Source organism: Pinus tabuliformis, chromosome 3_1, assembly GCF_031772625.1.
Source record: "Pinus tabuliformis cultivar Carrire ecotype Pingquan chromosome 3_1, CPIR1, whole genome shotgun sequence".
Lineage (NCBI taxonomy): Eukaryota > Viridiplantae > Streptophyta > Pinopsida > Pinales > Pinaceae > Pinus > Pinus tabuliformis.
Window position 1 is genome coordinate 132,720,533 of NC_142301.1, and position 288,358 is coordinate 133,008,890.

At 38.5% G+C, this 288,358-nt stretch overlaps 1 protein-coding gene and 1 pseudogene across 1 annotated transcript; one reads left to right on the plus strand and one right to left on the minus strand.

The window, feature by feature from the left end:
- Nucleotides 1-52,536: 52,536 nt before the first annotated feature.
- On the minus strand, nt 52,537-168,178 carry LOC149186122 (Tmem18). The gene is made up of 4 exons (XM_089410906.1): nt 167,787-168,178; nt 105,804-105,909; nt 53,071-53,219; nt 52,537-52,953 (listed from the first exon to the last, which is right to left on the minus strand). The coding sequence occupies exons 1-4, from the start codon at nt 167,940-167,942 to the stop codon at nt 52,858-52,860; spliced, it is 507 nt and encodes a 168-aa protein (XP_089267032.1). The 5' UTR covers nt 167,943-168,178; the 3' UTR covers nt 52,537-52,857.
- A 117,574-nt stretch (nt 168,179-285,752) lies between these two features.
- On the plus strand, nt 285,753-286,406 carry LOC149186123 (DNA mismatch repair protein MLH1 pseudogene; annotated as a pseudogene).
- The last annotated feature ends 1,952 nt before the right edge of the window (nt 286,407-288,358 follow it).

Consider the following 288,358-nt stretch of genomic DNA (forward strand, 5'->3'; position numbering starts at 1 on the left):
TCGAGACTGATAACGACTATGCCATGAGTGTTCATGCACAACTAGAGAAGAGGTGGGGAGACATCGAGCTATAGTCAAGAGGACTACAGAAGATGAGGGGTAGGATCCTTGAGGTACCCAAACTCTTGGATGATATCTAGCTACGGGAGCCCTAAACGATAGTAGAAGGATGATGGATGTCGGCAAAAGCAAGATGTGGATGGAGCAACAAGGTAGTGCTAGAGTGCAGAGGTCTGTAGCAGTGCAATGGAGGTTGCAGCAGTGCGAGATGCACATAGGTGTTTGTAGCAATGGAAAGGCAATAGAGAAAGCATTAGATAGTAGTAGAGGTAGCTTCAGCATCAGGAGGCTTCTAGGCTGACAAGGATTTTAGTACTTGGGTAGATCAGTTACTTACTTCTCGGTAACAGAGTTACAGTGTAGCAGTGGTTGTGGTAGTGCTATGGGAAACATGATGCAACATTTTGAGAGGGAGTTGCAGTACATACGTAGTAGTGGCAGTGGAACAGCCATGGGTAGCAATACAAGAGGCAACAATGCAATGGATGTTTAGCAGTAAGCCAAGCATCAGCACAGGTACCAGTGTGTTGGAAAATACTGAGAGGGGGGGTGAATTAATATTTCTTAGCAATTATCACTTTTAAATCTTTTCAGAGCATTAGTTAATCTTCAATTATCATTAATGTTTATGCAATAACAACAGTGAATAAAAGAACAGAGGAGGCACAAAAAATTTAGGTGGAAAACCCCCTCCAGGTCAAAAACCACCAAGCACTTTTCTAATAATTCTTTAATCTTCAACTCCTATTGAAAAGAAAGCTCCAACTTCCTAGAATCTAGAAAAGCATTCTACTCCATCTCCCACTAGATGGATGCTCTGATGCCCGAGATTCTTCAGTAGTCAACTGAATGGATGCCCCAACACCCAATGAGCTACAACTCACCCTAACACCACCCTACCACTTTGAATTTTTCATAGGCTTGGACCTGTTCGTGAGTTCATGCACCAGCCTAGCACCACCCTACCACCTTATAGAAGAATAAAAGAAGAACGGACTCTCGTATCAGGGAAAATGGTCCAATTTACAATGATATAGAATGATGTAGAATAAGACGACACACTATACCATAACCCCAACTATGACATAACCACCTAATGATGATCCTAGACCTCCCGACACTGCCTCTTCAACTCTTGGCAGATAGACACTTGTACAACTTTTACAAAGATGATTTTACAATGACTCTGTACAATAATACTTTTACAATGTCTGTATGTAGTGCTGCCCACTTGAAGACTTCATGTGGTGAACTTCTTGCTGCTATTCTGCACCTTGATTACTGCTCTTATCATGCTACCCTTTCTCATTCTTCAGAACATTAGATTATGCATCCAGTCTTCTCTTGATGAATATATAATACCTACAAAAAGTCTTCAAGGAAATACCCATGACATGATAACAGCAAAACTTACCTCATCCTGTAGAGCATATGTCATTGCTAAACAAAAACAACAAATTAGAATATAAAGAACCTAATGCAATTAAGAGATGAACATGCATATACAGAAGACACTTACCTGTAGCTTACCTCTTCTACATCATTTTTTTGCACCTTTCTCTTTGCTGCGCTAGAAAGTCTGGTCCTTTGCACCCCTTGACAACACTTGATCTAGTTTTTCTTGCCTTCTAGGAGCACGATATTTAATCTTATGTATATCTACGATTTCTGATCCTCAACATGTGATCTTCGGTCCTATAGAATCCCTCCGAGTCTTCTTTCCAATGGCACAGGTCTGCCCCGATTTGGACTCTTCAAAGAAAATTTATGCCCAATCACTCACAATGACCTAATTATGGACTAGTTCAGTAGAGAGAACTTGTATAACGTGCCACGTGTCACTGTTTCCTCCTTCAGTTCTGAAATTGATATACAGAAAACTACAGTCCGTGCAATATCCACCACTTTTTACAAAATTCCAATCCTCTTCTTAGAGAGAGAGTTATGACGATTTTCCCAAGGTCACTTCTTTGAGATTAAATTTGGAAGCCTGCAAAAACCCTAACTTCCACAGATCATATCTCTGAACATATATTGAACCAAGATCTAAAATTTGGTCACGACATTCATCAAGATTTCAAATGAAATGGGTTTTAATTTCAGAATCTAAGACTTCACATGAATGAAGTTATAGTGAAAATACCACGATCACTACATTTGTAGGATATATGAGATTTCCTTTTATAGAGTTGAGAGGGGCTTCTATAGAGTATGTTGGAGGGATTTTAGGAGCTTAAAAAATTATTAATTATTGACTATTCAATGAGATTAAATTAAAAAGCCTGCAAAAACCCTAACTTCCAAATTTATTCGCATGTTGTATAATCATGTTAAAGCATCCAAACTTTCAATTATCCATCACTGCAATTTTGTTATTTGAACTAGAAAACCTCCATGCATCTCTACACATTGTTGATCCCCACAAAAGATTGGAAACTATGGACCTAAGTGGGCTACTTTTACAAGTGTATCTAAGTGGACAGATGGACCACAACCCTTCTAAATTCTCTTCCATAAAAGAATTTGCATGGACTTCACTCATGGAAGAGCTTCTAGTCTCGCCTCGGCCCGTGCAGCAACCATCCCAACGAAGTGGCACAGAGGAGTTGGAAATACAAACAGTTCACCACTGTTGGATATTCTATGGGATCCATGAGCTACAAGATGACTCTACGTGAGTATGATAGTTGTAAAAACAAATACCAGAGACAAATTCCAAAGAGATAATGGACTATAGAGCATCAACCAGAAGAACAAAGTTTGTCATTCTCTCCTTTAACCCGGTCACAACTGGGGAATGAACCTTCGATCTCTCAGTCAGGACTCACATTACTTTGATTACCAATTGAGTTGCATCATAAAACAATTTTACAAAGTATATTTAATTCTTGCAAATAATTTATATTCCTTCACACCAACCCTAAACCCTAATGAATTAAGCATACAACATTATTTAATTTAATAACATTTTTTAAGTGTACAAAATTATTTAATTTAATAATAATTACATTAAGTTGTATTCAACCTATTTGTTAATGGAATTTTAACTGCACATTTAACATTTAAAACCTTTAAATCAATACAATATTCTTCTAAAACTTATAAGTTTAATAAAATATGATCGAAGACCAACATTAAAAAGGTTCATTTATCCTTTGACTTGTAGTGTAGCTATTGGTTGAAGGGTGAAGTTGATATTGCATGGTCCCGCTCTCAATCACTCCTCATTTCCTCCATTTTATTTATTCTTTCAGGCCAACTCAAACCAGATCAATGGTGACTATATCCCACTGATAGGAAAAAGTGCCAATTTAAAGTGATAAACAAGAAATTAGAAAAGAAAATGGTAATTATTTGCCTTGTACTTGGCATACACACTAATCCCACTTGGTAGAAACTGTAGAATGAAGCAAGACTCATTTGTGTTATGCTTATTTCTTGTATCACACATGGTGATTATGAGAGGTGGATTGCAATTGACATACATTCCCAACATTTTTTCTTTATAAACATTACTTTAATATACCTGATGGATTATTTTAATAATTATCTAAAGTAAATTAATTGCATAAGCACTTTAACATAATAATTCATAAATATTATTTTAATATTGCCTTAAGTGGATGGATTATTTTAATAATTACTTAAATTAATTAATTATCTAAACATTTTAACATAATAATGGGAAAGCATGTCAATATCTCTCTCGCCGCTCTTTGGAACTCTATCTCACTACTTCCCTTACTCGCTTGCCAGTGATGGCTAGCTCAGAGGGGACTCCTCCCCCTCTGATTGATGATGTAGTTTCCTTCTAGGCGTTGATCGCCTTTCTCCCACGGAAGCAACGATCCAAATAAAACGCTTTAAATTTTTTCAAGCGAAAGGAGGAGATTCCATAAGTTCGACCTTGGCATATTCTGATAGGTCCCTAGTGGGGAAGTTTACAGGCATATGGCCTTCCCCCAAGTCAATGGGGAATTGGACTGAGAAGAATTGGAAGGAAAAAATGAATAGAAATTTGGGTGTCTTTTTGTGGGACATGGATTCTTTGCCTTCCTATTTGATCTCAAGGAGGACAAAGAGTTCATCTTTAGAAATGACGCCTATTTCTTCGGAAACAGAGGAATGGATTTTGCACTTTGACCCAGCTGGGGATATCCCCAACAATGTGTTGGTGTGGGTTAAGATTTTGTGCCTCCCTATGTCTTGCTGGAGTGATGATTTCCTCCAATCCATCTGCAACGGAGTAGGGAAATACATAGATAGATTCAAACCAAAAGGAGGACAATTCTCCTGTGCTAATATTTGTGTCAAGGTTGACTCGAAGAAGGGGTTACCTACTGAAATATTTCTTACAGTGGGAGGATGGAAACACTTCTAGATCTTAGACTATAAACATATTCCCTTCAAATGCAGGGTTTGTCTTGAGAATGGGAATTTTTCCAGGGGATTGTAAAAAGTCTCAACCTGAAGTTCTTGAAGGGACAAGTTGGACAAGGAACCCAATATGAACAATGGAAGACTCAAAAAAAGGGAAGAAATAAGAAAGGGTTGGCAAACAACAGGAAGATAATGCAGTATAATAATGGCTCATATTCTTTTGCAAACACATTTGGGGCTTTTGAGTGCCCAAAATTCTCACAACTAGATGCACAAGATAATCAAGCAGAGAACGTCAAGGAGAACAATGTAGAGGATTCTCTAGAAGATGGAAAAATAAACAAGGCCAACAAGATGTCAATCCCCCCTGTGAATCATCCAAATTTAGAAAGGGGTCGTGTTCTTTGTCAGTTGGCTCAGTCGTCGTCCCCAGTAAAGGTGCAACCTGAGCCCCAGGAGGGCCTAAGGAAAATAATTACCAGGAATATGTTGCAGGCTCAAGGAGGCAATAAGGAAATCAACATCCAAGAAACAAGAATTAATGCTAAGAATAAAGTAATACACTTCAAAAAGAAATTAGAGAGTATGAAGCTAAACAAAACAAGAAGCTTGGGAGCCAACTTCAGATCCCCGATCTCCTAAAATCCTTCGGGTTCAAAGTCATAGTAGGAACATCAGAGGGTGGTCCATAATCACTTTCGACCCCCAATTGATGAAGGTACTCTCATGGAATATAAGGGGTATGGGAGGATCCTCTAAACCCCTCTCAGTAAAATATCTGATCAAAAAGGAACAACCATCATGTTTTCTCTTACGAAGATGGAAGAAGAAGATTTAATGAAGGTGTCTAAAATATTTTGGAAGGAAAGTGAAGGCATATGTCAAAGTTTAAGGGGAGCCTCAGGTGGATTAGGGATATTTTGGCACAGTGAAAAATTCTCCTTGGTCAGCAGTGCCAAAACCCCAAACTGGATAGCGGTGGAGCTAGGAAAAAAGGACACAAATGAGAGGTTCAAAGTAATAAATGTTTAGGTGCCCTCTATTTATGCAAAGAAGCTAGACTTTTGGGACAATATTTTGTCCCTGAAAAATAGTTGGAATCAAAATAGCATAGTGAGTGGAGATTTCAACACTACTCTGTTATATTTTGAGTGCAAGGGTGGAAGCATAATTTGGGTTTCATTCAGAGAGAATATGGAGGACCTCCTCTCTGTGTGGGATTTGGTAGATAGTAAGCCTCTTGACTTGACCAATTCCTCATTCATAGTTCATGGATCCTTTAGGGGTTGGAACCACACTCCATCTTGGCCTCTAGAGAGTAAGACCACAGACCAATCTTTTTGGTGTTGGAAGACAATGAGGACTTAGGGCCAATCCCCTTTCGATAAAACCCAGGATGGTTGGAAAAGGAAGGGGTCAGAGAGCTTATCTCTCAAGCTTGGTGAAAAAAATATGTCGGATCCCCCGCCTATGTATGGGAATAAAAAATCAAGTCAGTAAAACAAGCTTTAAGGAAATGGGCAAAGGATGTGTATGTCTCGTTTGAGAAGAGAAAGGAAGAATTGGTAAAATAATTGGAGCACCATCTTAACATAATGGAGGACCATGAGGTGGAGGAATGTAATATAGAAAAGGAGAAGAGTCTCAATAAACAAATCTTTCAAGATAACCGAAGAGAGGAAGAGTTGTGGAGGTTAAAATCCAGAAGCACCTAGTTGAAAGAAAGGGATCAAAATACCTCATTTTTCCATAAGAAGAATAAAGCAAGGGATATATGTAACAGGGTGAGGGAAATCATTCCAGAAGGTAAACCCCTGATCACCAACTTTTATGAGATAAAGGAGGAAGCTTTTAACCATTTTCAATCTTTGTTCTCTTTGGACAGGGATCTTAACTGTTGAGAAATGGCAACAATAAATTCCAATTTAATTTGTCCTTGAATTAAACTGAGAATTAAAATTGAATTCTATTCTCACAGAAACTTGTAAATATTTAATTAAGTTTAATTAACTTAATTAGATTAGGAATTTCGAGTTGGAATTCTTTCTGTATTCATGTATATGTTCTCCCTAAGTTTTAGGGGTCCAATATGAGTTAAAAATAAGTTGGAAATTAGATCACTCAGTTTACTGAGTTAAGTCCAGTTAAATTAGTTCTAAATTGTTTTTGGAACTAATAGAGGACTAACATTCAGTTTCTGCACTAATGCATCCACTAGTGCTACTCCAGTTAACTGAAGATTCCTTCCTGAGAAACTCATGCATGTCGATTCTGAGAAAGACCCAATTAATACTAGAGTGCAGGGACAATGTACTATCACTTGTATTATTTACTGGAGTGTAAATATCATGCATGCATCAGAGATTGATCCTATGTTTGGATTGCGCAGTTTTGGAAGCATGAATTCCCTTTAAATATTGGCTAGTCATCCTAGGAATAATGTAAGAGATTAGGAGCTTGGAGAGTTGTAGAACCGGCTAAGTGTCAGGCAAGAGCTTGCTTGTGAGCTAAGAGAGTTGGGCATACTTGTGCATAATTGTTCTAGTGATAACAAGCTTTGTATCTACATTCATGTTTTTTATATATGCAATACAGATAGTGAGGTTTTGAGCAGTGGCTTTCCCAAGATTCATCTTGTGCTATGTGCCATTGATTTATCTTCCTCTTGTTCATATTTTTTTCATCGGTCTATTGCCTTCCGCTAGTTGAACGTAGAAGTAGATTCTTTTCTTTTGCTTTAGTACATTGCATGAGCCTGTGAATCTATAGGATTTTCTACATGGTATCAAAGCTGAGAACAATATACTAGAGGAGATTTCAAAGTTTTGAGTTTTGGGTTACAGGTGAAATTCAAATTTGCAATACATACTTCAGGATCAGAAGATGGCATTCTACGGTTTCCAACTCGAGTATTCCTTGGAAGGCAGCTTGAATTTTATAGCCTGGAGGGACAGAATGGAGGTTGTTCTAGAGGATAATGGCTTGAAGGAATTTGTTGATCAAAAAATTCCTAATCCAGCAGTATCGAATGCACAAAATTTGGTCGAATGGAAGAATTGTGTGGCGAAGGGGAGGTGGATAATCCTTGAGGTAGTTCGAGACCACATTGTCTTGAGTCTCCATGGCAAGGAAACTCCATATGCTATGTGGAAAGAATTGACGAAATTGTATCAAAACAACAGTGACCAAAGGAAATTCGCATTGAAGGACAAACCTCGAAAAATAAAAATGGAGAAAGGAGAGACGATTCCAAAATACTTAACCAAGTTCACTCAATGTCATGATGAACTTGGAAGTGTTGGAATCACAGTTGCCGAGGATGATATGATGAGTCTTGCTCTTCTAGGACTCCCAGAGAATTGGCGTAGTTATCAGGACTCCGTCAATGGTCAGGAGAAGCTGCCAGAATGGGAACGACTATGGTCGGATTTGATGCAGGAGGAGATCGGGAGGAACACCAAGGATGGCTCTTCATTGAAGATTGTTGATGAAGAGAACTGTGCCTTAGTGATTAAGGTGAAGAATGGGAAAGGGAAATTGTCCCATTCCAAATAAGATTCTTATCATGGAGGTAAGAAGAAAGACATGATGAAAGTTAAGTTATTTCATTGTCATGAGCTGGGTCATTTTGCTACAAATTTTCCACTCAAGAAGTCCAAGAAGAAGTCCTCAGGAGGAGCGGTGGGTGAGGCTTTGACCTCTCAATTCGAATTGGACTTTTCCCTCATTTCATGCATGGTGTCATCAATGACGGGAAGTGTATGGTTCTTAGATAGTTGAGCTTCATTCCACATGACTGGCGAAAAAGAGTTATTCAACGACCTGGAGGAGAAATATCTGCAGATGCATATCAAGATGGGTGACTACGGTAGGTATAGTGTTACTGGATTGGGAACGATTACTTTTTAGAGAGAGCATGGGGCTCCGCTCACCTTGAAAAATGTTATGTATGTTCCCAGGTTGAAGAAGAACTTAGTATATGTTTCGATACTTGAGGATCGAGGCTATGATGTGATCTTCTCGAAAGGAAAGGCAGTCCTTCGACACATAGCCATAGGTCAAGTAAAGAAGATAGGGATACGAGTGAAGAATCTCTATAAGCTGGAGGTAGAGGAGTGTGCTACTTTGAGCAGAAAAGTAGAAAGGGTGCAGAGCTGAGACATTGGTGATTTTTGGCATAGGTGATTGGGCCACTTGCATCATGGGGCTTTGAAGATATTGGAGCAGATCTCTAACAGTCTTCCCAAAATCACGCTTGAGTAAGTTGATACATGCAAGGGGTGTACTTTGGGAAAATACACCAAGTCTTCTTTTCACAACAGAGATAGTCGAGCAGAGGCTATTCTAGAGCGAGTCCATTCAAATGTGTGTGAACCATTACTGACAACATCCATGGCCAAACACAATTATTATGTTATATTTGTTGATGACTATTCTCGTAAATGTTGGTTTCATGCAGAAAAAAGGATAAAACTTTCACAAAGTTTTGTGAGTTTAAAGCATTGGTGGAGAAAAAGTCGGGAAAGAAGGTTAAAGTTCTACGAAGTGATAACGTTGGTGATTATGTCCCAAATGATTTTAAGAACTTTTGTGCAGTGAAAGGGATTAAACATGAGTTGATGGCACCCCACAACCCTCAGCATAATGGGTTGGCTGAGAGGAATAACAGAAGCATAGTAGGGGCAGCGAGGGTGATGTTGCATGATCAAGGCCTACCACTACACCTGTGGGCTGAGGCATGCAACACAACACTTTATGTTCAGAACCGTAGCCCACATCAGATACTTGAGATGAAGACACTAGAGGAGGCTTATTCTAGTAAGAGGCCAGATGTTGGTCACTTCAGGATTTTTGGGTCATTGGTATATTTCCATGTGACCAAATATGCACGGAAGAAGCTTGACCATATAGCAGAGTTGGGGATATTTGTGGGGTACACTGATACACCTCACAACTATTAGGTGTATTTGTTGGCCAATAGGATGACAATGGTTCGCAGGATGTCAGATTCGATGAGGAGAAGGCCATGCAATTTTCCCTTGAGAGGGATCTTGAGCTACATGCGGATGAGGAGCTTTTATCTCCTAAGGTTGAGCAGCCTCATATTGATGTGGAGAAACCACATGATGAGGATCCAGGAGTGGACACATCCACTCAGGCCGATTCTTCTAGAGAGGGAAAAAATCGCACCGAAGAGGCTGACAAATTGTTGGATGATGCACGGGAGAATGTGGGAGAACCCATTTCTTAATGCAGGACCTGAGAGGTACACTGGATACATGGCTCTTATGGGCGATTGTGTTGTGATAGAGCCATCTTCCTTTAAGGAAGCAATGCAACATCCAGTTTGGGTTGATGCCATGGTGGAGGAGTATGACTCCATAGTTCGTAACATTGTTTGGGATGTGGTCCCGAGGCTGGAGGACAAGCCAGTGGTGAGATCTCGATGGCTTTACAAGGTAAAGAAAGCTACAAATGGTAGTGTGGAGAAGCATAAGGCTAGATTTGTGGCCCATGGCTTTTCACGGGTAGAGGGGATTGAATATGATGAGACCTTTGCTCCTGTTGCAAGGTACTTGTCGATCAGATCTATATTGGAACTACTATCACAATTGGGTTGGAAGATACATCAAATGGATGTGAAGACAACCTTCCTTAATGGCATGATTGAGGAAGAAGTGTACATAGAGCAACCTAAAGGTTTAGAAACCTTTGACCGTGAGTCGCATGTGTCAACTAAAGAGAGCGTTGTATGGACTGAAGTAAGCACCTTGTGCTTGGTACACTAGGATAGTTAGCGACTTCATCGAGTTAGGATTCACGAAGAGTGAAGCAGATGCAAACCTATACCACATAGTGGTGGAAGGTAAACTCTTGATAATTTTAATTTATGTTGATGATCCCATACTGACAAGTGATGATCAGATGATCAAATATTGCAAGGAGGACCTTGCAAGAGAATTTGAGATGAAAGACATGGGGCTCATGCATTACTTTCTTCGCATGGAGGCATTTCAAGGAGATGGGGAGTTTTTTTGTGCCTCAAGGCAAGTATGCCAACAAGATACTCAGGAGATTCTACATGGAGAGCACCAAACCCATGGAGACTCCTCTAGCAGGTAACTAGAGGAAGGAGGATGCTACTTCAGAGGAAGTAGTGGAAGCTACTATTTAAAGGCAGCTTGTGGGTTCACTCATGTACTTGGTGAACACATGACCAGATATGTGCTATGCAGTTAACCAACTCAATCAAGCGATGGCTAGGCCTACCAAGTTGTATTGGAAGGTGGCAAAGCATGTGTTGAGATACCTCAGGGGCACTACTCAGTACAGATTATGGTACAGATGGATAGAGGGAGTGAATATTCAAGGCTTCACTGATGCAGATTGGGCAGGGATTCCATCGACAAGAATAGCACATCAAGTGGGATCTTCAGTATTGGGTTAATGGCAGTTTATTGGTACAACAGGAAATAGGAAACATAGATCAGTTGCACTCAGTTCGGCAGAGGCATAGTACATGGTTGTGAATTATGAAAAATGTGAGGCCATATGGATGAGGAAGATCCTAGTTGGTTTGTTTGGTCAACAGATGGATCCAACTGTGATTTACTGCGATAATCAGAGTTGTATCAAACTCTTTGAAAATCTAGTTTTTCATGATCGGTCCAAGCATATTGATATCTGATATCATCATCTCAGAGATTGAGTATTGAGGCGGATTATGTTGTTACAATACATTCCCAAAGAGGAGCAAGATGTTGACATTTTTATAAAGGCATTATTAAGATGTAAATTCGAGTTTCATAGAGACAGGATCGGGGTAGTTGATAATCCATTTCTTATTGAGAGGGAGTGTTGATAAATGGCAACAAGAAATTCCATTTTAATTTGTCCTTGAATTAAACTCATAATTAAAATCGAATTATATTCTCATAGCAACTTGTAAATAGTTAATTAAGTTTAATTAACTTAATTAGCTTAGGAATTTCGAGTTGGAAATCTTTTTTAATCATGTATTGTTCTCCCTAAGTTTTAGGGGTCCAGTATGAGTTTAAATTAAGTTGGAAATTAGATCACTTAGTTTACTGAGTTAAGTTCAATTAAATTAGTTCTAAATTGTTTTTAGAACTAATAGAGGACTAATAGTTAGTTGGTGCACTAATGCATCCACTAGTGCTACTCTAGTTAACTGAATATTCCCTCATGAGAAACTCATGCATGTCGATTCTGAGAAAGACCCAGTTGAGACTAGAGTGCAGGGACAGTGTATTATCAGTTGTATTATTTACTGGAGTGTAAATATCATGCATGCATCAGAGATTGATCCTATGTTTGGATTACGTAGTTTTGGAAGCATGAATTCCCTTTAAATATAGGCTATTCATCCTAGGAATAATGAAAGAGATTAGGGGCTTGGAGAGCTGCATAATTGGCTAAGTGTTGGCCAAGAGCTTGCTTGTGAGCTGAGAGACTTGAGCATACTTGTGCGGAATTTTTCTAGTGAGAACAAGATTTGTATCTTAACTCATATTTATGATATATACAATACAGATAGAGGGGTTGTGAGCAGTGGTTTTCCCCATATACATCTTGTATTATGTTCCATTGATTTGTATTCTTCTTTTTCATATTGTTTTCATTGATCTATTAGCTTCCGCTAGTTGAAAGTAGAAGTAGATTCTTGTATTTTGCTTTAGTACATTGCGTGGGCTTATGAATCTACAGGATTTTCTACATTAACGATGAGAATGCAGAGGAATTATTGACTCCCTTCTCCTTAGAGATCCCAGAAGAAGAGAATCATCTTCTCATGCAAGAGATTAAGGAGGATGAGGTAATCAACACAATCTGGTCAATGGATCCAGACAAGGCCCCTAGACCTGATGGTTTCTCCATTAGCTTTTACTGATCCTTTTGGTATTTGATCAAGAAGGATCTGATAAGAATTCTCAATTGGACTAGGGTGAAAGGTAAGGTTTACAGGAGGAAAAACTCTGCATTTTTAGCGCTAATCGAATGTTACATCCTTCAACGGATTTCGTCCCATATCTTTATGCAACACATCCTACAAAACCCTGACAAAACGCATTGCGAGGAGATTAAAAAGGATCTTTCCAAGATTGATCTCATAAAATCAAGGTGGGTTTCTCAAGAATAGATATATATTGGACAATATCATTTTGTTTTAGGAAGCAATTCATTCGAGTCAAAAAAGCAGGGACTAGGTTTTTTCATAAAGTTGGATATGGGGAATATGTTTGATTGGGTAAGTCACTCCTTTCTTTTCCGCATTATGGAAAAAATTTCCTTCAAGAAGGACTTTGTTAATTAGATAAATTCATGTATTTCTCTCCCTTGTATCACCCCCTTTATTAATTGTAGGCCAACCCCCTTTTTTAAATCCTTGAGAGGCCTTCAGAGAGGTTGTCCACTCTCTCCCTTGTTTTACATTATAGTAGTCGAGAGCTTGAGTCGAAATCTTGAAGAAGCTCGAGAGTCTGGGGCCTTACTAGAACTCTCTATTGCCCAAAATGTTAAAGTTATCAAACACTCATTTTGCAGATGATACTATCATGTTATGGGGTGCTTAAAAAATCATTATGTTTAGGTTTAAAAGAATTTTAGACAATTATTTGGAACTTTTAGGGGGGCTAGTAAATAAGAGGAGTCGTCTCTATGGATGGCACTACTCAGCTCTTGTGCTTCAGGAAATTGCATCGAACCTAGGGTTCTCCAACTAGTAGGAGTGGAGATCATTCAAATATTTGGGAGTTCCCATCTCATCAACAAATCCTCACAAGGAAGACTAGGATGAAATTTTACAAAATTTCATGAAGAAGATTGAAGGGTGGCGAGAATTTTGGTTGAATTTTGCTAGCAAGGAAATATTGATCAAGTCTTTTATTTCCTCCCTCCCAGTTTATCTCTACTCTGGGCTTCTAGCTCCAAAAGGAACCCTAAATCAAATAAGTATCATGTCAAGAAATTTCTCTATAATTGGGGGTAAGAAAAATCATAAAAAATCCATTTGATCAAATTGGAATACAGTCTATCTTCCCAAAGAAGTGGGGGGTTTGGAGGTTTGAGATCCTCTTATGGTCAACATAGCCTTGGGAGCCAAATTGGTTTGGAAGCTAATCACCGACTCTAAGGACTAGTGGAAAGAAGCGTTTTAAAAAAAATACTTCCACAAGTATCGCCTTCTAAGAGATGAAAATGAACAATGGATGGGCAGTCGATCAAAAATTTGGAGACTATGAAAAAAGAGAGCCACCCTTAAAATTGAAAATTTTGGATGGAAAGTTGGGAACGAGGCTAGAATCAATTTGTGGAAGGACAAGTATCTTCTGGGTTCCCTTCTCTCTCCCTCTTGAGAATTCAAGCCCCTCATGGATTGGATGCAAGATAATGGGGTCAAAAGACTGAAAGATATTTTAACATGGGATGATTCGTGCACTTGGAGGGGATGGGAATGTCATGGTCTTCTCCATCATCTTCATTCAAAATGGGAAACAATGATCCCCTATATGAAAGATCTAGCTCTCGTTCATGAAGATGATAAATATTTCAGAACCTGGAGGCTTGGTAAGACATACAGGTACACAATAAAATAAGGATACAGTTTCCTATTGAGGAGGCTTCCCTTCCTTGCCCAATCAAAAATTTGGAAAGAAATTTGGAACAGAGAAGCCATTTCGAAAGTGAATGTTTTTTGTTGGAATTTGGTCCATGGAAGTATTCTCACAGCTGAAAATTTAAAACGAAGAAGTATTAAGGGTCCCTCTTGGTGCGTTCTCTGCAAAGGAGATGAAGAATCAATCTACCACCTATTTCATGAATTCCATTTCTCTTTGGCTATATGGAGATATGAATTTGTGAAGGTCCTGCACATTCATGCCATCCCTCCAAACTGGAAGGATATTTTTTTCAATTAGACATATCATAGTTCCTCCCAGGATACTATCATAAAGAAGGTGTGTAAATCTTTACCAAAATTTTTATGTTGGGTCATATGTATTACAAGGAACCAATCAATATTCGAAGTTGAATTTCCCTCGACCATCGAAGCGGCCAACAAGGCCATATCTCTGCTCTCTGAATCACTTTCTTCAAGAGTTATTAAGAAATATGATGTGGAAGGACTATCAAAGCCAAAGACGATTTGGTTAAGAATAAACACTTCCTCGGATCATGATGTTGGAAGCTTCATATTTCGACCCAAGGCAAGAAAATTTCAATGCTTAAGACTCAACCAAGAAGAATTTCATTCTTGGAAAGACAAGCAAAGGTTGGCAATGCTCTTCTTTGATGGAACTACAAAAGGGAACCCAAGGGCAACAGGAGTGGGAGGGGTGATCATTTTCCACGGCGAACAAGTGGAAATAAGATTTCTTTGGGGTTTAGGAACAACAACCAATAATGAGGCTGAGCTTCTCGTGCTTTGGAAGGGTTTGGACATTGCTCTATGTTTTAGAATCAAGAAATTAAATTTCATAGGGAACTCCCTCCTGGTAATTAGAATGTTTTCAAAACCCAATCAATCTTCCACATTTGGAGTCCTTCAATAGTGAAGAGGATCAATCAACACATAAAAAAGTTTGAAATTTTGATCCTATCCATGTCCTCCACCAACTAAATTAGGAAGTCGATGAAATGGTGAATCGTGGCTCAACCCTAGGGGCAAGTAATCTTGAATTAAATGGACGAGACCTGCGATTTAATCCCATACCTTAGCAACATTATGTTTAATATGGAGTGCATGATCATCAATGATGGCGCTGGAAGTCATATAATGAATGGAATGATTTCTCACATGGCGTATAGGTGTGCGATGGAACAAGAAGGGTACCGATTTGGTAGCATATTGGAGTACCGAGGTAATTTGCTAAGAGCCCTGCAGAGTTTCATATGTGAGCTAAGAAGATCTGTTGATAGTTGATTTAATTACCTTCTCGGGAGGATGGCATATCAACCCGATGTTTTAATGTTGAAGAGATTGAGGCAGATTTCACCTCGCACCAATGTGAATTCAATGCTTGGTTTGTTTAATTGGTCTCTTGGGCATGACATCTATTTAATGGGGATGAATATTGAAGATTTGCAGGCATTAATTACAAGGTATGAGGGTGATTGCAAGATTTGGGAGGATGTTTTGTATAAGGTGATCTTGCCTCCACCAGAGGCAACATTTCATTTCACCTCTAAGCGTATTCTAAGAAATTGCATCTAACTGGATGACTTGGTCATGGCATCTTCGGGAGGGCAGTGTTCGACGACCGTCATGGATCGGTGGAAGAAGGTGGTTGAATTTTTATTTAAGTTATTGATGGGTAGGCTCAACCTCCTCATGCAACGAGCGGAATTGTTAGAAAAGGATTGAACAGCCAATGTAGATCACATCTTGAATGCGAAAGTTGAGAGCATGGAGGTGAAACTAGACCATAAAATTATTCGAATGGAAAATGACCTTATTGCATCCAATTATGAGTTGATTAGAGATAATTTTTTTGCATAGTTGCAGGATATAATCACCAGGATACTTGACCCTACTCTCACTTAGTCGCAGAGAAATCTGGGCACTAGAGCTGACGGCGCGAGAATGAGAAAAGGGGACAAACACACCAACAAGGAAGTCGAGTCTTCAAATATTGGTTAATGATGTTTTTTTTATGTATTGCAAGAATGTCTTCATTTTGGGTTAGTTCTTTCGGTCATATGGAAATTATCAGTCTAATATTATAGTCCACAGGGCTCATGGGGGAAAGAAAGTCATTTTTTGGTTGAACTGAAATATAAAAGCAGTTAAAATCTCTAAAGCAAGTTAGGTTTTTTTTTTTTTTTTAAATATGTAAATGGCTCTGGCCGTGTAATCCATGTTTTATAATATAAGTATTTGTCCCATTAAAAATAATAATAATGGGAAAGCATGTCCATTGATTTAGGCCCCCATTATTTAGGAATTTCTCCAAAATGGATTGCACGATTCCCAAGGTTGATCATCAGACTGCGTGCAACACTTGTACACTCAGGACTAGTCTACAACTAATCTTACACTGCCTTGGAATATCCATCACAACTAGGGAACTCGAATTATCTGCACTCACTAGCTACTTTGGGTTGATTGTTTAGTTAATTGGATTATCACTAAGTTTGACTGAAGTCCCACTGCACAACTGACCTTCCATTAGCTCCTCCAATAGTTGGAACTAGTTTAACTGAAAACAACTTGAGATAACTGAACTTTATTGCTAAAAATTAGCAATCACACATGCTTAATTGAACTCTAACTCATCCAACTAGAATTTACTAATTAAACTGGGTGACACAGGCCATGTCACATAAGTTAACTTCATACAAGTTGTTTGTTGGAGTGGAAATTCAAATTTTCTCAATTTAATCAAGTCAAAATCAAATTGTGAATTTCTTGTTGCCTTTTTCAACACTCCCTCTCAGCAAGAAAGGGATTATCAACCACCCCTATCCTGCACCTGTGGAACTCGAACTTCCCTATGTTGAAGAAATTGTAACTAGGTTCGGTCTTCATAAATACGAAATGTACTTTTGATTCTTGTATTTTGTAGAAGAAAGAAAAATGATTATTATTATTATTGAGCTTGGGTCTCTTGCCCAAAAAAATTATTTTATAGGTCAAGCACTAATTGAAAGTGCTTCTAGAGTTGTCCTAGGTCAAGAAGTCAAATAGGGACATTGTCATATTACGAAGACCCTATCGGGCATCTTGTAAATTTTAAAAAGAATTATTTTTGTATTTCGCTGCGTGTCAATTTTATAGTTGATTTTTACATTTTTTTTGCAATGTATGATGTTGTCTTAGGCTAAGATTTTAAAATCGCTATACACTTAGCATTTTAAAAAAATTACTCTTGGTATAATAACTCTTTCATTCGCGTGTTCATTTTTAAAGTTTTTTTAGTCATAAAATTTGTCCATAATGTCATGCTTGAAATATTTTGAAAATTTAAGATTGTTTTGTAGTCATAACCTTTGGTTTTAATTCTATGGTTGAAAAATTGTCAAGATTTTAATGTTTTTCTAAGTCGTGATATTTTATCTTTAATGTTATGGTTGAAAATAGTTACAAATATTTTTTCTTAGCACCATGCTTAAAAATTGTTGGAATTTTAAGGTTTTTTAAAGCAGTGATATTCTAAATTTAATTTTATGCTTAAAAATTGTTGGAATTTTAAGGCTTTTCAAAGATGTGATATTTTACCGTTAATGTCATGCTTGAAAATCGTTGGAAATTTAAAGTTTTTCAAAGTCATGATATTTTATTTTTAACGTAATTATTAAAAAATGTTGAAAATGTACCCAAAAAAAAATAATAATAATAATAATAAATAAATAAAATAAAATAAAATAAATAAATAAATATGTTATTCCGGCATCACCACTTTTCGATTTCAAGGTGTTTTTTGCACCAAACAAAATGGTTTTTATTGTTTTTTACAGTTATTTTTAAAAAATATTGAAATTTTACTCTAAAAGAAAAAATGGTGATGCAGAATCAACACTTTTTTTATTTTTGGGTTGTTTATTCATGTTTTTTTGGGATTTTTGTGCTCAAGTACCCGTTTTAAGGTAATAGTTCACGTTTGATTGGTAACTATGTTTCCATCATCTAACCAAATAGTCCAACAAGTATATTTCACATCCAAATCGCCTCACATGGTGCTTGACTTGCAGTCATGCATTATGCTTTTGTCGAGCTAAGCGCCACAGATATTTTCTTCCTATTGTACCAGGAAACAACTATGGACCCAACTTTGAAAATTCCACCTAATGTACTCTTTCGGTCTAATGGACTCTCCGCCCAATTAGCATTTGTGATGCCACACAACTTCACTCCCTTTGTTCGTCTATACCATAATCCAAGCTAGGTAGTGCCTCTTAGGTACTGTAAGACATGCTTTGCTGCCTTCCAAAATAATTTAGTTGGCCAGGTCATAGATTAGCTTAGTTGATTAATTTCATAGCACATATTTGGTCGTGTGTTCAATAGATACATCAGTGAACCCACTAGCTGTCGATAAATGGTAGCATCCACTTCCTCACCTGAAGTGGCATCCTCCTTCCTCCAATTGGTCGCTAGAGGTGTCTCCATGGGTTTGCAACTCTCCATGCAGAACTTTTGTAGTATCTCATTTGCATACTTTCCTTGAGAGACAAACAGTTCCCCATCGCCTTGCCATACTTCCAACTCGAGGAAGTAGTGCATGAGACCCATGTCCTTCATTTCAAATTCCCTTGCAATTTCTGCCTTGCAAGATCTGATAAGTTTCTCATTACCAGTTAAAATCAAATCATTAACATATAAGACAATAATAAGAAATTTACCTTCTACCAAGATGTGATAGAGATTTGCATCTGCTTCACTTTTGGTGAAGCCCAAACTAATGAGATAACTATCGATCTTGGTGTATCAAGCACAGGATGCTTGTTTGAGACCGTACAATGCTCGCTTGAGTCTGCACACATGAGACTCCCGATTAGATGTCTCAAAACCTTTTGGTTGCTCGATGTACACCCCTCCTCAATAACTCCATTGATAAATGTTGTTTTTACATCCATTTGGTGGATCTTCCACCCCATCTACGTAGCCAGAGCAAGAATTGATCTAATGGATGAGTACCTTGCTACTGGAGCAAAGGTATCCTCATAGTCAATTCCCTCAACTTTAGAGTACTACTTCGCCACAAATTTGGCCTTATACTTCTCTATGATTTTGTCTACTACATGCTTAACCTTGAAGATCCATCTCGAACCTACAATTGATTTATCTGTCGGTATTAGGACCACTTCCCAAACACTATTCTTTACAATGGATTCATATTCCTCCACCATTAGATCAACCCATATAGGTTTCTCTACTGCTTCCTCGAAAGAGGATGACTCATTTTCTACAAGCTCAGTCATTAGAACCATGTAGCCAGTGTACCGATCAGGTGACCTTCTCTACCTGCACAAATTTGAAGGAGCTCCCACCTTCTCCCTCGCATCCTACACAAGTCTATTAGCTTCCGTGGTTCTTTTCCTACCTTCTCTTGATGGATTTTCTTAAGTGGATGTCTCCACTCTCTACTCCTCAACTTTTGGCTACTCCACAACTTCTTGAGGCTCCTCCTTTGGAGCTAAAAGATCCTCTTCTCGCGGGATTTGAAGCTCCCTCTCAAGAGTGCACTGCATCACTTTCTCCTCATCAAAATTTACATCCCTTCACACAAATTTCATTTTGAGGGATGGTAAGTACACACGGTAGTTGTGGATATTTTCTGTGTGACCCACAAATACCCCCAATTCTGTTGTCGGCTTAAGCTTCTTCCTTGATTCTTTGGATACATGGCAGAAAACAGAGGCTCCAAAAAACCTGAAGTACGACACCTTCTGCTTTCTCCCTGAGAAATCCCCCTCCGGTGTAATCATGCCCAAAATATGATGAGGACTCTCATTCTGCAAATATATTGTGTTGTTGCATGCTTCAACCCACAAATGCAGAGGTATGCCTTGGCCATGCAACATCGTCCTCGCTGCTCCCACAATGATACGGTTCTTTCTCTCAACTGCCCCATTCTACTGTGGGTTGTGGGGTGTTGTCAACTCTCATTGAATGCCTTCTTTTGCACAATTTTTTTTTAAATTCATTCGACACGTACTCACCTCCATTATCGCTCATGAGAGCCTTCACCTTCTTGTTGGTTTATTTCTCAACCAGTGCCATGAATTATGTTATGAAACCAGCTCACAAAAACATAGAAAAGAAATATCAACGCCTTAGAAATTAACCTCTTCGAGGGGGCAACCTCCTTTACATTACACAAATGAACAATTTTTGGATGATACAAATGACAAGACCTCCTTTCTATATATAGGAGTTTAAAGGGTCATAATATAATCAAAGCCGACACAACAATAATAATGTAAGGGCACAAAAATTACAATAGTGGGCTTTTATGGGGCATAATAATAACAACATGGGGACTACATGGGCACAACAATATAATAAGGGGGTTGCACTAATAACAATAAGGGGTTACACTAGTCGTATAGGGACCTAACATGCACCTCTCATTAAAAAAGTGTTGTCCTCAATGCTTGACTAGTTTTGGATGCTTCTATATAAAATCCTTATCCTCCCATGTGGAATCTTTAGCGAGTAAGTTCTTCCACTTAATGAGATACTCTAAAATTGATCGATTCCGTAGTGGTCAATTTCTTGTTTTTGTGACTGCTTCTAGTTCCAATATGATTTTTCCTTCCTCGTCAAGTTCTGGAAATATTGTTTGAACTAGGACCTTCTCACCTATAACCTTCTTTAAGCATGAAACATGGAAAATTGGGTGCACTCGGGAAGATGCAGGAGCCTCCAATTTGTATGCCATAGTACCAATATTTTGTAACACCTTGTACGGACCATAATACTTAGGTGATAATTTATTATACTTCTTAACTTGCTTGAGGGGAATTTGTTTGTATGGTTGTAGTCGTGAAATACCTAGTCAACTACAACAAAACTTCTTTCGCTGCGATGTTGATCTGCTTGTTGTTTCATTCTATTATTCGCCAAAGTGGGGTTACCCTTTAAAAGTTGGAGAACTTGTTGTTGATGCTCGATGTGATATTTCACTGTTTGAACCTTTTTCTTCTTGATATTTCCTTCTATCCTAAGAGTTTTAGGAGTGGTAATTCCTGTCAATGCTTTACAAGATATGGTCAGATTCATTTCTTGATGCTTGATGTGATCTTTCACTTCTTTAACCTTTTTCTTCTTGATATGTCCTTCTATATTGAGAGTTTGAGGAGTGGTAATTCTTACCAATGCTTTACAAGATATGATCGGATCCATTTCTTCTTTATATGGGGTTGGTTCCTGGTGTATATCCTCTTCTTTTGATGTTTCTTGATCATTTTCATCCTCATCTTCACAATCTATGTAAAATAATTTCTTCTCAGCACACTTATAAACTTTAGTGTATTTTCTATCACAAATGTAACAAAGCCCTTTTCTATTTTTTCTTCCAATTGTTGTGGTGTAAACCTTGTAGGTTGTGAAAGGCAAGGAGAAAAACCACTTCCATATTTATAGTTGTGAGTGGTAGGATTACTTGTTTCCACAATTCTGCTTTCAATTTTTCTTGCCAACCTAAATGCCTTCTCCAATGAATCAGGTTCCCAGAGACGAACCTCATTTTCAGTGTTATCCTTTAAACTCCCTATGAAGACATCAATCCTTTTCTTCTCTGGAATATCATTTACCCTTATATTCAATTTTCGGAAGTCCTCAATGTGCTCTGCCATTGAACCCTTTTGTTTGTGATTTATCAATTGGCTAAAGAAGGTGTTTCTCTTTGTATCCTCATAATGTGTTATCATTTCCTCCATGAAAATTGACCAGGTGACAAGTGGTTTATGAGAACAAAGCCCTCTATACCATACAAATTGATTTGGTTCTAAATATAAAGATGCAATATGTACCTTTTGTAACAGTTGTACATCGTGTAGATCAAAATATTGCTCCATCTGTAGTATCCAATTTACTGGATCCTTGCCATCAAACTTCCTCATATTGTTTTTTCTTGATTTTAGGAGCTCGATCTTGAATCTGTTGTATCTCTGAAATTTTAGATCTCCAAAATCTGAAATTGTGACTTGCGGTAGCCCTCTGCGTCCTCTTTCCAATGCCACCAATCTGATCGAAATTAGATCTCCAAGAAAGAGTTATGCCCAACCTCCCAAGATGACTTGATTATATACTCTTTTCAGTAGAGCGAACGTGTACGAAGTGCCACGTGTCACTTTTTCGACCTTTGGACCTACCACTGATACACAGAAAACTACAGGTCGTCCTATTTTTGCGACTTCTTACGAAATTTCAATCTGATGCTCAGAAAGAAAGTTATGACTATTTTCCCCGGGTCACCTATTTGGGATATAATTCGGGATCCTGCAAAAACCCTAAATTCCTTGGATCATATCTTGGAAAATATAGCAAGACAAGATCTAAAATTTAGACCCAAGGTTCAGAGAGATTTTGGCTCAAATGGGTTTTGTTTTTATCTTATGCAACGTCGCATAAATAATGTTATAGTGAAAATACCACGATGACATGTTTGGAGCAGCAAAACCCTAGAATCCAAAGCTTTGATACCAAATTTTATGAAACCAGCTCACAAAAAGATAGAAAAGAAAGATCAACACCTTAGGAATCAACCTCTTTGAAGATTCAACCTCCTTTACATTACACAAATGAACAATTTTTGGATGATACAAATGACAAGACCTCCTTTCTATATATAAGAGTCTAAGGGGTCATAATATAATCAAAGCCGACATAACAATAATAATGTAAGGGCACAACAATAACAATAGTGGGCTTCTATGGGGCACAATAATAAAAATATGGGGACTACATGGGCAAAAAAATATAATAAGGGGGTTGCACTAATAATAATAAGGGATTACACTAGTAGTATAGGGACCTAACAAATTCTACGAACTTGGAGAATGTCTCATCTTTCTTCCACATGAGAAGATCCAACACTTCCATGAGAAGTCATCAATAAAAATGACAAATATTTGTGTCTGGCAGTGGACGTTGTCGAGAAAGGTCTACAGACATTAAAGAAGATCCTTTGTAGGACTGCATGTGCTTTGTTGTGTCGATCATGGAATGTGTATTTTGTGTACTTCCCCAAAGTACATCCTTTTCATACATCATGTTGCTCAAGTGCTCTTTTGGGGAAGCCAATGGTTATTTGCTGCATAATCTTCAAGGCACCATGATGCAAATGGTTGAGTCTTTTGTGCCAAATTTCACCGACATCACGACCCTGCACTTTTTCCACCTTAGTGCTTAATGTAACACAGTCTTCCACATCTAGCTTATACAGATTCTTCACACGAACCTCGATCTGCTTCACCCGTCCTGTGGCTATGTGTCTCAGGAATGCTTTTCCTTTGTTGAAGCTCACATCATAACCACGATCTTCCAAAACTACAACAGATATGATATTTTCTTTAGGCCCGGAACAAACATGACATCCTTGATCCTGAGAGGGGATCCTAACTCCCTCTGAAAGGCGATTGTACCAATCTTGGTCGCGTTGTACCTTCCGTCGTCCCCTAGCTTGATGTACATCTACAAATATTTCTCCTCTAGGTCACTGAAAAAATCTCTACACCCTGTCATGTGGAACAAGGCACCTAAGTCAAAGCACCACATGCTCCCCATCACTGTATCGTCCATGCATGCGATAAGGGTAAATTCAAGCTTGAACTATGAAGTCAAGGCTTCACCTGCTGCTCCTCCTGAGGTCTTCTTGCTTTCCGTTTTGGGTGGACACTTCATGGCATAATGCCTGAATTCGTGACAATGGAAGCATTTAATTTTTGACAAATCTTTCTTCTTGCCCCCTTGGCTGGATTCTGGTTTTGTTTGAGATTTCTTCCCTTTTCCCTTCTTTCCCTTTCCAACCAATGCAAATTTTTCTTCTTTCTCTCCCTTGGATGAAGTTCCATCTTTGGTATTTCGCCATATTTCCTCCTGTACCAAATCGAACCATAAGTGTTCCAAATTTGGTAGTTTCTCCCTCTCATTCACCAAATCTTGGTAGCTATGGCAGCTCTTGGGAAGGCCTATAAGGGCTAGGCTTACCAAATCATCATCTGAAACAATGACACCAACTTCTGTAAGTGTCGTTCTTCTGCATCTTGATACTTCGAATTTTATCCTTGAGCACGAGCTTTCTGTGGTCACTACTATTCTGGAATAGATTTGTCTATGCCTGCTACATTGCATAAGGAGTTTCTTTCCCATGGACATTGGTGACAATGTGGTCTTGTACTCCTTCCAATATTATCCTCCTCGCTTTGGTTACATCTTTCTTCCACTAAGCATGGTTCTAGGCATCAGATTCTGGTGGTTTTGCAACATCTCTCTTGATGTATTCTAGCAATCCATTGTCATCCAATACCGCCTCCATGCGATGAAATTAGAGGTGCCTTCGAAGGCATACTCTAGCCTCAGCCCGTTGAAGGTCATCTTCTCAACTCTGAAGAGATTCTGCTACACTAAATTGAAAATTTGAACCTCCTGAGAATTTTTTTTGAAATACTTGCTCTAATGTGAATCCTACCTTGATAACATGTAGAAATTATGGTGTAGATTTGCAACTGCTCATGAATTTTTAATCAAAATCACAATACACAAACCTACTCTACTACTCTACGGAAGTTAATTCACAATTTAGAACAAAAATTTCAAACATGCAATAAGAAATAACACACATGCGCACAACACTTTTTCTGGGAAAAGAAAAATGCTAAAAACCCCAATGTTTGCTTGCATTAATCTGATGAATAGACAGGTATTACAATTGATTTTCTCAATTGAGCATAACCTGAAAGTGAATAACCTATCTCTCTGCTCAATGAGAAGATATGACCCAGACTTAGTAAATTTATGCATCTACTCGAGCCCCTATTTTCTTGCGTAATTCCTTAAGAAATTAGACCCCTATTATTTAGGATTTTCTCCAAAATGGATTGCATGATTCCTAAGGTTGATCATTAGACTGCATGCAACACCTGTACACTCAAGACTAGTCTACAATTGATGTTACACTGCCTTGGAATCTCCACCACGACTAGGGAACTCGAATTCTCTGCATTGAATAGCTATTTTGGGTTGATTGATCAGTTAACTGGATGATCACTGAGTTTGACTGAAGTCCCACTGCACAACTGGCCTTCCACTAGTTCCTTCAACAATTGGAACTAGTTTAACTAAAAACAACTTGAGATAATTGACCTTGATTGCTATAAATTAGCAATCACACATGCTTAACTGAACTATAACTCCTTCAACTCAAATTTACTGAGTAAACTAGGTGACAGAAGTCATGTCACACGAGTTAACTACATGCAAGTTGTCTGCTAATGTGAAAACTTGAATTTTCTCAATTTAGTAAGGCAAAATCAAATTGAGAATTTCTTGTTGCATTTTTCAACAATAATTATAAACTTAATTAGTTTTATATATAATTAACTAACAATCATCTATATTAAATACATTTATAGTTTAAGTTTTATAAATCTAAATTATATAGATTTATAATTTATCTTATATAAATCTATTTAAAATATATATAATATTAGAATATATATTAAATTAATAAGTAATTGTGTAAATTAACCTTGTATCACTTGAGTATGAGCCTCTATATATATATATATATAATTTTTTTATTATGGCAATAAAGGCTAGCTAAATTTCATTATCATCCCATTATAATGAGAAATTTAAGATTTTGAAAAATAAATGAACATATTTTAGGTTTGTATTTGGAATATTATAATCTCAATAAAGTGTTAATTAAGCACAAAAAGTTAAAAAACCTTTATCAATAATTATTAATGCATTATCTAGGAATCAAACTGGTGCTTGTATTGTGGTTTATATTTTTACTAAATTCAAGTATTATAAATATTTTCATAATGCAGGGTTATAAAGTATTTTCGAGACTAAATCATATAGAAATTTTTAAGTCAACGTGTGTTTGCTTTATGTGATTCATGATTAATATCAAGTATTTTCAGGACTAAATCACATAGAAATTTTTATAGAAATTTTTAAGTCAACTTGTTTGGAATCACTTACTTAAAAAAATACTTGATATACTTCCACTTTTATTAAATTTAAGAATTAAATATGTTTGTATTAAAAATATGTTTTGTGATTTTATTTTACAAATTGTAAAATTTTAAAAACAATTTTAAGTTTAGTACAAAGCAAAAACTTTTATTATACAATTGGTTAAAAATGAAATTATAAGTAGTATTAAAATTTCATAAATAAAATTGTAAGTAATATCAAAATTTCATGAAGTAATATCAAAATTTCATGAATTTATGATATCCCTATTGAAACTCATGTTTAAAAAAAAAAAAAAAAAAATTCTAACACCATCAAACATACTAATAAATATACATGTATATAATCATTCTGATGCAAACTCCTCAAGTATTTATATTACTAAAGATAATCTATTTTTTTAAATAATATTAAACTTCATCTTTAATATACCTTATTATACATGCAGGCATGGTATCACAGTTTGGCTTTACAGTTTGGCTTTGACTGTATATTAGTTTGTCTTTGACCAAAAAAAATTATCACTTATCCATAGCTTAACATTAGGAAATCAATTTTTGTTATTTTTATTATTATTTAAATTTATTTATTTGTAAGGTGATTGGTTGAAGTCTTATTATAGGCTCTTTAGTAACTTCCATTTATATTAGTTACTAATTTTTGTTTTTAGTTTTATTTCTTTTTTATTTAACTTTTGATTTTTGTTTTTAATCTTTTTTCTATTATTCTCATTTTCATGAATTATATTTTTTCTCCATATTTTCATATTTCTTAATTTTTTGTAATGGCATTTAACAATACAATATTTTGTTAGTTGTTCTATTTTTGTGATGAAATTTATCTTTATTATTTTTTAGTTTAATTAAATTATATTTAAGCTACGCTCCAGATACTAGCTACTATGTAGCCCTTGTATTAAAAACACATTTCAATAAATTTAATTATAAAAAATTATATACATTAATAAAAAACAAACACACATATATATATTAAAGTGTATGTATGTTACTATAAACAATATTAGTTAATAACATTTCTTAATTTTTAATGATGATATTCAACAATAGAATATTTAATTAATTGTTTTCATTTATATTATGAAATTTTTATTATTTATTAATTTTTAATTTAATTTAATTATATTTAAATAACAAATACTAGCTACTATATAATCTTTATTAAAATAATAAAATTATTATTTTATAATCTAATTAATAAACACTAAACCATCGCAAAAACACTACAAATAATATCATCACATAAAACTACCTCGCCAAAATAAAATACCAATGAAGATTATTTGATGTTCACAATATATCCATCCTTCATCAAAAACCACGGCTGCACTTTACTCGTCCAAAAAAACAACAAAAAAATGATAAACTTTCTATACTTTCACGCTTTATTCAAAGAAAAGACTAATCATTATGTGATTATCTTCATTGTTTTTCCTATTATATACAGACATCTTTTCCATTGCATGATTTTTGTTTTAACACATCCTTCATTTGCACATAAATTTTAACAAACATATCTTTAGTGTATAATTTAAATTTAAATTAGCATCAAACCAATGTTGATTAAAGAGGACCAGACAAACCCAACATATTTTTAGTGTATTTTATTTTTAAATTAGCATCAAACCAATGTTGAATAGCTCTTGAAAATTGGTATGCTCACCACATTATCTTCCCATCTTAAAACATGTTTAATTTCAATCAAATATTCCACTGGAATAATCTTCCAGTGCTACCAAATAGCTTGTTAGTTTTTATTTAACAATTTAATTGAAAGGTATAGTATTTTAAGAGACAAAAACAATGTTGAACCTTAATTTTAATGCATATTGTTATTAACAAATTTAACAGGTTTAATAATTTAATGGTAAGTTTAAAATGTTTTAATATAATAATAATTTAAGAATATTTTTGTATTTTATGGGAAAGTTACAAGTTTAATTTTCAAAAAGGATACTATAAAGTTATTCTTTGTGAATATTTATATGGTTTTATAAAAAGAGAAATTGAGAAAAATAACTGAAGTGGTTAAAGCTTATTTTCATCTCAACAAAGGTACTAAATCAAAAGGTCAGATTAAAGTGATGGCAAAAATAATTGGTGTTGCCTAGTAAGTCGCCAATTGTTGTGCCCAACAATTTCCCTCTCACAATTTTCTTCCTATAAAGTTAAGAACTACTATCAAACAATCTCTGGGAGAAACCATGAATAGGTTAAGATATGGAAAAAGGTTAGGTTAACTTTGACTCAATCATATAGAAGTTAGAATAACCTTGATGCAATCAATGATGGTTTTATCACTAATAGCTTATGGGGCCATGGCACTAGATATCTCATGGTATTTCATATGATGATGTTTATTTAATGGCATGGAATACTACATTGTAAGGGGTCTCATTGAATAGGACTTAAGAGTTGACATGTTGGCTCGTATATGCATGGGTAGTTGGTATGGTCTAGAGTGCACGATGTAGCATGATGTAGGATTAATTTGTTCTAGAGAGCTATGCAAGAAGAAGCCCACTCAATATTATTCTTGTTAAGAGAATAGCTCCTAAAGTGTATTGTAACCATTGTTCATTGTTGAAAAATGCATTAACTTTGCTTTGAAGTGCGGGGTTTTTCTCCTTGAGAATTTTTCCCAATAAATCATTGTCTAATGGTTGTAGGTTTCTACGTTTTTTATTATTGCAACTGTGTTTATTTAATTTCTACACAAACTCGTATGTATTATTGTAGGAAGTGTATTATATGTCTTTGTTTCCCTTCATTTAGTATCAAAGTCCAATCACATTGGATCCAAGGTGCTAGGGACAAGGTTTTCTCAGCTAATCTTGATTTGAGTGGGGAGTTTATTTAGAAAGAAATATTGTTGCAAGAAAATGGAAAACATAGCAAGAATTGAAATGGAGAGTGAGATTGAAGCATGTGGCTTTGACCTAACACATACTTAGGGAAGCATGGATTTGTGAGTAGGTGAATAGATCTACCACTTGGATGCTTGGACCTATTAGGATTAGGTAGATATTTGACTAATTTGTCATATTTAAAACCTGCATCTCTTAAGTTTGTGATAGATCATGTGCAATCTAATGATGTCAAGGCTTAGATCTCCAATGGATCTATTCATATCTACAATATTAGCATGATATTATTATTTGCAAGATTGGATCTATTAATCGTCTACTATTCGCATCCATGAACATACCAAACTGAATCTATCATATCATCATGGACAAATCCATGTGGAGGCCAAAAAGCTCTCTAAGATTCATAAAATATAGTTTTAAGATAAGCAGTTGGTATGTGTAATCGTATTTGGAGTAGAAGGGATGTTGGTAGTGAAATAAGTGAATATTTCATAGCATCACATGCTCATGCATACAATTATAATCATTTTCTATGGAGTTGGATTTTACTACATATGTAAATGGGCATATGGACATCACACTTATTTAGGCCTTTTATCCATGCTTTGGTGGTTCACTAGTGTAAAGGTGATAGTGAGCCTGTTATATTCTCGAATACCTTGTTAGTAGACTTTGTCGAATACCTTGTTAGTAGACTGTGGGATGTGGTAGGTGTTTATGCCAAAGTCAAGTTTAAAAGTGGGGAGTAAGCAATGGGAATGTCGGATTTGTTGATTTTACAAGAGAAATCTAATCTTCGAAATTGGTAATTACTTTCCAGTGATTTTTTAACCAAGTTCACTTATGTCATATACATCATTAAGCAATTATAAATAGAAAGTCCCAATAGTAATGCAATAATGATGGTAGGATAATAAAGAGACAAAGCACACACAGACACAAATTTTCACCTAGGAGACCAAAACTCGGGAGAAAACCCAATAATCTACTGTAGGAGAAATAGTTTAGTTCAGCAAAAGTACAATCTAATTTTTCCAAGTCAAGCTTGATCAAACAACCCATAAATGGGTTTGAATTCTACCCAAAATTTAGTCAACTCTACCCAGAAGAATTTCAATCAAATCTGCCCATATTCAATCAACTTTGCCTAGAACAAAGCTCAATCAACTACCCATAAAACTTGTTAAAATAGTCCAGTCAAACTTGTGGTCAAACTGCCCAGAAAGTTTCAATCAATTGCCCAAAATATCTTCGTCAAACCTTTTCACAGATTCGGTCAAACTGTAGCTCATAAATTTGGTCGCATAGATATGAAAGAGACTCAACCAACACTGGTCAAATAGACTTCAAAGGTTGGTCAAACTTCAAAGCTCCTCTCCCATTCAGACATGTGAACAAAAAAACTAGTAGAAGTGATGATCCGAATTGATTGCCAAATGGAGGTCGAATGTGAATATATAGTGGTCAAAGCAAGTGGGTTTTGACCAAGGGTCACACCCATTCAACCATTGATAAAGTGTATGATTGTTGTATGCTTTTGGAACAATGAGTTGATTCCCAACTTGCTTATAATCCAATATTTCCACTACTTCACTCTGCATTCTTGAAGTTGACTCATTTGGTTTATTTTTTATTATTTGAGAAGGGTCTTTGCAATTTTGGGCCCGATGAAGGATTTTGGTTCTCTGAAATCTTTCTGTCTTTCTGAATCTTTTATTTATCTTTGAGGTAAGTTGTTCAAGTGCTTTGGTCGCTTATTCACTTTAGTCTTGTCATCTTGGTGATTGTTTATGTCTTGTGAAATTTGGAGTCTTTTCGCTTAATATTTATCTTGAAGTGATTGATTTCTTTATTTTCTTGAAACTTTTGTCATAAGTTCTTAAAAACAAAAAGAGAAAAAAACATTTGTTTTTGCCTTTATTTTTTTTGGTTTTTCGGTTTTTCCCCTTTTTGGATTTTCAACAAGTGTGCAAATCTTTGCTTGAGGTTGAAATTGGCTTCATTTGGGAGATCTTTTCTTGAATATTTATTTCTCCTTGTTTGTCAAATATTGGCTTTTGGTCTTTGAAAGAACAAATTTGTTTGTTTTAGATGCATTATAAACATAATTTAGTTCTTTTTGTAGATTTGAGGCTTCTGCGATCTTCATTTTGTGTAGTGTTATTTTCCGGAGTCATCGCATTCATGATTTTATTGTATCGACGTTTCGAACCAACCTCTGTGGTTCATCATCAAGATCAGATGTGTGAAAAAGTCAGTGAATAATGGACCAATAAATAGAGGATAGGGTTGGGAAGATAATGAATGGAGCCGACAGGTTTGCTAATGCTCAGAAATAAATTTATTTTACTTAATTAATTAATTAATGTTTTTGATATTTGTATGTTTATATTTTCATGATATTTATTATTTATTTTATTAATTTTTTATTTTTATTTTATTTTATGTTGTTGGAACTAAAGTTTATATAAAAATTAAAATTATTTAAATGTAATTTTAATAAAAATTATTTGAATGTAATTTTTATAAAAACTTTATGAATTTAATTTAAATTTTTTTTTTTTTTCAACTATTATGATGTTATTTATACAAATATTGTGATGTTATTAACCCTTAATGTTATTTGTTCAAACATTATCTGATGTGATAATTATGATGCTATAATACTTCTAATATTATGATGTTTAACTAAAAGTTTCAATATTAATTAATTTGTTGAATTATTGATGTTGAATTTATTTAGTTTTAACATTAAACATCTAGATTTTATTGTTGAGGAAGTTCCTAGGTTCTAGTGTTAGATTAATATTATGTATTGAACCATAAAGGTTTAAAGGTTTCTGGTTAAATATTTATAATGTTTATTATATTAATAATGTTTTTTAGTGCTTGATTCGGTTAATTAGGTTTGAATAAACTAATTAAAATATTAATTTACTGATTTTAGGGATAGGTGAACCATTAAGAGATAAAGGGGCCAGGGGTACCTAGGGGACAGTAGAATCCCCTGTTAGTGTAGGAATCCAATTGTCACTAATTTTCCAACCGTCATCACGGTTGAGGTTATTGGGGTGTTTTCCTATTTCTATAGCTTCTCTAAATTTCCTATGGTGATACTAATCGATTTTGGCCAAAACACTGGAGTTTTTAATGCAAATGTGATGATTGGTTTTACTAGAGTGCTCGGCCAAGGCTGAGGTTTTGGAGCGGTTATGTTTGATGTCAGCGGCATGTTCTTGAATCCTAGTTAATATCGAACGACCAGTCTCACCAATATAGGATTTTCCACATGAACACAGAACCAAATAAACCCCTTTGTGGTGCCTAGGATCAATGGGATCTTTCATAGATTTCAGACATCTGCTAATTGTATTTAAGGGTTTGAAAGTGGCTTTTATATTATTCTTTTTTTAAATGTGTGAAATCTTATCAGTGGTTCCTCGAAAATAGGGAAGGTGAACTTTGCATGCACATTCATCCAATGGTTGTTTCCTTTTAGGATTCTTTGCTTTTTTTGAAAGTTTTAATTCCTAGGTGTCTTCTATATCCATTCTTTACAAAAACATCTAAGAGGTGGTTCTTCTCTTGATCAAAATGATCATGATCCAAAATACGAACCGCCCTAGTAGCTAGAGTGTTGAGCACCTCGAGTTTCTGAGCAGGATGATGGTGAGAGTTGGCATGCACATAGTGTTCTATGTGGGTTTTCTTGCGATAGACCTGGTGAGATATTGAACCATCTTGGTTTCTCTTGATTAGGATGTCAAGAAATGGAAGACATCCATTCTCTTCTATTTCCATTGTAAACTTGATATAATTTGATTGACTATTAAGGTGCTCTAGGAATTTGTCCAGGTTTTCTTTTCCATGAGGCCAAATGATGTAAGTGTCATCTACATATCTTTTCCAAAGCTTAGGTTTTAAAGGGGAAGACTCAATGGCTTTGGCTTCAAAATGTTCCATGAACAAATTGGCAATAATGGGGGATAGAGGTGATCCCATGGCCACACCACAAGTCTGTTCGTATATATCATCCCTGAAGCTGAAAAAGGTGGATTTCAGACAAATTTCTACTAATTTAGTTGTGTCAGGATCAATGATTTTGTGGACTATTTCCATTGCTTCATCTATAGGAATATTGGTATATAGCACCTTTACATCAAAACTTACCAAGATGTCATTTTGGTCTAGTTTTATGTGTTTGATCTCATTAATGAAGTGATGGGAGTCCTTGACAAAGGAGCTAGTGTTTCCTACCATAGGTTTAAGCTTCTTAGCAAGATGTTTCGCGAGATGGTAAGTGGGACCTCCAATTGTATTGACTATGGGTCTAATGGGGATACCTTCCTTGTGAATTTTAGGGGCTCCATAGATCCTAGGGGTGTAGGGATTGGTTTCAATAAGATTCTTGATATTGTGTTCATTGCTCATTTTTATTAAGTTATTTACGTTTTTGGAGATCTTCCTTATGGGATTCTTTTTTAATTTTATGTAACAGCCACTATTGGTTAAGTGGTCTGTCATTTTCTCATTGTAATCTTGTGTGTTCATTATAACAGTGGCACCACCTTTGTCTCCTTTTAAGACTACAATGTTAGGGTTTTGGTTTACGGTTTTGAGATAAAGGTATTCTTGTTTGGAGATGTTGCTTCTGGGGGGTTTAGTTTTTCTAAGGATGATGGAACAATCATGTCTAATGGTCTCTTTGATATTATCAGGTAAATTCTTGATCCCATACTCAATGTTGCATAAAATGTCTTCTTTGGGGATGGTGCATGGGAAAATAGCAAAATTCAATCCTCTTTCAAGCAGACCTAAAGTGACTTGGTCAATCTAGGTATTAGAGAGATTTATAATACTTACCTTCCCAGTATTGGATGTCACTGTCTCACTTCTTGTTTCAATTTCTTGAGTTGTGGATTTGGTGTTATTAGGGTTATTGTTTCCGTTGTTCGACATTATATCAGTCGTTGTTTCACCTGTTTCAATCCCTTCGATTTCTATATCAATGGATGTGAGCCTAGTGTCATCGGTCTCATCGCACTTCATAATAGTTTTTTAATGTGTGAATGCAAAAAAAGAAAAAATTACTTTATTAAGTTCCTCGTAGAACCTTTGTAGAAATCACTTTTCATTGAAGAAAATGAGTTTCATTTTCATGTAGCTAGGTTTTCTATTGATTTCTTTCACGTCAAAACACCATCAGTTGCACTTCCATTTCCCTATGTCCTAAATAACAACCACTTAAAATAAGCACTTAATTAAAATGAACTAGACTTTTGTTTTTGTCATAGATAAAACTAGTCTAGGACATTAGGGCCTTGGAATAGGTGTGTGGAGAGTAAACTCTCCAAGGCCACTTGATATGAAAGCATAGAAGTTTAATAAAGAGTGGCAATCTAGTCTCGTTAATATGTTTGGGAAAGCTCTTCTAACACATGAGTTAAGCATGAGGATGTGTGAAGATAAGGAAAGAAAGATACCCCCTCTCCTACTTGTTGGATCACGTGCCCATAGTTGTTCCGCCCCGACTTCTGATTATGAACTGGTGACCTTAGTTGTCTTTCCTAGGGACCACACAGGTCACTGCGGGGGAGAATGACTGTGTTACATGAGGCAGTCGTTGCATCACTTTCATAGTACCTTTGGAGGGTGCCCTTGCAAAGCTTGGGTAGTTGCACCGGCAAAGGCTATTGTCTGTAGGTCAGCATAACTATTTTTGATACCTTAGCTGGTAGGCTTGGGCCATAATTATCCCAAACTACCTTCCGGAGGTCCTTTACTTACTTTCCTGTATTTTGGTGTCCAGTCCTAACCACCCAAAGCGGAAATACTTGAAAGTTGCTTGTTGGTTGTATCTTTAGTACTTTATAGTGGAGTGATCTTTTCTCTTTGTATTTAGTTGACTTTAGGTGGACTTGTCTTATCACTTTTAAACCTTTGATTCTAAGTGATTGACCAACCACTCCACTAGTCTTGAAAAGATTTTGATCTTTCTTTTGAAATTATGGAGTTGTCTCCTTAAGGGAAAATGTTTGATTGTGCATCTCTCTTCCTTTAAAATTCATTGAACAAACTCGTAAGGGAAGGATCTGTGTATAAGTTGGGTATGGCCAATATTCATGTGGAGGCCAACTAAGGGATCCCTCCAAAAGGGGATCCTTGTGATTTTCCTTTCTTAGGAAACATTGGTACTCCCTTGATGGCCACTTTGAATATTCCTGGATTGAATGTTGGACTGCAAATTTGGTTGTGGTCCACTCCAAATATTCCAAATGTTCTTGAAGCTTCTCATATGAATGCTTTATTTCATGGGCATCAAATTGGTTTTAATTGTTCATATTCTTCACAAGAGAAATATAGACCTCTTTCTCTTTCATCTTGTAATAAGAAATCTAAAAAGAGGAAAAAGAGGGAGAAGAAGAAGAAGAATATTTCTCTCCATGAATCATCACCAGGCTCGCCAAGTCATGTTGGAGATGAGCCTTCAATTGCTACAAGTCATGTCAGGGGCATAAGTCTAGTCATTGCAAGTCATACTAGTAATGGGTAACCTACCTTTGTGAGTCATATTTATGTTGACTCACCTGCTTCTATGAGTCGGACTGGGGGCACAAGTCCTATCTCTCTGGGGAAAGAGTCACTAACCTCTACAAATCATGTTGGAGACTCTCCACCAACCACTACTAGTCATTTTGGGGGAATGGATGCTGATCAAAATCCTAGGCATAGAAGATTTAAACCTAAGTTACATTGTAAGATATGAAAGGGAGACCATATTACTCATTTGTGCCCTGGTATTTCAGTGGTACAAAGGTTATGGTCTGAGTCTGAAGGGTTTTCTACTTCTAAATCTGTTATGGTTTCTCAAAAATCTAGTCAGCCGTTGATTGATGAAGTGGTCGAGCTAGTGCAATCTTTGGCCGATTCCACTCCTCTTTTGGGGATGAAGTGCCTAACAACATAGTCTTATTGATTTCTAGTTCAGAGTCTTCTGGTCTAGGGGCATGACGATCTCTTCGAGTGTACTCCCTCCAAGTTCTAGGAGTGTCTCCTTTGATTAGGATAATCTTGTTGAGCCTAGTCTTCCTTTTGCTACATCTTTCCAAATGAGGATTAGGGTTAATTTCACAAATATCTATCGATTTATGGTGAATGGGGCAGAGCTATCTTTTTGGAGCCTACATGAACTCAAAATTTGTAATTTTAATTCTTTTAAAAGGTTGATTTGAATACTGACTGTAGCTACCAAAAATCGACAATGTTAGCCCTTCATTGTGCCCAACAACCTCCCTCTCACAATTAGTAAAGATCGAACGACCATTGGGGGAGGCGGGGGGCGGCTTCATAATTTTCGTCCTATAAAGTTAAGAATTGTTATCAAACGATCTCTAGGAGAAACCTCGAATAGCTTCTAAGTTTTCATCAAGATATCCTCTTGTTCCTTTGATATGCCCTATATTGGAAGTTGCAAAGTAATTTTCTATATCAATCGTTGAACCTTTTGTTTTTTCAACTCTCTGATATCAATGACGGGTAGAAGCATTCTCCCATCTCCTTGTTACACCTTATATCAGAAGTCAAAGATTGAAAGTCAAATTGTTATGGCACCATGACATCACTACTTTCCCTGACTTTTTGACGTTGATGTTATATTGGAAAAAGAAGGGGGTAATAGAAGAAAAAGTATACATTGAACAGCCAGAAGGCTTTGAGACACATGAGAAGAAGTCTCATGTATGCATATTGAAGAAAGCCTTATATGGGCTCAAGCAGGGACATAGAGCATGGTATGGTTGAATTGATGGCTACTTGCAGAAGAAGGGGTTCGTCAAGAGTGATGCAGATCCTAATCTCTATTATCTGGTTGTAGAGAATGAGTATTATATCTGGATGATCTCTTCCTGACAGGATCATCCAGGCTCATCGAGGACTGCAAGAAGAATTTAGCTACAAAGTTCGACATGAAGGATTTGGGACAGATGCATTATTTACTGGGGTTGGAAGTTTGGCAGCAGAAGGATAAAATCTTCCTAGAACAATAGAGATATGCTAAAAAGATCTTGAAGAGATTCAGGATGCAGGACTGCAGGCCTATGGCTACTCCAATGATCACCAACTGGAAGAAAATTGATGCATCAGAAGACAAAGATGTTGATCCCACCTTATACAGGCAACTCATAGGTTCCTTGATGTATCTGGTCAATACCAAGCCAGACATTTGTTACACTATCAACGCCCTCAGTCAGTTCATGGTGGAACCGAAGAGGTCGCACTGGGCAGCAGCCAAACATGTTCTCAGATATTTACAGGGAACAGTCAACTATGGACTCTTGTACACCAGGAGTAAGGATATCATATTGAGTGGATTTACTGATGCAGATTGGGCAGGAACTTCAGTGGATCAGAAAAGTACTTATGGGTATTGTTTCAACATTGGATCGGGAATGACCTCCTGGTGCAGTAGGAAACAGAAATTCGTAGCTCTCAGCTCAGCTGAAGCAGAATAGCACAGCTTTGTGCAAAGCCATATGACTTAGAAAACTGCTTGTGAACCTATTCAGAAGAAGGATGGAAGTGATCAAAATCATGTGTGATAATCAAAGTTGCATCAAGCTCTCTAAGAATCCAGTATTTCATGGTCGGTCAAAGCACATTGATATTCGGTGTCACTTTGTCAAAGGTTGTGTCCAACGAGGAGTTGTGCAGTTGAGCTACACTCCTACAGGAGAATAGGTGGAAGACATCCTTACCAAGTCCCTTGGAAGAACAAAGTTTTCTTATTTCAGGGAGAAGATGGGGATGATAAAGAATCCAATTCAGTAGCAGAAATGGATATGATGTAGTGCAGGTGCAGTGTTGGGAGGAAAGGACCGGCAACAATACGGATGCAGAGGGAGTTGCAGTGCAGATGCAGTGTCGGGAAGAGGGACCAGCAGCAACACGGATGCAGAGGGAGCTGCAGTATAGATGTAGCAGTGGCAGTGGTAGAGCCATGGGCAATAGTACACGATGCAACAGTGCAGAGGATGTTGGGCAGGAAGGCCAAACATCAGCACAGGTACAGGTAACGGATGATCAAGGTGATGCTTAGTTGTGGAGTATTACTAGAGCACATTCCTTGCTAAGAGGAAGTGTTGATTTGGGGTAGCATCGGATGTGATCTAGCCATGAAAATTGGTGGAGAGGTGCACATGAGATCTCCAAGACCCAAAAATCATTTTGGAAAATTTCATTCGGATGAAGAGTTATTAAAATAATTAATATTTTTAATGAGTTCCTAAGTCTAAACTTAGGAAAAGAAAAATATTAATGGGTATTAATAAAGATAAGGATGAGAAGCTTCCAAAAGATAAGGATCAAGTCTAGTTTAATCTTAGTCGTTGATTAGGCACTTAATCTCGGTCATTGATTCATTAACAGGAAAAGTATAAGAGGGGGCTTGAGGGTCAGTTGGAGACACACTTAGAGAGACCAGTCAGTTCAATTTCTAGAGCGGGGCTTGCTGAGAAATTCGAACTAGAAGACTAGATTGCAGCAAGAGGTAGTGAGTACGGAGCAGAGAGGCAGGGACAGTGCCGGAGGATCAGCGCAAAGGTCAGAGAGGCAGATGCAGAGCCACTCAGGAAGACGCAAAGGCAGCAGGACTGTGTAGCCACTTGAGGGTATGTGTGGGTGACGCAATGTTATGAAACCAGCTCACAAAAAGATAGAAAATAAAGTTGAATGCCTAGAATTCAGCTTCTTCAAGGGGGCAACCTCCTTTACATTGCACAAATGAACAATTCTTGGATGATTCAAATGACAAAACCTCCTTTCTATATATAGGAGTCTAAGGAGTCACAATATAACCCAACCAACCTAACAATAATAATATAAAGCCACAAAAATAATAATAGAGGGATGCTATGGGGCATAGTAATAAAAATATGGGGACAATAGGGGCACAACAATATTAATAAGGGATACAACTACAACAGTAATGGGGTAATCACTAGTATTATAGGGACCTAACATGCCCCTCTCCTTCAAAAAAGAGTTGTCCTCAACGTTTGAGTAGTTTTGGATGCTTTTGTATAAAATTCTCATCCTCCCATTTGGAATCTTCAGCGGAGAAGTTTTTCCACTTGATGAGATACTCCGAAATTGATCGATTTCATAGCTGTCGAGTTCTTATTTCTGTGACTGCTTCCGGTTCCAATATAATTTTTCCTTCCTCGTCAAGTTCTGGCAATATTGTTTGAACTAGGAGCTTGTCGCCTATAACCTTCTTTAAACATGAAACATGGAAAACTGGGTGCACTTGAGACGCTGCAGGAAGCTCCAATTTGTATGCCATAGTACCAATCTTTTGCAACACCTTTTACGGACCATAATACTTTGGTGATAATTTATTATCCTTCTTAGCTTACTTGAGGGACATTTGTTTATATGGTTGTAGCCGTAGGAATTCTCAATCACCTACATCAAAACTTCTTTCGCTGCGATGTTGATCTGCCTGTTGTTTCATTCTATTTTGTGCCAACACGAGGTTATCCTTTAAGAGTTGGAGGACTTGTTGTTGATGTTCGATGTGATGTTCCACTGCTTGAACCTTAGAATTTTCTCTTAAATATGATGTGATGGATGGCGCCTGATATCCATAAAGTGCCATAAATGGGGTCATTTTTGTTGTTGTATGGAAGGAGGTGTTATACCACCATTCAGCCAGAGGCAACCATTTAACCCATTGTGTATGTTTATCATATACAAAGCAACGAAGATATCCTTCCGAACATTTGTTTACTATCTCAGTTTTCCCATCAGATTGAAGATGATAAGATGCGTTATGAGCTAACTGAGTACCAAGACAAAAATAATTATGTCCAAAAATTTCCAGTGACAATGGGATCTCTGTCACTTACAATAATCTTTGGGTTTCCATGTAGCTTTTGAATTGTTTCCATAAATGCAGTAGAAACTGTACTAGCTTTAAATGGATGTGATAATGCACAAAAGAGTGCATACTTGGTAAGTCTGTCAACTACCACCATGATAACACTCTTTCCCTCATACTTGGGTAAACCTGTGATAAAATCCATTGAAACCTCCTCCCAACGTTGGCTTGGAATGGATAAAGGTGGTAATAGACTCGGGGTCTTAATTGTTTCAACTTTATTTTGTTGGAAAACCAAACATTCCGCCACAAACTTTTGAATATCCGATTTAAGGCCATCCCAAAAAATTCCTTCTTAACCTTGTGGTAAGTTTTTAAAAATCTTGAGTGCCCTCCTAAGGGAGAAGTGTGCAATTCCATAAGAATCTTTTGTTTGAGTTGCGAATTCTTACAAAGGTACAAGCGATCTTTGTACCATAACGAATCATTTTGTCAACTAAATATCAGATGTACTGGAATCTTGTTGTAACTTTCGAATAAGTGCCCACACTTCTTCATCATTCTTCCATTCCTCCCTTGCTTCGTTTATCCAATCTGGTTAGATAATAGAAATGGCGCACAACAATGCTTCTACATCCTCATCCTTTCTTGAGAGTGCATCTGCCACCACATTTTGCTTCCCTTTTTTATATATGATTTCAAAGTCATAACCCAACATATTTGTGACCCAATTTTGTTGCTCTTCAGAGGATAATCTTTGTTCTAAAAAGTATTTAAGGCTATCATGATCCGTTTTTACCTTGAAGTGTCTTCCCATTAGGTAGGGTCGTCATTTCTTAAGTGCATGTAGTATTGCCACCATTTCCTTCTCATAAATAGCTTTGTGTAAAAATTTTCCCTTGATTGGACGACTTTCAAAAGCAATGGGTCTTTCACCTTGCATAAAACAGCACAAATTCCATTTTATGAAGCATCACATTCCACAATAAAGGTTTTTGTGAAGTCCGTCGTAGCTAAGACCGGTGCTTGGCACATTACCTCTTTAAGATGTTCAAAGCCTTTGTTGCTTCTAGAGTCCATGAAAATGCATCTTTCTTTAATAATGTTGTTAGAGGTGTTGTTATTCTCCCATAATTCTTAACAAACTTGCAATAATACCCTGTCAACCCGAGAAATCCTCGCAGATGCTCTATGGATATGGGGATTTTCCATTCCTTAATGGCTTTAATTTTGCTATGGTCTACCTTAACTCCTTCATGAGATACAATATGACCCAGGTATTCCACCTCTTGCACTCCAAAGAAACATTTGGATCTTTTTGCATATAATTGTTTCTCCTCCAATAGTTGTAGCACCCTGTCAACATGTTCAACATGATCCTTCCAAGACTTGCTGTAGATTAGTATATCATCAAAAAATACTAACACAAATTTTCTAAGGAAGGGTTTGAAAATGGAATTCATCAAACTTTGAAATGTAAAAGGTGCATTGGTAAGGCCAAAAGGCATGACCAAAAATTCATAATGACCCTCATGAGTTCTAAATGTTGTTTTCGGAATGTCTTCAATCTTCATTTTGATTTGATGATATCCTGAACGAAGATCCAACTTGGTGAAGTAAATTGATCCATGCAATTCATCCAGTAATTCATCAATGACAAGAATGGGAAACTTATCTTTAATAGTGAGCTTGTTGAGCTCCCTATAATCCAAACACATGCGCCATGATCCATCCTTCTTGCGCACCAATACTACTAGAGCAGAGAAAGAACTTTGACTAGGTTGAATTATACCAGCCTCTAGCATTTCTGCAACCATACGTTCAATTTCACTCTTTTGGGCATAGGGATATCTGTACGGCCTATGTTTGGAGGAACACTTCCTGGAATCAGATGAATAGCATGATCATGACCACGAATAGGTGGGATACCTTTGGGAGTCTCAAATACCTTGGAATGATTGTCCAAGACATTTTGGAGATCTGGAGAAATAGATGATTCTGATGTGGAAACATCTAGCGAACATAATTGTGCAATTACACCTCTTTGTTCCTTTTTTAGAAGCTTTGTCATACCGTTAGAACTGATTATCTTTCTCGGTTTCCTTGCATTACCCCTTAATTCTATTTCCTTTCCTTCCGCAGAAAATTTCATGAAAAGTTCTTGAAAATTAAAAGCTATTGTACCCAAGGATTGTAGCCATTGGACTCTTAGTACAACATCAGCACCTCCAATTGGAATGGAAAGCATTGGGCTCGTCAATACATATTCTCCCATGGATAGCTTGATATTATGGCACTTTCTGGAGCAATTTATCGTTCCTCCATTTGCAACCATCATTTGACACTCTGGTGCTGGATATAGGAAGCAATGCAATTCTTTTGCTACCTTACAATGAATAGAATTTGTGGGCACTCCCTGAATCAATCATCACTATTACCTTTTTCTTCTTGATTTGTCATTCTATCTTGATGGTTTAAGGAGTGGTAATTCCAGCCAATGCATTACAAGATATGGTCGGATTCATTTCTTCTTTATCCAGGCTTTGTTCCTGGAATATATCCTCTTCTTTTGACCTTTCTTGCCATTTTCTTCTTCCTCTTCACAATCTATGTAGAATAATTTCTTCTCAGCACACTTATGACCTTTAGTGTATTCGCTATCACAACTGTAACAAAACCCTTTTGTTCTTTTATCTTCCAATTGTTGTGGTGTCAACCTTATAGGTTGTGGAAGGCTAGGGGTAACAACACTTCCATCTTTATAGTTGTGACTGGTATGCTTCCTGGTTGCCATAATTTTGCTTTCCATTTTTCTTGCTAACTTGAATGTCTTCTCTAATGAATCAGGTTCCCAAAGGCGAACATCATGTTGGATATTATCTTTTAAAGTCTCTATGAACACATCAATCATATGCTCTGAAATATTTTTTACTCTTATGTTCAATTTTTGGAACTCCTCAATGTGCTCCATTATTGAACCCTTTTGTTTGAGACATATCAATTGGCTAAAAAAAGTGTTACTTTTTGTGTCCTCATAATGTGTTGTCAATTCTTCCGTAAAAATTGCCCAAATGATAATTTGTTTACGAGAGCAAAGCCATTTATACCATACAAATTGATTTGGTTCCAAATATAAAGTTGCAATACGTACCTTTTGTGTGTTTTGGACATTATTGAGATCGAAAAATTGCTCCATCTGTAATATCCATGTTGCGAGGTCCTTGCCATCAAACTTCCTCATATTGATTTTTGGAATATGATGGGTCTTCGATCCAACATTAGAGTCTATGGAATCATGATTAACATTTCTTTTGTTCTCATCATGAGTTCCCTTTACTACCCTTTCACCATTAGTGACCATTTCTTGTAGCAACTTATTCATATTTATCTTCAATTCTTCCATGTCTGTCTTCAAATCGTCTATCTTAGCTTCCATGCCATTCATCTTAGCTTCCACACCCTTTATCTTAGATTCCACACCATTTATCTTAGCTTCTATTAGCTTTTGTGAGAGTGACATTTGTTGCACTTGGTCTTTTAATTTTGATATATCATGTAGCATTCTTCCTCTTTTTCATGAGTCATGCTAGCGCTTTCAGGTTGCTTACTAAGTGTTTGCATTTTCTTTCCTTGGGGCATCAGTTACCGATAATAATGCTCTACTATGCCTTTTGAATTCTTCAAAATAATTTTTTAAACCAAGCTTAAGAAAAAGTTTAAAAAAATCTACACACCATTTTTCACTTTGAAGGAGCTTGATATTGCCTCTGATGTATCTCTGTAATTTCGGATCATCCAGTTATGAAATTGTGACCTGCAGTAGCCCTCTGTGTCCTCTTTCCAATGCCACCAGTCTGATCCAAATTGAATTCTCCAAGGAAGAGTTATGCCAAATCTCCCACAGTGACCTAATTATAGACTACTTCAGTAGAGCGAACTTGTACGACATGCCACGCGTCCCTATTTCGACCTTTGGCTCTAAAAAATATATACAAGAAACTACAGCCCGTCCTCTTTCTGTAGCTTCTTACGAAACTTCAATCCGATGCTCTGAGAGAAAGTTAAGATGATTTTCCCTGGGTCACATGTTTGGAATGTAATTCAGGAGTCTGCAAAAAGACCAACTTCTGCAGATCATATCTCCGCAAATATAGCGCGAAAAGCTCTGAAATTTGGACCCGAGGTTCAGTGCGATTTCTTCTCAAATGGGTTTTTTTTTGCTTCTAAAACATCGTAGAAAAAAAAAAAGTTATAACAAAAATACCTCGATAACCTATTTGGAGCAGCAAAACTCTAGAATCCAAAGCTCTGATACTAAATGTTATGAAACTAGCTCACAAAAAGATAGAAAAGAAAGTTGAACGCCTTAGAATTCAGCCTCTTCGAGGGGGCAACCTCCTTTACATTACACAAATGAACAATTCTTGGATGATTCAAATGACAAAACTACCTTTCTATATATAGGAGTCTAAGGAGTCACAATATAACTTAGCCAACCTAACAATAATAACATAAAGCCACAAAAATAACAATAGAGGGATTCTATGGGGCACAGTAATAAAAATATGGGGACAATAAGGGCACAACAATATTAATAAGGAATACAACTAAAACAGTAATGGGGTAATCATTAGTATTATAGCGATCTAACATGCAAAAAGGCCCAGTGCTAACACAGAGAGGCAGAGGCTGACGCAGAATCAGAAAAGTACTTATGGGTATTGTTTCAACATTGGATCAGGAATAACCTCCTAGTGCAATAGGAAACAGAAATATGTAGCTCTGAGCTCAGCTGAAGCAGAATAACACAACTTCATGCGAAGCCATATGGCTTAGAAAACTGTTTGTGAACCTATTCAAAAGAAGGATGGAAGTGACCAGGATCATTTGTGATAATCAAAGTTGCATCAAGCTCTCTAAGAATCCAGTATTTCATGATCGGTCAAAGCACATTGATATTCAGTGTCACTTTGTCTAAGACTATGTCCAACGAGGAGTTGTACAGTTGAGCTACACTCCTACAAGAGAACAAGTGGAAGACATCCTTACTAAGGCCCTTGGAAGAAAAAGGTTTGCTTATTTCAAGGAGAAGATGGGGATGATAAAGAATCCATTTCAATAGCAAAAATGGGTATGATGTTGCAGTGCAGATGTAGTGTTGGGAGGAAAGGACCAACAACAACACGGATGCAGAGGGAGTTGCAATGTAGATGCAGTGTTCAAAAGAAGGAACAGCAACAGCACAGATGTTGAGGGCGCTGCAGTACAGGATGCAGCAGTGCAGAGGATGTTGGGCAGGAAGCCCAAGCATCAATACAAGTACCGGTGTCGGATGATCATGGTGATGCTAAGTTGTGGAGTATTACTAGAGCACATTCCTCACTAAGAGGGAGTGTTGATTTGGGGTAGCATTAGATGTGCTCTAACCATGAAAATTGGTGGAGAGGCGTACATGAAATCTCCATGAGCCAGAAATCGTTTTGGAAAATTCCATCCAGATGAAGAGTTATTAAAATAATTAATATTTTTAATTAGTTCCTAAGTCTAAAATTAGGAAAATAAAAATATTAATGGGCATTAATAAAAATAAGGATGAGAAGCTTCCCAAAGATAAGGATCAAGTCTATTTTAATCTTAGTCGTTAATTAGGGACTTAATCTCGGTCGTTGATTTATGAATAGCAAAAGTGTAAGAGGGGGCTCGAGGATCAATTGGAGACACACTGAGGGAGACTAGTCAGTTTGATTTCTAAAGCAGGACTTGCTGAGAAGTTCGAACTAGAAAGCTGGATTGCAACAAGAGGTAGTGAGTACGGAGCAGAGAGGCAAGGACAGTGTTGGAGGATCAACGCAGAGGTTAGAGAGGCAGACGCAAAACCACTCAGGAAGACGCGAGGTAGCAAGACTGCGCAGTCACTGGAGGGTTTGTGTGGGTGACGCAGAGAGGCAAAGGTTGACACAGAGGGTCTGGGAGTTGCACAGAGCCTAGTTGGTTTGACAATGAGCCTAGGGGAGGTGCTGGAGAATTTATCTCTGTTGGGTGAGCTAGTTTGGCACCCTGATTGTACTCAAGAAAAGTTGATTAATAAAATCCTCCTCTACTGCACCGATTTTCTCGCATTGGGTTTTTTCAAGGACAATTGTCCAAAAATAATTGTGTTGATGTGTTTGATTTTTATGCATGTATTTGTTTCTGTTTAATGGTGTGATATCTGCAGTAGAATTTATTTTAATATTTACTGAAGGGATTTCGTAAGTAACTTATTGAAAAATAAGTACGCAAAATAAATCAGTTGCTGCAGTAATAGAATTTCACACCATTAAGTACTATAAAGGAACACTTAAAACCCTACCTTCATTTTGAGTTGCGTATTTGCATAATTCCCCCCCTCAACTATGTGTCCTTGTAGCAATAATGCTACTCTCCCAGCCCAAATTTCATCAATCCCAAATCTGATTCGGGTATGGTAAGAAACTTTCTCTGCATATGGCTTTAATGAGAATAGGTTACATATTTCAAAACTCATTTATGGTTATTGCTTGCAAGCGCCAAAGGTGCAAAAAGTTAAAAAAATGTCAAAGACACACAAAGGCAAGGGGCAAAAGACAAATATCATGGAACCCATTATACTAGACACGTCGATGAGTGAAACCCAATTCATGGATACTGAAGTCTTTGATGGAGCCGACATGTACCAAAATTCGGGGGAAATTTACAAGACATGTGCCAACTCGCAATTTACTGCAGATGATGAGGATTTCAATGTGTGCAACATAAGTCCAAGATATATTGTATAGCTACGAGACCACCAATTATACCATATAATGACATGACGATATGGGCAGTGGCATATGTTGATTTACAAAAAGAAGCCATAGTCAACAACGTTGGGGAAGTTGTGGCCTCCCTGAAGGCCAAGGTTTTCTACCAGATTTATCATCTAAAGCCTTAGGAAATTAAGTTTAATAAGCAATCCCTAGACAATTTCTTTACCACTCATCCAAAATTCATCAAAATTTTGAAGGGATGTTGGTGGGTCAATGACTCATTCAAAGAGCATGCTAACAAGCAATATCCTACTCAGCATCTGCAAACACCATTTCACCATCTCACAATTATGATAAGTAGGTTATATGGTGAATCCAACACCTCTCACTTTAAAGTTGAATGGTTTCCTTTAGCAGTGGAAATAATTTCTACTGGGCCATAAACTTACTAAAGGCTCTTCTAAAGATAAAGGAAGCCCCAGCAAATCAGAGCCCCTCTTTTCATATGTCAACATATCTAATAGATGCTTTTTATGCTGCCAACGAGTTCTTAGGTTTGAATTTGAATTGGACACCCAAAATGCCACCTATCCATATCTATTGTCAATAGTTATGGGCAAACTACACCAATTTCTTATACGACATTTGTGACCATTTCCTGGCTCAAACACACCAAATTCTCTTTGATTTTCCAGCCCCTAGAATATTTGAAGAAGCCATAAAAGCCCTCAAAGGATTGGGGAATTGATATTGTGAAGAACATTACACATATTCGAGTGTATGGGTTTTTGGCAACCACTCACCTAATGCCACCACTAGTCCATAATCGATTGATGATTAGGGAGATTACTTATCAGACTGGCTGAACTAGAATAGTGTTGATTTTGGCCAACAACTTGAAGAGATCATTGCCAGAATCCCTTATCAAAATTGGCCAATATGTACTTGCCAAATTTCCACAGGCAAAGAAGGAGGCGAACAGTCTTAAGGAGCTTAAGCCCCTGGCTAGAATTTTCAGGAGACACGACCCTCATAGTATAATCAAAGAGCATTGCAAGTGAAACTTTTGCAAAACTATGAACATGAGTCCCTTCCTGACGACTCAATGTGTCAAGACGTTTTAACATATGAGGAGGCCAAGGAAAGGATGGAAGAAAGAGAACAAGTAGACTTGCCTCCTATCCAATATCCCAAAGAAGGGCATAGAGCAAAAGAGAGAAACACTCTTCAGAGATAAAGGCAATCTAAAAAAACCAAGGATTAGGAGGAAAAGGCTAAAGTTGAGTCCTTACAAAAAAAGTGGCTTGAAGTCGAAGCTAGAATGGAACAACAAATGTTGCCCCAAGCTAAAGCCGAAACACGAAAACAAGATGCTATTGTCGAAAAAGAACTGCAAGAAGAATTGGACATGGCGAAGGGGGAGGTTATAAAGGGAAGGGAGCCAAAGTATCCCCTTGAATCATCCCAACAAGTGAAGGCTCGCGAGGCAAATACCCCAATATAGAGCTTCATCATTTCTCAAAATCCTATTTCCTCTATTCCTTTGATCCCTAAGCAAATATGCATTGTACCTATTGTTGAAAAACCTAGGGATCTCAACGACGAAGTCACTGAACTAGGGTACTATTATTATAGCAAACCTAGAAAAGTCATAATACGCAATGTTCCCAAACGACGAAAAATAGGAATAACAAGGGGAAAAACAACTATTTTTGCAAGGCCCGAACAAAGGATAATATGGAGTGTCATTGGTCAAAGCAATCAAAAGGTCGTTGTAAACAGTCTATGTTTTAGGAGCCCTCACCATGACAAACAAGGCAACGACTCAAAGCTTATCCATGGATGTGGAACAGTCAACCCATATGATCACATCATTGCAAGAACAATTGAAAGAGAAAAAGCATTGGATTCCTTCAAGGCCCAATATGAGGAACAAATAGCATAACTAAAAGAAGCTCTCACCTCTAAGCTAAAGTTATTAAAGGAAAATAATAGGAAGTTAAGATTAAGGTTGAACAAGCCCAAAAGGCTCAAGCTAACCTTCAGATGCTTCAAGTGCATGCTCTCAAAATCAGGGAATTCCAAGACTACTTTGAACAATTGGAGCTAATAATCAGTGAGAAGAATGCCCAATCATAAGCCCAAAATACAACTAGCGAGACTTTAAATAAAATTATTGAATGACAAAAGAATCGTTGGGACACTCTAGATTTACTGCCCTGACTCTATAAGAAGCAAAAGGCAAAAGACATATCCCAGGTTGATGTTTGGAAATCGAAATGTGAAGTGGTTAGAAAAATTGTGGATGAGGCTACCGGTTTGGCCAAGCTAATGTGGGTTGCCACTACATAACTAATAGAGAAATGGAACCTCTAGCCCATAAAGGATTGGGCCGGCATCACCCCCATCAAACTAAAACTTTCAGACCGCTAGGACTCTAACAGGCATTGTTACGAAGATTGAATAGATTTCAAAGGTCGATGACGGGTCGATGGACAAACTCATCATTGTTCCCACCAAAGTGGTGGTCCAACTCAACTATTACACCACCATCATGAAGAAACACATTAAAAGGTTAATCGACCAAGCATCGAAAGGGAAACGATAGTTACAAAAAATGGAAAGTCCCCGAGCATCCAAAATCTTGAATACCCATATAGCCTGGAAGACATATCAGCAACAATTACCATCATAGTTGTAACGTCACATTGTTGTCGAAAGAGTTACCAACAAAGTAAATTTTGTAACTATAACTTAATGTATAAAGGGTAGAGCTCCTCATAGATTGGGGGGGCGGGGCTGGGGAAGGGTAGGAGAAGCTAAAAGGCTAGAATTTCCTTATATAGAATCATTTTTGCAATATTTTGTAGAAGAGGGCTCTGCCTTCTAATTAATGCAATTAAATATTTTTCCCAAAGACATATGTGTCTTTTTCACATGGTAATCGGTCATGTTAATGGTTTATGAATCTTGCATATTTGCACACATTTATAAAGATATCATGATTTTGTTATTATCGATTGATCAATCTTAATGTAAATACTCTTATAATGGTTGTAGAGCAAGTCAATATGTTGATAAATCTACAATTGTTAAATGCTTGTTGTTACTCTAAAAGAAATCCTTACATAACAATTCAACTTCATCTAGTTTAGTAGCCAACTCCCCTAACTCTAAAGAATTAATATTCACAGCAAATCAATTAGATAGGTAGATATATAAGGATAGAAATATTATTAACAATTAGAAGTGATTCATAGCCTGAAGAAGCGGATCCCTTACCCTAAAGTGGCAATCAAGCCCACATACCACTCGAAGACTACCATTCCAAACAAAAGCAAGTCTATTTGGGGCTTGCGATCGAGTTTTCTCCCTCCTTGATGATTTCTCCATCAGTGTCACCATTTTGGGCATCAACAAAAATGGTGCTAGGAGGGCCAACTTCTGATAGAGTTTGAAGTACTCTCCCGACTCTTGAAGTGAGGTGAAAGCCCAATCAGTTTTTGAAAGCACAAGCTTAAGATAGATGAATGGCCCATAAAGAAGTCGTAAACCCTGTAAGACCAATTCCATCTTCTTCTTTGTGTATGCAAACCCATTTCCTGTTTGAAATCTGAACTCAACACCCATTGAATCCTTTAGTGGTTGCCACTCAAACCTCGATTGGAGCCTTATATAAAAATTCTCATAGTCATGTTGCTGGACCTAGAAACCCCAAATTGCTAATTTACTCCATATCAATAGATAGTTCGCCCATGCCATCGCATGTGATAAGGGAATAGTACCGTAGAGTACATCATGTGAAGCTACTAGATTTTGTTGTAACATGCAAGGGGTGATAGAATGTACTGTACCTAAGGGGATAGTATGGAATGCCTACAAAGATAGCCAAGAGGTTTAATGAATAAAATGTGGCTATAATCATGGAAAAAGACCCACGCAATAGTTAGAAAGAATAACATAATAACGAGGGGAAGCTAACATAAACCCAAATGAATACTCATGAAAAAACATATATACACAACTATCATTGTAATGCATATGTTGAGTATTATATTAAGTATGGCTTCTAAAATGATTCCTTCCACAAGACCTTTTTCTATATCCTTGTCTATTTTTGTGTGAATGTATTTGGTTATTTTCAAACTTAAAAGGTTTTCGTCTTTTATCTATAAAGGTTAAATGTAGTGTCAACCTCATAATATAACTAAGATGTCAAACTAGACTCCCAAACTATATAGAAAGCAACTCAGAGTATAACGTATGTAATCCTCAAATCTCCTGCTAGGTTAAACAAATCCTCAAATCTCCTGCGAGGTTAAACACATTAAGATGTCAAATTTAAGAAATTTAGCTAATATATAAAGCACTGCATAAATTGAAAAATACAACAAAATGTAATTTCTACTATCGACTAAAATTACCACCAAATGGATGGCGTCAATAGTTTCATGAACATGACGCAATTCCATTGAGAATAGCCTGGATTTGCAACATCTAAGCAAAATAGTTAAGGCTTGAAAATAGTGATATTTAATGGTGTATTTTTACCACCTTGAATAATTTCTGAAATGTCAAATGGATTGCTTAAACAATCTTTAGGAACATGATGCATTTCGATCGAGGATACCTTATGCGAATCCAAGAAATATATTTGAAGGTTGCGATTAATGAAGAAGTTGTTTACTCACATTTAGGTATTTCTTAAATCTCTTTTAGAATATCAAATCTTCTAGCATAGAAAGAAATACAAGAAAATTCACAAAATCAAGTCAAGCACAAGAGAGTTCTTGCGTACGTAAGATGCATGCAGAGAGCTAAATATAAATGTAGTAAAAAAAACAGATAGTAATAAAGTAACAATGCAGATAACCTAATTCAACTTTAAGTATTAATGGAATTTCCAAGAGAAAATTGAGATCTCCAAAAGATATCCCCCAAACTGCAGAATCATCAATCAGGAAGATAACCATACTATGAAGATTCAGTGCATGCTCTACTCTTCACTGTTGGACTACATACACACGAGAAGAAAGATATGAAAAGCCAACCATACACGAGGGAGGTCCCCATGTATGTTTATTCATGAGGTGGCCTATAATACATGCCTCGCCTAACTAATCTTAACACTTATTATTAACATTTACTAACACATTGACTATAATACATTAAACCATAGTATTGTAGTGCTAACACTCCAACACTAATCACCGTAATCTCCGAAGTGTTCTAAAATGTCCATTAGTAAAGGGTTTAAGGAAATATTTTTGGTCACAGCCCCAGCTAGGATGCCAAAGTTAGCATATGAGAACCCCATTGCTGTGTCATCACCCACAATGCCCCCTTAGGTTTTAACCTCTTAATATTGACTTCAAACTGGGCTTTCCACTCTATATGATTATGGAGGGTAGCTCAGAGTATAGAGTATGCAATCTTCGAATCTCCTACTAGGTTCTCAATCAAGGAAATGCCAAATTTAATAATTGTAGCTGATAATATATATTATATATATGCATTCAGTTTAAAAGAAAAGTACCTCTAATGACCTGAATATGTAGTTACAAAAAACAAGTTTGCTTTTAAATTAGACTTCGTTTGAAAAACAAGCTGTCAACCCACTGTCTTCGAAATTCAATCCCTCCTGTTCACTATATGTATGAGATAAAAATATCCATACCAGCAAAATGCTGTCATCTTTCTCAATATGTAGATTGGGGTGTTATACCAAACAACCTAAATAAAATCTGCCTTACTGCAACATGGAAATTTTGGGCACCTAATCAATCTGCTAGATCTCAAAATATATCCAAGCAAAATTCTATAGACCCACTCTCCAAATGCTTGAAAATGAGAAATGCCTTCCTCTTTAATTTGAAGACGACTCAAAAAACAGTAAAAAAATATATCGGATTTTAATTTTCATATGAAAACGACAAATTTTTACAGAAAATGTCTAGTTTTACACACCCCAGCATGCACAAGAGCATGCATACAGTACTAATGCTGTGCAAACCTTCGAAAGAAGATGAAGCTTAAAGTAAAACAGAGCTTTCCAGAACTCATCATTTAATGGCTAGACAAAGAGAAATTACATGTTACGCTTAAATTTTCACCTCCTAGACAAACCTTCGGCAAAATGAAGAATCCAAAAATAACCTCCAAAGTACGCCATTAGTACTTTCCCCAAGGTTACTCTCAACGAATTTTTCAAAAATCATTCAGATTTTTCACGTGCCACACGTGCCCGGTGCCTAAGTTCTGCCTTTTTCCACTTTACAATGAGTTGAGATAATGTAATTAGCGTATTAGTCTGCAAAACAACAAAATGATTCAATCTCCATCATGACCTTCAAATATGAGTGCTTAGAAAAAGAGCACTTGATTTTGCATTTCTTTAAGACTAATCTGCCCATGAATTTCAACATACCAAAATTATTGTTGAAATGATTAGTAGGGGACCAGACCACAAATTTGACAAAAAAACTCCATGCTTGTCAAAGTAGTCCTGTGTAGCAAACTTTTCCCAATTCCGTCCAAGATAGTAATTGATTTTTTCAGCAAAATAAACACCCATAACTGCACACACATAATTTGAAAACAAAATCAGAGAAACCATAATGTTAATTGCAAATGATAATCAATCTTTTTATCACATCTTTCCTGGTAGAAGAAGGCTTTCAAATTAACCACCAACATATTTCCACTGAAAATTTTACACTAGAAAAATGTAATATAGACACTAATAAATAAACAAAGAGGTTATACTAATTTAAAAACAAAAAATGATAGAAAAGTTCTTTATATCACAATAGATCTCTGTAGCTAGAACTCAACAATCCAAGTGCTTTCAGGATTCGACAATGAAAGTGATATACATGGTATCAAAAGCAATGTTTTAAAATTCGGCAACCTTGACCGGGTTGACCCTCAAGGGCACTGACTCGGCCACCAAACCTGCTCAGTCCAACTCAGCTCAGTCCATACATTATTTTAAATTTTACCAAAAGTGAAGTTTCTTATCCCTTTTACTTAAAATTTTTATATTGGCATTAACTGTTTCAAGATGTTTGCGAGGGGTTCCAACATCATCAGATCTCATACTAGAGTGACATGCTGATCCATTATGATAAAGCTAGAAGAGTAGACACCCCCAAATGGGAATCCTCGGCTCTTGCTAAGTCCTAAGTTTCCTGCTAACCACTAGCATGCAAGTTGTTAGCACTAGACTAGGGATTATAGTGGCAGTCAGTTTTGAACCTGGGCCCAGCCCAGGTGAACCCATCAGTTATCGATTCTTCTAGATTCAAATAAAATTTTACATCTCGTCCAAAAAATTCAGCAAACGTAGCAATGTTAATAATTTCAACAAAACGGACGACACCCAACCAAATACAAGTCCACTAAACCATCAAAAGATGCCAAATGTCACCATGTCCCTCTGCTATGCTATTAAAGGTCACTGAGAACTCACTCAGCCAAAAGGAAGATATATAGGAAATGATATCATCTTCCAAGACTTATCGGTTGAGGTGTAAGTCATGTGAAAGTTTCTGAATCTTTACACACAGAAATCCTACTGCAGTAACTGGTTTATCATCTCCTACTTATTATTTCATTCAACAAGTTATTTAATTATAAACAATGATGAAAAACACTACTGCAGACTACATTGACATACAGATCATAAACTGAAACAATATATGAGGCAAACACACAGAGGACACCGTTATTTTTGGACAACACGTCCCCGAAAAAACCCAATGCGGGAAAACCGGTGCAGCAGATAGAGCGTTTGTATTATTAAGCAAGGAAAATCTGAGTACAAGAAGTTGCCTCTCACACTAGCTAACCTTTCAGAGAAATGACAGCAGCAAGAAATACATACAAGGGTTTACCTCGTTCTCCAAGTCACAATTGATCCATTGCGTGGCCTGACTCCGGCAAGCACTGCGAAATCCCAGCGCAATCCCTTCTTGGGCCAGCGTTTTGCCTCTAGGAGACTGCATCACCCCTTCTGCTAGATCGATTTACTGGAGGAATACTGTTATTCATCCCTCCCGGCTCAGAACTTCGCTTCTCCAGCAAAATCTCAAACTTCTGATGAATATCCTGCACTGCCACTGCACGAGACCCTCTTGGCCTGTGTGAGCCCCTTCTTGCACTGCGTAGGAGTCTATGCTACCTCTCTGATGCTATTGTTGCTTCTCTGCCCGGTACTCTTTGACTCAGAACTCCTTTCTGATCCAAATCTTTGTTTCTGCCCCTCTCACTGCAACTCGGATCACTAGTCCGATTTTCTCAGCAAACCACGCCCCAAAAAAATCGAATTGATTTGATCACTTGGTGTATCTCCAACTGACCCTCAAGCCTCCACTTATAATTTTCCTGTTGATGAATCAACGACCGAGATTAAGTCCCTAATCAACGGCTAAGATTAAAACAAACTTGATCCTCATCTCTTAGAAGCTTCTCACCCATATTTTTATTAATACCCATTAATATTTTTATTTTCCTAAGTTTAGACTTAGGAACCCCATTAGAAATAATAATTATTTTAATAACTCTCAATCCGGGTGGAATTTCTCCAAATGATTTCTGGGTCTTGGAGATCTCATTTATTCTAGCCCCTCCACATAATTTCAGAGCTAGAGCACATTCGATGCTACCTGAAAATCAACACCCCCTCTTAGTGAGGAATGTGCTCTAGCAATACTTCTCAGCAGAAGTATCACACTAATCCACGACATCGATCCTCTGTGTTGTTGATGCTCGGCCTGCTTCCTATCATACACTGTGCTGCTGCAATCTGTACTGCTACCCATGACACGTCCATTGTCACTGCTGCATCTGTACTGCAGCTCCCTCTCAATATGTTGCATCATGCTGCCCATAGCATTGCCACTACTAATTGTTGCATTGCAGCTCAGTTGCTGAGAAGTAAGCAACTGAAAAAACCACCCAAAAGTTGACATGTTGGTCAGTCTGGATGCCCCTAGACGTTGAAGCTACCTGTGCCGCTAACTTGTGCTGACCCTCTAATGCTACTGCGTTGTTGTTGTATCTGCTCTGTGCCTTCCGCACTACGGCAACACTCCACTGCACTACTTCAGACATTGGCACTCTAGCTCTGCCACTATTGCTCCATCATCCCTCGCTACAACTGACTCACGTCATTCTGCTACTATCATTGAGGGCTCCCATAGCCATATGTGATCCAAGAGTTTGGGAACGTCAAGGACCCTGTCCCTGTGTAGTCCTCCCGACTACAACTCAATATAGCCCCACCTTTCCTCCAGAGGTGCATGAGCACTCATGGCACAATCCTCATCATCATCCTCCTTGTCAGCGTTCGTTGGAGCAGTCTTCAAGTCAAACTTCTCTTCCTTGCCCTTCTTCCGAGGGCACTAAGTGGTGAAATGTCACAGTTCCCCACACCTGAAGCATCTGACTTTGGTTACGTCTTTCTTTTTGCTCTTCTGCTGCCCTAGCTGTCCCGCTGATGCGAGAGTTGCATCCTCCTATTCCTCCTTGACTCTGACTCCTTTTTTGCTACTACCTGCCTTGGTTAACCGCCTAATCTCTCCTTGTCGAAGAGCTACCCACATCTCTTCCCAACTGGGGAGAGAAGCCCTGCCCAAGATGCTCTGGACAAAGCTCTCCCAGTCTTCAGTGACTGCATTCAGGGCAGTCCTAACCATGAAATCAAGATCTGGTGTAGTCCCCACGGAAGTCAACTGGTCTCAAATCCCTTGCAACCTGAGAAGGAAGGGATCAATTTCTTCTCCCTTCTGCATCTGATACTGTCTCAATTGGTTCTTGTTGATTTTTGGTAGCATCAAATGTGCTCTAGCCATGAAAATTGGTGGACAGGCTAAGGCACATGAGATCTCCAAGACCTAGAAATCGCTTGGAGAAATTCGACCCAGATGAAGACATATTAAAATAATTAATATTTTTAATGGGGTTCCTAAGTCTAAACTTAGGAAAATTAAAATATTAATGTGTATTAATATAAAATGGGTGAGAAAGTTCTAAGAGATGAGGATCAAGCCAGATCTAATCTTAGTCGTTGATCAGGGACTTAATCATAATCGTTGGATCATCAACAAGAAAAGTATAAGAGGAGGCTTGAGGGTCAGTTGGAGATACACCAAGTTGATCAGTCAGTTCGATTTTCTGGGGCAAGGTTTGCTGAGGAAATCGAGCAAGTGATCTGTTGCAGCGAGGGGCAGTTCGGCAGGAGGCCGAGAATACATAGCAGAGAGGCAGTGAAAGTGTTGGAGAGAGAGCGCAGAGCCAAGAGGACTAACGCAAAGGCAGCCAGGATTGACGCAGAGGCCAACGAGGCCAGCATAGACGACGTAGAAGGCCGTAACGCTGACGCGAGCATCACAAAGGGTTGCAGGACTAACGCTGGGCTGAAGAGGCTGCGCTGAGGTGATTCTGTGGGGCAGACTAAGAGCTGATCAGCTGACACAGAGCCATAGGAGGGTGATACAGTTCCAAAAGATAGCTTGGAGCAGCTTTCGCTGTCCAGCTGAGGAACAGTCGAAGTTATTGTGGGGCCAATCATTCGGTTGCTGATTAGACCGAATATCTGTATCCGGAGAAAGGTACTACTGCTGAAGATAATCTTTGAAGGGTGAGCCATTTTTAGCACCCTAGTTGTATTCAAAAAATATGCATAATAATAAAACCCTCATATCTGTTGCACTTGTTTTCCCACATTGGTTTTTCCGGGGACAATTGTCCAAAAATAACGGGGTCCCTTGTGTTGTCTCAGTTTATTTCAGTTGTTGATCTATATATTTATGAACGTTGCAATTGTGTTTATTTCGATGTTTATATTATTAAATAACTTGTTAATGTAAAGAACAAGTAGGAGATAATAAACCAGATATTGCAGTAGGGGTTTCTGATGTGTTAGATTCAGAAATTTTCACATGGTATCAGAGCGATTGCAGATCAAGGAGGACTGAAGACACCAGCAGGAGAAATCTGAGGATTTGCAACAGTGAAGCAGTTGTCCTGAAAGACATTGTTGTTCCAAAGCTAAAGAGGCAAGAGGAGTGACACAGTGCTAAGAGGGTAACGCAGAGCCTCTGTCGGCATTCTGAGCCAAGAGGAGAGCCAACGCAAAGGCAGATGAGGGGTAAATCAGGCCTACGCAATGCCCAATCATCTTTCTCAGTCAGGAAGGATTGACGCTGAGGCTAGGAGGAGCTGATCCAACTCACTGTGATTGCGTAGAGCCAAGAGGGCTCAAATTCTTTAGTTGTCGAGGCTAAGGGAGCTACGCAGATTGTGATTTGAGGAGCTGGTGGGACGTTGTTTCTGTCTGAGCAGAACAGTGTCTAAGGAGACGGAACCAAGGTAGAGGGAAGCACTACCTCGACGGATTTCTAGCCATGAAATTCAGATCCGAGTTGCAGCGGCAAAGGGGGATTGGAGAGGAGTGATTCGACAGTTGGCCGATTTCCAGGAGAGAAATCGAGACTCGGAGGGAATCTAGAAGAGGAGCAAAGATGGCAGTGAATGGATTGAGGGATCAAGACAGATTGGAAGGGGCTTCCAATTTTGTCATCTGGAAGGCCAAGATCCTGGAAATCCTAGATAATCATCGCATCAAGGACTATGCCTTGAAAACCATAGTTGTCCCAATTGACCCGAATGCTAATGAGAAGTATGGGGAGGCCGAGGCGAAGGCGAAATACATGATCCTAGACGGTGTCAAAGATCATGTCATACCACATATTGCTAAGAAGAACACAGCAAGGGAGATGTGGGAGGCGATGACCACCTTATACCAGGGCTCTTCCGTGCAGCGGAAGATGTTATTGGAAAATAATCTAAGGTCATATCAGATGCAGAAAGGAGAGGAGATAGATCACTTCCTCCTCAGGTTGCAAGGAATTCGCGACCAACTTACTTCCATGGGGTCTACGCCAGATCCAGAGTTTATGGTCGGGACTCCTTTGAATGCAATCTCCGAGGACTAGGAGACGTTTGTCCAAAGCGTCTTGGGTAGAGCGACTCTCCCTAGTTGGGAGGAGATGTGGGCAGCTCTTCGACAAGAAGAGATCAAGAGGTTGACCAAGGCAAGGGAGTAGTGGTAAGGGAGTTCAAGTCAAGAAGGAGGAGGATGCGGCTCTAGCATCTGTGGGACAGCAAGGGAAGAGAAAGAAGAAGGACATCTCCAAGGTCAACTGCTTCAGTTGTGGAGAGATAGGACATTATGCATCTCATTGCGCCAAGAAGAAAGACAAGGGAGAATCTTCTGACTCAAAGGCAACTCCAGCAAAGGCAGAGAAGGATGTCGAGACTGATGACAATTGTGCCATGAGTGCTCATGCACCTCTAGAGAAGAGGTGGGGTGACATCGAGTTGTAGTCATGAGGACTACATGCAGGGGCAGGATCCTTGAGGTCCCCAAACTCTTGGATCACATCCGGCTACGGGAGCCCTTAATGAAAGTAGCATGATGACAGGTGTTAGGTGGAGCAAGGTGTGATGGAGTGACAAGGCAGCGCTAGAGTGCAGAAGTTTGTAGCAGCGCAGTGGAGGTTGCAACAGTGCGAGACGCACAAGGGTGTTTGCAGCAAGGCAGAGTGAGCATAGGATAGCAGCAAAGGTAGCTTCAACATCATGAGGCTTCCAGACTAACCAGGATGTCAGTGTTTGGGTGAAGTCAATTACTTACTTCTTGGTAACTAAGTTGCAGTGCAGTAGTTAGCAGTGGCAGTGCTATGGGCAACATGATGCAGCATGTTGAGAAGGAACTACAATATTGTGGCAGTGGCATTTGTCATGGGCAGCAGTACAGGAAGCAGTAGTGCAGTGGATGTGAGGCAATAAACCAAGCATCAGCACAGGTAGCAATGCGGAAGATCAGTGTGATGCTTCTATGGTGAAGCATTACTAGAACACATTCCTCGCTAAAAGGGAGTGTTGATTTTTGGTAACATCGGATGTGCTCTAGCCATGAAAATTAGTGGAGAGGCTAAGGCGCATGAAATCTCCAAGACCCAGAAATCGTTTGGAGAAATTCCACACGGATGAAGAGATATTAAAATAATTAATATTTTTAATGGGGTTCCTAAGTCTAAACTTAGGAAAATTATAATATTAATGTGTATTAATATAAAATGGGTGAGAAATTTCTAAGAGACGAGGATGTGAGGCAGTAGTGCAGTGGATGTTAGGCAGTAGGCCAAGCATCAACACAGATAGCGATGCGAAAGATCAATGTGATGTTTCTATGGTGAAGCATTACTAGAACACATTCCTCGCTAAGAGGGAGTGTTGATTTTTGGTAACATTAGATGTGCTCTAGCCATGAAAATTGGTGCAGAGGCTAAGGCGCATGAGATCTCCAAGACCCAGAAATCGTTTGGAGAAATTCCACATGGATGAAGGGATATTAAAATAATTAATATTTTTAATGGGGTTCCTAAGTCTAAACTTAGGAAAATTATAATATTAATGTGTATTAATATAAAATGGGTGAGAAATTTCTAAGAGACGAGGATCATGCCAAATCTAATCTTAGTCGTTGATCAGGGACTTAATCTTGACCGTTGAATCGTCAACAGGAAAAGTATAAGAGAAGGCTTGAGGGTCCGTTGGAGATACACCAAGCTGATCAGTCAGTTCGATTTTCTGAGGTGAGGTTTGCTGAGGAAATCAAGCAAGTGAGGTTTGTTGAGGAAATCAAGCAAGTGATCTATTGCAGCGAAGGGCAGTTTGGCAGGAGTCCGAGAATACATAGCAGAGAGGCAGTGAAAGTGTCGGAGAGACAGCGTAGAGCCAAGGAGGACTAATGCAGAGGATGCAGAAGGTCGTAAAGCTGACACAGAGGCTGAGGCAAGCAGCGCAGAGGGTTGTAGGACTGAGGCCGGGCTGAAGACGCTGTGCTGAGGTGATTTTGTGGGGCAGACTGGGAGTTGATTAGCTGACGCAGAGCCGTAGGAGGGTGACGCAGTTCCAAAAGATAGCTTGGAGCAGCATTCACTGTCCAGTTGAGGAATAGTCGAAGTTACTATGGGGCCAATCATTCGGTTGCTGATTACCCTGAATATCTGTCTCCGGAAGAAAGGTACTACTGCCGAGGATAATCTCTGAAGGGTAAGCCATTTCTGGCACCCTAGTTGTATTCAAAAATATGCATAATAATAAAACCCTCATATCTGTTGCACGGTTTTCCCACATTGGGCTTTTCTGGGGATGATTGTCCAAAAACAACGATGTCCCTTGTGTTGTCTTAGTTTATTTCAGTTGTTGATCTGTCTATTTGTGAAGGCTGCAATTGTGTTTATTTTGATGTTTATATTATTAAATAACTTGTTCATGTAAAGAACAAGTAGGAGATAATAACCCAGATATTGCAGTAGGGGTTTCTGATGTGTTAGATTCAGAAATTTTCACAGTTCTCACGCAGCATCTTCCATTGAACGTAAGTTCCCTCATATAAGGTGGTCAAGGCCTCCCACATTTCCCTTGTTGTTTCCTTTTCAGCAATATGTGAGATCACATGATCCTTGACCCCGTCCAAGATCATGCTCTTCGCCTTCGCTTGAGCCTCGTATTTCTTTAGAGGATCAGCATCGACCGGTATAGCCACCACTTTCAAGGCATAATCCTTGATGTGATTCTTGTCCAAGATTGTCAAGATCTTGGCCTTCCATATGACAAAGTTGGATGTTCCATACAATCTGTCCTGATCCCTCAATCCATTGACTACCATCTCACATTTCCCTTGTTGTTTCCTTTTCAGCAATATGTGGGATCACATGATCCTTGACCCCGTCCAAGATCATGCACTTCGCCTTCGCTTGAGGCTCCTCGTATTTCTTTAGAGGATCATCATCGACCGGTACAGCCACCACTTTCAAGGCATAATCCTTGACGTGATTCTTGTCCAAGACTGCCAAGATCTTGGCCTTCCAGATGACAAAGTTGGATGTTCCATTCAATCTGTCCTGATCCCTCAGTCCATTGACTACCATCTCTGCTCAAACAAGTATAGAATAGGTTCTCTTCTCCCTCTCCCGTCGTTGCCCCAGCGAGACTCGGATCTAGATTTCTTTGGCGCTAGAAATCCTCTAAGGAACCAGTTCCTTCTAGACTCCCTCTAAGTCCTAATTTCCTTCACGGAACTCCTCCCGCCAAATAATGTCGAATCACCCCTTCTCCAATCCTCCTTTGTTGCTGCGCAACAACCCAGACTTAGATTTCTTTTGGCAAGAAATCCGTCAAGGCAACGACTCCCTCTACCTTGGTTTTGTCTCCACAGACATTGTTTTGTAACAACAGTAACAACATCCCACCAGCACCACAGATCGAATCTGCATTGCTCCTACAGCCCTGGGAACTAAAGAATCTGGGCTCCTCCAGCTTTGCGCAGGCACTGCGTGAGCAAGATCAGCGCCTCCTAGCCACTACGTCACTCCTTCCTGGCTCGAAAAGATGGTGTGGCTCTGCGTGAGCTTGATCTGCCCCTCTTTGCTTCTGCAATGGCCTAGATAGCTTACGCAATGAATGCGTGGGCTCCTCCCAGCTATTGCGTCACCCTCTCCTGGTTCAGAATGTTGACGCAGGCACTACGTGAGGCTCTGTGTCACCTCTTATGCTCTGCGTCTCTGGCTTTGGAACAGCGTTGTCACTCGAGACAGCTGCCTCTCTGTAGCAAATTTGTTGGATCTCCCAGCTTGATGGCTTCAGTATCCTATGATCTGCAATGCTCCGATACCATGTGAAAATGTTTGAATAATTACACATAAAAATCCTACTGCAGTCACTGGTTTATCATCTCCTACTTGTTATTTCATTCAACAAGTTATTTAATAATAAACAATGATGAAAAACACTAATGCAAACTACAGTGACATACAGATCATAAACTGAAACAATATATGAGACAAACACACAAGGGACACCGTTATTTTTGGACAACACGTCCCCAGAAAAACCCAATGCATGAAAACCGGTGCAGCAGATAAAGGGTTTGTATTATTAAGCAAGCAAAATCTGAGTACAACAAGTTGCCTCTCACACTAGCTAACCTTTCAGAGAAATCACGGCAACAAGAAATACATACAAGGATTTACCTCATTCTCCAAGTCACAACTAATCCACTGAGTGGCCTGACTATGGCAAGCACAGCAAAATCCCAGCGTAATCCCTGCTTGGGCCAGCCTCTTGCCTCTAGGAAACTGTGTCACCCCTTCTGCTGGATCGATTAGCCAAAGGAACACTGTTGTTTAGCCCTCCCCGGCTCAAAACCTCACTTCTCCAACAAAATCTCGAACTTCTAACGAATATCGTGCACTGCCACTGCAAGAGACCCTCTTGGCACTGCGTGAGCCCCCTCCTGGGTTGTGTAGGCCTCTATGTTGCCTCTCTGATGCTGTTGTTGCTTCTTTGCCTGATACTCTTTGGCTCGGAACTCCTTTTACGATCCAAGTATCTGCTTTTGCCCCTCTCACTGCAACTCATATCACTAGTTTGATTTTCCCAGCAAACCACGCCCCAGAAAAATCGAACTGATTTGATCACTTGGTGTATCTCCAACTGACCCTCAAGCCTCCTCTTATACTTTTCTTGGTGATGAATCAACGGTCAAGATTAAGTCCCTAATCAATGGCTAAGATTAAAACGGACTTGATCCTCGTCTCTCGGAAGCTTCTTACCTAATTTGCAGGAAATGTTGGTGAAGGGTTCGTTTCCGGCCGGAAAGGAAACAGAAACAAGGAAACTCGTACCGTACGGCTTAGAAACGGGTTTCCGGCCATACTAGCCTGTTTTTCAAGGAGGAAACGTGGCCAATACAGCCGAAAACACGTTTCTGGGTCGTACGATGGAGTTTCCTCTTCTAAATTGACTTTTTCTTGTATTTTTTATTTATTTTTTCGCTTCTAATTTTTTATTGGGCGACTAAAATATCTTCTAGATGCCTCTCAAGTTATAAAAAAGAGGATTGTTTTGGGTGGGGCTACCTAATGTTCAAGCCTATGGCCTTATTGTTGATATGCAGTTCATGGTAATGTTAAATTCTTAAAGTAAAGTGACATTCTCCTTTATTTTTCATTTTCATTCTTTTACTTAAATTTTTAACATTACCATGAAATGGCTCAGGATGTTTGAGAGTGGTTTCGCCCTCATTGGATTTCATATGGAAAAAGTAGAATTTTAGATCTCACTCAAAATCCAGCAGACTTATCTGATTTTCAAGATTTTAGGATTGGGGGGATTGCAATGTTTCCATTGGATTTTGTCATATTCTAGGGTGTGGAACTTGTATTTAATAAAAAGAACCAAGCCCTCTATGCAGGGGAGGCTCCCAATAATCAAGAGCACGTAGGATACTAGCTTATGGAACTTGTATTTAATCAAGAGCACTAAGTTTGTTCGACTATGTAGGAGGAGGCTCCCAATCAAGCATGAGACAAGAAATTAGAAATTTCTCGTGGCTGATTTTGGATATTTCTATTTTCATTATGTGATCATTCATGAGTAAATGTGATGTAAATTTAGAGACTTATAGTTTATGATTTGACAATTTAATCATAATGTAATAAATTAGAAATGTATCATATATGCTTTATGATTGCACATATTTCTTAAATGTCCTATATATATATATATATATTGCGTTTCCTGTTTCCAAAATTTGGGGGGGTCACATTTCATATCCGTGCCCATTTCGGAAACTCGTACCCATTTCCCCGTTTCGTGCAACTTAGCTTCTCACCCATATTTTTATTAATACCCATTAATATTTTTATTTTTCTAAGTTTAGACTTAGGAACCCCGTTAAAAATAATAATTATTTTAATAACTCTCAATCCGGGTGGAATTTCTCCAAACGATTTCTGGGTCTTGGAGATCTCATGTATTCTAGCCCCTCCACAAAATTTTGGAGCTAGATCACATACGATGCTACCCAAAAATCAACAAGTCACAGAATACATTATCACTTACACATAACCATTAAGCATCAACCCTATCAATGCCCACACTACTACAAGATAGATGATAGTGATTGTAAACTAGTTATGGTTAAGGAATTGGGTGGTAATTTAATCCGAGTTAACAGAATAGGGTTTTGGATGTTATGGAACACCTAAATATTGTATTGTGAACAATGAAGCTAATACAACGAGATAGCAAGAGGTGTGGCTCTCAATTAGGCTAGATTTCTTGATCAAGGTTTTCCAAGGTAAATCTCATGTATATTGTGTGAATATGTCATTGTCATTCTTATGTTTTAGATTCTATTAGAGTTGTTTTTCAAGCACAATTTTATCAAACTCTTTGAGTACCTAGAGCTCTATCACCATATTCTAACATAATCAGCGATGTTAGAATATCCCACCAAAATGCGTAACCCTATATGAGAAAACTTTTCTCCTACATTTGACAGCCAGTCGAACAGCCAACCAACCAGCAAACCCTAACAGCCACTATTTGATGATGATATGCCATGTGCCTCCACCATTTGCACCAGCGATGTGCCTCTCACCATCCGACATTTATACTCGGATGAAGGTGGGTTGCTATCCAAGGTACTTTGATCATTTTGTAATCGGGTGCTTAAATTTGTTTGTTTTGGGCATTTAGTATGGATAGAGGGGTATCTGGAAGATTAACCAATCTGGAATATAATTTTGTTCTCTCACCTTACCAAGGGGTTCATCTTTAGCCCTAGTCTAGTGGGACCTCCCTTAATGCTTTAGGGTTATAGGAGGGGCACTACTTGGAAAACCATGATTAACATAGCATGTTCATTGTCCCATGTACCATACTTGACACTTTCCATCATACATTACAAGCCCCATATCTCACCTCCATTCTTCGAGTCATAACTTCTCATTGGTTCACTGAGATTTGGCACCCATATGTTCACATTCCTTATGTAAGGCAAGAAATTATTGCCTTGGAGGTTGATGCAACCAAAACAATAAAAGAGCATATCATGGCCACAATGAAAGAAAAATAAGAAAATCAAAACGAAAAAGATGGCCAAGGACATCAGTTAGCACATAGGCAAAAGCCTAGCATGAGCTCTACTCCCCTCATTAGCCATCACTCAGTTCCTATGCACATGATCCTCCTTTACATCAAAAGGAACCTTTGCATGTCCCAACCCTAATGAGTGATGAACTAACTCATCTTAAGGGGTAATAAAAATGCCACATCATATATAGCAAGCTCTAACCCTTGAGCTATATGCGATAATACAAAGAATTATCAAGAAGTAAAAAGCACACAAGAGGGGTGGAAAAAAACATGTCGAGCAAGGTAACTCATGCCTCCACGACTGCTCCCTCCTTTACATTCATACACTCAAGATATGGACACCCCCCAACAATTGGTCCCCTTGACCATGGCACTTGGCCATGAAGCCTTTCCCCTTCATTTTCACATATTTACACTAACACCTATTGATTGAGGGGTTGACTTAAAACTATCACTTCCCCTTAAGGGCTGGAAGCACCTAATAGGGTTGACTTTTAGCCACCTCTATCAAGGTAGGGAACACCTTTTGTATGATTTGGTCTAGTTAGATATAGGAAGGTGATCCTTGTTTGAAGTATTAGCATGCCCTTAACATTCAAGTTTGATCCACTTAGATGCATAATCTTAGTCTATGATGGATGGTTGCTTTCACTTGTGTTCATGTTGTTTTTGTCAGGTGGTCCACAATAGCCCAGGCCTTGAAGCACCCACTCCACAAGTACCCAGGCCTCTTCAGAGAAGTATATGGCTTGGCAAATGCAACGTTGAGAAAGTTGAGACTCTTGACAGCATGAGCAGATGTTACATATCCCAGAGTACCCTTAGGACCCAAGACGTTGGTCTACTTTGAACTAGCATTCAAGAGTCTTCATGATAACACCATTAGACCCAGTGTACCCCCAGGCTAGCCTTGACACAACTTGATGGGCAGAATCTAATTCAAAGCCCAAATGAGGATGACCTCCCATTGAGAGACTAGAGAGGGCTTGTTGCACCTGGAGAAATCCAAATGATGGAGAGAGGAGGCCTTATTTGGACAGTTGGAGACCCATGGAGACCACATGATGGCACCCTAGCTGCACTTGGGACCCCAGAGGAGGATTTGAGGTGGATTTAAGGTCATTTCCTCATATTTTGAATGATCCAGGCACTTTCACACTTTTTTACACCTCTTCATACATTGGTATGGCATTTGGAGCCCAAAAAGGGCATGTCATCAGCATTGATTGAGGTTGCGGCTCACAAGTGTGGGTATTTTGCTTATTTTGCCATTTAGCTAGTGGGTTGGCTTATAACTGAAGGCTTTCTTATGCCAAACTTCATACGGGCTTCATTAGCCAAAAATTAATAGAGGTAAACCTCATATAAATAGAGGTCTTAGTCTATGATGGATGGTTGCTTTCACTTGTGTTCATGTTGTTTTTGTCAGGTGGTCCACAATAGCCCAGGCCTTGAAGCACCCACTCCACAAGTACCCAGGCCTCTTCAGAGAAGTATATGGCTTGGCAAATGCAACGTTGAGAAAGTTGAGACTCTTGACAGCATGAGCAGATGTTACATATCCCAGAGTACCCTTAGGACCCAAGACGTTGGTCTACTTTGAACTAGCATTCAAGAGTCTTCATGATAACACCATTAGACCCAGTGTACCCCCAGGCTAGCCTTGACACAACTTGATGGGCAGAATCTAATTCAAAGCCCAAATGAGGATGGCCTCCCATTGAGAGACTAGAGAGGGCTTGTTGCACCTGGAGAAATCCAAATGATGGAGAGAGGAGGCCTTATTTGGACAGTTGGAGACCCATGGAGACCACATGATGGCACCCTAGCTGCACTTGGGACCCCAGAGGAGGATTTGAGGTGGATTTAAGGTCATTTCCTCATATTTTGAATGATCCAGGCACTTTCACACTTTTTTACACCTCTTCATACATTGGTATGGCATTTGGAGCCCAAAAAGGGCATGTCATCAGCATTGATTGAGGTTGCGGCTCACAAGTGTGGGTATTTTGCTTATTTTGCCATTTAGCTAGTGGGTTGGCTTATAACTGAAGGCTTTCTTATGCCAAACTTCATACGGGCTTCATTAGCCAAAAATTAATAGAGGTAAACCTCATATAAATAGAGGTCACGTTATTTGCATTTTCATCATCACTTGTGGATCAATTCGGTCTTCTTATAAATTTCAGCCTAGCTGAAATTGACTTGTATCTTGTGGAGATGTGACCTTTTGTGGATTTTTTGCTTATGGAGCTATTCTTTTGTTTTGGAGATGTCATTTTGGAACAATAAACGATTGGTTCATGCATTTTTCTTGTAAGTATTCTATGCATTTGAATAACTTTATGGCCATCGCATGGAATGGATATTGTTAGGGTTTCTATGTGCTAATTATTATTGAAATTTTTTCTATGAAATCTTCGCAATGGTATTGTGTGCATTACCATTTTTAAAATTGTGTGACAATCCCTTGAGTGATCCTTCATGTTAAACTCTCCTCAATGACTTTGTTCCCTCATAAAATGATAGCTAGGGTATGAAACTAGGGTTTTCATATTCCCTTACTCCATTCTAGGGTTTAGTCTTCTCCTAAGTAGATATCCCTCTAGACTCCATCACCCAAGATCAAGCACTAGCCTTTCCACATTGATGATCACAACATAAATCACCCATAAATTTATTTTCTCTCTTAAGGAAAAGCCGCTAAGCTAGGGTTAGGGTTGAAATTCAATTGGTGCATGTGTTGGATTGTCGAAGGGTTTTACATGTGGTTGGTAACACGTTGCGTCAAAATGATCTTTTTCCCAAAGCCAATTCTTCCATTTGAGGGCTAACGTTGTAAGCCTTAGACAATTTTTGCCCTAAGCAAACCCTAAGCTAGCCCTAGGCTTCAACTTGGAGCTTGTTGAAGGCATGTTGTTCCTAAAATTGATCATATTCATCTATTCAAGCATTTTCTTAGCCTTGTGTACCTAGGTAACCTTGTTAAGCTTGCCTACTCACAAACCCTAGGTCACTTGTGCCTTAGATAGGCCTTTCGGAGGGCACGCTTTGCCTTATCTAAGCTAGTTTGAACCTTCTTCTTAAGTTGAGTCCCTATCTTGAGCCTATCCTTGCCACCTTCAAGCCTTAAACTAGAATATCAATTAGGTGACCTATATAGGGAAGCCTCCCTAGTGGTGAATCCTCTAAAGAGCAAGAGGTGGTGGTTGTGGTGGTAGTGGGTTGTGTTGACCATTGGAGTGGCACCTAATGATTATATGAAGACTCCACGCCCAAGGATGATCCAGAGGACAATTGTACCATCATAAATCATCAGTCAACAGAGTTTTTTTTTAACTCTACTTCTATCTTTTCATCATCTTTCTTGTACCCAGATTCCACACCCTACGGGGAATTGTAATAAGTGATACTAGTAATGATGAGTTTTTGAGTCTGTAACAAGCCTAGGATGTTGGGACTCTATCAACAAACGAGTACACCTAGGAGTGTTTTTTTTATCTAGTTAATTATCCCTTCTTTTTCAGAGGCAGATAATTTTCTGGGTTTTTTCACTTACTTTTTACCCCAAATCCGGGGTAACGGTTTGAAGGTTGAGTCCCTAACACATCTTAGTGTCTAGAGTCGATGTATATTACCATACTAGATCACACAAAAAATTTCATGGAATTGGGTTAAGTCTAGGTAGTCATTTTTTTAATTTTTTAGATTTCCCGCAGGTTAAAATTTGCAAATAAAATTGTATTTAAATTGTAATTTGGTGGAATTTCGTGGAATTTGGTTAAGTCTACGTAGTCATTTTTTTAATTTTTTAGATTTCCCGCAGGTTAAAATTTGCAAATAAAATTGTATTTAAATTGTAATAAGTGTAGTCTAGAGAAATTGTATGGAATATGAGTAATCAAAATTACACCTCTCACTCTAAACTTTCTACTATGACACACTTTGAGGGGTTAATAATGTGTTTTGGACACTCAAAACCCACTTTTCCTAAGTTTAATGGGAAATCTGGCAATTAATTAAGCCATAAATTAAATAAATGGAGAAAAATAAATATCCACATGTGCTAAATGTTGTGGAAATGAGGTGGAAAATTATGGGGGAGTTAAAGTGAAGTCCCAAGGTGATATGGACACCTAAAATCAAAGAAATGACATGTACTCAAATGAAATCGAATTTTTGGCATTAAAGGAGAAAGGTGTTTACTTGGAAATTCGAATTTGTGAAGTCAATACACATTTAGGAGGATTTGGGAGAATATTTGGTGGAGATTTTTTTGGGAAATTGTCCCCACATGGATTACCACTGATATACACTTGTCATTCTATTACAAAATTCTAATTTCACACATAAGAGAAGAAGAAAATGATGTCCACTTGCCAGAATTCGAATTTTACGCTTGGCATTGGAGCTCCATTCAACAAATTCGAATTTCTCTTTGAGATTGTCACCTCATGCCACTTGTTTAATTACTTCTACATTGGGATTGGCTCCAATGCCATTTGTCATTGTCATTCTTCATTGGGATTTGCTCCCAACTTTCTATATAATAGAGCCATGGGCTCTCATATTGTATCATGTAATACGAGCTATTGTGCTTGAGAAGACTCTGCGGGATTGTATTCACTACTTGCAATATAATACAACAGTTTTTGGGGTAAAGCGTGATGGTGTTCTTCTCCTTGCATGTGTGGTAAATTCTTGATTTGTTGTTATGCTTCTATTTATTTCTTCATGTAATTATTTTTTTCATGCTTGTTTCAAGTTATGTTAGTATGCAGCTATCTCATATTAGCATAAGAATTAATTATTTGCTTTAGGAAAATAAATCTTCTAGTGGATAATAGATGTATCTCTAGGAATTCTTTCCACTGCACTTATTTAATTTCATGTCGATTTAATGATTTGTGGTGAAGTTTTGTAAATGAATCATTATTTGGTCAAGCTTTTCAAGCGTGAGGGGAAATTCTCAAAGGAATCAACCCATTCTTGAAAAATATTCAAGGAGAACCCGCATGTTTTGAATTCCAAAGTCTCATCTATATCTTATTTGTGTCTTGCAAGGATTCTTTCAAGTTTCTTAAAGCTTTTATTTCTTGCATCAAAATATCAAACTTGGAAAATTTTATTTTTTACATATTGTACTTCATTTATCAATATCTGGCTATTTCAAAGAGCTAAGTCATGGCTAGTCAAAGAGGAGAGCTTGCTCATACTCTTTGGCCTAGCCTCTTGTAGATTATTTTTGTAACATACTTTGTTGTCATCTTGGTCTAACATTTGAGTTATTTTCGTATCCTTTTGAGCAAGATAGTTTCCATGCTTTGATTTGTAGACTTATTCATCTTGAAAGCATTTATAATATCTTGTGCTAACAATTTAGTGTTTCACTTTTCAGGGTTATTTTGGCTTTCCATTTGAAAGCATTTCACTTCATTATAAGCAAAATACAATTTCATTTCTCAAAGAGCAAATAGTTGAAAGGCACTGGTTGTTAATGTATTTCATGCTTATCTTATGATGGTTATCGATCATATCAATTTTTTGCTTATAAATATTAAAGAGATAATCTATTTAACTCTAACAATTCTCCTAGAAACTCACATCCTTTTTAAATTAACTTTTCATTAGGGACCACCCTCTTAGCTAACCTAGGAGATAGCTCAAACGGAGAGAGTCGGGATTAATGTGACAGCCCCTTCTCTGAGTTCCCTGCCACCAAGCACACCTTATGGGGTTGAAGGCTTTTCTCACTGACTTGTAGGTAGGTGTAGGCAGCAAGGTCAACATCTTTGGCACCGTTGTCGAGTACAAGCTTTCTTGTACCTGGGAAATCGACTAACCTTTTGGTTTTAGCATTTGTGAACTTTAGATTTAGATTCTTGCTCAAGTGGCAACTCCACTCAATCCAAATTTTGCAAGAGTCTCTACTAGGAGAAATCCAAGTGGTCTAGTTATCCCCTCTCCTGATCCTGAAAGGGTTTTTAGAGAAAGGTTGAATAGACTTTTTCATAGTAGAGCTCTTGCTAGTCTTGGGCAAGAGGTTATTTCTGATATTCATTTGTTTTTTCAAGAACAAGTAGAGCCTAGCATCATGAATGATCTTTTTGTTCCTTGTGACTTCACTAACATAAATGGCTATCCTCACAATATCCCTGACAAGGCTATTGAAAAGTTTCCTTCCTTCCAAAGTAACAATGCCATTAGTGCTACATCACATGTGAAAAACTTTAATGTTTGTATCTTTAAATGGTGTAACACTGCCAATTATGAGGATGTGAAGATGAGGGTTTTTGTTTTATCTTTAGAAGAGGATGCTCTTGATTAGCTCACTGAGCAACCTGCTAACTCATATAACTCTTTACAATCCATTCTAATTGCATTTTTAGATAAGTTTGGAGAGAAGGAAAATAGGAATTTGATCAATGCCATTAGCAACATGAAGAAAAATAAGAATGAAACCATGGAGGAGTTTAACAAGAGATTCAATGAATTAGTAAAAAGCATGCCTGCTACTGTTAAACCTCCTAATGAATTTCTTTTATGCTCATATCTAGATGCTTTTGGGTTTGACACTGCCTATGAGTTGAGGAGGAAGGAGCCTATGAATATAAGTGTAGCTCAATCTGAAGCCTTGAAGATAGAAAGGGCTAGAAAGCAATCAGGGAAATCTGAAATTCCTGGTTTCAATAGAGGGCCATCAAAATCAAATGATTCCAAAGGCAAGGCCAAGAAAGAGACTACACATGATCCTATTAAATAATTAACTCAACTCATCAAGAGCATGGAAGCAAATCACATTAAAGAAATGCAAGCCATGCAAAATAGGTTGGTGGCCATGGAGAGATCACAAGTGCAAAGATTCCAACCTATGCAAGTGATAGATGGCAAAAGAATAAAGGCCCTCAACAGGAACATAGGGCTCCAAATCCATTGGAATCCACCAACATGGTAGATCAGAGTCCCCCTTTTTGGAGGCCATGTAACCAGTTCCATGAAGAAGCCACATGCCCATATGTGAAGAGAATCATGGAAAATGGCATGTTAGGAGATGAACATGTAGGGACAACTGGTCAAATCAACATGTTCCCCATGGTGGATCAGATATACACCATTGAGAGAAATCAAGAGATTGACCATAGGCCTAATAATCTTGGGGTTTACAATATGATTGCAAATTTTGATGGGGTCACTAAGATTTTTGGGGAAAAACCTACATCTGGTCAGATTCTTGCTATGGAAAAACACAAAGGGATGACTTATCAGAGAAGGGATATCCAAGCCTGGAATAATCATAGAAATTTTTCTCCTCCTACTTCAGAATTGAATTTTGACTTGGGCAATTGGTTGAATAATGCAAATGTTTCTATTCCAGTGACAGAATTTTTAAAGATACCATCTCAAAGGGCCAAGCTACTGAGTTTCAGTGAAGTTACTCAAAGGGAAGAAAAGCCTAGTGACGAACCAGAAGATAAGGAAATTGAATTGAAAAGTATGAACTGTTATGTGGGGAATGAAGATCATCTACCATTTTATGTTTCTTTGATAGTGAATGATCATCTTTTACACAACTGCATGCTTGATTCAGGGGCTTCATCAAATGTCATGACCAAGAAAGTCATGAAGCAACTAAATTTAAGGGTTTCTAGGCCCTATCACAATTAAAGATTTACATGTTTTCCTAGTTGCATGCACAAATAGAATAATGACTATGGATATTGTTGTAATAGATGTTGGAATTTCTAAGTCTATCTGTTAGAAATTCTTCCTGTACTATCTGATTTATTTCTTCCTACTTGTCCAATTGCTTAACAAGTTATTTACCATGTAAATACTGAAACTAAATAGAAGTACAGTATCAACATATACAGATCATAAACTGAAAGAAACAAGCACACAAGTGACACTGTTGTTTTTGGACTAATGTCCCCGGAAAAACCCAATGCAGGAAAACTGGTGCAGCTATTTAAAGGGTTTTATTATTATGTAGTTTCAGAATACAACCAAAGTGCCAGAAATGGCTCACCCAACAGAGAATGCCCTCGGCAATAGTACCTCTCAGTGGGAGACAGATATTCCGACTAAATCACCGAACGAATGATCCCACAACAACAATACAGCTTCTGTTGCTTTGAGTCACCCTAATAGGGACTGCGTCACCCTATCCAGCTCTCCAGCTCCAATCTGCCCCACGAAATCTCCCAGCGTTGCAACTTGGGTCTGCTTCAGCCTCTGACCCAACATCAGCCCAACGTCAGCCTATCTGGCCCAATGTCAGCCTCTCAGGGGTCTCCTTCAGCCTCTGGAGCCTCTGCGTCTCACGTTGGCCCTCCTCGGGCTCTGTGCAGCTCCTGGCTGTCTCTGCCTGGCCTCTGGTTGCCTCTGCGTGGCCTCTAGCTGGCTCTTCGTCAACCCTCTCATGGCTTCTGCGCTGATGCTTCTAGTACTAACTTTGCCTCTCTGCTACGTATTCATTGCCCCTCAGCTGCAACTCAGATCACTTCACTCAATTTCTTCAGCAAACCCTGCCCCAAAAAATCGAGTTCCTGATCTCTCCTGGTGTGTCCTCCAACTGACCCTCAAGCCTCCTCTTATACTTTTCTCGTTGGTTCATCAACAGCCGAGATTAAATCTCTAATCAACGGCTAAGATTAGATTTGGCATGATCCATGACTTTTGGACAATTATAACTCAGTGTTATATTAATTCACATTAATATTTTATTTTTCCTAAGTTTAGACTTAGGAACTCCATTAAAAATATTAATTATTTTAATATCTCCCAAACTGGTTAGATTCTGCCCAAACCATTTCTGGGTCTTGGAGATCTCATGTGCTATAGCCTCTCTACCAATTTCCATGGCTAGATCACATCCGATGCTACCCCAAATCAACACTCCCTATTAGTGAGGACTGTGCTCTAGTAATACTCCTCACTTGAGTATCACCCTGATCATCCAGTGTTGGTCCCTGCGTTGATATTAGACCTCCCCGACCAACATCCTCTGCACTGTTGCATCATCTACTGCTACCCATGGCCTTGCCACTGCCACTATTGCATCCGTACGGCATCTCCCTCTCATCATGTTGCATCGTGCTGCCTATAGCACTGCCACTGCTAACTACTGCACTGCAACTCAGTCACTGCAAAGTAAGTAATTGATCCTCCCAACTCTAACACCTCTGTTAGGCTAGAGACACTCGACGTTGAAGCTCCCTCTGTCGCTGACAAGTGCTCCCTCTCTGACCTTTGCGTTGTTGCAACAACTCCATGCATCTCGCATTGTTGCCTCACATTGTCCTGGGACTCCTGCACTATAGCACTCTCTGTCGCTCCATCCGCATCCATCTCTACTGACATTCGCCAGTCCTGCTACTCCTCTTCCGGGCTCCCGTAGCCAAGTATAATCCAAGAGATTTGGGTACCTTGAGGATCCTACCCCTCATCTCCTGTGGTCCGTCTGACTACAGCTCGATGTCTCTTTCTTCTCTCGAGGTGTATGAGCACTCATGGCACAGTCGTCATCAATCTCCACTTGCTTCTCCGCCTTAGCAGGGGCAGCCTTCGTCTCAGAAGCCTCTCCCTTGCTCTTCTTCCTAGGACACTAGTTCGCATAGTGACCTAGTTCCCCACAATGGAAGCACTTGACCTTGGAGAGGTCCTTCTTTCTTTTCTCCTGTTTTCCCACAAATGCGAGAGCCGCATCTTCTTCTTCCTCCTTGATTCTGACCCCTTTTCCGCTATTCCCCGCTTGGACACCCGTCTGATCTCTTCTTGACGAAGAGCTGCCCACAGTTCCTCCCAATCTGGAAGGCTCGTCCTGCCCAATATGCTCTGGACAAATACCTCCCAATCCTCTGAGACTGCGTTCAATGCGGTCCTCACCATCAGTTCCAGATCCGGTGTGGCCACTATGGAAGTTAGCTAATCGCAGATCTCCTTCAATCCTCCGAGGAAAACATCTATCTGCTCTCCCTTCTGCATCTGATATGACCGCAGCTGATTTTCAAGTAACATCCTCCTCTGCACAGAAGTAAGCTGGTACAATTTCTTCAGGGCTTCCCACATCTCACTTGTCGTTTCTTCTTGGCAATATGTGGCACCACATGATCCTTGACACCATCAAGGATGATGCACTTTGCCCTGGCCATTGTCTCCTCATATTTTGCATTTTCAGCTAGGACAACCGGGATCGCTATCGTTTTCAAGGCGAAGTATTTGAAGCAATACCTGTCTAGAATAGACAAGATCCTGGCCTTTCAAACTACGAAGTTTGAAGCTCCGTCTAGTCTATCCTGATTTATTAGCCCATCCACTGCCATTTCAATGCTCCTCTTTCGACTCTTTCAAGTCTCTCTACTTCTCGTCTGAAAGTTCTCGGTTTGACTCCCTCTGAGCCTTGATTTCCCTTCTAGAAATCCCTCTGCCAATGTCGAGATGCCCCACTCCAATAATTTGTGCAGCTACACCACTAATCTGGATTTGTGAGTAATTTTGTGTCTTTTTGTGTCTAGTTGTCTCTTTATGATCCTATGGTTATTATTGCATTATAGTTCAGATTTTCTCTGTATAGTTGCTTAATGATATAAGTGACATAAGACAACTTGAAAATACAAATAATTGGAAATAATTATCAAGATTAGAAAATCAGTTTCCATTGTAAGATAAACCAATATGGTTTCAAAGTGTAGGTAAAAGAGCAGCCACTATAGTACCTTGAAGAAGCCAAGCTTTGGAATAATTTGAAGTCCTAGAAGACAAGAGTTCACAAATACTTGATTCATTTATTATTTGACAAATGGCTCCAAACCTTAGAATTGAAGACAGGTTGGAAGGTGCAATCAACTATCAATCTTGGAAAACTAGAGTACTTCTCATCTTGGAGAAAATGACCTTCTAGAACATGTGGAGAAAGATATTCCAAAACCAGAGGGAGCTGAGGAAAAAGCAAAGTTCAAAAAGAGTGAGGCCAAAGCAAAGAGAATTCTTGTAGACTCCATAAAAGACCACTTGATTCCTCATGTTAAAGGACTAAAGACTGCCAAAGCAATGTACAATGCCCTAACAAAGTTATATGCAAGCAGCAATAATAACAAGAAATTAGCCTTGAAGAATCGTCTTCACAATATTAAAATGACTGAATCAGATTTTGTCACCTCTTATCTTATGAAAATAACTCAGGTCAAGGATGAACTTGTAGCCATTGAAGAGAAAATTGAAGATTTAAAATTAGTTACAGTTGCTCTAAGTGGCTTTCCTTCATCATGGGAACCATTTATTCAAGGAATCTGTGCATGTGGAAAACTGCCATCATTTGATGATCTATGGGATGATTGTATTCAAGAAGAAACCAGGTTGTTGGCTAAGAATGAACCTCAAAATGAAGAAACTCAAGCCCTTGCTGCTCACACAAAGAAAGGGAAAGAAGGAAGGAATCAGAAAATTCGATAAAAGGAACTTTGGAAAATTTGACAAGAGGAACTTTGGAAAATTTGATGAAAGAAATCTAAATAGATCAGATCAAAAGAAGAAAGACATCAAAAGTCAAATGCTTCATTTGTCATAATCTTGGTCACTATGCATCACAATGCCCTAAAAGAAAGAGGAAGGAAAAAGAGCATGCTTCTACTGCCAATGTCAATGAAGAAGAGAATGATGTAAAGCCACCTCTAAAGAAGTCAAAGGATTTCTTCATCTGAAGAAGTCAACAATTGAAAGGGATTGCAGAAGAATTTGAAGGATATCTACAAGTAGGCAAGGTTGAAGAAAAACAACTTCATACAACTCTCAAAAGATAAGTAATCTATATCCTTCTATCTTGATTTTATTTTATTCTCTTATATTCTTTTGCTCAACAATAATTGCTTCTTCTATGATAAGGTATGCCAAAACATTGTTGATATGATCTCTCATGTGAGGAGTAGCAATACAGCAAACTTGCCTACATGACAGAGGGAGTGAAGAAATTGCTTATGAAAGGAATAGTAAGGTTTTTTTTTCGTGACAAAGGGAGCAACCAAGATCACCACAAGGAAGACCTCAAGATGAAGGAATTTTTTTTAAAATACATTGTCTAGCTTTTTGATGAACTACAAATCCATATTCATGGTCCAAATCACTACGCCTATGGACTCTAAATGAATCCACCAAGGGGAGAGATGGGTTCTCGCCCACTCTCTCTAAATCAACCGAGGGTTTCCATCCTGGGGCTGCTGGGGTAGAGAACTAGCTTCTCAATCCTCTCACACAAAGATAATGCACAAATCCAAGATGTCCTCAGATGGTCTTCTCCTCCTCTATAGATATGATAGACCCCTCTAGAAGCCTTATTTTATTATTAATTTAATCACTTAGCACCTTTTCCCTCATTTTCTTTTAATTAAAATATATTTTTAATTTGGGAAAATGGTAAATCGGCCACCATTCCTCCTCATGACACTGAAAGTTACTTCCCACCACCTCATCCTGTAGATATTCTCGTTCTAGTTCCAACCAACTATTACGCTAAGGTGTTCCGTTAACTATTCCTCTCGGAATGCCACCCTGAGTGTAATTAATTAAGTTATGCCCAATAATAACCATGTTTTATGAAAGTTTTCGGTATGCAACAAAACGAAGGGCAAATTGTGCAGATGATGGAATAAGCCAAGCGAATGCCAGTGGATCCCATAAAAGCTCCTCAAAACTCCACCGAAACCCTTGATGACATAAACCTACTCCCGTGACCTGGCCACCCCATACCCTAGAAATCCATCCTGGTTGTACTACAGAGGAAAATAAAAATGTGATATCACACAAATGAACCCATAAAGACTGCCTCCATATCATTATCACAAGTAGCATATACCTTTGTCTCAAGTTGCTAAGCGAGAACATGTCACATTCATATCATCTCAAACATAAGATCAAGTATCACTGCGATATAAGAACAAGTATCACACTCAAGTATCTTTGTCATTACAAAATTGTCACAAGAGATATATATCATTGTCATACACCATTGTCACAAGAGCAATGTCACACATCACTGTCATAAGAGCATTGTTATACATCATTGTCATAAGAGTACTATCATACATAATTGTCCTTCAAAAGGAACTGTATTAAGGGCTATTCTAACCAATCCTACTAGCTACCAAATAAGTCTACCCAAGCTAGTCCAACAACACTTAACATCCATCAACATAAAAGAAGCAATTTCATACCTTATAGGACGACCAACCTGCTACCCTAAATCACCATGGTTCTAAGCACAACACAGAGGTATTCAGGCCTTTGATTAGAGGTCCTAGGAGGGATTCCAAAGGGGCAACTACTAAACCAAATGAAAACAATGGGACAGAGACCCATTGTCACCTCTGTCAATGTACCCTGCTCTTTAAGGACTTTCACCGATGGGAGAAGTCTCGGTGTATGGGAAATCACTAAGAATGACATATCAATGATTGAAATATTGTGATTTCAAGAGCCCATTCAGAGGAGACCTAGATAATAGAGCTTACTTGCTCAAGAAGCAAGGTATATGGTTCTCCAAAAAAGGCTTAAAGGGAAGCCTAGACCTAGGGATGAGTGATAACCCTTGCTAAGGAAGGCCCTAGACCTAAGATTCCTAAGAGAAGAGGGTTTCTAAGATGATCCTTGTGAAATTAGAGTGATAAAGGATGTGGGACCATAAAGAAGCCAAGTGGACCCAAACAAGGACAAGGGCTTAGGGTGAAATTTCAAACAAAATGTCTTTACCAAGTAATGGCGGAGAAGAGGATCAAAGAAATTAGATTTAGCTACTAGAGTTTTTGATGCAATAATCGTTAATGAAGCCACTAACCAAGGAAAACTAAAGTCGAAATTGGAGTTCAGGCTAAGGAATAGGATATCTCGAGATCTAGCCACGAGATTTCGTTGAAACCTGGAGGGCACCTAGAGAAAACCCTAGCGCAGTAGTGGACCAACTCGCACTTGAAAAGGAGCTCCCTAATGCAATTCGCACTTGGCCCTAGATCTTGGAAAAGAGGAGAGGAGGTGAAAAAGGTATTCGTTTTGGTGATCACCAAGGATTGATCATTCGCTAGTCTATTGGGAGAAAGTAGTCACCTGTACCTTCAAATTTTGGAGTGTTTTTACCCAATCAAGGAGTCCTAAAGTAACTTCGCATAACCCTAGAGGCAGCTTCAAGGTTACCAAAGAAATTTATACTTCTTATCCCAGCAATTTGATGACTTCTCAAGCTAATTATGAAGATAATATACCCCTAGGAATATTCATTCACTACACCAAAACATGTAATATATGCAATACCCTCACAAACCCAAAATTTGACAAATTCGCATTACATTAGTGCAGAATTTCAGATTTCATGAGCAAAAATTCCATACACTAGACATGTACACAAGAGAGAAAAATAAACCATGAAAAGAAGCACTTACAAGTATAGCGAGTATATCCAATCATCAAAGAGAGAGAAAATCGAAGCTCCAAGACCAAGAAAAATTATCCAAACATCGAAATGCATCAAGATCTATCCAATTCATCCATCAATAGTTAAAGCGAAATTCTCAAGAAAAGAAGGATACAAATCTAAGTGATGATGAGAATCAAATGATCCTCTCATCAATATATATCGTATTCTAAGGGTTCGATTTGCCTAATTAGGCCTAATGATGCCCCAACTAATAAAATAATGTACAAAATAACATTACTTGGTGACAAGCCCACCAAGATAGCTCCATAACATGAAAATAAGCCTCTTAAGAGGGCCAAAATGATAGATACAATAGGTCAAAGGGCCATTGAAAGGCCAAATGGAATCCAACATGTGCCAAAATGAGTGGAAGAGCTCCAACTATAGTGATAAACGTGGTGGCCCCTTGATCTCCAAACAAATGACCTGTGGTGCCCCCAAGTGGCTATGGGGGCACAACAACATCCTCATGGGTCTCCAAGTGGATCAAACAAACCTGTATCCCATCTGTAAGAGCTGGAACAATGATGCAAGCCTTCCCTTTGTCTCCCATGGTGAAACACAACCTCATCTGGGCCCTGGATGAGCTTCCAAGTGTGTGGTGCAAGTGTGTATCTCGTTGAGCAAAGTGGTCCAAGTGCATCATCATCATCAAATATGTGGACCACGAGCAAGCAATGGATAGTACTAAAGGATTCCATGGCGTGGCTATCTGCTCTCTGCTATAGTGGCTCTCTGCTATAGTGGGGGCCCATGGCTCTCAATGCGGCTCTCAACACACACTCTACAAATGCCAATATGACCCTCAGAGGGCATTGGACCCCATATAGGGAGACCCAACCCCATGATGAAGACCCACCTACAATCCTGTATAAGATTCAATGCATCTCGTCACCTTCCAGTACAACAAATCATCAATGTAATTGAGCAAATGAGCTTACAAACCATGGAATCAAGTGGACACTTCACAATGGCATGCCCTTCCATAATGGGCTTTAGAGTGTACAACCGTCTCCAAGTTCGAGGAGGTAAACCAAGGACCCTATTAGTTGGTTTCAACCTCTAAGGGAGTGAAAGGTCCATGATACATCCCTCTAAGTGGCAGGGGTCATGTGATATAATGATGGAACAGAATAGGGGCGTTAAAGGAAGGCTCCAAGCCACATGCCACAGTACAAGGGTAGCTATGAAAAGGGAAGGCCACACTTGGGTATATAGATGTAGGAGAGAGCAATCGTGGTACGAGTCACCAAGGACTTTGTTCTTCCACCCTTCTTCATAAGCCTTTTGCTTTTTATTGATTTTTCTTTTTATAACTGCTCGGGGCTCTAGGGGATGAGAGCATGATGTGAATGATATAGTAATGAATACCCCTTTAAGGTTGGGCAGTTCATCGCCCACCACGGGTTGGGACAATCATGGGTTCCTTAATGATGTAAGGAGGCAATATGAGGGTCCCTAGGAACTAGGGTGATGGCCAATGATGATAGAGGTAGAGCTCCTGATGCCTTTTGCCCACGTGCTAAATTTGTATGTCTTGGCCATCTTTTCCATTTTATGGTATGTTTCCTATTAAGGGTGGCCAAATTATGCTTTTTACTTTCCTTTTAACTACATCAATCCAGACCTGACCCAAATTGTGGACAAGGGGAGGGGAGTCTAACTCCTTGTGGACCCATTGGACAAATGTGTACCCGGATGGGAAATGTGTGAAAAGGGGTTATAATGAGCGGAGGGGAGTGATGTATGTGGTGTCAGGAAGCGGGACCACACAACCAAAATTGGGATTTCCCATGTAATGGCACTCATATGGCTAGTAGTCAATAAAGGAGATCCCACGGGATTAGGATACAAGGTTAACTACCAAATTGGACAAGGAGACAAAAGTACAAACCAAGCCCATTCTTTCCGTTGAATCCCCCGACTAATCCATGCCCAAAAGTGTCCATGATAAGTAAGCAAAAATACCCAACTACACAATGAAAGCCATACCTTTGGGGTTGGAAGGCCCACCTTCAAACATACGATCATATCAAATAGGCAAGGAATCATAATGGTTGGCTCCTGTGGCAGAGATGGTGGTACATCGAGCTATTTGGTGGCTGTAAGGACTCTCCATCAAGAGTTTCCAAATGATAGGAATTTAACCCAGCTATGTCAGTTATCCTGAGAGGGCCCACCTGCAGATTATCCCACTTCTTATGCATACCAAGTTTTCCCTTCTTTGATCCCATAAGAGGACTAGATCCCCGAGCTTAAATGCTTTATTTTAGATGTGTTTGTCAAAAGAAGCTTTCATCTTCTCATGACTACGAACACGTTGATCAAGGGCTTTCCTCCTATTTTCATTGACCTCAAAATTTGGTCAATACGAGTTTGAATGGCATCTTGTTGGTCAAGAAAAACCTTCAATCATTCAAGGGCAGGCAATTTGAGTTTGATAGTTAGTTTGGCTTCGGCACAATAAACTAGTTTGAAAGGGCTATCCAGTTGATGCTTTTACGGTTGTATAATCGTGTTGAAAAATGTGACTAGGTTCGGTCTTCATAAAATGTATTTATCAAAAGAATTTTTATTATTGTTACAATGACTTATTTGTAGGTTTTAACCCTGTACAGAAATTACCTGCATATGAATTCTAAAACACAGAAAATAAACAATACGAGAGCATAACACATAAAACACATATACACAGAGATTTTCCCGTGGATCCCAAAACCGAGACTACCAGCTTGATTTTTCATTATGTTCCTTTCAATGTTACAATAAATATTTATACATGCCGAAGCATCCAATACCATGGACCAAAAACCATCGCGTCCAAAACCATGTATGAAAATCATGCACAAAACCATAAGTAGGTCTGCCCAACCTAACATAGAGTCCAAGCTACGCAATCGGCGCAATGAACGGGGGGCTCCGCCCCCCTTCTAACCCCCTGGTTAACTACGTGGGCTAGTCGTGGAAAGAATATAACACAACCCAACATTATTAAAGCATGGGTTTCATGCTTGGATCATCATTTTATTAGTCAAAGTCCCCATTGTGGACTCCTAGGATTAATGTTGACTCATTAGATTCATTGTATATTTTATGAGACCCTTCTTGGGCTTTTGAACAATGTAAAAAGAATTTTTTTTGAGTCAAAGATGAATTATGTAACCTCCACACCAAGTCGGACTCAACTGGGTAATTCGACCTCACCAAATGCCTATATATTAGAGCAGATCGAATTCATTTGGACACACTCTATCTCACAAGTTCGATATTCAAGAAAGTGTTGGGAAAAGTGAGAAATTGAAGGAGGCTAAAAGGAGTACGAGTTTGGTCAATAAGGAAGGGAAGGACAAAATTTATGTTTTGGGATCTCTCTCTCTCTCTCTCTCTCTCTCTCGTGTGGGCTACTTTAGGAGATCAAAGTCTCTTTGTCAAAGTCGAAGATGTTGCTACTGCCAGTTGTTGCCAAGTCGAAGTTGTTGGGGTCGAAGTGTTGCTACTACTAGGTCGAAGGTTGGATCGAAGAAGAAAACGCTGACTTGGTGTGGAGGAGGTTTGTGTCCAGGTTTAAGAGTCTCGAGAAAAACTATTTAAGGAAGATATTTTTGACTGGGTTTTCCCCTAGATAGGGGTTTTTCCGTGGCAAAGTGCCTACATCTTGTGTCTTATGTTTTTGTTATCTTCATGCACATGCACACATAATTTGGTAATTGCTTGATGAAAGATAATATAACAAATAAGTAAAAGAAGAAATCCCTACTGCATTATCTGGTTTAATTTCTCCTACTTGTTTATTCCATTAACAAGTTATTTATAAATATAAATACTGAAATAAACACAAATGCAGCTATAACTCATATACAAATCAACAACTGAAATAACTCTGACAAACACACAAGAGACACCGTTATTTTTGGACAATCGTCCCCTAAAAAACCCAATGCAGGAAAACCGGTGCAGCGGTTCTGAGGGTTTTTATTATTAAGCAGCTTCTGAGTACAACGAGGGTACCAGAAATGGCTCACCCAACAAAGATTGTTACACGACAGTAATACCTCTTCTCGGAGACAGATATTCAGCTAGTCTACCCCATGAAAATCCTTTTGGCACTTCCTCTTGGCTCTATGTCAACCCCTGATAGCTTCAGCGCAGCTCCTGAAGCCCCTGTGTCAACCTTCTAGCTCTCTGCGTCAGCTCTCTGACCCTCTACATCACCCACGTAGGCCCCTCAGCCTCTGCGCAGTGCCCAGTTGCCTCTACGTAGCTTTTGCTGCCTCTATGTAGCTCTAACTACCTATGCGTCAGCCTCTTCGATCTTTGTGCTGACCCTCTGGCACTATCCTTGCCTCTCTTCTATGTACTCACTACCCCTCGCTGTAACAGATCACTTGTTCAAATTTTCTCAGCAAGCCCTGCTCCGGAAAAAATCTAACAGACTGATCAATCTTGGTGTATCTCCAACTAACCCTCAAGCCTCCTTTTATACTTTTCCTGTTGAGTCTTCAACGACCAAGATTAAGTCCCTAATCAACGGCTAAGATTAGATTTGGCTTGATCCATGTCATTTAGAACATTCTCACCCAGTTTTATATTAATACCCATTAATATTTTAATTTTCCTAAGTTTAGACTTAGGAACCACATTAAAAATATTAATTATTTTATTATCTCTCCAATCGGGTGGAATTTCCCCAAACCATTTTTGGGTCTTGGAAATCTTATGTGCCTTAGCTTCTCCACCAATTTTCATGGATAGAGCACATCCGATGCTACCACAAATCAACACTCCCTCTTAGCGAGAAATGTGCTCTAGTAATGCTCCACTACCGAACATCACACTGATCCTTCGGCACCGATACTTGTGATGATGCTTGGCTTGTTGCCTCACATCATCTGCATTGTTGCTTCCTGTATTGCTGCCCGTGAACATGCCACTACCCTTGCTACATCTGTACTGCAGCCCCCTCTCAGTATGTTGCCCATGCTGCCTCTAGCACTGCCACTGCTAACTGCTACACTGCAACTCAGTTACTGAGAAGTAAGTAACTGATCTACCCAAATACTAACATCTTGGTCAGTCTGGAAGCCTCATGGAACTGAAGTTGCCTTTGTTGTTGTCATGTGATCCCTTTGTTGCCACTGCATTGTGCATACACCTTTGTGCCTCTCGCACTGCTGCAAACTCCATTGTGCTGCCTTATATTCCTGCACCCAAACACTGCCTTGTTGCTCCACTCACTTTATTCTACCCGACCTCTGTCATCCTGCAACCGTCGTTAAAGGCTCCCGTAGCCGGATATGATCCAAGAGTTTGGGCACCTCAAGGATCCTGCCCCTAGTATGTAGTCCTCCTGAGTACAACTCAATGTCTTCCCACCTCTTCTCTAGAGGTGCATGAACATTCATGGCACAGTCGTCATCAGTCTCGACTTCTTTGTCTGCCTTAGACGGAGCTGCCTTGGTGTCGGAAGCCTCTCCCTTGTTTTTCTTCCTAGGACATTGGGATGCATAATGTCCCAGCTCCCCCTAATGGAAGCACTTCACCTTGGAGATATACTTCTTCCCACAGATGCTAGAGTTGCATCCTCCTCCTCCTCTTTCTTGATTCGACCTCACTTGCCACTACTCCCCAACTTGGTCAACCGTCTAATCTCTTCTTGGCGAAGAGCTGCCCACATCTCCTCCCAACCTGGAAGAGTAGCCCTGCCCAAAATACTTTGGACAAATGTCTCCCACTCCAAGGAGACTGCATTCAGGGTTGCCCTCACCATGAATTTTGGATCCAATGTAGACCCCACGAAAGTAAGTTGGTCACGGATCTCCTGCAATCTAAGTAGGAACGGATCTATCTACTCCCCCTTCTGCATCTGATACAAACGCAGCTGATTTTCCAATAGCATCTTCCACTGCATGGAAGAGCCTTGATACAATGTCTTCAAAGTATCCCACATCTCCTTTGCCATGTTCTTTTCAGCAATATGTGGAAAGACATGATCTTTGACCCCGTCAAGGATCATGCACTTCACCCTTGCCGTTGCATCCTCATACTTTTCATTCTCCACTGGGTCAACCAGGATAGCCATGGTTCTCAAGGCAAAGTCCTTGATGCGATATCGATCCAAGACTACCAGGATCCTAGCCTTCCAGATGACAAAGTTGGAAGCCCCGTCCAACTTGTCCTGATCCCTCAGCCTGTTCACTGCCATTTCCGCTACTCTTCTGGACTCCCTCTAAGTTTCGACTTCCAACCTAGAAATCTCCCTCTAAGTCCTAATTTCCCTGTTGTAAATCCTCTCGCCAAATGTCGAACCGCTCCTCTCCAATCCTCCTTGCAACTGCAACTCAGATCTGGATTTCCTGGGTAGAAATCTGTCAAGGTAGCAACTCCCTCTACCTTGGTTCTATCCCCTTAGATATTGTTCTACACCGATAGAAACAACACCCCACCAGCTTCTCAATCGCAATCTGCCCATAGCTCCCCAAGCCCCGACAACTGAAGAAATTGAGCCTTTTAAGCTCTGCGCAATCCCAGCAATAGCAGAATCTTCTCCTCCTGGCCACAATGTCGATCCTTCCTGGCTGAGAAAGACGACCGGACACTGCATAGGTTTGATATGCCCCTCTCTGCCTCTGTGTTGACCATCCTCCTGGCTCGAAATGATGACATGGGCCCTCTACGTCACTTCTTCTCTATTGCTTCTGCTATGGAACAATGTTGTCTCACATGACAACTGCTACTGCTGCAAATCCTCTAGATTACTGTTGGTGCCTTCAGTTCTCATGTGATCTATAATCCTCTAATACCATGTTGAAATTTCTAAGTCTGACACGTTAGAAATCCCTACTGCATTATCTGGTTTAATTTCTCCTACTTGTTTATTCCATTAACAAGTTATTTATAAATATATATATATATTTTGAAATAAACACAAATGCGGCCTTAACTCATATACAAATCAGCAACTGAAATAACTCTGACAAACACAAAAGGGACACAGTTATTTTTGGACAATCGTCCCCAGAAAAACCCAATGCGGGAAAACCGATGCAGCAGTTCTAAGGGTTTTTATTATTAAGTAGCTTCTGAGTACAACTAAGGTGTCAGAAATGGCTCGCCCAACAGAGATTGTTACACGGCAGTAATACCTCTTCTCGGAGACAGACATTCAGCTAGTCTGCCCCACGAAAATCCTTTCGACGCTTCCTCTTGGCTCCATGTCAGCCCTGCTAGCTTCAGCTCAGCTCTTGAAGCCCCTGCGTCAACCTTCTAGCTCTCTGTGTCAACTCTCTGGCCCTCTGTGTCACCCACACAGGGCCCTCAACCTCTGCGCAGTCCCCAGTTGCCTCTGCGTAACTTTTGTTGCCTCTATGTAGCTCTAGTTGCCTATGCATCAGCCTCTTCAGTCTCTGCGCTAACCCTTTGGCATTATCCCTACCTCTCTGCTATGTACTCACTACCCCTCGCTGCAATAGATCACTTGTTCGAATTTTCTCAGCAAACCCCGCTATAGAAAAATCATACTCACTGATCAATCTTGGTGTATCTCCAACTGACCCTCAAGCCTCCTCTTATATTTTTCCTGTTGAGTCTTCAACGACCGAGATTAAGTCCCTAATCAACGGCTAAGATTAGATTTGGCTTGATCCATGTCATTTAGAACATTCTCACCCAGTTTTATATTAATACCCATTAAAATTTTAATTTTCCTTAATTTAGACTTAGGAACCCCCTTAAAAATATTACTTATTTTAATATCTCTCCAACCGGGTGGAATTTCCCCAAAGCATTTCTGGGTCTTGGAGATCATATGTGCCTTAGCCTCTCCACCAATTTTCATGGCTAGAGCACATCCGATGCTACCACAAATCAACATAATTCACAAGTAATTATTAAGAAAGAGATCTAACCCTAATTCTACTAACATAGATTTCTCAACATGGTATCAGAGCTAAGGTCGAAGAAGATTGAAGATCACTTGATCATTTCGTTGGCTTGAAGGAAATGATTACTCCTATGATAGGAATGGGACTCAATACTACAGGAAGATGGATCAAGAAGATTGTCTACTACTTATTCAACAATGTTAAAAGTCAAGGGTTCTTAGTTGCACTTAAAGGATCACTTAATGATGATAAGGGAAAGTAAACAACTTCAAACCCTATCAAAGGAACCATCTTACCACGCATTGGAATTGGGAGACAACAAAAGCTATGATGTTAGAGGTCTGGGATCAATATCTTTGAAGCTGGAGAATGGAGCAAAACTACATCTCAACAACATAATATATGTTTCAAGTTTGAAAAGAATTTGCTTTCAATTTCTTGCTTAGAAGATAAAGGGGATAGAGTTGCTTTTGTTGATAAAAAGGTCTTGGTTTGGAGAAAAGATTCAAGTATTGATAAAGCTAGGGTTATTGGAGTTCGTGAAGGAAGCTTGTATAGAGTCATTACACCACCTCCTCAAGCCCTAGTTCACATGGAAATCAATCCCATTGAGCTATGGCATAGAAGATATGGTCATCTTCATTACAAGATCATTCCCACTCTTAAACATCTAGTTCATGGCATCCCTGATATCAAAGAAGATGATGAAGGAGTTTGCAAGGGATGATCTATGGGAAAACATACAAGAAAACCATTTTCAAATAGTGAAAGAAGGTCTAAAGAAATATTAGACCTCATACAGTCCGATGTGTGTGGGGCCATGTCTGACAAATCACTTGGAGGTCATCTTTACTATGTAACATTTATTGATGATCACTCTAGAAAGACATGCCTCTACGTTCTCAAGAAAAAGTTTGAAGTATTTGAGAAATTCAAGGAGTTTAGATGTGAAGTGGAAACCCTAACTGAAAGGAAAATAAAGACTTTGAGATCCGACAATGGTGAGGAATACAGTTCTAAGAATTGATTGCATATTGTAAAGAAGTAGGAATTAAGAGGGAGTTTATTGTTCCCTACTATCCCGAACAAAATAGAGTGGCTGAAAGAAAGAATATGACAATTGAAGAAGGGATATGAACAATGCTCCTTGATCAAGCTTACCAAAATTTCTATGGGGAGAAGTAGCAATGACACTCGTATATATTCAAAATACCAAAATTTCTATGGGAAGAAGTAGCAATGACAGTCGTATATATTGAAAATCGAAGTCCTCATAGAATTCTTGAAAATATGACACCTGTGGAAGCATTCACAGGGAAGAAGCCAAGTGTGGACCATCTGTGAATCTTTGGGAGTCCTGCCTATATCCACATTCCAAAGGACAAACGAAAGAAGTTAGATTCTACAAGCATGAAAGGGATCTTTGTTGGCTATAGTCTCTCTTTAAAGGCATATAGAATCTACATCAAGGAAGGGAGACACATTGAAGTAAGCAAGAACATTATATTTGATGAAAATCAAGCCTACAAAAGATCCAAGGATATTCCTATTAATTTTGATGACGAAGATCTACCTATAATTGAAGAAGAAGAAGTACAATCGGACAATCCTTCTACAATTCAAGAAGAAGTAGAAGGACCAAGTGAGCCTATTCAACCCGCGGTCATATCGAATGCAAGGAAGAGGCCAAATTAGTTAAAAGCTACTCTTCAAGATGTTGAATGACATAGAGCTGCGAAAGGAACCTTTAGAGAAATCAAAAGGCCGAAGAGATATTTTGGATATGTTGCATATATGACAAGACTAATTGAAGTCGAACCATCTACATTTTAAGAAGTTGCTCATTAAGAAGTATGGAAGAAAGCTATGCAGAAAGAATATCAATCCATTGTTGAAATTTGGTACCGGAGGACAGGTGGTTCCCTTAGGCTTTGATCTTTGGCCTAGGGAAAAGTGTCCAAAAGAATTTAATTTTTCTCCTAAAGTAACTTTATAATTTTATAAAGTTAAATCTAATTTAAAAGTAACTTTAAGTGATAAAGTTACTAAGTCTAATTTTAAAGTAACTTTTATAAAGTCAATGAAAAATTAGAAAGGAAAAGTGACTTTGGAAATAAATGACTAAGTGGGTCTTTATTAAAGTGGGGTGAATTAAAAAATAGAAAGTGAGATTTAAATGAGCATTTAATCTCAGCCATTGATCTAAATCTATTTCAGCCATTGGATTTAGCGATCACCCAAAAGTCACTTGGATCACCCAAAAGTCACTTGGAGTTATATTAAAGGAGGAAAAGGAGGAAAAGTTCATTCATTCTTTCATGAGCAGATTGGGAGAAGGAGAGCAAGAGAGCAAGAGAGATTTCTGAGCAGGGAGGAGAAAGAGACAGCAGCTTGGCACACATTCCAAGGCAGCAGTTGAGCAGATTTGTACAGCTGATTCAGCACATAGTGAAAGGCAGATTTTTGCACAAAAATCGAGAAGCAGTTTGCTGATTTTTCTGCACACAAAACGGAGGCCGTACAGCATTTATTGCTGTCCTGTTTGCTGTAATTTCCAGATTGTTGTGAGGCACGGGAAAGGAAATAAGTTGTAAATTTGCTTGCTGATTTTTTGCTGAATAATTCTCACTGTAAAAAGGCAATTTTCAGAAATAAAGAAGAGCTCTCAAACTGGTTTTCCCCAAGAGTTGTAGGGGGTTTTTCTAGGGTCAAGTTGACCAAAAATATCAGTGTTTTAATGTGTTTTAATGGCTGTTTTTGATTGCTGATTTTTAATTCTGCAATTTCCAGCATTCTGAAAAATTTCCAGAATTTGTGTTTTCAGCAATATTTATTTTTTTCAGTCTGTTAAATGTATGGTTATGGGAATGGGCATTTAACTACATGGGAGAAATAAGGAGAAACTGAAAACCGGGGTGGGAAAACAAAGATTTTTACATCCATCATAATGAATGGAGTTTGGGAAATCGTTCCTAGACGTAGTGACAAATCGATTGTCACGTCTAAATGGATCTACAAGATCAAACACGTTGTTGATGGAAGTATAGATAAATACAAAGCCAGATTTGTTGCAGTTTCTCTCTAAGGAAGGCATGGATTATGAAGAAACCTTTGCACCCACTGCAAGGTATACTACCATTAGCTCTTTGGTTTCATTCGCTGCTACAATGGGATGGTATATCCATCAAATGGACGTGAAGACAGTGTTTCTGAATGGGACCATCGATGACGAAGTATACATTGAGCAACTCGAAGGCTTTGAAGTAAATGGCAAAGATACTCATGTTTGTAGACTCGATAAGGGCTTATATGATTTGAAGCAAGCTCGTAGGGCATGGTATGCAAGAATGGATACATATCTTCTAAGAATTGGGGAAGAGTTTCGCTAATCCAAATCTCCACATCAAGGTTGTGAATAATGAGCCATTCATTATTCTATTATATGTGGATGATCTATTCATTACAAGTGTGGAGAGAATAAGACAAGAATGCAAGAAAATGTCGGCAGTTGAATTTGAGATGAAGGATCTAGGACTGATGCACTATTACCTAGGTCTGGAAGTATGGAAAAATCCTAGGGAGAAATATTTGGGGCAAGGAAAGTGTATCAACAAGTTGTTGTGAAAATTTGGGATGATGAATTCCAAGCCCATGACTCCTATGATCACCAATCTCAAGAAGTTGAGAAGTTATGACTCAAGTCTCGTGGATCCCACCTCCTATTGTCAGTTGGTGGGTTCTCTAGTGTAGCTGGTAAATACTAGGCCAGATATATGTTTTGTTGTGAACATTCTTAGTCAATTTCGGTTGGAGCCTCGTCATGATCACTGGATAGTTTCCAAGCATATATTGAGATATCTTTGTGGCACGATACATCATTGCCTAAGTACAATAGCAAGAAAGTCACGCTGATTGGCTTCACAGATTCTGATTGGGGTGGCAGTGAGACCGATGGAAGAAGCACTACCGGTGGATGCTTTAGTTTGGGATCTGCCATGATCTCATGGATGAGTAGAAAGCAAGATCTTGTTGCTTTGAGTAGTGCTGAAGCAGAGTACATGGCTGCATGTGAAGTAGGAAAGGAGGTTGTATGGTTTAGGAAGCTTCTGACAATTTTTTTCTAGAAGCCTCTGGATCCTACTGTGATAAATTGTGATAATCTAAGTTGTATCAAGATGTCTGAAGATCTCGTGTTTCATGCTAGGATGAAGCATATCAACAATAAGTTCCATTGCATTAGGAAATTGGTGCAAGATGGGATCGTGAAGCTACAGTATGTCCCGACAGACGATCAGGTAGTTGATATGCTAACAAAGTCTCTTCCTAATAAGGAGTTTGAATATCTTAGAAGCATGCTTCGTTCAGTTGATATTGTTGATCTTGTTGATAATGACAAAAGTTTGTAAGAGATTTGTTGAGGCCTTGTGTGTGAGACACATTTCCTGGGAGGACATCTGGCCGGCACTATGTGTTGATGTTTAGTTCCTAAAGTAGGGAGGGTGGCGTTGGTCATGGAGCTCTAACCTTGGATATGCACCTAGATCCCTGGGTTGATAGTTAGCAAGTAATCCCAATGGTACCTAGAGAGGTTGAAAGCTTTAGCCCATCTTAGTCCCACCCAGATAGATTGGCCTAGTCAGGAATCTAGTCTGTGGCATTGCAGTGCCGAAACTGTTGAGAGACCTTGGATAGATTGCCTTGGTCCGCAATCTAGTCCATGGCATTACGATGGCTAAACTCTTCATAGTTCATATAATTTGAGATCTTACTTGTACTTGTTATGAATACCTCCCTAGTTAAGAGAGAGTGTTGAAAAATGTAACTAGGTTGAGTCTTCATAAAATGTATTTATCAAAAGAATTTGTATTATTGTTACAATGACTTATTAAAGCATGGGTTTCATGCTTGGGTCATCATTTTATTAGTCAAAGTCCCCATTGCGGACTCCTAGGATTAATATTGAGTCATTAGAGTCATTGTATATTTTATGAGACCCTTCTTGGGCTTTTGAACAATGGAAAAAGAAATAGTTTTGAGTCAAAGATGAATTATGTAACCTACACACCAAGTCGACCTCCAGGGGATCAAGTCGGCCTCAACTAGGAAATTCGACCTCCCCAAAAGCCTATATATTGGAGCAAATTGAATTCAATTGGACACACTCTCTTTCACAAGTTCGATATCCAAGAAAGAGTTGGGAAAAGTACGAAGTTGAAGGAGGCTAAAATGAGTGTGAGTTGGTCAAGAAGGAAGGGAATGACAAAATTGAAGTTTTGGGATGTCTTTTTTTCTCTCGTGTGGGCTACTTTAGGAGATAGAAATCTCTTTGTCGAAGTCGAAGTTGTTGCTGCTGCCAGTCGCTGCCAAGTCGAAGTTGTTGGGGTCGAAGTGTTGCTGCTGCTAGGTCGAAGTTTTGGGATGTCTTTTTTTCTCTCGTGTGGGCTACTTTAGGAGATCGAAATCTCTTTTTCAAAGTCAAAGTTGTTGCCGCTGCCAAGTTGAAGTTGCTGGGGTCGAAGTGTTGTTTCTGCTAGGTCAAAGGTTGGATCGAAGAAGGAAAGGTTGACTTGGTGTGGAGGAGGTATGTGTCTAGGTTGAACAATCTCAGGAAAAACTATTGAAGGAAGAGAATTTTGACTGGGTTTTCCCCTAGATAGGGGTTTTTCCCTGGCAAAGTGCCTACATCTTGTGTCTTATGTTTTTGTGATCTTCATGCAGACATAATTTGGTAATTGTTTGATGAAAGATAATATAACAAATAAGTAAAAGAAGCCAACATAATTCACAAGTAAATATCAAGAAAGAGAAATCTAACCCTAATTCTACTAACATAGATTTCTCAACAGGTCGACCCACAGAGCGTACTTAATTTTGCTATCCCAATTTCGTTTGTTCTCTCCAACCATTCGCTTGATTATTTTTATGAGATTTTTGTTGCTTGACTCAGCCTGGCCATTTCTTTCCGGGTAATAGTTAGAGGAATGTGATAATATTATACCATATTTATTACACGTGGATGTCAGAGCCATAGAATCAAATGCTTTAACATTGTCAGTAACATTCTTGGCAAGAACACCGAACCTAGTAATAATTTTGTCCTCAAGGAAATCTATGACTAATTGGTCAATTGCTTTCTTAGTTGGTACAGCCTCAACCCATTTGGTGAAATAATCAATGGTCGTGAGAATCCATTTATGCCTATTGCTCAAATAATTTTTGAAGTCACCAATGAAATCAAGACCCCATTGTTGGAAGGGTACATCTACAACAATATTTCTCAAGGGCATAGCAGTGAGTTGTTGTTTTCCAGCAAATAGTTGGCATGGTTGACATCGTTTTACGAAGTTCAATGTATTGGTGAAGATGGTTGGCCAACAATAACCTTCCCTTAGGATTTTGTGTGAGGTAATTATAGCGGCATAGTGTCCTCCACAAAATCTTGCATGGAATTCTTTCATCAGTTTCTCAGACTCTTCTTTGCTGACACATCAAAGGATTACTCTGTCGGAGCTCATCCAACCAAGGTCGTCTTGGATCAAACAGAACTTGGTTGCCTTTAATCTTAAGGCTCTCCTTTTGTGGTCAACAAGGTGAGGGGGAGCCAATAAGTTGTGCAAGTAGTAGATTATGTCTGCATACCAATCATCATTTTCAAGCTCAATAGAGGTGACACATGCTCCTTTTCTCCTTCTTGAATCGCTTCGTTATTTCTTTCAATCAACATTTCCGCCAAGCCCTGACCTTTAACAATTTTCTTGGGTGGATATCTAGGTCATATACTTGTATTTTTGCTACCCATTTCCCCCAGATCCAAGGCAATCAGTTTGTGATAATACATCTCTCACAGCAGGGTTAGGAACATATGCATGTATCTTGTTGTATGCCACATATGCTCTAAAATACTTGAGAGATTTAACAAGGGTATAAGCTTGTTTTTCAGTGATAGTGTACCTTGTCTCAACATCTCGAAGAGGCTTACTCATGAAGGCTATTGGTTTATCTTTTCCCTCATTATCCTTTTGCATGAGTATACCAGCAATAGTATCGTTAGAGGCAAACAAATAGATGATGAATTCTTTGGCATAACCAGGGTTGGCCAAGACAAGAGCAGAAGCAAATCTTTCTTTCATTTCCTCAAAAGTGTTATTCTTCATGTTATCCCATACATAAGAAGTGTCATTCTTCAAAAGGTTATTTATGGGTTTGACGATTTCTGCAAAATTTGGTATGAACCTCCTTACAAAATTGATTTTGCCAAAGAATGGCCTTAAGGAACCTTTGTCATTTGGAGGAGGTATGTTCTTGATTACTTGGATCCCTTCAAGGTCAATGTTAATCCCATCTTAAGACATTACATGCCCAAGCAATTTACCCTTATCGAGATGGGACTTTTTGGGATTGAGGGATATTTTGTATTGTCTACATTACTCGAATAGCTTCCTCAGATGTGTCCAATGATCTTTTCTTTTTTTGGAGGCTACGGTTAGATCATCCTGGTATATTTCCATGATTTTCCCTATGAGATCTCTAAAATCCAAGTCCATGGCTCTTTGGAAAATGGACCCGACATTGAGCAGCCCAAAGGGCATCCTAAGATACATATAGGTTCCCCATGGTGTGGTAAACGCGGTTTTCAAACGATCTTCCTCCTTCACAACAACTTGATTGTACCCAAAAAAGCCATCAAGAAATGACATCATCTTTTATCTAATTATTCTTTGAAACAAGTTCTCCATATTCAACAATGGGTAATTATCCTTCAGGCATACTTGGTTAAGATCCCTAAAATCAATGCACATCCTAATGTTGCCAATCTTTTTAAAGGTAATCATTGGGTTAGAGATCCAAGAGGAATGTCAAACAGGAGCAATAATGCCTGAATCGACCATCTTTTGAAGTTCTTCTTTAACCAAGGGGACAAGTTTAGGATTCATTTGTCTCAATTTTTGTCTCACAGGTTTGGCCCCTTCCTTGAGAGGGATACTGTGTTGTATGATCTTGAGACTATATACTTTTAAATCATCATATGACCAGAAGAAATCGTCCTTGATTTCTCTTAGCAGCCTCTTGAGTTCATTCCTTTCTTCTTTGGACAATCCTTTTCCAACCTTAATTATTTGAGGGGACGATTCAATTCCAGGGTTGAGGTCAATGGTGTTAGGTGAATCATGATTGTCAAGCTTGGTTATATTATGACCATTTCTATCAAAATTTTGTTCATTGACCAAATCATCCTCCAGTTTATGCGATTCCTCGTGATTTTGGTGGAAGTTATTTATTTCTTTGTCATTTTCAAATACTAGCCAATGTTCTTCATAATCAGGTATGGAAGGTCAGTATATGGTGTCGATAACACATCTTCCTCGCTTAGAAATATTATCATCAACGCTTTGGGAATTGGATGCGGCTACAACTAAGGCATTAGAAATGAAGTTAAGGGTTAGTGGGAGAGCTCAGAAGGACACTTCTTTGAAACCTTTGATCATATTGGTAATCCTTTCCCTATATGGTTTCAATCTCTTATTTTTGAAATAACCATTTCAGAGTCTCCTAATATAAGTAATTACTTAATCCTTCTTGATTGAGCAGCCTCAAGCCCTAGTAATATGGCTTCACACTCAGCCACATTGTTAGTGCATGTGAATTAAAGTCTCAAGGAAAACATCAAATTATCCACAGATGGGGAAATGAGAATAATACTAGCCCTAGAGACAAACTTGAGTTAGCCCCATCGAAATACATTATCCACATCCTCGGATGATGCGGAGCTTCAATGGGCTCGCTTTTAATCCTTCATTCACCAATCTCAACATTTTCTTCATTGAAGTCCTCATCAAAATCTTGCTAACAAGTAATAATACGGGCCAAAAATTCATATCTAGGGATAGATGCGTAAGAATTCTCGCCTATAGGAAGGTATATACTAGATTTATTTTCTTTGGTGGAAATTCTCAAATCCCTCACTAAATCTTTGGATAAAACGATTCCCGATGAAAGAAATGTTTTTACTACAACTATGATCATGGCGATTTCCTTCTCAAGATAACCTTGGAAGCAAACCCTTTCCCATTCTATTACCCCATGCACCTAAGTTTCCTCGGAATTGCGAATTAATTTACTAGTGCATTATTTGGAAACTTTTAAGTCCTAGGTTTTGCATTATTCTCAATGGCATGATGTGAACAGGGCTTCCTGAATTCAAGATATAATTTCTTAACATATAACCATTGATATCTAGGGAAATGTAGAAAGGGTCATTCATATCTAATGTTACTCTTGTAGGAAGTTCTAGGGCAATGTACTCAGGAAGTCTTTCTTTGCAATTCTTTCTTTTCCCTTTTTTGATTTAGGCAACATCTTGTCTTAACTAGATGGTAGGTTGCTTTCTTCTATGGTAGTACCAGGATCATCAATTTGAATAATGTTCATTGATGCATATTTCATGGCTTGATCAAGATCAAAGGTAAGATTTTGAGCTTGAAAGAGGTCAGTGGGATTCTTATTCCTGACATCGAAAGCTAATTTTCCAGCAAGGGCATTGAAATAGGCGGCCAGGATCACTTCCTTAGGGGGTCTTAACTCTTTCGAGATCAAATGCACCATGGTGTTCAATCTTTGATTGAATTTATTGGTGCGTTCATTTTCATCCCTTTTACTAGAGAGGAAACCTTTATACAATTCCACCACATCCCTTTCATGAAACCATTTCCTCTTAAATGTGTTGGCGAATTCCTCCCAGGATGAAATAGATAAGGGACTTAAGGTCTTATACAGGCATCCCATGAAGTTTCCTAGTGAACAAAATCATGCGATGATCTTCACCATATGTTGAATCACAAACCTGGTGTTCAAATTTGGTGAGATGCTATTGGGGCTCCTCTTTCTCGGTAAATATTGGCAAGAGTGGATTTCCCAAAGGAGGATATAAAAGAGCCCCAAGAATATTCGAGAAATCCAATGGAGTAAAAATTTCATGCTTATGCTTCTTTTTGTTAGCAACCATATCAAAGAAAGGAGTATGAGGAGACTCATCACCCCTTCATTGATAAGTTAGAATTTCAGGGTTCTCCATTTTGATAGAGGTATTGTGGAGTCACCAAAGAAATGCTTATAATGTCATTAATGAATCAATTCCTCAATGATTCACATGGGAGGTAGGCCTCCTTACTCCCCGGCAACAATACCAAAAATGTTACCACTCAATCTATCAGGAGTCCTAGGAGGGGTTCCAAAGGCGCAACTACTAGACCAAGTGGCAACAATCGAACAAAGACCCACTATCACCTCAGTCAATTTTCGCTGCTCTTTATGGACTTTCACCGATAGGAGTCCCGATGTATGGGAAATCACTAAGAATGATAAATCAGTGACGAAAAGGTAGTGATTTCAAGAGCCCATTCATAGGAGGGACTCAGATCATAGAGCTTACTTGCTCAAGAAGCAAGGTATATGGCTCTCCAAGAAATGCTTAAAGGGAAGCCTAGACCTACAGATGAGGGATAACCCTGACCTAAGATTCCTAGGAGAAGAGGGTTTCTAAGATGATCCTTGTGAAATTGAAGTCATAAAGGATGTGGGACCATAAAGAAGCCAAGTGGACCCAAACAAGGTCAAGGGCTTAGGGTGAAACTTCAAACAAAAGGTCTTGACCAAGTAAGGGAGGAGAAGAGGATCAAAGAAATTAGATTTAACTTGAGTTTTTAATGCAATGATCCTTAATGAAGCCACTAACCAAGGAAAACTAGGGTCGAAATTGGAGTTGGGGCTAGGGCATAGGATATTTCAAGATCTAGCCACGAGATTCCATTGAAACCTGGAGTGTACCTAGAGAAAACCATAGCGCAGTAGTGAACCAACTCGCACTTGAAAAGGAGCTACCTAATGCAATTCGCACTAGGCCCTAGAAGACCTCCAGGTTTAAGGCTTGGAAAAGAGGAGAGGAGGTGAAAAAGGTATTTGTTTTGGTGATCCCCAAGGATTGATCAGAGCCTAGTCTACTAGGAGAATGTAGTCACTTGTACCTTCAAAATTTTGAGCATTTTTAACCAATCAAGGAGTCCTGAGGCAACTTCGCATAACCCTAGAGGTAGCTTCAAGATTATCAAAGGAATGTATACTTCTTATCCCAACAATTTGATGACTTCTCAAGCTAATTATGAAGATAATATACCCCTAGGAATATTCATTCACTACACAAAAACATGTAATATATGCAATATCCTCACAAACCCAAAATTTGACAAATTCGCATTACATTAGGGCAGAATTTCAAATTTCATGAGCGAAAATTCCACACACTAGACAAGTATACAAGAGAGAAAAATAAGCCATGAAAAGAAGCACTTACAAGTATAGTGAGTATATCCAATCATCAAAGAGAGAGAAAATCGAAGCACCAAGACCAAGGGAAAGTTATCCAAACATCAAAAAGCATCAAGATCTATCCAATTCATCAATAGCTATAGCGAAATTCTCAAGAAGAGAAAGATACAAATCCAAGTGAGGATGAGAATCAAATGATCCTCTATTCAATATATATCATCCTCTAAGGGTTTGATTGCCTAATTAGGCCTAATGATGCCCCAAATAATAAAATAATGAACATAACATTACTTAGTGACAAGCCCACCAAGATAGCTCCATAACATGAAAATAAGCCTCTTAAGAGGGCCAAAATGATAGATACAATAGGTTGAAGGGCCATTGAAAGGCCAAATTGAGTCCAACATGTGCCAAAATGAGTGGAAGAGCTCCAACTATAGTGATAAAGGGGGTGGCCCCTTGATCTCCAAGCAAATGCCCTGTGGTGTGCCCAAGTGGTTGTGGAGGCACAAAAATATCCTCACAGATCTCCAAGTGGATCGAACAAGCATGTATCCCATTTGTAAGGGTTGGAACAATGATGCAAGCCCTCCCTTTGTCTTCTAGGGTGTGACACAACCTCATCTAGGCCCTGGATCAACTGCCAAGTGTGTGGTGCAAGTGTGTAGCCGACTATGCAAGGTGGTCCAGGTGCATCATCATAATCAAATAGGTGGAACACGAGCAAGCAATGGATAGTACTGACGGATACCATGTTGTGTCTATCTACTCTCTGCTATAGTGGGGGCCATGGCTCTCAATGCACACCCTATAAATGCCAATATGACCTTCTAGAGGGCATTGAACCCCGTATAGGAAGACCAAACCCCATGATGAAGACCCACCTACAATCCTGTATAAGATCCAATGTGTCTCCTCACCTTCTAGTACAATAAATCATCAGTGTAATTAAGCAAATGAGCTTACAAACCATGGAATCAAGTGGACACTTCATACTGGCATGCCCTTCCATAATGGGCTTTAGAGTGTACAATTGTCTCCAAGTTCGAGAAGGAGGTTAACCAAGGACCTTGTTAGGTGGTTTCAACCTTTAAGGGAGTGACAGGTCCATGGTACATTCCTCAAGAGGCAGGTGTCATGTGATATAATGATGGAATGGAATAGGGGCATCAAGAGAAGGCTCCAAGCCACATGCCATAGGACAAGGGTAATTATGATAAGGGAAGCCCACACCTGGGTATATAGATATAAGAGGGAGCAATCGTGGTACATGAGTCACATTGGCTTTTGTTTTTCCACTTCTTCGTAAGCCTTTTGCCTTTTATTGATTTTTTTTATAACTTCTCGGGGCTCCAGGGGATGAGAGCATGATGCGAATGATATAGCAATGAATACCCCTTTAACGTTGGGCAATTCATCACCCACCACGGGATGGGACAATCATGGGTTCCTTAATGATATAGGGGGTCAATATGAGGGGCACTAGGAACCAGGGTGATGGCCAATGATGAAAGTGGTAGAGCTCATGATGCCTTTTTCCCACGTGCTAAATTTGTATGTCTCGACCATCTTTTGCATTTTATGGTACGTTTCCTGTTCAGAACGGCCAAATTATGTTTTTTATTTTCTTTTTACTTACATCAACCTCTAAGGTATCGTTCCAGGCCCAACCCGAAGTGTGGAGAAGTGGAGGGGAGGCTAAGTCCTTGTGGACCCAATGGACAAATGTGGACCCATTTGGGAAATGTATGAAAAGGGGTTGTAACGAGCGGAGGGAGTGATGTATGTGGTGTCAGGAAGCGGGACCACGCAATCAAAATCGGGATTTCCCATGTAGTGGCACTCCTAAGGCTAGTAGCCAATAAAGAAGATCCCACAAGACTAGGATACAAGGTTAACCACCAAATTGGACAAGGAGAGATGAGTACAACCAAGCCTATTCTTTCCGCCGAATACCACCACTAATCCATGCCCAGAAGTGTCCATGACTAGTAAGCAAAAATACCCAACTACACAATGAAATCCATACCTTTGGGGTTGGAAGGCCCACCTTCAAACATACAATCATAACAGATGGGCGAGGAATCATGGTTGGCTCAGGTGACGGAGATGGTGGCATATCAAGCTATCTAGTGGCTGTAAGGGGTTGTTGGCTATCAACTGAGGAACATCTAGGAAAGAAATTTATCCTATGGGTGTCACCCACAATTGGTGGGTAACACGGCCTAAAGCCTCTTCAATTACTGAGCTAATCCACTTCCTTTGAGCCCTTATTCCTGCATTGTTCAATAACGAATCTCGTCCACTTATTCACAAGACTACTCCAAGATTATATGACCTCATAATTGCACTTAATTAGGGCTCGGCCCTCCTATAGAATACTCAGAAATTTAGGTTCTGTTCTCTAGAGAAATGCACTCCAAAATGTGCACAAAGTTGTTCCTTCCAACTCGGCCAGTGAGCTATCTATTTCGGCCTAGACCAATCACAAATTTCAGCCCAAACTCAGAGATTTGTTGCAACACGCATACACAGAAAGATGCTTGGCCTAATCTCTGAGAGACCTCCACATTCGCATTCTTGAAATTGTCATACATAGAAGCCTTATTAACCTTGCCCAGACCTTCGGTAGCTTTGTCGAGATCACAAGAAAACAACCACAAATTCTCTCCTCCAACACAGCTAGGCTACATAAGGACTCAGTCACCTCAGATTAGACTTTTGCACAAGAGGAATTGCACTTGTGTTGTGTGTTTTGAATGAGCTCCAAGGCCTCTTATTTATACAAGATGTTGGTGGAGCCAAGGGGTGCTTATGTGCCAACAAGTCCCTTCAATTAGTGAGGCCAACTTGAAGAAAACCCTTTTTAATTTGCTCTTGAATATATTTATCAAATGTTTTCGTGCTTGCTTGCCCAAATAATTTTGTGCTATATTAAATAAATATGACAAGAGTACCAAGCCAACTAAAATAATAATTTATGTTTTATCTAATTTAAATTCTCTTTGGGGCAATATGGTTTCTCCTTGGGGTAGTCGAGCTTCTCCTTAGGGTAATTAGATTTCTCTTAGGGAAATTCATCTTGAAGTTGCCCCAAATTTCAACCCAAACTTCATAAAGTAGCATTTGTGACCCTTTTAGAGGGATGTTGCATCAAGAAGTTTCCAAAAGGTCGACATTCTCAAATAAATGCATAAAACATGGGCAATATGGCCTCAAGGGCTACGGTGCTCTTCACCATGGGAAAATATCAATAATGATGTCCCCAAATAACCAAAACACTTAAACAAAAAAGTGGGTGTTCCTCAAATGAATGGTCAAAATATAGCAAGATTTTTTCCACAACATATTTTGAAAGCACCATTACAACATCAATTTTTGTCAAAAATCTTATTATGACCACATTTTGGAAATTATGCAACCAATCTGCATCTAATGGCAATGATTTGACAAAAATCTAAGCACTCTATCAAAATATAATTGCACTTGAAGCTACACCACCCTCTAAATATGCAATGTCGCCTTAGATCTAGGGTTTGGAACCTCCTAGATCTTCTCCAATGAGGAACATCCACATCAATAACATGGAAACAAGCACAATGATCAAGTAGAACCCTCCAATAGTGGATGTCATTTTCAAATCAAGCAAGTGGATCCAAGGTAGAAGTCCTCAAGAAGACATGCCCCCCTTTAATCCAACAATATGCCTCAACTTGTGTACAAAGTAATTCCCTAAAACGGCACATGTGGACACATAAAGCATGAGGAGATGAGTAAGGTCATAGATCCAAGGAAGCGCAAGTCAAATATGCCATGAACCCATATGCCAAGTCACCAAGAACCCAACCAACTCATCAAGGAGAAGGACAATCTCATCAAAATATCATGGAGTGATGATGAACAAATGCCTCAAAATGTAGCCTCAAGAAGCGAAAAACTCAGGGTAATTCCATGCTCCATGATACAAGTAGTCCATCAACATGTGAGTATTGTCCATAAGAGCTACGGAATTGGAGAAAGCCCTAACCATACCCATATCGATCCATCTAAGCAATAAACCACATGTAAAAAGATGAGTGTATGCCAAGCGCTCTATGTCAAGATGAAATCAACCAAATGGAGATGCCAATACCATGTCTACTTAAGCCCAAAAGTGTTAGGGCATTCTACCAAGAGATCCATACATCCTCATGTCCAATCATCTAGTAAGGAATGGAAACTAGAACATCACATGAACAAGTATAATATGATAAGCAAGTATATAAAGCGATACATCATCAAAAGCTTTGGCACAATCATCATCCATGTCACAATCCAAGGAAACAAGTGAAAATTGTTTCCATCCAATGCTCTTTGTGATGAAAATCATAAGTGTAGTGAAAATATTCACTAGTGTATGCCCCATGGAAAATGGGGGCAACAAAGCTAACCCTTGGGGCTTGTTCTTTGCTACTTATGACCTAACACCAGTATTAGAGACGAACAATATGCTCAAATATGGATAGATAACCAAGATAAAGCAAAAAAAAAAAAATTCATATGACATTCAGGTGGTTTTGTTTAACTTACACACAAGACGTGATGGGATTCATTTGTGTCAAACTTATCCACCTTTCTCAGTGTTCCATGGGGTCTTGTCCCCCCACCTTAGGGTCTAGTTTCCTAGCTCCCTCGAGCTCCGGGGACTTGGGGACAAGAGGGGGTCGTTTCCCCACGCTCCCAAAAAACAGGGTACGCGAGGAAACTTGAAAGGGGTCGTTTCCTCCATTTTTGGGGTCGTTTCCTAGGCGAAAGGGGTCTTAAGGGGTCTTGAGGGGTCGTTTCCCTAGAAAAAATTTGCAATTTTTTTTTATGAAACAAAAAAATCATAATTTTTAATATTTGTTGACCGACCAGGAAGGGTTTACGTTATGTTCATTTCACATTTCATTTTTTGTTTGCTCCTTCGTTGAACTAAACACTGCCGCCATCGCCAAACAACCTTCTGTCTGCTCCTTCGTTGAACAGAACATTGCCGCCATCACTAAGGAGTCGTCTGCCTACTCCTTCGTTGAATGGATTACCTTCAGCAATTATGTTCATTTATCTTTTGATAAGTTCTTATGTTATTTTGACTCTATAAAATTAAAATTTTTGACTCTTGATGTATCAGACTTATAATTTTATTTCAATATTCAGTATTCAATGTTCATAGTTGGAAGTGGAACATCAATATGGTTTAAAGTTTAAACATTTATAATTTTATAATTTATTTTCATTGTGCATCGTTAGTAAGTTAGTAGACTAGTAGTTACATTGTATAATTACAAACTTACATGTATGATGTATGATTATAATTTATATGATAATGATATCAATGATCATGCTTTTCATTTTAAATTTGTTTCAGTTATATGATGTATTGATTTATATTTTATATTTATTAGTTTTTAAGACCCCGACGTCCCCCCGCGTTTCCTAAAAATTGGTGGGGAGCTTTTGCATAGGCCGCTCCTGCGTATCTCCACTCCCTTGCCTCCTTGCCCCGGAAACTTGGTGGAACATTGCTTTTCTTAATGTCTACAATGAACCTCTTATAACAAATCTCATGATATCACTTGTAGTCTGTCAGACTGGTGAAAGTTAGTTGTTGAAATAACCGCTGCCAGGGTTCAAGTCTCTGCAATAGCATTCATACTTGTGCTCATGCTTCATGTCTGCATATACTTGCGACAATGGTTGGGACCAAGTGCAAGTCCTCGACAACTTTGGTGAAATAGATAAACCAGCTTGTGATGGCTTGGCCAGAAGTCTCCGACTTGAATTTCTTAAGCTGTCTACAATGATCGTAAACTCTACTGGAAAGCCAAACTTGCACATGAAGATAATTGAAAACTAGTCAATAATAATAATAATAATGGCATGGTTTCTGTAAACAATATCAAGGATGCCATTAAAATTATTTTCTTCTGCTATCAAAGAGAACCAAGCTCCATATGTTGATTCATCATTAATTTCCATTGACTTTCACAGCATAATAAATGGAAAATTGCATGAAAATAAGACCAATAGCTTCAAATAGGCATTCTTAACTACTCGAAAATAACACCAATCCCATGTGCACATAATCGTCCAGCTACCATTAGTTTTTCATCAACAATAGATGGCAAAAAAATTAAAATTAACAAAAAATTGTGTACAAACTAATAAGTGACTGATGTCAATTACAAATAACTGGCTTAATATTCAGATTTAAACACATAGTTGACTTAAAAGTTGAGTACGACATGGGTTAAAACCAATGTAAAAAGTACCAACATTCATGGAATCGAGAACTGAATTTCTTCAGAACAATGACATTTTATTGAAAGTTAGACCCAATTACAACATCAAAAACACACAGTTAACTAGCAGTAAAATATACAAATAAATTAGAAAGACAAAATGTTCATATCCAAACAGCCAAAAACTGATCAATGAAAATGAGGTATTTATCTAACTTACGAGCAGCCAAGAACAAGCCCATCTGAAAGTTGCTGTTTTTCCTAGTTGTAATGGCCAAAATCAGTAGAAAAATCTGAAAAATTATGAGTGTTATCAACCAAGGCTCCTGCACATCAGGCAACAGAAGGAAAAATTAAAAGCTACAAACAATCATATATAACACAAAAAATAATCACAAATGTACTAGACAACATAATATAATAGATACCATTAACCACAATGTCTAGTAATAGAAATTATCAACCTTCAACCCTATGAAAGAATGTATCAAAAAAGGAAGACTGGAGATCTATTCCCCTTTACCATGCCCTGACCAAAATGGCAGGGAAAAGTTGCATACCTTATATGCAACTACTAGCCTCAACCTACATTAACATGGTACACTCAATGATGAGATGTGAACACAGAGAAGCTCAAAATGATGAGAAGCATGTGATTGACTAAATTGAATTTTTTTCAAGAATTAGTAATGAAAAGCTATTGTATCAGGTATTGTGCTGGGAAGTATTTTGTCGAATTGCTGGAAGAAGCATTACTAGGAGGGAGTAAAATGTTACCAAGTATGAGAATAGAATGTAACAATGATGGAGGTAATTTATAGAAAATGAAGTTTCAGGGATCAGAATTTTTTTCCCTAAATGGTGTCTTTACAGAACGTTATAGTATCTGACCCATAGAAGTTAAATGCCAAAAACTTATAAAATGAATGCAACCTTCTAGGACAGAGGAATGATTGAGAATCTGATAGGGAAGCTCACAAGACATTAGAAAAACACAAATCAACAGAAAATTTATGATGTCAACTGTGAGGCTTCCATTCTATTTCAACTTGCAGTTGCTGATTATTTTGTTCAGCAGGTGCAAATTGCCATGAAATCTTGTGACTTGTGGAAGTGGTTAAAGGTGTTGTGCAAGCATGAAGAAGATAATAGCAATGGTCAGAAGAGTTTGCATTTGTTGCTTCGTAGGACCATGGCAGGTGTTTTAATACAAGCACCATGAAGCATATGGCATATAAGAAGGAATGGTTTGTCTTGTTTTGGAAGGAAGGTCTAGGATAATAGGACAGAAACAGTCATCTTAGGTTATAATAACTCCCATATAGTTGATTGGTGTGGTAATCAGATAAATTGGCATGTAGTAAGAACTTTACTTTTCAAAATGTTGTTTAAATTCCTAGTTTGATAAAAATTTGCTTTCTGCAAGCCAAAATGCACATCACAGAGAAAATTCCACATGATGTTGCTCTATCGAATGTAAGCAATGTGATGGACAAAAGAAGTACAAAGAGTGTTGCTTACGGAGTGAAGGAGCATGACATGTATAGATTTCAGGATGTGATTGAGATAATATCACTGCTATTGGTGGTAAGTGTTGATTCCATTATCAGTTTACTTTGGCAACACAAGGAAACAACACAAGGAGGCTTTTGAGAAAAGGGAATGTTTGGAGAGCAAAAGCAAAGTTGAAGCTTGTGCATGCAGATATAAGTCATCTAATGAAGACGCCATCATTAGCAAGAGCCAGGAATTTTCGTCATTTGTCAATGACTTTTCCCAAAAGATGTGGATTTACTTTCTTAAGGAGCAGTCAAATGCATTCTAAGTATTTCAAGATGCATAAGAGCGCAGTAGAAAATGAATCTGTCAGAAGTACAACGATCCTCCAAAGAGATAGCCAAGGGAAAAATATGGTGAACAATTTTTCTTCTGACTTTTGTAGGAGGGAATTCAATGAAAAACCACTTTAAACTAAAAGAGAGTGGTGTTGTATAAAAAGGAAAAATAACATTATAAACTAAAATATAGTGGTGTTGTATAAGGAAGAAAAAATTTAATATCATTTATGGGAATGGCAAGTATATAGCGTGGATCATTTCCAACAAAATACTGGGCAGATACAGTGCATACACCAGTTTATTTGCTGAATAGGAGTCCTACAAGAGAAATGAAAGCAATCACATTTAAGGAGATCTGGTCCAAAAGGAAGCCAAATGTGAGGCACTTCAAAATCCTTGATTCTATTCTTAAGGATTAATTCTGGAGCGACAAAAGGGGTTAACTAGATGCCAGTGGAAAAACAATGTTTGTTGGGTGATCTAGCTAAAGCCTACAGGCATCTAGACCCTAGCACAAACCACATCATTGTCAAGAGGAATCTGGTGGTAGATGGAGAATTAGATCTGAACCAGGTTGTTTCAGGTTCAAGAGTGGATAATGGTTGTTGGTTTGAGACAGAAAAAGCAGCTGAGTTCCTATCAAATTATCAACATGCATACGTTCTTCCGAGTATGGATATATGAACGACTCTGAAAAAACAACTGATGCTTGCCTATCAACATGCACTCAGAAGAACATGTGCATATGGATAGGTAAACAGCAGGGGTTGTGCAAGATGACCAAGAAGTTGTAGCTGATAAAAATGCTTGAGAAGTAGGAGATGGTAGTGTCAGTTCAAATGATAGAACAGATATAAGATAATATTACTATTGTCCAACAGGTGACTGCTTGTTATAAACGTAATTATAAATATAAATGATAATAAATTAATTACTTAAGTGAAAAGTCAAGGGGCATGTGCCCTTTCACCTTGTTGTCGCACAGATTGACACAACAACGCTCAGACCGGGGGCTGTCACTCTGATCCCCGATCTCTCAGTTTAAGCCTGTTTCCCGCGGCTAAGGGGGGTAAACCCTATGAGGTGATGAAGACCAACTGTCGACCAGTTGGGTTGGGAGACACGAAGAAATAAGCACTAAATTGATTTTGCTAAGTTTAATAGAATAGTGCCTTGCGGATTTAATGTTTAAACGATTAATTATCAAATGCTGCAGAAATATAAACCATGTAGAGCAACCATTCAAACAAAAATTATTTTTTATCAAATGCAAGAAAATGCTTAAATGATACTCCAGCAATTGAAATTTCGAAAGATAAAGTGCTTTGAACAATCACGTAAAATATTAACCAGAGATCACATTCATGCAGTTAATCCTTAGATGAACATTGAATCATATTAAACACTAATTCCCAGGTCAAAATTTTAGCCTCAGCATAAAAGAATGAAACCTAAGAAATTCCCGAGCCAAGAATGAAATTTTTTTTTTTAATATTTTTTTAATTTTTATATTTTTAAATATTTATTTTAAGAATAAAACAACCTAAAATCTTAATAAAACTAAAACTTAAAACTATTCTAAATTAAACTAAACTAAATAAAACTTAAAATTATTAAAATCTACACTAAATCTAAAGTCTAATAAAAGGAGTTTTTATGTCTTTTTATATTTTATATTTTTTTTGGATTTTTTAAAGTTTTAAAATTTTTATAAATTTTAATTTTTTTCTTTTTTTTTTTTATGTTCAAAATGAAACAAAGAAAAGATATTTAATCTAAAACTATTTAAACAAAAACTAATAACTAACCATATAAATTTAAAACTAAAAAATATATTTAAATAAATTTAAAACTACATCAAAATTAATCCAATGAATGGCCTAAATAAAATTTTAAGTTTAACATAAAATAAAAATAAAAAAAAGGGAAATCGAACGCAAGTAAAATTAGAAAAAATCGATTTTTTTTTAAACGATTTTAATTCTTTGCATACCCAAATCGAATCAAACAGACTTACGTTAATAAAATCGAAAACGAAAATTTTCTTACCGCTCAACACAAAGGAGGACTTGGCCCGAAAAAAAAAATAGACATGGTTTCTTACAGCGTGTTGCAAGCCTGGGGTTTCGACGGTCAACGCAGGAAAACGATCATGCCGAAGGGTAATAAAACTCAACGCAGAACCTGGAGACTTCTTAACGGCGGCAGCGTGGATAAATTGCTTTTGCAGGTTGAGGGCCGACGGTGCTATGGAGATTGCTGCGCAGAAGCAAGGGCAAGGGATATGGCACTGAGCTGACTGCGTGAAGGCAGCAGGTTTAGATGGAGGATGGGCGTGGGTATGATTGCAATGAGTGAGTAATACGTTGTGGAGAAAAGGATTGACGCAGGTGTAGTTTTTGGACAGCAGCGAGGCAGCCACGGGGATGAGTGGAGTTTCGCGTGAGGAATGACAGGACTAAAATGGATTGGTTGAAAGCCGATGCAGCAACAATGGGCAGTTCAATGCAGACAGCCATGTTTCCCTTCTTCTTTTTTTCTTTTTTTTTTTTGCAGGTGGGCGGAGTGTAGCCGCAGCATGGAGAGCAAATGGGTAATAGCAGCTGTATGGAAGGTGGCCGCTGAGAAAATGGATTGATGCGTTTGGAGAGGAAGAGAAACACTGGCAGCGTACAGGCAGAGTTGGAATTTGATGGGGAGCACATAAAAATTAACTTCCTGTAAATAATGAAACCCCAGATCTGAAAACAACTGATATCTGAAACCCCTGGACAGCAAAATAGCAAACCCTCGGAAATCTTCAGAAAACCCTGCAACCTGGAATGAAAAATCACCCAAAAATGATATGTGCATAAAACAAAACTGAAAACCCTAAACCCAGCAAAAAAAATTTACAGTATTTACAAACTGAAAGCTCTTAAGCAGCCAGATTTATCAATAATCACAGTAATATTATCAGAATTTAATTTTAATGTAAAACGCTTCAGAAAACCCTGCATGCATTCATAAAAAATATTTCGAATGATAAGCCCGGGATCAAGAACTGGCTGGGCTCTTTCAGAAAACACAACCCGGGAGTTGGCTGGTTCAGCCGAGAACTTCCCCTAACGCCCGGTAATCTGAAAAAAGGATTTCCTGCACAGCTTAAAATCAACCATTAACATAGAAGGAGAAAACAATAGTGAAACCCCGATCAAATGGAGATACCTGCCACTATATTTCAGAATCTAAACTATTATTCAAACCCCAAAGATCATACAAGATACTTGTGCCTAGATCAATCTTCATTAAGCTATCATCAATGGCTGAAAATAAAATTATGCAGAAAAAAAGAGAACAATCTTACAACATTTTCAGAAGAGTAACACCAGCAAGATTTTTAACCCCAAAGTCTTTCTTTATTGCACAAAATAATGAGTACAAGAGAGCTTTCTTTAGTACCAGACTCTCAGATCAAATCTGATCTCAAATGACCCCTAGCACCCTATTTAAAGGAAAAATTCCCAACAGCTAGTTCGAGTGATCCATGTCAAAATCATCTCGACCGTCGATGAGGATCAAGATATCTCTTAATCTCATCAGTCGAACTTTTAATGCATTAAAAAATTGAAATTCTGCATTTATTTATTCAAAATATTATTATTTTATTATTTTTAAGTTTTTATTTTTTATTATTATTTTATTTTATTTATATTTTTTTATATTTTTTTTATAAATTTTATTATTATTTTTTTTTTTTTTTTTTTTTTTCAGTTATTTTTATAATTATTTTAATTTTTTAATTTTTAATTTATTTTTAAATGGATCCTCGAACTTAGCCTTTGGAAAAAACACCTAGGACCTAGGACTTAGGACTTATGAGGGGATTAAAACATTCTCTAACCCTCAAGACACTTCACATCATGACTTTTACAACTTTACATCTCAAGGGGGAGAACCCATTTGACTTAGACCCTCATAAACCACCCAGTTCTGCGACACAACTATAATCTAGCAGATTAACACACTAGGATTCTCCTAAGATTCTAATGACAAAATCCATTCCGGCTTTGGGGTTAGGCTGAAGGAAAACTCTGCCGATCATAGATCGGTGAGACAAAAAACCTTCCGGAACGTAGATTATCACTAGGAAATTAGGTCCACCTAGGCAATTTACATACATGACTCATATCTGCTAAGATTATTTACAATTCACACATGCAGACTGGGTTTACAACATAGTATGATCAAGTCGACGATGACTGTCGAATGGCACGGACATGTCGATCAAGCGATATCCCTTTTTGCGAAGAAAAGCGGGTGTACTGCTATGGGTAGTTGACTGGTAGTGGTCAACACACCTCACGATGGTTAATGTATCATCATCTTTATTCATTCCATCAGTCATACATATTTTATACTGTTAAACCCGTTACCCACCACCTCTGGGTAGTGTATATAGGAGAAAAAATTTCTCCTAAATGGTCCTCAACAGGCAGTGAGCAGCCCCTTTGTTAAAATTGGCAACTAGGGCCAAACTCGATGTGGGTCATCTTACTTATGGCAGCTGATATTTTTCTTGGATCCCTCTCATCAAGAGGTGTAGGATTGATCTAAAGATCATCCGGTTCCAATAAGTATTCATGGAGTTATGAATTTATTTGTGTTATAAGCCAATTCATCAAGGTTGCCCAGTGACTAAATATACCCCACATGTGCTTAATGTTTTAGTATAAAAGGAGATGACTTGAGAGTCATTTCTCACACACACTTCTATCTTGATTTCTCTCCACTTCTCTTGGGTTTTAGCAGAAAAGAAATCTAGGAGTGGAAGCCCTAGATGCTGGAAAAAAAGAGGTCACCCTAGCCACAGTCAAAAAGAAGGAATACATTGTCCTAATCTAGAAGACGCAGTCATGAAAGAGAAGCCCTAACGCTATCTAGAAGGAAGCCTACAACCCTATACGCTGGTCCCTACCAAAACGCAGTCAAGGAGGACATTACCATGCCCTAGCCGCAACATTAGGAGGCTGCCCTAGACAGCGTGGAAGGGCTGTGTGGACAGCGTATTGAGCAGGAGTCTTAGCCATTGTTTGGAGGGGTCCGAAGTGTTGGAGAAGGGGCCGAGTTCCCTTGTTATCATGCCGCAGCAATAAAGGACTGTTGGAAGGGCAACCACAGTCATAGGACTGATTTGTGGGCAGTTTTAGTGACACATTTATAGGGCCGCAGTGAGGGACTGCTAACAGCAATTGGGAGATGAAGTTTGGATGGTCAAGAGACCTAGAACAGACCTCCTAACCAAGCCGCAGTCACCTCTAGAGACAGCAAGGCAAACAGGGGTATTTTCCCTATACGTTAGGCTAGTTGGTGTGCCCTAACCAGACTAGTACATGCACAGAACCCTAGGCAGAAATCAGCAGTAGCATGCAGCAGAATTGAGGGTTGTTTGTGGACTGATGGATAGATGCATGGGACAGCAAGGCAACTAGTACAACAGTGCTAATATATATGGGACAGCTGGGCTACATGGTGCTGCCCAAAATGTTGGGAGAGCACAATGATGGGACAGCAATGTCATTATGGACAGCAACTATGTTGGGACAGCAACTATGATGGGACAGCCCTATGACATAGGACAGCAGTGACATTGTGCAGCAGCTGCAAAGTGGGACAGCAGCTATGACATGGCAGCAAAGTGGGACAGCAGTTGTGACATGACAGCAGCAAGCATGGACAACATGGCGGCATGGCAAGCATGGTGCGGCATGGCAAGCATGGACAGCATGGCAGCATGGCAAGTGTGGACAACATGGATAGCTGTGGCAAGCATGGTGCTGCAAGCACATGAGACATGTTGTATGACAACATGGTTCGACAATGGCACATGGGACAGCGGTGCAGCATAAGGTGCAGCAATCATGAGGTCCAGCAGTGTGACGATGGATGCAGCACGGTGAGGTGCAGCATGATGACGAGATGTAGCACAATGATAAGTGAAGGAGTCACCTTGGAGAATCAGTTGAAGCAGCGTGTCTTCAACCGATCTCATGTATCATATTCTTAGAGATGATCTATGTTCTTATCTACATAAGTCAAAGTGTTGACTTCTGTTGTAAATGCATTATCTCTCTCTCTCTGCTGAACTATTGAAGCACATATAACAAGAATTGATCAAGGGTTTCCCCACATTGGGGTTTGTCCCTGGCTAGCGCCACATCTTGCGTCCTCTTGTCTTGGCTTGTCTTCTGCGATTTATGTTTATGTTCTATCTACAGTTTACTTTAATGTTGATGTGATTGTTAATCTGGAAAAGATATTGAGCTAACTGTGAAAATTGAAATAAATTGCTCTAAGCATAGAACATACCTAAACTTAACACCCTTGCAGCCACCAAATAGCTCGATGTGCCATTATCTCCGCCACCTGAGCCAGCCAAGTGGGCTCTCGCCCCTCTGTTATGATTGTATGTTTAATGATGGGCCTCCCAACCCCAAAGGTATGGCTTTTCATTGGTATAGTTGAGTAATTTTCCTAACTTGTCATAGGCGCTTTTGGGCATGGATTGGTGGGGGGATTTGGCAAAAAAAATTGGGCTAGATTTGTACTCTTATCTCCACTAACCAATTTCAAGGTTAATCTTGTACCCTAATCCCATGGGATCTCCTTTACTGGCCATTAGCTTTAGGGTTGTCAATGCATGGGAAATCTCAATTTTGGTTGTGTGGTCCCGCTTCCTAACATCATATACATCACCCTCTTCCACTCATTTTAGCCCTATTCATCTCTTTTCCCATCTGGGTCCACATATGTCCGCTAGGTCCACATAGGGTTAGGCTCCCCCTACCCTTGCCCACACCTTGCATCAAGCCTGGAACAATGCCCCGGAGGTTGATGTAGATAAAAAGAAAAGAAAAAGCCTAATTTGGCCCCTCTCAACAGGAAATGTACCACAAAATGCAAAAGATGGTCGGGACATACAAATTTAGCACGTGGGCAAAAGCCAAACATGAGCTCTACCCCTTATCCATGGCCATCACCCTGGTTCCTATGGGCCCTAGGTGAGACCCCTCCATCACTAAGGAACCCATGATTGTCCCAACCCTTGGTGGGTGATGAATTGACCCACCTTGAGGGGGTATCCACTACCATGTATTACACAACATGCTCTCATCCCCTGGAACCCCAAGCAATTATGAAGAAAAAGCAACCAAAGGCAAAAGACATATGAAGAAGGGTGGAAAACAAAGGTATGGGTAACTCATCTACAACGATTTCCACCCTCCTACACTTATATACCCAAGTGTGGGATTCCCTTATTATAGCTACCCATGTACCATGGCATGTGGTTTGGATGACTCCCTTATTCCCCACTCTGTTCCAATACTTTATTATGTGCCACCTATCACTTGGGTGATGTATCAGGGACATGTCACCCCCCTTTAGAGGTTGAAACCACCTAATAGGGTCTTTGATTAACCCCCTATTGAGATTGGAGACACTTGTACATGCCAAATCCCACTATGGAAGGGCATGTCACCATGAAATTCCCCATTGATTCCATAAATTGTAAGCTCTTTTACTTGATTATTCTAATGATTTGTTGTATTGGAGGGCAACGGGACACATTGGATCTTATGCAGGATTGTATGTGGGTCTCCATTTTGGGCTTGGTATCCCTATACGGGGTCCTAGCCCTCCAGAAGGACACATTGGCACTTGTATGGTGAGCGTTGAGAGCAATGGGCCTCCACCATTGTAGAGAGTACTTCATGGATCCCTAGCACCACTCATTGATTGCTCGTGTTCCACCTTTTGGATGAGGATGATGCCCCTAGTTCACCATGCCCAGCCAGCTCCACACTTGCACCATACACTCGGCAGATGATCCGAGATCTAGATGAAGGTTTATGACATCATCCTAGCCCTTACAAATGGCCTATAAGCATTTTCGATCCACTTGGAGACCAATGAGGATTTCCTTGTGCTCCTTGCACCCACTTGGGAGCACCATAGGGATTTGCTTGGAAAATAAGGGGCCAACCCCTTGTCCACTATGTTTGAGGTCCATTCTCACATCATGGCACACTTTGGACTTCATTACGCCTCCTCAAATGCCCAATAACTCACTTTATTGATCATTCTACCCTCTTGAGAGGCTTACTATTATGTTATTGAGCTATCTCGATGGGCTTGTCACCAAGGGATGTTATTAGTGCACATTATTTTATTATTTGGGGCTCAATTAGGCCAAATTAGAACTCATTAGTGACTATATAAATAGAAGTGAGGTGAATCATTTTCAACATCATCATTTGGATTGGATTAGTATCTCTTGAGAGAGTTTCGCACTTTTTGCTGGTAAACTTTTTGGAGCTTTCTTGATGCACTATGATGTTTTGATTTTCGCTATTGTCTTTGGAGCTTCTTTTTAATGCAAAGTTGATGAATGGATATACTCTCCCTCTCATGTAAGTTGAATTTTGATGCTATTCTTGTTATTTTACTGGTTTACTGCAGGTTGTGGTTATCATTATTCTTGTATGGTTAAAGTAAATGCAAAATTCTTTTAGAAACCTTGAATAAGTAATTTAATGCATGTGTTGTACTTGAAGAGAGTGGGTGAATGTTCCTGGAGGCACCTAATAGGTTTTAAGCCTCGAAACTTCTTCTTTCTGGCAAATTTGACGTGTAAATCTCTAATTACCTAGTTGTTGCCCTTGAATAGGCTAGCGATGGTTAATTAGGGCTCCTTAGCTCTCGAAATTTCTCAATCTAGGTGTATCTTGACTCCATTAAGGCCCCTAAGCAAGGCATTGATCCTCACATCCTCTTGGTGGTCAAATTCATCTTTCTTTTCTTCACCTCTCCCAATTATAGGGCTAACCCTGGAAGATCACCTAGGGCATCAAGTAAAATCTTTTGTAGCCATCCAAATACCTTGAAAATTGGTCCACTACTACGCTAGAGTTTCCTCGAGAGGTCCTCCAAATTTGATGCAAATCTAACAATGGAATCCCGAGATATCGCAAGCCCTAGCTCAAGGACCATTCTCTCCCTAGGTTGATTTGGGTTAGTGTCCTCATTTGGATCATTATATTCAAATTTCAAAAGAAAATTAGTCTTTTGATCCTTTCCTCTTCCCTAATTAGGTCAAGCCACTCTGTGATTGATCAACTCCATACCTTTGACCTAGTTTGGGTCCATTTGGGTTCTTTATGGTCCCGCAACTCTACAACTCAAATTCCATAAGGATTACATAGAATCCTTTTCTCCATAAGGATCCTTAAGTCTAGGAAGCCCTTTGTCAAGGCGTATCCTCTAAACCTAGGCTCAAGTATCCTCTTAGCCCTTACTAGAGAGCCTATCGGGTTGCCTCTCAAGCAAGTAAGCTATTCAATTGAGTCTCTCTTATGAATAGGCTTTCGGAATCACCCCGTGTCTTATCATTGATCCATCTGTTTTTGTGAATCCTCTCATACTGGGACTCCTCCCATCGCTGAAAGTTTGTAAAGAGCAGGGAGCTTTAGCTGAGGTGACAATGGGTTATCGCTCCATTGTTCCCCCTTGACCTAGTAGTTGCTTTATAGGATCCCTGCTAGTTTGAGCGGCAACATTTTGGCGTCTTTGTCGAGGACGCGAGACGTATGCCTTATTTCCCTTACGACATCATTGACAATCATTCTTGGCGACTCCATTGGAAGAACGAAGCCCTAGTTCTTCATTGAACTTCAAAGTTAATGCTTGTAGGGTGAAGCAAGCATCTATCAAGGCATTTTAATTCACCCTGGCGACTCCATTTTGATCCTAATATGCAAAATCATGAAAAATGGATTATGGTCAAAGAGAAATTACCCTTGGCTCTCCATTTGCAAAACTCAATGATCAAGATCTTCAAGAACTACAAAAGAATGTGGACAAATATGCTGAGTTTTATGAAGATTTGTTGGAAAACACAGATAAAGAATTCATGCTCAGGTTTCATGGGACAACACAAAAACAACTCTACATAATAATGTGTGCCTATGAGAAGGATCCTAGTCGTCTCTTTGAATTTGCTACCCAAACCTGTGCTTTTGACATTTTGACTAACCTTATCAATGAAAAATATTATAATCAATCAAAATTAGATGATCAAGGTGACCTTGAAGAAAATGTGAATGTGGAAGGGTATCCGGAGGAATGGAACACATAAAAAAGATCATAAGACTATAGGGGGGCTTCCGAATGTAAATTTAACGATTGAGGATGTGCATGACATGAATGAGAGCCCCATCAAATTCCATGAGGCTCAACACGATGAAGTGGGGACTTTCATTTAGGAAAGGGCATTTGAAGGCATGAATACTATAACTCCCTATGATGATGACATTTTCGATTTCTTGTGCATTAATAAGGGAAAGTGGGATGTGGGCAACCATCATTTTGACTACGACCCTATTATGATACTGACTCTGAAGATGAGGTTGGAATTGATTCTCCTTTTCTCCGGGACATTACTCATGATTATATTCCTACTCACACCGTTGAAAGGGAAGATCATGATTTTACCACGCATGAAGAAGGTTCATTGGAAACGGCGGGCCCCATTTATGAAACCAATGATGAAGGCCTTGTTTTCTATGGTCTTCCCTGGGATCCTAATAGCATAGTTGCATTATCCATGACCCCTCGCCTTGGCCATTCTCACATTATCACAATTATTGATGATCCCTTTTCCTCTCCTAGGTATGATGCTAACGTAGAACTATCCATTAGATGTATCCCCCCATCCCCCTTGTACACTCAAGATTGTGTATATAATTATCATAAGCAACCTGCTTGTTGTGTCTCCACTTGTCATCGGTCTCCCTTTTCTCCCAGTCATGACCCTATGGTGGTCATAAAGCATGATATTAATGATGGGAACCATAATGGGGATAATATGCCTAAGGTTGTTATCCATCGAAAGTTCATAAGCTTAATTGTTGATATCTCTATCTTATGGTTGGAAGAAAGGACCCCGTGGAATAGATTGCACCCCTTGGCTCCCTCCTTCCCCATGGTGCTCCTTGGTTCCTATGGGCCTTAGATGAGCCCCCTCCATCATTAAGGAATCCATGATTGTCCCAAACCTTTGTGGGCGATGAATTGCCCCACTTTATGGGGGTATCCACTGCCATATATTACACAACATGTTCTCATCCCCTGGAGCCCCGAGTAGTTATGAAAAAAAATCAATCAAAGGAAAAAGGCATATGAAGAAGGGTGGAAAAACAGAGGTCGAGGTAACTCATGTCCCACAATTTGCTCCCTCCTACTCTCATATACCCAAGTATGGGCTTCCCTTATTATAGCTACCCATGTACCATGACATGTGGTCTAGATGATTCTCCTGATCCCCACTTTGTTCCATTACTCTATTATGTGCCACCTACCACTAGAGGGGTGTACCATGGACATGTCAACCCCGTTAGAGGTTGAAACCACCTAATAGGGTCCTTCATTAACACCCTATTGAGATTGAAGACACTTGTACATGCCAAAGCCCACTATGGAAGGGCATGTCACTATGAAATGCCCTATTGATTCCATGACTTGTAAGCTCTTTTACTTGATTATTCTAATGATTTGTTGTATTGGAAGGCAAGGGGACACGTTGGATCTTACGCAGAATTGCAGGTGGGTCTCCATTTGGGGCTTGGTCTCCCTATACGGGGTCCTAGCCCTCCAGAAGGACACATTGGCACTTGTAGGGTGAGCGTTGAGAGCAATGGGCCTCCACCATAGTAGAGAGTACTTCATGGATCCCCAGCACCATCATTGATTGCTCGTATTCTACCTTTTGGATGAGGATGATGCACCTGCTTCACCATGCCCAGCCAACTCCACACATGCACCATACACTCGGCAGATGATCCGAGGTCCAAATGAAGGCTTATGACCAGTGTTGATAATATCGGTATCGGGAAAATATCGGCGAGGGTCCAGAAAATATCTTATCGGCAATATCGGCGAAAATATCGGCAAAATATCGGCAAATATCGACAAGCATAAAAAATGCATAATATATTCATTTTTTTTCAGATTTTTAAACATATAAAGCAATAACAACATGAAATAAACACATTGGCACATAAATATGAAGAAAACACTGATATATATGATGTCAAATAGAAATGATACATCAAAGGCGATACCAAATCCTGCTGATCCCTGATAATTGTCCATTCAAGAACTCAAATGTGGAGAACCAATACAAAATAACATCACATATATAAAAGTATCTCATCATCATGAGTTATATGTAGCATAACAAATAAAACTAGCAGCTATCTATCTGAAATCACTGCCCTCTCCCCCTTTTACGGGAAAACATGATGGGTTGTTTGCCAGGCCTGCCCCTAGTAGTAGGAGGCCCTGACCCTGCCTCTGCACCTAATGTCAAATAATGAGTGCTAGGTATGGGGCTATGCTCTCCTATATCTATAACAAATGGTGTTGATGCTGATGCTCCCGCAGTGTCCTCCTCCTGCTCCTCCTCTGAGTGTTGTTGCTCCTCTGACTCTGAGTCCTCCTCTTGCTGCCCCTGCTCTAATGGATCATCTGCCACTAGCTCTAACCATGTAGGTGACTCCTCCAACAGGGGCTCCTCAGACTCCACCCTCCACGGAGACAATACATCAATATTGTCTAAGCTAAGTCACATGACACGAGGACACGAGACACGAAGGACACGTAAATACGAGTATTCAATACGAAACGCAATGACCTGGAAACAAGACACGAGGGACACGTTTTATATATATATATACCGAAATATAGTTTTTTATCCATATTAAATTGCAGGTTGCAGCTTATCTAATCAAATTAAAATATAATTACTTCTCAAAGTTCACAGTTCACTTTAAAAAAATAAATAGAATTAAAATTTACTATTTAGAAATTAAAATGTGATATGCTTGGTCTTGATTCTTGAATATTCAATGTTCATTGTTCATGTACAACTTACAAGCACATAAGAAAATAACTAAAGTCTAATCCTATTGATTTCCTCTGCCCCTCTTGCGAGAAAATGCCACAGCTTTCCGTTTCCCTCTAGATGTAGATGTTGGTGCTGGTGGAGTTGGCAGTGGAGTTTGTTATGCTCTAGAAGCTGAAGAACTAGAAGTAGGAGCTATAGGAGGTAGACCACGTTCTCTACTGGTGGCAGAGGTAGCCTAGGCAGGTGGTGTCACTTGGAAACATTACAATCTCCCAATCCTGAAATCCTAAAAAATTGACAAGTCTGCTGCATTTTGAATGAAATCTAAAATTCTACTTTCTCCATATGAAATCCAATGAGGCCGGAACCACTCTCAAACATCCTGAGTCATTTCATGGTAATGTTAAAAATTTAAGTAAAAGGATGAAAATGAAGATTAAGGAGAATGTCACTTTTACTTTAAGAATTTAACATTACCATGAATAGCATATCAATACTAGGGCCTAGAATGCTCAAACCCTCCTTGGCAGCAACCACATAGCTCTCCCCTTCCTTCTCCAGCAATCAAAAATGAAAATGATATGAAAAAAACCAAAATCGGATTTTTATAGGCCATGCAGAAATTTTTTACAGTCACCGGGCGATATTTTCGATCGTCGCGAGATATTTTCGGAAATATCGGCGATATTTCGGAAATATCGCGATATAAAATATCGCGATATTTTGTCGGCGATATTTCGGCTCGCCGAAAATATCGCGATATTTCCGAATATTGCCGATATTTCGACGATATTATCAACACTACTTATGACATTATCCTAGCCCTTACAGACGGCTTCTAGGCATTTTTGATCCACTTGGAGATCAATGAGGATTTCCTTGTGCTCCTTGCACCCACTTGGGGTCACCACAAGGATTTGCTTGAAAAACAAGGGGCTAACTCCTTGTCCACCATGTTTGAGGTCCATTCTCACATCATGGCACACTCTGGACTTCATTATGCCTCAAATTCCCAACGACTCATTTTATTGATCATTCTACCCTCTTGAGAGGCTTATCATTATGTTATTCAGCTATCTTGGTGGGCTTGTCACCAAGGGATGTTATTAATGCACATTATTTTATTATTTGGGGCTCAATTAGGCTAAATTAGAACTCATTAGTGATTGTATAAATCAAAGTGAGCTAAATCATTTTCATCATTATCACCTGAATTGGATTGGTATCTCTTGAGAGATTTTCACACTTTTTGTTGGGTAAACTTTTTGGAGCTTTCTTGATTCGCTATGATGTTTGGATTTTCGCTATAGTCTTTGGAGCTTCTTTCTAATGCGAAGTTGATGAATGGATATACTCTCTCTCTCTCTCATGTAAGTCGAATTTTGATGATATTCTTGTTATTTCACTGGTTTACTACATGTTATGGTTAGCATTATTCTTGTATGGGTTAAAGTAAATGTGACATTCTTTTGGGAACCTTGAATAAGTAATTTAATGCATGTGTTGTACTTGAAGAGTGGGTGAATGTTCCTAGAGGCACCTAATAGGTTTAAAGCCTCGAAACTTCATCTCTTTGGAAAATGTGAAGTGTAAGACTCTAATTACCTAGTTGTTGCCCTAGAATAGGCTAGCGATGGTTAATTAGGGCTCCTTAGCTCTCGAAATTTCTCAATCTAGGTGTATCTTGACACCATTAAGTTTAAGGCTTTTTTCCATGGTACTGGGACAAGACACCTTGATATGCGGGATGGTAAATTGAGAAAGATAAGGTGGCCCGTCTATTTGGATTACGAGCATGAGCTGTCTATCCAGATGGTAAAGTCATGAAATAAAGGTGGCATGGGTAGATCTAACAGCAGATCCAAACTTCCCTAAGTAAGGCACTGATCCTCGCAACCTCTTGGTGGTCAAATTCATCTTTCTTTTCTTCACCTCTCCTAATTATAGGCCTAACCCTAGAAGGTCTCCTAGAGCATCAAGTAAAATCATTTATAGCCATCCAAACACCTTAACAATTGGTCCACTACTACGCTAGAGTTTGCTCAAGAGGTCCTCCAAATTTGAAGCAAATCCAACGGTGGAATCCCGAGATATCACAAGCCCTAGCTCAAGGACCATTTTTCTCCCTAGGTTGATTTAGGTTAGTGTCCTCATTTGGATCATTGCATCCAAATTTCAAAGAAAATTAGTGCTTTGATTCATTCCTCTACCCTAATTAGGTCAAGCCCATTCGTGATTGATCAACTCCATACCCTTGACCTAGTCTCGGTCCACTTGGGTTCTTTGTGGTCCCGCAACTTTACAACTCAAATTCCACAAGGATTACATATAGTTCTTTTCTCCATAAGGATCCTCAAGTCTAGGAAGCCCCTTCTCAAGGCATACCCTGTAAACCTAGGCTCAAGTATCCTCTTAGCCCTTCCTAAAGAGCCTATCACCGTGCCTCCCAAGTAAGTAGGCTATTCAATTGAATCTCTCTTGTGAATAGGCTTTCGAAATCACCCCATGTCTTCTCATTGATCCATCTATTCTTGTGAATCCTCTCATATCGAGACTCCTCCCATCGATGAAAGTCCGTAAAAAGCAGGGAGCTTTAGTTGGGGTGGCTATGGGCTATCGCTCCATTGTTGCCCCTTGACCTAGTAGTTGTTCTATAGGATCCCCTCCTAGGAGCCCTGCTAGTTTGAACGGTAACAAAACCCTCACGAAAATAAAAGATTGGTTTAGGATCAACATAAGGTACATTGAATTATACATATGATACACATAAATACAATTCTTAATGACCCTTGCTTTTCATCTACCAAGAGGTGTATTGGACTTAACCACTGTTGGCATTCCTCCACACCAACCCTAACGGATTAGGTGTCCAACATTCCCCTCCTTAATCCAAAGGGGTGTATGTGAGTCCAAGAAGAGAGCTAAAAAGCAAAAGTGTATGACAGCCAATGGCTAGATGTGCTCACTGAAATGGTGGTTTAAGTTAGACCCAAACCAAATGAGGTAGCATATCCCGAAGGTTTCTACCAGAGGTGATTTAAGGATTGTTGATTTTGGGTAGCATTGGATGTGATCTAGCTTCGCAATTTTATGGAGGGGCTAACATTCATGAGATCTCCAAGATCCAGAAATTGTTTGGAGAAATTCCACACGAATGATGAGTTATTAAAATAATTAATATTTTTAATGGGGTCCTAAGTCTAAACTTAGGAAAATAAAATATTAATGAGTATTAATAAAAATATGGGTGAGAAGCTTCTAAGAGACGAGGATCAAGTTTGTTTTAATCTTAAGCCGTTGATTAAGGACTTAATCTCGGTCGTTGATTCATCAACAGGAAAATTATAAGAGAAGACTTGAGAGTCATTTGGGGATACACCGAGCAAATACTCAAGTAACCCAAGGGAAATCAATTCTGAAGGAGAAGAAGTTCGATTTCAGAGGGAGAGTAGCAGGGTGAAGGAAGAGGAGGGTATCAACATCAGTTAGAGACTAAGGAAGAGGTGACGCAGAGCATCTGAGAGACAGCGCAGAGGGAAGAGCAGTGAGACAGCACAGCTGGAGACGCAGTTCTCACACAGGCTGATGCAGGAGTGACGCAAAGGAGGATAGAGAGTCTCCAGGGTGTCAGAACTTCTCCGAGAGGAGGAAAAAAATTGTCTCAGGTGTTTTCTCTCAAAAGTGTCTAAGTATTCTGTAGAATCTTTTTTTGTAAAGAGATTGTTGCTAAATATTAATAAATAAACCCTCATCTGCTGCACTGGTTTTCCCGCATTGGGTTTTTCCGGGGACAATTTTCCAAAAATAATTGTGCTGATGTGATTGATTCTTGTGCTTGTATATCACTGTTATTTTCTCTGTGCTATTATGTGATAACTGCAATAGAATTTATTTTAATGTTTAGTGAAGGGTTTTGTCAATAACTTATTGTGGAAAATAAGTAGGAGAAATAAATCAGTATTTGCAGTAGAATTTTGTGTTAGAAATTTTCACAAGGATGACCACCATGGAAAATTTTAGGGGCTAATATTCGCAGGTGGGATAATTTTCCAAGCTTTTAAAAAAAAAGATTCGCCAATTTCCATTTTTTCTAAACAATATTTGCCCAAATTTAATAGTATAAAATTACTTGACCTTAAAAACCGCTAAAATTTCATATATGCTATGTAAAATCATTATCAATTTCAATATTTTTACAAAAATATCGTCAAACATTTTACAATTTGCTTATTAGGGACTAATAATATTCTCCAAGGTTTCTAAAGTTTAAAATAAGTTTCCATCTTTATAATTTCCCCTAATGACCACCAACTCTAGAGCTAGGCTCAAAGCAGTTCTTGGAACAATTTCGAATCTCGCTAGAAGTCGAAGTCTTTTGCAAAGTGAAAGTGCTCCTTGATGATGGCTTAATGAAGTGAGTAGCGGAAACTAAAGTCTTCTGCCAGTGGTGGTTTAAGGTTGGCCATCAACCAACTCATGCTCATGGAATATGAATCTGTCTCTGGCTACATCTTTGACTTTAGCACTAGCTGACTCTGACTCTAGGCTTTGGCAGCTGGCTTTGGTTGTGGCTCAGGCTCGCTTGATAAATCTTCAAAGCTAGTAGTTGATCATCAATTCCCCCGTCTAATACAAGGTGAGAAGATGAAAATATCTCTACTACAAAACATGTCAAAACTCAAGAATGAACTCTAAGGTATGACTGATATATCTTCTTGGTTGTTGAAGACCATTGCGAAGAAGCGATCCATCCAAGGTGAATATTTGCTCTTGCAGGAGTCTTATGTCTAGAACATCTATCTAAATAATGAGTATGTTTTCCACAATGCTCACAAGGGTGAAGATGAGTTGTCCTGAAGGAACCCAACACTCTGAAACTAGATTGGTTTCGAGTAGTCTAGAATGTGAAAGGACACATTCTTTTCATATCTGAGACTGGTTATGTTCTTCTTGTTGATAAGTTCTTCCCAAGGTCTAATGATGGGCTTGGAAAGTGCAAGTTGAACTTCATCTTCATTTAGATCTGCTCCAAAACTATCATCATCAATTTGATCATGTGTTGGCTGCTCATGAGAGTCTTTATCAAACTCAAAAAGAGAGTTGTTCCAAACAAAAACCAGTCCAGAATGTTGACTCGTATGTTCTAGTTCATCTCGCTGGAGTTGAGAATCGAGTTGGAGAAACTCAATCTTCTCCTATGCATCTTGTAAGCAAATTTGAACATCAATGAGGATGGCTTTGCTGATTTTGACTACACTGTCAACAATAGAGAGGATAAGAGAGTTCAGTGACTCTCATAATACATCAAGCCTAGCCATTTTCTCAAGCTAGCGAATAAAGGGTGTCAACTTCAACCGAAAATGCACTCGTTTACAATGCAAATTCAATGAGTACATGATAGATAGTGGTGAGTACAATATTCAAAATGTTGAAGGAGAATAAGAAGAGAGGAAGGGCAGGCTTCCAAGAATGGTTAACCTTCCATTAAACGGTATTGGAGTAGTGCTACTCAAACTATTTATGCTATTGCTATTCAATGTTAAGAAATCTTTCTACTTACCACTAGTGTCCAAGAGAGTGTATTCCAAAATAATAATTAAGGAAATAATGCAACCTTTCAAACCCAAGATGGAGGCATGGGCAACAAAACCCTCAATGCAATGGAGTAGCTTCAGCACTTCAGCTTCTTAAACAATACAGCAGAGCAGCTTCATTATTATACTAGACGTTGTCCAAGAGCCTTGTTGTTCACCCAAAATATCACTTCTCTTTAGTATCAGTAGAGAGGAGGCTTGTAACGTCCTTCAATGATATACTCTCAAATTTAATTCTTCTACTCAAAACTCCACATACTTCATGCTCCCTGCCATTTGACAATCTTTGGCAAGTGGTATGCTTTTGTGCCAACCTCAACAAAACCTAGCAGCCTTTGCATTCATTACATGATTTCTCATGAAGCGACTAGCAACTAATCCAAGAAGCTCACAAGGCATGCTTTCTTCAGCTCAACATTCATCCAATTTGGAGCCCTTACAAGTTCTTTCGATAGTAGAAGTTTCGATTTTGGCAAATCTTAAAGTTCAAAAAAGTTATTTTTAGATAATTCCCACAACATTTCCAAAAATAAGACAGAGGCCTTGTAGTTGTGCTAAGCGAGCAAGTTTTGCTAATCTTCTACGATCACCTAATGCCAACACATCAAGGATAATATCTAGTAGAAGTGTCTCCTTTCTAATTCCTAAAGTAGCGCCACCATATTTCGAATTTGTTTATAAAAAGAATTGAAACCCTCAATTTCAATTTCAAGCTGTAGATTTGCATCCTAAAAGAATTCACATCTTCACTACATCAAAACAGAAGATATCCCTCCTAAGATCTTTCAAGAAACCATCTCATGACATTGTATCACTTTAAGAGCAAACACATCGATCTTAATACTCATTAGAGATCTAGTCTCTGATGGTGGTTTTTGTCTCGAGTATTGTCCTACTGAACAAGTTATGGATATCTTCACCAAATCCATCATAGTGGTAAAGTTTCTTAGACCTTGTAACTTATTAGGGATACGAGAAGTTGTCATCAAGGGGGAATGTTAGTTAATGGCATCTTCCTCTTGTGATTCTTGCCCTCTAGTCATTGTTAGGGGGGCATGTTATAATGTGAATGTATTAATGATTTCCTAGAGGTCTTTTGACCAAGTTATTCTTCAATAACTCACAATATTGTAAAATGGGTTTATACCACATGTATTATGGGAAAAGCTCTCCTTTCACTCTCTCATATATAATTGCGGTGAAGGAGGTTCTATTCAGTGTGCAAAAGTGCAATATTATGCAATGAAATCTAATGTTTGTTTGGAGGTGTAGCCTTGTATGGTTGGGAGTTTACCTGGAGAATAAAGAAGTTGCTTCCGTGAATGTTTTCCCACACTGGGGTTTTACCACGCAATCCCTATCTCTCCCTTCTTTTGTCTTGCATTGTTCATTTACTGTTTTTCTGATGTTTTCATAGGAGATTAGTTTGTGTAGATCTATTCTATGTTTATGCATATTCATGGAATCAACATGCATAGCCTCAAAGACCCATCCTTCTTTCAAACTAGGACTTCAGAGGCTACATAAGGGCTTCTACTTTTCGTAATAATAACACATCTCAATAGTTTTTGCACTATCCTCTCGATTTCTATTTTTGTATAATGTGGATACCGATACAGTTTAATGTTGACAAGGCTCAATCCTATTTTAACTTTGACAATGTGCTCAATCTCTCTTTCAAGAGGCATCTTTAAGGGTAAGACTTAGAATGCTTTTTTGTGTTTTTGAATTAATTCTTGAATCTCAGGCGGCTCAACGTTAACTAATTCTAAGGCCAATATTTCCATTTGATGAAATTATACTATATAAACGAGTGCTCCTTTTCGAACTAAATTCACCACCTAATGCAAGGATACAATTTGAGTTGGAGGTATTTGAAACCCATATAACTTGTACTTTTCTCCTTGCCATAGAAACATTATAGAGTGTCCTTGATTGTTGGTAGAGTAAGTGCCTAATGTTTGTAGCCATTAGATGCCTGAGACTGCATCTACTCCTCTGAGAGGTACGATGTAAACCTAGGATCTAAATTGTAGTCTTGAATTTGTAAATTCACTTTGTGGCATTTCTCTACGCCTTCACCTTTTTTCCCATCTGCTACCATAACTTTCATATTGGGCATTGCATATACAAAAAGGTTCAACCTTTCTGCAAGCTTTGTGGCATCAATGAGCACTTCTTGTATCTATTAGGACTATTACATTCCTCTTCTTGATGTCACCTTTCAATTTTAAGATCTGGGACTGAGTTATTCCTATCATGGCTAATAATGATATTTAAGATGCATTATCATCATCTAAATTTGGGGAAAAACGTTATGGATCTTCAACTTCCTCTTCAATTGGTTCCTCACTACTTGAATCCTCCTTTGATTCGCATTTATATAGATTCTTGGTATTATTTCCTTTAAAGCATTTGTGTCTAGGGTCCCCATTTTCGCCACAATGCTTGCATCTACCTTCTTTTATTCATTGGGCTTCCAAATTAGGTTTGCCTCCTCCTTTTAAATGTTATGGAAGGTACTTTGGATTTTCTATTTCTATAGTTTGGGGAATCCTTAGCCTTGAATAGACTTTCTCGAATTTTGGTAGTGGCACTCTTTCCAATTTCTTCTCTGCAGCTTTTGCTTTACGTATTGCATCTTCCATAGCTTTAATTTCATGTAGCTTTAGCTCATTCTAGATGTGTGGTTTTAGTCTAGCAATGTAAGATCAAACTAAACATCTTGTCGATAATACAAGTACTCTTGTAGCTAGTGCTTCTCACCCCCATGTAAATTCATCCACATTTCTTCTTTGTTGCAACCTCATAAGTGCTATGAAAAAATCCCCTTCTTTGATACCTTGGAATCATTTTAAAAAATTGTCTTTAAATTTATCCAATTTATTGAAGAACCTAATTTTTTCCACCACATGCACCAGTTATACGTATCTCCTTCCAATTGCATGGATGCATATCTGATCATTTCATTGTTATTATAAATACCATAGATCTAAAAATATTCTTTTGCTTTGTTCAACCATGACACATCTTATTTCTTATTTCCTTGAATTTTGACAATTTCGATGGGTATTGATTATGGATCATCATGCCCTAAGTAGTTATATTCAACTGTGGATTTGAAGTATTAAGCAGGTTAAGGCATATATATTTGGGACTTGGTATGATAGAAGAGCTTGCTGGGTTGGGCATAACTGAAGCATTTTGTTGAGGACTGGCCATCTTTTATGACGTCACAAGGTCTGTTACAAGGCTTCCTAATATAATGAATCAATCTTTTAAATCAACGTGATTTTTGTCAACCAAGTTCCTTAGCAACTTGATCTTGTACGATATTTCAACTTTGATCAATTTGTACTTCTAACTACGCATATTTCTGTACTTCTAACTACGCATATTTTTGCACTTCTAACTATGCATATTTCTTTTCCAAATCCTTCGGAAGCGCATCATGTCGCTCCTCCCTTTTGGTCAACCTCATATTAAATTCACTCATAGACATTGTCCCAGTGACCGGTGGACTTTTTCAATCTATTTTGATTAAATATTAAGTACTTAATTCTTTGAACTAATTTATTTTTTATTTCCAATTCTTTTTAATTTTTTTAAATATTATCTTGTTTCATTAAAAAAAAAATTAAAAAGTACCCTATTAAGTCACCACGTCAACACATATGAATGTGACTTCCTACAACATATGGACACAATGTGATTTTCAAGAGAATGCTCGAATTGTACAAACAGAATTATCGAAGTGGTGACGACAGGAGGAACGCGGAGTGTGTTGGATAAAGGGCACAGCGATGAACGAACAACAAACAGAGCAGCAATGGGATAGAGGATCGCACAATGGACAGAATGTGGGTAGAGAGGCGACAGAACAAAGGATCACACGACAGACAGACAACAGACGAAGCGAAGGTGAAATTGGTGACCTATATGAAGCAACATGGCTTTGATACCAAATGGTCCACAAAAAACTTGAGATGCAATAAATATATTTGTATTTTTTAAAATGAATAATAAATTTGATGGATGATTTTACAATGCATGGGCCCGGCTTAAATATAGCCTACGACACCTTTAGGGATAGTCATGACCCAAAGTCATGACATTTTAATTAATATTAATTTAATTATATTATTTATTAGAACATTGCTCAAATTGGGACATTGTATAAGTTGTCAGGACATACTGACCCAAGTGGATGTAGTAGTGTAGTTGTTCATGAAGCTGACAACTCATCCTCTTGTCTAGTCAATGAGACCATGACATGGCATCAAAGGATAGGACACATTGGAGAGAAAGAACTTCAAATTATGCAAGACAAAGGTATGGTTGAAGGTTTGTTGCGTAACTCTTTGGAAGTCGATTTCTATGAACATTATATTTATGCGAAACAAAACCATGTTAGATCCCCATCTTGTGGGCTAAGAGAATTCTAAAGCTACTTCATAGTGATGTATTTGTGCTAGTACCAATACAATCGCTACGTGAATCTATATATTATGTTTCCTTCATTTAAGGTTTCTCCAGGATGACAATTGTATTTCCTAAGGAAGAAGTCTAACGTTTTCAAGAAATTTCAAGAGTTCAAAACTCTTGTGGAGAATCAGAGTAATAGAAAGGTAGAAGCGTTGAGAACTGGCAATGGAGGTTAAATCTGTGGTAAAGAGTCTGAGCAATTCAACAAACAACATGGGATAGTATGCCAAACATAATGGAGTTGTTGAAAGAATGAATGATGCATTGATGGATAAGGCAAGGGAGCATGCTCAATAGAGTGGTATTGGCACAAGAGTTATGGGCAAAAGCAATCAACACTATGTGTTACCTAGTAAATAGGTAAATCCATCATCAATGTTGGTCGACAAAATTCCACATGAACTATGATTTGGTAAAAATTCATCACTCACACATCTCAGAGTTTTTGGCTGAGGCTTTTGTCTATATTCCGCAGGAGAATAATACAAAGCTGGATAATAAGGCAATCAAGTGTATTTTCATTGACTGCAAGGATGGAATGAAAGGACATAAGTTGTGGGATCTTGTGACAAGGAAGACGATTTATAGTTGAGATGTGATCTTCAGGGAAGTTACGTGTGCTTCCAAAACTAAAGAGGCTGCAAAAAAGGAGAAAGGAACACAATAGTTGATGTTCAACTTGAAGTCAGAAGAAAGTGACTCAAATGAGTTGACAAAGTCAAATGAAGAGGTAGAATGACAAACTTTAGTTATAAGGAGGGTCTAGTCAAATAAGGAAAGAACATAAAAGGTATACCCCACCTGATTTTTGATCTACTTTTGTGTTATCTACCACTGGTGATGATCTTAGGTTAGTCAGGGAGGCAGTCGACTTGATAAAAGGTAAACTTTGGTCAGAAGTCGTGAAGGAAGAAATGGATTCTTTGCACAAGAATGAGACCTAGGATATGGTCAAAGTAGCTATTGGTTACAAGTGGGTGTTCAAGAAAAAAATTGAATGCAACAGGACAAGTCGAGAAGTACAAGGTTCAACTAGTGGCGAAATGTTATTCTCAAGTCGAGGGAGTTGACTTCAATGAGATTTTTTCCCTTGTTGCAAAATTAACTTTTGTTCAAGTACTAATGTCTCTGTTTGCAGCGTTTGATCTAGTGTTAGAGCAAATGGATGTAAAGACGACATTCCTGCATGGTGATTTGGAAGAAGAAATCAACATGAAAAAGCCTAAATGTTTTGTAGTAAAGGGCAAAGAGAAGTTGGTCTACAAACTAAGGAAGTTCCTATGGTATAAAGCAATCACCCTATTGCACCTATTTTATCACAAGTCCAAGGAAGCAGTTGTGCAATTTTTTTCAAAATTCAAAATCATCAGCCAACACTTTGATGTATCATTGTAAACCCAATTTTTGCAAATTGTAATGTAAATGATGCTAATACATCTATTTAATTATGTAACACCTAGGTAAGTCATTGATTTTGGCGACGAATTTCATCCTAGGAGGTTTTTTAACCTCGCCACATAATGTGTGCTTCTAAACCCGGATAATTGGCAGAGTTTTTGTTCTAACTTAAACCCCAAAGCTAGGGTGGAATTCATTAACAAGGTCTTAGGTGAGTCCTAGTGTTATATAGAGTCTTTGTAAAGGTGGTTTGGGAATAATTTAAGCTATTTGACTAAATTGTTTTATTACAAATCACTTGCTCTACTAGATCGTGTTGTGTCGCAAAATTGGGTAATTATTTTGAGGACCTATCTGTAAAGGTGTTTTACCCCTTTGAGGGTTGAATTTGTAATAAATGATGTAAAAAATAATTTGGTGCATGGTCCCTTATACTTAGACTCCATGGCTAAAATATTTGAGGGTGGAAAAAATAATTAATCCCCTCTTGTGTCAATTAATTAATTTTTCTTGCTAAAATTAAATTAAATCCTAAGCAAAAAAATTAATTAATTTAGAGTCAAAAAATAATTTCAGAGAAATTAATTTCTCCAACTAGAAAATGACCAAAAAAATTGTGGGTCAAAAGGAAGTTGATTTTTGGAGGTCCCCCACCAAGGCAAAAATGGATTTTTTAAAGAAAATTAAGCCCTTGGACCTTGGTGATTAAGTCAAAGTCATTTTTTGAGGTAATTAATCCAAAAAAAAATGGATTAATAAAAAATGAGTTTTATGAGAAATTCAAAATTGTCCTCGAAATAAATATTTTCGACAGCAGAGATTAAAAGATGATCAAATATTTATCAACAATTAAGATTATTTTGACAGGGATCAAGCTAGCGAGCCATTATTTTGCACTTGGAGGATTTATCTATAAATTAGAAGCCATTTTGCTTCTCAAGGAGGATGAATATTTTGGCTCTGGTTTATGTAATTTTGCAACGTTGGTATTGATCCATTGTTCTACTGGGAATGTTTGAGATCATAATGAGAAGACTTTGGGGTTCAATTCATGGTGTTCTTTGTCCATTCATCTGTGGTACATGTTGGTTATGTTCTTTCCTATATTGTGCTAAATTTTTATATAAGCAAGCTTGTTATTTCATTTGTTGGTGATAAGAACATTCTATTGGTACATTTTAGGTCTATCTTAGGTGATCGGATTCACCATATGTCTAACAAATTTGCTTGAAGAAATATATAGAGATTTGCAAGTACACCAGCCCTTGGGCTCCAAGTTCACAGACTTTGGAGAAGAGTCGACCTTGTTTGGGCTCTGGGAATTTTTATGTGATTTTCTTACTTCGCTAAAGGTTGTGGTTAATACTATAACTTTCGAAAAACATTGATCCATTGTCATTATTTAAAAAATTATTTCTCAAAAAAAATCATTTTACAAGCATTGTATATTTGTAGATAAGTGTAAATATTTTGTAAAATAATTTTTTCTAGCCCTTGTTTTACAGCGATTGGGATTTAGGGTTTATTTGAAATTTTTCATATATATTTGGTTTTTGGAGAAATTTTTATTTTCATTTGTGCATCTAAGACTGAAGCTATTCAAGAAGATTTTGTTAGTATTTTGAGCTAGATCTAGGGCCTTGAGGGTAAGATCAGTCTCCATTGAATTTGCAGGCCCAACATTCAGTATTTTTGTGGAGAAAGATTTATTGCAGGCTTCAGAAAATTTTGGTGGCCCTTCCCTCCTAGCCATCAACCATCCTGGAGTCATTTTTTCCCTTCAGCCTCCCTTCAAATTGAGATGTTAGCCATTTTAGGGCTAGTAGCAGGACTTAGAGGCCATTTTAGGGCTTTAGCCCTCTTCCTTAGCCTAGCCGCAAGCCTCCAAGGGCCTCAGCCTCCCTCTATTTCCCTTGTCGTGGGCTTGGGGAGCCCTCTTGGGTCCTCGGCCTTCCTCCTTACCCCTGTCGCAAGCCCTTTAGGGTTGCTCCTCCTAGTTATAGGCCTTTCTAAGGCCTTTCCTCTCCTCTACTGCCCTTGTTTCCTTCTTGTCCAACCCTCTCCATCTTTGTCGTGGATTTTTAAGGCTTTTCTCCTTGCCTCGACCCTCCTCTTTGGCCTAGACGACAGGCCTAAAGGCCTCTTCAATCCTTGTTGCAAGCCCTTTAGGGCCTCCCCTAGCCTTGTTGCAAGCCTTTTAGGCCTCTTCTCCCTTTGTCGGGAACTTTCTTGGCCTCTTTGCCCTAGCCGCAGGCCTATTTGACCTTGTTGCCCTCCTCTAGCCCTAATGCTAACCTCTTTAGGCCTAGCATTGCCCCTACCTTAGCCTCCCTTGCCTCATTTTGTCATTGCATTGGGTTATTGTTCGATTTTTGCCTCTAACACTTGGTGTTTGCAGCGAATTTCAAGCTAACATTGGTGGTTGCAAGTGGTCATCTCTAGGCAAGTTCTTCTAAGCCTAAAGGCCAAGTAGTTTGCTTCTCCAAACCCTTGCTCCCTCACTGCGTTACTTACAGCCATATAATTACTTGATAGTAGTGACATTTAACTCATTTACATGCCTTGAAAATCACCTAATAAGTTGTCTAACATTTCTAAGTCACTTCCATCATCTTGGGCATTCACTATTTGGGCAAATTTCAAAGTGCATATTAAGGTCTGAAATATAACAATGACATAAGCATTCCTCTCTTGCATTTTCTTGCACTCATAGGCATTTTCTCATGGTTTGCATTCTCATCTAAAGTGCTCTCATTCAATCAAGAGAGAGAGATACTTTTGGGACTATTTTGGCTACTGCTATCATAATTAACTTACTGCTGCCCTAAAAGTTTAATGATTGTTCATTGAATGTCATTAGAGCATAGGTTACATAAAAGCTCCCAATAGTGGTTAATGCTCTATTATTGCGAAGTTCATTGGCATTGGTAATATTGGATTGTCAATTGGCTAAGTGGTTATAGTCATTGCTAATAAGAATACTAACACATTGTTTTCTCTTGTGAGTTTCAAAGCTTCAAAATTTCAAATTTGCACTTAATAAGCTCACTCACACATGCATCTAATCCTAAGATCTAATATCATGATTAATATTGTTTAATTGGTCATTGGATTTGAGCATATTGGCAATCTTGTTCTCTCGCATTGGCATTTCCAATTGCCATATATGAAATTGCCATTGTGATAATTTGTTAACATAACTCGAAGAATTGTTAATTGTCTAAAGAACATTAATCATCTAATTGTCTCTCTTTTGGGTAATCTTTCATTGGTATCATTTTCATTCTTGTGTTATCGCATATAAGTGTTAAAGAGAACCTTGGTTAATTGTTCTAAGCAACATTTTGGATAAAGTGCTCTAATCTCTTTTACTCGCCATTGTTGTTTCATGGTTAAAATCTATCGTGGATGATAATTTTATCTTTGGCATGTTTGCACTAAGAGTGTCTATCTTGTTATCATTTGATACTTTTGAGCAATTATTTCTTGGTTGTATTTGTCACATCTTTTGGGCACTATTAAAATTGAACATTTTGTCTTGTGTATAAGATTTTTTTTTCATTCATTGATTAAGTACTCTTTGTCATAAGATTAATTGTAACTAAGTACTTAAGATCATAAACAATCTTAACTCAAGAACATTCAAGTCATCTTGCATTGCATTCTAGGCCTAGGTTTGCACTAACTAACGTACCTCCAAGCATAAGCTTGCTTGATAGGAAGATAGCATAGAAATTTAATGATCTGCACCCTTAACCCAATTTACAATTTTGCATGTGTTTCTTTAGGCCCAACCCACATGTTTTGACATGCTGATATAAATTTCAGAATGCATTTTTTGCAAACATAAAGAGTGCTTCTACTCTTTTTCACTTTCCTAACAGTTGAATCTTAAATTAAATGCAAGCATTCATCACATAAGAGACACTTATTTTTGGTCAAACTGACCCTGGAAAAAACGCCACAACCTCTTGGGGAAAACCAGTGTTCAAAGGAGAATTTTATTGCTTGATAAGATTTAAATAAGTACATAAAAACCACAATACTTATCTCCCTTTTGTTGTAGCATTAAATGCTCACATTCTGGAAATTTGTGCCCATTGAAATTTGTGCCTAGAATTTTAGCATTAAATTCTCTGCCTAGCTCCTCGATTTTTGTGCCCAAAATCTACCTCAAGAATAGTGCTAAAATTTGCCTCGATTTATGTGCCCAAGGGTGATTATTCTGCCTCGATTGTCATGCATGATAATAGCTAGAATCCTCATCGATTTTCATGCTACTTGTAGCTGACTGTCCTGAAATTCGTGCCTCGAATTTTGGCTCTGAACTGAGTTGTTTCCTCCTCGAGACTCATGCCCAAATCCTCCTCGAAAATTGTTCCCAACTCCGCGAATTTCATGTTGTTGCCCCTCGAAATTTGTGCTGCCTTTTTCTCTTAGAAAATCGTGCTGCTATTTGTACAGTCTCCTCCTTGGAATTTGAGCCCTTCTCTCAAGTCTGCAATTTCTCCTCCTCCTTGAAGTTTTGTTCTCTTCTCTCTTCTCCTCATGCTCTCTCAAGTGTGAAGTGAAGAATGAGTTTCCCTTTTCCTCTTTTGTCTCCTTGGAAAAGATTGAATCCCTAAACCTAGGATCCAATGGTTGAGATTTCATCCTCAAAACTCAAGATGTATGATTGAAATCAATTCTCTCAAATGACCCCCCTCATACATGGCCCCATCACTTAAAAGTCTCCTAGTACCTTTTTCAAGTTGTTTACCTTTTTATTTTCTCTCATAAAGTGATTTTTCGCCTCACTTTAATATTAGAAAAGTACACTATGTACTTTTAACATAAAATCACTTTATAAAGTACAAGTGACTTTAATATTAGAAAAAGTACATGGCACAACACTTCTAAGTACCTTTTCCACCCATGACATTAATATAACTCATAAATGTCTTTGAGACAAAAGGAATTAATGTGCCCACTAGGCTAAAAAGGATAAAAGCCTAGTAACAGCTCTCCTTGGTACTATTGTCAACAGATAGGAACACCCTTCATCTCTTAGCTTGCGAACACTAGACCCTCTCTAGTGGTTAAAACAGTGACCTTGTAGTCGTCAGAGCCACAATCTCTGCAACGCCGAAGGCACCGGGTGCATTAGATTTCAAGGGGAGGTATCGTTAACCAAACCTTTGCTTGTTTCGTCTTGACTTCTCTCTACCACCTACTTTAAAGACTAGCCTCAAAATAGATGTGGATGGAGGGATATATTTAGTTAGGCATATAATTAAAATTAACCAAGATTGTGCATCTCACCTAGATCATAAGGTTTGCATTTCATATAGGATAGTGAAGCATTTAAGCAGTGATTGTTCATTTAGTCACATGGCATTTACTCGATCTAAAGCAAGTAGTTGACTCCATAAGGCATTGGTCTCATAAATAATTCAATATAACCTTTAAATTGCTAAGATCAACCAAGTGGCTAGGCCATTCAATTGTGTCTCCTCAACTTGTTGGTTGCCAACGAGTCTTGCATTTTCACATTCCATAGGGACTACCCCCCATAGCCTATTATTGGGAGATAACTAGAACAGAGAGGTCGGGATCAGAGTGGCAGCCCTCGACTTGAGTCCTTGTCGCACTGAACTTGTACAATTTGAGCGACAACATTTTCAGGCGTCATTGTCGGGGATAACTTTATTTTATTCTCGGCACTTCAACGACAATTTCTCAATCTTTCAATCTTCATCATCTCATTTTTAGCAGGTAGCACAACATTTTTGGGCGTTGTTGCGATATTTTCCTTATCTCTTCATCTTTTCATCACCTTATCCTTTGTCCTCTCACTAGTCTTTTCATCTTCTCTATCTGCACCTTCAGCACCTAGACGTTTCGGTTGTTTTCGTGTTTGGGTGGCAACTCCACTTATTCGTCCATTCACAAGAGCTTACCTAGAAGAAACCCTAGTAGCTTGGTTAACCCCGCTCCCGATCCTGAAAAGGCTCTAAGAACTCGGTCAAACAAATTACATTCTAGTAAGCATTTAATCATTCTCGGAAAAGAAGCTCTCCCTAATATCCACTTGATTTTCCCTAATCCTGTAAAACAAGACTTCATGGATTACTACAGGCCTTGCAACTTTGCCAACATTCAGGGATATCCCCACGACCTTCCAAATGATTTTGCTATAAACAAGCTCTTGACTTCCAAGAGAATAATGTAGTCAATGTTGATGCTCACATACAAAAGTTCACAACTTTTATACAAAGATATGCTCATGCGACTACATACAATCATGAGGACGTTAGAATGAAGCTCTTTGTCCTTTCATTAGAAGATGATGCATTGCAATGGTTTCATGACAAGCCTGATAACGCTTTTGATTCTTTGCAAGCTCTCACTAGTGCATTCAAAGATAAATTTGGGGACAAAAGAGAGGGAAAATATTTGGTTAAAGAACTTAACTCTATTAAGAAAAGGGAAAATGAGACAGTTGAAGAGTTTAATCAAAGATTCAATGGTATCCTCAAAGATATGACTCAAGATTACAGGCCACCTAACAAAACAGTGTTGGAGCAATATCTTGAGGCCTTTTGTGTTGACACTCAATATGAGATAAGACATGTTAAGCCTGCCAATTTAGCTAGTGCTCAAAACGTGGCTAAGGAATTAAAAAATGATAAGAAAGCTTCGGGTAAATTAGAGATTCCTAGTTTTGAATTAACACAAATGATTAAAAATATGAAAATTGAGCATGCTAGAAAAATGAGTGCCATGCAGTCTAAACTGTTTCAGATGGAAAGAAATCAAGCCCAAAATGTTCAACCTAGAAATAATAATAATAATAGAGGAAACAATAATCCATGGCCAAGAAGGAATCCTCGTAATGATCAGAGACCTCCCACTCCACTTGAGTCTGCCAATGTTGTTGACTAGCCTATCCCATTTTGCAGACCATGTGAGGTTTCCATGAAGAAAGTGCATGTGTTATTGCTAGAAAAATCTTGGATGAAGCAACAAATGAACAGATAAATAATGTAAATCAGAATTCTTCCAAGGAAGGTCATTGCATAGATATGATTCCCTCATCCTTCACCATAAACAACTTCAGTGACAAAAAGGATCCTATAACTCAAATCTATGGTGAAACTCCATCTCAGGAACAGGTTCTAGAAATTGCTAAAAGTAAAGGTTACACATCAAAGGAAAAGTAAAGACCAGAATTAGAATAAGCAGGTTGCATCTGAAAGGTATAAATCAAGATTAAAAGTTGATTGGGCTGCATGGATAAATAGTATTAAAATGTTTGTCCCAGTCTTAGAACTTTTGAAGATCCCTTCACAGAGAGTTTCATTCTTCAAAGCTTTGGGTATCGCTCAACAGGATAAAAATAATGAACATCCAAAGGACGAAGAAATTAAGATAAAAGACTTAAATTGTTACATGACAAATGAGGAACATCAACCTTTCTTCCTGACCTTGGATATTAATGATCGTTTGCTTCATAATTGCATGCTGGATTCCGATGCTTCAACAAATGTTATGACTAAAAAGGTTATGGATCAGTTGAATTTGAGGATTTCCAGGCCTTATCATAACATTTTCTCTATGGACTCGAAGAAAATTGAAGTCCTTGGTGTAGTTAAAGATTTACAAGTCTCCTTGGCTAACTATCCATACAAAATCATCACCATGGATATAGCAATCATTGATGTTCCTAATGTGTGGGGAATGCTTCTCTCAAGGAAGTTTGCAGTCGATTTAGGAGGATGTATTCAGATGGATCTCTCATATGCTACTATTCTCGCAGCGACCGTGGTATGGTCATGTTATACAGAGAAGCAGAACGAAGATACCATGTTAAAATTCCAAAGAGGCCAGAAAATGGTGAAGAAATTCAGCCACAGGGTGATCCACCGCAAAATGAGGCTGAATTCATTTAGCCAGTTCCTCACTGTTCTCTATCTCATATTTCAAACAAGAAAAGTAGAGAGTCTACGATTGACAGAAGTGTGCATCATATTCTTCATCAACCAAAGAGGGTTAGAATTCAACAGGGAACATCTAAAAAACAGCTTATTGATTTACCTATCAACAAGCAGATGTTCCAGATTGTGCCATAGAGATGACATCTAATGCCATGGAACATCTTTGTATAGTATCTCTAACCCTACTCCTTTTCATTTATGTCATTAATTAGTTTTCTTTTTATGCATTTATGTTATATGTCTTTACATTTCAGTTTGTTAGAGTAGATTTTTCTATTCCAACAAATATTCTATATATGCATGATGATTTTGATTATGAGCGGATATCTATTTGATGGACTTTTGTTTTCTTGATATAGGATTCTAGATTCTCATGTCACTTCGATGAAGTAATGTGTCCCCATATGGAGCCAGATGTTGCACCTATTTCATCACAAGTCCAAAGAAGCAGTTGTGCAATTTTTTTCAAAATTCGCAATCATCAGCCAGCACTTTGATGTATCATTATAAACCTAATTTCTGCAAATTGTAACGTAAATGATTTTAGTATAGTCGTTTAATTATGTAACAACACCTAAGTAAGCCTTTGATTTTGGCAACAAATTTCATCCTAGGAGGTTTTTTAACCTCACTGCATTATGTGTGTTTCTAAACACGGATAATCAGCAAAGTTTTTCCTCCAACTTAAACCCCAAAGCTAGGGTGGAATTCATTGACAAGATCTTAGGTGAGTCATTGTGTTATATCGAGTCTTTGTAAAGATGATTTGGGAATAATTTAATTTATTTGGCTAAATTATTTTATTACAAATCACTTAGTCTACCAGATCATGTTTGTGGCGCACAATTGGGTAATTATATTGAGGGTCTATGTGTAAAGGTGTTCCCCCCTTTGAGGGTTGAATTTGTAATATATGATGTAAAAAATATTTTGGTGCATGGTCCCTCGTACTTGGACACTATGGTTAAAATATTCGAGGGTAGAAAAAATAATTAATCCCCTCTTGTGTCAATTAATTAATTTTTCTGGCTAAAATTAAATTAAATTTTGAGCCAGAAAAATTAGTTAATTAATGTAGAGTCAAAAAATCATTTCAGATAAATTAATTTCTCCAAGTGGAAAATGACCAAAAAATTCGTGGGTCAAAAGGAAGTTGATTTTTGGAAGTTCCCCACCAAGGAAAAAATGGATTTTTTAAAAAAAATTAAACCCTTGGACCTTGGTGGTTAAATCAAAGTCAATTTTTTGAGGAAATTAATCCAAAAAATTAATTTTTGGATTAATAAAAAATGGGTTTTATGATAAATTCGAAATTTTCGACGGAAAAGATTAAAAGATGATCAAATATTTGTCAACGTTCGAGATTATTTTGACAGGGATCAAGCCAACTAGTCGATATTTTCCACTTGGAAGATTTACCTATAAATTAAAAGCCATTTTGCTTCTCAAGGAGAATGAAAACTTTGGTTGTGGTCTATGTAATTTCGTAACGCTGGTATTGATCCACTATTCCGCTGGGAACATTTGAGATCATAAAAAAAGAATTTGGGGTCAGTTCATGGTGTTCTTTGTCCATTGATCTATGGTATGTGTGGGTTATGTGTTTTCCTATATTGTGCTAAATTTTTGTATAAGCTTGTTATTTCATTTGTCAGTGATAAGAACTTTTTATTGGTAGATTTTGGGTCTTAGGTAATCTGATTCACCATATGTCTAACAAGTTTGCTTGTGTGAAAATTCCACAAACCGGAATCCTATTGCAACAACTAGAAATTATTCTCCTAATTGTTATTTTAATTTAACAATTTATTTATTATTTCTTACAACAAATACTAAATAACTCACACAGCAACCTACACAAATAAAACTACGGAATAATAAATGTTGGAAGAAATGCTAGCACACACACATAAAATAACACGGTTATTTTTGGACAAATGTCCCCGGAAAAACCCAACTTGGAAAAACTGATGAAGTAGTGAAATCTGAGTACATCTATGGATGCCCAACTAGCAATCCAAACAGCAAGAAAATATGGGCAAAATACTTAAGGGAATTACCCTTCTCCCACAAGCAATCTCTAGCACGACTCTGCCTACTAAAACTCGACCTCCTAAAGCTCTGTGTCAGCATGTGTGCTACTCTGCGTAGCTAGCTAGACGGCTTGCCTCGGACTGGGTTGTGATGAAGTCGTTATGCCTTTGGATGCTGAGGAAATCGTCTCTCCGACCCTCTGGGACTTCTTCCCGGCCTCTGGAACTAAGAACGATTTTTCCTTCCTCCAAATCGAACTGTCTGGTTGAAGCAACTGCATTGTCCCTCAACGTTACCTCTTTGGAATAACTCGACCCTTTTACTGTTGCCTCTCCGGATCTGGAAAATCTTTCCTCCAGATCACTGTCCCTACCCCTCACTCACTGCTTCGATCTCAATGGCTCTCTCTCCGACAACTGACTGCTGCTACTCTGGAAATCGATTTGCTCATGAAATCGAACTGCTCAAGTGTTTTCTCCAAGTGCCCATCAACTTCTTCTTATAATCCTCTGTTGGAACTCCAACAGCCAAGATTAAATCTTAATCGATGGCTAGGATTAACTTGAAGTCGATCCATGTGAGTTTCTAGATCATTCACACCTTAACTTAATTAATTTTGATTAATTAACCATATTCCCTAAGTTTAGACTTGGGAAATATTTAAAAATTGGCTAATAATCTAATTAAGTAATTTCTAGGTGGAATTTCCAAAAACAATTTCTGGGTTTTGGAGATCTCCTGTATTCTAGCCTCTCCACAAAATTTCATGGCTAGAACACATCTAATACTACAAAAACTAACACTCCCTGTTAGCAAGGAACGTATTCTTGTGCTCCATTCCACACCCTGTAGTAGTACCCTGTCTCTGCATCATTTCCTATCACATTGTTGATGTCTCGTTGCTGCTGCCCACCAACCACTGCGCAACTCTGATATTTGTTGCATTTGTGCTGCCACTGACTCTGTTGAACTGTTGTCAACACTGCATCTGCACTGCAACTCCCCCTCCTCTGTTGTTGTTGCAAGTGTAACATTTGCAACTGAGAAGCATCCTAAATATTGAATCAATTGTGATCAGCATGATGCATCTATCTCTCGAATCCTGACTGCTACTAGCAACTGTTATGTCTACTAAAGACTCTGCGTTGCTGCTGACTCTGCACTGTGCCAACTACACTGCTGCCAACTCTACACTGTGCTCCTCAACATCTGACTGCTACTAGTTTGCAATTGTCACTCAGCCTCTGACTGCATCTACTGCCACTGATCCATCCTGCTACTAAATATTGTGGGCCCCCATAGCAAGGTAATGATCCAAAAGGTGGACTCTTCAAGGATCTTGCCCATTTGTAGCACTCTGGGGCTACAAAACCAAGTCACTCCACCTCACTTTTGGAGGTATATAAGCAAACATGGTGAAGTCTTCCTCCAGCCTGGAGGAAATCCTGTCGATCTCTGCTTAAGCTGCCTGTTGGTTCTGCTTCTCCTCCTTGTCCTTCTTCCTAAGAGGACACTGGATATTGTAGTGAACAAGCTCACCACATCTGAAGCACTTGACCTTTGACAGATCCTTCTTCTTCTTTCTCTGCTCCCCCTGTCCCTGGCTAGGACCCTTCGATGCAAGGGCCACATTCTCCTCCTCCTTCACCTGCTTCGACCCACTGCTACCACTGATGGAGCTCTTCAATAGGGCTCATCTCAACTCGTCCTATTGCCACTGATGGATCTCTTCAATAAAACTCGTCTCAATTCGTCCTACTGCAAATTGACCCACATCCTGTCCCACCTTGGCAAGGTATCTCTACCCAAAATACTTTGGATGAATACCTGCCACTCCTCGAAGACATTGTTTAGTGCCAATCGCACTATCTATGTGGGTTGAGGCACTGCTCCAACAGCTGACAACTAGTCCCAGACCTCCTAAATCCTGGTCAAGAAGGAGTCTATGACTTCCCCCTTTTGCATCTTCCGCTAAGTACATCTTCCGCTACTCGAAAGTTCCCTGTTACAACGTGGAAAGTGTATCCCACATCTCTTTGGTCATTCCCTTGGCCGCTATATGTGATACAACATGATCTCGAACACCATCTAGGATCAATCTCTTTGCCCGCACCATCTCCTTTTTGTACTCCTTCAATTGATCTGCATCCTAGGGTACTGCTACCACTGCATCAATATATGGTTTCAAGCCATATTCATCTAGAAGGAAGGACATCCTTGCCTTCCAGATGACATAGTTGGAAGCTCCATCCAACTTGTCCTAATCACAAAGCCCTACAATGGCCATCTCAATAAATGTCGAAAACCTCCTCTTTGCTTTTTGCTCAACTGTTGTTCAACTATTCGCACTCCCTTCTGGAATGAGAAAATCTGCTCACAACGACTACTGATCTGCATGGAAAAAATCAAACTTCTTAAGACTAGAAGTTCCCTGAGGAAAATTTTCCCTCTGTGTGTGCTCTTCTTCCTTTCACCCAACACTAGACCTGCTCTACCAAACTGTTGCAAAACCACTGAGTCCAACTAGAGATCTACTGTGCCAAAATACTAGGTTGCTCCCTCTGCCTCTGCAATCACTCGATCTGGAGAGATCAAATTCTCTTGTCCCTCACTCAGAAAAATCGAATATCCTCGAAAAACTCGACCTCTCGACAAAGTGACTGCGCTACCTCTGAGGTTTCGATCTCCTACCCACACTAAAGAGCGAAACTCCTTTTTTCGCTACTGGGCTCTCCGGTTGATCAATTGCGCTCTGATACCATGTGAAAATTCCACAAACCGAAGTCCTATTGCAGCAACTGGAAATTATTCTCCTAATTGTTATTTTAATTTTACAATTTATTTATTGTTTCCTACAACAAATATTGAATAACTCAAACTACAACCTACACAAATAAAACTGCGAAAGAATAAACGTTGGAAGAAATGCAGCACACACACATAAAAGAACACAGTTATTTTTGGACAAATGTCCCCAAAAAAACCCAAGAAGATCGACTCTTCTCTAAAGTCTGTGAACCCGGCGCATTGTTGTTTCATGGTTAAAATCTATCATGAATGATAATTTTATCTTTGGCATACTGGCACTGAGAGCGTGTATCTTGTTATCATTTGATACTTTGAGCAATTCTTTCTTCGCTGTATTTGTCACATTTTTTAGGCACTATTAAAATTGAACACTTTGTCTCGTGTATAAGATTCTCTTTTCATTCATTGAATAAGTATTCTTTGTCATAAGATTAATCGTAACTAAGTGCTTAAGATCTTAAACAATCTTAACTCAAGAGCACTCAAGCCATCTTGCATTGCATTCTAGACCTAGATTTGCACTAACTAACGTACCTCCAAGCATAAGCTTGGTTGATAGGAAGATAGGAACACCCTTCATATCTTAGCTTGCAAATGCTAGACCCTCTCTAATGGTTAAAACGGTTACATTGCAATCGTCAGAGCCACAATCTTTGCAGCGCCAGAAACACCGAGTACGTTAGATTTCAAGGGGAGGTATCATTAACTAAGCCTTTGCGTGCTTCGCCTTCACTTCTCTCTACCACCTACTTTCGAGACTAGCCTCAAAATAAATAAGGATTAAGGGATATATTTAGTTACGCATATAATTAAAATTAACCAAGATTGTGCATCTCACCTAGATCATTTCATATAGTATAGTGAAGCATTTAAGCAATGATTGTTCATCCCGTCACCTAGTATTTAATTGATCTAAAACAAGTAGTTGACTCCATAAGGCGCTCGTCTCATAGATAACTTAATCTAATCCTTTAACTTGCTAAAATCATTGAAGTCGTTAGGCCATTCAGTCGTATCTCCCGTAATCGTATTTCGCGTACTTGTTGGTTGCCAACGAATCTTGCATTTTCACATTCCACAGGGACTACACCCCATACCCTATTGTTGGGAGACAGCTAGAATAAAGAGGTAGAGAGGTCGAGGATCAGAGTGACAGCCCCTGACTGGAGTCATTGTTGCACAGTGCCTGTACAATTTGAGCGACAACACACCCAAGATGTGGTACCAGAAATTTGACACATACATCTAGGGATTGGAATTTGTGATAACCCAAGCTAATCAATGTGTATCTCAAGTTGGAAGGCAATTGGTTCATATACAAAGAGCTATATGTCAATGACATGTTGCTCGTTGGGAATAACACGGGTGCAATCAAGGAGATGAAGATGCAACTATCCTCCAAATTTGACATGAAGGATCTTAATGCTCCATATTTCATTCTTGGAATCAAAACAAAATTAGGAGAGACCACACAATTAGCAAACTTTGGGTAAATCAGGAAGTATGTTGAGACAATTTTAAAGCATTTCTACATGCAAGATTGCAAATTGGTGAAGGTACTAATTCCTATTGGCGCAAAACTAACTACTAAACAATGTCCAAAAACATACGAAGTAAGAGAGGACATGGCCTGTGTTCCATATGCAAGTATTGTAGGTAGTCTGATGTATGCAATGTGTAGAAATTCTGACTGTAGATTAACCTGATAATGCAATATAACTAAAGCAAAATACTTTAATCTACTTCTACAATCAATTTTTGTGGAAACTTAAAAGATTTGAGCAAGATCAAGCTAAACACATATAACCAGAAGAAGAATCAATGCACATGAAACACAGAAGAATACTCAGGGGAAAGCCTCAGCTAAAAACCCCACTATCTGTATTATCATACAAGTAAGAAATATCTCAGAATTACACAAAGTCTTAGCTCTCACAGCTAGCCAGCTCTTAGTACAATCTTCACAGATGCTCACATGCAAATTAGACTTCTCATAAGCCTTCTCCTCTGCCCTCCAAGCTCCTATTTCCTTGCGCAATTTCTCCTGGGTGACCCTCCTGTTACCAAGTGGAACATTGATCACTCACAACTAATCTCAGACCCTGTAAAATCGCACAATCCTCAAGGAAATGAATTCCTTCTGCGTGCATGAGTTTTGTTTATAGGAAAAACACATGCAACCAATGTTGCACTAATCGTTATCGGGATATTATCAACGCGGGGAAAAAATCGTAAAAATCAGGAAAAAAATCGTAACATACAAAAATATTCATTTTTTTGCAATTTTTGTAATGTCTAAAGCATCTACAACATAAAATAAATACATTGACACATAAATATGATAAAAGAACTAATATATAAGATGTTTAATATTATTTCTAGTGCCACATCACACATAATAGTAAATCATGTCCTGAATAGTAATTCCTGACTCATGACTCCCAACTCAGCCTCAAAATATCAACAAAAATATAATAATGTATCTCATATCATGAGTCATAATGTCATATACAATGAAATGACCAAATAATTAAAGTCTAATACTATTGATTTCCTTTGCCCCTCTAGATGTAGATGTCGGTGGAGTTGGCAGTAGACTCTGTTGTGCTCTAAAAGCTGAAGAACTAGGAGCTACAGAAGGTAGACCACGTTCTCTACTAGTGACAGGGGTAGCTTGGGTCACCTCCTCCTCGTAACTAAAAAAAATCCACGATTTTTTCAAAAAATCGCAATTTTTTCAAAAAAAAAAGGCTAAAAAAATCTATTTTATCACCCGATTTTATCCTTTTTTTGAAAAAATCGCAATAAAACGATTTTATCGCGATTTTTTGGCAATTAGTGCAACACTGCATGCAACTGATAGTACATTGTCCCTGTCTTTAATCTCAACTAGGTCTTTCTCAGAATAAACACGCATGAGTTAATGATGAGAGAATCTTCAATTATCTGGAGTACACTAGTTGAGTGCATGCATGCATCAACTGATCGATAACTCACAATTAGTTCCTCAAACAGTTTGGAACTAATTTAACTGGACTTAACTCAGTAAATTGAGCTAACTAATTACAACTCAAATATAACTCAATCTTATCTCCTTAATTTAAGGGATAACTGTTGCATGACTTCAGAAAGACTTCTAACTTGAATTTCTCCAACTAGTTAACTCAAGATGAATTAATTAATTATTTTTCAAGCAACTGGTGACTCTAAATTCGAATTTTAATTCACAATTTCAATTCAAGGACAAATTAAAATTGGAATATTCTTGTTGCCACATTTCAACACTCCCTCTCAACAAGAAAGGGATTATCTGCCACCCCGATCTTGTCTCTATGGAACTCGAATTTACACTTTGACAATGCCTTTGTCAAAATGTCAACATCTTGCTCCTTTGTCGAAATATACTGCAACAACATTGTTAAAAATCTAACCTGAAAATATAAGATAATAGAAATAAACCCAATAAATAACAAGATCTGCATATAGAAATGCTTCACTTTATTGATCAACCCCTTAAGGTAGGGCAATACTATACATTTACTCCTTAGAGAAGGAGAACACTCCACAAGCCATATGCCTATTCATATAATAATCTTTGACATCTCTCAATGGGAAGTCTCTAGCCTCTATATAGGCCCCATACATACAATACCATGGGTCATTACCATGGTTCCCTCTATACCATCTATCTAATACCATGGACTTATTACATTATTGCTAACTACTTGTGGTCCCTTACATGAAACGAGTTAACCACCTTATGTATTACTATAGCCCATCCCACTATTACATTATTCCCTTGGGTACCTCCCTCTGTACCCCATATTATCCCCCCTAGGTATACTACATTCCACCCCCCTTAACATGTTTCGTCCCCAAAACATACGAAGAGCACAAATAATAAAATCTACTCAAAAGAGTAGTCCACTGGTACCATGCACGTGCATCTAGCCATCCAAGAGAAAAGTGAACCCTCAATCCAGTTGGTGCCTTGCTTGCTTGAGATGGAAGTTGACCCTGGCGACTTTTCTGTGTTGATGTGCAGTAGGTGGATCGTCGCTCCTCTCTATCTGTCATGCGGGGGTTGTTGTCCTTGTGGCTAATTCGTTGCCATCTTGTTGGTTGTTTTCTTGCGAGGTGATGTGGGTGGTGATATGTTGAAGTGTTAACCAACGGTGTATCTTTCTTTAATTCACCACCTAATGGATCTTGATTGGGATCTGGTACATGTTGTGGTGCCTGCTGTTGTTTCTTATCTTCAAATATTACTTCAACCATTGAGTCCTCATCTGATATATCAGAACCTGTAATATTTTCTGCTTCAACCTCCTTGGATTCTCCCTTTTTTTTGGTACCTGGTTTGATGTTTGTGTTTGGTTGTCGACCATCAAGGGCTCATCATCTGATGTGTCAGTGTCATTAGAGCTTTGTTCATCTCCCTCCATAGTCTCTGCTTGGGTCTTAATAGAAATATCCTGCAATGTTATTTTCTTCTTTTTATACCAAAGCTTCAGGAATTTCTTCTGCACATTAATATTGATATTACCCACAGATTCCATCCAAGGGTATCCCAAAAAAACATCCATGTTATCCATATCTGAAGTATAAAAATCGGAATGAAATACATACTTATCCATAGAAATCTTCAAATCTTTATAAACTTGCACCTACTCATTATTAACCTGTGTGTGTTCCATTTGTTTTGCTGGAACTTGCAATTTTTTTGCCAAATTAACATTTATAAGATTTTGCTTGCAACTAGGATTTATAGACACAATGATTTTCTCCTTCTGAATACATCTATGAACCTGCAATAAGGAGATACCAGCAGAAAATAACCCTTTAGGTCTCTTGGTTTCCTTATTTCCTGTAAAAATAAAATCTTTGCTAGGTTGTGTGTTTGTCTGTCTGAGCTTAGTAAGAGGACCCAAAAAATTAGATTTAGGGTCAAAGCGGTCACCAATGGATTTTGCGAACATCTGCCAAGTAATTGTCCTTGGATAGCATTTTTGATGACACTGCCACCATTGCCATCTTTCTTGGTCCAAGTAAATGGCTGCCACACGTAGTTTAGTTTCATCATCTATGATGTGATTCAAAGTGAAATATTGTTCCATTTGTGCCAGCCATATTGCCAGTTCAGAGCCATCAAATTTGTGCATCTTCATCAAATTTTGATCTAGGCACTGGAATTTTAGATTCGCGCTTCAGTTGTCCCACCGTCACAAAAATTTCTGAATAAAAAAACTATTTTTAAATCAGTGATATCTCCATCATCCGGACTCCAATTTCACTGATTTTTTTCTAGAAATTGAGTATTTTTTACAAAGAACCCAGATCTGCCATTAGATTCTGCAAATGTTGTCCCAAAACGTACAGATCTGATCTGCAAACTCGCCGCCCCAAAAAATGTCTGCAACACAGCTGATTTTTAAATCAGCGATATCTCCCTCATCCGGACTCCGATTCGGCCGAATTTTTTTTTCAAATTGAGTATTTTTTTGCAAGGAACTCAAATCTGATCTGCAAACTCGCCACCCCAAAAATCTCTTACAAAAATAAAAATAAAAATTCTCCGCTTTGCCCAAGAAAGTGCTCTGATACCACTTGTTATAGATCTAACCCAAAATATATATGAAAATAGAAATAAACCCAAGATCTGATCTGAAAATATATGATAATGGAAATACACCCAAAGCGGAGAACACTCCACAAGCCATATGCTTGTTCATACAATAATCCTTGACATCTCTCAATGGGGACTCTCTAGCCTCTATATAGGCCTCATACATACAATAACATGGGTCATTACCATGGTTCCTTCAATACCATCTATCTAATAAAATGGGCTTATTACATTATTGCTAACTACTTGTGGTCCCTAACATGATACGGGTTAACCACCTTATTTATTACTATGGTCCATCCCATTATTACATTATTCCCTGGGTACCTCCCTCTGTACCCCATATTATCCCCCTTAGGTATACTACAAACATGATCCTCCTCGCTACACAATCTCTGAGATGATGGTATCAGATATCAATGTGCTTGGACCTATCATGAAATACTGGATTCTCAGAGAGTTTGATACAACTTTGATTATCACAATAGATCACAGTTGGATCCATCCTCTGATCAAACAAACCAACTAAGATTTTCCGCATCCAGATGGCCTCACATGCTGCCTGACTTGCAGCCATGTATTCAGCCTCTGCTAAGCTGAGTGCAACCGACCTCTGTTTCCTGCTGTACCAAGAAACTGCAGTTGAACCAAGGTTGAAAATCCCTCCTGATGTACTCTTCCGATCTGATGGACTCCCTGCCCAATCTGCATCAGTGAAGCCCTGTAGCTTCACTCCCTCTATCTGTTTGTACCATAATCCATACTGAGATGTGCCTCTGAAGTATCTCAATACATGCTTTGTCGCCTTCTAAAACATCTTGGTAAGCTGAACCATCGCTTGACTCAATTGGTTCACTGCATAGCACAAATCTAGTCGTGTGTTCACTAAGTACATTAGTGAACCCACAAGCTGCTTGTACATAATAGCCTCTACTACTTCTCCTAAAGTAGCATCCTCCTTCCTCCAATTACCTGCTAGAGGAGTCTGCATGGGCTTGCACTTCTCCATGTGGAATCTCCTAAATATCTCGTTGGCATACTTGCCCAAAGACACAAACAACTCCCCATCCTTCTGCCATACTTCCATGCCAAGGAAGTAATGCATGAGACCCATGTCTTTCATCTCGAATTCTCTTGCAAGGTCCTCCTTGCAAGACATGATCAATTGACCATCACTTATCAATATGGGATCATCAACATAAAGTACAATGATCAACGGCTTACCTTTCACCATGATGTGGTACAAGTTCGCATCCGCTTCACTCTTTGTGAAGCCCAACCCGGTGAAGTAGTTGTCTACCCTGGTGTACCAAGCACGAGGTGCTTGCTTCAGCCCGTACAAAGCTCTCTTGAGTCGTCACACATGCGACTCACGATTGAAGGTCTCAAAACCTTCCGGCTGCTCTCTGTACACCTCTTCCTCAATCTTACCATGGAGGAATGCAGTCTTCACATCCATATGATTGATCTTCCAACCCATCTGTGCTGATAGTGCCAACATCGATCTGATAGATGAGTACCTTGCGACAGGAGCAAAAGTCTCATCATAGTCAATCCCCTCAACTTATGAAAAACCACAGGCAACAAATCTTGCCTTATGCTTCTCCACACTACCATCCGCAGCTTGCTTTACCTTGTAAAGCCAACGGGAACTCACAACTGACTTGTTCTCCGGTCTCGGAACCCCATCCCAAACACTGTTACGAACTATGGAGTCATACTCCTCCACCATAGCATCAACCCAAATCGGCTGCTGCACTACTTCCTCAAAGGAAGATGGCTCAGTCTCAACACATTCCCCATAAAGGCCATGTATCCGGTGTACCTCTCAGGTGACCTCCTCTGTCTGTGCTGACAAGATGGTTCTCCCACATTCTCTCTCGCATCCATCAACAATCTGTCAGCTTCTCTTGTGCGCTTCCGTCCATCTCTGGAAGACTCTGCTTGAGTGGATGTCCCCACTCCTGGAGCCTCTGCATGCGGCTGCTCCGCATCAGTCTGAGGCTCCTCCTCCTTAGGAACCAACAGTTCCTCCACGGCCTATAGTTGGAGCTCCCTCTCAAAGGAAACTCACATGGCCTTCTGCTCATCAAACTTGAGATCTTTGCAAACCACTATCCTCTGACTGGTAGGCAGATACACCCGATAGTTATGGGGTGTATCAGTGTACCCCACGAGTATCCCCAACTCTGCTATCGGCTCAAGCTTCTTCCGTGCATCCTTTGTCACATGGTAAATACCAATGAGCCAAAGATCCTAAAGTGACCCACATTTGGTCTCTTACCAGAGAAAGCTTCCTCTAGAGTCTTCATCCCAAGTATGCGATGCAGACTTCTATTTTGCAAATAGACCGTTGTGTTGCATGCCTCAACCCACAAATGAAGTGGTAGGCCTTGGTCATGCAGCATCACCCATGCTACACCTACAATAGTTATGTTCTTCCTCTCAGCCACCCCATTTTGCTGTGGGTTATGAGGTGACGTCAACTCTCGTTTAATTCCTTCCACTGCACAGAAGTCCTTAAACTCTTGAGAGACATATTCTCCACCGTTTTCGCTTGTCAAGGCCTTGATCTTCTTTCCAGACTCTTTCTCGACCAAAGCTTTGAACTCACAAAACTTTGAGAAGGTTTGGTCCTTCTTCTACATGAAATAAATCCAGCATTTACGAGAATAATCATCAATGAAAATCACATAATACCTTTGCTTCGTTGCGGATGTCGTCGAGAATGGTCCACACACATCAGTATGAACTCGCTCTAAGATAGCCTTTGCTCAACTGCCTCGATCATGAAAGGAAGACTTGGCGTACTTTCCCAAGGTACAACCTTTGCATGTGTCAACTTGCTCAAGTTTACCTTTGGGAAGTCCTATAGATATCTGTTGCATTATCTTCAAGGCCCCATGATGCAAATGGCCCAATCCCCTGTGCCACAACTCATCAATGCCTTGGCTTTGCACCAATTCTGCTTTCGTACTCAATGTTGCACAATCATACCTCTAGTTTATAGAGATTCTTCACCCGAATTCCTATCCTCTTGGTCTGACCCGTGGCTATGTGTCTTAGGAACGCCTTTCCTTTACTGAAGACAACACCATAGCCTTTGTCCTCCAACATCGCGACCGATACCAAGTTCTTCTTCAGCCCAGGCACATACATCACATCTGTCAAGGTGAGAGGAGCTCCATGCTTCCTCTGAAAAGCAATTGTGCCCACTCCTGAAACACTATACCTTCCATCGTCACCCATCTCTATGCGCATCTTGAGGTCTTTCTCCTCCAAGGCACTGAATAACCTTTTATCACCGGTCATGTGGAATGAGGCTCCACTGTCAAGATACCAGACACAACCCATCATCGATGACACCATGCATGCGATGAGGGTAAAGTCCATTTCGAACTGAGAGGCTAATACCTCAACTTCCGATCCTTTCGAGGATCCCTTCTTGGACTTCTTCGATGGGGAATTAGTCACATAATGTCCCATCTCGTGACAATTAAAGCATCTCACTTTAGACTTGTCAACCTTCTTCCCTCCATGAGAAGAATTCGATTTAGAATGGGAAGCCTTCCCCTTCCCTTTTCTTGCCTTACTTGCTAAGGCCAGATTTTCTTCATCATCATTCTTTGATGAAGAACCATCTCATGTGCTCCTCCTGATCTCCTCCTGCATCAGATCCGACCACAGTCGTTCCCAGTCCAGCAGTTTCTCCTTTCCATTGACAGAGTCCTAGTAGCTATTCTAGCTCTTTGGAAGGCCATGGAGAGCGAAGCTCACCATATCATCACTGGCAGTAGTTATTCCCACACTGCTAAGCTCATCTCTGCAAGTGGTGAGCTTGTTCAAATATGTGGAAATAGTATCGCCCTTCTCCATCTTGATTCTTCGAATCTTATCCTTGAACGCTAATTTCCTCTGGTCGCTACTGTTCTGGTAGAGCTCCTTCAATGTCTTCCACCTTGAAAATGAAGTATCCTTCCCATGGAAACTCGAGATAATATGGTCTCAAACTCCCTCAAGGATGATCCGTCTCACCTTCGCCACACACTTCTTCCACTCAGCCAACTCTTGTGCATTAGTTGAAGCTGGCTTTTGGATTTCTTGATCAATGAATTCCTTCAAGCCGTTGTCTTCTAATACAGCCTCCATGCGATCTTTCCATGCTATGTAATTCGAGCTACCATCCAAGGCATACTCGAATCTCAAGCCATTGAACGTCATTGGCCAACCTTGAAGTATGATAAGCATTCGATTTTGCACCTGCAACCCTGAACTTCAAACTTCGAATTCTCTTCTCAGTATATTGCTCACAACTCTGATAACCTTTGCTCCGATACCATGTAAAAATTCTGACTATAGATTAACCCGATAATGCAATATAACTAAAGCAAAATACTTTAATCTACTACAATCAATTTTTGCGAAAGCTTAAAAGATTTGAGCAAGATCAATTTGAACACATATAACCAGAAGAAAAATCAATGCACATGAAACACAGAAGAATACTCAGGGGAAAGCCTCAGCTAAAAACCCCACTATCTGTATTATCATACAAGTAGGAAATATCTCAGAATTACACAAGCCTTAGCTCTCACAGCTAGCCAGCTCTCAGTACATCCTCACAAATGCTCACAGGCAAATTAGACTTCTCATAAGCCTTCTCCTCTGCCCTCCAAGCACCTATTTCCTTGCATAGTTTCTCTTGGGTGATCCTCCTGTTACCAAGTGGAACATTGATCTCACACCCTGTAAAATTGTGCAATCCTTTAGGAAATGAATTCCTTCTGCATGCATGAGTTTTGTTTATAGCAAAAACACATGCAACTGATAGTACACTGTCCCTGTCTTTAATCTCAACTGAGTCTTTCTCAAAATAGACATGCATGAGTTACTAATGAGAGAATCTTCAATTATCTGGAGTACACTAGTTGAGTGCATGCATGCATCAACTGACTGATAACTCACAATTAGTTCCTCAAATAGTTTGGAACTAATTTAACTGGACTTAACTCAGTGAACTGAGCTAACTAATTACAACTCAAATATAACTCAATCTTATCTCCTCAATTTAAGGGATAACTGTTGCATGACTTCAGAAAGACTTCTAACTTGAATTTCTCCAACTAATTAACTCAAGATGAATTAATTAATTATTTTTCAAGCAGATGGTGAGACTAAATTCGAATTTTAATTCAAGGACAAATTAAAATTGGAATATTCTTGTTGCCACATTTCAACACAATGGTCAGTATTCAACCAGATATTGCTCATGGAGTTGAAGTATTGAGCAAATACATGACAACACCTAGTAAAGAGCATTAATCCACTATCGAAAGAGTATTTACTTTTTAGGTATTTGTGTAGCACAAGTGATCATGCAATCTACTACCATATTGGTAGTTATGGTATGAATTTGTTAAAATTCGCAACTAGGGCCAACCTCCATGTGGGTCATCTTATTTATGGCAGCTGATATTTTTCTTGGACCCCTCTCATCGAGAGGTGTAGGATTGATCTAAAGATTATCCGATTCCTTTAAATATTCATGGAGTTATGAATTTATTGTGTTATAAGACAATTCATCAAGGTCGGCCAACAACCAAATTACCCCCACATGTGCTCAACGTTTTAGTGTAAAAGGAGATGACTTGAGAATCGTTTTACACACACTTCACTTTTGATTTCTCTCCACTTGTTCTAAATTTTAGTGGAAGAGAAATCTAAGAGAGGAAGCCCTAAACGCAAAAGGTAAGGAGCCCTAGTATGAGACCTAAACGCAGTCAAGGAAGCCTACACGCTGCCCTATACGCTGGTCTCTACAAGCCCTAGTCGCAGTCAAGGAGGGTTACTATGATGCCCTAACCGCAGGTCCATGATGCCTTAGCCGCAGGCCACTTCAAGTGACCGAATTGATGGATGGAGGGCTAAGGATCTAGGGCCGAGAAGGCAGGCTGCTAGGCCGAGTAGAGGGAAGCTAAACACAGGAATTTGAGTCGTTGTTTGGGCACGTTGAGGAGGCTGAAAGCAACAAGCTAGGTCACAGGCCATAGCAAGTTGTTGGAGTTATTTCATGGCTGCGTTGAGAGGATAACGTGGCATGGGAGGAGCCTCTTCAAGGCTGGCCGCAGCACTAGAGGGCTAGTCTTGCTGTGTGTTGGGTTAAGGGCAGTGGCACATACCCTAACCAAAAGTGCAGTCACAGCAATGCCAACAATTGGGACAGCAACAACTGGGACAACGGCAATAATGGGACAGCAGTAATGATGGGACAGCAGCAATGGTATGCTAACAATTGGGACAGCAGCAATAATAGGACACTAACGATTGGGACAGCAGCAATGGCATGCTAACAAATGGGACAAGGGACAATAGTATGACATGGTGCAGCAATAGCCAATTGGGACAGCAGCACGGTAAGCAAGGTACAGCAAGCACATGGTGGCAAGCATGGTGCTGCAAGCACATGGTGGCAAGCATGATGTTGCAAGCACATGGGACAGGAGTGTAGCAACATGGTGCAGCAATGGCACATAGGACAGCAATGGTACATGATGCAGTACAGTGAGGTACAGTATGAGGCAGCACTAATAAGTGCAGCAAGATGATAAGGTACAGCAAGATGTTGCAGTACAAGAAGGTGCAGCAGTATGATGTGTGCAACATGGTAATGAGATCCAACAAAGTGATGATGGGTGCAGCGTGGTGCAGCACAATGAGGTGGAGCGTGATGACGAGGTGCAGCACAATGATAGGTGATGGAGTCACCTTGGAGAATCAGTTGAAACGCCATGTCTTCAACTAAGTTTAGCTACCTCATGTATCATCTACTTAGAGATGATATACGCTCTTATTTAGACAAGTCAACGTGTTGACTTTTGTTGTATATGTACTATCTCTCTCTTTCTGTGTTGAACTATTGAAGAATTGATCAAGGGTTTCCCCACATTAGGGTTTGTCCCTGGCTAGCGCCACATCTTGTGTCCTCTTGTCTTGGCTTGTCTTCTGCGATCTATGTTTATGTTCTATCTGCAATTTACTTTAATGCTGATGTGATTGCTAATTTGGAAAAGATATTGAGCTAACTGTGAAAATTGAAATAAATGGCTCTAAGCATAGAACATACCTAAAATTAACAAGATTCCATCTATAAAATTGATGGAGAAAATTGGATTTTTGGCAATTTGACCAAGTCTACTTATAAAAATCAAGTCGGCCTCAAGGGAAATTGACCCTCATAAGTCAACTATAAATAGACCTTAGTTAACTCCTCATTTGGGCATCACACCACATCACAAACAAGTTCATACATCTCTGAAATTGCAAGAGACATTCACACGTGCAAAAGAGAGAGAAGATTATGATGTACATTGATTTTTTTCTGTTTTGGGGTTGCGTTGACCAGTGTTGACTCTATTTCACTTGGGCTTTTTGACTTGATTTGTCCGAATTTCTTTTTGTTTTGGGAGGCCGAATTGAGGTAGACTTTGACCGAGATTTTTTGGGTATTGTGATTGAGATTGATCACAGGGTTAACTAGGGTTTGATCGTAGGTCTAACCTGAGATTTTCTCTCTCCTTTGACTGAGAGTTTTGTTGTTGTTTTGACTAGGTTTCACTGAGGAAGGAACAAGGTTGATTGAACTTTTCTAGGTTGGTTGACAATTGACTTTGACTGGTTATGGAAAACCATTGACTGTTGTTGATTATTCCTCCACAGGCCGAAAAACTGCAGACTGGTATATTTGACCATATTTAACTTTCTCTCTCATCATTGACTTATTTTGGATTGGTTAATTTGGGAAGTCAAAACTTTGACTTTGACTAGTTGTTGGATGTACTATTTGGGCTATGTATCTCATGTTGAACATTAATTGACTAATAGAAGAAGAAGAATTGATTAAAGGGTTTTCCCCATTGTGGGGATTTCTCCCTGGTCATTGACCAAATGATTGTCTTAATGTGCTTCGCTATCTTCTATTGCGCATTTATTGTTTACTGTTCTATCTATAATTGCTTATCTATTATTGGGGTGATTGAAATTGGAAGAAATTATTTACAAGTTATTATCAGCATAGAACATAGTGGAAAATTAACTGAAGGGCTTGAGGATGATAGTGAAGCAATTGTACGGGGATTTGTCGGTGCCAACTGCACTGGCAATCTAGATAAAAGAAGGTCGACTAGCGCATATGTATTGCAGTTGTTTAAGGGAGCTATTAGTTGGGTGAGTAAGCGATAGTCAATCGTGGCAATATCGACAACAAAGGTTGAAAACATAGCAACCACTCATGTAAGTAAGGAAGCAGTTTGATTGTGGCAAGTTGTTCAAAGATCAGGTTTGCTCAACAAGCCATAAGGATAGGTTATAATAGTCAAAGTGCAATCTTCCTAGAAATGAACTTGGCTTACCATCCAAGGACAAATCATATTAACGTACATTACCATTTCATCAAAGAGATGGTGGAAAGCAAGAAAGTGTTGCTAGTAAAGTAGGCACTATGAAGAATGTTGCAAACTTTCTAACAAAATCATTGAGTGTTGGTAAATTCTCTTAGTGGAGAGAAGGGTTAGGCCTAGGGGCCCTCGTTCACTAAAAGTGCGGTATTAATAGTTCATGCAAAGAAGACAACAAACGGGAGAATGTTGAGGTGTTGTACTCTTTGCAAGCAATTTCAGTCAACTGAAATTTAGTCGATCAATTGAATAGTCAAGTAAGATGACTAGGGATAAAGCTTAACAAGTCATGTTGAGAACAATCGACTAGAGACAACAAGTCGACATGACTGTTGAAGTCGATTCGATGAGAAGACAAGTCAACAATCGAAGTCAGTCTAATAAGAAGACAAGAAGATAGTCAAAGTCAAGTCAATGAGAAGACAAGTTGACAATCGAGCTAATAGGACAATGAGAAAGTCAAGATCAGTTACATCAATCGAAGTTGACAAGTAGTCAAGCAACCAATGAAAGTCAATAATCGACTTGAGCAGTCGAAGGGATCACAGTCGAGCAACCAATGAAAGTCAATAATTGACTCGACCAGTCGAAGGGATTATGAATCCTGGATACGTGCATAGTGGATTGAGACTGGTGGTTGAAGGGAAATCAACTATAACTGGAAATGGTCGAAAAACAATTATGAATCCTGAGATTCCAAGGACCTTGGCCAATGATCTTCATCCACCTATATTGATTCAAAAAGCTTCAAATTAGGGTTTTATATGCCTATAAACAGAGCATGATGTGAGGTTGATGAGAGATGATGGGATGATGAATATCCATGATCGATAGAGATCGAGTAATGTATAAGCACATTGGTCCTAGGGGTGGACCAAGGTCTATGTTCATTGTAATTTGGCTATAACATTCGATTGAGAATATAAAAGCCGTGAAGCTCAAAGGTTGGTTGGTTTTGCCAATAAACGGTTTTCAAGGTGAAATATTTGTGTGTTGTGTGAATCTTTATGGTGTGCCAATGTTTATTTTCTATTATTTAAATTCTCTCATGTACATTCAAAGGTTTATGTCAATTGAGCTTCTACTCAAATTTATATGTCTATTCAACTCTATCTTTGGACTTTCGGTATCTAAAGTGTAAATCAGGTGCTTTAAAATGGGAGAGGTGGAAGGAGGCTCTAAGAGGGGCAAGGGAGGGGAAATGGTAAGGAGGGGAGTGATGCAAAGGAGACTAACAAGAAGTAAAAGAGGAGAATGGGGAGGATGGAGGGGAATGGGGGTACTCCCATTTGACTACAATTTTCTGTAGTGGTTGGTATTCCATTAGCCTTCCCTAACAGATTGATACCAAGACAAAGGCACAAACTACTCAAAAAATCCACATACAGCCTTCACAGACAGTGATAGAGACAACTCAATCTAGGTCCCAAGCTAAGTCACAAGGAGTTGGGCCGTGAGCTGGAGCCAAGGAATCAATTTCCCTACATAGCGATGGCTGGAAAACAAGTGAAGGTGGGTCACCAACGAACCTAGGTCACACATAAGAATTTGCGGATAGGATGGGATGCGAACTCATGTGCAGGGGACTGTGAATGGAGCTCACAAACAGGATACCATGCCCAAGAGCTACCAATCAGGAGCTAAGCTGTGAGCAGGGAGGTAGGTTGCAGATGGGGAGACAAGTCGTTAGAAAGACAATCAAGGGATATTTGAAAATGCACAGGGATTACCCAAAAACCTGATAGACTCTCCCCAAGAGGGGAAATTTTAATCTAGAATTAGCTTACCCAAAGCTTACAAGTATATGGCAAAAGGGATGGAAAATTGCAGGTCTGCTTGGTCAATAAGGAATAGAAGGATAACAATGGGAAACATATATAAATAAGCTCAAGATGGGTCATGTCAGAATCAAAGAAGTAGATGATGAATTGGTATGGTCCAAAAATCCAGTATCAAGAGTTTATACTGCCAGATTGTTGTATAGAGCAATGTTTCCAAACTAAAACCAGGGAGACGACCCACGACGGTGGAAGTCTTTGTGGAAGATAAAGCCACCTTTCAAGAAGAGGGTGTTTATGTGTCTGACCTTTAAGAATAAATCTCTAACATGGGGTGTCCTGAAAACAAAAAATCGGCATGCCCCTAGCAGATGAACACTGCAAAACAGAAACAGAAACTATAATTACCTCCTAATTCCTGTATCTATACTAGCAAGGTCTGGAGTGACTCTGGACAGAGATTGGTTGTGACAGCTGTCTATGGTAATCAGCAGGGGGAGACAGTTCCAAAAAGTTACAAAATGACAGCAGAAAAAAAGAGTTAAAATGTGTACAAAACACTTCCTACGATTGTGTCTTCGGGCATCTATCGAGAAATGTACACATTTTCAAAGACAGGTAAATTCATCATTTTCAGTGTGCATCTCAAATAAGATCAATATTTGAAAGTTTTAAAGCCAACCCAAAGATACATATCCAGAGACTGTTAATTCATGAATCAATTGACAAATCAACCACATGGTGATACTTTGATGGTGCTAATCAAGGCACACCAGCTATGTGTGGGGCAGGAGGTATCATTTTCTTTAGTGAAGTACATTCCATAAAATTCAAAGTAGGATTGGGAGAAGGTTCAAACAATCATACTCAACTTCTTCCCTTGAAGTTGTTATTACAATTAGCAGCAGATAAAGGTGTGTCAGAACTCCAGATGTTTGGAGACTCCTTGGTGGTTATTCACTGGATGAATGGGAAATTCAAGATGGGCAATTTGTTCTTGAGTCCTATCTTGGTTTAGGTAAAGAGATCGATGGCATCTTTTAATAACATATTGTTATTTCATGTATCCAAAGAGCTTAACTCAGAGACACTCACTGCCAAAAGAAGGCATTCAGAGAGCTGAAAATAATTGGATTGTAACTGAAAGCAAGGATGGAACAGTGATGAATGAAAATATTCTATCATTTCAATGGATATGATCATGGCTGCACAACAGTTCAAAATCTCCTGGCTCTACATATCAAGCAGTTAATGAAGGAGGACTTTACTTACAGTTTTCGTAGCTTTTATTTCTGTTCATAGATATATAGTAACGATATAACAGCTTCAGAATGGAGACAACTTGTGTTTTATGAGAAACTGCTTTTGACTTTCAAAAAAATTCTAAGGGATTATTAATAATCCAGCAAAGCTTACCACTTTTCTTAAAACCTTTTTTCAAGGAAATTTACAGGAGTAGGATAGAATATCATCAAGAATGCATTCAAACCTCATTGCAATGATGGTGAAAGAGATCCCAAGGATCTACTTGAATGCTATATGCATCTGTAGTGTCAATTGGGTCTAGTCCAGGAATGGTTGAGAGGAAAAATGTTATCCTCCCCACCCAGGATTGATTCCCACAAGTGACATGTTGGGCTCTTAACGAGTATACTGTTTTATAAGCCTTGAGCCCAGAAAATTCCAGTTTACCCTAGGTACTATCCTCGTAGTGATGCGAACTCTAGGAGATGATCTTACTGCATTGCTTAGCAAAGATCAAAGAAATGGCGGTAGGTGGGGCTACCTCCAGTATCCTGTATAGCTTACTAGCAACTGCCCAAAATAATAATAACAGTGCGAGGCCTGGATTCATACATAGCATGACGCTTCCACAAGTATGGTTGGCCTAATTCTACATCACAAACTTCAAGGGGAGAAACATCACACAGTACCTCATTCGTGAAGGGCTTGATGTTGTACGGCAAGTGGCACTGCTAGCTGACATGGAGATTTTGCCCTTGGTGGAGCCATCCAATGGTGTACAGTTGTAAGTGCGGTGTCATCGGTAAGCCCAATCGCTTCACAATCTCAGTTGAGATGAGGTTCTTTTGACTTTTTTTGTCGACAATAAACTATAACAAAGAAACCTTCACCCACATCTGTGAGTGAAAGAGACGCTCCCCCTCCTCTGGATCATCAAGGATCAATCTTTTGGACCTTGGTGGTGCAAACAATGGCACTAGGTTTTGAATCGATAATCTGCTTCCCCTTATCATTTCCCTTGTCGGGTTTTGACTCAGAGTCGGAACATGCATCTGACTCTGAAGCTTTTAGCTCGGCCACCAGTGACTACTTAGCACGACACTCATACGTGTTGTGGCTGGAGATCTTGTGGAATTCGCACCACTTTCCGGTATCTTTCTTCATCTTCATGGCGTTATTCTTTGCTTGCAGCTTCGATGGGTTGTCATGGGTCGCTCCACTTTGGCTTTGTTCTGTGGTTTGGAGGTACCTTTTCCCTACTTCGGATTCGCAGATCCAAAGCCTTGCTTCTTTTGTTTAAATTTTTGCTTAATGCTCACAACATATCGGTATGTTGCGCGAAGCGAGGAGATGACTAGGAACTCAATTTCTTCCTTGATGTATTTGTGCAGACAGCCACAGTACTTGAGTATCATATGTCACTCAAAATTATTGATACCAAACTTCGTGCAAAACGTATGGAAGATGTTTGTGAACCTCGGCACATCTTGCTCCATTCCCTATCGTAGTGTAGTCCACTTTATGTACTTATCTTCATAGCTTCCGACAGGGTAATATTGTTCCTTGACAAATTCCAAGAGGGTTCAGCTAAAAATAGTGAGGGTTCCTCCTCATCCCTTTGCTCAGAGTAAGTTTTCCACCAATCCTTGACATGGGGGGGGCTTTGAGGAGTGCAAAAGTAATATTTTCCCTATCGGAAAAATTATAGACCAAAAAATATCCTTCCAACAAATTTAACCATCTATCCAGGGCATCTACATCTATTTGGCCTTCAAATATAGGAATATCAAAGTTCACTTGTACCTTAAAGGGGACAATGCCTCTAAAGTGACTGTTGGATGAAGATGCTTAGCCCGCTGATACCCGCCAAAGGATCTGGGAAAAATTGTCCATCATATCGTTCCTTTGTTGCTCGAGGGCCTCTTCGAGCAAAATTTTGAAAGGATCTCCTACTCCCCCGTCTTTCTTTTCTTTCACCATGGGAGGCCAACGGGATCGGCCAGGTCAGTCTTCCAAGGGTTCAACCAATTCAAGCCCCAACTCTTTATACCCTGAACTCATTGGGGACATGCACAAAAAAATAGAGGAAAAGCAAACTGCTCTGATACCACTGATCTGGATTTATGCAGAAACGCAATGAAATAAAGATCTAAACATAAATACATAACTACAGTGAAAATCTGAACTTCAATTAATTAAAACAAATACTAAAAATTCTTTACATGCATATGGAAACAAACTAGCTTGGGCGATGGTAGTTTATCTCTAAGAAGAGATGTGATGACTACATGCCTTTTGAACTATGTTACAATGAGGCACAGAGGACTTTTTATTATTGAGAAATAATAAAAAACCCTAAACATCCAAAAACCTAACCTTAGGAGATGAAGCGCCAAAAGTTTGAGGGCCCCATTAGGATTAGTTGGAATGTCAACTTCCCAGAGTCGTAATTTGGGCATATGATCTCCATTTGGCGCGCACAATACCTCATTAGAAAGATCTATCTGAGGATAACAAAATTTCACGTCAAGCCCTTACCCTCCAGGCTACAAGCTTGACACATTTTCCAAGAAAACGTCGTTTAGGGCTTCAAAACGACTCTGGAAGTTCAAGACCTAAAAACTACCAAAAATAGAAAGTTGTGCTCGAATCAAAGAAATCGAAAGGAAACAGTGTTGGGGGTCCAAGTGGAATAGGCAGGTGGCCACCAATATCCACCTGGATCACAACTTGAATTAGAAATTATGAGGCAAAAAATAAATTCTTTTGCAAGATTAATACTAAAAGTAAACAATTTAATGAGTGATATTAATAATGACTTATTTAGTGTTGATTTGGGATAGCATCGGATGTGGTCTAGCCATGAAAATTGGTGGAGAGGCTAAGGCACATGAGATCTCCAAGACCCAGAAATGGTTTGGGCAGATTCTAACCGGTTTGGAAGATATTAAAATAATTAATATTTTTAATGGAGTTTCTAAGTCTGAACTTAGAAAAAATAAAATATTAATGGGTATTAATATAAAACTGGGTTAGAAGGGTCCAAAAGTAATGGATCAAGCCAAATCGAATCTTAGCCGTTGATTAGAGATTTAATCTCGGTCGTTGATGGACTTAGCTGTTGATTAGAGATTTAATCTCGGTCGTTGATGGACCAACGAGAAAAGTATAAGAAGAGGCTTGAGGGTCAGTTGGAGAATACAACAGAGTGATCAGTCATTCATTTTGCTAGAGCGGGGTTGCTAAGCAAAGTTGAATCAGTGATCAGCAGCGAGGGGCAGTGAGTACGAGGCAAAGAGGCAAGGACAATAATGAGAGACCAGCACAAAAGCGGAGAGAGCCTGAGCAGCAGTCAGTGCAGGCTACGAAGAGCCCAGCAGAGGCAGCGTAGAGCCCAAAGAGACTGCGTCATCCGCCCAGAGGGCAGAGGGAGTGACGCAGAGGTTGCGCGGTGCCTCAGAGAGTTGACACAGAGGGTCCTGGGGCTGACGCAGGTAAGCAGGAGGCTAACGTAGAGGCCAAAAGGGCCAACGATGTGCTTCAGTTGTGTCGGAGAGGGTTTTGTGGGACAGGTTTTCTGAATACCTGTTTCCGAATATAGAGGTATTGTTGTGTATTTTTCTCTGTCGAGTGAGCTGGTTTAAGCACCCAGTTGTACTCAGATAAACTACTTAATAATAAAACCCTCTGAATAATGCACCGGGTTTCCCGCATTAAGTTTTTCCGGGGACATTGGTCCAAAAATAACGATGTCACTTATGTGCTTGTTTTCTTTCAGTTGATGATCTGAAGATGTTGATGTTGTACTTGTGTTTATTTTCAGTATTTACATGGTAAATAACTTATTAAGTAATTAAACAAGTAGGAAGAAATAAACCAGATAGTACAAGAAGAATTTCTAACAAGTTAAACTTAGAAATTCCAACATTTAGTGAAGGTAGGTTAGGTGGTTGATAGCCTCGAGGGTTAGCTCAATTGGTCGAGTACCTGTCGCTAAAAGCACCTCGCTAATGGGAGGTCACAACGTTAATTCTCCTCGACAACTTCAGGGTTAGGGTATGTTAATAAGCCGGCAAGATGTGATTCCTTCGGGTGGATCTATCTAAATATTTCCTCGAACAACCAAAAAAAAAATTAGGTGGTTGATCGCATCACTCGTGAGATATAGCAATATACATCTTCCATTTTTTTATAACTATCAAATGCATTGTTCTCTTTTCTGCAAATACCATGTATATGTGTCTGTGAGTCTTAGATTTCTCAAAAACAAATTATACAAGTTGAAATTCAAACTGACCTGAAAACCTTGATGACGGATAATAAATTTATATAACAACAAATTAGGTGTCAATTTTTTTTCGTATCAAAGCAAAATTTGTGGAAATTAATTTGACATCTTATAATCTATTTTTTATCTACATTAAATTTGTTATAAATTAAGCAAACTAAGCTTCAAATCTTGGCATTATGGATATGACAATCAAAAACATGATAGAAAATTTAAACAAATGGACTTGGGACTTCCCAGCACTTGGAGAGAATAATGAGATATTTGACATGTTGAAACAAATGATATCTATTTCCAACGGGAACGTGGTTCACTGGTGAGGTTGACGGAGTATTAAGCCATCAACCAGGTTTCCATTCACACTGTGCTCTGCAGCCTTCCCCACACATATAGCATGTCAAAAAGAATGAGATCAGATGCATGTTCTAAACAAGCTGGAAAAAATAGACGCCCCCTTAAACATAGCATCTAAGCCGATGTTCTAAACAAGCTGGAAAGAATAGACGCCCCCTTAAACATAGCATCTAATCCGAAGTATCGCATTATGCTCTACAGCCTTCCCCACAGAAGTAGCATGTCAAAAAGGATGAGGCCGGATGCATATTCTAAGCAAGTTGGAAAGAACAGATGTCCCTTAATTTTTAAACCTAGCAACTCATCCAAGGGAAGTCCTCGTTATGTAGTGCAACCCTCAAACTAAGGGCATGCTTCTTAAACCAACTTCAAGAGGGAAAGAAAAGCAAACAAGCATCTAATCCAAAGGAAGTCCTCGTTATGTAGTGCAACCCTGAAACTAAGGGCATGCTTCTTACAAAACTTCAAGGGGTGAAAAAAAAGCAATAGAAAAAGAAATGAAAAGAGTACGATCAGAATGAGTGAAGAGTCCCATCTTAAAGTTCTAAATTCCAAAGCAACGTTGGCCATCATTTAATTCAATTCCCATGGAGTCACAGGCACTTCAATACTTTGACCCAGATCAAAATCTGAGATAAGTCTACCGAGCTGTGGTCTAGTGAACAAGTGCATGAAGTATAAAGTCCGTTAGGGTGTGGTCTACTGATCAAGCCTATAAAGTCTGTCAAGCTGTGCTTTACCGAACAAGCCTATAAAGTCTGTCAGGCTGGGCTTTGGCGAAGATTATAAAATATGTTGGGTCATAGTCTACTAGGCAAACCCATAAAGATCATCAGGTTGTGGCCTAGAGATAAGTGGAAATGCTTACCACTGGCATGACCCACCCAATAAAGGGTTGCGTTAAAGTAGAGGAGGAGCAACGTTTACAGGAATGTCGTCCCTGTGGTACACGCGGTAGAGTTTCATGGTCCCTCTGTCTAAACCAAAGGGAGTTCCACTATTTTAAAAAACGGGAATTCCACAATTTAAAAGGAAAAAAAAATTGAATTAGATCTAACAGCTCCACGTCATATAGAGGAAACACAGACTCGATTGAAATTTAGTTTAGTGAACATCGATTGGCAGGAATAAGGATAAAATGTATCATGTAGTTTTTTTTAACAGTGAGAACTTGGGTCGGGTTGACAACCGCGAATTTCACCGGAGCTTGAATACCAAAATTGGAACCAGGTTTATTGGACGAAAAAATTTATCAAGTGGCAACGGCACTAAGGTTCATTTTGAGTCAGTTCAGGCGCACCATAAATTTATCACTGCCACTAAACATTAGAGACCAGAAAAAACGTTCACAAGTGCATTTGAGAAGGGGAAAAAAGTGCATACGGTCCAATCTACGGCATGAATAAATCCCAGGATAGGCTCCATGAACTTCCCGTTGGATCCACTGCTCCACTGCTTCCGAAGCTCGACCCCAAAGCTCTCGAAGAGGGCGGCCATTTGATCCATGTGACCGTAGACTGCTGCCCTTATTTCGTCCATGTCTGAGCCGAACGCTGAACCGTGGCTACTGAGAATGCCGAAACAAATTCGCGTGTTGGAGATTCGAGATCTGTTGAAAGGCCGACACGAACCAGCCTGTAAACCTGCTTTTCATGTGACCATCAGCATAGGACTCTCACAAGCGGGATTTCGGATGAATTTTGTAAAGTGTTTGATCTTTTGCACGGATGAGTTGCTCCAGGGGATTTCAAAATGGTCCGCCAATACTTTGGAAGTTCAGGTTTCGAGACGTGACATAACTCACGGTCACGTGAAGGTCTCCGATAAAAATTATTATGGTCATATGATTTGAACCTTTTGGGGTCACGCCTTGTGGGGTATTCTTCATTAGTTATTTATGGAGACTTCATAATTGCAAGTTATTGCTCCATTGAAATGGTAAAATTGTGTTTGGTTAGGAATATGGTCTCTTTTCTCTTCTATTGAGGTTTAATTATCATAAAGGGATATGTTTTAAATTAGTGGTGATAAGGTTACTCCTTATTGCTTTGGACACCTAAACTTTTTTCTAAGTCTTAAGTTTTATTACATGTTATTGGTACTAACCTAGAGGTTATTGTAGCCAGTGAGCTTTGAACCTCTGCCTTACACCGGTTATCCTAATGAATTACCAATTCCTCTAGATCTTAAAAAAATAAAAATTGTGTTTGGTTCACTAATGATAATTGGGTAGATCAAGTGTTCTAGGATATCTTTTACTACCAGCTAAAATTTGGAGAAAGTTGAAGTATTTTCAAATATTGCTCGTGAAGACATTGTTATTGCCTACACAATTATTAGTTGTGGGTGTGTTGTCCTAAAATTGTTCAGTAGATTAGTTTGAAATGAAATATAACAAGCTTAGTAGCTTTGGTTCAATAATTCCAACACTAGTGTTAGTTTGGGTAAGCTTGTCATTCCTAATTAAGTCAACTATAAACTTTTCCCATCGAGGGAGAGGGGGAGAGAGAGAGAGAGAGGGAGAACTTAAATATTGCTCAAACAAGGGATTGACATCTCCTACTAATATAATAGTTTATTGGTTGCATGGTGTCTATGTTTTACTTGTTTGGTCTTCTTCGCTTCCTTTATGGGATGTGTTGTGCGAGTTTGTGTGGGAAAAACAATAATAGGATACTCTTATCTCATCCCATCTTGGATATGTTTCTATGACTATAAAATCTTCTTTATTTCTCATAAATTTCGTATAGCGAATGTGAGGTGGATATGATTTATCAAACCTTATCCACCCAAAAGCTTCGTTGACTTTAATGTTGGCTTTGGGATGTCGACCCTTCTGTTGATGTTATCTCATCCTCCCTTAATCCATTACTAACATTGTACTGACAATTTTATGTCATTTACATTTCATCTTACTATAGAGGAATATCCTTATATTGGGATTTCATTCCACATTATCATTTCTCTGTTGAACTTTATGTTTGTGCTACCATATGTTGTCATAATTCTACTCATATAAAAACTTTCAAACATGGATGGATTATAAGGTATTACATGTACCAAAAAAAATTATATTAATACTCATCCTTTAAATGCATATGTGTTAATGTTGTCATGTGTGTTATGAATAATCCACATACATAACCATTTAGACATTGGCTTTGAGGTGTGAATCCCCAAGTTGATGTGATATAATCCTCTCTCGCTTAAATACTAGCATCACATTGTTTACCATTTTAGGCCCCATAGTTCAGTGTAATATAGGGATATCAGTGTTGCAAGGTCCCAAAAGTATCCTCGACTATTAAAATCCATTTGAACAACGCTTAGAATTGTCAAAACATGATCTCTCGAATTGGGAAGTTTATCCTCTTTGTGGTATTATTGAAAGGAGTAAAGAAAATCACGTCAATCACCAAGGCCTCTACAAGGGGTCCCTCCATGCATTGAAGTCAAGTAGTTTAATTGAAAGAAGAATATATAAACATCTTCACCCTACCTACAAGAGTATCTTTGCACTATCAAGTAAGGTATACAATTGATTTGACATAGGGTGCCCTTTGCCTATTGGCATTATATACAAAGGCTCTCTTTTGGAGAAAAGGAGATCAAACTCTTGATGGAGAAAGACCACATTGACCAAGGTCACGATCCTACAGGGATCCTATTCCACCAGTTCAAAAGAAGGACATGACATAACAACTTTGTGTTGACTATAAAACCTTGAACAAAATCACAATGAAGAACTACTACCATGTCCCCAAAATTGATGGTATGTTCCATTAACTCAAAGGTGTCAAGATCTTAGCAAGATTGATATTGAGGCAACCTATTGCTTGTTGTTGATGAATCTAATCAATGTGTGAAAGATCTTTGGTGCCAGTTTGCAACACCCTCCTCCCACATCTACCCAAGTAACTGACCAACCGGGTAAACATGTGACGAGAGGCTACTATGATATGATTCAAACTCTTAGGTGACCTTAAGGAAGTGGAATCAATGGAAACACATCAAACATACCTCCCACAACAATAAAAACACTCCTAGGAGCCATCCTAACCACATAGGTATCATGCCCCTAGGTCCCACTAAGTAATTAAGCTTTTAAACCTCTACACACTCTCATTCTATGGGAATGCAAGCGTCCAGAGAGCTCTCGATGCTCCCACAAACCTACATGCCTGCATCCAGTGACTATTTCCAGCATACTTGTGCCAGAGTCCACGGGATTTAAGGACCTTTTCAAGCCCAAAATTTTGTCCACTGCCTAGAACTTGTTGCAACTTCCAAAATCCATTAAACACATGATGACAAGACTAATAAACCAAAAATTAACTCTGGGGCTAGGCCTGACCATCTCCAATTGGGACTGACATTTTGCCAAACACTTGGCATCAATGCAATCTACAGGTGTAAACAACAAATTTAAGCATAGGGGTCTCATACTTATTTGAGAATCGCTAAGAAGCATTGTTCCCTTGTACCATTTGCTGCATTATCATCTATTAGATCATAGATACATTTTATTCGTTTACAAGTAGAAACATGAGGAGAGCCATACATCATCACTGTCAGAATACATGCTCATAACCAACAACATAATAACAGAAATACCATGAATACATCAGCCATAGAATCCACATATAAACCAATACATTTACACATGAAAAACTAAGGGAATGAATTTCTCATTAATGAATGTAGAAACCAACCAAGGATGGGACTACCACATTCCACCCAACCATAGATTGGCTAAGCCAAATATCTCTTTATCCAATCACCCCCGTGACATATTCCAAGTATGAATGTGGGATTCATAACCAACAAAAGAGAACCAAACAAGCATGGATGCTACTGGAGTTCTCCACCTAGACCGTGAGAAATTTTAATGCCTCCTAGTCTCTCAGGCTTTACTGTAATCCACAGTCTGATCTAGGAATCACTAGGCCCTACACCGATACCCACTCTCCAGGCTTTACCGTACATCCCATCCCGAGACTACTAGGCCCAACGGAGAGCAATCTGCCTCTTGGCTTTACCGTATATCCTGTCATTCGCCGGCAAGGATTCCTAGGCCCACCGAGGCACACAATCATGGCTTTATCGGAACCCACAATCTGGCTCAAGGGTTACTAGGCCAATGGATTTACATGATCCACAGTCCGATTCAGGGACCACTAGGCCATGTGTTTGTCATTTCGGAGATCCACCTCACTTAGCTTTGAATCCATCGAGCAATCCAGCTCAATCGAAGTATGAAAACCCCTCTCATCAAGGCTATCCAAAAATGGCAAGGCTAGACTGAAAACACTGTCACACATGGCAAAACCCATGCCATGACAGAAAAGAACCACATGCAATACCATGCATTCCAAATCTAGCAATGAAATCACACATGCAAATCAATACCTACAAAGAATCATGTTGTAGTTGCTTGATCCTGCTCTTCCTTGCTTTCTCCTTCCTTCTTCTTGCCTTCTTTTGCCTTTCTTGCTCCAATGCCAAGTGCTCCAAGAAAACTCTAAGTGTCCAAGAGTGAGAGAGCGAGAGAATAATGAGAGAGTTCCAAAACTGAACTAACCATGACTGTCAACTGATCCTCATAAGCCTTTTTATCAATGAGGCCTCTATTTTCTTCAATTTCCATCATTTTCCTTCATTTTCATCTTCACATGCAAGTTGTGACCTTTCACTTTAATTTTCTCCTAATTTCCTTTATTTCCATAAATAAATGTGCCAAAAATTCCATCTTTCCTTTTCAAAGCCTTAGCCATTGCCTTTGCCAATTTCCTTAGCCATAATAAATCGAATGAACAACCACTAGGATGTATTGCCCACCATTCAACATGGAATACGTGTCCCATGACCGTGGTCTTATATATATATTTACATGGATTTTTAACCAAGGATGTTACAGAACCCTCCCCCTTGGGGGAACACCGTCCTCGGTGTTCAATGACACCTATAATCATTAAGACCGTTAATGATCCGAACTTAAACAGGAACACAACAACTTACATATATAATCATAAACACAGAGATGCAACAAAAAAACACTTCATTTCATTGACAGAAAATACTGAACTATGCTTACAAACATAATGGAAATAAGATCGCTCGGGCGATGGTAGCTTATCTCTAAGAAGATGTGTGCGGCTACATGCCTCTGAACTATGTTACAATGAGGCTCAAGGACCTATCTATTCTTGGAAAACATAAGAAAACCCTAAACAACCAAAACCCTAACCTTAGGAGATGTAACATTGGGCCCACGTTGGGGTAGTTGGGCAGCCAACTTCTCGGGGTTGTAACTTGGTCATAGTATATCTGTTTGGCGTGTACAATACCTTTTTGAAAGGTCTCACCAAGTACTACAGGTTTCGCCGCAAGCCCCTACCTACAACTACGAGCCTCTCGCAAACCCCAAAAAAAACGTCGTTTAGGGGGTCAAAACTGCTCCGGAAGTTCAGGACCTGAAAAAACTGCTAAAAATAATAACTGTTGAAATGAACAAGGAAACAGATGCAACTGATTGGGAGGTCTAGGTGGAATAGGCAAGTGGATACCATTATCCACCTGGATCATTCCTCCCCCCTTAGGAAGCAATGGTCCCCATTGTGTGTAGAGCCTCCATGAGGTGAGGAAATTTCAGTTGAACCTGGTCCCTGGTGAAGGAGTTGGCCTACTTTGACAACTCGATATAATTGTATCCTCTATTGGCGAGTGTTCTTGATCTACATGTCCATGATCTAATCAGTTGTGGCTTGTTCCATGCAATCCAGGTTGAGCTATGTTGGTGTGATATGTTCTGCAATGTCAGATGTGTCCAACAATGGTGGAAAGTATGGCCGAAGGCGATCTACATTGAACACTGGGTGAAGACCGAGGAACGGTGGGATGTTGAGCTTGAAGGCATTGTCACCGAAAACCTTTATGATGGTGTATGGCCCATATTGGAGTGGGTGAATCTTGCGATGGGGGTCCGGCAAGGCACTCCTTTTGTAAATGTAGCCAAACTTTGTTGCCCACCTGGAACTTGTGCAGCACTCGATGTTGATCATACTTAGCATTAGCTTTGTCTAATATATCATGGACCTGTTGGCAGATGTGTTGAATGCACTCAATGAAGTTGTTAGCCCTTTCAGCTTTGGACTGAATGTGAGCTGAATCTACCTGAGTGGCTGCAAATGGTATGGCCACATCAATGAGGCATAATGGTTGAAATCCTAGCCCTACCTAAAAGGGGTTGTGGTTTGTTGAGTTATGGAGAGCTTTGTTGTAGTTGTGTTGGACTTAGGGGAGACTTTCATCCCACGTGCGTGGATGCTTTAAGTTATACATGCGCATAATGTGTACGATCATCATGTTGACAACCTATGTTTGGCCATCAGTTTGGGGATGGAAAGTGGTGGACTTAGTAAGTTTTGTATCCAGCATCGACCAGAGACTTGACCAAAATGGACTTAGGAATCTATTGTCCCGATCTGAGACAATGCACTGTGGGATCCCAAAGTGCACCCATACTTGCTCAAAGAAGAGATTAGTAGTGGCCTCTAATGTGATACTCTTCATGCAGGTTACCATGATGGCCATCCTAGAGAATCTGTCAACGACCACGAAAACGCAATAGTTGTCGTGCTTAGTAGAAGTAAGGCCCAACATGTAATCCATGGAGACAGATTCCCAAGGCCAGCTAGGAATAGGTAGAGGAGTATACAAGCCTTACTTCTTGATGGTTGGTTTGGCAATGGAACAAGTGGTGCAGGATCTAATGTACTTCCCAACATCCTGACAAGGTTTGGGCCAATAAAAACACTTCTGTAATATCACCATTGTTTTCTCTACTCCGAAATGTCTAGCGACCCGACTATAGTGTGCCTCCCAAATCATCTTGGCATGATCACTTGAATGAAAACAGATGTGTCCCAGGTGGCACAACAATGCATCCCGAATGTGAAAATTTGGAACTTGCTTCCCTTCCAGGAGTGTCTGGTATATGCTGTCAAATTCTGGATTGCTCTTGTAAAGATGCAGCCACCCTAATGTCTCATGGCCATAGGAGTTGAGCACAGTGATCAGCATCGTGACTGGTGGTCGGCTAAGGCAATCAACGACGTTATTGGTGTTGCCCTTCTTATACTTAATGTTCAAATGGAATTGTTGCAGATAGGTGGACCATTTTTTATGGCGATCATTCTGCAACTTCCCTTGTGTCTGTATGAACTGTAGCGGTCTGTGGTTTGTGTGGATGACTGTTTCCTTCCCTAGAATGTAATGCTTCCATTGACGGTAGGCTTGCACAATGGAATACATTTCTTTGTCATAAGTGGGGTACTTTCGAACTATGTCTGAAAGTGTCTCATTGTGGTAAGCCACTAGATGCCCATGATGAGTAAGGACTACACCAAAAGCATAGTCGAAGGCATCTGTCTCAATCTCAAATGGTTGTTGCAGGTCTGGTAATGTGAGCACTGGTGCAGAACAGAGGTGATTCTACAACTCAGAGAAATTTTTTGTTGGGTTTCCGACCAAAAAAACTTTGCTTTTGCTCCGCCCTTGGTGACTTTACTTAAAGGCTAAGTGATATGAGAGAACCCCAACATGAACCTACGGTAAAAATTAGCAAGACCTAAAAAGTTGTGAAGCTCTGTTAGAGTGGTTGGGGCTGGCCAATCTCGAATAACTTGTATCTTGGATGGGTCCACATGTACATCCTGCTCAACAATGATGTATCCCAGATATTGAACCTCGGATAGGTCAAAGGTGCATTTCTCCAAGTTAGCACACAACTTGTGTTGTTGCCGGGTTTGAAGGACATGTTGAATATGGTGGAGGTTCTCTTCCCAACTTTGGATAAATATCAAGATGTCATCCAAATACACCACCACAAATGCATTGGTGAAGGGTCGCAAGGTGTCATCCATCAGTCCCATAAAGGTTGTAAGGGCGTTTGTCAATCAGAACGACATGACCAACCATTCGAAAAGGTCCTCCTTGGATTTGAAGGCAGTATTCCACACATCGAAGGCTTCAATAGGCACCTGGTGATAACCTGAATTCAAGCCAGTCTTGTTGAAATATTTGGCCCCTTTGAGCTGGTCCAGAAGCTCATCAATCTGCAAGATGGTATCTATTCCGAACTATGATCTTATTCAGTGCTCAATAGTCAATACAGAGCCTCTAGGTCCCATCCTTCTTTTGTACCAATACAATCGAGCTCCCACAAGGTGATGAGCTTGGCCTAATGTGCCCTTTCTGCAATAGTTCATGAATCTGCCTCTTGATCTCATCATTCTCAAGAACAGAGCGTCAATAGGTTGGTCCATTGGGCAGCAGCGCGCTCGGGGTCAAATCGATGTAGTACTTGACCTAGCAGTGCAGAGGTACCCCTGTGGGTGAGGCAAAAATGTCCCTATACTCCTCCACGACCTTGTCCATCTATTTTTGTGCAAAGGAGCACTGTGTTGAAGTTGTGGCCACAACCTTCTTCTTGCCCTCGGGGCGAATCATAAGGAAAAAAAATTTCTTGGTGTGGGAAATGATCTTACTGCATTGCTTTGCAGTGATCAAAGAGATGGCAGTGGGCGGGCTACCTATGGTATCTTGTACAACTTATTAGCCAAAGTAATAATCACAGGGCGAGGTCTAGACTCATATACAACATATCGCTTCCACAAGTATGGTTGTCCTAACAATACATCACAAACTTCAAGAGGAGAAACATCACACAATACCTCATCCGTGAAGGGCTTGATGTTGTAAGGAAGGTGACACAGCTAGTTGACGTGAAGATCTCGTCCTTGGTGAAGCCACCCTATGGTGTACGGTTGTGGATGTGTTGTAGTCTTTAGGCCTAGCCGCTTCACGACCTCTGTTGAAATGGGGTTCTTTTGGCTCCTGTTGTCGGCAATGAACTGCAACAGAGAATCCTTCACCCACATATGTGAGTGGAAGAGGCATACCCCATCCTCTGGATCTTCAGTCTCAATCTTCTGGATCTTGGTTGTGGCCACAGTGGCACTGGGCTCTGCATCAATGATCTGTTTCCCTTTGTCAGTTCCCTTATCATTTTCTATTCAGAGTTGGAACGTACGTCTAATTCAGAAACCTTCAGCTCGGCCACTAGTGACTGCTTGGCCTAACACTCACTTGTATTGTGAGTGGAGCTATTATGGAACTCACACCATTTTCTCGTGTCCTTCTTCGTCTTCGTGGTGTTGTTCTTTGCTTGCGGCTCCGGTGGGCTGTCCTGGGTAGCCTGCCTTGGCTTGGTCCCTTGTTTTGTGGTTTGGGGTCGCCTTTTCCTTGCTTTGGATTTGCAGATCCAAAGTCTCGCTTCTTCTACTTAAACTTATGCTCAATCTTAACAATGTACCAATACGCCATGTCGAGTGAGGAAATGTCCAAGAACTCCATCTCATCTAGGATGTACTTGTGTAGACAATCGCGGTACTTGAGCACTAATGCCGCTCAATATCCTTGATACCCAGCTTCATGCAAAGGGTATGGAAAATATTTGTGAACTCTGGCACATCTTGGTCCATTCCCTGCCATAGCGTGGTCCATTTTATGTATTTGTCTTCATAGCTCTCGACAGGGTAATATTGTTCCTTGATGGTGTCTGGGAAATAATTCCAAGTGGGTGCAGCTAAAAACAGCGAGGGTTCACTCTTGTCCTTTTGTTCCCAATAGGTTTCCAACCAATCCTTGATGTGTGGGGCAGCTTTGAGAAGTGCAAAAGTAATCTTTCTCGATAAGTCATGAACTACAAAAAAAAAAAAAATAATAATAATAAAATAAATAAATAAAATAAAATAAAATAAATCCTTCCAATATATTTAACCATTTATATATAGCGTTTGCATCTATCAGGCCTTCGAATACGGGAATATCGAAGTTAACTTGTACCTTAAAAGGAGTGGCGCCTCCAGAGTAGCTGTTGGATGAAGATGCATCGCCTGTGGGTAGTCGTCGAAGGATCTAGTCAAAGTTATCCATCATCGCGTCCCTTTGTCGCTCGAGGGCTTCATCAAGCAACATTTTGAAAGGATCTCATGCTCCCTCGTCTTTCTTTTCTTCCACCATGGGAGGTCATTTGTTTTTGTAAGGCTGATCTTGCAATGGATTTAATAATAATAATAATAATAAAATAAATAAAATAAAAAATCCTTCCAATAGATTTAACCATTTATATACGGCGTTTGCATCTATCAGGCCTTCGAATATGGGAATATCGAAGTTAACTTGTACCTTAAAAGGAGTGGCGCCTCCAGAGTGGCTACTAGATGAAGATGCATCACCTATGGGTAGTCGTCGAAGGATCTAGTCAAAGTTATCCATCATTGCGTCCCTCTGTCGCTCGTGGGCTTCGTCGAGCAACATTTTGAAAGGATCTCATGCTCCCTCGTCTTTCTTTTATTCCACCATGGGAGGTCATCGGTTTTTGCAAGGCTGATCTTGCAATGGTTCAACCAGATCAAGCCCTAACTCCTTATACCTTGAGCTCATTGGAGACATGCAAAGAAAAACAAAGAAAGAGCAAATTGCTCTGATACCACTGATCTGAACTTAAACAGGAATGCAACAACTTACAGATATAATCATAAACACAGAGATGCAGTAGAAAAACACTTCATTTAATTAATAGAAAAATATTGAACTATGCTTATAACAAAATGGAAATAAGATCGCTTGGGCGATGGTAGCTTATATCTGAGAAGAGATGTGGCAGCTACATGCCTTTGAACCGTGTTACAATGAGGCTCAAGGGCCTATTTATTATTGGAAAACATGAGAAAGCCATAAAAAACCAAAACCCTAATCCCAAGAGATGTAACACCAAGAGTTTGTGGGCCCCATTTGGGTTAGTTGGGCAACCAACTTCCTGGAGTTGTAACTTGGTCATATAATCTCTGTTTGGTGCATACGATACCTTGTTGGAAAGGTCTCGCCAAGTACACAAGTTTTGCCACAAGCCCCAGCCGATGGCTATGGCCTGTTGCAGACCCCTAGAAAACGCTGTTTAGGGGGTCAAAACTGCTCTAAAATTTCTGGACACGAAAAAACTGCTAAAAATAGTAAATGTTGGAATGAATAAGGAAACAGATGAAATTGACTAGAGGGTCTAGGTGGAATAGGCGGGTGGCCACCAATATCCACCTAGATCAGCTGAAAACAAAACATATTGCACATGGAGATTTATAACATAGCTCGTTGCAGTATTTACAATGATTACTGTTGAAAACATGACAAACATACCGTTTACTGGAGCATTATAACAGAGATTATTACGGTATTTACATTAATAACCACATATACACACATACACATTTTTTTCATCCAAAAAATAATCATACTGTCTATGGAGCTTTATAAATCCAGCTCGATATATTTACATTGATATACACATATGCACATTTTCTCAAACAACAACTAAAAGGATATGATGTTTGCATCCACAACAAGGGAATCTAGAGGCTCACACCTCCACCCTCAAAGTAATACTAGTATTCACCTCCTTCCCAAGTGTTGTCACTCACTACTTTGAAAATGATTAGTTGTTGAGGATGCATAAGAGAAGTGAAGTCGAAACCATTTCCTGAGCCACAAAAGATATTAGAGCTTGATTAGACCCTCTCCATTGCATAATGCCCGAAATGAGCTTTCCAATGGTATATAAGTCCCAAAATGGACCTCTAGATCAAAAGATATGGCATGTGGAAGATCAGGAGTCCTGTTGCCTTGAAGTGAAGGAAAATAACTTATTAGAGGACCCTGGGCATAGCAAGTTGAGCATATTGAACATCCCACAATCCCGCATGACCCCCGCATTTCCTTATGGGCCATCCTTAAGGAATTGCAGGTGGGGGAAGCACATCGATAGTGTTAAAGCGTCGGGGAAGGGCAAATGCCAATTTACACTAAAAATCATTGAAAAACCAAGGGCGGGCGAACCCCCTTTCTCTCTCCTCCAAGTGGGCCACATGGCACACTACCCACACCCTGCAACCCCACAGTCCCACATATCGATGAGGTCTCGGGGCACATACTTAAGGTTATGCGGTTCAAAGTGTCGAACGTTGATATTGCATCCCACAAGCCCCCGCATCCCACATCTCAGTGACCCCGTAGTCCCACAGTCATAACAAACTCCAAAATCTTGCGGGGGGCTGATCTTGCGATATAGTGTGAAATCTTCGGGGAGCGCCAAAAAAGTCTAACAAAGAAAAGCATGGAGAAACCAAGGACGGGCCACCCCCTTCTCTCTCCTACACGTAGCCGTACGACGGTACGGTAAATCTCACATCCCGCAATCTCGCAATATCGGCAAATCAACGAGGTTTTCATTCCAAGACCATTCGGGGGCCGATTCTGCGATACAGTGTAAAAGTTCTGGGGAGGGCCGAAATTCATTAACAAAGGAAATGCACACGAAAACAAGGTCGGGCAGGGCTTTTTCTCTCTCCTCCAGGGGGCCACGTGGCGACATACGATTGGTCCTCAGAGCTGACATGGAAGCTGACATCATCAATGACATGGCAGTACGGAGGACACATGGCAGTATGGATGATGACATGGAAGATGACACGTGTCACTTAGTTTCGGCATTTTCAGGGGTCCCATGGGGCTATTTTTGGGTGACATGTGTCACCACTCACAGGGTGACACATGGCAGTGATGACGTCACCACAGAGATCGATGATCGCAACTGTTAAGGGGAAAGGCTAAAGGTAAAATGCTATCAAGCGTAGGACCCCGCACATCTATTTGAAAGCCTTAACGCCTGAAGGGCTAAGCCCTTGGTTCCAGCCCCCGGTCCTATGAGGAAAATTACAAAAGGGGCTATAATAAAGGGGGCTCAAGGGGAAATCTAAGCTTGCTTGTGTCGTATCATTTTAGTGTTAAAGGCCCACACTCGACTGATTGTTCGCTACATCATGAAACGCTCTCCAGGTGTATCAGAGCGTCAAAAAGGACTACGCAGAGCTTTAAAGGTCATATGGGTCGGCAGTTGGGGTGTTTAATGGAGGGATGGTGCATTCAAACCAGGTGTGGACACATTCATGAGAAAACCATTCTGCAATACACATCCAGAATTGACGCCAAAAGCAGCTGTAACGCTACATACAGAAGATCGAGAATTCAAAACTAGGCAGATCCGGGTGCCGATTGTATTCAGCGGGACTTTAAAGGCAGAAATGACAAGAGTTAGTTGAGTAGCACAAGAGACCATACCTTGAACTAGATGCAACTTGAAGCCGAAGTAATTACAAGGATGGCGCGAATATATTGCATTAATGTTTCATCTGTTTTGTGATCTTGTGATGTGTTTTACTTTATGAGACAATTACTGTTTTTGTGATGTTTTTTGGACAAAGAGCCTTCCCTGGCCGAGACAACAAGTTGACCTAATAGCTGAGACTCAACCCAGAGATATTTTGTATTGTATCGTGATTGATAACACACCCCCTCTTCTTATAAATGCGGGGTAGCAACACTGAATAAAGGTTATGAAATCTACATAGAAAGGTTGATATTTTTGTGAGACTGTATCACTTAGTTACATAGATCTTGCAGAATATCACAAAAGTAGTGGTGATTCCCCCTTTGAAGTATTACAGTGTGTTATTTCTTGTTTTCATCCATTTTGTCTATTTTCTTCTTAGAATTCATGTAACAATAGATGCTATAGTATTTCATACTTGCCTACAGATTCATTTGCATTGAGTTGTTAATGCACATGCATGTTTGATGGGTTGAAATTATATCTTTAAACTGCACTACATGAATCACATCATCTAGTTTCTTTTCAGCCCATTATATCTACCTATAACTTAGATAATTGTAGCAAATCGCATGGTTTCAGGCTCTATGTTTTTAATATATAATTCTTGGTACTTTGAGCTCTACATTTTGAGTTATCCCTTCTCTTTGTCTTCTCTCATTTATTCCATAAAGCTGATTAAACTATAAGGCTTTGAAGTGCTCAACCTCCATTATTTTCTGTTATATTTATGGGAACTGTGTATGTAGAAACACTGAAATACCTGACCTGTATCTTTGGATGAAAGAACCAACTCATGCCTCTTATATATGTGTATAGAACATGGGTGATGTCTCCTCCTACTTGAGAATCATTTGAGGCACACTAATTTAGATGTACCCAGGCACTGGTCTTGTAAGCAATCCAAGGCTGTCTCTGGGAGCGACAACACCAGGAAGTCTAGAATCCATTGCCAGAGCCAAAGTCTACATCAATGTCTAGTGCTATAATCCCACGCTACATGTCCTCTCCGCGAACAAATACCGACTCATTGTTCCAGGGCACACTTCTAATGTGCATCTGATTCCATCTGGCAATGCTAATGATAAAAAAAAAATCCATCCCCGACCTTCCCTTCTCTACTACACATTCTCTCGGGCAATCCGTTCACCCCCTTTCATTCATTCACTCACCTTCCAAGTTCCCCAGCATCCCCTATCAAGGGCGATCCATCCCTTGGCAAGGCTTCCCCACATCGGAAGGTCAATAACCAAGGCATATACCTACTTCAAAACCACCATATCGGTCATAGCATGCTCATGGAAATCGATCGACACTAATGGGTACCAGTGTCCCATAATGGCCCTACTTCTGAATGTTTTACCAGCATACTGCTGCATGTTCCAATTTCTTTCACTGCCTCTACTAATTCTTGCAGTTAGTTTCAACCACCCAACCGAGCATTTCTGTGCTTCATGTACCAAGCACACAACTTACTTTATATTTAAAATAAATTGAAATAACTTCAAGTCATTCCTTATTGATGGCCCGTCAAGAAGGTGCACTTGCAATTCTGTTCGCTTCCTGTCACACCAAGTCAAACTAGCATCTTTGACCAAATTATCATGAATAAACATATCACATATGGTTAGCTCAAAACACAACCATCATAGATCAACATCATAAATCACATGTAACCATCATAAACCAGAATCATAGATCACATGTAATCATCATAGACCATAATCATAAATCACATGTGTAATAAAACTGAAATAAAATATTGATACTTATCTTTTAATCAATCCTTAGCTTCTACCTTTATCTTTATTCTATACACACACTTGATCGGTTGCCACACCCAACAAACACCCAGTGCCTTCTCCTCAACCATGTGCACATACACATAATGTGCATCACACACATACAACTGCAAACGACATACAACACCATGCAATACATGCACCTACACCTGACATACAACTCATACACCTACACCCACAACACAGACATACACCTTCCCCCGGTGTACAACACAACACATACATACATACACTTAAACCTGGTGTACGACACAAAACATACACGCTCCTACAGCCGGTGTAAGACACAAGACAATACATGTACTACATAGAGTACAACACAACGAGTACACATGTCATGATACCACAACTACACAATGCACATACATAGTATTGTATGGCCGCAACACAACATGTAAGACATGCACATAATACCTCATGTACACCATTACCATAGGTACAACATGTACACAGTACCACTTGTACAAAGCACCACCTGCACAACGTGTACACAACATCACATGTACACGACACCACCTGAACAACGTGCACACAATGCCACATGTACATCGTACTACCTGTACAACATGTACACATTTCCAGATGTATGCAACACCACATGCATGACATGCACTCGACACCACATGTATGCAACACCACTTGCACACAGCACCACATGTACGACATGTACACAACACAACATGCACATAGCACCACTTGGACAATCATGCACACAACACCATATGTACATAGCACCACATGTACAACATGCACACAACACCATATGTACATAACACTACATATACAACATGTACATAGCACCATATGTACACAACATTGCATATCTGACATGCACAAAACACCATATGCACACAACACCGCATATCCATCATGTGCATAGTATAATATGTACACAACACCGCATATCCAACATGTGCATAACACCATCTATACCCAACAATGCATATGCAATATTCACACAATGCTATCTATACCACCCTGTACATAACGTCGAATAAACAACATGTACACACATTATATATACACAACACCACATGCGTACAACATCACAGATGCAACATGTACAACATATACACAACAGTTGTACCACACATCCAAAACCACACTGTCTCTACTAAGCAACATTGCTTCCAGTGTCCCTCCGTCATCCATGCTTATCCTAGAATGTTGCGCATCACGTTGTTTTCATTTCGTTGATGTATCTCTCGGCATTAGCATGTCCATAACATAAACATAGCATAATATAATCACATAATATCAATTCATATCCACATGATACTGACCTCAGAAATTTGTCAGGCTACTCTTCCCACTCAATTCCTCATGAACCAGGGATCTTTTCATGCCATTCACCTGCATAAGCAATCATTCATCCACAAGAACGATTCATGATGACCCTATCAGACATGACATAGCTATGTAAATACATACATACATACATACATACATACATACATACACACACACACACACACACACACACACACACACATATATATATATATATAATTAACACAAAAAATCACGATCTTGTCACGAAACAACACTGACATGATCATGATCACAACATAATTACCAGATATCATAAGGTCATGGTTAAGAGAACTTCCTTTATCCGTGCACGCATGTACAACATCGAGAACAACAATTCCCAACATAGCTAAGGCATCTGACGCCTCACATCTATTTACTTTACCTTTCCTGAACATAGCATAATATAATCACATAATATCAATTCATATCCACATGATACTGACCTCAGAAATTTGTCAGGCTACTCTTCCCACTCAATTCCTCATGAACCAGGGATCTTTTCATGCCATTCACCTGCACAAGCAATCATTCATCCACAAGAATGATTCATGATGACCCTATCAGACATGACATAGCTATGTAGATACATACATACATACATACATACACACACACACACACACACACACACACACACACATATATATAATTAACACAAAAAATCACGATCTCAATTCCTCATGAACCAGGGATCTTTTCATGCCATTCACCTGCACAAGCAATCATTCATCCACAAGAATGATTCATGATGACCCTATCAGACATGACATAGCTATGTAGATACATACATACACACACACACACACACACATATATATATAATTAACACAAAAAATCACGATCTCGTCACGAAACGACACTGACATGATCATGATCACAACATAATTACCAGATATCATAAGGTCATGGTTAAGAGAACTTCCTTTATCCGTGCACGCATGTACAACATCGAGAACAACAATTCCCAACATAGCTAAGGCATCTGACGCCTCACATCTATTTACTTTACCTTTCCTGATTACTTTTCTCATGATTGTCCCACTATCATCCATTTACACCAATGGATGCAACCAATTCAACTAGTTGTTATACGCTCGCCTTCATTTGCCCTTGTACATGCACTGAGCTTCATCCAAGACTTACATCACCTATTGGGTTTCATTCAGCTCTCCATAAGCTGCATTAACTTTCCTCTTTCCCAGCCAATTCCCCGGACCTCAAACATAAAAGGCGAGACAAGAAACACGCAAGAAGAAAACCATGGAAAACCAACAATAATACGACACCACAACCAAAGTGGCATGGCCATGCACAAGACACAAACAAAACCATAATCAATCACAACAAATCACCAAAATACCAAAAGCAGAAGACTAACACACGCACACCATGACTCAATCCCCATGGTTCCCAGTGCTTCGAAGGGAAAGCTCAACCAGAGCCTTCTTCAAGATTCTATGGCAGTCTCTTTTGCCATGCAATCCCTTGCATCATACTACCATAAACACATAATTTTAAGTGCATAAATAAATATAACAATGTGCTAGCCACCTTACCTTATTATGCCAAGCACTGATCCGGATTTAAACAGGAACGCAACAAATTACAGAGATAACCATAAACACAGATATGCAGTGGAAATGATATCTCATCTCATTAATGGAAAATACTGAAATATGCTTACAACCAGAAATGGAAATAAACCAGCTAGGGCGATGGTAGCTTATCTGTGAGAAGAGATGTGGTGGCTACATGCCTCTGAACTGTGTTACAATGAGGCTTGAAGGCCTATTTATTGTTGAGAAACAATGGAAAACCCTTCACATCCCGAAACCTAACCCTAGAAGATGAAACACCAAATTGTGGGCCCCGTTTGGTTAAATTGGTACATCAATTTCCCGGGGTCGTAACTTTTGCATACGATCTCCGTTTGACGCGTACGATAGCTCGTTAGAAAGATCTATCCGAGTACTACCACTTTGGGATGCAACATGGGTCCATAGACCCATGTTGCCCCAGATTCCCAAAAAAACGTCATTTAGGGCCTCAAAACGGCTCCGGAAGTTCAGGACCCGAAAAACTGCTAAAAATAGTAAATTGTGCTACAATTTAGGAAACTGAAAAAGCTGAAAGAGACAGTTGTGGGGGTCCAAATGGGATAGGTGGGTGGCCACCAACATCCACCTGGATCATTCCTCCCCCCTTAGGAAGCAATGGTCCCCATTGCGTTGAGTTCCTCCCTGAGATGAGGAAGCTTCTGCTGATCTGGTTCTCTGGTGAGCTGTTCTGCAATCTCTGATATGTCCAGAAATGGTGGGAAGCATGGTCGACAATGGTCCACGTTGAACACTCGGTGCAAGCGAAGGAATGGAGGAATGTTGTACTCCAAAGCATTATTGCCCCTAGCCTTGGTACTGGTGTGAGGACCATGTTGGAGTGGTCTGAGTTTCTGATGGGTTCTAGTAAGGCGTTCTCTCTGCAGATGTAACCAAACTTTGTTGCCCACCTGAAACTTATGTGGTACCCCTGTGGGTGAGGAGAAGTTGTTCCTGTGTTCTGTCATGACCGTATCCCTTTGCTGCTGCTGCTGCGTGGAGGAACCCTTTGTAGGGGTCATGGATGTAGCAACGATCTTCCCCTTACTTTGGGAGTGAACCAGACAGATGAATTTCCTAGTCTGGGAGATGATCTTACTGCCTTTCTTAGTAGTGATCAAATATGTGGCGGTTGGTGGGGCTACCTCTTGTATCCTGTACAATGAATTATTCAAAGAAATAATGACAGCACAAGGCCTAGACTCATACATAGCATGTCGCCTCCACAAGTATGGCTGGCCTAATAATACATCACAAACATCTAGAGGTGTAACATCACACAATACCTCGTCTGTGAAGGGTTTGATGTTGTAGGGAAGGCGACACTGCTGGCGAACTTTCAGATCTCGTCCTTCGTGAAGCCACCCGATACTGTACGACTGCAGGTGCGGTGTAGTCGGTAGGCCCAACCACTTCACGACCTCTGCTGAAACGAGGTTCTTTTGGCTGCCACTGTCGACAATGAATTGCAGCGGTGAACCCTTCACCCACATCTGTGAGTGGAAAAGACGCTCCCCCTCTTCTGGATCTGTAGGTTCATTCTTCTGGATCTTGGCAATGGCAACAATAGCGCTGGGATCCGCATCAATGATCTGCTTCCTTTTGCCATTCCCCTTGTCAGGTTCTGGCTCAGGGTCAGAACATGCATATGATTCGAAAGCCTTCAACTCAGCCACCAGCGACTGCTTGGTCCAACACTCACTTGTGTTATGAGTGGGACTCTTGTGGAACTCACACCACTTTCCTATGTCCTTCTTCGGCTTCATGGTATTGTTTTTTTCTTGCGGCTTTGACGGGTTGTCTTGGGTCACCCCGCCTTGGCTTTGTCCTTTGGGCTTCGGTTTTGCAGATCCAAAGTCTCGCTTCTTCTGTTTGAACTTTTGCTCGATTTTGACAGTGTATCGGTATGCTGTGCCGAGTGAGGAGATGTTCAAGAACCCCATCTCTTCCTGGATGTATCTGTGTAGGCAGCCGCGGTATTTGAGTACCAGATGCAGCTTAGAATCTTTGATACCCAACTGTGTGCAAAGGGTATGAAAAATGTTTGTGAACTCCGGCACATCTTGGTCTCGTCCCTGCCGCAGTGTGGTCCATTTGATGTATTTGTCCTCATAGCTTCCGACAGGGTAGTACTGCTCCTTGATGGCATCCCAGAAGTCATTCCAAGTGGGTGCGGCTGAAAATAGTGAGCCTGTACTTTCATCCTTCTGCTCGCAGTAGGTTTCCCACCAGTCCTTGACGTGGGGGGCTGCTTTGAGAAGAGCGAAAACAATCTTTTCTCGACTTGGCATCTGCGTCTATTTGACCCTCGAATATGGGGATTTCAAAATTAACTTGTACCTTGAAGGGTGTGACATTTCCAGAGTCGTTGTTGGAAGCCGATGCGTCGCCTCTGGGTAGCCGCTGAAGAATCTGTGCAAAGCTATCCATCATCGCGTTCCTTTGTCGCTCGAGGGCTTCTTCGAGCAAGATTTTGATAGGATCTCCTGCTCCCTCGTCTTTCTTCTCATCCTCCATGGGAGGCCGTCGGGATTTGCGAGGCTGGTCTTGCAAAGATTCGACCAGTTCAAGCCCTAACTCCTTATATCCTGACCTCGTTGGGGACATACAAAGAAAAACAGAGAAAAAGCAGACCGCTCTGATACCACTAATCCGGATTTAAACAAATTACAGAGAAAACCATAAACAAATTACAGAGAAAACCATAAACACAGATATGCAGCGGAAATAATATCTCATCTCATTAATGGAAAATACTGAAATATGCTTACAACCAGAAATGGAAATAAACCAGCTAGGGCGATGGTAGCTTATCTCTGAGAAGAGATGTGGTGGCTACATGCCTCTGAACTGTTCTAAATTGTGTTACAATGAGGCTCGAAGGCCTATTTATTATTGAGAAACAATGGAAAACCCTTCACATCCCGAAACCTAACCCTAGAAGATGAAATGCCAAATTGTGGGCCCCGTTTGGGTAAATTGGTACATCAATTTCCTGGGGTCGTAACTTTGGCATACGATCTTCGTTTGACGCGTACGATAGCTCGTTAGAAAGATCTATCCGAGTACTACCAATTTGGGAGGCAACTTGGACCCATGTTGCCCCAGATTCCCAAAAAAACGTCGTTTAGGGCCTCAAAACGGCTCCGGAAGTTCAGGACCCGAAAAACTACTAAAAATAGTAAATTGTGCTACAATTTAGGAAACTAAAAAAGCTGAAAGAGACAGTTGTGGGGGTCCAAATGGGATAGGTGGGTGGGCACCAACATCCACCTAGATCAAGCACATTGCCTTGTAGCTGAACACATCTATGCCATGTCTCAAGGGACTCCAATTCCCTTGACAGATCCACTTGTAACTAGAGACTAGTTAATATACCTGTCAAATACAGGTTCATGAATCTAGCACATATCCACATAATTTTAGACAAGATTAAGGTTAAGAAGACTTCTTGTATGCAAAGCACTCATTCATTTGGAATTAAGGTTTCCAAACATAGCCAAAATAATTCTTGCCCAATTCCTTTCTTTGACCTTTTCCTTGCTGCAATTGAGTGTTATTATGCACTGTCACATCACCCAACTATTAGTTATATAAACACATCAACTATTACCTTGTCATGCTAATACCAAGCATGTTCTTTGCATTGTTTACACATGTCAAACACATGTTCCAAATATCAAGGCAATCATATCTATCAATTTGAAATCAACCTTTACCAAGACTAGCAATCATGTCATAATTCATAGTCAACTCATAGTCATTCGACATAATACTACCACTGTCACCTATCACACTCAAGTACATGTCAGTTATCTCAACACATATGTGTTAGTACAACCGTCTTAAAACAAGATCATTTCTTCAAGCAATCTTACAGACACATACTCATATCATGCAATTAATAAAACATTCAAACAAATTGTTAGTGTCAGTCTTGTTAGCCTATCACCTAGATCAAATGTGCTTTTACTATGCTTGTCGAGACTATCAAAATCAATTTTTTTATGTCACTAGGTTTACACAACAAAATTTGGTCACTGTTTGGTTAGTCTAGAGATGAGGTCAATCTTTTGGAAATTCACTCATGTTGGTCACCTATCACACTTTTATGGAGGTGTCATAATAAAAACATGTCAGTCATCATCATCATTCCATTTAGTCTCAGGTCATTCATTAGGTCGCTAGGGTTTCCAAGGTCCATCATTTTCATGAATAAATCCAGCAGTGAATAGAGCATGACAAGCAACTCTTGGGTATTGATTTGTGAATTTTCACACATTCATCATGTTCTCATGTTCAAAAAGTTCCAAAAGAAGGAGTTCCAGCACTCAGGAAAGTAAAAGGTAGCTCATGTTTTCATTCGTAAAGGTAACTCTATTTTCATAAGTGAAAAATAAATTTTTAAAGGATGGCGGGTTCCATTTCTTTTTTTAAAAGAGAAATAATTTTCCCTATATAAACTCAAAAGCCCCCAAACTTGGTACCTCCTATTTACTCTTGAGTATCGAGCTATCTCATCCAAGAGAGTAAAAAAGTCGACTTCCTAGGCAAATTTGGCAAAACGCTTGAGGTGTTGCACTCAGGAACAAAGCGCTGCGCTCAGAGCAGAGGCTCTACACTCAGAAGAACTGTGTTGTGCTCAGGATAGAGTCCCCATAATTCACCCAAAACTCTCCCAAATTTCATTTTTTGGCTTGCAAGCTTAATTTCATTGACTTCTAAGCCAAGAGACAAGTAATTACACCATCATTATCCCTCATTTTCTTTTCAAAATCATCTCATGCCAATGATACTTCAAATTAGGGTTTGTAGTGAAATTTTTCATGGGAAACGATAAGGTGATAATGGCCATTTTTATTTTTAGTTTCTAAAACATGTAAAATGTTGTCCTACACATGCATACATGCTTAATAAACCATTTTAACCATTCAATCCACCTCAAAACAATTTTTTACCCCTCAAAAAGTAAAAGCCTAGCTCATTCCTAGAGGTTTTTAGGGATTTTTCATTACAAACCTTGTTTTTCCTCCTTGCAAGCAGATCACTCTTCCACTGTTTCTTCACTCATTTTCATCAGCTTCCAAATTTCATATCCACCTTTTTCAAACCTCCTCTATCATTTTGTCAAAATCCACCTTCACATCACTTCATTTCCATTCATACCTCACACTTTATTTTTCATTTCCTGCTGCTAGGGTTTTTTGTCATCATGGAGGTAGAATCTTCACTAGAGAGGAAAAGACATCATAAGGGAGGGAAGATCCTCATATATGAGCCATCAAATTGTAATGAAATCAACTCCTATCCTTTCATCAAACAGTGCTTCGAGGATGTACATTGCTTGGAGTTTTGCAAAAGAGTGAGTGAGGTGGGGTTTCATGAACAATTAATAGATTGGGTGGCAACTTAGTTGAAAGGTGAAAGTGTTGTCATCACTGGTGTTGAGTTCATTTTTTCAGTGGCCTCCATCTCACTTGCAATAGGGTTACCGGAAAATGGTGAATATTGGTTCAAAGGAATGAGCCTAGATCTTGAATACTACAAGCCTTTCTTAAAAACACCATACAGGGAAAAACATGCTCACATTATGCCTTTCAGATACTTATTGGAGAAATATGCCCCTTTGATGAAGATTGTCATGAAGTTCTTTACATGTGAAGGAATATTCTCCAGGTTGTATGCTTATCATATTCGCCTCCTGATGCATTTCACCTCTCAAAAGCCACTCAACATGTGTAACTACCTATCTAGGAGCATTTCCAAAATGTCGAAAAAGATACAAGTGAAGAACAAAGAGCACTCCCCAAGCTTGTTTCATCACAGTCTAATCAAAACTATTTTCCTTCACCAGCTTGCAAAGAAAGGTATGGCTTGGGAAGCCTTTTTGGAAATAGCCCTGAAATGGCATGAAGCCAATGTAGCAGCTCAGTCTTCTAGTGTGCCAAAACAACAAATGGAGGTGGGGTCCTCTAGCAAATCAGTGGAGAAAACTCAAGTACCTAAGCCTGAGGTGACTAAAGTGTACAAGAGAGGATAGAGGCTTGTGTTTTCTTCTCATGGAGAGAAAGGGGCCAAGCCTTCTTCATCAACAAAGCAGGGACCAACAGTGAAAGATAAAGACACAATTGAGCATGAGTTTGAGCTAGTTGATTCAGAGGCCGAGGATCAAACTTCAAGCATGCAACAGAAAATCAGAGATAAAGACTATCAAATCAAGGAGCTTACAATCAATATGGATAGAGCAAAATATGTCATCTCATTCCTTGAACAGGAGAATAGTTAGCTCAAAGCAAAGGAATTGATCATGGAAAAAGAACAAGCCAAGTTATTGCAGCAGGTTGGAAAAGGCAAAGAAATCATAGAATCAAGCGAGCCTGAAGGATCAAAAGGGAAAGGAAAGAGGAAAAGGCCAAGAACAAAGGGCCTGAAGAAAGCTTTGCAAGAAGAGGAAAAACACATCCTATTGAATGAAGACATGGACCTAGAAGATAGAATTGCTCTTGAGGTCAATCAAGACAAGGAGTATTGGCTCAATAGGGTGAATGAACACTTGGAGAAGCTCCTTGAGAAGGAAAACAGAGATAATCAGTTGCTCAGACATATGGCGCACCACTACCAGGCTCAAAACATGATCGCCAATGTCAAGGTAAAGCAGCTTGAAAACAAGCTCAAGGAAGCCAAAAAAGACCAAAAGGATGAGGGAAACTTGGAGATGCTTTCTGAAGCATCTATGAAGGTTTAAAAAACATATTTTTACAACTTCCAGCCAAATTTGAGCACTTTCTGTTTTTTGAGAATTTTTTAGCTAAATTCAGAAAATCAATAACTCCAGAAGCGCAACGCCTTGGCACTGTGCTTTTTCCTCAGGCCTCCATTTGAGGAAAGGTCTACATTTTTGGAAATCTCTTTCCATCCTATAAAAACTCATTTGATCAGATTTTGTAGAGGTGGCTTAGTTTTGGAGAAAAATGCAAAAAAGTGGCAAAAAACTAGCATTCTAGACCCTTTTTTGACAGGTGTTGCGCACAGGGAGCAACCTTGGGAGAATGGATTTTTGAAGGCCTTACCATGGTCCAAATTCAAAACTTCAAACTATTATGGAAACTAGAATTGAATGTATAGTTGACTGTTCTCTTATTTTTACATTTTGACCCCTATAAGGCACCTCAAAATTAGCTCAAAGTCGGTGCTGCGCTTCTGTACTTTTCTGTGTATAATTTGTAAATTTCATTGTGTAAAATTTCTACTTTCTAGTTTGACTCAATCAAAGTCAAGATTCTCTATGTAGTGGCACTAGTTTCAAGGCTAGGTGATGTAGGCATGATAAATGTACATCATAGGTTGTTTTTTATGTTTATTAGGCCTCATAAAAGAAGCAAACTCCTAAACAAACTCTCCATGAAGTGTTTGAGTTTCACCTTCTCACTCTCACCTGTTGGTTGAGAGAATCTTGGAGTCAGTTCCTCCACCAAGGAATTCGACTCCTAAAGGTGGGCAGGTGGTCTAAGAGAGTCTATATGTATGATTTCTCTTGAGGAGAAGAAGGTTGAACTTTTTGTGAAGGAGGCTTGCATGTAATCATCTTTTCAGCGAATACAGAGACAGGTTGCAACTATTTTCAAGAAACTTTAGCCCAATGAGTTCATGGTGTTTTTACTTCATTATATTTGTATTTTAATGGTTAAAATATCTTCATCTATATGATATATCTTCTCTCTATGGATTCTTTTCAGTGAAATATGCAGAATTCTTGTTTTTCAAGCTCTGTTATCTAGTTTTCATAGTTAAGTTTATGTCTTCCTAAGCTAATGAAATCATGTTTACTTATGCTCATTAGTTTCTTCTACACTTTCTCTTCTATACTACACTGACAATATTCCAAATATACCATGGCTTCTGATATCTAGCTCCTTCTCATATTTGCTTTTGCAGTCCCACATCCTAGACCTACTTGTGTATCCAAACCCTAAGTTCAACAAACCCTAAACCCAAATTTTCACAAACAAACAAACAAATACATATATCTAGCCTAAAATTCATTTGCTTTAAAGTCATATCACTGATAAGAGACTTAGAGAGATCCCTCTCATGATCAGTAGGGCTAGCTACTGAGCTGAAGTGGTTTGAGGTTACCCTTCTCGATTTCCTTTTCAGCCTAGGAGATTGTAAGGATTAAAAAAAACTATAAACGTACCATGTTAGATGAATCAACTAGACGACATAATAGAAACCAACACTCAACACCATATAGATGACATAATCAAACATTTAAGCATAAAGTAGATGACATAAGCAATCTCATACCTTAATGTATCTCAAGGGAGGCTATCTTGTCTGCACAATCAATCTAGATTAGCATGATGTAACTTCACAACATATCAACTCAAACATAAATAAGGTCATGATATCCATAACAGTAACTAACTAACATCTTCACACCATAAGCTCATAAACAATTGTCATTCATGCATAGCAATCACATATGCACAACGAGTCTAGATTAGTATGACAAACTATCACAACATATTAACTCATACATGAATGTCATAACCCTAACCATTTGAATAGACCAATCCAAATTAATATGATACATATAACATAAATATATTAATGTGATAACCCTAATCATCAAGTTACTAGCATATAAAAGCAACAAGTTATATATCATTCTCATCAACAACATATATCCTAATCATCAAGCTAACTATCATATAACAACAACAACAAGAAGTTAACCTATAACATACTTATCAACAACATATAACATAATCATCAAGTTATCTAACATAAAACAACAATAGAAATGAATACAACCACAAGTTACTATCATTCATGACTATTCGACACATGAACATATGAGTACACTAATCAACTAGCATCTATCATGTATGTAACCATAACATCCATAGAATGAAAGGAATACACATAACCATAATGCATATAATAATCCTTAACCTACATACATGCATGCCCAACATACAACTTGTAGGACGACATGCTCTTGCCCTCGAGGTCCAATGCTGCAATTTCACTTTGATGATTTGCATCTCTTGCTTTATCTCAACCAACACATCGACATCATAACAACCAACAACATCATAATGACCTAATTGGATATATTGACATCACAATGTATGTCCGACCTACCATACATGCATAACAAATGCATGTACAACCATACACTCATGATGAGACATCCCACAACAATGCCCTCAACCTTCACATGGCGAATTTGCTACAACCATGATCAACACCATGTAAATGCAACACACACATGGAATACAAGCATAAGCAACACATATGCAACCGACATGAATGCATGACCAACACACTGCCCATCCAGTCCGAGGGTTGAACCATGCTCTGATACCACTCTGTAACACCCTCCTCCCACATCTACGCAAGTAACCGACCAACCGGGGTAAACATGTGACGAGAGGCTACTATGATATGATTCAAACTCCCAGGTGACCTTAAGGAAGTGGAATCGATGGAAACACATAAAACATACCTCCCACATCAACAACAACACTCCTAGGAGCCATCCCAACCACACAAGTATGATGCACCTGGGTCCCGGCTGAGTTTTTAAGCTTTTAAACCTTTGGACACTCCCATTCTATGGGCATAAAAACATCCAGAGAGCTCTGGACGCTCCCACAAGCCTACATACCTGCGTCCAAGAACTATTTCCAACATACCTATGCCAAAGTCTACAAGATTTAAGGCACTTTTCAAGCCCATAATTTCAGCCACTGCCCAGAACTTGCTGTAACTTCCAGAATCCATTAAACACATGATGACAATACTAATGAACCAAAAACTAACTCCAAGACTAGACCTGACCATCTCCAACCGGGATTGACATTCTGTCAAACACTTGCGTCAATGCAATCTATAGGTGTAAACAACATATTTAAGCATAGGGGTCTCATACTTATCTTAGAATCGCTAAGAAGCATTATTCCCTTATATCATTTGCTGCATTATCATCTATTAGGTCATAGATACATTGTTTATTCGTTTACAAATAGAAACACGAGGAGAGAAATACATCATCATTGTCAGAATACATGCTCAACAACATAATAACAAAAATACCATAAATACATCAGTCATAGAATCCACACATAAACCAATACATTTACACATGAAAAACCAAGGGACTGAATTTCTCATTAATGAATGTAAAAACCAACCGGGGATGGGACTACCACGTTCCACCCGACCATAGATTAGCTGAGCCAAATCTCTCTTCATCCAATCACCCCCGTGCCATATTCCAAGCATGAATGTGGGACTCATAACCAACCAAAAAGAAACAAACAAGCATGGATGCTACCGGAGTTCTCCACCTACACCATGAGGAATTTTAGTGCCTCCTAGTCTCTTAGGCTTTACCATAATCCATAGTCTGATCCAAGGATCACTAGGCCCTACACCGAGACACACTCTCTTGGCTTTACCTTACATCCCATCTCGGGACTACTAGGCCCAACAAAGAGAAAGCCATCTCTTGGCTTTACAGTATATCCCGTCATTCACCGGCAAGGATTCCTAGGCCCACCAAGGCACACAATCCTAGCTTTACGACAACCCACAATCTGGATCAACAGTTACTAGGCCAGTGGCTTTACTGTGATCCATAGTCTGATTCAGGGACCACTAGGCCATGTGTTTGTCATTTCAGAGATCCACCTCACTCAACTTCAAATCCATCCGGCAATCCAACTCAACCGAAGTATGAGAACCCATCTCATCAAGGCTATCTAGAAATGGCAAGGCTAGGCTAAAAACACTGTCACACCTATCAAAACCCATGCCATGACAGAAAATAACCACATGCAATACCATGCATGCCAAATATAGCAAGGAAATCACACATGAAAATCAATACCTGCAAAGAATCTTATTGTAGCTGCTTGATCCTGCTCTTCCTTGCTTCCTCCTTCCTTCTTCTTGCCTTCTTTTTCCTTTCTTGTTCCAATTCCAAGTGCTCTAAGAAAACTCTAAGTGTCCTGGAGTGAGAGAGAGAATAATGAGTGAGCTCCATAACTAAATTGACCAAGTCTGAAAACTAATCCTCATAAGCCTTTTTATCAATGGTGCCTCTATTTTCTTCATTTTCCTTCATTTTCCTCCTCACATGCAACCTGTGACCTTTCCCCTTCCTTTTCTCCTAATTTCCTTTATTTCCATAAATAAATGTACCAAAAATTCCATTTTTCCTTTCCAAAGCCTTAGCCATTGCCTTTGCCAATTTCCTTAGCCATAATAAACCGAATGAACACCCACTAGGATGTTTTGCCCACCATTCAAATTGGAATATTTGTCCCATGACTGTGGTCTTATATTTTTTTTACATGGATTTTTAACGAGGGTTGTTACATAATCAAGCAAATTGATCTATGAAAGACAACAATTTGATTCTAAAGAAGTATCTTTGAGTGGTTGGGCAAGAGCCCCTTGAGCTTAACTAATGTGCCATCAACATTTATGCACAACAAGGAAAATAGGGTTTTATAGAAGCACTTCTCTCTTTTTTTGGTTTAGCAAAGGAAGGAGGGTCGAGGTTTTCTACTCATTGTGAATAAAAATCGTTGCAGGCACCACTGCTCTTATATATCTTTTTTTCCACTGGAAAAATCGTAATTTTATTCATTATGAGTAAAATTACATGTTGTAGATGCTGAATAGCATATGCTGTAACAAAACTTGTCCTGCTAATCAGGAGCTAATAATCAATCAAATAGTCAATCTAGGCTTTCCTACTCTTCTTTTTTTCCACTTTCCGCCAACCTTCATTGTTAGGCGGAGCTGTTACAATAATCATTTTTGTTTCATTTGTGGCAGCCATGATGTCCTTTTCAGAATCTGTGCTTGTTGGTGAGCATGCTCGTTTGCTGCCTCCTATTTCCTGCCTGGAGTTCTCATATTGCTGCTGAGGGTTACCTGCATTTGTGTCTATTGTTCCTTCAATCAGATTTTCATTGTTCTGTAGGTAGCGTGGATAGCTTTCTTTGCTGATTTCTGGGTTATTCCTTCCTTCTTCATCTTCTTGTAGATTGTTGGTGGTTTCTGCATTCTTTTCCTCTTCTATATCCTCCGCCCATGTGGCTGAAAATTGCCATCCTTTCGGCTTTGGTGGTTGTCTCCTTTTCCTATCTTTTTTGTTTTGTGGGCATGCATTCTGAAGATGACCTGTTTGTCTACATATGCGGCAGCGGAAGGCGGTGTTTTCATAATCCAGTGGTTGTGCCCATTGTTTTCCATTATGTATTAGGAGAATGTGCTCAGGTAGGCCTTGACTGAGGTCTACCTCCACGCATATCCTGGCAAATGTGTAGATATCCTTGGATAGGCGCTCATGATCTGCTTTTAAAAAAGATCCCAGGGTATTGCCTATTCCTTCCAGTACTTTGTAGTGCCAAAAGTGTATAGGAAGGTTAAACAGTTTTACCCAAACTGGCATTTTGGTGACCACCATGCTGTTTGGATCGAAATCCGGGAACCAAGGTTTCAAGAAAAGGCCAGTGTTTCCCCAAAACCATGGTCCCTCGTTCAAAGCATATTCTTTGTCCTTTATGGTGTCAAATTTGACAATAAAGAATCCTTTTGAACAGAGGTGGATATCACAGTTTTCTGTCCATATGGAGTAGATCCATTGACGAAGGGCTTCCGGCTTGGGCCAAAATCCATTGAACCTGCATATCACTGCTTTAGTTGAGTAATCAGTTTGTATTTCATTCACCTCTGGTATGGAGATTGTTGATGCAGGGTTCTGTGTTGTCTGCTCAACAATGTATACCCCTAGTGCTGTAGCTTGCTGTTCTGGTTTCTTTTGTGGTTCCATCTTCCCTTTGACTGCATCTTTGAAGGAAACAGGTCCTTTTGAGCTTGAGCCGGGACAACCTCCGCGCAATCTTGTACTGAGACAGATGGTAGAGTCCTTTGCTATACCGTATTCCATTAGTTTGAACCCCTCCTGAATTACCTTCCCTGCATAGAGGAGGAGTTGTTTGCATGGTGGAATTCCAGTCTTTTCATGTATCCTCTGTTTGAGGATTTCTGTTGCCTCCCATATCCCTATTTCGATGCATATTGTGTTCCCTCCCATAGATCTAATAAAGAGAGGGTTTTTTTTTTTATCTTCAATCGTCTTTGCCGGTGAGTGTATTTCCAGATCTGACCTGCATAGGGGTAGATCTGCTCTACAGGGGTCTAGATCTGAAAGCCTATGACCCGATCTGTGCCCAAGTACTGTAGATCGCAGAGGATCAGTCTGCCGGATCAAATTCCTGTAGACGCAGGCGCTGCTTCCTATCCAGGGCGTAATCCAAAATGGGGGTCGTTTCACAGTGCGCGGTTTTAGATTTTGGATCTCGTGGCTCGATCTCAGCTCCATGCCATGAATCAAGTAAAATAATGCCCGATCTGGGCTCAATGGCACTTGCTCGAGTAGGTTTTTAACGAGATCTGCAGCCTGTAGAAACAGATACGGGTTCTGATGTGCAAAATTTTTGAGATTTCTTTTTACTGCTCTTATATATCTAAATGCACTACAAACTATATTTCAAAAATTGGCCCTCCACATTTGATTTTGTAAAACATGATATTTAAATAATAATAATTACGGTGCATACTAAATGTATAAATGCATTAGTTCTCACTGTAACAACCTCCTCCCACATTTACCCAAGTTAACCGGTCCGTTGGGGTAAACATGTGACAAGAGGCTACTATGATATGATTCAACTCCCCATGTAGAATTATGGAAGTGGAATTGACAAAACAAAACCATTATGACCTTCCACACATGATACAAATCCTTCAGGAGCCAACGAGCCCTTCTAGGTGACCAACCCTTGAGAAAACTTGACATTTCACTGATATGGACCCTTAGTTGCTACCATGACAAGCCATACATGTGACTAAGGCCTTCCAGTTTCTCCCACAGCAAGGCATGCCAACGACTGTGGACTTTTTCGACCAAATATGAACTAGTGATCCCAGATTTTGTGCCACTTTTTCAGGGCCAGGACTCAAGCCACTGCTCAGAACTTCATAAAACTTTCAGTTTGATAAATAATAATGGAATAAGGCTACTAATGAAATCATTGGAACTAGTACTTGATCTGACCCCTACTAGCCATGACATGCATTTCGTCAAACATGTCACAAGCATGTAATGTACAGGTCATAACTACATATCTGAGCATAGGGGTCTCATACTTATATGATATTCATAAAGAAGCATTGATGCCTTATCACAATAGTTGCATTATCATCTATTAGGTTGCATATTCATTGTACATTCATTTTTTAATCAAAACATGATGAGAAGCATACATTAAGTTTGTCATAAAATGTACTCATAACCAACATATAACCAACAAAAATAATAAGGCTATAATAGCCATAAGAATCACATATGAACCAATACATTTACACATGAAATACCAAGGAGAAAGAGCTCTTATTAATAAATGCATAAGCCAACGAGGTCTAGGACTTCCACAAACCACTCGACCATAGATTCGTTGAACCAAATATTTATTTCATCCAGTCACCCTCGTGCCATATTCTAAGCATGAATGTGGAACTCACAATAAAACCAAACAAGGCTTCCCAAGGCCAAACCACCTCAACCATCATCAACAGAATCAAGTTTTACTGTAATCCCCACCGAATCACTAGGCCTTAAACGAGCATAGATGCCTTCAGATCTCTCCACCTAAACAATGAGGAATTTGTTTGTCTCACCCTCTCAGCTTTATCGTGTTTCTCGCCATTACCGGTCAAGGGATTCCTAGGCCTACAAGTTCACCACCCTCTAGGTTTTACCGTGTGTCCTGTCATTCACTGCTCAAGGGATGCCTAGACTCAATCGAGGTGTTCACAACTAGACATTACCGTGTATCCCATCCCAGGATTCCTAGACCTTGTGAAGAATCTTGAGACCACCCCACTCAGCTTCGAATCCATCCAACAATCCAGCTTAGTGAGATAAAAGAGAGCCCACCACACCATGGTTATCTGGAAATGGCAAGGCAAGGTTGAAGAAAACTATCACACCTAGGAAAACCCATGCCAATGACAACAAGAGAACCAAGAACACACATCCATGTATGATACATGCCACATCTAGCAAGGAAATCACACATGGAAATCAATACCTGTAAAAAATCCTGCTATAGTTGCTTGATCCCACTCTTCCCTACTTGATCTTTGCTTCATTTTTCCTTTTTTTTCCTTCCTTTACTTTCCTTGATCCAATGTTAGAATGCTCCAAGAATGCTTCAAGTGTCCAAGAGTGTGAGAGAAAGAGAGCTCCAAAACTGAACTAACAAAAAGGTACCAACTCATCCTCAAAAACCTTTTTATTGATAAGGCCTCTATTTTCTTCATTTTCCATTATTTTCCTTCATTTTCCTCCTCACATGCAACATGTGACCTTTCACCTTCCTTTTCTCCAAATTTCCATTATTTTCATAAATAAAATGTCAATTAATGCCACTTTTCCTTTCCAAAACCTTTGCCATTATCTTTGCCAAATTCCTTTAGCCATAATAAATCAAATGAACACCCACACTGATGTTTTTTCTTGACATTCAACTTGGAATAAGTGTCCCATAACCTTGGTTATTATTTTGCCTTTATTAACTTTATTACATTAATTTTTGACCAGGGTTGTTACACTCATTAAACATAACACTACATTAATGCGTCTTCATAAAATGCACGTCACTTCAAGGTTAGATAAAATAAGAAAATTAAATAAAAATAAAAACATAATATATTTCAAAAAATTAGTCTTTAGTACCCATGAGGCGTAGAGCAATAAGTGATAGGCTGCTCTATTACGACACTCCATGGTGAAAAGGTCATTGGTTCAAAACCTCGTGGGCATAAATTCAACCATGAGTACAAGTTTTTGTGGCCCAAGCTAGGTGTGACCCCTAACAAAAATTTGACAGTTTAGATGCCCCTAGATATCATTTTTTTCAAGATATTTGTTAGTCCCGCTAGTTTGGAGATGAACTAGAAAACAAAAGATAAAAATCAGTTTTTGGTGCTTACAAAAGCCATATACACATCAATTTGTACCCTACCTTATGCATCATGGCTAGGGTAAATATTTTTTGATATAATTGTTTATTAATGCCTCTAACACCTATAACTACATCAATACATTGTGATATAGGGCACACCAAAGCAGGATTAAATAATAAACAATTACCATGATGAATGGTGTTGTCTCATTGTGAGTTTTCAAACTCTTAAAGATGATCCCTGAGAAGGATCAAAATTGTTGAGGATATCAAGATAAAAACAAAGTCTCCACACTAATTCAAAATTTACCATGTCCATCAATGTTGTTGGAATTTGTGTAGCTTGTAAGGTATTTTTGAGTGGAGAAAACCCACCAAAAGGGAGTTGGTTGGGCAAGTTACCCAAGTTTGGACCTAAGATAATTAATTGTTTATTCTAATTTGTGTTTGAGTTGTTAGATGAGGGTTTATTGATGGACAAGGAACCCCCCAAGTCACTCACACAAAAAGTATAAATAAGAGGCAAAAGGAGAGGCCTAATCACATGGGTAGAGAAGGAATTTCACTTGTGGAGAGAGGGAGGCCAAAAGACCTAGCCGCACTTCTGCTTTAGAGGAGTCGTAGTAGCAAGAAGGAGGACGAAAAGGAGGATATAGCCATAGCAAGGAAGGTTAGGCCATGTTTGGTAGAGCAAGGTAAGGTCGTGTTCACTTGCAAAGTCAGACAAGCCAACAAGAGAAGAAACAAAGCCTAGCTAAGGCAAGTTTAGGGTTTATAGACCTTAGATTTGAGTGCTGGAAGGACATGTCTGCAAGAAGAAAGTCAAGTTTTAGTGCTAGAAGGACAGATCTACAAGAAGAAACTCAGATATATATATATATATATATATATATATATATATATATATATATAACACCTTTATTTTGGACAAAATTCCCTAGAAAAACCCAATGTGGGAAAATCGGTGCAATAGTTGAGCGCTTTTATTATTAAGTAGCAGTGAGAAATTATAAGTACAACTAGATGCCCAAAAATATCAATCCTATACAGAAAAATACTGGATAAAATATTGTGAGGAATTTTCCTCACCCCCACAAGTAATCCAGGCTCTAACTACCAGCTCCAATTGAGTAATCCAAACTGGCATGCGTAGACCTTGCACCATCCTAGCTCAACACTGGAATACACACTACCTATAAGAAATGCTACTCAAGTCGACCTATCTACTGTTGACTGAGAAACTCCTTCTCTAGCACTGGAAAATATTCCCTGCCTCTGGAACTGAAAATGAGCTTCTCTCCAGTAAAATCGAATTGCCCTCTAAAGACTTATGCGCATCCCTTGTGTTAGCCTCTCTGTGGCTATCTTTGCCTCTCTGTAAGCTACTTTGTGGAACTACAAGAATTCCTCCAAACTCACTATCTCTGCCCCTCTCTGTCTCTATTTCCCTTCTTTGGCTTGAACTCTTCTGGAAAACTGTTGCTGTTCTCTGGAAAAATCGAACTGCCCAAGGAAATTGATCTTAAGTGTGTGCCTCCATCTACCCATAGAATTCTTCTTATAATCTCACTATGGGACTCCAACGACCAAGATTAAAACTTAATCAATGGCTAGTATTATTTCCTAGCTGATCTAAGTGAGTTTCTAGAGAAATCCAACCTTCCTCAATTAATTACTTTTATTAATCATTTTCCCTAAGTTAGACTTAGGAAAAATTTAATTATTGATTAATTAACTTAATTAAGGCATTTCTAGGTGGATTTTCCTGAAACCTTTTATGGGTTATGGAGTCCTAGTGTTTCTTAGCCTCTCTGACAACTGTCGAGACTAGAACACCATCCGATGGTATAAAAACTAACACTCTCTCTTAGCAAGGAAGGTGTTCTAGTGTTGAACTGCTCCAACACCCTGTCTCTGCATCATCCTCCATAGATAACTCTGATGTTTCATCTGTGTTACTATTGACACTGCTATACTGCTACCAACTCTACATCTGCACTATAACTCCCTCTCAACTACTGCTATTTCTATTGCAACTACTACAATATAGAAGCATCTAAAATACTGAATCAACTACGTCTTCGTGCTACATCTGTCTCCTAAGCATCTGACTTCTACTAGCCTCTACACTTTCCACTGGGGAATCTGCGTTGTTGCTGACTCTTCCACTGAGCCTCTTGCTCTACTATCAACATTGCTCTGCGCTCCTCAGTTCCTGACTGCAACTAGTTTTCAACTGTCACTTTGGAATTAGACTACACCGCTGACGCGGATCCATCCTGCTACTAAATATTGTGGGCTCTTGTAGCAAGGTAATGATCTATGAGGAAGACACCTCAATGGACCCTGCCCAAATTTTGCACAACTTTGGGACTATATCTCCATATTGCCCCACCTCACTCCTGGAGGTATAACTGCAAACATGGTGAAGTCTTCCTCCAACTGAGAGGACAATTCATCTATCTTTGCGGATGTTGCGCCTCGTCCTGCTTCTCTTGTTTTCCCTTCTTCCTTTGAAGACACTGAGTACTATAGTGGCCAAACTCGACACACCCGAAGCACTTGACCTTAGATAGGTCCTTCTTTGTATTCTCCACTTGTCCTTGATTGGGACCCTTTGATGCAAGGGCCACATTCTCTTACTCCTTCTCACCTTTACTGTTGTTGCCATTGATTGAGCTCTTTACTAGAGCTCACCTCATCTCCTCCTGTTGTAGGTCTGACCATACCCTATCGCACCCTGGGTAATGTGTCTCGTCCAAAAATTCCTTGGATGAAGACTTCCCACTCCTCTGAGACATTGTTTAGGGCCAAACACATAAGATATGTAGGTTAAAGCGCTTCCCCAATAACCGCAAGTTGATTCGAGATTTGCTGAATTATGGTGAGAAAGGGATAAATGCCTTCACCCTTATACATATTGATGTTTGTTAGATTCTCTTTCAGGAACATACTCCGCTACTCAGAAGGATTATGACATCTCCTTGGCAGTATTCTTGCCAGATATATGTGAAACTATATGGTCCTAGACTCCATCCAGGATCATCCGCTTTGCCTTGGCCATTTCTTTCCTGAATTCCTTTAGCTAATCTGGATTAGTAGGTTCTGCCACAACATTCTCTACATAGGTCTTCAATCCAAATTCATCCAGCAGGAAGGACATCCTAGCCTTCCAAATAACACAGTTGGAGGCTCCCTCCAACCTATCATAATATCTAAGCCCAATTGTGGCCATCTCTAAAACTGGAATGGAAATATACCTCTTTCACCTTCTCAGTTGTTGAATTTGTTATTTGCACTCCCTTCTGGAGTGAGAAAATATTCTTGCAATAATTATCGACTGCAACTGGAAATTTGGATTTCTGAACTAGAAAACCTTTACGATAAATTACATCTGTGTGTTCAATTCTTCAACCCTGCACTAAGTCTACTTTAGCAACTACTACAAAACCATTATGTGCCCACACAAGGAATCTGCTTAGCAATAATATTGATTTTCTTCACTGGAATTACTTCTGAGCATCACTACTACCTGCTAGAACTGCTACTGGGGTCTGTGAATTCTTCTTGCCACCTGCACTGGAAAAATCGAACCCTCTACCCAACAGTTCAAATTTCCAAGCTAGTCTTTGCACAAATTTGGAAAACGAATTGTCGGACTCCCTCTAAATTTGGACCGTTTATTAATTCTGCTTCTGAGATTATCTGTTTGATCAAATTTTCTCTAATACCGTGTGAAATTTTCAACTACTGAAATTTTATTGCAACAATTGGAATTAATTCTTCTAACTGATAAATTAATTATTCAGTTTATTACTATGACAACAACGAATTAATCACACTGCAATCTTCACAAATAAAAATACTTCAGAAGATAAACAAGAACTGAGAAAAATATTGGCACACATACACACATAAATAAAACAACTTCATTTTGGACAAAATTCCCCAGAAAAACCCATTGTGGGAAAATCGGTGCAACATCTGAGGGTTTTTATTATTAGAAGTAGTGGAAAATATTGAGTACAATTAGATATCCAAATATGGAAATCCTACATAGGAAAACACTGGCAAAAATATTGTGAGGAACTTTCCTCACCCCTAGAAGCAATCTGGGCTCTGGCTGTCAACTCCAAGTGAGCTGTCCAAACTAGCCCACACGGACCTTGCATCACCCTAGCACAGAATTGGAATACACACTTCCTGGAACAACTTCTACTCAAGTTTTCATGTCTATTGTTTACTGAGAAACTGATTCTTTGGCACTCTAGAAAATATTCTTGGCCTCTGGAATTGAAAAGGAACTTCTCTCCGGCAAAATAAAATTACCTTCTAAAGAATTTTGCGCAGCCGTTGCGTCAATCTATCTATGGCTATCTCTGCCTCTTTGCAAGCTTCTCTCCAGAACTAGAAGACTTCCTCCTGACTCACTGTCTCTACCCCTCTGTCTCTGCTCCCATTCTCTGGCTTGAACTCTTTTGACAAACTGTTGCTCCTCTCTAGAAAATTCAAACTACCCAAGGAAATCGAACTCAAGTGTGTGCCTCCATTTACCTATCGACTTCTTATGATCTCACTGTGGGACTCCAACAATCATGTTATGAAACCATCTCACAAAAAGATAGAAAAGATAGATCAACGAATTAAAAATCGACCTCTTCGAGGATGCAACCTCCTTTACATTACACAGCGAAATTTTTTTGGATGATACAATTGACAAGATCTCCTTTCTATAGTCTAAGGGGTCCCAATACAATCAAAGCATACATAACAATAATATTGTAGGGGCAAAACAATAACAATAGTGGGCTTCTATGGGGCATAATAATAACAACGTGGGGACTGTATGGGCACAATAATACAATAAGGGGGTTGCACTAATAACAATAAGGGGTTACACTAGTAGTATAGGGACCTAACATTCCCCTCTTCTTCAAAAAGTGTTGTCCTCAATGCTTGAGTAGTTATGGATCCTTTTGTATAAAATTCTCATCCTCCCATATGGAATCTTTAGCGGGTAAGTTCTTCCACTTGATGAGATACTATAAAATTGATCGATTCTGTAGCTGTCGATTTCTTGTTTTTGTGACTGATTCTGGTTCCAATATGATTTTTCCTTCCTCGTCAAGTTCTCGCAATATTGTTTGAACTGGGATCTTCTCACCTATAACCTTCTTTAAGCACGAAACATGGAAATCTGGGTGCACTTAGGAAGACGCAGGAACCTCCAATTTGTATGCCATAGTACTAATCGTTTGTAACACCTTGTATGGACCATAATAATTTGGTGATAATTTATTATCCTTATTAACTTGCTTGAGATTGTTTGTATGGTTGTAGTCGTAGAAGTACCAAGTCACCTACATCAAAACTTCTTTTGCTGCGATGTTGATCTGCCTGTTGTTTCATTCTATTCTGCGCCAAAGTGAGGTTATCCTTTAAGAGTTTGAGAACTTGTTATTGATGCTCGATGTGATCTTCCACTGCTTGAACCTTAGAATTTTCTTTTAAAGGTGATGTGATGGAAGATGGATGATATCCATAAAGTTCCATAAATGGGGTCATTTTTGCTGCAGTATGGAAGGAAGTGTTATACCACCATTTAGCCAGAGGCAACCACGTGACCCATTGTGTCTATTTATCAGATACAAAGCAACGAAGATATCCTTCCATACCTTTGTTCACTATCTCAGTTTTCCCATCATATTGAGGATGATAATATGAGCTATGAGCTAACTAAGTACCCAAATATTCCACCTCTTGTACTCCAAAGAAACATTTGGATCTTTTTGCATATAATTGTTTCTCCTCCAATAGTTTGAGCACCCTGTCAACATGTTGAACATGATCCTATCAAGACTTGTTGTAGATTAGTATATCATCAAAAAATACTAACACAAATTTTCTAAGGGTTTGAAAATGAAATTCATCAAACCTTGAAATGTAGAAGGTGCATTGGTAAGGCCAAAAGGCTTGACCAAAAATTCATAATGACCCTCATGAGTTCTAAATGTTGGTTTGGAATCTCTTCAGTCTTCATTCTAATTTGATGATATTTTGAACGAAGATCCAACTTGGTGAAGTAAATTGCTCCATGTAATTCATCCAATAATTCATTAGCGAAGGGAATGGGAAATTTATCTTTAATAGTAAGCTTGTTGAGCTCCCTATAATCCGGACACATGATCCATCCTTCTTGTGTACCAATACCACTGGAGTAGAGAAAGAACTTTGATTAGGTTGAATTATACCAACCTCTAGCATTTCTGCAACCATACGTTCAATTTCACTCTTTTGGGCATATGGATATCTGTAAGGCCTGATGTTTGAGGAAATACTTCCTAGTATCAAATGAATAGCATGATCATGATCTCGAATAGGTACGAGGTCTTTGGGAGTATCAAATAACTTGGAATGATTGTCCAAAACATTTTGGAGATCTGGGGAAATAGATGATTTCGATGTGGGAACCTCTAGTGAACATAATTGTGCAACTACGCCCTATTGTTCTTTCTTTAGAAGCTTTGTCATGCTATTAGAGCTTATTATCTTTCCCGGTTTCCCTTCGATACCCATTAATTCAACTTCCTTTCCTTCCCAAAAAAAATTCAAGAAAATTTCTTGAAAATTAAAAGCTATCATACCCAAAGATTGTAGCCATTGGACTCCTAATAGAACATCTGCACCACCCATTGGAATGGAAAGCATTGGACTATTCAAGACATATTCTCCCATGGATAGCTTGATATTATGGCACTTTCCAGAGAAATTTATGGTTCCTCCATTTGCAACCATTACTTGACACTCTAGTGCTGGATATAGAAAGCAATTCAATTCCTTGGCTATCTCACAATGAATAAAATTATGGGTACTACCCGAATCAATCAACATTATTACCTTTTTCTTCTTGATATGCCCTTCTATCCTGAGAGTTTGAGGAGTGGTAATTCTTATCAATGCATTACAAGATATGGTCAGATTCATTTCTTCTTTCTCTGGGATTTCTTATTGGTGTATATCCTCTTCTTTTGACGTTTCTTGTTCCTTTTCTTTCTCCTCTTCCCCGTCTATGTAAATTAATTTATTCTCAACACACTTATGACCTTTAGTGTATTTCTATCACAATTGTAACAAATCCCTTTTTCTCTTTTTTCTTCGAATTGTTGTGGTGTCAACCTTGTAGGTGGTGAAAGGTTAGGAGAAACAACACTTCCATATTTATAGTTGTGAGTGGTAGGCTTCCCTGTTGCCATAATTTTTCTTTCTATTTTTCTTTCCAACCTGGATGCCTTCTCCAATGAATCAGGTTCCCAAAGGCGAACCTCATGTTGGATGTTATCCTTTAAAGTCCCTATGAACACATCAATCCTATGCTCTTCTGGAATATCTTTTACCCTTATATTCAATTTTTGGATGTCCTCAATGTGCTCCATCATTGAACCCTTTTTTTTTTAGATTTATCAATTGGCTAAAAAAGGTTTTGCTTTTTGTATCTTCATAAGTACAATCATTTCTTCCGTAAAAATTTCCCAAGTGACAAATTGTTTACGAGAGCAAAGCCATTGATACCATACACACTGATTTGGTTCCAAATATAATGTAGCAATGCGTACCTTTTGTGTGTCTTTCACATTACTGAGATCAAAATATTGATCCTTCTGTAGCATCCATGTTACGGGATCCTTGCCTTCAAACTTCATTATATCGATCTTTGGAACATGGTGGGTCTTCAATCCAACGTTAGAGTCTATGAAATCATGATTACCATTTCTTTTGTTCTCATCATGAGTTTTATTTACTACCCTTTCGCCATTAGTAAGCAAATCTTGTAGCAACTTTGTCAAATTTGTCTTCAAATCTTCCATGTTGCCTTTAATTTTTTCTTCTATACCATCCATCTTAGCTTCCACACCCTTTGAATTCCTTCAAACTCATTTTTCAACCAAACTTATGCAAAACTTTAAAAAAAACTACACGCCTTTTTTCACTTTGTAGGAGCTCGATATTGAATATGTTGTATCTCGTAATTTCTAATCTCCAAGGTCTGAAATTTCATCCTGCGGTATCCCTCTGAGTCCTCTTTCCAAGAAAGAGTTATGCTAAATCTCTTACGATGACCTGATTATAGATTGGTTCAGTAGAGCTAACTTGTATGAAGTGCCATGTGTCATCGTTTCAACCTTAGGACCTGAAACTGATACACAAAAAACTGCATGCCATCCTCTTTCTGTAGCTTTTGACGAAATTTCGATCTGATGCTTAGAGAAAAAGCTACGACGATTTTCCCCAGGTCACCTGTTTGGGATGTAATTTGGGAGCCTGCAAAAACCCTAAATATCTTAGACCGTATCTCTATAAATATAATGAAACAAGATTTGAAATTCAATCCCGAGCTTCATCAAGATTTCAGCTCAAATGGGTTTTAATTTCAGAGTTCGAACCTTCGTATAAACAAAATTATAGCAAAAATTCCACAATGACTTGTTTGTGATGGAATTCTGGAGCTTGCAAAAACCCTAAATTCCTCAGATGATATATCCGAAAATACAGCGAGACAAGATCTGAAATTCAAACTCGAGGTTAAAAACGACTTCGGATCAAATGGGTTTTTTTTTTAGCTTCTGAAACTTCGTAGAGAAAAAGTTATATAAAAAATGTCATGTTGTCCTGTTTGGAGCAGCGAAACCCTAGAATCCAAATCTATGATACCAAATGTTATGAAACCAGGTCACAAAAAGATAGAAAAGATAGATCAATGACTTAAAAATCAACCTCTTCAAGGGGAAAATCTGCTTTACATTACACAAATGAACAATTCTTGGATGATACAAATTACAAGACCTACTTTATATATATATAGGAGTCTAAGGGGTCCCAATACAATCAAAGCCTACATAACAATAATATTATAGGGGCACAACAGTAACAATAATGGGCTTCTATGGGGCATAATAATAACAACATGGGGACTATATGGGAACAATAGTACAATAAGGGGGTTGCACTAATAAAAATAAGGGGGTTACACTAGTTTTCTTCACTGGAATTACTTCTCAGCATCACTACTACCCGCTAGAACTGTTACTGGGCTCTGCAAATTTTTCTTGCCACCTGCACTGGAAAAATCGAACCCTCTACCCAACAGTTTGAATTACCAAGCTAGTCTTTGCGCAAATTTGGAAATTGAATTATTGGACTCCCTCTAAATTTGGACCATTTCTTAATTCTGCTTTTGAGCTTCTCCGTCTGATCAAATTTTCTCTGATACCATGTGAAATTTTCAACTACTGAATTTTTATTGGAACAACTGGAATTAATTCTTCTAACTGATAAATTAATTATTCAGTTTATTGCAATGACAACGAAAAATTAATCACATTGGAATCTTCAGAAATAAAAAAAATTCAGAAGATAAGCATGAAACTGAGAAAAATACTAGCAACCATACACACATAAATAAAACAACTTCATTTTGGACAAAATTCCATGGAAAAACCCATTGTGGGAAAATCAGTGCAACATCTGAGGGTTTTTATTGTTAGTAGTAGTGGAAAATATCGAGTACAACTTGATATCCAAATATGGAAATCCCAGAGAGGAAAACACTGGCAAAAATATTGTGAGAACTTTCCTCACCCCAGAAGCAATCTGGGCTTTGACTGCCAGCTCCAAGTGAGTTGTCCAAACTAGCACACATGAACCCTACATCACCCTAGCGCAGAATTGGAATACACACTTCCTAGAACAACTTCTACTCAAGTTGTCCTGTTTATTATTGACCGAGAAACTAATTCTTTGGCACTCTAGAAAATATTCTCGGCCTCTCGAACTGAAAACGAGCTTCTCTCTAGCAAAATAAAATTACCTTTTAAAGACTTTTGTGCAGTCCTTGCATCAACCTCTCTGTGGCTATCTATGCCTCTTTGCAAGATACTCTCCAAAAATAGAAGAATTCCTCCTGACTCACTATCTCTACCCCTCTCTGTCTCTGCTTCCATTCTTTGGCTTGAACTCTTTCGACAAAATTCTGCTGCTCTCTGGAAAAATCAAACTACCCAAGGAAGTCGATCTCAAGTGTGTGCCTCCATCTACCCATCAACTTCTTCTTATGATCTCATTGTGTGACTCCAACAACCAAGATTAAAACTTAATCAATGGTTGATATTATTTCCTAGTTGATCTAAGTGAGTTTCTAGAGAAATTTACCTTCCTCAATTAATTAGTGTTAATTAATGATTGTCCCTAAGTTAGACTGAGTAAAAAATTAATTATCAATTAATTAACCTAATTAAGGCATTTTCAGGTGGATTTTCCTGAAACCTTTTCTAAGTTATGGAGTCCTAGTGTTTCTTAGCCTCTCTAAGAACTGTTGAGACTAGAACACTATCTGATGCTACAAAAACTAACACATATTAAGAGGGAGCTATGAAACTACTAGACATGGAGTAGAAAGTTCAGTAAAGAAGGTGCTTTGGCATGGATGAGATAACTTCATGTGGATGACAGGATGATTGTGAGATTATACCTTCATTGGGATGTGGGGTTGCATGTTCGATAGAGGAGCCATGTGCATGGGAGGTGTTCGACCTAGGTGGATGAAGACTCATGCAGAGTTGAGATATGATGGTCTAGAGTGATTAGACCTAATGCTCAACCACAACTTGAGACTGACTTTGGAAGGCCACAAATTCAATAGGAGCACTTTTAGGGAGGGAAAGAAAAATGAGTGAGTGGAGGTTGTGTAGACTCAAAGGGAGTCTAGCTTCAGAGGGAGACTGTAAAGGAATGCCAGCCTAACAACGGGAGTTTGAATATTCAATTTTAAGAGAGAGTGGAGTTTTCAGTCCATGCATGGATAATCACGAACCATGTGAGAACACTCATGTTAGTGCAAGGAAAAGTCATGTTACATGTGAGGACAACCATGCACCATGCAAGATAAACTTAGGCCTAGTAGAAAAAAAGACGTGACACATGCGAGGATACACATGGCCATGCAAAAAAAATTCATAGTTCATGCGAGGACTATCATGGGTATGTAAGGAAAGTCATGGAGTTGGAGATTTCAAGGTGTGAAGGAAATACCTTCCTCACTAAGAAGGAATGTTGTAATTTGGGTAGCTTGGAAGTTATTTATGAGCAGAGAAAACCCACGAAAAGGGAGTTAGTTGGGTAAGTTACCCAAGTGGTTGGGGTTTGGACCCAAATTTGTGGGTTTAGACCTAAGATAATTAATTGTTTATTCTAATTTTCTTTTGAGTTTTTAAATGAGGGTTTCTTGATAAACAAAGAAAATCCCCAAGTCACTCACAAAAAAAGTATAAATTAGAGGCCAAAGGAGAGGCCTAGGCACATAAATAGAGAAGTTATTTCCATTATGGAGAGAGGGAGGCTAAAAGACCTAGTCATAGATCTTCCTTAGAGGAGTTGTGGTAGTAAGGAGATCGAGTAAGAGGATCTGGCTGCAATGAGGAAGGCTAGGCCATGTTTGGTAGACCAAGATAGGGCTGAGTTCACTTGCAAAGTTAGTTGAGCCAACAAGAGAAGGGTTTAGTCCTAGCTGAGGCAGGATGAGGGTTTACAGGCCTTAGATTCGAGTCTTGGAAGGTAAGATCTACAAGATGAAAGCCATATCTTAGTGCTGGAAGGTAAAATCTACAATACGAGAGTCAGATATGAGTGATGGAAGGTCAAATCTGCAGGAATAAAGTTAGATCTGAGTGTTAGAAAGTCATATATGTAAGAAGAAAGTTAGATCTGAGTGTTGGAAGGTTAGATCTATAAAAAGAAAGTCAGGTTTGAGTGTTGGAAGGTCAAATCTGCAAGAAGAAAGTCAGATTTGTGATATGAAGAAGCATATCTAGTAGATCAAGAGTTTGTAGCAACATGTAGACATAGGACAAAAGGCATTGTTCTCTGTGTGATATTGGAGGAAAATATCAGTCATAAGAGCAGTGGAAAAAAGGACTGAGGACAAAGGATTGCCTTCAACAAGTAATTCAAGACTAGTCTCTGCATTTTTTTGGGTAGATTATAAATATGATGGAATAGATCTCAAGCCCTAATTGAATACTATGTGTACTATTTTTATTAGAGATCTGAGGGGCCATGATCCCTGGTACGGGAGCCCTAATGCTTGTTTATTAATGGACTAATAAAGGCCAATATTTAGGCCATATAAATCTGTGTACTTAATCGATTTCACTCATATTATATTTTTTTTTTTGTGAAAAGTGCTTTTAGTTGAGTACCTTTAGTGTGTTTATGATCAAGTCTAGACATAGACCAGATCTCGGGTATAAGGAAAATTCAAAAAATGCTTCCAACATCTTTAAGCACCAATGTTCTTTGTCTATTTATGAGCACACCATTGTCTCGTGCTTCTAGATTTGTGTTGTGTCATAACAAGATCTTGCACTTCTTGAGACAAAGTCCAAAAAACTCAAGTCCAAAACCCACACACTTAGAGGGGGCCACTATCACCTCACTAACCTTATTTTCGCTTTTGGCCAACTCTCCTCTATCTAAAGAGTTGGTTCTCCTTGTATATCTTAGAGATAAAATGGATCGGTCAAACCAAGTCAAAATCTCTCCAAGACCTCTGCCTCACATTCCATTGATCAAAGGATTGATCAATTAGGGTTGAGGTGGAAGATATGATTACTAGGTTTCTGTAAGGTAATCAAGGTTAGAGTCCAAAGGGAATGTCCTCAAACATACCTAACCATGAGATCCCTAGGAGAGTGGAAAATTATCCAAACGATTAAATGATTTACAAAAGGAATACAGTGATGGAGATTAAAATCAATGTCTTATCTTATTAATGATTTTTTGAGCAAATGTAGTCAATCAAGAAATGAAGTTTCCAAGAGAGATCACGTTGATATTCACAAGATAATGACGAGAGATTTAAACCTAGATCCCTCGCCTCATCAATCATGAACCTATGTCCAAAATAGAAGAGCTACACCAAAATTGACGGGCCTCTAAATTAGACACAAATTAAGGCCCATCTAACCTTTCATAGGCACATGAAGGCTATATTAAACCTCTCCTTCTACACTTAATATCTTTTTTGTAGCTTTAAAATGTTCATTAGGAAGGTTTAAAGATAATTTCATGTTTGTGCCTAATATTATTTATTTTTGTAGAATATTGTGAGAATATTGGGCAGATTATGAAGATTTGGAGGAGGAGATAATCTAGGGGCTTTCTCCCTACTATAGGAGGATGAATATTGGATAATAAATCAATGGGATATTATGAAATTATTGCACAAATTATAGAGCTCCAATGATTGAGAAAATCTAGGAATGTGTTCTCTGTCATTTAATGCAGATTCCTAGTGTTGGGAACCAGATCCACTGTTTGAGGGATTTTGGAGGGGAAAGCTTCCTCCTTTCAAGGAGAATGCTTCCTCATCATTTTTTATAAATACCAATGAGATTTTTCCTCTAGGGGAATGTATTTTTTAGTCTTCTTGTGGAGAAAATTGTATTTTTGCAGCTCCACTTTCATTTATAGCAAGGATGTACTTGAATTGACTCAAATAATGAAGTTTGGTGCCATTTTTAGCTTCTAAATCTTGTTATACTTCTTAGCAATCTGAGTATCCTTGGGCTTGGCCATCCCAGGAGCCTTAGATCGCTTTTGCATAGTTTACTTTTGTTCTTTTGACTTCTTATTCACATGCATCTCTTGTTTTTGTTTTTCTTATTTCTGCATTTAGTATTGATGTTTTTTGTTGTAGGATTGGGTTAAAAGGTTGAAGTGAGTTATTTTGTAGGTTAATCACAGAGACACAAGCATGATGTATCCTTCAAATAGCTTTGAAAATCCATCTTCATCATTGAGCTACTTGAATTAGGTTACCAGTTCATGAATCTAAAATTTCTCGAAGTCCTTTTTTTTAACCTATTAATGAGCTTCGTTTGAGTTTATTCCACTTGCATTACATCATAAAAACATTTAAGTTAATAACAAAATTTACCCCATTGCATTCACAGTTGATTAGGTTAGGCATTTGATAGGTTAACTAGCTCACTAGTTCTCGAATTTCTAAATTTTAGACTAGTAATTTTCTGCTATTTTTTAGCACTTGTGAACAAGGGTATTTTGGAGTGATTCCAATTGGAATGGAGACCTAAGAGATCCTACTCAATATTTTTGTTTTGTCCCAACCCATTTTCATTTGATTTACTTGGTCATTCGGTGAATTATCTCCTCTTGTAGAAATTTTGTCTCCTCTTGTAGCAAATCTGTCCCTTCTTGTAGCAAACATGTAACACCACTTTCCTTCATCAGTTTTGATCCCCACTATAACTATGACTTAGTATAGATGAATAATGACCCTCAACTATGATTTTATGATAAGGGGAAGCTCCTAAGCCACTCCAAACCTTCCTTTTATTCACTGCAAAAACAGAGTAGACTTAGTTTCTTTATCACAAGTATGATGCAAGTAGGTTACTGATTTACAAGCAAGTGTGAACTAGGTAGATGGTACATGCAATTATGATTGGTAGTTTTATGAATTATGCAAGATAAAATAACTTTCTTTCTGCAAGTAGATTAACCTTTGTCCTTTCATGAATTGATTAGTTAACATTTACAAGTTGAGCAAGTAGCATTTCCATTTCTTGAAAATAGAGTAACAATTCCATTTTTGCAATTAGTTTAGGCTTTTATTTCATGACATTCACTCCATTACATTAGATCAACAAAAGAAGGACACATTCTATGTTGCACATATAGTGTTGATACCTCTTAAGTTTGTACGAACCCCGAGTTGATAATTAAATTTGGTAGCCTTGGGAGTCGCAACATTCTTGTTTCAATATTGAGGCTCCTTAAAGGTATCTTACCTTGGTTGACCTAGGCAACACAATTCTTGAAATAAATGAAAAAAGAAAGAGTTAAATCTGGGTCTTGCTCCCCTAGAGTGATATAGAAGGGAATTAAAGTAAGAGAGCTAAAGCGAGACCTCTTACGAATTCGACCTTTTAACCACAAAAACCAACATACCATTCATCTTTCATAGAATAAACATAAACATATGATAACTTACTTCATGATCAAGCATTCCATCAAAACCTTAGCAGAATTCATCAAAATAAGATAACATTCCACATCCAAAATTTTTCTCTAAGAAATTCACTCAACTTGAGACATCCATAGCCAATTTGCAATATAAAAACTGCAAATAAACAAACTAACTACGTGATTTCTCCCTAAAAATTCCATGATAATATGAGGTGAGAACTCTCTCTATTTGTAGGAGAGAACCTCAACTCATTATTACAATAAAATAATGTTTTCCAAGATAAAATCCCTTATTTTAGCCTATGGAGGGGGAAAAGGCCCTCTTTGAAAATTAATTAACCTAAAGCGATATAAGATGGGGCTTATAATGCCACATGTACAAAAATCTAGGGCTCAAACCCTCAAAAGATGATCCTTCTCCACAAATGAAGGGAAGCAAAGTGGTATTGGTGCAACTTCATGCCTCGAAAGGCTCTTCAATCACGTAACTTACCCAAAAAATCTTCAAATATTCCCATCCACAACCTCTAAAGTGAGCATTCAACCCCAATTTTCTCCTCCAAGGTGGGCATACGGGCTCCAAGTGTCATTTGCTAAGTGGGTAAGGGGATTTTAAGGTGACAATGACCCAACCTCCAATGTCATCACACAACTTGTAAGAGGACACACCAACCCTCAGTTCACAACAACAACCCTTCACAAGGGTTTCTCCTTTATCAAATCATGCCAACGAATTATCAAGATATACAAGTGGAACTTATGACATACATTTAAGCTCCCAAATACCCTAAATAGTGAGTCCTTTAAACAATCCTACCCAGACTAGTCCAAAGGGTCTCTAAGAGGATTGTTTTTCCCACATAATACCAAGACTTTGCTCAAAATAACTTTTAGACCACATAGATGTATCCACAAGTGCGTCATCACTTAAACTTTCCTTTCAAACAATAACTTTCACAAAGGTTGCAAAAAAACCAACAAATGGATAAATCTTCAAGTATATCATTACTCATGCATGTACAAGTCAACCTTGAACATTGTACAAATCAACTCCCCACATCTTCATGCCATAAATGTTTAAAACAAGCTTAGGTCACCCAAATCCAATTTTAATTTATGTTGTGTACACACACACAAATTGGTCCATTTGAACTTATTTTGACCACCACACAAAGTACACACACACAAACACGATCATAATTTTACATACCCTCTTGTCACATTCTGTTTAATTTAAATTGTTGAAGATGTGAATGGTCATATGGCTTCCTTTACCTTTGAAAAATGGGCCTTTCACTTTCAATATCATGTATATGCCTCCTTTACCCTAAAATATGTGCACTTCCTCCATGAATAACAACAAAAATGCCATTTAGATAGGGAAAATGCCTTGTATACTAATTTATGAGGTGCAAAATAACTTGTTACAATGCTTACTTTAATGTACCCTCATTCATACATCAACAAGAAAGTACATGCCATTAAAACAATTGCACGACAACTAGAACTAGGAGTTGGAACAATGTGGCTCCTAAAGATAGAAGTGAAAAAAAAATGATAGTAGTCATGTATTTGGGTTCTTCATTCCATTCAAAAATGTGGATCTTTTCACCCTTTCAAAGCCTAGCACAAGACATCACAGGTTCCAAAACATTCTACATATAATAACTTCCTTGCATCATCAATAGAATTATAACACTTCATTAGTTGTCCAGGTCAAAATGACAAACAAACTTTTCTACCAATGAGTAATTCTTCCATGGTAAATCTTGAAATAGAATTGACCAAAATTCTCCAAGTTTTGAAATTCCAAAAATAGAACCCTTACAAAATAATAATAGATTGTTTGTTACTAGAATCCAAAATCTATCGTTAAATGTTGAAAGACAACATACCAAGCATCCTCTATGATCTTTGTCGGTCAATTCAATTGCAACAGAATTATGTTACATTTAATTCATCAATCCAGGTTGGTATGTTGTGAAGTGTAAGGTACAATAAATGTTAGGAGTTAGTTTCCAACTTTCTAATCTATGAAAAATTGACAAAAAGTAATGTTGAGACAAGTGCTACATATTGCACAAGGTTCTGTTTAGGCAAATTATACATGGCTTTGTCCTTGTGATTCAACTGAGCTAATCTATCTTGTTATGAGATTAATCATAAAATTGAGATAAATGTCATAGGGTACATGAAGTTTTTCCATAAGCAAATAACACAAAGTTGAATACATTTATGATAACATACATTTATGAAATGATAGCTATGACGAGCTTGTAAGAGCAAAGGAAGGCAAATCGAAGGATAATAAGATGACAAAAAGTGCTTATTTTCAAACCTCAACATTCCCCTACGATGAGGATTTTGCATGTCCTCATGCATCAACAAAATTGTAAAATTTGAAAGCTTCTTTCCTCTCACTCTATAGTTTCACAAGTATGGATGAGGATATCCAGGTTACTGCCTTGAGCTCTCTTCTTCCTCATAGCTATTGACCATCTTGGTTTCCTCAAGAGTATTCTGGCATTTAAATTCTTAGTTTTGGAATGCATATTCTCATTAGCTTTCTTGAGTTTTAAATTCCTCTTATACCAATGTTGCATCCTTTTTAACATCCTTTGATTATGTGTCTTCAAGAATTCATTTTCACCCTTTACGTGTCTCTCTAAAACCTTCAACTCTTACATTTTAACTTCTCTTTAAAATTATCAATTGGCGTATTGATTATAAGAGATGACACTAAGCTGTGAAGAGGATATGTTGGTGGACTAAAAATAAGGGAATAACCATAAGACTGTTGTACCTACTCTTATTGGGCTTCTTTTTCAAGAAAAACAACAAATTTATATACCTTTTGTTGAGAAATATCAATTCCTGGGCTAGTCTCCCTTTGTTGTGGAATGTATTGAATAATATCAATTCTTGGACTTGTCTCCCTTTGTGGTGAAATTGCTGTAAATGACAGAGGAGTAGAAACCCTTAGTTTCTTTCTTTCCTTCTCTAATAATTTAAGACTTTCTTCATCAGGATTTTCAATGTTGATTATCGAATGATCATTTTCAACATTTTCTTGCTCCATCAATTCCTTGGTCATACTTTGAGTAATTCTCTAGGGTCTATCATCAGACTTAGGGTTTATTTTCTTTGAACCTCTCTTCTCTGAGCTTTTTCATTTTACTACTTCCTTAACTATTACTTCCTTTGTGACTGAATTTTTCTTTAATCGTGTTGCATGGGTTTTCTTCTTTCGATTTTTCTTCCCCCCTTTTTCTTCTACATTTTTGCCTTAGTTTTTCCCTCTCTTTAGTTATTTCCTTCACTCGAGAACCTTCAAGTTTGAAATCATCTACATGCTCAAGGTTTTTTCAAATTCACCTTTAGATTTATTGGCTCATTTGTTGAGTCTGCTATAGGGTTACTTGCAGACTCTACTACAGGCATAGGGTTTTGAGCCTTGGTCTATGAAGCCCTAGCCCTAATGTGTTTCTTCTTATGACATGGAGCATTTGTTTCTTGTGAAGCTTCGAGAACTTTTTTGAAGTGATTTTCAAGAGAAATTTATCCCATTTATCCCCTTTTTTTATGTAATTCTTCTTCAATTAAAATTTTAACAAGCCGAAAATGATACACATTTCTTTCTATATTCTTAGGATTTATTCTAAACTTTTGAAGCCATCTTTTTAACACTGTTAATAAGATAATGAGATAAATTGATCTCATGAACTTTTTGAAAATGCATAAAATGACGAATATGATCGAACATTATTACAGCGTACTTGGCTTCACAAGTGATGAATTTATGTAGAACAAAGAGAACATCCCTCCATTTCCCTTTGAGTGTTGAGATTGGGATTTATCAAAAATTTCCTCCATGTCTCCCCCTTAATCTTTTGGTTTTAAAACCACTTATCTCCAGCCTCGATATTTCAGTGGCTCCAGCTAAGAAAGACGCTATAACCTTTAATCGAACGTCTACAATGTTGGCTTCCACTCCATCAAAGGCTCTGTCAAATGCCTTTGTTACCTCGATATCATATCCTTGAATTTTTTCTAAGAACGTCAACCAACCTGCTTTCTGGAACCTTTCCTTGCATTTTGGATAAGCTTCTAAGACCTTAGGCCCTGTAGGTTCAAATATTACCACAGGCGCCATCCTTGACATTTAGGAAGTATTAGTTCTCAAATTTGTTCGATCATCATTTTTATCAAGGGTAGTAGATGTATGGGTTAAATGATAGGCAAAGTGAATATGATGGAAAGGTGGCAAGGGGATAAACATAAGGCGAAATGAAATGTGATAGAAAAATGGCAAAGGGATAAACGAATTCGAGGTCAAATGTGCTTGACAAAATTATTCATTCCATCTTATGTAATTATGGAGAATTCAATCCATTTTTTGTAATTATAAAACTTCTTAACCACTTGATGAAACTATCAAGGCAATTTTCAAGCAACTTAATCAATGATGTATTCAAATCAGGATATAGTGGATTATATGATCTGGGTGGAGATTGTTATCATTACAAGAAGTCTTTTGAAATCATCCCCCTTGAGCATAGGTAAAAAATATGTCCATAAATTCTAAGTGTTATAGTCTCTTAAAAAAAAATGTTACCTGATATTACCTTTAATGTTGGAGATCTCAATCTTGTTGCTTGAATTTGATATGTGGTTGCTTGATGTTGATGAAGATGGTAAAGCTGGTGACAATAAATATGTAGAGATGCTCCATCACTTTAGAAGACTTTTTGGTAGCTATAAAAAGTGCGCACAACTACAGAAAGTATGCGATTTGAGAAAAAAGAATTATGGATTAACTCTTGAATTTATCCATGAATGTGTCGCTACCACATGTTGTTGCTTAGCTTTGTAAATAAAATTTACATGTTGGAAAATTTTAGATTTTTCAAACTCTTTTTTTTTACAAAGAAAAATCAAAATTCTATCTACCAAAGACATGTTTATAGTAAGAATTATTGTATACTTATGTTAATATCTTGGTTTACATAACTATACTTTTTTATTTTATTTTTTAAAGAAAGAAAATTAAGTTGAGCCAAGAGGGATAGAATAATTCTCCGCTTTTACCAATTCCATTTCTGAACGTTGAAGCAGATTTTGAATAAATTCCTTTCTTGTTAGGGGTTTATGATATAGCTTAAATCTATGCCCATTAACCATCATAGATCCATCTTAACTTTGAATCTACCAAGCGTCGAAAGGGAACAAATCTCTCAAGATACAAACTTCATTTTGAGTGCAATACTTGAGAAAAGGTTTGCACTTTGAGAGAATTTATTCCTCTCATCGCTTGGTGGATCTTTAGTTAAGATGGATCTATGCTTGTTCTTAATAATATTATTTATATTTTATAAATTTCACATCTCTATATATAAAAGTGTTCTCATATTTAATTTTACCAAAACCTTGGTTTAATATCTATGGAATATCCATGCAATATTTTTGGTAGTAGTGAGAATAAAGGGTTTAGATATATCTCAAAAGTAATCATAACCCTTTTGCTTTTAGATTTAACAAAAAAAATGTTATAAAATTAAATTAAAACAAATTATTTATAACATATTTTGATTGTGGAATGAGTTTGGGCACATGGAATTAATAAGCCATGGTATTGTAACAAAGCGTATTACAAGTTAATAATATCCATGGTAAAATGAGGGTGAATATCCATGTTTAAGAATAATTTTATATTGTAAGTCTATTATAAGTATTAAGTTTTTATGTGCTTATTAATTAAATTTAAATGTGGTTAAACAATAATTTTTAATTTATATGGTAAAATGGATCTTAATTTATAGTTAATATTTATATGTTGTATACTTTAATGTGACATGTATATTATGTTTTTATTTATTTTATCTAAAAGTTGTTCGTAATGTTATTAATAAAAACAAAATTACAATATAGCAAATTGAATTTTATTATTTTTATTATGATTTTCTTTTATCTAAAAAAATGTTCATAATTTTATTAATAAAAGAAAAATTACAATATAATAAATCAAATTTGACTATTTTTTTTTTTTTATGTAAGCTGCGGTAGTTCCTTTTTTTTTATAAAAGCAAGTTGTTCCATATACAAAAACTTGGTGCCCTCAACTTGCCCACATGGGAAACCAAGTCTATTGGCCACCTAAGTCTGTTATAAGCCATCCAGTAGCAGAATTTGACAAGTCTTTCAACCCAAGCTAAATACACTTCACAACTAGATACACAGTTTAAGGTCTGAACTGACATACTAAGACAAGAAAAGTAAAGGCTATCCGCTAAAAAGTCCGGTAAAACCTGGAAAGTAAAATACTATTCCTTGCTATCATCCTTTGCGGAATCCATGATGGCTGATGCCGCAGCAGAGTCACCCGGTTCTGGAGATAGCTCCATAATTCATTGCTGGATCCTATCCAGCTTGCTATCTTGCATAAACATCAGAATTTGTAGATTCTTCATATCCTTTTTGAGGTTGGGCATGACTTGGGTAATTTCCACCATCTCCCCTGCCACCTGTGCCAGAGCTCTGGCAAGCAGTTGCTTCATGACCCAGTGTATGTGTAAGGTTTGTTTGAATAGAGACATCCTGCCCCTACTATGCCCTGGGTCAGGGACGAGGTCACCCCATTCTTCTGTTTCCGGTTCTGAGTCTTCCTCCTTGATGTTTTCCTTCATCTCCTGAATCAACTTACGAATGCCGGCATCCGTTCCTACTTTGTATGCTCCGGTTGCCTCATTGATTGCCACCTCGATGGGTTTCCTACCCTTTCTGGGCTCTGCGGTCTCCAAAGTGGTAGGTTCTTTTTTTGCTATTTGGTTGGGGCACCCTCGACCCCCGCAGCCCCTGCCTCTGCCTAGGTGAGCCATCTCGTCGTTATCAAACTCCTGTTTATAGTTATCAACATAAAACGTTAGATTTGGAGAATCTTCATACGTCCAGTCCTTCAACATCTTTTTCTTTCTACGAATTCCCACCCAATTCAACCCCTCCATTTTGCTCTGGAGTATCATGGCTCTCTCCCACCGCAGTTTGAGGGAATAGGCCGTGCAATCTAACCTCCATTCCTCTCGAGAATTCCCATCCTTAGTTTCCCAGGGCTGACCCTTTATCCTAAATTTGCACTCCCTGGTCACGCCTATGCCCTGGCTCTTACTATGCAGTTGTTCTAGGCCATCTCTCTGCCACTCGTCCCTGTCCTCAGGCCTACCCTGTCGAAACCCCTTCCCAAAGTACCCAAGCTTACCCCCCTCGCTCAACATACTATACTTCTCAGTGGGAATTACAGGAAATAAATGTGAAGAAACATACCCGAAAATATGCTCAACCACAGAGGTCCCCCACGATTGCGCTGCCTTGCTCTCAACTTCCCTTCTTCACATTGTATTCTTTCCCCCAACTCTTACCACCCACATATATCCCTTCCCACCTACCATATGTCCCATCCTTTTTCCGCCGCCGTTCTTGCCACTCTCTCTCCTCATAATCGTCCGCCTTGTGCCACTTCTCTCCATAGGTTTTCCCATGGTCATGCAGGACGCCACCACGCCCTGCTGTACAAGCATGTGGGTAGTGGTCGACCGTCCTAGCCATCCTCTCCTCTTATTAGTCTTTATGCCCATGCCCTCCCACTTGATCACCTCGATCGGGGGGAATTTGACTATTTTTATTACTTTTATTTTTTTTATTAATAATTGAACCAACACTTAAATGTTTACACTCATTTATGGACATTACACTATCTCTCCCATACTGAGCTCTATATTAATTTTAAACATTAATTATTTTTTAATTGAGTTGACATGTAAATGTTTAGAAACATACATTTACACTACTACAACATTGCCCCATACAGCGTTGTAGAGCGCCTCTTGACACAACAAGTAAAGAGACACCCTCCTCATTAATAACTGACTTTAATTGATCCATTGTCATAAATTGTCTCTATTTCATATGGACCTAACCAATGTGTTTGGAGTGTTAGGTCCCTATAATACTATTGTAGCCCTCTTATTGTTATTGTTGTGCCCATGTAACCCCATATTGTTATTGTTGTACCCCATATAATCCCACTATTGTTATTGTTGTGCCCTTACATTATTATTGTTATGTAGGCTCTCATTATGTTGTGACCCTTTAGACTTCTATGTATACCAAGGAGGTCTTGTCATTTGAATAATCCGAGAATTGTTCACTTATGTGATGTAAAGGAGGTTTCCCCCTTGAAGAGGTTAATTTTCAAGTCGTTGATCTATCTTTTCTTCTGTTTTGTGATTTGGTTGCATAACATTTGGTATCAAAGCTTTGAATTCTAAGTTTTGTTGCTTCAAACAGGTCATATATAATTTTTTTTATTTTTTATTTTTATTTTTATTAATTAATTAATTAATTAATTAATTAATTATTTTATTTTATTTATTTATTTTTTTCTACGAGGCTTTAGAAGCTAAAATTTTGACAGAGTTGAGCCGAAGTGTTGGTCAACTTCGTGTAAAAAATTCAGATCTTGGTTTGCTATATTTTCTTAAATATGGTTCGAAGAAGTTAGGGTTTTTGCATGCTCCATAATTCACTCTCAAACGGGTGAACTAGGGAAAATCCTCATAAATTTCTCTACAAGTATCATATTTGAATTTCATAAGAAGTGACTGAAAGTGCACAGATTGTAGTTTTTGTGTATCATTTCATCGCTGAGGGTTGAAACAATGACACGTGGCATTTCGTACAAGTTTGTTCTACTGAACTAGTCCATAACCAGGGCTTCGTGGGAGATTGGGTATAACTTTATCTTGCGGGCCAATCTCAATATGATTTGTGGCATTGGAAAGAAGACTTAGAGGGCTACAACAAGACAAAATTTCAGGCATTGGAGAGTCGAAATTATAGAGATACAATAGTTTCAATATTGAGCTCCTAAAAGTAAGAAACATGTATGTGCGTATTTTTTTAAATTGCATAACTTTTGTTTGAAAAAACAATTTGAAGTGATTTAAAGGGAATATTGAAGCATGGATATAAGTATTTGGTTCTAAAATTCCTCCCAAACAAAAGAATTTTACACCCATTAAGCCCTTAAAAATCTCTACTATGACACATGAAGAGGAAGAATTGCAACATGATATATCAAAATTACTGGACCTACAAGTGCAACAAATTTCGCTCTCACAAACAACAACCAAAGATGAACTAAAAGGGGACATGAATGGTTTAAAAGCAGAAATAAAAGGTGACATGGATGGTATAAAAGTAGAAATAAAAGGTGATATGGATGGTATAAAAAGCTACATGAATGGTCTAAAAGCATACATGGAAGGTTTGGCAAAGCTGCTAGAAGAAAGACTTCCTAGTGGTGATAAGGTATTTCATGAAACTCATGAAGAGAACAAACAAAACATGAATTGGGATTTTAGAGAATTTGGGATGAAGACCAACCATATTCCAAAGATTGATATGTGAAAGTTTGATGGCAAGGATACGATAACATGGATACTGCATACAAAGCAATTATTTGATCTACATGATGTGCCGCACACACAAAAGGTATGCATTACATCTTTATATTTACAAAGAAATCAATTTGTGTGGTATCGATGGCTTTGTTCTAGTAAATCAATTTTCACTTGGATAATTTTTACGGAAGAATTGGCAACACATTATGAGGATACAAAGAACAATTCCTTCTTTATTCAATTGATAAATCTCAAACAAAAGGGTTCAATGGTTAAACACATTGAGGACTTCCAAAGATTGAATATCAAGGTAAGTGATATTCCAGAGGAGCATAGTGCTAATGTCTTCATGGGGACTTTAAAGGATAACATCCCACATGAGGCTCACCTTTGAGAACCTAATTCATTGGAGAAGGCATTCAAGGTGGCAAGTGTTGAGAAATCAATGCTAGTAGGATTAGGGTTAGATTTCTCTTTCTTGATAATTACTTGTGAATTATGTTGACTTCTTTTACTTATTTGTTATATTATATTTTATCAAGCAATTACCAAATTATGTGTGCATGAAGATCACAAAAACACAAGACACAAGATGTAGGCACTCTGCCAGGGAAAAACCTCTATCTAGGGGAACGCCCAATCAAAATATCTTCCTTCAACAGTTTTCCTTGAGACTCTTCAACCTAGACAAAAATCTCCTCCACATCAAGTCAACCTCTCCTTCTTCGATCCAACCTATGACCTAGCAACAGCAACACTTAGACCCTAGCAATTTCTACTTGGTAGCTTCCGTCATCAATAACAACTTCGACCTTGACAAGGAGACTTCGGTCTCCTAAACCAGCCCACACGCGAGGAGAGAGAGAGAGAGAGAGAGAGAGAGAGAGAGAGAGAGACGCACACCAAAACTTCAATTTTATTCATTCCTTCCTCCTTGACCATCACACTCCTTTTAGCCCCTTCCTTCAACTTTGCACTTTTCCCGGCTTCAACTTCCAGCTTCAGATATCAAACTAGGCTTGGGAGAGTGAGATGCTCCAAATGAAGTCGAACTGCCTTGTATGTATAGCCTTCCAATGAGGTTGAATTTCCTTCCTTGAGGCCAACTTGATATTCTTGAGGCCGACTTGGTGTGGAGGTTACATAATTCATTTTTGACTAAAAAATAATTCTTTTTACATTGTTCGAAAGCCCAAGAAGGGTCTCATAAAATATACAATGACTGTAATGACTCTTTATTAATCCTATGAGTCCACAATGGGGACTTTGACTAATAAAATGATGACCCAAGCATGAAACCCATGCTTTAATAAGTCATTGTAACAATAATAAAAATTCTTTTGACAAATACATTTTATGAAGATTGAACCTAGTTACATTTTTCAACACTCCCTCTTAACTAGGGAGGTATTCATACAAAAGATATCAAACTATATTAACTATGAAGAGTTTAGGCACCGCAATGCCATGGACTAGATTCTTGACCAAAGCAATCTATCCAAGGTCTCTCAACAATTTAGGCATTGCAATGCTACAAACTAGATTCCTTACCAGGGAAATCTATCCAAGTGGGACTAAGATGGACTAAATCTTTCAGCCTCTCCAGGCACCATCAGGTTTACTTGCTAACCATCAACCCAGGGATCTAGGTGCGTCTCCGAGGTTAGAGCTCGATGACCAGTGCCACCCTCACTACTTCGAGAACTATACATCAACATATAATGTCAGCCAGATGTCCTCCCGGGCAATGTGTCTCACACACAAGGCCTCAACAAATCTCTTCCAAAATTTTATCATCATCAACAAAATCAACAATATCAACTAAACCAAGAATGCTTCTAAGATGTTCAAACTTCTTATTGGGAAGAGACTTTGTTAGTATATCAACTACTTGATCGTCTATTGGGACATACTGTAGCTTCACGATCCCATCCTGCACCAAGTTCCTAATATAGTGGAACTTATTGTTGATATGCTTCATCCTAGCATGAAACACGAGATCTCCAGACATCTTGATACAACTTTAATTATCACAATTAATCACAGTAAGATCCAGAGGCTTCTCAAATAAATATGTCATAAGCTTCCTCAAACATACAACCTCCTTTCCTACTTCACATGCAACCACATACTCTGCTTCAACACTACTTAAAGCAACAAGATTTTTCTTTCTACTCATCCATGAGATCATGGAAGATCCCAAACTAAAACATACTCCAATAGTGCTTCTTCCATCGGTCTCACTTCCACACTAATCAGAATCTGTGAAGCCAATCAACTTGACTTCCTTTCTATTGTACTTTAGGCAGTGATGTATCGTACCATGAAGATATCTCAATGTATTCTTGGCAGCCATCCAGTGATCATGACAAGGGTCCAACTAAAGTTGACTGAGGATGCTCACGGTAAAGCATATATCTAGCTTAGTATTTACCAGATACATCAAAGAACGTACCAACTAATGATAGGAGGTAGGATCCATGAGACTTGAGTCAGAGCTCCTCAACTTCTTGAGATTGGTGATCATAGGAGTAGTCATGGGCTTCGAATCCATCATCCCAAATTTCTGCAACAACTTGATGATTTACTTTCCTTGTCCCAAATATATATCTCCCCAGGATATTTCCATACTTCCAGACCTATGTAATATTGCATTTGTCCTAGATCCGTCATCTCGAATTTAGCTGCCAACATCTTCTTGCATCCTTGTATTCTTCTCTCCACACCCGTGATGAGTAGATCATCCACATGTTGTCCTCTGAGATAATTCTAGGTTAATTAATCATGCCAGGGCTTCTAAAACGTTTTGTTGTTTTAAGTTTTTTTGGATAACCAATGCTATGAACAGTTAAAGACATGTGCTTAAACTTTAACAATGCTGAATATAATGAAAGGGCTGTTTGTTTGTCTCTAAAAAGTTAATTGATTTTTAATTGGATGAATAGTAGACTTGATAAAGATTATAACTGACTATATATATTCAAACTAGGTATTTATTTAATTATAAGACTGAGTGAAGGTAAACAATGTTTACAACCCAAACAAAACGTATTTAATTATATGAAGATGGGTGTGAAAATTTATAAATGTGTTGGGCATGGGATCCCCCGCAATAGGTTTTGGGGCTCAAAGCCCAAGTTCTCGTCAAAGATGGTGTAGAACTCCGCGAAGTACGCGCGTGGAGCGCGAAGTGTACAATCGAGTCATAGGGTTGTCCACCCTAAAATATTGTAATTTAATGTAAAGTTGTGTCGGCCTACCCATGGTCCACGGAGCATGGGATTGTATAAATAGAGCGAGGCTCTAAGTGTAAATATAGCTTAGCGAAGCCTAGTAGATGATAGAGAGAGATGTGAAGGCATGGTTAGAGCATAGAGTGTAATCTGAAGTGTACTGAGTCGTAGTAGTAGGAAGAAGCTCTGTAACTGAGTGTGCAAAGGCCTAGTAGAGTCTGCAGCTGAGTGCGCGGACCCTTGCAGCTGAGTGCATAGGGCAGATTCAGGTCTGTACTTGGGATTGAAAGATAATAAAGATAATTTTATTCTGTGCATCTGTTCTGGAATCTTTATGTTGATGTTATACATTACTTTTACTCTGTTTATTTACTGCGCACACTTGATGAATACTCGTATGAATGCTTATATGTGAATTTAATCTAAGTAATCAGCTAACGGAGACTTATTAAGGAAGACTAGGGTAAATGACATGGGTCGCGTTGCGGCTAGAACTGCACGAAAACAGTATCACAGGGCGTGGGGTACCCGTAGGTGCGCGTAGCACAGTAAGTGCGAAGGTTGGACCGCGTACTAATCACCTCATATCAGACATCCCATGGGTGCAGAACCTTGGTTCTAGCACCCTCCCATACTACTTCGGGTGAGACCTCAGTCCACGCTCCGTGGACTGTTGCCGAAAGGGCCAGTAGTACCGAGATTTGCTTGGCTAAATCACTTCTGAACTTGGGTCAGGCCCCACTAAGCCAACAAAATGTAAAGGAGTTTATAATAACAGACAATTACATAAACTAATCTCTAATATTGATTATAGCTTCAGAGGGGTTTTAAGATAGACTAATATTCAGTTTAATGTTACCCAAGGTTTTCCATTAAAACTTAAATACATGAAAACATGAGAAGGACTCATAAGGAGACAAACTATTTGAGGCAAATCCAGAATCCTTCCATTAATTCGAAGAAAATATCCAATTTGATTATAATTCTACTTTGAAAAGCTCATCAAGGGTTCAACCCTTAATAACTCGAATGAGCAGTTATTTATACAAAAAAACTTGATTTTATAGAACTTCTTTAAAAAATTACAAAAGTAGTACACAAATATAGGAATCCAAAAACTGTTGAGTTTCTGACACTGTATTCAAGGAAGTTGTTGATGATATGGCCCCAAAATGTGCTACCTTGCTGTCTGTTAGTTGGTGGTGAAAGTTACTCAATGATTTCACACAATTGATCCCATCTATCTTCACTTGGGATAGAAAGATTAATTATCTTTCTATAGACTTCATCCACCTCGGTCTATTTTTCAAAAGTAGGCTTATTGACAAAGATATGTTTAATTTCCTACTTGATCATTAAATCAAAGCTTAAAGCCTCTAAGAATGCCTTCCCTGTAAGATGACCTTTGATACCTACAAATTTAGTTTTATCAGTTGCAATGGTATAAATCTTTTAGCAATATTCCTCCAAATTGATCAATCTGTCATTTAGTGCTACTAGTCCTAGCAATCCTCTTTGATTAAGAAAGTTGAACTTAAAATGAAATCTCTAGACAACAGTTCTCAAAGTCTGGCACTTTGTCTCCAACTGAGTCATAAGATTCTTCTTCTGCAAAACTTTCTTAATCTCTAAAATGGTTTCTGTTCTATCTGCAATCTGAATCTCTTCTAATTCAACTTTGGTTTTTGAATTCAACACTTTAATCATATCTGTGGCCTCCTCTAGTTTTTGTTTAAGTGCTTATTTGACCTCTTCAATAACTGTCTGGCATCTAGTAATAAGCTCTTCCTGTTCAAAAATAATTTGTATGGAGGGCCAAACTTCAGTTATAGCTTGACTTATATCTGCCCAAATGTTTTCCTTGGCTTGGGCCAAGGTCTAAGCCATTAGTGACTCATTTTCCAACTCTTGAATCTTCTTGGTCAGTCTGTGGGTCTTCTACATCTCTTCTACATAAAGAGTGTCATTATTTATTTTTTTTGCCTCCAAATTTTTGAATTTCCACTGAATTTTTTCATTTTCCTATCCCCGGAGAGAAAATTCGTGTATGAATTTAATTACATCACCTTGTAGAATCTGTTGTTGCTGATGTTGATTCCCCTGCTGTCCCTGCCACTGTGATGGGTATAGCTGTGATTGGAGCTATGGCCACTTGTGTAGACTCTTCCTTTTCCTTGAGCAAGCTTTCTATCTGCTCCTCCATCTTCTTTATTTGTATATTCTGCTCAATGATTAGTTTGAGCATTTCTTCTTTATGTTGCTCACTTTCTTCTATCTCCTTGGTTTGAGGATCCTCTGTAGAAGGTAATTTGAGTTGCTTCCTTAGTGCTATGATGTCTACATTCTTTTTCTTGATGACGTCCTCTGCAACTTAACCTCAGTGGGATCATACCCAATCTTGATCACTAAATATTCTAATGATTTGACCCTATTATCCTTTGCCAAGGAGGATATCTTCTCTATCTTCAATTGTGACTGCACATTTGAAAGAGTTGTTCTTAACTTTGACAGTGCCATGGCAGTGTTAGTCATGGTGGAGAAAAGAATCTCCCCAGACTGTCTATGCATGTCCATTTGGTCGATAGGATGTATTTGATTTGCATCAAAATAAAATATGGTTTTCTTATAGTTTGAAGAAGTCTTTGGAAAAGGCACTTGTGCCTGTAAGAATGCCATTTGCATCCTTCCCTTTTCACTGTCAAATGTTGTCAACAATCTATGCTGCGAAGTAGATGTCTGCTTCTAGAATTGAGCATAGACATTGGCCTTAAGAGATTCATTATTTTGCTTAATTTCCAAAAAATTAGTGAAAATATTTGGTTCCTCTTTTTCACTTACTCCTGTTGACTGTGTAATCTCCAATAGATTTTGTGAAGCTGAAGAGGAGGATGGAGTATTAAGGACATTTTCCTCTGATCCTGTAGAAACCTGTGAATCATCCAAATTAATAATTATTGGCTCTTTCTGACCCTGAACAATGGTATCTTTAGGATCAATCTTCTATTTCTTCTGATAGATGATAAACTCTTTTGCACTCTTTGCTGAAGATGATGATTCTTCTCTTGGCCTCTTTTCCTGTTTTCTTTGAGAAATGGGAGTATGGAGGGTAGAAGGAGGAAGAATTTGCTCTTCTGCTTCCTTAAGTGTGTTCTCCTCCCACTGTTCTTGATTATTGTATTTCTCAATCTTTTATCTGGGAGTGTCATTATAAGGTGTGGTTTTGAGTTACACCCTTAAATTAGAGATTATGTTGAATGGGTCATATGACCAGGTAAAACTTGTTGGAATCTCATCTGCTTCAATTCCTGCTGCTTTGGTATTACATATAAAAGATCCCACTTGAGACTTGATCTTAAACTGAGACTTCCTCTTACCTGAAACAAAATGAAGCTCATCCATGTTAATCATTTGCCTCATATACTCCAGAGAGGAAATTCTCATTAGAACATATTTAGGCAGCTTATAAGGAGGTAGCTCACAACCATATACCCTTATCTCTGTATAATTCTAGTAAAGATGCTAGTCTCCAGTTTTGGGTTGGTCACTCAAGTGAAAAACCATTTTTATCTCCAAACCAATTCTTGGTTCACTCTGGATGTTAAGAAGCTGTGCAACTGGATGAATAAAACAATCGATAATATCTGAAAATTTAAACTCAGTTGAGTTTCTTTTGACCAATGAGATCCACTGTGTAACTGATTGATTGATTTTTTGATCATCCTGCTTGTGTAAATTTATTGGTAGCATGTATCCTTGCTAAAAAAGGAACATATGGACTAGCACAAAAGAGTATTTGAACATACCTTCAGTAGTGATCTTCATTATTTGTTCATGCATATTTTCAGCCATAAATGAACTGTAATTATACATGAATGCTGGCTTGTTCTCTTTGGAGAAGATGGATAGATAACCTATAATAGGTTCATCTATCCATTGGTTTGTCTGGTAACCTAACAAACAAGAAACTAGGAAAATGATTTGTTTAGCTCTCTCTGGAAACATAGAGGCTAATATAGAGGATTATTTTTAGGAAGTTTAGCATCTTTTGGAAGAAAGATTTCAAAAATTTGAGCTCTTTGGGGGAATGTAAGTTTATGGTATAAATCCATGAGGACAACAACAGAGAAATGGCTAAGGGAGTCATTCTCAGGAATTAGCAGCATTTTGTTTATGGTTTCAGGTGTGATAGAGATCAAAATGTCTCCATTCTGAGCTACAACAATTCTTTGAAGGGGATTATACCTAGCCTAACACCACATGACCAAATCAGGGAATGAGTGAGTTTGAGGGAACATGAACATGGGAAACATGGATTCCCATAGATTAATTTCATCCTCTGAATCTTGGTAAGTTTGTTTTAACCAATGGTGTAATTCGAACATATCGAATTCACACTCTGTGTCAGTGATCTTAAAAAAATGGTCTGCTAAGGGGATATGGTCAAGGTCTAGGGTATCAGAGGTTTTGGGATTTTCCTGAGTCGGGGTTTTGCTACCAGAGGGTTGGTCCTTTCTTTTTGGTGCCATATTCTAATAAAATGGAGAAAAAGAGTAACAGAATGCTGACAGTATGGATACCTGAACAAAGAGTAGTCTCTGTAGAAAATGGTGAGTCTAGTTATGCTCGAAGAAGAAAACGCAGTCTATAACAGAAATTAACCAAAGTTGAGATTGAAAACCTGTAATTCAAACAATGGTGATGAAATCAGGGAAATTGCGCGAAAGGGATAGAGGGTTTATTTATAACAGCGAAGTGGATTACTGTTAAGATCAAACCGTTACCAAACAAGATTGGTGTGCATTAATGGACAACAAGAGGCGGGTAATGGGTAGGAGGAACGGGTATGAGTGTAATGGACATGTAGGAATGAGTATGGACATGTGGGAGAAAATGATTAGCGGAAGGAAGGCGCGGGAAGTGGCGATAACCGTTGGCGGGATGACGTATGATATGATCAGGATGAGCGAATTTCGAAGGGGGGAGGGGGGTAGTGGTAAGTGGTATTGAGCAGGGGGGTGCGAAGTTATGAGGGGACGACACATTGCAATGGGCCCACCAAAAATAATACCAATTTTCGGACCCACCTTGCCGTTAATGCGAAACGGTGGAAGGGGGTGTGAAATGACTTCCCTGCCGTTGATCTGGGCGGGGAGGAGGATCACCGTCGAAACAAAGCCACTCAATAGTTCTTAACGACAAAATAAATTTTGTCATTTATGACTTTAAACTAAAACATTACATAGCTTTATTACACAAAATTAATCACCTTTAAAAGGTAATTAACTCCTAATTAAAGAAAAATTAATCTATGAATTGGCGCATTTGATCTAGCGGCCATTTTATTTTTCCTAATTCTATTTTAACCCTACTCTAGTACATATTTTTCATTTGGCCAAGTTTTGAGTGTATTTGGTCAATTTTTCTTCCTATTCTATCCTATCTAATCATGTTCCACCAAGATTAAATAATTTGGTGAACTTATTCACTAATATGGAGACAAAAAATTAAATGATTTGATCATGGTTAAACGATATGATTCAAACCAAAATATCAGGTTGTGGCATTTAAAACAAGTTGCACACAAAATGTAGTTTATTTCTAATGCAAATATTATCCTTTTCTAGTGGCATTTAATTTTTCTCACTATAAAAATGTTTTTTTGTTTTGTTTTGTTTTTGGTTTTTGTTTTTGTTTGTTTGTTTGTTTGTTGTTGTTGTTGGTTTTTTTTTTTAGTGCATTTTTTTATACCCTCTTTTATAAACAAAAACTAACTTATCAAAACCAAATATATTACAACATCGGCTCCAATAGGGGACTGCTTCCTCCTGTAGGATGCAGAGAACTTGCAGATCCATGTGCCTTCTCCTCAGGCTAATGGGGTCTCTCTTGAAAATAATTACACATTGCATGTAAAATAAAACACTCTGGTGATGTACAAATGATGAATAAATGAAGAATTCTCAATATTGGATATAATGCTTCAAATATTTCCCATTGACAGGCAATGAGGAATACTGTCCCTCCAAGTTCTGCAAGATAAAAGTATTGTTGCCTTTAACCTCTGCAATGCTAAAAGGTATGAACCAGAGATTATCAAACTTTCCATGTTTCCCTTTATCTTCTCTCCTAGCATCCCATCTTAATACTAAATCTCCTTCTTTAAAATATCTTTCTCTAGCCTTTCTATTAAACAGACTTTTCATTTTGTTATGATATTTCCAAAGCTTATAATGAACTTCATCTATGTTTTCATTAAGTTTTATAATCTGATTTATTCTTCTGGAAAAATCATCAGGTTCTTCATTTGCTTCTTGTAAAAACCTCACGACAAGCTTCCTTACCATAGATAAGTTGAAATGGAGATTTACCTGTTGACCTCTTTGGAGAGATCCTATTTGTCCAAACTACATATATGAGATGGTTGTCCCAACTCCTTTTGTGGTCCTCCAATGTTTTCTTAATGACTTTAACCAGACTTTTGTTTGAGGACTCTGCCAGTCCATTTCCTTGTGGATAGTAAGGAGTAGAATGATGCAACAAAATTTGATATTTTTGACAAAATTCAATCATATTGACACTGTTGAATGTTGCTGCATTGTCTGTAACTATCTGTTGGGGGAATCCAAGCCTACATAGTATATTCTCTTCAATAATTTTAATAATTATAGTGTCAGTTGCATTTCTAACTGGAATTGCCTCTACCCATTTGGTAAAGTAATATGTGGCATTCAATATCCATATGTGCTGGCTACTTGATGGTGGATGAATTTCCCCAATGAAATCCAATCCCCACTACAGGAAAGGTGCTTGAACTCGTACTAGAACTAGAGGAAGTGCTACTAATCTCTATTTTCCAACAAACAATTGGCATTGGGTACAACTTCTAACCTTTTCTCCTACTTGTGCAAACAATGTGGGCCAATAAAATATTGCTCTTAAAATATTATATGTTGTAGCCCTCCAAGCATAGTGTCCTCCAAAAATACCTGCATGAAATTGATCAATGATTCCTTCTATCTCACTTTCTATGAAGAAAAGTAAAAGGATGTTGAGTGGATCCTTCCAATACAAATTTGCATTGATAATACAATATTTTATGGCCTTCAACTTCAGTGTTTTACATTGATTCTTTGTAAATTCAGATGGACACTCAACATCTCTAAGAAAATTAATAATATTAGTGTACCATTCAAATAACACAAATTTTCCCTCAATGTGAATCAGATTTGATTGGATTGAAGAAGAAGGTTCTTGTGGATTCTTCTTTGATGAAATTTAAGAAGGTTCTTGTGGATTCTTCTCTGTTGAAATCTGAGAAGGTTCTTGTGGATTCTTCTCTGATGAAATCTGAGAAGGTTCTTGTGGATTCTTCTCTGTTGAAATATGAGAAGGTTCTTGTGGATTCTTCTCTTCTGGAATTTAAAAAACAAAATTAATTCCCAAGACTTTATAATGTGACCCAGCTAAGAGTTAAGCCAAGCCATGACCTTTTATTAACTTTGTGGTTTTGATAATAAGATCAAATTCCAATATCTTGGTAATCCATCTTCGTCTTCTTCCATCAGTATCTGGTTGTGTCAACACAGTTTTAATAGCACTATTGGGGACACAAGCAATGATGGAAGAGTGAAGGACTTATACTTTAAAAGCTTTCAGTCCTTGAACTAAGGAATAGGCTTATTTTTCAATGATATCATATTTAAGTTCAGCATCCCTCATGACCTTACTGAAAAAGGAAACAGGTTGGTCATCTCCATACCCATTCTTTTGCAAAAGGACAAAAACTAAGGTAGTTTCAGAGGCAAAGGAAAAGATGCTAAATGGTTCATAATAGTTTGGACTGGCTAGTATGGGGGCTTCCGAAATGGCCTTTTTAATCTAGTTGAAAACATATCTTGCTGGAATTGTCCATTTAACTTCATGATTCTTCTTCAACATGTTAGTGATATCATTTACTATTTCAGCATAATTAGGTATAAATCTTCTTAAAAAATTGATTTTACCAAGAAAAGCCTGAATTTCCTTCTTATTCCTTGGTAATGAAAGTGCTTGGATAGCTGAAACTCTTTTAGGATCAATGATTACTCCTTCCTTAGAAATAATATGGCCAAGTAATTTTCCTTCTTTGAGTGCAAACAGGGACTTTTTGGGATTAAGAGAAATCCCAAACTTCCTACACCTGTCAAAAACTTTCCTCAAGTGCTTTAAATGTTTTTGATCATAATTAGAAAAAACAGTCAAATCATCCAGATAAATGACAACAAATTTGTTTGTCTTACCCACAAATGTTAAATCCATAGCTCTTTGAAAGGTAGCTCCAACATTGGTTAATCCAAAAGGCATCCTTGCATACATAAATGTACCCCAAGGAGTTGTGAATGCTGTCTTTTCTCTATCTTCTGGGCTCACCATGATTTGATTGTATCCAAAAAAACCATCTAACATAGAAATTCTATTAGCACATGAAAGTTTTTGAAGCAATTGGTCCATCATGGGTAATGGATAATTATCTTTTAAAGAATATTTATTCAAGTTCCCGAAATCCACACACGGTCTAATTTCACCATTTTGCTTTCTTACTGGAACTAAATTAGTTACCCAATCAAAATAGATCAATCGAACTATGATCTTGGCATCAAGTAGCTTTTTAAGATCTTTTTCAATGGTAGGAAGGAGGACAGGATTAATTCTCCTTAACTTTTGCTTACAAGGTTTAGCTTAAGGTTTTAAAAGGATTTTATGTTCAATGAGAGATGTATCATATGTATTCAACTCACTATATGAACAAGCAAAAACATCTTTATAAGCTTTAAGGAGAACTAAATATTTATCTTTCACTTCCATTGACAAGGATGTAGAGATTTTAATATTTCTGATTTCTTATAAAGTTCCAATATTACATTCTTTTATATCTTCTTCTGGTAAATTTGATAATGGATTTTTAGGGACATCATTTTGGTCAAACAACACTTCAAGAGGGACCAAGCCCTTAAGGATGGAATTGTTGGATAACTGATTGATACTATGATCACCAATTTTTGAGTCAAATTGGGAAGTTTGACTTTCCTTATCCAAATCATTGTTGTTTAACTGTTCTTCTTCAATTTGCAAAGCTGAAAATTGATCAATTACTTGAAAAAAGGATTTTAATTGCTCATCATCATCAAATATTTGCCAATGTTTAAGATTGTCAGGAATTGATGGTCTATACTTAACTTGAATTTGATATTGGACAAGCATTTGATCAAGAATTTTAAAAGAACTAGCTGAAACAACTAAAGAATCTGCATGGATATTCTCATTCCTTGGAATAACAATGATATTAATGCTTGAAATAAATTATCCACTAAGTCCCATACCTCATTCCTATAAGATCTAAGTCTGGGATGGTTGGTTTGACAAAGATTCCTTACTTGTTTGACAATGAGTTCTGAGTCACTGAATACACTTAGATTCTGCACTTTAAGACTTTTGGCTAATTCCAATCCTAGCAGGAAGGCTTCATACCCTGCTACATTATTTGTCACATCAAATTCAAGCTTATAGGATTGAGTTATATTCTCTTTGTCTGGTGAAACTAGTACAATACCAACTCCAACTCCTTCCTTTGAGCAAGAACAATCAAAGTATAATATCCAAATATCAATCTTAATGGTATTTGGTTTCTCTACAATGTTTTCAATGCTAAGATGAGTGTTTTGTAAACTATTTGATGATAATTCAAAACATCCAAAGTCTTGATCTACTACATAAATGGGATGATTCCTTGCTTGATCAGATTTGCAAACAATATTCATGAATCTTACTTCTCTGTATAATCTGAGATGCTCACCCCCATATACAGGAATAGTAGCATAAGACATGTCCATTTGAAGACTTCCTCCTAATTTGGCACAACAGGATCTTGATAATAACATGCCAAATTTAGGAGGGATATCAGTGACTACAATGTCTAAAACCACACTCTTAACAAGGATTTGAGCTAAAGTGACCACTAGATCCTTTATAAGTCCAAGACAAGGCACTTTCTTGGAGTCAAAAGTTCATGATAAGTTCTGGTAACCTCTAATTGAAGCTGGTCCATGATAACCTTTGGCATCAGATTATGGGAGGCTCCAGAATCTAACATGCAGTTATATAATAAGAAATCATGAACCTTTAGAGTCACATAGAACAGTGGTACATTTTCATCAATCATATTTGAGATGGGACCAAAAACTACTGAAGATTTTTCATCTTATAAACTTCTTACATCTCCTTTAGCATCAACACTGGATGATTGGATCCATTTAGAAACTTAATTTTTATATCCTGGATTCTTTGAAAGTTTAGATAAAGGAATGGGTATTTTGACTCTTTCTAATTCTTTTTCAACATTGAAAGTGGTTAAAGCAGTTTTATCAATTGAAGTTGTTTCATTTGACTGGTTCAATGGTTGAATTGTTGTTGTTTGAGATTCAGTAGATTTGATTTGTGGTTCATTTACAATGGGATTTTTTGGAGGTCTACTAGGCCCTGACCTAGGTCTTACGTCATATCTCCTATTCAATTTTGCAATAATTTTTTTAGAAAAGGCCTGATACTTCGAAACTTGTGAGTCTTCTTGATCTTGTTGAGAAGACTGATTTAAAGGAACAGAGACAATAACATTTTGTACAGATGAATGATCAAGATTATTTATATCCTCAGTAATCAAAGGGTTAATGTCTTTAGGTTGCTTATCATCAATCATCAATGGAGGTTGAATTTGTTGATCAATATTTGGTCTTTGTAAGATTTGGGTTTGGGGAGCTCTCCTGAATTGAGTTTGAGGTCTAGCAGCAGTTTGTTGAATTATTCTAGGTTGAGTTTCTATTTTTGAAATTCTATTTGAAAGGTTTCTAAGTAACGAAGTTATTTCATCTATCTTTTGATCTTCATTTTTAGTTTTTGAGGAAGAACCTTCTTCCTTAGCTTTCATTTTCCTCTCAAGTTTTTCTGCCTTAGCTTTAAGTTTAGCTGATGCTGACTTATTGGCTTCAATTTCTATAGCATTTATTTGCATGTATTCTAGGGTATGAGATGTCCTTTCCCTAAGCATAACTGCAAAATCGTCCTCAAATTCTTTAGAGAATCTAACTTTGGCTATTGCTACTGGTGGTTTACAGTCAGATGGCATCTCATGATAAAGTTTATTGAATCTTTTTATGAAATCTGCCACTGGCTCACCATGGTTTCTTTTCCGTTCTTCGAATTCTGTGAGATAGTAAACATGATCCTTATTAACCCCTCAATGATTCTTAAATATGGTAGTTAATTCATTCCAAGAACAAATTGAATCAACTCTCAGTTGTCTAAACCAAATCCTAACATTCCCTTCTAGTGATTGAACAAACAATCTCATGTATACATCTTCATGTTCTATGTTCATGTTATCAGCAAAATCCAAAAAGGCAACTAAATGATCTTCAATAGACAACTCAGTTTCTCCATTAAACATTGGTAGGTGTTTTAAATACCCATCAAGAAAATTATTGAGTATATTAGGAAGTTGTAAAGCAACATACCTAGCTTGAATGATAGGTCAAAAAGCAGCCATATTTGAAGATGAATATGAATTAGTAGAATATGTGGTAGATGATGAGGTAGAGGATAATGAAGCTATAGGTGAAGATGGAGGTGTAAAAGTAGGAGGAGGAGGAAAAGAGGGTGGAGGATCTCTAACAATTTTAAAAGGTGTTTTGATAACTAAATTCTGAACTTCTGTTTCAACTTCCTCTTTATTTTCAAACATAGGATTTGAATATACATAAAAAGTTTTCTCAGGTTGAGCAGAAGTGGATGGAAATGCATAATGGTCGGGGAGATAAAGTTAGTAGGTTTTAACTCAGGTAAATGTACATCCAATTCTTCTTTTGACTTGGGTGAATATGAAAGTATTTCAGGGATTTTATATGATTCCAATGAATGGACTAAAAGAGTTGACTGTAGATCAACTCCTTTGGATAGTAGTTCTAAAACCCTAGGTGTTAAGTCAGCCAAATTTAATGGAGATGGTACAAACCTAAAGGGATCAGAAGCTGAAATATCTTTAGGTTGTAAGGGTACAAAAGAAGAGGTAGAAGCCTCAAGTCTCCTTCTTAAAGAGGTTTCTCTTACCAGTCTCTTTGGATCAGATAATGGAGAGACAATTTCAGAGTTAGAATGAGACCTGGTATGTCTTAAAGGACCCAGTTTGGGTTTGTGAAGTCGCCAGGTGAAAGATTTTAACCTACTATTCCCTTATTCACCTTAAAGGAAAAGTTTTATCGTTGTCCCTGTTATAGACATATGGGCACTACAACCCCAAACTCATATGTCCATAAACAAAGGGCTCTTTGGTCCCTAAAAGTGTTGTTTCATACCCTAAAGGATCATGGTCAAATGATTACGTCATTTCCCAGAAGTTCCACCCGAAAAACTACTCGGAAATGGCCAAAACTAGACCATACTGATTGCTCCATGGTCAAGGTGTGATGCATACTAGCTGCCACACTAGCTAGGTGTGATGCACACTGAAATGGCCTTCTGTGGGGTGTGATGAGCGAGAATAGACAAATGGCAGAGACAATTTGCTAAGTGGATGATCATGGAATCTTCCAGAAACTTCTCCTGTGACACTTGCCTCTCTGAATGCACCCAGGGATGAGTAAGAGATCAATGAAATCTCCAAGTAGAACCAAGAACTATCAATGGAATGACACTAATAAAAAACCCAGAGCTGACTCACACCCTTGCAAGACATCTATAAATGGATCCCTCATTTGAGAGATCTGGAGGCTGGAATTTTGTATTTTGTAAGGAAATGTTGTTGGTTTATCTGTGAGAAGAGACATTGCATTGTTGGGTGATTTTCTTATTCATGAGGTGAAGAGGGCTTCTACATTGGGAGGATGATGCTGGATCAGACAGCTGGGTTGTAATCCTCTCTTTCACTATTAATAAAGTTCTTTGAGTTTTCCTCCATATAATCGTGTATTTGTGAATCTCATTGTTTATGAATGCAATTGTATGGTCAATGTGTTTCTAATTCTGCATTGTTTATGATGTTTTAGATAGAGATGCTTTGATGGTTTGCTGTTACTTTGACTCTACAGGTACTCTTTAAAGCGGGACAAGTAGGAGAGGAGTGGCAAATTCTATCAAGGGGAAGAGAAATCAAGCTAGGATCACAGTGGAAGATCCAGGTTGGTCCTCTTTTCTTCCCTCTTATCTATTACACTTAAAGGAAATCTCAAATTGCTTTGATTGTTTGTTTCTAAGATAGCTACCCATCTTAGTGGGACTAGTAGTTCGAATCGACACTAGTTTTCCCTAAAACAAAATGGCGACTCCACTGCAGAGCGAATAGTTTGTTTTGTTTGTTTATTGTTTGCTTTATAAACTACAGACGGAGCCTGAAGTTAGCCAGCTAGCCTTCAAAACGCCTTTGCTATGCAATTGCGAAGTAGATGAATGCTGCTTCAGTCAATCTCTGGGTTGGTTTATGAACTAAACATCTGACTTACAAGCATTCTAATTGCCCTTGTGGTAGCTCATAACCTCATAAGATCTTACCCCTATACTTTGTTTTTACTGTCCATCATAACTCAGCCTAAATCACTGAACTTAGCTGCAAATTTTGAGCAAAAACCAAGCTCAGTTTCGCTCCCTGGTCCATCACATTGTCTGTAACTGGGCAACCTATATGCATCGCACCTCCCGTGTGTTGCAGGTGAGATGCATCCCTGTTTCCCTGTGTTGCAGGTGCGATGATTGAGTGATACTATTTTTTTTCTCTCCGAAAGTTGGCTTTTTCTCCTTGTTTTCAGCTCTATTCAGTAGTTTCGCTATTCATGATCAGTATCTTCTTGTTGAAACCTTCTTCCTTCACATATTTCAGCCTCCATTAGTTAGGAATTGTAATTGTTTTTGTGTATTTGTGAATCATTTACAGTCTTCCTTTGTCGAAAGTAGCTTAATCAAACTGTCGTTTTTGATGCAAGTGTCGTAATTGTCATTTTGAATCAAAAGAAGAGTGTCGTAACGTCTTCCTCTTCTAGATAGTTGATTGTAATTTTGTCATTGTGTTTGATTTGATTTATTAGTATTTGAAGTGTCGAAACCAATTTTCAATTCGAAATCGAAAAGTGTCGTCTTAGTCTTCCTTTCGTTTCGAAAAGAAATTGCTAGAATTGTTGCTTTAAAAGAAAATAGTTCAGATCTGTACTTAGCTTTCCTTTTTGGCATTCACACATTAAGGAAGTGGAAAAAAAATACATGCATGTGCATTTGCATTTTGACTGCATGCGAAATTTGATTTAGGAAAGTGCATTTAGTGTGTGCTCTATGCTCTCTGCTGAAAGAAAAAAATCATAATCTTCTTTCCTTTGTAGTTAGGATTTTCATTGCTAAAAGAAAATAAACGGCTGTTTATCATTTTAGATTGCATATTTAGGAAATTTACATCTACATCACGCAGTGAACCTTGAAAGACAAACTTCTAAGCAAGATCAACTCTAAAATAAATCTCAATGAACATAAAACCGCTTTGGAACCTAACGCAACACATTTATAAGTCTAGGCTAGAGACGTGTTCCAGCGTCATAAAACCTGGTAACTATCGTTTTCATCGAAGGTTGGGTGATTCCTCCTCTTTGATACGAAAAGTGCTAGTACGGACTTGTGCTCCCCGTACCATCGAGTATATATTGGGAGACCACAATAGGTTGATATCCTTTATCCTTAGGAAGCCGTGTCTGCCACCCTATCAATCGCAATGCACTGAACAAATCATTCGGGAAGATTGACTGTTGTACATAAGTCCTTGGTTATTTCTCTATCATTTATCACCAAGGCGTATTTTGCAGTTTTCTGATTGGTTTGGTAATCCCTTTGTCTAGATTTCCAGAGTAGTCACTTTCGTTCCTTTTCGACTCCTTAAAAGAAAAGGTTCATTTGAGCACTTGTCACTTTAGGCTCATTAAAAATTGAAGGCGACTAGAGTCACCTTTAGCTTTTTCTCGACTCTTAAAAATTGAAAAATCAAGTTGCGTCAAAGTGTCTTAAAATTTATTTAAATCAGAATAACATCCCTATTCCTTCATTGATCTGAGGTTGAGATAATGGAGTCCACCAATCAAGGAATCCCTCTTGGAGGGAATCCTAGTCCTTTTTCCTCTTGGGGAGATATTGGTTCTCCATATATGGCTATATTGTCCCTTCTAGGAATCACAATCGGCCTGCCGGTATGGCTTTTGTCGACCTCTATCGTTCAAAACAATGTAATTCTTCAACAATCTAATCAGCAACCACATGATATTGAAGTTACCCCTTCACCTTCTACTTCGTTTGTTTCTCCTTCCCCTTCTTCCTCTTCACTTGGTGAAACTAGTGACACTAAAAACCAAGTAGCTGAGAAGAAAAAGAAAGGGAAGGTGAAGAAGGAGAAGCCGGCTAAACAAGGAAGCAACCGTGCATCATCGGTGAAAATCCGCACACTAAACTTTCCAAACCAAAATCTCCTTGCACAATTTGCAAGGGAGACCACTAGCATCGAGATTTCCCTTACATTCCATGGATCTTGAGAGAATGGTCTCCCCATTTGCACCATTCGGTGTCATCAACCTCTAACAGTCAGGTTAACAGCATACCATCAACTAGTGAAAACGAAGTCAACAGACAGAAAGGAAAAGTAAGATTTCCAAATAGGTTATGTGAAGGTGATCATACTCTTCACCGTTGTCCTTTTCTAGACGAAGCCAAAAGCATTTTGGATAACCGTCCTACTTCACCGCAGCGACTTCCACCTGGATACAGGAAACTCTTGCCAAGTCCTCCACTGGTTGAAAACCCGATTGACATAACTCAATTGTCGATCGAATCACCTATCATTGAAAGTGAACCTTCTGAGTCCACACCAGACCAAAGTTAGCTAGTTGAGATGGCAGTTGACCCAGTCTTACCTTCAGAAGGACCACCTTTGGATGATACTATCACTAAAGAGAATGAGAATGACACTATTCAAAATCTTTTTGTCGAAATAGAGTCTAATGAACTTGGGGGAAATCTACACATTCCTTTACAACAGGAAGAGACCCCCCCAGTTCATGAGATTTATCCGGCCATTTATCTGGTACCTCCTCTGAGCAGTCTAGTCGTTTTCTATGATTGGAATCAATTAACAAAACCCCGCCTTCCATCTAATGTACCATTCCAAATCATAGTACAAGTTTACAAAATGATCGTGTCTGGTACTATCATAGATGAAGGGGCTTTAGTGATTATCCTTTCCTCAACTACTTGGAAAGCACTTGGTTCGCCATCGCTTTTTCCTGAAAAGCAAAATTTGTCAGGCTTCAACAAAGGAACTAGTCGACCGTTAGGGATCCTTCCAAAGTTACCGATAACGTTGAGAAAGAAAACCATTCATTTGAACGTGATGGTAGTCCAAGGGCCACTAGATTACAATCTACTCCTTGGATGTGACTACATATATAGCATGGAAGCTATTGTTTCCACATCCTTTCGAGTGATGTGTTTTCCACATGAAGGCCAAATGGTAGAGCTTGTCGACCAGCTTTCATTTCCTGGTTCAAACACAGCTATGAATCAACCATCGTCCCTAAATGGTCTCTTCGCATCAACAATGTCTCTTCAACCTTCATTCCATCCACCTAATTACCGTGGGTAGTTCGGTGAATGTTCTGAAGTTTAGGGGGCATGCACCCTAGTCTGCTTCGGTAGGCGAACCTAGAGGAAAAGAGAGATTTTCTTGAAAGGTCATAATGATTGGACTGAAGAAACATTCCCGTCTAGGTTATGTGATCAGTCTGAAACACATATTTATTGTGTGTTATGTGATTGGAAGCTCACACCATTCACCTTCGTCTATTTCGATGGACAAAGCAAAGGAAGAGTTTTTGTCTGCCGACAGAAATAATCCTGCCTAACCACAGGGACTTCCATTTGGTAACCTAGAAACTCTCCTTTTCTGAAACACCCGGGGGCATGCAAACCTTTATATGTAAGCAAAAAACGACCTTTGATTTTTTTTAGTTTGTAGGCTCTCAACCCTTTAACCTCGTAGCTCGGTCGTTTCTAGCCTGCATAAAAAGGCAATGGGCACATGTTATAGTAGTGTTCAAGCTCATTAAAAAATAAATCTACCAAGAGACATCTTCAAAAGACTAGTAAGAGCAATGTTCCCGTGAGGTTCAAGCTCGTTAAAAAATAAACCTACCACTGAGAATAGTTTCTTCTAGTTCAAGCTCATTAAAAAATGAAACCACCTTTGGTAAATAACCTTTGTGATCACCTTGCTATCAGCCTTTTTGAACCTTGGTTGTGTTCCTACTGTCACCTCCATTCATTTGGCTGACCATACGCTTCCACTTGATTGTTTACCCTTTTGAGGAAAAACTACGACGAGTGATTCTGAAATATCACTCGTTCCTCAAAAAACAAGTCCCTTTTAAAATCTTTTTAGACTCGTTAAATATAAAAAGATTGTCGAGCCATTAGCCTCTCCAGCTCATTAAAGTAAAGGAAACGCCATCCCTCCCATATATTTTAATCTTTTTGGACTTGAGGGATTATTAAACAAAAAGATCGAGCGCTTGTCTTTGTCGGCTCGTTAAAGCAATCGAAAAGTCATCCCTTTCGTATTATTTTATACTTTTTCAGACTTAAGGGATTATGCCACGAAGAAGGACTATTGGAGTTTCCTTTTCATCCCTTTTCAAACTCTATAAACATGAAAAGAACCGAGTTATCTTTGTCGTTAAACTCGTTAAAACAATAGCGACAAACTTGTCCACCCACACAAGAACGAGTCTCACTAATGCTAGGCTCGCTAAAAATAGAGCGAAAAGTTTTCCCGAAGGGAAAATTATAGACCAAGCATATGTTATCCTCCTCAAGCTTGACAAAAATAAAGAGGTACTGGTCAGCAATGACTGGGGAAAAAGGGAAGAAAACTTGAAGAATTTTATTGGTAGCAGGTCGCTCTTGAACATGACACTTTCACTCCATCACCATGATTGAGTTGGGTTGGGTTTTTCCGTTCACTATCACCATTGGTCCTCCATACCATCCATGGGGTTAACGCTACCAGTCCATATCAGTGTCGCCAATATGTTCAAGAGAAGTCATTTAGAGAATTCACCATCCAGCAAATGCCTCATCCACTATAATACCTCCACCCTTCATTTTTCATGACCGCCATTCCTGAACCTTATATCATCACATTGTTTTCACCTCCAGAAAAACCATTTGCTCCGTTTTGCGTCGTAGATGTGGGATATATCAAGGCCCTCCTATGACGAGTCACTTCTTGTCGACATTAGCTCATTATCTAAGAAGTTTACTTAGAAACAACCCTTTCAGTACTTTGAAGCTTACATGCCTCAACGGCAAGTTTCTCACTTCCGGCGATAGGTTTACATCAATGACCTTCGACTGAAAGATTTTGCATGGTGTTTGAAATCGGCTCATATATTCACACCACATGAGTTGTACTGTAGTACCTTGAGGGTCATCATCATTATTGGTGACTCCTCTCGCGTCTGTTAAGAGCTTACATTATTGGCTAGTAATCAGGGGATGTCTTTCCATGTTCGACTTCAGAACATCTTTTCACATGGATCGACTTGTACATCGGGCGAAGATTGAACGAGTTTTGAAGACCCTGGATCTAGTTTCATCCATTCGGGCTATGATATATTCAGGAACATAAAGACATCAAATGTGCACTGAATCTACACAGATAGTCATCTAAGCAAAATAAGATGACTGTTCATACGAAGAATCACCAGTCTGCAACAATAGATGATTGTCTGTCCTATGTACATGAAAATGAATTTATAAAACTAAGCATGGGAATGCCCGCCTAAGCTAGATCATGAAAATAATATGATGATGATGTATTGTATTGTATCTTATATAGGTCACCTTCCAGTTCGAATACCTCAGATCCTCATGATAAAGCATTTCACCCAACATCAGAAGATTTACGACCTCATGCTTTAGGGGGCAGCTGTTATAGACATATTTGGGTACTGCAACCCCAAACTAATATGTCCATAAACTAAGGGCTCTTTAGTCCCTAAAAGTGTTGTTTCATACCCTAAAGGATCACGGTCAATTGATTACATCATTTCCCAGAAGTTCCACCTGAAAAACTACTCAGAACTGGCCAAAACTGGACCATATTGATTGCTCCATGGTCAAGGTGCAATGCATACTAGTTGCCACACTAGCCAGGTGCGATGCATATTGAAATGGCCTTCTGTGGGGTGCGATGAGCGAGAATAGACAAATGGCAGAGACAATGTGCTAAGTGTATGATCATGGAATCTTCCAGAAACTTCTCCTGTGACACTTGCCTCTCTGAATTCGCCCAGGGATGAGTAAGAGATCAATGAAATCTCCAGGTGGAACTAAGAACTATCAGTGGAATGACACTAATAAAAAACCCAGAGCTAACTCACACCCTTGCAAGACATCTATAAATGGATCCATCATTTGAGAGATCTGGAGGCTGGAATTTTGTATTTTGTAAGGAAGTGCTGTTGGTTTATCTGTGAGAAGAGACATTGTATTGTTGGGTGATTTGCTTATTCATGGGGTGAAGAGGGCTTCTACACTGGGAGGATGATGCTGGATCAGACAGCTGGGTTGTAATCCTCTCTTTCACTATTAATAAATTTCTTTGAGTTTTCCTCCATATAATCGTGTATTTGTGAATCTCATTGTTTATGAATGCAATTGTATGGTTAATGTGTTTCTGATTCTGCATTGTTTATGATGTTTTACATAGAGATGCTTTGATGGTTTGCTGTTACTTTGACTCTACAGGTACTCTTTAAAGCGGGACAAGTAGGAGTGAAGTGGAAAATTCTATCAAGGGGAAGAGAAATCAAGCTAGGATCACAGCGGAAGATCCAGGTTGGTCCTCTTTTCTTCCATCTTATCTATTACACTTAAAGGAAATCTCGAATTGCTTTGATTGTTTGTTTCTAAGATAGCTACCCATCTTGTGGGACTAGCAGTTCGAATCGACACTAGTTTTCCCTGAAACATTCCCAGGGAAAAATACTTCAATTTTCGATCCCCGGCAATGGTACCAATCTGATGTTGTCCTCTGAGATAATTATAGGTTACTCAATCACGCCAGAGCATCTAAAATGTTTTGTTGTTTTAAGATTTTTTAGATGATCAATGTTATGAACAGCTAAACACAAGTACTTAAACTTTAACAATGCTGAATATAATGAAAGGGTTGTTTGTTTGTCTCTAAAGAGTTAATTGATTTTTAATTGGATGAATAGAAGAGTTGATAAAGATTATAACCGACTAAATATTCAAAAATAGTATTTGGTTAATTATAATACTGAGTCAATGTAAACAATGTTTACAACCCAAACAAAATGTATTTAATTCTATGAAGATGGGTGTGACAATTTATAAATGTAGAGGAGTTTATAATAACAGACAGTTTTATAAACTAATCTCTAATATTGATTATAACTTCACAGGGGATTTAAGATAGAATAATATTTAGTTTAATATTACCCAAGGTTCTCCATTAAATCTTAAATACATGAATAATAATGAAATGAAAACATGAGATAGAATCAAAAGGAGACAAACTATTTCAGGCAAATCCATAATCCTTTCATTAATTTGAAGCAAATCTCCAGTTTGATTATAATTCTGCTTTGAAAATCTCATCCAAGAGTTCAACCCTTAATAACTTGAATGAGGAGTTATTTATACAAAAAACACTTGATTTTCTAGAACTTCTTTAACAAATTACAAAAATAGTACACAAATATAGGAATCCAAAAACTGTTGAGCTGTTGGCACTGTCTTCAAGGAAGTTGTTGATGATCTAGCCCCAAAATGTGCTGCCTCGATGTTTGTCAGTTGGTGATGAAAGTTACTCAATGATTTCACACAAGTGATCCCATCTATCTTCGCTTGGGATAGGAAGATTAATTAACTTTCTATAGACTTCATCCACCTAGGTATATTTTTCAAAAGTAGGCTTATTGGCAAAGATATTTTTAATTTCGTGCTTGATCATTAAATCAAATTTTAAGCCTCTAAGAAAGCCTTCCCTGTAAGATGACCTTTGATACCTGCAAATTTAGCTTTATCAATTGCAATTGTATAAAGCTTTTGGAAATATTCCTCCAAACTGATCAATCTGTCATTTGGTGCTACTAGTGCTGGAAATCCTCTTTGATTAAGCAAGTTGAACATAAAATGAAATCTCTGGACAAGAGTTCTCAAAGTCTTGCACTTTGTCTCCAACTGAGTCATAAGATTCTTGTTCTGTAAAACTTTCTTAATCTCTAGAATTGTTTATGTTCTATCTACAATCTGAATATCTTCTAATTCAACTTTGGTCTTCGAATTCAACACTTTAATCATATTTGTGGCCTCCTCTGGTTTTTGTTTAAGTGCTGCTTTGACCTCTTCAGTAGTTGTCTAGCATCTAGTAAAAAGATCTACCTATTCAAAAATAATTTGTATGGAGGGCCAAACTTCAGTTATAGTTCGACTTATATCTACCCAAATGTTTTCCTTCGCTTGGGCCATGGTATGAGCCATTAGTGACTCATTTTCCAACTCTTGAATCTTATTGGTCAGTTTGTGGGTCTTCTGCATCTCTTTTACGTAGAGAGTGTCATTCTTTATTTTCCGTGCCTCCAGATTTTTGAATTTCTGCCGAAGTTTCTCATTTTCCTGTCTCTTGAGAGACAAATTCCTATATGGCTTTATTTACATAACCTGTTGTTGATGTAGACTCTGTTGTTGCTGATGTTGATTCCCCTGCTATACCTGCCACTGTGATGGGTATATCTATGATTGGAGCTATGGCCACTTGTGTAGACTCTTCCTTTTCCTTGAAAAATCTTTCTATATGCTCCCCCATCTTCTTTATATATATATTTTGCTCAATGATTAGTTTGATCATTTCTTCTTTATGTTGCTCGCTTTCTTCTATCTCCTTGGTTTTAGGATTCTCTGTAGAAGGTAATTTGAGTTGCTTCCTTAGTGCTGCGATGTCTGCATTCTTTTTCTTGATAATGTCCTCTATAGCTTTAACATCAGTGGGATCATACCCAATCTTGATCACTAAATATTCTAATGATTTGACCCTATTATCCTTTGCCAAGGAGGATATATTCTCTATCTTCAACTGTGACTGCACATTTAAAAGAGTTGTTCTTAACTTTGACAGTGCCATGGCAGTGTTAGTCATCGTGGAGAAAAACATCTCCCCAGACTGTCTATCCATGTCCATTTAGTCAATAGGATGTATTTGATTTGCATCAAAATAAAATATGGTTTTCTTATAGTCTGAAGAAGTCTTCAAAAAAGGAAATTGTGCCTGTAAGAATGCCATTTGCATCCTTCCCTTTTCACCATCAAATGCTATGAACAATCTATGCTGTGAAGTAGATGCCTGCTTCTAGAATTGAGCATAGACATTGGCCTTAAAAGATTCATTATTTTGCTTAATTTCCAGAAAATTAGTGAAAATATTTGGTTCCTATTTTTCACTTACTCCTGTTGACTGTGTAATCTCCAATAGATTCTATGAAGCTGAAGAGGAGGATGGAGTATTAAGGATATTTCCTGTGATCCTATAGAAACCTGTGAATCATCCAAATTAATAATTATTGGCTCTTTTTGACCCTAAACAGTGGTATCTTTAGGATCAGTCTTTAGTTTCTTCTGATAGATGATAAACTCTTTTGCACTCTTTGCTGAAGATGATGATTATTCTCTTGGCCTCTTTTCTTGTTTGCTTTGAGAAATGAGAGTTTAGAGGGTAGAAGGAGGTAGAATTTTCTCTTCTTCTTCCTGAAGTGTGTTCTCCTCCCACTGTTCTTGATTCCTATATTTCTCAATCTCTGGTCTGGGAGTGTGATTATAAGGTGTGGTTTTAAGTTCCACCCTTAAGTTAGAGATTATGTTGAATGGGTCATATGACGATGTAAAACTTGTTTGGAATCCCATCTGCTTCAATTCCTGCTACTCTGGTATTACATATAAAAGGTCCCACTTGAGACTTGGTCTTAACTGAGACTTCCTCTTAACTAAAACAAAATGAAGCTCATCCATGTTAATCATTTTCCTTATATATTCCAGAGAGAAAATTATCATTAGAACATATTTAGGCATCTTATAAGGAGCTAGCTCACAACCATATACCTTTACCTCTGTATAATTTCGTTAAAGATACCAGTCTCCAGTTTTGGCTTGGTTATTCAAGTGCAAAACCTTTTATATCTCAAAATTGATTCTTGGTTCACTCTGGCTGTTAAGAAGCTGTGCAATTGGATGAATATAACAATCGATAAAATATGAAAATTTAAACTCAGTTGAGTTTCTTTTGACCAATGAGGTCCACTGTGTAACTGATTGATTGATTTGTTGATCATCCTGCTTGCGTAAAGTTATTGGTGGCATGTATCTTTGTTGAAAAAGGAACGTATGGACTAGCACATAAGAGTATTTGAACACACCTTTAGTAGTGATCTTCATTATCTGTTCATGCATATTTTCAACAATAAATGAATTGTAATTATACATGAATGCAGGCTTGTGCTTTTTGGAGAAGATGGATAGATAACCTAGAATAGGTTCATCTACCCATTGGTATGTCTAGTAACCTAACATGCAAGAAACTACGGAAATGATTTGTTTAGCTCTCTCTGGAAACATAGAGGCTGGATATGGAGGATTGTTTTTGGGAAGTTCAACATCTTCTGGAAGAAATATTTTGAAAATTTGAGCGCTTTTGGGGAATGTAAGTTTATGTATAAATCCATGTAGACTTCAACAGAGAAATGGCTAAGGGAGTCATTCTTAGGAATTAGCAGCATTTTGTTTATGGTTTCAGGTGTGATAGAGATCAAAATGTTTCCATTTTAAGCTACAACAATTCTTTGAAGGGGATTATACCTAATTTGACACCACATGACCAAATCAGGGAATGAATAAGTTTGAGGGAAAACGAACACTGGCAACAAGGATTCCCATAGATTAATTTCATCCTCTAAATCTTGGTAATTTTGTTTTAACCAATGGTGTAATTCGAACATATCGAATTCACACTCTGTGTCAGTGATCTTAAAAAATTGGTCTGCTAAGGGGATATGGTCAAGGTCTAGGGTATCAGAGGTTTTGGGATTTTCTTGAGTCGGGGTTTTGCTACCAGAGGGCTGGTCCTTTCTTTTTGGTGCCATATTATAATAAAATGGAGAAAAGAGTAACATAATGCTGATATTATGGATACCTGAACAGAGAGAAGTCTCTGTAGACAATGGTGAGTCTGGTTATGCTCGAAGAAGAAAACGCAGTCTATAACAGAAATTAACTAGAGTTGAGATTGAAAACCTGTAATTCAAACAATGGTGATGAAATCAAGGAAATTACACGAAAGGGATAGAGGGTTTATTTATAACAACGAAGTTGATTACCATTAAGATCAAACCGTTAACAAATGAGATTGTTGTGCATTAATGGACAACCTGAGGCAGGTAATAGGTATGAGTGCAACAAACATGTAGGAACGAGTATGGACATGTGGGAGAAAGTGATTAGCGGAAGGAAGGCATGGGAATTGGCGATAATCATTGGCAGGATGACGTATTATATGATCAGGATGAGCAAATTTCGGGGGGGGGGGGGGGGGTACAAAGTTACGAAGGGACGACACTTTGTAATGGGCCCACCGAAAAGAATACCACTTTTCGAATCCCCCCTGCTGTTAATACGAAACGGTGGAAGGGGGTGCGAAATGACTTCACCGCTGTTGATCTGGGTGGGGAGGAGGATCACCATCGAAACAGAGCCACTCAATAGAGCTTGACGAGCAAATAAATTTTGTCGTTTATGAATTTAAAATAAAACATTACATAGCTTTATTGCACAAAATTAATCACCTTTAAAAGGTAATTAACTCCTAATTAAAGCAAAATTAATCTATGAATTGGTGCATTTGATCTAGCGGATATTTTATTTTTCCTAAATCTATTTTAACCTTACTCTAGTACATAGTTTGCATTTGGCCAAGTTTTGAGTTTATTTGGTCAATTTGTCTTCTTATTTTATCCTATCTAATCATGTTCCACCAATATTAAATAATTTGGTGAACTTATTCACTAATCTAGAGACAAAAATTTAAATGATTTGATCATGGTTAAACTATATGATTCAAACCATAATATTAGGTTGTGGCATTTTAAACAAGCTACACACAAAACCCTAGTTTATTTCTAATGCAAATATTATCCTTTTCTAGTGGCATTTAAATTTTTTCACTATACAATTGTTTTTTTTTTCTTTTGATGGGGTTTCCTTTCATCATTTTTTATTCTATTTTGTTGTACCCTCTTTTATAAACAAAAACTAACTTATCAAAATTGAATATGTTACAACACCACATACAATAGAATAATGACTAGCTCATTATTCACAACCTTGATGTAGAGATTTGGATCAATGGAACTCTTCACGAACCCGAATATTAGAAGGTATGCATCCATTCTTGCATACCATGCCCTAGGAGCTTGCTTCAAACCATACATGGACTTCTTAAGTCTACATACATGAGTAGCCATGCCATTTACCTAAAAAATATTTGGGTTGCTCAATGTATACTTCCTCATCAAACGTCCCATTCAGAAATGTTGTCTTCACGTCCATTTGATGGATGTTGCATCCCATTGTGGCAACCAACGAAACCAAAGATCTAATGGTAGTATACCTTGCAATGGGTGCAAAGGTTTCTTCATAATATATGCCTTCCTTTTGAGAGAATCCCCTTGCAACAAATCTGGCCATGTAATTATATATGCTTCCATCAATAACATGTTTGATCTTGTAGATCCATTTTTAGGTGATAACCAATTTGTCCCTAGGTCTAGGAACGATTTCCCAAACCCTATTCTTCATGATGGATTGATATTCTTCCTCCGTAGCTTTCTTGCATACTTCTTGGTGAGCAACGACTTCAAAAGTAGATGGTTTTGCTTCAATTAGACTTGTCATATATGCAACATATCCAAAATATCTCTTCAGCCTCTTGTTTTCCCTGAAGGTTCCTTTTGTAGCTCCATGCCCTTCAACATCTTTAAGAGTGGTGTTGGTACCATCCCATGACCTCCTTTTTCCTCCTAAAACATATCATTTGCCTACCTATTTCCATCATACATCTCTTAGATCCCTTGAAATTGATTAGTTAATAGTACTATAGTTATTAAAATGCATTGAAATTGATTTAGGAGTTTTATGTTAAAGAATTAGGAATTTTTGGTAAAATGACTACAGGAAGTTACAACATCCTGTAATTGGTTTATTGTTTGACATGTGACATGACAGCTAGGCTAGAGCGAAGGGTAGGGATGAAAAGCAGAATGTACAAGCATGGACGAATACCTATCCTACAACAGAACCGACCCTCCTACATGCGCGGTCAACGATGGTCAAAGTATAGCATGTTGGCGACAAAGGCAGCAACAGCATAGCATTCTAAACTGATTTAGTTTTGTTCCTTTTTGAAATCAGTTCAGAATAGAAACATTTTAAAAGTCATGACATGATAAAAGCGGCAACAGCCGCATCATGAATGTACATTTGTTTTCGAAATGTAAAGGTTGTAAAAACATATGTAAACACAGTTCTATGTAGTTAGTGGTTGGTTATCATTGTATCGTTTTGAAAACAGAGTTTTGAACTTAATACCAAGAACACGGTTGCAGTCATGATTTTCCTTGTTGCGTTGATTCTATAATCGGTTGATCACAGTCCAGTATACCTCTGAAACGCGGACGGGCCCTGCGTTAAACTTGTATACTGTCATTTCTTTTTATTCGCAACTTAGGGTATTAAATGATATGCACAGCAATTAGAATTGGTTTTTGATTTCAATAGAATGCGTATGGGTGATGTTTATGATAGTGCTTGAACAGTTCATCACTGAGATCGTGAATCGTATCCTGTAAGGGATTCGATCCTTTGTTGTCTTTTAAAGCAATGTCATGAACTCTGTTATCATTTTAAAGTATGCTTATGATTTCAGTATGTCTTTATCTTTCATGAATATTAGTGAATGCTGAGTATTTGCTGAACAGGGGTTTTATGCATAGTGTCTCCGTAAGGAGATTGAAATCTTGGTTTAAAGTGATACACAGTGTTTTAATTTGGTAAATGAATTGAATGACAATGTTTTAATTAGGTAGATTAACTGAGTGACCTAAGTGTTTGGGTGATAGGTAACACACCTCAATCTTCCGTAAAGAAGTCCTGTAACCTACCATCATAACCACTTAGCTAATAATCCTTTATGTCTATATACTGTAGACACATGCCTCTAAGTCTACGCATCTTGGTCGATAATAAATATAGCCTAGTCTAGCACCCTAGATAGGACACTACATTTTGGCGCCGTTGCCGGGGAGGCGTACTTAAAGGATTTAAAAAGAAAAAAATTTCAATAAACAAAAATGAGCAAAAACATAGATTTAGAAATCATGTTCATTTATGCCTAGATTTAGAGACAATCAAGGTAGATTCATAAAAACCCCCCACCATCCAAAAACTAACCCATCATCATCAGGAGCAGACTCTTTAGGGAATACAACACCAGCTGAGGAAGTCACCATCCAAGCATTAGAGGAAAAACAAAAGTCAGGACAAAGACTTACTCTCATCGAAAGGAAAACTTTATTAACACATAAATCACAGAAGAAGCACTTTCCTAGATCTTCCACACAAGGAGAAAGTAGCACAGTGACCGAACAATCTTTCTTTAATCTCCTCTTTAAAACAAGTGACACTGACACAGAGAAACCTATTAGAATGGCTGAGGAAGGAGCTGGATCAGTACCAAATCAAGGATAGAGAGACGAAGAAGAGTCAACTTTTAAGTTTCCTATACATGAACCACAAGAAGATGATGAGATCAAAATGAAAAACATACCTCCATTCGTGCTACCAAAATTTTATGGTATGGCTTCGGACGATCCAGACTCATTCTTGTTCGAGTTTGACATTGTATGTTGAACATATGGCTATACAGATGATGCCCATAGGCTTAGACTCTTCCCAGCGACATTAAAGGCAACCCTATTACTCCTAGAATCTATGGTCTCCCCAAGATTCACAAGGAAGGTGCCCCCTTGAGGCCCATCATCAACACCATTGGAGGTCCTACCTACCTTCTGGCGAAGTTTCTTGCGTTAAAGCTTAAACCCTTGGTTGGTCGAACAGAGTCCTTTGTGAAAGACTCTGCTTCATTTATTGAAGAACTCAAGGGCATTAAGCTTGATCCTGGGGACATTCTTGTTAGTTTTGATGTCGTCTCCTTGTTCACTTTCATCCCTATTAATGAAGCCATGGAGGTGATCCATCGCCTAACAGATCCTGACATGGCTAAGTTGGTTGAGATCTGTCTCACTTCCACCTTTTTCAGTTTTGAAGGAGAGTTCTTCGAGCAAACCTGTGGGGTTGCGATGGGCTCCCCCCTTTCCCCTGTTGTTGCTAATCTTTTTATGGAAGATTTTGAATCCAAAGCTCTTAGCTCTTCTCGGCTCTTACCTAAGCTGTGGAGAAGCTATGTGGACGACACCAATGTCATATGGCCTCATGGACAGGTTGAGCTTGATCTCTTCTTTGATCATCTCAACAACCAATCCTCAGCCATTAAGTTCACTAAGGAGCAAGAAGTTGATGGATGCCTTCCTTTCCTTGATATTCTTATTTCTAAGAATAGTGATGGTTCCCTCGCCCATCGAGTTTTTCGTAAGAAAACTCATACGGAGCAGTATCTTCATGCCAATTCCCACCATTTCCCGGCTCAAAAGATGGGTGTCCTCAATACCATTGCTACTCGGGCCCTTAGAATCTCCGACAAAAAGAGCTTTGAGGATGAAAAATCCCATCTGCTTTGTGTCTTTGTTGAGAATGGCTATAGTAGATACTTGGGTCAGAGGGCTTTCCTTAGGGCTTCCAAGAATTCTTTGAATAAAAGGGAACCGAAGGAACGAATCCCAGGTGTCCTTCTTCCGTATGTTCAGGGGACTACTGATAGGATTGGGAGGATTCTCCGGAAGCATAGTATCCCGGTGACCTTCAGGCCCCTGAACACCATTCGTGCGTCCCTAAGATCTGTAAAGGATCCTATCGACCCTAAGGATATGAAAGGGGTTTATTTGATCCCTTGTTCCTGTGGGACCCCCTATATTGGAGAGACTGGTCGCTCTATTAATCAAAGGATTAGTGAGCACGCTGCAGACCTTAAGCATAGGAGAGCCAAGTCCTCCGCTTTAGCTGAACATGCTGAGAAAACCAATCATCATGTTTGCATTGACGAGGCTAGTGTTATTGCTAGGGTTTCGCATTTCCATCATCGTAAATTTAGGGAAGCGCTTGAAATTGAGAAAAGACCTTGCAATCTTAATAGAGACGATGGCTGGAAGGTCAGTAGATGTTGGGTCCCTGCTCTCTCTTCCTAGTTGGTTTCCGCCCTCTTCTTTAGGGTTTATTTCTTTTATCTATTTACTTTTTATTATTATTTTTATTATTTATCTAGTATTAACCTTTTATTTTTACTGATTTATGTTTTATGGATTTACTTTTATTAATTCATTCTATTATCACCTTTATTTTTTGAGTCCATTAACTAATTTTTATTATTTTTATTCTTATTTTATTTGTTCGGTTATTACTTTTTAACTAACCTACCCTCTTATATTTTGTTTATTTGTTTTGTCTTTGGTTATTTATTTATTCCGACCTTTTTTAATTTTTCTAACTAGCCTATTTGTTTTATTCTTTTTATTTTTCATTACATTGTTACCATTTTTAACTTATTTTTTCTAACCTCTGTGTTTTCTTCCATTAATTTTTTCGATAATTTTTAATAATATTTATAGGCTTTTACCTTTGATTGGATTATTTTATTTTTATTTTTATCTTTATTATTTTATTTACTATTACTATTATTATTATTATTATTATTTTAACTGATTTTTGTTTTATGGATTTACTTTTATTAATTCATTCTAATTTTACTTTTTTTATTATTTTTATTCTGAATTTATTTATTTAATTAACTAACCTACCCTCTTTCTTTTTTGTTTTGTCTTTATTTATTCAGACTTTTTAACTAATTTTTTCTAACTAACCTATTTATTCTATTCTTATTTATTCATTACTTATTTTTTCTAACCTGGTTTTCTTTCATTAATTTTTCCATAATTTTTAACAATATTTATAGGTTTTTAATTTTGATTTGATTTTTTATCTTTATTATTTTATTTACTATTATTATTTTTATGTTTTTTAACCAATTTATTTATTTATTTATTTTTTCATTTCTAATTTAACTTTCGTTTATCCATTTATTTATTTTATTATTTTTCTAACCCATCCTCGTTTTGACGCTTCTTAGTATTTTATAATTTTTAATTTTTAATTTATTTTTTACTTGTTTTACTTTGAATAATTTTAACTAACCTTCCCCCCCTTTTGACCTTGGTTAGATCTTTTATTATTTTATAATTTTAGTATTTTAATATTATTTTATATATAGTGCTTTTAGGGTCCATTATTATTTAACTAATTTTTACTAAATTTTGTAAACTAAATTACCCTTCAATTTATATTTTGGTCCTAATTCTTCTAACTAAGCTAATAAAATATTTTTGACCCCGATCCTTAAGTCAAACTAGCTGTTGGTCAGGAGTCTCTGCTCTGCCTATTTAACTTGCTTAGCTGGATCTGTTTCTTCAACTTGTCCTGATGATGAACCACACTTGTTGGTTCGAAACGCGTCGACAAATGATTTTCCATGTGATTTTCGCCGAAGAATCTCTCTCTAAATTGACATTAAAGGCATCAGCCTTAAGATGGTTCATGAGGCTTGGTGAGCATGCGATAGTTGATTGGGATGGCATGAGAAGAATATTTCTAAGGAAATATCAACCTTATTGTAGATCCAAAGATTCCAAAGATGGTATCTTTAGAATGAGCCAGCAAGAGGATGAAACCTTAGAGGAATACTTAGAACGGTTTGTCTACAACTTACAAAAATCCAAACACCGAACTATGCCTCTTGATCTGATCCGCACAATATTCTTGAAAGGCATCCAAGAGGAATACATGGATGATCTTAACTTGATGGGCAAAGGTGACATTTCTGCCTTACCCTTTGAAGAAATTGCTGAGTTATGCAAAAAATATTCAAGGAGAAAAGCTAAAATGGAAAAAGAACCCTGTCATCCAAAGTCACAAAATCTGCTTCAGCAAGTGTCACAAGGGCTGAAATAGGGAATCTGTTAGAAGAGTTTAAAACAGATCTGTTAAGCACCCTAGGGAACCAAATTGACACTCTAAAAGCTAAGAAGAAACAAGAAGATGAAGATCAGATAAAGGCTATCTTCTGCCCAAAATGTCGGAAGAAACATGCATTAAAAGACTGCCCATTAGAAAACATCCAAGTTTGTGCTTTCTGTACTAAACATCATGATATGTTTAATTGTCCTAAAGTTAAGGTTTTGCAGATTTGTAATATGGCAGCTAATGCAGAGATGGAAAACGTGTATTACATGGGCACAAAGAGACCATGGCAGCCAAGGCCAGCACCTCAAGGTATGTTTCCAAATCAAAATTTGCAATTTCCTGTGAATGATCAAATGTATGCACAGAATTCATGGAATGTACCCATGCCATGGCAGCACCAAAACCACCCACAGCAACAATGGAGACCATCTCAACAGTACTCTCAATCCTATCATACATATCCTCAATCATACCAACCATATTCACAATCATATCAACAATACCATCAGCCGTATTCATCATATTCTCAACCATATCAGCAATATCCTCAGCAAGTTGTTTATCAGCCTCAACCTACTCAACGAGCACTGCCTGCTCCTCCACCAATAAATCCACCACAACTGCAATTTCCATCTAACTCACAACCTCCCAGACCTACTCAAATTCCTGCTCAAACTGTCCCAAATCCAAATAACAGAGCAGAGAGGCCAGCCTACAATGTAGAAGAGGGAACCTCATATCCCACACTACCCTTGCAAAATATCAACTTGAGGTCTGGTAGGGTACTCCACAAAGATTCTCCAATAACATATAAGCAAGAAGAAAACACAGAAAATGAAAATGAAATGACAAATCAAAGAAAACCAAACGATGATACCAAGGATAAGTAGATGCAACCATTGCATCCACCTTTTCCAGACTGATTGGTCCAAATAAAACCTCCAATGTCTATACCACAGTTTGATGTCTTAGATGAACTCAAGAATGTCTACATAAAAATTCCATTGCTGCAAGCTATAAAAGACATTCCCATATATACTAAAGCCATCAAAGACATGTGCCTCAAGAAGCCTTCTAGAAAAAGGATTGATCCTCAAACCATTCATTTTATAGGACATTTAGCTGGCCTTATGACCAATACCATCTCCATGGAAAAGTATGTTGATCCTGGCATTCCCAAAGTGACCACCATCATTAACAACATACAGATTCCAAACACTTTGATAGATCTTGGGGCCGCAATAAATGTCATGACTCTTGAAACCATGAGAACACTCCAGCTCATAAATTTGCAACATACAACGATTGTTCTAGAACTAGCTGATAGGTCTAAAGTGATTCCTGAAGGGATTTTGGAGGACATAATTGTCTCACTGGACTCTTGGGAGTATCCAGTGGATTTCTTAGTTCTTCAACCCAAATCCAATTTAGGAGGGCACCCTATCATCCTTGGTAGACCATGGTTAGCGACTGTTGATGCATTCATAGGATGTCGATCAGGCAACATGATCATTTCAAGAGGGACCGAAAGAAAACAACTCACTCTTTATCCATCGGCACAATCACCAGCAATAACACACAATTTGTGGCTTGATGATAAATACAATGATAAAGAAGAAGTACAATCTATTTTTAGCATTGACCAAATCTATGATTTCCAAGAACAAAATAATAATGATTTGGTAGAATTGTTCCTTTCTCAACCTGATATTTCCGAAAATTTGAGAAATGACCAATATCATGCTGCATATGTACTTTTAGCCCAAAATTTTGAGGAAACATGTACCATTCAATCTTTGCAAACCACATTTCACGATATTTTTCCAGTTCAATCCATCACCAACACTCAGAGTCAGATCATAGAGATTAGTCCAGGGAAAACTCTGAACATAGGCAATCACCTAGACTCATCCCAGCAAGAGAAATTGATTCAACTATTGCGAAAATACCAGAAAGCATTTGCTTGGGACTACACCGATATGCATGGGATTCACCCTGACACATGCACTCACCATATTTCCACTGATAGTACTATCAAACCAGTGAGGCAACCACAAAGAAGAATGAACCCCATGCTCCAAGATATTGTCAGAGAAGAATTGCAAAAACTGTTGAGAGTTAATTTTATATATCCTATTTCTGACAGTCAGTGGGTATCCCCATTGGTTATAGTGCCCAAGAAAAATGGTAAGTGGCGCATTTGTGTTGATTACAGACAACTGAACAAAGCAACGCTCAAAGATTATTTCCCACTACCATTTATTGACCAAGTGTTAGACACCCTAGCTGGGAAATCATCATTTTCTTTTCTTGATGGTTTCAGTGGCTACAACCAGATCAGGATAGCCTCAGAAGACCAGGACAAAACCACATTCACCTGTCCTCGGGGCACTTATGCTTATAATGTTTTGCCATTTGGACTTTGCAATGCTCCAACTACATTTCAGAGAGTTGTATTAGCTATTTTCGCTGATTTAGTTCATGATTGTGTTGAAGTTTACATGGATGATTTTTCAGTGTACGACAATTCATTTGAACATGCATTAGAGAACCTTGAAAGAGTTTTGAAAAGATGTATTGAAGCTAATCTGTCCCTGAGCAATGAAAAATGCTTTATGATGTTAAACGAAGGGATAGTATTAGGCCACTATATTTCTTTTCAAGGCATCAAAGTTGACCCAGCAAAGATCCAGATCATTGTTGATTTGCCAATTCCAAAGAATCAAAGAGAGGTAAGAAGTTTCCTTGGGTATGCAAGCTATTACAGAAGGTTTATTGAACATTTTAGTAAGATAGCTTTACCTTTGTTTAAACTTCTAACAAAAGATGTACTTTTCAACTGGAATGAGAACTGCCAACAAGCATTCGAAGTACTCAAAAAGAAGTTATCAACCGTACCAGTTTTAAGAGGGCCTAACTGGAGCCTACTATTTCATATCTTTACAGATGCATCTGACACTGCAGTGGGTGCCTCATTAGGCCAAAAAGAGGAATCTTGTAATTATGCCATTTATTTCATTAGCAAAAATCTAACACCTGCAGAGTCAAACTACACAGTCACAGAAAAGGAAACACTTGCCATCATATATGCTGTGAATAAATTCCGACATTATATAACTGGTTATGAAGTCTTTGTACATACCGATCATTCCGCCATTAGACATTTAATGAATAAACCAATAACTAGTGGCAGAGTTACCAGATGGTTATTATTGTTACAAGAATTTAACATCACAGTGTTAGATAGACCAGGTAAAGAGAATCAGGTGGCAGATTTTCTTTCTAGACTGCAAAATCCAGGTGAGGTTGTTCTGGTTGAAGATTCTTTTCCAGATGAAAATTTATTTGCAATTTCCATAGTAAATCCTTGGTATGCTGATTTGGCCAATTATTTGTCTACAGGAAGGACACCTCCACACTTTACTGCAAAGGAAAAGAAGAGACTAGTCAAAAAAAGTGCTAGATATTCATGGCTTAATGGCGATTTATTTTACACTGGTTATGATATGATTATTAGAAGATGTGTAAGAAATGATGAGATAATTGATATTTTAAAATCTTTCCATGATGAACCGTGTGGTGGGCATTTTGCAGCTAAGCAGACAACATTCAAAGTTCTTACTCTTGGATACTACTGGCCATCCATTTTCAAGGATGCCAAGAAGTATGCGAAGAGTTGTGACAACTGCCAAAGAATGGGCAGGCCAACAGCGACATACGAGATGCCCCTTCAACCCCAAGTTCACCTAGAGCCATTTAAAAAATGGGCTCTAGACTTTATAGGACCCATTAACCCAACCTCTAATGGTAAGAAGTACATCTTAGTATGTACTGATTACGTCACAAAGTGGGCTGAAGCAAAAGCACTAGTTAGAGCCATCGAACAAACAGTGGTAAATTTCCTTTTTGAAGAGATTTTTGTAAGGTATGGAGTACCAAGGGAGATAGTGACTGATCAAGGTACTCAATTCACCTCAAAGTTAGTGAAGGACATCACAGACAAATACCAAATCAAGCATAGAAGAAGTACACCTTACCATCCACAGGCCAATGGGCAGGTGGAATCCACAAACAAAACTTTGGAAGGGATCATTACTAAAACTGTGGCAATGAACAGGAAGAATTGGGAAGAGAAGCTCAAAGATGCACTTTGGGCTTACAAAATTACGTGGAAGGATACTATAGGATTTACACCATATCAGTTGGTGTATGGCAAAGAGGTAATGCTTCCTATTGAGTTTCAAATACATACTTTTAAACTGGCTGTAGATTTGCAAATTGACTTGGACCAAGCACAACAAGAAAGAATTCAGCAGTTGAACCAGCTGGATGAAATGAGGCAGCAAGCAGAGGAAACCACAATCCTCATGCAAAAACAAAGGAAGCAGTGGCATGATGCACATATCAAGAAGAAGCAGTTCAAGGAAGGTGACTGGGCTTTACTTTTTGACTCTAAATTCAGAGATCATAAAGCCAAGTTTACCACCCATTGGATGGGCCCATCCCAAATTATTCAGGCTTATGACAATGGTTCAGTCAAGCTCAAAACTATTGATGGAGAAGGTCATTCCTTTACTGTCAATGGTCATCGCCTGAAACTATACACTAAGCCCATCAGCAAGCAAAATTTTCTCCAAACAATATCTCAACAAAGAGAGGTTGAGATACTGCAGCCTTCCGCTGCAGTATCCCTGCCTTAGTTCATTTCCTTTCAATTTAGAAATTCAAAAAGAAATTAAAAAAAAAAAACAAAACAAAATCTAAAAAAAAATATAAAATAAAAAAAATATAATAACACTGGGTTAGATGTGAAAACCAGACTCTGGCACACTCTAACCCCGAATTCTTCCTTGAAAACCAATTCGTTGGCGGGTAAGAATTCCTTTTCTTTTGTTCACTGTTTGATTTATCAACTGAATAATGACTTGAGGACAAGTCAAAACTTTAGTGGGGGAGAGAAGCATCAGCGTTTTGTTCTTTTATCTCTCCATTGTAAATTCTTAAAGATTTCTTATCTCATCTCCTCACTGTAAATTTCCAAAGCAGTTTGTTTCAGCATTCCAGATTTCAATAAAGAAGTTGTTTTGTCATTGTTTTATCTCAGAGGGACCTGGTTATAAACATTATGCAGGGGGACCTGTTCTGTCCAGAAGACCATGTTATCAACACCAGCAGTAATGGGACCTGTTTAAGACACATAAAAGGGACCTGTTAAGAGACTGTTACTTCAGGATTACTTTAACAAAGCCTCATCAAGTTTCTACAAGGATCCACAGGTTGCTAGGCACCAAGACTCCATCAAATACCCAAGATCAAGGAACCTGTATACATATAATTCTTTCTCCGGATTTCAAAGGAGCTGCATGAACATCTTCAAGATCTCAGAGGGACCTGTTGCATTCGAATCTATCTCAGGGGACCTGTTATGAACAACAAAGAATAGTCAAAAGAGACTAGTCCTACTCAACATGCCAATGCAACAACAACCAACAAAAGTGTAATGTGTTCCTTATTCTTAACATTTAATTTCTTAGATTAATTTTTAATGTTGAATTTAATGACTATGACTGTTATGATCAATTTCAAGGACACTACATTTTCCATCATCCCTTATCTTACTGTTAATTTTTATCATCTTTCATACTCCAACCTATTTCATACCTCTAAATTCGTTACCCCTTTTCATATCAACCTTGTTATGTCAATCGTATCTTACAGCCATACCAACATCTTCTATTTGGCCGAGTACCAATAGAAGCAGGACACGTGGTGAATTGTTTTTTAAAAAAAAGAGAAAGAAACAAATGTTAAGCGGGCTTATTCATTGTATCCCACACGGTTGAATTATGATTCCACCACTCGACGTAGCCAAATGATTCAGAGGACTCCCTGAAATCACACCCCAGTATTGCATATACGCTTCCAACGCTCCTATGATGGCATCTATACAAGTGATACAACCATTCCTCTGTTCCAAAAGATGAATACGCTATGAAGTAAGAGTAGTTGGTTATTTCACCATCATTCTCAGTTATTTTACGCTGGCATTTGACTACCATGACTTCCACAGTAAGGATTGAAAGCAGTGAGCGCCACAAGAGGGAAATATAGCCATTCGGGTTCGACTTCCACCATAATCACAAGACAGTCAACCGAGCATCATATGGGATATTAAGGGAGCGACACCACCAGGTAACAAATTGAAACTTCTTTGTTGGAATTGCAAAACATAAACAGAGAAGAGTTAGAGCACGAACCTCTGTCAAAATGACCAATAGGGTCGAGCCGAGCATGTTCGACAGTTCTCAGTATCACGAAGATTGCATTTCAATTCTCAAAGAGATACAATGGCTGCCCTTTTTAGAGAAATTTCGTGGAAGTAATGAAGAGGTTACCAAACAATTCGCTTTCACATTCAACGGAGAGAAAGCCCTGATAGGTAATTTCTCATTCAGGGTTTCGGAAGACACCATAGCCCAGTCAATAGGGATCAGCCCAGAAGGGGAGAAGTACTTCAAGACAAAGCAATTTAAAGAGAAGTCATGGACTCAATTTATGTCTAGATCTAGAGTCTCATCAGTTAATTGGAAGAAAGGCGTCCCAAGGAGTTGGTTGATGCATCCCTGGGACGAGATGGTCTATATCCTCCAAAAATTCGTAACTTGCGAAGGCCGTTACAGTATTGTCTATCTATACCATATTAAACCACTGCTACACTTGAAAAGGCAGTGTGTTATCAGTCTACCATACTTCCTATTGCAAAGCCTAACCAAGATGTCGAAGACCATCCAAAAGCAGAAGGGAAATGGAGACAAGAGCTTATATCACTTTGGGTTAATTAAAATTCTTATTGAGCATGAATTTCAGACAAGAGGGAAAACGTGGAAGGAGTTCTTAGCTGCTAACCAAATTAAAGATGAAGAAGACAAAGAAGAACTGCAGGAGAACTCAGGATTCACGAAGGATATCGATGAAGAGATCCCAGTATCCAAAGCAAGCAAGGTACCTCCACCTGTGAGCAGCATAAGGACTAGGAAAATGAGAAAAGAGGATGCTCAGAAAGCAGAGCAAGATAAAATTTTCACCACCTATTCAAGAAGAACGAGGAGAGCATCAAAAGCCCAGTTACAAGAAGACCAGCTTGAATCCAATGCACCTATACCGATGGATATTGAGAGTAGTGCCCACTCACAACCAGGACCAGGAGCTGATATAGAGGTTGAAAGTAATAACAGGCAAGAAAAAGGTTCACCACCTCCCATTAAGAAACAAAAGAAACTGGAGAAACAAATTGAGAAATTAAAGGAAGAACTCATGGAGGCTAATATGCTAGAAAAGTTATCAAGAAAGAAAATGAAATGCTCTGAGCGCAGAGTAAAGAGACTCAACAGAAGAATGAAAAGTTAAGGGAGCGAATCAATGAACTTGAGGCTGAGCAAACAGATATTTGTAAATGGGCCACTAAGTGGTACAACCAGAAGAAGACCCTCAAAGAAAAATACAAAAGATTAAAGCAGGAGCTCCATGGTCAGAAAGATGCCCAGGTGAAAAAGAATGTGGATACATTGCTGAAGGCAGCAGAGGTACAGGCAGGGACAGAGTTCAAGGGAAGCACTTCGGGGTTAGCATGAGGTCATGCTAATCCATTAAGTCGGGGAGAGATGTTGGTACCATCCCATGACCTCCTTTTTCCTCCTAAAACATATCATTTGCCTACCTCTTTCCATCATACATCTCTTAGATCCCTTGAAATTGATTAATTAATAGTACTATAGTTATTAAAATGCATTGAAATTGATTTAGGAGTTTTATGTTAAAGAATTAGGAATTTTTGGTAAAATGACTACAGGAAGTTACAACATCCTGTAATTGGTTTATTGTTTGACATGTGGCATGACAGCTAGGCTAGAGCGAAGGGTAGGGATGAAAAGCAGAATGTCCAAGCATGGACGAATACCTATCCTACAGCAGAACCGACCCTCCTACATGCGCGGTCAACGATGGTCAAAGTATAGCATGTTGGCGACAATGGCAGCAACAACATAGCATTCTAAACTGATTTAGTTTTGTTCCTTTTTGAAATCAGTTCAGAATAGAAACATTTTAAAAGTCATGACATGATAAAAGCGACAACAACCGCATCATGAATGTACATTCGTTTTCGAAATGTAAAGGTTGTAAAAACATATGTAAACACAGTTCTGTGTAGTTAGTGGTTGGTTATCATTGTATCGTTTTGAAAACAGAGTTTTGAACTTAATACCAAGAACACGGTTGCAGTCATGATTTTCCTTGTTGCGTTGATTCTATAATCGGTTGATCACAGTCCAGTATACCTCTGAAACACGGACGGGCCCTGCGTTAAACTGGTATACTGTCATTTTTTTTTATTCGCAACTTAGGGTATTAAATGATATGCACAGCAATTAGAATTGGTTTTTGATTTCAATAGAATGCGTATGGGTGATGTTTATGATAGTGCTTGAACAGTTCATCACTGAGATCGTGAATCGTATCCTGTAAGGGATTCGATCCTTTGTTGTCTTTTAAAGAAATGTCATGAGCTCTGTTATCATTTTAAAGTATGCTTATGATTTCAGTATGTCTTTATCTTTCATGAATATTAGTGAATGTTGAGTATTTGCTGAACAGGGGTTTTATGCATAGTGTCTCCGTAAGGAGATTGAAATCTTGGTTTAAAGTGATACACAGTGTTTTAATTTGGTAAATGAATTGAATGACAGTGTTTTAATTAGGTAGATTAACTGAGTGACCTAAGTGTTTGGGTGATAGGTAACACACCTCAATCTTCCGTAAAGAAGTCCTGTAACCTACCATCATAACCACTTAGCTAATAATCCTTTATGTCTATATACTGTAGACACATGCCTCTAAGTCTACGCATCCTGGTCGATAATAAATATAGCCTAGTCTAGCGCCCTAGATAGGACACTACAAGTGGCTTTTAACCAATTTGGCCTTTTCCTTGTGCTTGGTATGACCATAGGTTGAATAGGCTCACTTGGTACTTCTTCTTCCTCTTGAATTGTAGAAGGGTTTTTGGGTTGTATTTCTTCTTCTTCAAATATGGGTAGATCTTCGTCATCAGAATCAATATGAATATCCTTCGATCTTTTATAGGCTTGATTCTCACCAAATATAACGTCCTTGCTTACTTCAATGTGGCTCCCTTCCTTGATGTATATTCTATATGACTTTGAGGAGAAGCTATAGACAATGAATATCCCTTTGATGCTTATATATCAATCCAACTTCTTTCGTTTGTCCTTTGGAACATGGATATATGCAGGACTCCCAAAGATTCATAGATGTTCCACACTTGTATTCTTTCCTGTGAATGCTTCCTCGGGTGTCATATTATCAAGAATTTTATGAGGACTTCTATTTTGAATATATACTGTTGTCATTGTCGCTTCTCCCCATAGAAACTTTGGAAATTCTTGATCAAGTAGCATTGATCGTACACCTTCTTCAATTGTCCTATTATTTCTTTCAACCACTCCATTTTGTTCAAGATAGTAGGGAACAATAAGTTCCCTCTTAATTCCTACTTCTTTATAATATGCAATCAATAGTTTAGAAGTGTATTCCCCACCATTGTCAGATCTCAAAGTCTTTATCTTTATTTCAGTCAGGGTTTCCATTTCACATCTAAACTCTTTGAATTTCTCAAATACTTCATCCTTTTTCTTGAGAAGGTAGAGCCATTTCTTTCTAGAGTGATCATCTATAAATGTTACATAGTAAAGATGGTCTCCATGTGACTTGTCAGACATTGGCCCTCACACATAAGAATGAATGAGGTCTAATATTTCTTTAGACCTTGTTTCACTAATTGAAAATGGTTTTCTTGTATGTTTTCCCAAAGAGCATCCCTTGCAAACTCCTTCATGATCTTCTCTGATATCGAGGATTCCATGAACTAGATGATTAAGAGTGGGAATGAACTTGTAGTGCAGATGGCCATATCTTCTATGCTATATCCCAATAGGATATATTTCCATACGAACTAGGGCTTGAGGAGGTGGTGTAATAACTCTATATAATCTTCCTTCATGAACTCCAATAACCCTAGCTTTATCAATACTTGAATCCTTTCCCCAAACCAAGACCTTCCCATCAACAAAAGCAACTATATTGCCTTTATCTTCTAGGCAAGAAATTGGAAGAAAATTCTTTTTCAAACCTTGAACATATAGTATGTTGTTGAGATGTAGTTTTAATCCATTCTCTAGCTTCAAAGATGTTGATCCCATGCCTCTAACAACCTAGCTTTTGTTGTCTCCCAATTCCACTGCATGGGAAGATGGTTCCTTTGATAGAGTTTGTAGTTGTTTACTTTGCCCTATCATATGCCTTGATGCTCTACTGTCAATGATCCATGCATTATCATCATTAAGTGACCCTCTAAGTGCAACTAAGAACCCTTGACTTTTGATCTTGTTTAATAATTAGTACAAATATTCTTGATCCATCTTCTTGTAGAAGTGGATCCCTTTCTTATCATAGAGGGAGTAATCATTTCCTTCAATCCAATGAAGTGATCTTCAATATTCTTCGACCTTAGCTCTGATACCTTGTTGAGAAATCAATGCTAGTAAGATTAGGGTTAGATTTATATTTCTTGATAATTACTTATGAATTATGTTGACTTCTTTTACTTATTTTTTATATTATCTTTCATCAAGCAATTACCAAATTATGTGTGCATGAAGATCACAAAAACATAATACACAAGATGTAGGCACTTTTCCAGGGCAAAACCCCTATCTAGGGTAATACCCAGTAAAAATCTCTTCCTTCAATAGTTTTCCTTGAGGCTTTTCAACCTAGACAAAAACCTCCTCCACACCAAGCCAACCTCTCCTTCTTCGATCCAACCTTCAACCTAGCAGCAACATCACTTCGGCCCTAGCAACTTCGACTTGACGGCTTCTGACTTCAACAACAACTTTGACCTTGATAAGAACACTTTGATCTCCTAAACTAGCCCACACAAGAGAGAGAGAGAGAGAAACTTTGATTTTCTTCTTCCCTTCTTCCTTGATCAAACTCGCACACCTTTTAGCCCCTTCCTTCAACTTCACACCTTTCCTAGCTTGTAGCTTCCAACTTCAGATATCAAACTATGGTTGAGAGAGTGAGATGCTCCAAATGAAGTCGAACTACCTTGTATATATAGTATTCCAATGAGATCGAATTTCCTTCCTTTAGGGCGACTTGATCTTCTTGAGGTCAACTTGGTGTGGAGGTTACATAATTCATTTTTGACTAAAAAATAATTCTTTTTACATCGTTCAAAAGCCCAAGAGGAGTCTCATAAAATATAAAATTACTCTTTATTTATCCTGGGAGTCCACAATGGGTACTTTGACTAATAAAATGATGACCCAAGCATAAAACCCATGCTTTAATAAGTCAATGTAACAATAATAAAAATCTTTTGACAAACACATCTCATGAAGACCGAAACTAGTTATATTTTTCAACAAGAAAAGTTAAAAGAAAAATTATGGCAACAAGGAAGTCTACCACTCACAACTAGAAAGATGGAAGTGTTGTTGCTCCTAGCCTCCCACAACCTATAAGGTTGACACCACAATAATTGGAGGGAAAAAGAGCAAAAGAGCTTTGTTACAATTGTGATAGCAAATACACTAAGGTTCATAATATGTTGAGTGGTAGGGTCCTATAACTTATAGGATTGGTTGATGCTTATCTAATGATTTTTCTCCCATGAGATGTTGTAAGTAATTATTACATTCTGCAAAATTATTTTCAAAAGTTCAAAAAAAAAGAAAAAAAAATATGATATAAAAAAAAGAAAGAAAAAGGAAAAATAAATAAATAGGGGATATATATATATATGTGTGTGTGTGTGTGTGAAAACAAAAGAAAAGAATAAAAAAAATAGAAAATAAAAAATAAGCCCCTATAGTAAGCCAATCAAAATGCTGCTTTAAAGTTAAAAATGTCAATTTCATACAGTATTTTTAAACTTTGGTTATAATGTATTATGATATAAAATAATACGACAAGTTTTGTTTGTCGTTTGCGGTTAAATGTGGCGCTCAAACCGACGACCTAGATTAGTCCTGCCAAGATCTACATCGGAGGGATAATTTTTCCCCCCCGCCACACTCCCGATGGTTAACACGAGGGGGGGGGGGAAGTGGTTTCCACCCAAACCTCTTGTTGAATTTCGAGGGGTTCCCTCCTGAAACTTCTTACCACCTGCAGCCCCCTCGAAATACTTCCATCTCCCGTCGACTATCTGTTACATCCACCACTCCACTCCCGCCGCATGTCTTCTCATCTGCCACTCCACTCTCGCCATTTGTCTTGCTGCGTCACCCCCTCCATGTCGACTAGTCGTTCAACATTCAAAAATTTACCGCCAAATCCAATATTGAATGTTGTTGCATTTAAAGTTCTTGTTGTTTATCCATTTTCTCAATAAATTTCCCCCACTCCATAACATTAAGTTTTTCATTATACAATCGATCAAACTGCTATAAAAACCCATGGAAGTATGAAATTTACTCCTTTCACCACACCATTGATTCTGTAGGTCGAAGATCGAGCTTCCACCAACTGTCAACATTCTACAACAATTTTTCGTCCACGAAGTCAACCAAATTTCACCCGGGTAACCTTGTTCTTTAGAATTCTTTTTATCAAGCATTTTCTGATACTGTTCTTCTTCCTTCCTATTATTCCATTTCCAAGATGTTGACATGCAAAGGAAAGGGGAAAGTTCCAGAGGAAAATCCCATGATTCACCCTGTCCCTGATTTTGATAAATCCCCTCTGATCGACATCCAATATAAAATTGCCGAGACCCAATGTGAATTCGACCTTTACGAACTTCACAACTGGGCAAAAAATTCCTTGACAAAAGTGATGATCTGAACATTTGGGAATCCCTTCTCCCTTAGTTTATTTTCCCCCAAACTCACTTTTTCCCTGAATTCTCCACTTGGTGCCATCTCCGATACCTACCCAAAATAACGAAGTCATCTTCTCCATTTCCCCTGAAAGTATTTTCCAGACCCTGTAACTTGAATACCAAGCCTCCCATCATCCTTTCTCAGCCGATGTATTGATGGAATTATACAAAAAGCTGACTTTCCCTCAGAGAGCGCAAATCTTTGAATGTTTCCTTCCCGAAAATGTTGAATTACCCCGGACCAATCCCCCATACCCAGTCTCGATCTTCCCAGAAATGTCCAAACAAGTAATTTCTATGGTAACCCGACTGCTTGGGTATTATAATGATCAATGGGTAGATGAAATAGTTCTGGGATTTTTGTCAATTTTTGCAGTTGGAAAAAATCCATCCATTCTTTTCAATTATAGTCAATTTCTGTCCAATGCAATGCATGATCAATTTGTAAATTTCAAAGCCGAAGGTGTTTTCAAATATCAGTTGGTATTGGTTTATCTTATGTTATTTCATCAATCAGACAGGTTCAAATTTCCTTTACAGAAGACAGATAATGAGGGAAATCCTTTGTCAATGATTCACTGGACTTCTCTAGTTAGAAATAACTCAGAAGAGTATACTTACACTGATTTTGTTGATAAGTTTCTACATACCTCATTATGCTTGCTTTGCAGTGATGTGATCCCAAGGATTTCACCAGAGATAAAGAAGATATTGCACTTTTTAGAGAAATCAAAAGTTGGAGACTGGTATTTATACCATAATTATACTGAAATTAGATTATGGATTAGAGTTACTAACTTACAGGTTACTAGTGTTTGTACCAGTCATAATATTTGCATTAGAATACACTAGACAAATGCTGAATATGGATGAGTTGCACTTTGTATCCTACAAAAAGAAAGCACAGTTCAAGCTAAAGGCTAATATAGGTCCTTATATTGTCAACACCAGAGCTGCAACAAAGGAGGTGGAAGTTATTTTAAGTCAAATGAAATTTAAGCCTAGTTTCTCTTGGTCTTATGAGTTTATGGGAGTCATTTCAAAACTTAGATTGGAACATAAGAGTACTTCCTATGCACATACACCAAGGCTCAAAATTGAACAATATGCTAACCAAGAGGAATGGACAAAGGGAACTTTACAAGAAGCTGAAGAATGACTGGTTAGTTAGTCATCCATGCAGACGCCTATTCCCAAGGAAAAGGAGGGCAAAAGGGAGAGAGAGGCCATGTCCCCTACTGACTCTGAAACACAAGGTGCATAATTTTTTGTTTTTAAAAGAAGAAAGAAGGACCCAAATAGTACTAAAAAATCAGACCCTCAAGTTGATCCTCAGGTGATTACTATCCAAGATGAATCTCTAGAATAAAGGGATACACAACAGTCGCCCACAGAAGTTTTTACAAGAAGTCTTGTCACTCCTTTTCCTAAAGTAGAAGAAACAATTCAGTCACCTAATGTAGAACCAATAGTTTAGTCTCCAGTATCTTATAGTTCTCAAATTTCAAGTTTAAGTTGAAAAATGAAGCTTTAAAGGCTTCAACTTACTCAAAATTTTGGAAGCAGACAATGAAAACACAACATAGATTTCTCTCTGCATTCGACTTAGAGAAAGGAAAATTCCAAATGGCCTTCATGGAACCTTTAGTGCCAACTCCTAGGAGTGTTGAAGACTACAAAGCCTCCATTTTCTCAATTGATACAAAGAAGATACATGAAATCGATCAAATCGATTTACACAAGCAAACAGGGGAGCTGATCTTTTCAACAATTACCAGTTCAGCCATGACTTTTTCCAAATTACAGTCATCCTTGAACAACATGCATTCTCAGTTGAAGATTGAGAAGATGTCCTCATTTGCTAAAGACAACAAAATCAAATCTCTAGAAGATTTGATAATAAAGCTAGGACATGACCCTACTAATATCAAGGTAGAAAAAGAGATTATAAAGAGCAAAGAGGCAGATATTCAAGCATTAAGAAAGTAACTGAAGCTACCATCCACAGAACATCCTCAAGCTAAAGAAGTTGCTAGCATAGAAATGGAAAAGGAAAAATCATTTACAATAGTTGTTAAGTAGAATGCACAAATACTGAAAATGGAGCAGGACATGGAAACACTGTTAAGATAAAAAGAATAGGGGTAAGCAACAATGACATCTACATTAGGCACATATACAATAGTAGAGACTTAAACAAAGGCAACATCTTCAAATTCTACAGAAGAGCTTGTTAAAGCTTTGGAAGAATTATCATCATTTAAGGCAGAGAAAGAGAAGTTATCAGCAACATTCATTCGAATGGAGGAGAATAAAATTAAATATGATAATGCCTATTTAACATAAGTGCATAAAAACTTCAAGCTCATTCAACAAATTTAGAAATATGAAGACCAATATTTTATCATTTAGATGTTGGCAGAGGCCAAAAATAACATTTGGCAGAATATAAATGCTAATATAACATATATGTGGCCACTAATTCAAATCACTTTTGAGTAGGAAGAACTCACACAAAGAGATAAGTCAACAATACAAAATACTAAAGCAAATTTGGAGCATATAACAGAAGAGGCACACCAGATTATTAAGCTGTTAAACTCCAAGACCAAGGATGAATTAGAGGACCTAAACATTTCAGACAGGACAACAACAATAATGGAGGTTAAAAGAGTTTTAACGAAAAATAATTTGATGATACAACTAGAGAAAAAATGTAAAGAGCTCGAGTTGTAAGTTAGAAGATTCAACGGAAAGTTCACACTATTACAGGAAAAGGGTCTACCAACTCTGAGGAATTCTAATGGCAAATTGATTCCATTAGAAAATTACGAGGAACAACTGTGTAACATAGCTACTGATGTTTCAATGTTTGTAAAGGCCAAAGGAGTTATTATTGGAGAAGCATTTATAGAAGGCCTACAGTTTGATTTAAATATTCAACATGAGATTCATCACCTTTTTGTCAATAAGCCAAATTTTTACATTTACACCGAAGTGGATGAAAGGTTTAGAAACATGATAAACTTTTCTATCCCAAATGAAGAAAGGTGGGACTAGTTGCTAGAGTTGATCAAGTAAGTACAACTGAAGCCCTGAAATTTCGGCAGTAGAGAGACAACATTTGCAGCAAAATAGCCATAGTCAACACTAGATTCCTTCAAAGCCTCAACAACGCAGCAAATTTTACCAGAATTTCCTTATCTTCTTCTTCTATATCTAAAATATATACGTCTTTAACAAATATTATTTTGTAAATCTATTTTATTTTGAAGTCCGATTTGAGATGTAAAAAGTTTCTATAAATACTTAATAAAAGTACTTAGAGAGGGTTGGAACTTGTATGAAGAAAGGAGCCACATTTTGATGTCAGTTGTGCATTGTACTGAAGTGATAAATTTGCAATAATATAGAGTTTTGTTCTAGGATTCCTGTGTCAAGCTATTAGTGATGTACTTTCTCATGTGAAATTAGTATTTTCTTAGTTTTGCATATGTTTTCAGTCTCTATTGTTTCAAGAAGATAAAGGGCTGAATTTTCTTAAGTGTACACTGCTCTAGCTTGTAAACAATATAAATGTTTTCACTCTGATGTTAAGTATAAAATTCATCTCAACATGCTCTATATTTAATTGAACTTAGATCACATTCATCCCATACACTCCATAAATGCTTTGAAAGATCCAAAAGTTTTCCTATTCTGCCCTGTTACAGTTGCTCTATTATTTTTGTACTTGATCATCCAAAGACTCATGAATCCATGCCCAATGGTATTTCCCTGCAATTTTCAACCAAATCTTTGAAAAACCAATCTCATAACTCAATAACTAGCCTAATATCTTAAAACATAAATCTAAATAAAAAAGAGAGATCCCTCTCTGAAGTTGGAAGGGCTAGATCTCAACTTTGCAAGTGGTTTTGTGGTTACCTCTAGGTTTCTCTCCACAACCTAAGGAAATTACAGAGCGACAACATTGAGAAAAAAATATTTTAGTTGATTGTAAATAGGAGTAAGAAAAGGAACAAGAAACGTCAAAGGAAGAGGATATACACCAGGAACCAACCCAAAAGAAAGAAGAAATGAATCTAACAGTATCTTGTAATACATTGGCAAGAATTACCACTCCTCAAACTCTCAAGATAAAATGATATATCAAGAAAAAAAAGTAATAGTGTTGATTGATTCTGGTAGTACCCAAAATTTTATTTATTGTAAGATAGCCAAGGAATTGAATTGCTTTCTGTATCTAGCATGAGAGTGTCAAGTGATGGTTTCAAAAGTAGGAATTATAAATTTCTCGAGGAAGTGCCATAATATCAATTTAAACATGGGGGAATATGTATTGAATAGTCCAATGTTTTTCATTCCAATGGGTGGTGTTGATGTTGTATTAGGAGTCTAATGGTTACAATATTTGGGGATGATAACTTTTAATTTTCAAGAAATTTTCTTGAAACTTTGTTGGGAAGGATAGGAAATTGAACTAAGGGGCATCACAGGGAAACCAATGAAGATAACAAGCTTTAATGGAGTGACAAAGCTTTTGTAGAAAGAACAACAAGAAATAATTGCACAATTACGCTCACTAGATGTTCAAACATCGCAATCATCTATTTCTCCAGATCTCCAAAGAATCTTGGACAATCATTCCAAGGTATTTGAGACTCCCAAAGGCCTCCCACCTATTTGTGATCATGATCATGCTATTCACTTGATTCTAGGAAGCATTCCTCCAAACATCCAATCTTATAGATATCCCTATGCCCAAAAAAGTGAAATTGAACTTATGATTGCAGGAATACTAGAGGTAGGTATAATTGAACCTAGCCAAAGTTCTTTATCTGCTACAGTAGTATTGGTACACAAGAAGGATGTATCATGGAATATGTGTCCAGATTATAGAGAGCTCAATAATTTCACTATTAAAGATAGATTTCCCATTCCTGTCATTTATGAATTGTTGGATGAATTACATGGAAAATTTACTTCACTAAGCTGGATCTTTGTTCAGGATATCATCAAATTAGAATGAATATTGAAGACATTCTGGAAACAACATTCAGAAGTCATGAAGGTCATTATGAATTTTTGGTGATGCCTTTTGGCCTCACTAATGCACCTTCCACATTTCAAGGTTTTGTTGAATTCCATTTTTAAACCCTTCCTTACAAAATCAATGTTAGTATTTTTTGATGATATACTAATCTACAACAAGTCTTGGAAGGATCATGTTCAACATGTTGAGAGGGTGCTCAAACTTTTGGAGGAGAAACAATTATGTGCAAAAACTTCCAAATGTTTCTTTGGGGTACAAGAGGTGGAATATTTGGGTCTATTGGAAATACTGAGAGGGGGGGTGAATCAATATTTCTTTTCAATTGTTACTTTTACCATTTAGATCACTTATATTTAGAACAAAAATTGAACAATAAGAATAAATGATTTTATTAATTTTTTCTTTACAATAAATCAAGTAAAATATATGTAGGGCTCCAAACCTAGATGAAGACACAGATCTTCAATCTCCTAGGCTCCAACCTGTATTTTCCAAGAACCGACTTGGACTTCCAAGACTCCAACCTTGTCAATTTTGAGGTAACAACCTCAAGGGCTCCAACCCTATTTCTGGTTCAGGCTCCGACTTTGTTTCTTGAGGACTCCGATCCTATAGGGCTCCAATCGTATCCTCCAAGGCACTAACCTTGTCTTTTCGATGTTCCAACCTCTTGGGCTCCAAACCTTACTTTACTTCGTCAAGATGTATTTGGTTATACTTCACGGCTCCCAATGTCTTCTTCAACAAGCCCTGTCAATCTTTAGCTAAGGCTTCACTTAGTCTCCACATCACATCATCAATGACAACCTTGTTCTTCACATGAAGGTGTCACCACTGCTCTTCATCGTACCTAAACAATTTCTTCAAGTCACCTCATGATGAATTCAATCATGCATAAATGTCTTCCAGGAATGCCTTCAAGTTCAACAAGTGTCTTCTAGAGTTCTTCAATAATGCTCCCAAAGAAACTTCCTCGAGGTTACTTCATTAGGATTTCAATGATGACTTCTTTAATAGGTTTCCTCAAGTTTTGTCCCCACAAAGTGTCCTCAAAATTCTCTTCAAAATATGCTCTAAAGGATGTTGTTAAGACTATCACTTGGTTCCTCAAAATGATGTTTCTTCAATGGTTTTGTGCTGCCACTTTTGCTTGGGTCTCTTTCCAATCCTTACAACCCACTTTCCAAAAAAAATTAAGTCACTTCTGATTAACGTTGTTTTACAAGACTGTTAGCTTCTTAGGTTTGTAACTACAATAAGAACTGTAATTCGAATCCTTTGTATCTTGAGCAAGTGAGACACCATAGTCTAGCTTGGGTACAATCACTATCTAGGATAAATACGAGCTACTAGAGGTGTAATATGAGGTTACTATTCAAAAAGGGATATGATTTTAAATCACTATTCCACACAAGCTTCTGAACCACTGTTCCATTGTAAATTGGAGGACTTCCAAACCTGTTGTTCCACTGGCAGATAAAGAAATTCCATGCTCCTGTTCCACAGTCCGATAGAGGAATTATGAGCTGATGTTCACACCTTTGATTGAGCTACAGTTTGTAGCTTAGTCTGAGTTTAGAGATGCACTGTCCTGTTGCCTCAAACGATCTAAAAGGTCACAGTCCAAGGTAATGGATTTGCCAGAGTCCACAGAGGAGTGGTTAGAGTTGTTCTTCCAATCCTTACAACCCACTTTCCAAAACAAATTAAGTCAATTTTGATTAACGTTGTTTTACAAGACTGTGAGCTTCTTAGGTTTGTAACTGCAATAAGAACTGTAACTCGAATCCTTTGTATCTTGAGCAAGTGAGCCACCACAGTCCAGCTTGGGTACAATCACTGTTTAGGATAAAGACGAGCTATTACAGGTGTAATCCAAGGTTACTATTTATCAAGGGATATGCTTTTAAATCATTGTTCCACACAAGCTTCTGAACCATTGTTCCACTGTAAATTGGAGGAATTCCAAACCTGCTGTTCCACTGTAAATTGGAGGACTTCCAAACCTGTTGTTCCACTGGTAGATAAAGGAATTCCATGCTACTGTTCCACAGTCATATAGAGGAATTATGAGTTGATGTTCACACCTTTGTTTGAGCTATAGTCTGTACCTTAGTCCGAGTTTTAGATGCACTGTCTTGTTGCCTCAAACGACCTAAAAGGTCACAGTCCATGGTAGTGAATTTACTAGAGTCCACCGAGGAGTAGTTAGAGCTGTCTAACAGAGGTCTGAGCCATAAGCAACTAAAAATCTCTGCTGTCTTGTAGTTAACTTCAGATGCAAACACATTTTAAATTATTCTTGTGCTCCTTTCTCCTTATATTTCCCTTATCCGAGCTATTGTGATGCTTCTGTGTTAATGAAGGAATTGGATAGTTGAGAATTAGGTAAAAAATCCTTATATATAATGTTTTTTTAAATCCAAAGCGAAGAGACACATCACTAAAGGTAGGCCAACATGTGTTTTTGAGCATAGGTCAACTCACTGCTAGGAATAGTTTCCTTAACTTAAAAATTAAATATCTCACAAATTATTTGGCATTTCGGGGCAAGTAAGGGCTCATTGGAAAGGAAAAAATATACTCTAAAATATGGTATAGGAATAATTTTGGAAGGATGCCTCTAAGGTGGTAAAAACTACTTTTCTTTGTGATTGTCCTTAATTTTTGTGCATAAGGAGTTTGGGACAACATGGCTTCTCCATTGTTTCATCATTGGATCATTAGCCATCAATGAAAGGATCATAGTGTCATCATGTAGGAGGAAGTATCCATGTCATCGTGGTAGCATCACGTATTCAATAATATCATTATATACTAGTGCATTGATATGTAATAGCACAACCTTCATTAATTTGTCATTAGGAAAGCTCCAAAGCAGTCTTCCAATCATGTCATCAAGTGTGGTCATTCTTCAAGTGTATGACTTCATCATGTATAGTCCTCCATATGTCATCAATGGTTTGCATATTGACACTTAAGGTTTAGATCATAAATCAAGGCATATGATTGACACTTGGCACTTCTTAAGACTTCTTCATTAGTGGCTTGACATATTAATTAATGGCATCCTTATCAAACAAGAGTTATGACATCATGATTTGGAATATTTTCCATCTTGGTTAATGCCATATTGACATCAATGACAACCTTTATTAACAATATCCCCCTTTGTCATTGATGGTAATATTCTTACCCTTCCAACATTCTCTCCCCCTTTGACATCAATGGAAAATAGGGTGCCCAAGTACTCCCCCTGTCAAGCTGCTTATTTTCTTCATCAATAGTAGTTATTCATAGGTATGTTACTCCCCCCTGTGATGGTGCTCTTCCTTCGGGCAACGTGGTCCATGATAGATGTGTTTACATTTCTTCATGTGATGAACCAACTCCCCATGGCTGCATAAACTCCTCTAGATTCTTTAGATAAGAAATATTTCTGCCTTGTGATCAAGTGGAAGAACTCTTCAACAATAGTCCATCGGATGAGTAAGGAATCATGTACTCCAATGGAGTTTCTCCCAAGAGATGATCTATCAAATATGATCGTCCATGTGTGACTCATCAAGAATTTCATAGGGCCCATTCATAGATAGTTTCTGCAAGAATGATTAAGAATCATAAGCTCCCCCTAATAGTATGCATGGTCTCCTTCAGTAGAGTATCATTATCAAACACTTGGAATATCAAGGATGATTTCATTAGATCAACAACATGTTCTTGGCTGGAGTGTTCAAGATACTTTCGGATTCAGTTTGCTTCCTTCTCCATACTTGTGTAACTTTCTTCTTTGGCTTGGTTGTCATGGTTTTAGCTTGTTCAGGGACCCAAATCAAGTTACAATCACATGCCATTTGTAGCTCCCAGAGACAGCCTTAGATTGCTTACAAGACCAGTGCCTAGGCACATCTATATTTGGAGTGTCTCAAATGATTCTCAGTAATAGGGAGACCTCACATATAGTTCATATATATATATATATATATATATATAAGAGAATGGGTTGGTTCATTCATCTAAAGGAGTAAGACATGGATTTCAGGTATTTCTTCACATGTACAAATCACAAAAATATATGCATGAAACCGTGGAGGCCGAGTAGTTCAAGGACTTACATCTTAATAAGATTTTGTGGAGCAAATGGGAGAGGATAAGGAGAAAGAGAAACTCATCACATAGAGCATAAAGCTTCAAGAATTCTACATTTAACACATAGATCTTGAGGTATTAAGACTTTTTATACTTATTTGAGTTATAAGTAGATATAATGGATGAAAGAGGGACTGAATGCTATGATTCATGTAGCGTAGATTTAAAGATATAATTTTAGTAATCCATACAGGCACATGTATTAATAATGTCGATACAAATGAATCTGTGAGGAAGTTATAGGCATAAGTATTAACATATAGATACAAATGAATCTGTAAGGGAGTTAGAAATATTTCTAGCAGCTATGATTGCATGAATTCAGAGAAGAAACATGAACATAATGGGTTTTAACAGAGGAATAACATACTGTAATACTTGAAGGGGGAATCATCACCATTTCCTTGATATTATGAAACATTTCTATTACAAAGCATACCATCTGAAATTAACATGTAGTGTTTTCTTTTAGAATTTCTGAACCTTTGTTAAGTGTTGCTTCCCCCTATTTATCTGGAGAGGAGGAGCGTTGAACATTCATTACATCAAAAATCTTTGACCGAGTCTCAGCTGTCAGGTTGACTAGCTGTCTCAGCCAGGGATGGCTTTGTGGCCCAAAAACATTGCAAAACATTAATTGCATCATTGAAGGGAGGCACCTTACAGGATACAAATCAGTCAATCACATAAGAATGTCAGCAAAATATCTCCGTGCCCATCCTGTGCTCACTTCTGCTTCAGGCTGTAATTTTCTCATGGTATGGCCTCCTGTACTGCTCAGCTGACTCCCATCGCTTCTACCTTTAGTGCTCGAACCATCATCCTTTGAAGTTGGGAATGGGCGCTATCAGTTTCATGCTGCGGTATTGAAACAAAGGATCCCAGGGAGGTACTTCGTCTTTCTTCTATATGGGGTCACCATGTTGGGTAATTAAGTCCTCATGGGCCACTAATTCCCTGTTTACTTTTGTCAGTGTAGACCCTGGTTCTGTGTTACAAAGGGCGTTTATGGATCAACCCATGCTGGGTTTGAATGACCCATCTCCCATATTGAATGCCTCAGCTGTTGACCCACTGAGCCTTTAAATCTCTGCAAAGCACTATCGACGCCCTGATATGTGTGGTGATGCATTCATGGTGTAATACAAAAGACTTTTTGATTCTAGCATTTATCACTAAAACCTCACAAAATAGACGATTTCCGACCCCCCTAGCCCCTTATGATTTAACCCCTTTTACTCCATGTGACTAGGGGCTATGACCTAGGTGCTAAGTCCTTTGGTGATAGGGCCATTAGAGTTCCTACAGGGGGATTTTTCCTTTGTTATATGAAATCCCGAATATCGACGATTTATAACACTTGCCTTTTATGTCTCCCCTTGAACCTTGCGATCGTTGATTTGTGGGATCGGGCCCACCTGAGGTCTCGCAATCGCAAATATGGGAGAGATAGACCCCTTCACCTTTTTTCATAGCATAGGTCGATTGCCTGGACATGAAATATTCATAAGATATAAAAAATAAAATATAGAATCCAGGAGGATCCCCCGCATATCGCAATCGCAAGCCTGGAGGGACTACGATGGAGGAGGGCCTTGAATTGTGCGATCACTGATTGCAGGGTTTATGGCATTATCAGTGCCACGTGGAACTTCTTTAGTCGTGACACATGTCGCCTGGAAATGCCCCCATAGGACCTGTTATCACTGACAAAATTTCAATGCCAAATGTCTTACATTTGTTTGATGGTAAAGGTCGGTGCTAGTCTAAGTTTGAGTTTTTGTTTGCCTTAGAGTCTGAGTCTTATGAGTCAAATATGTATTCTCATTCATCACCGATCATTCTCATTCATCCCCGGTCTCATAGCCATGTGTCAGTTTTGTTCAAAAGTTACCATGCGTCGCAAAGCTTTTTAGGTTATTTCGTAGCTCATGAAATAATTTTGAAGTGTTTCCGCAGCACATAAATCCTTTTCAGCAGTTTCGCAGCGCAACATGCTTTAAGTGATTTCATAGCGCATAATTTATATTTTGCACTGGCTGCGCTATGAAATTGGGGATTTTTTCGAATCCATAGTCATTCTCACCCAGCTGTCATACTTATCAGAATCTGCTGTGTTTTAGATCGTTAGGTGTTGTGGTATTGACACATGTTGCAGTTGTTGCTGAGAAGGAGACAAAGGGTTTTGTTTACTAACGAGTTTGAAACCCTTCAGAAGGAATTGGCGGTGGCATTCAGTGGAGTCCCTGACGCGACGAAGCTGGTGATAAAAGCTCTGGACAGCTGTGATTTCGCAGAGTGTGGCTTGACTCACATAAAGGAGAAGAGGCCCCAAATTTCTATAAACAGAAAATCTGCTCTTAGATGAGAAAGGGAACCTCAAAGTCTCGGATTTTGGTCTGAGCGCAGTGACACAGCAACTCAGGCAAGACGGTCTGCTGCACACCACTTGTGTTACGCCCGCGTATGTTGCTCCGGAGGTTATAACCAGAAAAGGCTATGACGGTTTGAAGGCAGATATATGGTCCTGTGGGGTGATTTTGTTTGTTCTGATGGCTAGTTATTTGCCGTTTCATGATGCCGATCTGATGTCTATGTATAAAAAATATGCAAGGGAGAATTCAAGTGCCCGCCTTGGTTTTCTTCTGATGTTAAGAGGCTGCTGCCTAAGCTTTTGGATCCCAATCCCAAGACACGGATCAATATTCCCCGACTCATGGAAGTTCCATGGTTCAAAAAGGATTTCAAACTCGTGAACTTTGATACAGAAGAGGATGATAATGGTAACAGCCTTGAGGATGTGGGTTCGGTGTTGAATGTCTGCACCGAGAGCACAAAAAAGAAGCCTGTTGGAGGTCAAGAAAGTCAAGGTGACCTGGCTGTTATGAGGTGTGCTGTAAGACAAAGACGCAATCCAAAAGAAACTGCAGATTTGACAAGTATCCAACAATTGGTAAATGCTATCGAATGCTATCGACTGCAATACGCATTCAGGCTTACTGGATATCATTAAACAATGTACATATGTGGGGATGGCAAATGATATTTTGGCATTGCTGCAATATAAAACACAATTGTATCTTGTAAATGTTGTGACGCTGAGTAGGGAGCTTATGTATCAGCAGGCTGTGCGACGATTTGCTCATTTTAATGCTATACAACTTAGTAATCCTGCTTCTGTTTTTAAATTGCTTATGATTGCCCTCGATGAAAAGGAGCAAGCAGGATTGTGGCAGGAAAGTGATGGTCCAAAAGACGAGATTGCAAAGTTGAACATGCAACTTCTTGAAAAGAAGGCTGAACTGTTAGCAGAATATTTTGGTATTAGAATTGATAAGCAAGGAAACCTGCATAGCCTTCCACTAGTGCTCGACCAATATACTCCTGACGTGGACCGTCTTCCCTATTTTGTTTGGACTTTGGCAAATGACATTGATTGGGATGAAGAGAAGGAGTGTTTTGAGTCTCTGGCTGCTTCCATTGGTGACTTTTATGCTTTGCATCCACCACTATTGCCAAATCCCTCTGGGGAAGGATTGAAATTTTATCAGATATCAAAATCAAAGTGTAGCATTGAAAAACCTACTGCAAATGAACAACAACTACCCAATTTTGTGAGGCGCTTGGAGGAAGGTCTATTCAACGAAGCTGCTTCACAGGAATATCTTTGGATTCGAACATTTTGAGGAAAAATAAAGACCGGTACACAGGTGGCAGTTTCCTATGTTTCAGGGGATTGAGAACATGTGACATTGAAGATCAAACATGAAGCATTAAAGGTCCATCACAGCCACCGCCAGAAGGGAACTAGATGTCAGAGAATGAACCTGTTTTCTCTTTTTTCTCGTAGGAGTACTATTTTGATTGTAATAAATGCTATTCAGCATTATGACGAATTAGAATCCTAATTGTTTTAGGATTCTAGAGCTGTCAATTAACAGTCTGTTGTATTTATTAGTTAGTTTCAAATGTTAGTAGGTGTCATCATAGGCAGAATTGGAGTTCCCCTCACGCTGGAGGAGGAACCTCAGTTAGGTAGAAGAGCTCTATATATATAGCTGAAACAGCAATGTAATACGGGTTGGAAAATTTTTATAACAGAGTACTGTTTTGGCTTATGTAAAGACAGAGTTCAGTAATATAATTTGACTGCTTTTCTTCTCAGGATTCATGAAGGATTTCTATGTTCAGAATGTATGATTTTATCTTTTCCTTAATATCTTTTGCAGTTGCATAGATGTACAATCACTCAGAATTCACTGATTGTGCTCTGATTTCCTGTGTGCATTTATGAGCTGTGGTTCCATATGTGTTATGTTCTGAATATTCAAATGCTAAGTGCCCTGACTTCTATGCAGAGGCAGTACCATTGTTTACTGAAGTGTGATTGACTCCATAGGCCCAATGGAAACTTATGAAATGTTTGTCCAGCCTTTATATTTGTCACTGTTATGTAACAAGAGTTAGCCCTCTTATTCTTAACCAAAATCAATAACCCTTTGAGAGAGCCCTCTCAGGCTAAGGAGGCTACGCCTTAGTCAAAAGATTGGTTTGAAACAGTTACTTGAAGTCTTCCTGGTTTGCAGCCTTCCAGGGCTTGATTTTGAGATAACATTTTGGTGTGTCTTCCGGGAGTCTGAAGATTACTCATTCCCGAAATAATCAAGAGACTGAACTTCTGAGGGTAGCAGGAGCTCAGAAGAATTTTCGAGGCTGCAAATCTACCTTGGCGACTCCATTGTTGAAGAATTCAAAATTCATACATTCATGGTGATTCCACTGGAGTTATGAAGGACCCAGATGCTACCATTCTTATTTCAAGGTATGCATGCATAATTTTTTCAGGAATTCATGGTTTCCCAAATCATTTTCCCAAGGATGCATATTTTCTAAAGAATGGTCCAAAATTCAATGGAGAAGATTTGAGTTTAACTTTGAAGCATATATCAGATTTCTGTGATTTTACTGAGCTTCTTAGAGTTAAACATGAGGATGTTTGCATTATGTTGTTCTATGATTCATTTCAAGGGAAATGTAAACAGTGGGTTGAAAGCTTTCCTGCCAAATCCATCAAGTCTTTTGAAGACTTTTGGCTTATGTTTTTGGAGGAATGGATAGATAGATCAGATGTGGTGGCAAACTCTCCTTCAATTCAAGGTTTCAAACAATGGAATAATGATCATAGTAATGGAGAAACATATGACATTTTTTCTTTGTCCTTGTCTTCGTATCTAAAATCATTGGAGTGCAAGGCAGAGGATAAGATGAAATTTTTGGATGAAGTTGCTAAAGACATTGAAGGTTTACAAGGTCAAATTCAGGCATATAGTCTTCATAATCATGATCATTATTTTCAGAAGCTTTCTATGGCAGAACACAAGGAGAGAGTGTTGCTTCCTTTCTATTTCACGATTGAGGAAGTGTACACTGTTGTTGAAGATCAGTTTGCACAACCAGAAAGTTATGAGAATCATCAAACTAACCATGTGTTTTTTGACCCTATAGCTGACTACATGGAAAAGATTTACTGTTCAGGCTTCCAATTATATGTTCATCTTGAGGAACAGTTACATCTCATGCTTCCTTGGTTATTTCAGTATCTGGTTTACTTATGCTTCAAGCACAGTAAGGAGATCCA

Bases quoted from the DNA above. Each gene is read 5' to 3' on its own strand.
- LOC149186122 (XM_089410906.1), bottom strand. From the start codon at position 167,942: ATGGACGAAATAAGGGCAGCAGTCTACGGTCACATGGATCAAATGGCC. The intron at 53,220-105,803 runs GTAAGTTAGATA...ATGTGTGTGCAG, and splicing joins GGGCTTGTTCTTGGCTGCTC to TTATGGGTGTTTATTTTGCT. The intron at 52,954-53,070 runs GTATGTTGAAAT...GTTGTTTTGCAG, and splicing joins TCATTTCAACAATAATTTTG to ACTAATACGCTAATTACATT.